Source organism: Camelus ferus, chromosome 2, assembly GCF_009834535.1.
Source record: "Camelus ferus isolate YT-003-E chromosome 2, BCGSAC_Cfer_1.0, whole genome shotgun sequence".
Classification (NCBI taxonomy): Eukaryota; Metazoa; Chordata; class Mammalia; order Artiodactyla; family Camelidae; genus Camelus; species Camelus ferus.
This window is the reverse complement of record NC_045697.1, coordinates 5,905,655-6,154,080: the sequence shown is the minus strand read 5'-3', so window position 1 is coordinate 6,154,080 and position 248,426 is coordinate 5,905,655. Positions and strand designations below refer to the sequence as shown.

Below are 248,426 nucleotides of genomic sequence, written 5' to 3'. Positions count from 1 at the left end.
TCCCAAATTAATTCTAAGAATTTTCATTTCTATTTGCTTAGGTTTTCTAGGTACGCAGTGGCAGCATGTGGACACTGTGGCACTTTTGTTTGTTTGTTTCCTTCTTCCCTGTGGCCGTAACCCTGATTTACACCTCCTGGGGAAAGTTCCTTAAAAGCTTTAACCTGCTGAGTCAGATAAATCTCAGATGGTTTGCTTCTGCCTTGGGAAAGTGGCCTAACCTCTCTGTGCCTCATTTTCCTCATTTGAACCTGGTACTGTTGCCGGTGACTAGGTTCTTGTCCCATCGCAGAAAGAATTCAGAGATGAGACTCTTAGGTTAAGAAAGTGAAGTGGGGATTTATGAAGGGATTTACAGTACACTCTCAAGGGGAGAGCGGGCGGACCCCGGTGAGCAGCTGCCCGGTGTTTCTTTGCAAGTTGGTTACACAGAGTGTCAAAACGATTGGGCAGAATACTCACTGGGGAGGGAAGGGTTTGGGGTTGTATTTCCTGATTTTCATCCCAACTGTTCCTTTCCGAAAGGAGGAGGGATTTTTGTCCTTATTTAGTCTGGATCGGAAGTGTCATGGCATGAGTGCATGATGGGTGCTTCTAATCTGCAAGGCTAATTTTATCAAAATGAGGGCATAATGAGCAAAAGATTACACTCAGACACCGGAGATTCCTGCCTTTTCCAACCTTTCTTTATTGGCCTCAGACTGCTTGTCACCCCCCAGAATGTGTGACCGCTTATCAGCCCAGAGCTTCCTGCTTCTCTTTCTCTGCCCAGCAACCCCTGTTGTTTACATGACGCATGGTTTCCTGCATTCAGCCCGTGCCCCTCCTTTCTGCCCAGTTCCCGCCGTTTGGCCTGAGTCCCCCTTTCTCTGCTCACATAGCTGTCTGCCTGCTCTAACAGAACCACCACCAAATCTTCTTCATACGATTATTGTGAGGGTTGGATAATGCCTACTGGGAGCACAGCATCTGTCTCAAAACTTGGTCCATGTTAGAGAAAGCAGGGTTATTATTATATTTTAACAGGAACTTACCCAAAAGTGACAGAGCGGGGCAGCCAGGTTGTTAAGCTCGAGCTGGGTGGTGGAGCAGACGTGTGCTGACGTATGACACCTGCTATGTCTCCTGGGACTGTGCTGGGTGCTTTCCAAGTATCTCCTAACGTAACCAGCAGCCTCAGGGAGGTAAAGCGGCTGTCCCAGCATCTCCTAATTCCCTCGAAGGGCAAACCCGGCACACCTTGTTGGTCCTGGGGGAAGGGTCAGAGTTTATTCAGCCCAGAGGCGTCCAACCCTGGCTGTGCACTGGGAATATCTGAGGGTCCCTTTATCTTTTCCCTTAACAGAGGCACTGAGGATGGAACCCAGGACCTTGTGCTACCAAGCACACGCCCTACCACTGAGCTACATCCCTACCCGCTCTGACAGCACACTGATGGCTGAGCCCAGCCTCAGACCAACTGGATTGGACTCCCAAAGGTAGATCTGACACCTGCATCTTTTCAAACCTCCCCAGGTAATTGTAATGACCAGGGCTGGGAACCACCGATGGCTCCTATAACACTGACCTTTCAGGCATAACCATGGAAGCCTGGCCCTAAATTCCAGGTGTGCTCAAGGGCATCGTCCCTCTCTTTGCCGTGAGTGAATTCACCCATCACTGCCTGATGTGATTCATTCTCTGTGTCCACTAGGCTGGGCCACAGCGCCCAGATATTCAGTCAAATGTTATTCTGGATGTTTCTTCTAAGGTGTTTGTTGGGTGAGATTAACATTGAAATCCTCAGACTTTGGGCAAAGCCTTACCCTCCATATTGCGGGTGGGCCTTGAGAAACAGAAGACTGACCTCCTTGGAGCAAGAGGGAATTCAGCAGTGGGCTGCCTTGGGACTTGGACTGCAAGTCTGTCTGGGGCTCCAGCCTGCCAGCCTGCCCTGTGGACTGTGGACTTACACCTGCACAAATCACATGAGCTGAGTCCTCCTGTGGTTCTGTTGTACTGGAGAACCTCAATGCACGGCCATTGGGAAAACTGACCTCCTGTTCAATACAGTCATAAATAAAACATCTCACTCCCGTTCTTCTTTGGGAAACTATGACTAGAGAATGAGTGTTACAGAAGCAGGATTTTCAGTCTAAGGGAGGATACGGGTCACCTGGTCCAACAGAGACAGAGGCGCAGAGATGGGCATAGCCCTGGGGTGATTTTGCCCCTCGGGAGACATTGAGCAATGTCTGGAGACATTTTTGGTTATAATGGGGTTGGGGGAGAGGGGCTGGAGTCAGGGATGGGGGTGCAAAGTGGCTACTGGCATCGAGTGAGCAGAGGGGCCAGGGATGCTGTTAACCGTGCCACGATGCACAGAGTTATCCAGCGTAAAAGGCAATTGTGGCGAGGCTGAGAGACCCTGGGTTAGGAGGGGAAACACTTCGTCATAAAGGAATTAACTTCTCACCACTGTGGAGGGAGGAGGATTACACTCAAATCTGGAAGGAGCCCTAACACGGCAACGGGACTCTAGTAGACAGACTGGAAAAACAGGCTGGGGAGAAACATTACTGTAAAGCCTAAAGCACATCGGAACTTCTCAAGAGGCCAGCTCTTCCTGGGAGGTAGGACAGAACGTCCCGCCGTGGGAGCTTCATCGGCTGGTGTGTGGCTTGAATTATGCTCCTAAGTGACCATGAACTGAGAAGGTCTCTTTCTAGGAGTTCTGGCACCACGTCCTAGTGCAAGACAAGAGGTGCTGAGTAGCTGTCTTGTGTTTGGGGGTGCTCAGTGGGGAGGGCTAGGATGCCAGAGTTCCGGTCTTCTCTCCACCAAGGATGAGTTTTTACACTGATGGTAAGAGGTTCATGGTTTCATGTTTTCCCTTCTCAGAACTTGGGATACATCCAGGCAGCAGCAGGAGTGTGCGATGTTCTGAACACAAGGTCAAGTGCAGGCAGTCAGCCCTCAGCAGTGTTTATTAAGGAGTTCATGAGTAAGTGGGGGAAAAAAGGAGCTAATAAACAAGTAAATGACAATTCAGTTCCATCATCTGTTGAGCGAGGATGTCAAAACACTGGAGGTGGTAGCGTGAACCCAGTGGGATGACATAGGGACGTCAGTGAAAAAGATTGCATGTCCTTTAAAAACTCCAGATGTTCTTTGCACGTCTTACAGCCCAGAGTGTGTCCGGGATGATGTTAGAAACAAACAAACAAACAAACAAAAAACAGAAAGGGAGGGCTGAGTTGAGACGAATGTGCCTTAACTTCAGGGAAACAAACACTCCTGTGACGGAAGGCACAGGTTAGACAGCGCGTGGTTGGAGGGCAGGTGTGTCCCGTGAAGCATTTTCATCTCTAGCCAGTTCCACCCGAGCCAAGTGCCACACAGGTGCCTTTCATCAAGCTCGTGAGTCCCCTGGGGATCTGAGAGGTGGACACAGAGCGGGGAGGGGAGTTGCCCACTCCTTCAGACCGCGCTGGTGCAGCCGGGTTCATGCTGGGCACCCAGTCCTAAACCGACCCAGAGGAATTATAGGGACAGGTCAGTAGAGGGACTTCAGATCGTCTTCTCTCATTCGTTTATTCATTAATTCATTCAGCAAATAGTTACAAGGACTATATTTCCTGTGGCTGCTGTCATAAATTACCACAAACTCAGTGGCTTAAATGCCAACTTATTGTCTTATATTTCCAGAGGTCAGAAATCTGACACCGGTGTCTTGGAGCCAAAATCAAAGTGTCAGCAGGGTGCGTGCCTTTCTGGAGGCTCTAGGGGACGGTCCCTTGCTTGCCTGTTACAGCTTCTCAGGACTGCCTGCACTCCTTGGCTCACGGGCCCTTCCTCATCTTCAAAGCTAAAAACCTTGATGACCAAGGAAATGAACACGGGTGGCTCTGTAGACTCACTGCACCCCCTGTGTGACATACCTGAGCCAGAACTACATTGCCTACCTGATTCTCATATGGCTTATGTTAATGGTGGAGGGGGCTTAACAATGCTTTGGGTCCCTGGATGTCAGCGTCAACACAGACGCTGTATGCAACAGCCCTTGAAATGTATAATTGTCATTTTTGCCCAGTATATGGATTCTTGGGTAACGTCTTGGGGCATTAAATGAGGGAATCACTACTGTATATCCACCTGCTCTTCCACCTTCAAGCAAAGGCTGTTTGTACCCGAGTATCAGACAATCATCCGCTGGGTCTGGGGGTTGGTGGTCTGCCAGGCAGGATGCTCCTGTTGGTTGAAGAAAGTTCTTTGGAGAAGGAAGCAGCGGTGAGCTTTTATCGGCCACACTGACAGCAGCTAGGGGACAGGTGCATGGGCTACTGAAGGGGCTACAGGTGGGACATCAATGCATCCACCGCAGGCATCTCCTGAGAGTGATGGGTAGATGGGGAGGTTAGAGGACACTTGAAAAACACTTGGTGGAGAGTGAGATGCCAGCAGCGTGGTGCCCGTGTGAATATGGTACCCTGTGTTTAGTGATGGAAGCCACAGATGCTGCTGGCCCAAAGCTGTGAAGAAGGAATGGGAGGAGAAGAGTTTAGGATATGTTAACATCTGGAATCTGACTGAGATGAGGGGACTGGGAAGAAGAGGAGGGCTGGGGGACTGGGGAGAAGCTGAAGGGACCAGTGAACCGCAATAGTCACAAACAGAGCAAGCTGAAAGGAGACTAGATGGTGTCCCGCGGCTGCCCTAACAAAGACAGCACAACAGAAATTTATTCCCTCCCAGTTCCGGAGGCTAGAGTCTGAGATCAGGGCATCAGCAGAGCCAGGCTCCCTCTGCAGAGACTCTGGGGAGAATCCTTTCCCGCCTCTCCAGCTTCCGGTGGTGCCTGTGATCCTTGGCATCAGTTGCCTTCTCCCTATGTGTGTCTGTCTCTTCTTCTTAAAAGGACCCCCATCATATTGGATTAGGGCCACCTAATGACTGTATCTTAGCCTGACTACATCTGCAAAGACTTTATTTCCAATGAAGGCCACATTCACAGGTACCAAGGCTTAGGAACTCAACATATCTTTCTGGCACAGGGAACACAGTTCAACTCATGAAAGTGTAAATCCTGAACTTTATAGCTCATCATACTGCTCTGAAAATAAAATAATAGGATGCATGAAAAGATATGGCTAAAAGAAAAAAAGCAAGGCAGTTCTTTCTCCCTCCCTGGCTGAGTCACTAGCTGGATGTTGGGATGCCGGGAAGTTCAGAGGGGGTCCATGAGGCAGGTTCAGCTGGAACCACTTGGAACTGGAAGATTCTGAGACAGCAACATTTTCCTATTTGAAATAGTTCTAAAGACAAATGATGATGGAAGTCACAAGCTGAAATCTTCTGAGCCATAAATTAAATACCATTCTGGGAGCCAGCGACACGGGGTGTGTTAATAATGATTGAAATGGGAAAACATGTCACAGTGCTCATGGTGAGCTTTCTTCATTCAGAACTCTTCACCTGAACTTCCTGGAAACTAATGTGAACATCTCCCCAGATTTCTTTCTGACTTTTTAATGGATGGTTTATAAACATTGTTTTATTTACCAAGTGCCTTGGCAGCACCCGCTGAGTAAAATGAATACACTTATTACAACCACAGCATCCATCCATCACAGTCACTCGCATGGGAGTATTTACGAAAGGAGGACCCTACTCTTGGCCTAAAAGAAAATGGCATGTCGCTAACAGTGTTTATTCAAACTGTTCAGATACCTGCAAGTTCCACCGCCCTTTGGGCTACCCTCTTCTCCAGTGGCTCCCGTCACCCAGTTTCACTGCATTTCTTTCTCCCTTTTGGCTTGCTTGGGAGCCAAGAAAAGAGAAGGTCTGAATCTGGAACAATTAGTCTGGTTTTCGGTTCTGATAAAAGCCCTAGCAGGTGTGTCATCAAATACCAGGGATGGAAGGGCTGAGTGTGTTGATCTTTGTCTTGGCATCAGAAAGCCAGCAACCGATAGTCACGGCGAGAAGCAGAGGATCTGAGGGGCTGACACCCCCAAAAGGAGAGATCATGGGTGCTTCGATTCTGCAGCACATGAAAAATCACCCTGGAGGAGACTGCAGAGAATTGGATAGGAGGCTGGATGCTTGTGATGGGGAAGCCAGGCAGCAGGCTGATGTCCAGGTGGGGCAGGATGAGGTTGGGGCTCAGGAGAATGGCAGCAGGGAGGTGAAACCCAGGTAGAGACATCCTCTGAGATGGGGTCACCTGGATGCGCGGAGAAGGAGCCTGACAGGTTGTTCAGCTGGAGCAGCAGGGCGCTTGATGAGGTGGAGGAGGAGGAAGGGTCTTCTTCATGGAAACACCTTTGCATGGCTCCCAGGTCCCCCTGCCCCATGCCCCCTGGCTGCTGGCCACTGATGGACAGTTCGTCCGTTGACTCACCTCCTCATTCGCCCACCTGCCGCCCAGCCTTTCCAGAAGCTCTCACTGCACGTGGCTGAGGGCGCTTGGTAAGTGGCATCCAAGACCCCCTCTGGAGAGAGGAGATGCTCTTCACATCCTTAGCTGAAATATTGATGTGAAACACGGACAGACATCAAGAGCCTTAAAACCACACGCTGCGTTTATTCTGACACGGCACTCCTTTACTGGTATCCAGTCTAGAGGAGGAATGCGCAGCAGAGAGGAAGGATTTGCTCCTGCATGCCCTCATCTGGCCTCATTTTTTGAAATGCATCGCCCCTCACACACACTCCATAAATAAACAAACATGTGAGGGACTGACAGAGGGTAATAAAGGTTTAGGAAGAAGAATGAAAGCAGCCAGAGTGGCCACCAGGTGCCAAAGGCTGCTTTTCAGAGAACGTGGGTGGAAAACCTTGTCTCAGGATCCGACCCCACACCCATAAGACTCACCTCACTCGCCTCCCGCTCACCCCCAACCAGCTCCTGCCTTTCTTGAAAATGCTGATAATTCGTGCATCATGGGCTTTTTGCATTCATTGTGACTTTTTAGAAATATTGCATTAAGTATTATTTATCTTGATGACTGCTGTTTTCAATACCTCCTTCGTCTCGATTTGCTCCCAGGACAGAGGCTCGCTCGCCTCACCCTAGTCCCAGCTCTGGGAGAAGGAACAACCAGGCTGGGCGGAAAACAAACAAGCACAGGCTCTTGGACGTGCCGACCGAAAACACATGACAACGTGACAGCTGTGAGTTCAGGTTTACTGGGGGCAAAATGAGGACGGCAGCCCGGGAGGCAGCCTCTCAGGTCGCCCTGGAGAACTGCTCCGAAGACGTAGCAAGGAGGGTCACTGTTACACGTGGTTTCAGTGACGGGGCACGTGCTGTGAAGCACGTTTACACGGAGGCTTGCTGCTAGTCACGAGCTGCACACAGCAACGGCTTCGGGGCTTTTCTAGACGCAAGAATCTGGGCTCATAAAACCTCCTCCTGAAAATCTCTATCTGAAGGCCTGTTCTGCCAGTTTTCCCAGAACACAGAGCACCTCCCTCCTGACCTCCACCCTGAGATCCCTTCCGTGGCTGCAGCGACTCGTGACGTATCCCTCGCAGAGGCAGATGGCGGTGCCAGCTGTTAGTTGGCAGATGTCTGTGGGTCTCCCTCCCAAATCCTCTACTGGTTCTCCACCCTTAGAGTTGTCACAAAGCCACAGAAGTGGCCGCTCACTGTCTGGACAGAGGGTGAATGAGGGAGTGCCCAAGACCTGATGCTCACAGCTGGGGTCCTTCTCTGTGGGAATGCCACTCAGCGTCCCCTCTCCTCGCTGCAGGGTGGTGGGCCCTGGGGACTTGCCGTGATCCCAGCAAGCATCTTTGCTGCTTCAGGACAGAGGGTCAGCCTCTGCGTGCACAGCCTCAGAGAGTGCAGCAGGGCCGGATAGGTGGGGCTGGCAACTGGGGCTCCAAGGTCAAGGGGATCTCAGACTCCATATGCATCTGTCTGGGAGGAAGGTCCTGTAATCTTAACCTTCAAGGGAAGAGCCAACACAGGAGACAGGCTTGGCACCCTGCTGAGCACCCAATTCAGAGGAACCCATGGATTCTCCTCACTTTATTCCCCCTCCATTTATGTTTCCGTGAAAGTTAACTCATTGGCTTAACTCATTTTTTCTTTAAAGGAAACAAAATGGCTTTAAAGGCAATCTATTTGTTTATAGATTCATTCTGTTAAGTAGCATATTGATTTCCTTCCATTCATTCTTCTGCTAATGAGTTAATTAGCTCATTAATTAATGAGGGATATTGAGTGAGCACCCGTTATGTTCCAGGCGCTATTTCAAGTGCTGGACGCAGTCGCAAACGTGATGGACTGGCTGGGCTAGGGTTTCAGGAGGAAACCGAACGCACCCCAGATGGTGAAGGGAGGACTCACAGAGGCGTGGGCAGAGGGAAAGGAACAAACAAGGATGGCCAAGGTCCCCAGGACAGCAGGAGCCGTTTCCCCAAGAGCCAAGGGCAAGGGGAGGGCCAGTGTCTAGGGGGCTGACTGAGAGCCCTGGAGGGAGGCTGCCTGGGCCGGGGCAGGGGAGGTGCAGTTGGATGCAGCGGTTACCAGAGCTGCTGGACAGAGCAGGGAGGCGGCAGGGAAGAAACGCCCCCGCCTCTGTCTCTTCCTGCCGCTTGTCTGCTGCTGCCTCTCCTGGGCTGGCAGCCAGTTGTAAGAGAAGAGGCTGACACTGTCCTTCAGGGCCAGCCTTCCAGGACTGGAGCAGCACAGGGAAGTTGGGGGACTGGAGCTGGGAGGCAAGGAGAGGGAACAGCACAGAGACCAAACCCCAGCTCTCTGGGCAACGTATTCTAGCTGGAGGACACAGATCAACAAACAGGTAAATGTTCATCAGGTGGTGATTGGTGCCGTTCCAAAGGTAAAAGGATGGAATAGACAGAAATGAGGGGGTTGATTAATTGTGAGGGTTGCATCTAACATTGGGAGGTTAGAGGTCCTTTCCTGTGGGTCTTATTTGAAGTGGAGACCTGAGGGAAGTGAGGAGGGAGCCCTTTGAGTATCTGAGAGAGGGTGTTCTGGTCAGAGAAACAGCAGATAACAAAGGTCCTGAGACAAGCATGTACTAGACTTGCTTAAGAACAACCAGGAGTCCAGCTGGCCAGAGTGGAGGGGAAGAGGGAAGAGAGCGTGTGGACCGGGGTCAGTCAGGTGTGAGACAGTGAGGGTCAGAGCCTGTGGACCTTGCTAAGACATGGCCCTGAGGGGGTGGGGAGCCACTGGGAGGAGGGCGGGTTCTGAACAGACCTGACCCGTTAGAAGGAGCGCTCGGCTGCTCTGGGGGTGGTGCTGGGTGGTGGTGTGGGGAGCAGGTGCTGCAGGTGCAGGGAGAATGGGCAGGAGGCCTCGGCACAACTTATCCGAGAGCCCCGGGACGGGGGCAGCTGGGACTCAGCTTGATGAGAAGTGGTCAGATCCCGGATAGATCTCAGGCTCGAGGTGGGGCGTGGACAGCAGGTAGGGTGGTGGACAGAAAGTGATGCCATTTACCTGGAGGGGAAGACTGAGGGGAACAGGTTTGTATACAGTGGGCTTGAGATGCATGTTACTCATCTACGTGGAGCAGTGGAGTGCAGCCCAGGAGGGCCGCCCTGGCCTCAGACACACGACCATCATCAAGTCTTCGCTCTGCCAGAACCTGGCCCAGCCACTTTGCTGGCTTCATTTGGTTACCTTAAGGCTGAGGTCCCATGTGGTATCTGAGTGACGATGGCGTGTAGTCTGGATGGGAACGTGGGGTGCAGGTCTGGGCTGGTGATGTGAAATGTGGGAATCATTAGTCTAGAGAAGGGATCGGAAACACCTTGGGGTCAAATGCAGAGAGAAGAGGTCGAGGGGAAGGAGGCTCCACAGAAGAACGTGGAGGGCGGCTAGTGAGGCGGGAAGAACCCAACAAGCTCAGGGGAGGGGCTAAGTGAGCCTGGAAAAGGTCTTAGGTCTTAGCAGCATCCGAGCTGACCTCCTCTGGCCCACTGACTTTCCTCCAATGTCTAGACACGTGCTGAGTCTCCCTGACAAACACAAAGTCATCGAGATGTGCTCAGGGCGGCAAAAGTGTTCTACATTCTTGTGAGTCAGCTCTGGTCAAGTGGGAGAAGAAATATTTATCTTGGACCAGCTGAATTTGATGAATGATTGACCTACAGATGTTAAAAATGGGTAGAATTTACCAGTCTCTGCCAGGTGTTGAGTATTATGTCCACTTATGGTTATTGATCCCCACACATGTTATTATGGGGCATGTTGTGATGTTTATGATACAAGTAAAGAAACTGAGCTCAGAGAGGTTAAGCGAGTTGTTGACGGTCACACAGCTGGTTGGCAGCAGAGTCAGGGTTTGAAGCTGGGTCACTGTGGATGCCAGAGCCTCACTCCAAACAGCTTAGACCAAACTGATGAGCAGGGAGGAGGGTCTGAATTTAGAACATTCCACTCCACTTAAAAAAAAATTGAAATTTTGAATTTATTTCAAAATGGTGACTAAACCGAGGCATACCACTGACGCGCTTGTGAAGTTAAAGCGACAGTTCCCTGAGGGCTCCAGTCAGACCTAAAGGGATACCCACTGAGCGTGTGATCCACAGAGACAGGCTCTTTAAACTTGGGGGGTTTTTAGAAGTTCTCCACCCTAATTTCTGAATATCATAAAAAAGCCCTTCTGTCATTTTTCTTTTGAAAACATTTTTAGCGGCAAAGCAGAACTGTTTGTTTTCCTCACTTTATTTTTAAAAATGTAGTAGTTATATGCTGACTTACTTAAAATCAGAGGGAGGCAAACAGAACCCCCTGGTGGGTGACCCTGCCTGTCCCCGAAGGCTCCTGTGGCTGGGAACTAACTCAGCTTTTTCACTTTTTAAGGGGCTGAGATTCTGAGGGTGTCCCCAGGGCTGCGTTTGAGTTCACTGACTTTTCTCATCCAAAAGGGTTTGCTTTGTTCTCGATCATTTTTCCAACTAAGTTGTCAAGGCCTGGTCCTGTGGGCTTCCTGGTCAACCTTCCCGAGAAGGGACCTGGGGGCACAGAGACCTAAACAGAACACCTAGAAGGAGCCAAGTGGACCAGTTGGACTCGAATCCACCCCAATGGACTCAGGTAGAAAAGAGGATTAATGGGCAGACCGTGGACGCTCATGGCTGAATCTGTGGAGAGACTACAGATCCAGGTTCTGGGAAGATGCAGAAAACCCAGGAAGCAGGCAGCAGGAGAGCCTGGTCAGGAGGTCCCTGAGCCCCTGCTGCTGGGCCCTCGGTGTTCTCGCCACCAGACCCTCTCCAGGCAGCCACCTCTGCACGGAGGACACATCCTCAACTCTCCCGCCTCTCTGTGTCGCAATCAGGGTCCAGTGTTGGTGGGCCCACCCAGAGGCGCGTCCAGGCTGGGCAGCCTCGCTGAAGCTTTCTGAGGGCAAGACAGGTCTCAGCGGGTGTTTTGACTTCTCTGCTTAGTTGGTCAGTCGGTCATCAAGTATTCATTAAGTGCCTACTGTGTGCTAGACACTGTTCTGGGCACTGGGGACACAGCAGGGACTAAAAGAGACGAGGTTCCTGCCCCCCGTGGAGTCACGGTCTGTCAGGGAAAATGAGACAGGAGCTCAAAAAACAAAGAGACAAATAAGGTAACTTCAGATATTAAGTATGTTGAAAGACAATAAAAGATAATGAGATGGAGGGGAAGAGGGAGGGAGAGAAAAAGGAGGAGAAGGGGGAGAGGAGGAGGGGGAGGGGAAGGAGGGGAGGAGGGGGGAGGGAAAGGAGGGGGAGGGGAGGAGGGGGAGGAAGGGAAGGAGAAGATGGAGGGAGGGAAGGAGAAGATGGGGGAAGGAAGGGAGGGACAAGGGAGGAAGGAAAGGAGAGAGGAGGACGGAGGGAGAGACAGACAGACAGACAGACAGATGTGGGGTCAGGGTGGGTTTGGTTCAGCCAGGGAGGTGAGGGCAGCACTACTACAGAGGAGACGTTTGAGGTAAGACTTGAAGCACAAGAACGAAGCAGCCATGCAGTGATTTTGGGACAGATTTTCTGGGCAGAGCAAACAGCAAGTGCAAAGGCCCTGAGATGGGGGGAAGCTGGGGGTGTTGGGAGGCAGGGATAGGCCAGGGTCGGGGGGATGGAGGACGCGGGAGAGAGCAAGTGAAGAGGCTGGGGAGCAGACAAGGCCTCTTGGTCACCTGGGACCTCCGTGGCCTGCTCAGTCACACAGCTAGTTGGTAGCAGCGATATTGGCCAAATTCAGTTCAACTGGGGACCTGCTCTGCTTGAGAAGCTTCTGAGCCAAGTGAGGGCACTGACCGGGTGTGTGGACATAGGAGTCTGGATCTCTGGGACACAGTCCAAGCTGGAGAGATGGATTTGGGAGCTGGCAGCATGCTGGTGGTTTTAAGATGACAGATGAGTCTGGGTGAGGACAGCCCCGGAGAGAGTGTGGGCGAAGTGGGGAGCAGGGCCTTGAGCTGAGTCCTGGGGCCCTCCACCCCCGGAGGTTGGTAGGTGACAGGGAGCAGCAGAAGGGACTCAGAACGAGTGGTCAGGGGGGCAGAGGGATAACCAGGCCAGTGTGTGGCCCAGGAGATGGGAAAAGGAAGTTTCCAGAAGGACCCAGAGGAAGTGGAGTGGTCGGCTTCACCAAAGCTGCAGGGAGATTACAGGGACTTGACTGTTGACTTTGGATGATTGATGTTCTCAAAAGAGCAGTTTGAGCGGCCTGGTGGGTCAGCCCCGTGGGCATCAGCTGGGGAGGACCAGACGTGAGACAGTGGGTTCCCGTAGCAAGAGCCAGGAAATGGGCTGACGCCAGGTGGACATCTCCAGGTGGTCACAGGAGGTTGTTTTTTTATTTTTCCCATTGAGGTGAAATGCACTTAACATAAAAATAACCATTTCAAAGTGAACAACTGGACAGCATTTAATACATTCACAATTCTGTACAACCACCACATCTGTCTAGATCCAAAACCATTTTCACCCCCCCAAAGCAACCTTCTCAACCATAAAATAGCCCCCCCCAATCACCTTCTCCCCCAGCCCCTGGCAAACACTGCTCTGCATTCTGCCTCCGCCAAGTTCCTCTTTTGGACATTTTACTAAAATGGAATCACACAATATGTGATCATTCAGATCTAGCCTCTCTTCACTTAGCATAAGGGTTTTAAGATCCTTCCACATTGCATCACGTATCAGAACTTACATTCCATTGTACGGAGAGACCACTTTGTTTACCCATTCATCAGAGGATGGACATTTGGGCCGTTTCCACCTTTCGGCTATTGTGAATAGCAGTGCTGTGAGCATTCGTGTATAAGTTTTTGTTTGAACACCTGTTTTCAATTCTCTTGGTTTTAACCTGGGAGTGGAGTTGCCGTGTCATACATTTATTTTTTGAGAAGCCATCAAATGATTTCCCACAGTGGCCAAACCAGTTTACATCCCCACTAGCAGCATAGGAGAGCTCTAATTTCTCCACATCCTTGCCAACACTTAGTTTTGTTTTTGTTTTCTTAATTGTAATATTAAGACTTTTTTTATGTAGCCAGGGGTGACCTAAGAGAGAAGGAGAAATTGGTGATGCTCCAGAGAAATGGGATCATTGGTGGAAGGGAATCCAGGAGAAGCTGAAAAAGACTTTCCCATGAGACCCACAAATGGGAGCTCCTCCCAAGTGAGAAGTCGTCTGGATGCCAGACTACAAAAAGAACAAAGAGAAATGTGTCTGACATCAAGCCCCAGGCTCACTTGGACTGGGCTGGACAGTGGAAGAGGGTCAGTGCAGACAGAGGGGGTGCTCTTGCTTTAAGCCTCAGTTCTCATCCATCAGCCATGGTGCTTTGGGCAAGTGGGGTGATCTCTGAACGCCCAGCACGCTAGCTGTGGAGTGGAAATAATGAGATCACAGTGGCTGCTCTTGGGGTTTGATGGGGCTGTACAGAACCAGTGCCTGGCACACAGTAGGTGCTTACTTAAAGTAAGTCCCTTCCTGTGGCTCATCCTTCTGATTAGACTGAAATACCCGATAGGAGTACAGGCTTACCCTTCTTTGCCACCTTCTCAGTATCCAGCACTGTGCTGGCCACGCAGTAGGTGCTCTGTCAACATCTATAAAGGAATAAGTCAAGGAACAAGACTAAAACATCATGATCGATAAAGAGATTTCCGAACAAGAACAGCAACAGCGAATGTTTACCAGACTCTTGCTATGCGGGAGGCAATTGCAAACGTATACACCCAGGAGCGGCAGGTGGGAATATAAACTGGTTTGGCCACTGTGGAAGATAGTTTGGTGTTTCTCAAATAAACAGAATTACCACTTGACACAGCAGTTCCCACCCTAGGTATGCACCAGACGTCTCATTCGGTCTGCACGTGACCCTGTGATGAGTTCTCCCTTATCCCCACTTGGCAGGGAGGCAGCTTGTCCCATGAAACGTGCTGGGGCAGCTGGGATTTGAGATCTGACATCAAATCCCGGGCTCTGAGTCACCATCTTACACAGTCTATGTGGAGGCTGCCAAACCAATGGTTGAATAGTCCTGGCACCCAGGAATGATTTATTGCAGCAAAAGAGACATCACGACAGAGGTTGGGTGACTGCTTGGGGAAAGGAGGCGGTGGGCACCAGCTAGATACTTGTGGAAGATTTGAAAAGCCTGGGAAAGCAATCCCATGGCTCAGAGACAGACTTTGTCCTGGTGTGTCTGTGTCCGAAAGCACAGCTGAAGCCACCCCAGGCACAGAAATGTCATCTTTCTAGCAGGTGGGCTGTGCTGACATCGGAGGTCAGTTGATAAAGACACCTGGGGAGATGTCTTCCAGAAATCAAGTGATTTCCTTCTGCCTCTCCAGGCCACCTTTGTCAACATTAGGGCACGGGGAACGGGATCAGCCCTGAGAAGGTGGCCCGGTTACTCTTAATCGACGCCAAGGGAATTGGATGGGCTTTTGCAGGCCCCAGCGCTGTCTCTCAGGGCCCGAGTCGTGCCCGTGCCAGGCACAGCGTCCCTTTCCCAAGGTGGGTGGGACTCCTGGGCACCTATCTCTCTGTCCTTCACCCCAGAACCACGCTTCCCTTCCCACCCCTCACCTCCCTCTGTGAACTGCTCAAAAGGAGGCTCTTGGTGATGCTGACTGAGCTGGGATCTCGCGTCAGCTACCCAGCAATGCTCTCGGCCCCTCCCCTCTTTCCCTCACATTCATCTGCCACTCCAGCCCTCTGTGTATCCCAGAGTCCTGAAAAATAGAAGGATCAGCACATGAGCATCACTTCGGGACTGGAGAGAGCTCAGGAGGACAACATGGCATGCATAAAGTAACAGCAGTGGCTGATACCACATGGGGAGCGCTTCCCAAAGGACAGCTTTCGTGGACTTCCCCACGGCTGATTTCACTCCTGTGTCAACAAAGCAGCAGGAGTTACCCCCGCATGTTGCTCCTCTGGGCTCCGGACTCGATCAGCCTGCATTCATTTGTGTTTTGCTTTACAACGATCGCGTGTCATTTCACCCGACCTCCTCATAGCTGCCAGGGTCAGTTAGTCCTACACAGTTGTCGAGAAGGGAGCCGACACCCGCGGTCAGCAGTGGCCTCGCCAGGGCACTCCTGCCTTCAGCTCACAGTCCAGAACTTGCTGACCTGCCACTGGGCATGTTTTTACTAAGCTGAGCTGGACATCAATAGCTCGATGTTAATCATTTATCACCGGTCAAAACTGGCAGCACGGAATATTTGCAGAAACAGTTGGGTGTCATTTGATCATTAACACGGCTTTCTTTCACAAATTCACAGGCTTCGGTCTGATTGTAAGGGGAGCTGTCCCGTTTGTGAAGCATCTTCTGCTCACTCTTTAGACTGGACCAGGCTGGGGGAGGTCCAGGAAACAGGTAAGTCAGGCTCACAGACTCGGATCAGCTTTGGGGACGATTTCAGGAATTACCGAGCCTCACAGAGCTGCTGGAGCAAGGGATTTAAAAATTGAGCGATGTGAAAATCAACTTGGTGAGGATTAAGTGAGAAAAGGCGCTTGGAGTGCTTAGCGTGGTGTCTGACAAACGTTTATATAAAAACGAAATTGATTATGAGTGATTATGGCTGTGTTATTATTCCAGAGGCCCCTCATTGTCCCTCCCCCTCCCCTCCTCCTTCCCTCCTCCTTTCTCTCTCCCTCCGTCTCCCTCTCTCTCTCTCTGTGTATCTTCCTAGCTGCCCTATTTTCCACATTCTTTTTCAGTATCTTGCTATAGGTTAGCTTTAGCTCCATGCCAAAGTCAACGGAGAGTTAACCCTGAAAATTAAGAATAAAATCACCACCCAGTATTGGTCGGGGAGACCCAGGACCAGAGAGTGTGCAGCGTTTCCTGCTCAGAGCTGTCAGCCAGTGACTTGCTGGACCTCAGGGCTTTGCTCAGCAGGGCCACGTCTTGGGGTGGACAGTACACAAGGCTGCGACTCCAGACAGTTCAGGGAGGTGGCCTCTGCCCACAGGAGCGGATTTGGGAGAAGACCTCCACCTTTGCTCTCTGCGGGCACTTTGCGCCTTCTCTCTGCCTGTGTCCTTCCACCCAGTGCAGGGTCATGAGTGAGGAGCCAGCTTCAAGCAGACCGGGCTCTGATCTGACCTCTGGGACAGGTTGGGTGGGAAAAGATTCTTTTCCGAGCCCCACTTGCTTTACTTCTAGCAGGATCGGTTATAGTGTCCCACGTATGGTGCCCCTGAAGGTTGTATTATAAGGAGCAGCAGCAATAGTACAGCGGAGGTGAATTTCTAAACATGTAACCCCAGGTACAGCCTAGGTTGGGCCAATCAGATTGCCCTGAGCAGAGTCCTACTACCTGTAGCTGCTGGACTGTGGCAGGTGGGCCCCAGGGCCTCAGGGTGTGGCTATTCACCAATGGGAACAGCAGCAACCCGACCTTTCAGGCCACACTGGCAGGCACCAGCAGAGCTAGTTACTCTTGAATAGCAGCAATCTTCGTATTGTTACCGCAGATTGAAAAGGCAGGAGCTAGCATTTTTGGACCCTCATGTGCTGGGTTTATATTTACGTTATGTTATTTACTATTCTATTTAAGACTTAGAGAATTATTCTGAGGCAGTTTAAGGTTCTCTAGTCAAACATCAAATGGATCCCCCTCCTTCTCCCCTTAACCAGCTCTAAGCCACCATCTGTTCCGTGAGACCCTTACAAACGAGAGATGCCTTCCCTGTGCTTCGCCAAGGCCGTTGGCAGACATTTACTATGTGCTTCTCACTCCTTAACTCATTGAATCCTCACAACAGCCCTATTAGGCAGGTCCTATTACTACTCCCTACTTGACACAAAGAAATGGAGGTACAGAGAGGTTAAGTAACTTTCCCCAAGTCACACAGCTAATGAGCTGTAGAGCTGGGATTTGAACCCACAGCTCCACATTGCCTGGAGCGCAAGCTGTCTGCACTTGGCCTTGCACTGCACAGGTGGCAGCTCCCCCCTGTGATGTGACGTCTCAGGGACATGAGGTCATTCTCAGCTCTGCAGTGGTCTCTGCATGTGAGGCACACAGTCTCAGGCCTCTGCTGCAGACGGGTCCCCTGGGCAGTGGGTCCCGATGGACTGAGTGTCCCTCATACAGAAGGTCAGAGCCGGCTGTGACCCTGAAGGAAGCCACCGCCCACACCCCGCTCACTCTCTCCTGGCACCAGCCGTATTCTCCGTTTGAAACAGGTTTTCTGGGAAGATGACAGCAATATCTCCGCATCCTTGGCCTAGGGCTCATCTCACCCCTGTCAACACGGAGGACTTACTCAAGCTCTCGGTTTGGATCTGCTGAGCACAATGCTCCCCTGCCCCCTGCCCACGCCCCCTCGCCTTGGGTGTAGCCCACAGAAGTGTGTAACACACACGGTGACTGGTTATCGTCCACGCACTGCCTTCTCTTCTCCCCCACGTCTGTGCTCACTCCCTCCTCATTCGTGACTGTCCACCTGCTCTAACTGTGAGTTCAAGGAGGTTCCAGCTTTGGGCAGACAACGCACATCCTCCCCAAATCCACCCTCTGACCCCATCTTGAATCAAGCCTTCTCTTGGTTTTTCTGCCATCTAAGTCGCCAGTGGAAGCTGACTTCCTGCCGTCACTGCCTCGTCCCACCTGTCACTCACCCAAACACCCAGAGCTCTGACACGTGAGACCCACATCTCCCTCCCAGCACTGAGAGCGAATGGATGGTCCACACCCTCCCACTGCCCGACCAGCACTGGTTTTTAAAGCTGCTCCCCAGATGTCCTGGATGGCAGTTTCTCAGCTTCACTAACCTCTCTGCCCCTTCAGTTGTTGCTTGGCCTTGCAGGTCACCGAGAATACAGATGCCATTGGACAGGAGGCCCCGTTCCCGCACTACCAAACCTGCAGTCCTGCCCAGTCCTTCACCCACAGTCCGTCCTCTGCCCATGTCTGCCCATGTCTCTGCTCCTCCCCAGAAACCCCCGGATCCCCCCACCCCTCCACCTCCACTTACCAGTAGCTTCCCTGTGGCCATGTGCCCTGGACACGCTAATTCCTGTTGCTTGAGCCCCAAGCCACATTCAGCCCTGCCGACCACGTACATCCTCCTCAAGCTCTGTCTTGTCCCCTCTACCGCCTCCTGCTCCCTGTTGTCTCTGACTACGCCTCCTTTGCCATTTTCCGTCCCCCATCTAGCTGGGGTTCCTTGGGAGTTTCCTTCACCCTCTCTCCCTGGGCGACCTTGCCTAGTCCCCAGGCGTTAATTATTACCCATCTACGTCCACCCAGATCACGTCTTGAGCGCCGCTCTTCTGACTACCCACGTGATGCGTGCACCCAGATGCCACGCAAACACCTCAAGCCACATGCTTCCTGGACAGAGCTCTGTTTCCTCCCAGCCCCACATCTGCTGCTTCCTGAGACTCCTCCAGCTCGATGAATGATAGTCGTCAGCCACTGGACACCAAGGATTTGCCAGGCATCTCCCCGGGCCTGTTAGATACAGTTTCCCTCATCCAAGAATCGGAGAACTGCAGGAAAACGAGTTAGATAAAAATTGGCTGCGAAACCACAGGCAAGTGGTAGTCGCCAGCGTATTGAGCTGCTTCCAGGAAGCCTGCTTTTTAAGCACAGAAATACGTGACTGTCCCCTGCCCATCCCTGCAGCCCACCTCCTGCTGCTCCCCCGTCCTGTTCTGGGCCGGGCCACCCGCCTTCTGTACCCCGTGAGCAGCCCACATGCCAGTCCTAAGCTGCCTCTTCTCCCAGAATGTCAGCTCCCCGAGGGCAGGGCGAGGTCTGTCCTGCTCAAGAGTGCGTCCCCGTAATAATAAGCCCCATAGATAATGGGGGCTTCATAAATAATTACTGAATAAATAATTCAATGTAGGAACATTTTATTTTGCATTTAATTTTTTTATTGAAGTATGTATAGTTGATTTACAATGTTGTGTTAGTTTCCGGTGTACAGCATATTCAGTTATACACATATAAATATTCCTTTTTGTATTCTTTTTCATCAAAGGCCATTACAGGCTATTATAAGGTTATTACAAGGTATTGAATATAGTTTCCTGTGCTAAACAGTAGGACCTTGTGGTTTATCTATTTTACATACAGTGGTGTGTGTCTGCAAATCCCGAACTCCCAATTCATCCCTTCCCACTCCTTCCCCCCTCCCCCAGTAACCATAAGTTCTCTATGTCTGTGAGTCTGTTTCTGTTTTGTAAATAAGTTCATTTGTCTCATTTTTTTTAGATTCTACATGTAAGTGATATCCTATGATATTTTTCTTTCTCTTTCTGGCTAACTTCACTTAGTGTGATGATCTCCAGGTCCATCCCCCAAAATACAGAACACTTCACGAAGCGGCATGTCATCCTTGTGCAGGGGCCGTGATTATCTTCTCTGTGTGGTTCCAGTTTCAGTACACGTGCTGCTGAAGTCAGCACTGTTTAGGGTTTATTTTAAGTTAAAAATCACACAGACGTGGCTTAAGTACACGTATTGTTTAATAGTATCACTCTGTAAGTACACCTTTTTTCTTTTTTTTTTAACATTTTTTATTGAGTTATAGTCATTTTACAATGTTGTGTCAAATTCCAGTGCAGAGCACAATTTTTCAGTTATACATGAACATACATACATTCACTGTCACATTTTTTTCTCTGTGAGCCACCACAAGATCTTGTGTATATTTCCCTGTGCTACACAGTACAATCTTGTTTATCTGTTCTACATTTTGAAATCCCAGTCTGTCCCTTCCCACCCCCTGCCCCCTTGGCAACCACAAGTTTGCATTCTATGTCTATGAGTCTGTTTCTGTTTTGTATTTATGTTTTTTTGTTTTGTTTGTTTGTTTTTGATTTTTTTAGATTCCACATATGAGCGATCTCATATGGTATTTTTCTTTCTCTTTCCGGCTTACTTCACTTAGAATGACATTCTCCTGGAACATCCAGTTGCTGCAAATAGCATTATGTTGTCGGTTTTTATGGCTGAATAGTATTCCATTGTATAAATTTACCACATCTTCTTTATCCAGTCATCTGTTGATGGACATTTAGGCTGTTTCCATGTCTTGGCTATTGTGAACAGTGCTGCTGTGAACATTGGTGTGCAGGTGTCATTTTGAAGTAGGGTTCCTTCTGGATATATGCCCAGGAGCGGGATTCCTGGGTCATATGGTAAGTCTATTCCTAGCCTTTTGAGGAATCTCTATACTGTTTTCCACAGTGGCTGCACCAAACTGCATTCCCACCAGCAGTGTAGGAGGGTTCCCTTTTCTCCGCATCCTCTCCAGCATTTGTCATTTGCATAAGTACACCTATTTTTAATGTTGACTAGTGTGTATTCTTTTATATACCTTCCTCCTCTTCTCAAGTAAGAATTACAAGCATTTTCCAATGACATTAAATATTCTTCTCCAGTGTACATTTTCAAGTACTACATGAGTTTCTGTCATGTGAACGTACCAGGATTTTAAACTTTATTTTGTCCGATTGTGAAGACCATTTTTCTAACAATAAAAATGCTGGCAGTGACAATCAGGCTTAAATCTTTGCACATTTTTATTCCTGCTTTGGATTAACTATTTATAAATGGAATAGTTGAGCCAAAGGAACCTAAGGATTTTATGGCTCGAGAAATGTATTTCGGAATTCCAGAACAGCTGTGTGTTTTTCTCCTTTGTTGTGCCGGAGATCCGGGTCACAATTTTGGTGACTGCTCCCAACTTGACTGGGGACACTGGCAGTTTGTTTTGAATTTGCACTGCTTTTGTTTTCACATCTTGGGGACAGAGAATCTGGTGTTTCCAAAACATGCCCCACCGTAAGAGTGACCTGCTGAGAGAGAATGTTCCAGGGAGCGGCCTGTACTTAATAAGCAATGTGGCAAGTGCGGGAAATGCAGAAGCTGTCCAACACGACCATCTGGCAAATGGAGAAACTGAGGCCAGAGAGGCGCCCAGGTCTCTGGGGGTGGGGGAGCTCCGCATCCTGGTGTCCTCTCAGGGCCACCTCCCCTGAGTTACTCATCTGTGACAGCAATTATCTAATGGCTTCTTCCTTGTTCTTTCTTTTTTTAGGAACAAAAATAGGCCAGTCCAAAATCTGAAAACTGACCATGAAGCTCCAGGAAGAGGACCCAGCAGATAACAAAGAAAGCGATTTGGCAAAAAAGAAATTGGTCAGTCCTGGTTTCCTAATCTCTCTCTTGTGTGAGTGTTCGGGTGGTCCCAGGCCAGCCCCTCTGACCCCCTCCCTCCTGCCAGGGGAAGTGGTGCAGGTGAGCTCAGGCACAGAAGGGTGAACAGAGGCCGGAGGCAAAGCTACATGGGAAGGACCTGTGTGAAAGGCACGGTGTATACGGCGAGGCTCCGGCTGCTGATGGCCTTGCACTTTGGTGGGTGAGGATACTGTCTGCTGTGACCATCTGGACTTGGGGGGTCTCCATTCCAGAGATCGTTTCTCAACAAGGGGGCATTGATGTTGAAGGTGATAATGTCATAGTCCTTAAGGAAACATTGAAACCCATCCCCCATCACACCACAATGCCCAGTCCACCTGCCTCCTCCTCCAGGAAGTCCTCCACACTTAGAAAGTCTCCTTCCTCAGGACTCCTTGGCCTCTCTCTTTAAATCAGGTTCAAAACCAACAGCCAGAGAGCACCTGTTCTGTACCAGACCTTACACAGGTCTCCCCTTCAGTTCTGGCCACACAGTAGTGAGGGCATTGCTATCCCCATTTTGTAGGCAAGGAACTGAGGCTCAGAGAAGGCCAAAGCCATGTGTCCAAGGCTACATAGCTCGTTTGCAGTGCAGGCAGTCTTGAATGTTGGCCCATCTGTGCCTCGCCTCCTGTGATGAGTGGGGAGGCCACCAGGCGAAGAAGAATATATGCCCATGTTTGTAATTAACCTGTATTTAGCAGGTCAAAGGTCAACACGAGTGTATTTACCAGACTCTGGCAAGTGTGAAGTGATACATGGGGCATCACCACCACATCTCCCAGGTGCGACCTGGAGGTCCAGGGAGGCCAAGCCACCTGCCTCAGGTCCTCCGGGACACGGCAGAACCAGGCTAAACAGAGAGCGACCCCCTCCAAGTGGACACAGTACCTTTTCCTGGGCGCCCCATTAGGTTGAGTCAAGGCTCCCGTCTACGCCTTTGGTGTGAAGGAGGAGGTGGTGTGGTCATCACAAACCTTCTGCTCAAATGATATTCAGTGGAAAATTCTTTATTTTCCCCCTACCTCTTCCTGATAGGAAATTTTCACCTTGTCCAAGCCAGCGTTACAGTGTCAGGACATCATCCAAGGGAGAGTCTGAGTTCAGTTCCCGAAGCATCTACCGGGCCCCTTCCCTGACCAGCTGGGAATTCAAAAAGGTTTATAGGACACCGAGATTTTTTAGGGCTTCCATGACAAAGCCCCACAGTCTTGGGGGCTTAAACAACGGAGCTGTATCTCTTCACAGTCTGGAGACTAGAAGTCCAAGATCAAGGTGTCAGCAGAGTTGGCCCCTTCTGAGGCCTCTCTCCTCGGCCTGCAGATGGCTGTCTTCTCCGTGTCCTCACGTGGTCGTCCCTCTGTGTGTGTCTGTGTCCTGATCTCTTCTTCCTATAAGGACATTAGTCAGGTCAGATCAGGGCCCTCTCACACGACCTCATTTTACCTTGGTGACCTCTTTAAAAGCCCTGTCTCAAATACAGTCACCTTCTGTGATACTAAGGTTGGGACTTCAACGTATGAATGTTGGGGGACACAGTTTACCCCCTAACATGCACACGCAAGTCCCTGCCCTCAGTGAGCTCCTGTCCAGAGGGGAAGGCATACATGGGGAAAGACCCCTGGGAGAAAGGGGGTCACAGCCAGCACAGGTCTGAGCAGCACGTGCAACACAGGGGCGGCAGAGAGAGGCCTAGGGAGGCTTCTCGGGGGAGGTGGCGAGGGCACTGAGCACTGAAGGACGAGCGAAGTTACGGGTGGTCAGAGGAAGAGCCCGGGCCGGGCCAGGAGAGCCGGCGAGAGGAGACGCTTACCAAACACTGGCGGACGTGTCTGCGTGGAGGGGTGACTGTCAGAACAGGCCCCAGCACACCCGGGAATGTGTGTTTTATGACCACATCCTTGATAGAACTAACTTTTAGAATCTGCCTGAGAGCCTGGGCCACAACCCGTGCGGGTAGGGAGCTGGCACTGGATTTGGAGGTGAATCCAGGCTCCCCCTGAACTTCTGTTCTTCCCCCCAAACGGCAGCCTAGAGGCTCCTCCTGAGACTGCTGAGAGGGTTGGTGACATCGCGGGTGTGCACACAGCTGGATGAGGGCCTAGCAGTGCAGACATGTGCTGGGAGAGGGCGATTGGGGAACAACGCCGAGTCATGGTCCATCATGGAAGGACGGAACTCGCGTCTGGGAACGGGCCTTAGCGGTTGTCCACTGACACTGAGCTGCCCCAGACCTCTCCTTTTCTGCTGTGGACACCAATCCCCCCGGAGGGAGGAGGCAATTCTTTCTACCCAGAGCACTCACCGTGCCTTTGGTTTAAAAAAAGATGAGGGCGCCTGGGTTAAGAAATAGCTCATTGTCTGGGGACAAGGTGATTTGAAGAGTAATGATGAGTATTCACCGTGCACTTGCTGGATGCCGGGTGCTGGCTTAGGTTCCACAGTTCCCATGTTTTCCGTGTATGAACTCAAGTCTTCCCAAGTCTGTGAGGTGCTGGCACCATCATCACCCCATTCTACAGATAAGGCCGAGTAACTTGCCCCAGAGCTCACAGGCTGTAAAAGTGGCTGGGCCGAGACCCAAACCCAGGCTGTCCAGCACCAGTGTCTGGGTTTTAACCCACTGAGCTGTGGCAAAGTGGTGGGACAGCTCCCATCACCCTCACCAAGGCTTGTCACCCTGGGAAGCCCTGGGGATGCGAGTGGGAACCTGAGATCCCCCATCTCCCTGAAGGAAGAATGCACAGTTAACCCAACGGCCAGGAGCTTCAGTGGGGACACCTGGGCTCTAGTCTCAGGGGTGTGACTTTAGGCCAAGGTGCTGCTCACCTCTGGGCTGGTTGCTGGCAGGCTCTGGGGAGGATCAGCAGGCAGCCAGCTCCACCAGGAGGAGGAGCTCTCCAGGCCAAGCCGCGCCCTCAGGCTGCAGGACAAAAGGGACACCATGCAAGTTTCTCCTGCTCTGCTGGCTTGTGTCCAGTCCCAGGTTCTGGGAGAGCCCCTGGCGCAGGGCAGGGCCAAGGAAGCTGCTGGCAGTTTGTCCCCACCCCCCACCCCTGGCCTCCAGTCCACACACCACTCCCCACAACCACTCCCTGTCCCCGGCCCGGGCTTCTGCCCTCAGGGCTCAAATTCAGCAGGACTTTGGGCAGGAAAGTGGAGACAGGAGGAATGGTCAGGGACAGCTGGGAGAGGGCCTCCAGTCCACACTTTGTGTCCACTGCGCGGCCCATGGACGTGCTGGGCTGGCTGGCAGGACCTTTAGTGCCTTCTGACTTTGGCAACTCCTGCAACACCGGGACACCAGGGACCCTCCCGGCTGTAGCTGCACATTTGTGTGAACTGCCTGGGTCCTGGCATCTTTGAGTTTTCAACCCCAATGGAGAACATGGAACAATTTTAAATGAAACGGATGGGTCACCTGATCCAATGTGAGTTTTAGTAAGATCAGGTAGACACCCTCCCCCCCATTACAGATGAGGAGACCAGGGAGGATACATAAAAGGGCCTGAGTCAGGGAGGGGGTGGAGGAGGAAATAAGATGCTTAGTACGAAGCCCCGGCAGGACGGCACAGGGTGCAGCCATCCTTCCCCTCCATCGCGCCTCCTAAACTAGACCCCAACCCGCTCAGTTATTTTGCTTCCCCACGTGCCCTGGGGCGTCCATGCCTGCAGCCCTGGCTCAGTGCCCTCTCATCCCACGCCCTTCCTTGCCTGCGTGTTCCCATGGCTTACTCATCCCCTAAGAGACGGCTCAGGAATCACCTCTTCCAGAAAGTCTTCTGGGATCCGCTCCCGGCTGGCCCAGTGCCTCCTATGCGTGTCACATTTTAATCGAGAGCTCCCATGTTAGAGCTCCGCTCTGGACCAGGCTCTGTGAGGGGAGCTGGCCAACCGGCTGAAAATTGTTTCCAGGAGCAGCCAATTCTCCAAGCGGCATCCTGACATCCCTGCGTGATGAATACGCAGCGTGAGTGTTGCCCTGAATGGTTCATGTGCTTGGTAAATAACCAGCCTAATTATTCAGGGTTGGCTTTTCCTTTGGGAAGTTTTGGTTCCCCGTGGAGCAGCGGCTTTCCAACATCACGGGGCTGGATGTTTGCAAAGGCATGTGACCATCCATGCTCCCAGAAGTTCTACAGCGATCCACAGTTTTATTTCAACATGCGTTTTCCATTAAACCCAGGTGGCTGACTTCTCATCTCTGTTTTGTGGTCTTGAGGCCACTGTGGCCTTCCAGGGGTTCTGCAATCCCCAAGCACGCCTTTGCTTCCCTGGCCTCTGCATCTGCTCTCTGCCTCCAGGGGCAAGCGGCCAAGGCAACCTGTCCTAGACATGATTCAAGGCACTTCTCTGACATCTGGGCAATCCAGCCATGCAGTGAGTTAATTCTCACGACATCCTGGTGTGCAGGAGGGGGTCTTGGCTCCTTAATGCTTCCCCTGAGCCAGCCTCCAGGGCAGGCACGTCAGAAGTGTTCCCTCAGCCGGCCGAATGAGCAGGGCAGAGTAATGATCAGCGACAGGTGCTTTTTCTTCCAAACCCTGCACCCTCCCACTTGTTCCAGAGCTGCAGGGCAGCCCGTGTCCACCTCCAGCAGGCTGTTTGGGACTGTGTGTTTTCTATCTGAGCCTCAGAATTGCTCTGCTGCACGATCAGAGCAGGATCAATCTTCCATTTTGTGCTTGTAACCATGGTAGCTCAGAGAAGCAAAGCTACTTGCCTAAGGACACACAGTGAGAAAGTGCTGGAGTCTGGGCTGGAACTGCCAGGCTTCTCCTGCAGCCGGTCACTTTTCCATCTGTCCCAGTCCTTAGGGAGACTTGTCCTGGGTTCATGCCAGTGGCTCCCCTCCCAGCACGCTGGCCTTAAGAGGGAAAAGGAAGACTTCATACTCAGGGTGGTGATTCCTGAGAAGACGAGTCTCCCTCTTAGGCTCTCTAGTTGCTGGGATGACTTGGGAACAGGGTAAAAATTCACTGCCCACTTCCCGTTCAGGCAAGATTAAATTGCCACATTTCCTGTTCGGGAGCTCAGACTCTGCCTCCTCATTCAGGGAGATGCTCCGGCGGAGCCCGGCAGAGGTGCCGCGGGCTGAGCCGACTGCAGGGAGGGCCAGCAAGCTGATCGTTGGGAAACAGGACATGGGCTCCTGGGAACTGAGCTTAGCTCCTCTTACGCATGGTCTGAGCCTCCCAGGGCCTCCTGAGTGTGCCCACCCGAGCAGCAGCCGGACACCGGGCAGGAGGAGAAGAAAGGTAAACACAGAAATCGGCCTCTGTACTTGCCACGAGGGCTGTCTCTGCCCCCTCTGAAAGCCCTAGGGCCTGAGTCCTGGCGTCCTGGTCCATTGACCTTGGCTGTAGGGCTCCAACTCTTGAGCTGCAGATTCCTGGGGCCGACAGCATCTTCTGGCAGCGGCTGTGCTCATGTGATGCTGCCACGGCAGAGAGCCGCCCGCTCGTGCTGGGTGCTGTCCTCCCCTCCCTCCTGCCCCCACCAGCGGGCACCCTCTGCCCTTGGGGCGGGTATGAGAGGTGGTGGGCCCAGGTGGGCCATGCAGGGGTGGGGGCTCCAAGGGAGACGGCTTCCACCCACTCTGCTCTCTGATGGGTGCAGACAAGGGAATAATGACCAAGGCTGGGAGTGAGGGAAACCCAGGGGACCAGCACAGCCCAGGGGGTCAGAAGGAGTGAGATCTGAACTAAGGCCCAGAGGATGAGTTTAAATACAAAAGGCGATGGAGAACGGGCATTTTGTCCAAAATGATTCTGTTCTGTCAAGGAATCCCACTCAGTTCAAGCTCCTCTTACTGCAGAAAAGTATCCTGGCCCCACACCTGCCAGTGTCCATCTCCGTGGCCCGTCAACCCTCCCTCTGGCCTATCATCCGATCACCAGCATTTTCCGAGCGCCTCCTCTATGACCGGCACAGCGCCTGGAAGCAAGGCTCCCGCCCTCAAAAAGTAAGACCTGCACCCTCTGCCCCGCCCCTGCTGCTGTCCCTCACCGGCCCCGGCCCCCAGACGGGTGAGGGGCTCCCCTGCTCTAACTCCTTTCTTCTGCAGAATATCCCATGAGGCGGGTCCCTTATCACCCCCATTTCACAGATGAGGACATTGAGTCACAGAGCAACTATGTAACTGGTCTAAGTTTGCACAGACACGAGTGGCCGAGCTGGGAGTCAGACAGTGTTGAATCAAAGAGAGAAACGTGGAAATGAGGAGGTGAAGCTTCCAGGGAGGCTTTCCATCGGTCTGACATATGAAAGTCTCCAGAAGGGAAGAGTTCAGGGGGATGCAGCCACACTGGCCAGGGCAAGAGAGACCTTAGCATGTAACTCAGGTGCTGGCCATTCTGCGTGGCTGGGCCAGAGGGAGTGGAGAGAGAAAACAGAATAAGTAAACACCCTTTCTGAACACTGGCTACATGCATGTGCCCCCCTCCATGGCCTTGGCCAGCAGCACATCCACCACCGCCTATGCAGCTGGTGCTACAGTTTAGGTCCCATTTTATAGCTGGGCAAACTGAGGCCCAGAAAGGTCAAGACCCTGGACAGGCCCCCCAGCCGAGCGGTGGAGCCTTCTGGTGCTGGAGCCTGAGCTAGAGGCAGCGCTGGGGCAGGGAGAGCAGGGACCTGGCTTCCAAACAGTGTTTGATCTATTCAGTTCCCTAAACTGTGGACCTCATCTGTCATGTCTATTGCTGTGTCCCTGGAGCTGTGTCAGGGCCTGGCACTTAGAACACACAAGCACACACACACACACACACACACACAATAAATGATGGCAGAGAAAGTAACTTCCAAGAGCACCTGGGCCCCTCCATCTGGTGAATTTCCTCACTTTCCTGGCCAGCCTGGGGATGGCAGCCCCTCCAGCCTCCAGCTCCTGCCTTCTGACGAGCCTTTGCCAAGGGGCCCAGATGTTTCTGCTCTGGTCCTAGTGCAGCTGCAGCCGTGCGTGGATGGGGCCATAGGGCAGGATCGCATGGAGGCAGATGCCTGGTTCTCCAGGCCAAGCCCTACATCTCTCTGTCTGCAGGTCCTTGTTCCAAGGTGCTCCCACTGGCCAGTAGATGGCCAGCCCAGCCTGCAGCGGGGCCTGCATGAGCTTGTGTGCATCTCTGCAGCTTCAGGCCCCCAGACACTGCTCCCAGGCGAAGAAGCAGTGTGGTGCAGTGATGACTGCACGAGGGCTGGAACCAGGCCATCTGGGCTCCAGTCTCCATCCCAGACAGCACCAGGGACAGCTCCTCACCTCTGTTTCCTCACCTGTAAAAGCAAGCTAAAAAGTACTGATCTGAGGATTCCAGGAGAGAAAATCCAGAAGGCGCTTAGAACAGATGACGAGACCATAGCTCTTAATAAGAAGCAGCTGCGGCTGCTGGCAACTTAGTCTGGCTTTGCTCTTTTGCTCCTCTGTGGGTCAGAGGCAGGCCAGATTCAGCTAAAATAGCAGCGTGTAGCTGCTGTCAGAGCACCTGCAAGGATGGTAGGTCGGCGTTTCCCAGATCTAAATGCAGCAGGGCAAGGAGGGCAGTGGTGTGGCTGCCAACAGAGGCGACCTGAGCTCCGTGGGTTGACCACACCCACCGGGACCAGACCTGGATGGGAAACCCTCCGGCCAGCTGGCTCCAAAAAGACTTGCATCCTTGCCCTGGGAATCCTCTGAGTTGGACTCCCTAGCTAAGGGGACAGCCCAGGTGCCTCCCGCGGGTCCCTGGCTCTGCGCCCAAGTGTCAGGTCTGACTTGCTTTGCTCTCCTTTCCAGGATTGGTCCTGCTCGCTCATCGTGGCCTCTCTCGTGGGCGCCTTCGGCTCCTCCTTCCTCTGTGGGTACAACCTCTCCGTGGTCAACGCCCCAACTCCGGTGAGTGTCCTGCAGTGGCGGGATGCACCCGGCAGAGGGCGCTGCGGCAACGCGGAAAACCAGGTGTTACCACCTAGCCCAGGATGGTACCCCATTCTGCAAACTTCTGCAGGCCAGGTCTATGCCAGACCCCTGATGGACACTTGGGTGAGGGGAGGGACAGAGAGCGTGAGAACAGCCCCGCCTTGGAGGGGTAGGTGAGAGATACAGAAACAGGATAGTGACAACGCTTGGGGTCAGTTTCTTGCTTCTAGAGTGTCCTGGGAGACTGTAGAGAGGGGTCTTCGGAGATTCCCAAGGAGTGGATGCTAAAGGTCTTATTCCAGGGCTAGGAGCATGCAATCTGAGTAACCACGAAGGGATCCAGACACAGAAACATTTTCCTGATCTTTCTTTTGTGTTTATGGCTTTAAATCACAGTTAGAGGCCACATGGATATCTGTTGGTTAAGATCCATCACTAATTTTTGTTTTCATCTGGAATGAGGTCATTAGGAGCAATTTCTCAGGCCCTCCTAACACCATTCTGCTAATTTGCAGATGGAGGTTTGGTTCCCACCCACCTAGGCTATTAGGTTTAGGTGCTGCCCATTCCTGGGTGTGCTGGCTTCTGCTTCAACAGCCTCCACCTTGGGGTAAGGTGGATGGGTCAATGGGGGGTATGAGGGAAGACTTCCTGGAGGAGGTGATGCCTGAGTTGCACCCTGAGTTGCACCTCGAAGGTGGAGCAAAGGCACAGAAGCCTGAGATATGAAACATTTGTGGAAATGCAGGTATGATGTGGTCGGAGTGCAGGATGTGTTTTGCAGAGCACAAGGGCAGACACCAAAGACACAGAAACCTCGCTGTGGACCTTCCTGGATGCTTTTAAGGCTTTTGCTTGTTGGGGGCCCAGCATCCTGTGTACAAAACACAGTGGAAGACTGGACCAGCAGCCCAAGGCTTTGCAGACGTGTCACAGGGATCCAGACTCCTTTTGTGCCAGGACAGATCTGGGTTTTTGTTTTTTGTATTTTTTTTTTTTTTTTTTTTTTTTTTTTACTGTTAACTCTTTTATATTTGGGGGCTCTGTGTAAGTTCGTTTGAAAAATTGATTCTGATGCTAAAAACAGTTTGAAAACCAGGGAGCCGGGATGGTTTCTCTGAATGCTTGCAGCAATCACTGGCTTTGATTTTATCACTGTGGTGTCATCCTGAGATGGGATCGGATTTGTTCAGATTTGTCTTTAAAAGAGGTGTGAATGAAAAATATTGCCGGCCACAGCAGTAAACAAAGGATGCTGGGGCCATCAAGTCATCAGCCACTACCACCAACCCTGACTGTGACTGGAGGGCACTCAGGATAGAGACAGGCAGGCAGCCTAGCCTCTGAGCCACCGCCAGTGGTGCCCCCGAGGGAACTCAGGGTGTGGAAGGACAGGACACTGGCCCTAGACAGCTAGGTGCACATCAGAGGAATGATTTCAATGAGCTCAGACCTTTGCACCTTCCCATATATAGAAAAGCACTAAATCCCCTAACTTAGGGTATCTGTTTTTATTATTATTATTACTATTATTATATTATTATTATTATTTAACAATACTCTTTTTATGTTCTGACTACCTGGTCTTTGCGGCAAAACTCTTCTATGTCCCAGCTTCTCCCCTGCCTCTTTGAAGCAACCTCTTAGAGAGATCTGAGAGGCCTCCCAGGTTCAAGTCCTCAGAAAGTCTGCCAAACAAAACATAACTCTCAACTTTAAGGTTGTGCTTTTTTTCCCCAGCTGAAAGACGACTGAGAATTTGCCCTCCAGCTTCATGTTGAAAGTCATGAGGCTCCAGCAGAGGGTGGAGAACCCTTGCACCCATGGTTTACGTGGCAAAGAGACGTGTACAACTTGAAGCTGGAACAGAATGTGTGGGTGGAAAAGTGATAGTCCAAGCAATGACCATGGGGACACGAGGAAGGAGCAATTCTGTCATTCCCGCATTTATTCATTCAAAAAATGTTTTTAAGTAATAAACTTAATATTTTAGACTAGTTTTAGGCTCAGAGCAAACTTGAGCAGAACGCCCAGAGTTCCCAGTACCCTCTTGTCCCCACACAGGCCCAGCCTCCCCCACTGTCACCATCCTGCACTGGCAGGGGTACCTCTGTTTAATCCATGAGCCGAACTTGACACACACCAGCACCCAAAGCCCACTGCTCATTCCTTCCTCCCCGACCCTGGCAGCCGCCGGTCTCTTTGCTGTCTCTACACAGACACACCTCGTTTGATCGTGCTTGGCTTTATCACAAATATTGCATATTTTGCAGATTGAAGGTTTGTGGCAGCTCCGCCTGGAACAAGTCGATCAGTGTCATTTTTCCAACAGCATTTGCTTACTTCCTGTCTCTGTGTCACATTTGGGTGATTCTCACAGTATTTCCAGCTTTCCCATGATTCCATCTGCATGGTGCTCTGGGATCAGTCATTTCTGATGTTACTGTTGTACTTGTTTGGGGCACCACCAACCGCGCCCAGAGAAGACAGCGAACTTAGCAGGTAAATGCTGTGTGTGTTCTGACTGCTCCACCCACCTGCTGTTCCCCCGTCTCTCCCCTTGTCCTCCGGCTCCCTGCTCCCTGAGACAGCGCAACATTGAAATTAGGCCAGCGAGTAATCCTACGATGGCCTCTAAGTGTGCAAGTGAAAGGAGTCACACGTCTCTCACTTTAAATCAAAAGCTAAAAATGATTAAGCTTAGTGAGGAAGGTGTGTTGAAAGACAAGAGAGGCTAAAAGTGATTTTGCCAAATAGCCAAGTGAATGCAAAGGGAAAGCTCTTGAAGGCAATTAAAAGTGCTACTCCAGGGGGGCGGTATAGCTCAAGTTGTAGAGTGCGTGCCTAGCATGCATGAGGTCCTAGGTTCGATCCCCAGTACCTCCTCCAAATAGAAATAATTAAAGAAACCTAATTACCTCCCCTTCATAAAACAAACAAACAAACAAAAAGTGCTACTCCAGTGAGCACACAAGTGTTAAAGCAAGGGGATAAATTGGGAGCTGGAGGTTTGCAGATAGTAATATATATAAAATAGATGAACACCATGATCGTGCTGTAGAGCACAGGGAACTATATTCAGTGTCCAGTAGTAATTTATGGTGAAAGAGAATATGAAAATGAATGTGTGTATGTTCATGTATGACTGAAGCATTGTGCTGTACCCCAGAAATTCGCACAACACTGTAAACTGACTATACTTCAAAAAATATATTTAAAAAATTTTTAAAAAACAAATGATAAAGCAAAACAGGCTTATTGCTGACATGGAGAAAGTTGGAGTGGTCTGGATAGAAGATCAAATGAGCCACAACCTTTCCTTAATCCAAAGCCTCACCCAGAGCAAGGCTGGATTCTACTGTCTTCAATTTCGTGAAGGCTGAGAGAGGTGAGGAAGCTGCAGAAGAAGCTGGAAGCGACCAGAGGTTGCTTCACGAGGTTTAAGGAAAGATGCCGTCTCCAGGACATCAGCGTGCAAGGTGCAGCAGCCGGTGCTGATGTACGAGCCGCAGCAGGTTCTCCAGAAGCTCCAGCTCGGAGAATTCATGGAAGTGACTTCACTAAATGACAGATTCTCAATGCAGACAGAACAGCACTGTGTCGGAGATGCCATCTAGGACTTTCACAGCTAGAGAGGAGAAGTCAGGGCCTGGCTTCAGGGGACAGGCCGGCTTTCTTGTTAGGGGCTAATGCGGCTGGGCTTTAAGTTGAAGCCAATGCTCATTTACCAGCCTGGAAATCCTAGGGCCCTTAAGAATTACGCCGACTACCCACAGGCAGGCCAAGTTCACAGGTTAAAACATCTGCCCTCACCTCAGACACCAGCTGCAAGCTTGGGGATTTCAGGGCCACCTACGACTCTGACCAACTGTTTACAGATTTGGGGAGGCTCCCATTAGCCCCTCAGTCTTGATAATTTGCTAGAACAACTCCAAGAACTCAGGAAAGCAGCATACTTATGTAATTATAAGTTTTATTATGACAAAAAGGATACCAATCAGAACCAGGCAAAGGAGACCCATACAAGTGAGGTACTGTATGGGGGAGGGGGGCTTCCAAATGTAAAACTTCAGGTGTCCTCTCCCTTGGAATGTCAAGACACATCACCCTCCCAGCACACTGATACACCAAGTAGTGCCCACAGGGAAGCTCACCCGCACCTCCGTGTCCAGAGCTTTTATTTGGGCTTCATTACCTAGGCATGACTGATCAAATCTGTCTCCAGTCCGCCTCCCCTCCTTGGACGTAGGGAGGGCATGACCTGGCCTCTGGCCACATGGTTGGTCCTCCTGGCATGGCCAGCCCCCAACCTGAGATATTCGCACATGCATAAAGCACCAGGTGGGGTCTGAGACCCCCTCCATGAATAACAAAGACACACCTCTCATTCAGAAAATCCAAGGGTTTAGAGGCTACCTTCCAAGAACCAGGAAGAAAAGCCAGCCAAATTCCTAATTATACAACTGCACATACACCATGTGCTTCATACAAAATATGTTCTAAACCTAAAAATACCGAAAAAAGAGTTTGTTAAATGAATTAATGAATAAGGGAAGGAAGGAGTGGGAAGGAAGGAAGGAAGGAAGGAAAGAAAGAGAGAAAGAAAGAAAGAAAGAAAGAAAGAAAGAAAGAAAGAAAGAAAGAAAGAAAGAAAGAAGAAAGAAAGAAGGAAGGAAAGGAAGGAAAGGAAGGAAGGAAGGAAGGAAGAAACTTTGCTTTGCTTTGGGGGTCTAACTTATCACCCCTGCTCCCAAGGCATATAAACTAGGACTAAACTTGAAACAAACCCAGCGTCCACAATAATAACAATGAGTGCTTTGGCTTTTACATATAATGAATGACTCAGTGATTTCTAAGTTGGTGACATTTCTCCTCTTAGAAGGAGAGACAGAATCGCACCCCCCTGGTGTTAGTATCTAAGCCCAGCACTTCAGCAAAACAATTAATTTGACATTCCATAAATCTCCCAGCAGAAAGTTTACTTACTCATTCTCCTCTCCCGGATCCTTCCCTAAGGGCAGGTAAACAGGCGGTGATGAGGAGGAAAACCATCACCTCTCTCTGCAAGAAGAGAGCTGTCCCCATTAGCAGCAGGTGTTCGATGCTGGCCCAAAAGAAAGAGTCCAATGAACCAGCAGACAGAGAACCAACAGCGAGTCCTGGTCCTTTCAGTTAATGCTGCCCTGAGCTGCAACTTTAGTGACTCTTCTGGGAGCCCCTGTGCTCTCAGAGAAGGAGAGCACGTGATGGGGCAGCTCTGTGTGGCCTGAGGCCCACCACAGGACAGCCAGGATGGATGACGGGTGCAGAGAGGGTCACAGGCATCGGCACCCACTGGGTGGATGGAGGGGCACAGTGGGGCGTCTTGGTGGGAGAGGCTGAGATCACAGGAGAAACCAGTGCATCTTGTTGCTACAGAAACGACTGGCCATTATTTTGATGAGACAGGTATCGCAGGACAGTTTAAGCGCGGGACAGGACTCTGATTTTGGAAAGTCAAAGTTGTTCTTTCTCTTTCCTCTGTCTTCCTTCTACCTCACTTTGTCCCAGTAGTTGTAAGAGAAAAGCAGGCTGCTTATCAGCAAAAGCAAACGGCACACAGTTAATAATTTAACAATAAAACTGCTCTGTGAATCCCCGTCTATGAAGCAGGAACTGGAACTCTCACTTGTGTCCCAGCTTACTGTGTATACCAAATTATTGTGACAATAATCCCATTTTACAAAAAAAGGAAACTGGGAGGAGGAAGATTGAGTAACTGGTCCAAAGCCACTCAGCCAATGGATGGTGCCCTTGTGTCTGCAGAGGACGGTCACAACCTTGGCCCCACCCAGAGGCCACTTTTCAAAAACTTTTACTGAAGTCTAGTTGATTTACAGTGTTGAGCAGTTTCTGGTGTACAGCATAGTGATTCAGTTATACATATATATCTATTCTTTCTCATATTCTTTTTCATTATAGGTTATTATGGGCTATTGAATATAGCTCTCTGATGCTGTACAGGAGGACCTTGTTGTTTATCTATTTTATATATAGCAGTTTGCATCTGCGAATCTCAAACTCCTAATTTATCCCTCCCCTACCTTTCTCCTTTGGCAACCATAAATTTGTTTTCTATGTCTGTGAGTCTCTTTCTGTTTTGTAAATAAGTTCACTTGTGTCATTTTTTTTTAGATTCCACATATAAATGATTTCATATGATATTTATCTTTCTCTGTCTGACTTACCTCACTTAGTATGATCATCTCCAGGTCCATCCATGTTGCTGCAAATGGCATTTCATATTTATAGCTGAGTAGTATTCCATTGTATAAATATGCCACATCTTCTTTATCCAGTCATCTTTTGATGGACATTTAGGTTGCTTCCATTTCTTGGCTACTGTAAATGGTGCTGCTATGAACATTGGGGTGCATGCATCTTTTCAAATTAGAGTTTCCCCAAATAAATGCCCAGGAGTGGGACTGCTCTAAGTCTATTTTTAGTTTTTTGAGGGATCTCCATACTATTTTTCATAGTGGCTGTACCAATTTACATTCTCACGAACAGTGTAGCAGGGTTCCCTTTTCTTCACACCCTCTCCAGCATTTATCATTTGTGGATTTTTTTTTTTTTTTTTTTTTTTTTTTTTGCAGTGAGGAGGTAATTAGGTTTATCGATTTATTTACTTTTTCCCTGGAGGTACTGGAGGTTGAACTCAGAACCTTGCACATGGTAAGCATGTGTTCTACCATTTGAGTTACACCCTCCCCCCTGTTTGTGAACTTTTTAATATTGGCCATTCTGACTGGTGTAAGGTGATACCTCATTGTAGTTTTGATTTGCATTTCTCTGATAATTAACAATATTGAGCATCTTTTCATGTTATCTCAGAGCAAAGAGCAGGCCTGCATGAATGCACTGTCCCCCCACAAACACAGCTATGCCATCTCTCAAAAGAACGTTCCAGCAGGAGAGAGGCTCTGGATCCTTTTTTTTTTTTTTTTTTTTTTTTTTTTTTATAAGATGGGTGTCTGTGTGCACACACACACTTCTCTCTGCTTCTGCCTGGGGCCACACAGAAAATGCGTTTCTTTCCTCATGTTCTATCTAATTAAACCCAAGAGTCAAGCTGCCTCATTGCAAAGGTGGTTGAAGGGGGAACCCAGGAAACTCTGAGGGTCTTACTCTCTGACCATGGCTTGCAGTCCCAAGCATCCTCTTTCACTGTGTTCAGTTTTCATTTTAAAAGCCAGCGAAGGGAGCAAACTGTTCTCAGGTGTCTAGAAGGAGAGGCCTCTTTCTCAAACTCCTCCGGGGGAGTCACACAGTAGGAAGGAAATAAACCACCACAAACCCGCAAACTGAACATCAAGTTAAGTCCAAATGGAGCTGGACATTTCGCTAGGGACCTGGGAGGTGCGCCGGACCCCCAGGGCCGCCCCAGTTTTGCGCATTCGCTAGCAGGGTCGGCACGCAGACTTCCTTGGCCTGTGCTTTGTCACCGCGAGAGGATACAAGCAAGATCAGCCAAAAGGCGAGGCGCCTGGGGCGGGGGCGCAGGGGCCCAGGCACACGCGGCCGGCTCCTCCCCGCGCGGAGCCGTGCGGGTGCACCGAGCTTCCCCGGCAGCCGGCTGTGACCGCAGTGTGAGGTGCTGCCCTCCCGGCAAGCTGAGCAGAGGCTCGGAGCTCGGGGCTTGTATTAGGGGCTGGGCACATAGGCGCCTCCTCTGGGCACGTCCACCACACCTGCCTCCCGGAGAGGAGCAGGCGTGCAGCACAAACGAAGCTGTTTGCTCAGTGTAGGCCCTGGGGGCCCCTCTTCTCTGTTCTGGGAAGAGTGGGGCCCCTCCCCCGATCCAGGTTCCCCGACCCCAGCCCAGGGCCGACCTTGCAAGCAGAACTTTTCAGAGGCTAGAAGTCTCAGGCCACTTTCTCTGCACGGGAGGCCTTAGCTGTGCCACTCAAGTGACATTAGGTGGCACTGCTGGGCTTGTGGAATTTTGTCTTGTGTGGTCCTTGCTTCAAAGAGCATGGCTGGGCGGTGGGCACTTTTGTAAGGACTTCTGTACCGTTGTCCTCCCTGTGCGGGTGTGTTCGGTGGTGCGGACTTTCTCTGCAAACCCCTAAGGACCTCCAGGCATGACTTGCTCTGTTATGCAACAGTGTGGGTCCTCCGGGCCATCCATAGAAGGGTTCTATTTATGAGAATTTTTCTAGCCCTCCTGAGAATAATTTGAGATGAATTCATGACAGGCTCGGTGTGAATCAGTAAGGAACATTAATATCGTAACACAGGCTACAAGGTAATTTGCCTCCCATTGTCCTGTCATCATTGGAAGGTGTTCTCTGCCAGCCCTCCCGGCTGGGAATTGCATGGTTCAATTTGTTGCCAGAAGCTTGGCCCCTGGCTTGTTGGCAGGGGAAATAGAGGGAAATTATCCATGGATTCATAGACCTGAGAAATAAACAAGTCTAGGACCCTTTTTTGACGAGACAGAAATAATGACGTCCACACCACCGCTAGCCCTCTCCAGCTTCTGATGATCATCATGTGCCTCTCGTGGGCCCAGCACTGGGCTGGAGGTGCATCCTCACACTACCTCCTTCCAGTAACTCTTTAGGGAGGAAAACCATTGAATGAATGAGGCACTTGAGGCACAGAGAGGTTGAGTGATTTACTCAGGATCACCCAGCAGATACGTGGCAGAGCTGAGAGTTGAATGCAATGAATTCCAGGGCCCTTAACTGCTGAGAACCCTGACCTCAGAGGCATAGCCACTTGCTAGAGGTCACAGAAGGACTCAGTGGTGCAAGCAAGTCTTGAACCCACGACCCTCAGCTCTTTGTGGTGTCTCCTTTCCTTTCACCATATGGCCTCTTACTCATTTCTTTGCTGTTTGGGCTCTAGTAAGTACTAACCATAATATAAATACTCCTCGATGAATTCATAAAACATTTCTGTTAGACTCATCATCTTTTACCAGTGCAGAGCCTCCTCACTGGTCCAGCCACCTCTCAATGAAACTTTCTGAAATAACTCCACACTGCACCTCCTGTGTTCTGAAACCCAAAGTAGAGTCTCGACTGCATGCTCAAATCTCCAGTTGCTCCCCAAGGATTAAAAGCAGACTCCTTAGAGAGAAAGATACAAGAAAGGGTTTCTTGGAAGCAGGCTCCATGGAAAAGCAGTGTGGAATCCACGAATGAGATGGCCCCAAGTGGGCCTAGAGGTTAGCTAGCACAGTGAGCTTAAACTATGTTTTACTGCAGAATACTTTTTTCTAATGGAGTCTTATGAGTTTCCCAAACTGTAAAAGGAAACCTATAGTTGAAGGCCCACCTCTCCCAACCTACCCATTCTTCATGATCTTGCCTTAATCTTCCCTCTTTCTTAAAGTCCCATGTCATAGTAATTGTCATGGCGTGGGCGTGGGGGTCAGGTTGACAGTGTTCAGATAAATTAGCTGTGATGACATGCAAGTCCTAAATCTCGGTGGCTTAACACAGTGAGAGTTCATTCTCACTCCTGTCGCTGTCCAAAGCAGGTGAGCAGGGGTGCTCTGCTCCATGCAGTCATTCAGGAGCCCAGGCTCCTTCTGTTGAGTGGCTCCACCTTTCCTTAGGGCTTCAGAGGGCTCTGCTGGGTCCTCTGTGCATGACCAGCCTACAAGAAAAAGGAGTGAGTAGGGAGAAGGCACATGAACTCTGAATCCTCAATGAAGGAGACATACACCAAATCAGACTCCTTTGGTGAGAACATACAGGCCCTACCCAGATGCAAGGGGCTGAGAAGTGTGACCTGGCAGTGGGGCCAGGAAGGGGAGGCGGGCACAGACGCCGTGAGCATGAGCAGGCTCTGCAGTTCCACTGCAGTCTGTAGCTTTCAGGTACATTTCTAGCTCCAGAGTTTTCGGCTCTCATGAAACCTAATAGGATGGCTGGAAGGGTCAGCTGGGGACAGGTGTACAGATGTCTGATACACACTTAGCAGTCAGCCAAAATTCATTCCATGTCTCCTTTTCTCCCCCACCTCAGTCTTTCCACATGCAGTAGAGTTATGGATGGGACCATCTTTGTGTTTTCTGTACTAAGGATTGGAATAGGGTAGTGGTTCAGAGATAGGCTCTGGAGTCCTGACCCTGCCACTTGCCAAAGGTGTCACCTTAGGAAAGCCCTATGGCTCTGGGCCTCAGATTCCTCATCTGCCCCAGAGAGAAGTCAAAACACAGTACCTGCCTCACAGGGTTTGCAGAGGGGATGAGTTCACATGTGTCCCCATGGCACATTGTAAATTTGACCTATGGGTTACCTATTTTTATTTACATGGTGACCAACCCATGGCAGAGACTCAGTTTAAGACACAGACATTTATTTAAGCACCTGTTCTGTACCATGTGCTACAAGTCAGTGTTGACATATACTAGGTCCACAAATCTCAAACCCAGTGAATGTCTGTGCAATGAATCAGCTGAACAACCCTCATCACCTGGCTTTTACTATCACATAAGCTTTCAGGCTGCCTTTCATGTAAGCCTTTGCTGAATTCACACCTGGAGAAGACAAATATTTAATCATCAAAGGCATCACTCTGAAACTAGCTTTTGGGGACTATTTGAAATGTGTTTCTGCAGGGGGCAACTCTCCCAGGCTTAGCCAGCCCTCTGCAGGGGCTTTCATTCCCCAGTTTCCCAAAACTGAAATAAGTCTCTGCAGAGACTTCCAAAGCAGTGTCTAGCAGTGCGTGACGTGAAAGCCGCCTCTTTTCCCACCAGGCTCCTGAATGATTGGAAGGGAAAAGAGAAAATTTCCTCCCAAACAGCATCTTTTTAGTTTTTGCACATTAACTGGAAACTGATCAATGCTGCAAGTGTGGCAGTAAGAGATTCCTCTACCATGGGTATCAGCTGGACTCCTTGCAACATAGCAGCAGTTCCTCGAATCAGTGCAGGATTGCAGTAGGGACCAAGTCACACCCAAGAATAACCTTCAGTGCTTGGGGGTCTCCTGATTATTGGGTGGCAGGAGGGATGCCTGTGAAGTGCTGGATGCTCACTCATTATGCCAGCTTCTCTGGAGAGTCTGGACCCTGTATGTACTCGTTTTAGACCTCGTGGCATCCTGGACCCCCTGCCTTCCTGTGGCCCTTTGGTCCCTCTGGCTTAGCGATTGTCACACTGTTTCTCCCGCTATACTCTGCTGCTTGAGGGCTGTCCTTATGCTCTCCAGGACCTGATAGGGCGTCTAGCCCATAACAAGGGCCTAACCGATACTGACCTTTAAATCAATAAATGTCCTATTGGACTTAGCTGCTTAACTTTCCACCTTAGTCATGATCGAGGAGTCACTGGGGGTTGTTGTGTTCGGGCTCTGAGGCCAGCAGATCTCACGCAAACCCTCCTGCACCACTTTTTGGGTTCCCTCATTTGTAAATGAGGGTGTCTGCCACTAGGATCATCATGAGGATGAAATGGGATTATTTACGTGTTCTGATAGAGTTCTAGTCGTACGCAACATCAACAATTTTGCCTGATTGAAGCTAAAAAAGAAATCATTGAAAAAATAGGAAGCGGCTCCCAGGATTGGTGGGAGCGCTGGCGAGCCGGGCGGGGAAGCTCCGCTGCCGCTGCCGGGATAACACCCCAGATCTCGCCCGAAGCTGGTCCTGCGGGGTCGGCTGCAGCCCCCCCCCCTGCCGTCTCCCGTCTCCCCCACGGCTGGCAAATGACACCGCAGCTCCCACCGCAGGTGCTGCCGCCGGCGGACCCAGTCCTGCCTGAGCGCCCTCTGCGGCGGGGGAACCCTCAGCCCCGCCTCTTAGCCGCTCCGCGCGCAAAGCCAGGCCTCTGATTGGCTGAGCTGGCTCGGTCACGTGGCCCCTCCCGAACTGCAGGGCATGCTGGGAGGCGCGTCTGCATTTTCAGCCTGGGGTGATGCGGGCACTCTGTTTCCCTCAGGGCTCCTAAAAGGCACGAAGTTCTCCCAAACGAGGAGGGGGCTTCTGACGCTGGGTAGCCTAAAGGATGCCAGATGGTTCCCGGAGAGCTTGAAAACTGCGGGTCAAAGTTCATGTCCAGCCACCGACAGCAAGGTACCCGCTCAGAGAAGCAGCGCCAGGCACCTTGGTGAGGGTCCCAGAGGGTGGGCTTGTTACCCAAACGGGAAAGGGGTTGGGTGGGGCGGGGCGATCCTTGTCTCAACCAAAAGATAAGATTTACAGACAGGAGACAGAAAGCGTTATGTAGCAAAAATATTTTAAAAGATTTAGGAAAAGTGTATGCCACTAAGATTGGAGGCGGGCTGATTCAAGGAGGAGTCCCGGTGTTCTTCGTCCCCCTTTCTCTTATACCCTCGCTTGGAGGTGGTCTTTTGATTGATTGACGGCTCTTGTGCCTGGAGTGCTTAGTCATGTTTAATCCCTTTGCATTGTACTTAACCGTGGTAATGCATAGAAAAGCCCAAAGGGGGAGCCTAAGTCGCAATGTTAATTATAATACAGGGAACACTGGGTCGTGTCTGGTTAAGTCCTTTCTGCTACTGCAGTTGTGGCCGTCGGGTTTTAACCAGGGTGTGCCGGTTTCTTGCTGGCACTCATTTAGAAGAAGTAAAGTCCCTTTGTGCTGGAGGCGGGCATAACACCATCTTCTGGACCCTCCTCCCTCTCCTCCACCTAGCTGCCTGGTGCCCCAGTGAGAGGGACGTGGCTTGGGCTGGCTTCAGTGGTGAAAGAAGTGTGAAGTATTTTGGAGATCAGACAGTGTATTAATTTTCTAGGGATGCCAAAACAAAGTACCACAGACTGTGTGGCTTGAACAACAGGAATTCATTCTCTCACAGTCCTGGAGGCCAGGAGTCCAAGGTCAAGGTGTGGGCAGGGTCAGTTGCTCCCCAGGCCTGTGAGGGCAGGACTGTTCCAGGCCTCTCTCCTTGACTTGTAGATGGCCATCCTCTCTTCCTGTGTCTTCACATCACCTTCCCTCTATGCATGTCTCTGTTTCCAAATGTACCTTTTTAATATGTACATTAGTATTGCGTTACAGCCCACCCTATTACCTCATTTTAACTTGATTACCTCTGTAAGACCCTATCTCCAAATAAAGTAATGTTCTGAGGTGCTGGAGGCTAGGACTTCAGCATATGAATTTCACAGGGACACAGTTCAACCCATAACAAGGTTTGTCTCTGCGTCCAAGTTTTCCCTGTTTTTTTTTTTGTGTGTGTGTGTGCATATATATATATATATATATATTTTTTTTTTATTGAAATATAATCAGTTTGCAGTGTTGTGTCAATTTCTGGTACAGCATCATACTTCGGGCATATATGAACATACATATATTTGTTTTCATATCTTTTTCACCTATAAGTTACTACGAGATATTGAATATAGTCCCCTGTGCTATACAGTATAAATTTATTATTTATCTATTTTGTATATATTAGTTAGTAATCTGCAAATCTTGAACTCCCGATTTATCCCTTTCTACCCCCTTCCCCCTAGTAACGTCAGTTTGTTTTCTATGTCTGTGAGTCTGTTTCTGTTTTGTAAATAATTTCGTTTGTCTTTTTTTTTTTCAAAGATTCCGCAAATAAGTGATATCATATGGTGTTTTTCTTTCTCTTTCTGGCTTACTTTGCTTAAAATGACAAATTTTCCCTTTTAGTAAGAAAACTAGTCATATTAGAGTAGGGTAGACTGGGAGAAGGGGCCAGTAGGGCCCACCCTACTCCAATATTACCTTATCTTAATGACATCTGCAGTGACCCTATTTCTAAATAAGGTCACATTCTGAGGTGCTGAGGTTAGCACTTTAACATCTAAATTGTTGGGGGAGGGGAGGACAAAATTCAACCCATAACAGACAGGGATGAGTCCGAATGGCTTAGTTGAAGGGTGTGGATCAAGGGCAAGAGTTAAGGATAAAGTCAAGACTTTTGGTTGAGCAACTGGTGAACGGTGGTGCTATTTAATAAGGTGGGAAGAAGAAGATAGAGGAATGGATCCAGGTGATGGTTCCCATCCCACTTTCCAACTATCAGCTTAGTAAGGGGCCTGTGCCCCAATCAGGACATAAAGAGAGGTTTGCTAGAGGCTTTTAAGAAAGTTCTTCTTAGTATCAAGAGATCTCTGAGAGACCAGGGTTAGTCTCTCCAGTCAAACATGAATGGGAAAGCATGTAGCCAAAATTGCTACTAGGAGTCATCCTATAATTATGAGTGGGTGCAGCCTTAGGCTAGCTGAATGAAGCAGGAGGAAGCACCTGGATTCCTGACCACATTATGGAACCACAAGATCAATAGTCCTAAGTAAATGTCCCTGTTGCTTAGCTATTTTAAGTTGGAATATCCTGTTTCTTGCAGCCACGAGCATTCTTAAATGATACAGTGCTTTATCAGCTCCCATGGACTAGAAGATCTTTGAGATCCTGGGGCCATGTTTGGTTTATTTCTGTGTCCATATCAGCACGGGTTTGTTGAGTGAATCAGTGGATGATGGCAGATCAGAGCATTTTGTGTATTAACACATGGAAACTTCATCAGTGTTAGAAAAAGCTCTAATTGTTGACAATATAGTCTGGCCTCACTCCATACAATGAGCAAGGTAGTTATGGATCCAGAAGGAGAGAGAAAATGGGAGGAGAAGAGATACCTCACAGGGAGAGGGTACTACCTCTCCCTGCCTTACCTCCTGCCATCAGCCTGTTTGCTTACGCCAGAAACCCGGCAGTCTGCTGTGTTCCTCTTTTGCCATCGCCAACACCATCCCTCCCCAGACTTGGAGCCAATGACCCAGTTAGTCCTGTCCATTCTACATTCAAAACATATCTCAGATTTACCCCCTTCTTTCATCTCTGCCACCTGGTCCAGGCCACCATGACATGCAGAGCCTCCCAACAGGGTGCCACCTTCCTCCCTCGCCTGCCTCTAATCCACTTGCCACTCTGAAGCCAGAGGCTTCTCCTGAAAATGCAAGCCACACCATGTCCTCCCCTTGCTTAGAACCCGCCAACAGTTTCTCACTCTATCCCCCCCAAAAATCCAAGAACAATCAACCTTATTATGACCTTTATGGTCCCACATCGCCTGCCCTTTTCAGCCCTTCCCATTCCATGCAGCCCACTCCTTTCTTTACAGTCCCATTTCATCCCCACAGGCCGCCTTCCGTCACCATGGACATGCCAAGCCATCCTCAGCTGTCTTGGCACATGCTGTTCCCTCTGCCTGGAACACTTTCCCACCATTTTTGAGAAGTTTTTAAATGGTGAAACATAGTATGCTTACAAAAGTATATAAAAAGCATACAAAGATAGTTTAAAGTCTAGCACCCACCTAAGATTAAGAATAAGAATGAAAGAGAATAGAAAATCCTACAAATGCCCCTCTCCAATCATTTCTTCCACCAGCCCCTAGAGGTGACCCCTGACCTGACATTTGAAATAATTGTTTCTTGGCTTCTCTTTGTAGTTTTATAATCTATATATAATTCCCCCAAAGCCTTTTAATTTTGCTTATTTTTGCATTTTATATATGGAATCATACCATATGCATTCTTTTGTTCCTGGCTTATTTCCTTCAATCTTATTTTTGGTAAGATTTTATTTTGTGTGCTTGCATGTAGCTATAGTTCATTCATGTTTGTGGCTGTCACATTTCATTTTATAACTGTTCCAAAGTGTGTTCATCCATTCTGCTGTCAATTGGCATCTGGATTGTTTCCTGTTTGGAACCGTTAAAAGCAATGCTACCATGGATGTTTGGATAGATGTATCCTAGGGCAAATGGGAAAGAGGAGTTTTTAAGAGGAAGTTTCTAGAAATGGATTTGCTGGGTTGTGGGTTAGGCTCATCCTCAACTTTACAAGATAATGCAAACTGTTTTCCAAGATGATTGTACAAATTAAACTCACACCATAAATGTGCAAGAGCACACACTGCTGGTCACTGCGTACTTTTACCAGACTTTTCGGTCCTTAACCCACCTGGGGATTGTGTGAGTTCCCCACAAGTACTGGGAACTGCTCTGAGTTCTCGTACGACCTTCACGACAGGCCGCAGACATCAGTATCATCATTCCCCTTTTGCAGATGAGCAAGTCAAAGTCCAGCTTGTTTAAATAACTAGCAAATCATGGTGCTGGGATTCAAGCCCAGGTCTGTGTGACCTGAACCTGTGCCTCTTCTGTCATGTCATACTCTGGCTGTTGTTGGAGAAGTTTGTGGGCCCTTATTGGGTTGCTGTGGGTAACTGTGAGCATCTTGGGGATGGGACTCTCTTGGGGAATGTAGTGCACCAGGACCTCAGGCTTTGGGGAACATCAGAATCACTGAGTCCCACCCCAAACCCACTGACTCAGAATTGACAGCAGTGGGGGTCTAGTGAGTGTGGAGTAGACATCTCATTGTGGTTTTAACTTGTGTGTCCCTGTTGACTAATGATAGTGAGCATCATGTCATTAGCTTCCTGGTCATTTGAAATTTTTTTGAAGTCTGTTCAAGTCTTTCACTCATTTCTAATTGGGTTGTCTTCTTATTGACTTGTTAGAATTCTTTACACACTGAGGATACAAGTCCTTTGTATTGCAAACATGTTAGCTCAGTCTGTGGCTTGTCTTCATTTTTCTTGATGTCTTCTAAAGATCAGAACACTTTAATTTTGATGAAATCTAAATGAGCATTTTCTTTTCCTTTAGGACTAGTGTTTTTGTGTGTCTTGAACCTTTATTTACCCCAGGGTGGCAAGTATTCTCTCTTATGTTAGGGATGCATATTTTAAACACATTTCCAGTGTGATTCTGCTATGCACCAAAGTTGGACAAGTCCAGGAATAACAATTTCCCCGGGCTCAGAGTCAGATCTGAGTTTGACTGAGGTTTGCCACTTAACTGAGCAAGTCACTGTCTCTCCGAGCCTTGGTTTCCTTTTCTGCAAAGGGATAGGGTCCAGCCACAAAATTTGTTAGAAGGATTCAATGAACTAAAGCTCAAACAGAACTTAGCAGAGTGCCTTGCAGGAAGAAGGCTGTTTTGTTTATATACTGGCTGGCTTCGAGCCACAGGACCAGACAGAAGGCATTCCTAATACTATACCTAACTCCTGGTTAGGTATTCCTAACACCTCATAACACGGTCTGTTGCTTGTTTTCAGTACATCAAGGCCTTTTACAGTGAGTCGTGGGAAAGAAGGCACGGACATCCGATAGACCAGGACAGTCTGACTCTGCTCTGGTCTGTGACTGTGTCCATATTCGCTATCAGTGGACTCATGGGGACGCTAATGGTGAAGTTGATTGGAAGAGTTCTTGGGAGGTCAGTGGGGGCCGTCTGTTTGGCGATCCCCTCTGTCATGTTCATGATATGTCTGTGTAAGAGTCAGGATCCCAGCAGGCAGCAGAGTTCCACCCATACAGTGCAACTGGAGAGATTTTAATGTTGGGAGGGCAAGGAGAGGAAACAGGGTACCAGAAGCCCAGGAGCGGGGAATCGGTGGGCGATGGGCTGACGAGCAGGCGCTGAGGTTGTGGGGGCGCTGAGCTATGTCAGAACCCTAGTGTCCACACAGAGAGGGAGCTGGGAAGAAATATCCTGGCTTCTCTCTCCTCCTGCCCTCCAGTCTGCTGCAGGTCTCTCACAGGTTAAACCCAAGTGGAAGCCAGAAAAGCCAGGAGTCTCACTGGTAGGGAGGACCAGCCCTCAGGGCACAGAGCAGGGCAGGGAGAGAGGAGACGGTCAGGGTGCCACGGCAAATGCAGAGCAGTCAGCACAGGGTCTTAGAGACGGTTCCATGGAAGTACCTTGAGTTCTGCTTTTCCAAAATCAGTTGCTTAGACAATCTTCCATTGTATGACTGGATGAGAACCTATTTAACCAGTTCCCTATTGATAGACATTTAGGTTATTTCAAATCCTCTGCATTACAAATCCGCTGCAGTGAGTATCAAAAGCTTCATATTGAAATTCTCCATCCAGGCCCTCTCCAGTCAGATCCACTTTACCTCTGAGCTTCATTCCTCACTTATTTTTTTACGGGAAGCCTTCTCTTAGATCTGATTGACTTTTCAGAAAATCCCCCCAAATATTTCCCCTGTGTCCTTGCTCACAGCGACGTCCTGGGGGACACTCTAATGGAGACGCGATGACCGGGAGGGACCCAAACCAACTCCACAGACCTGGATGGTCTTGGGCATGGCACGCCTTCTACTTTGTCACCTTCACCAGAAAATTCATATTCCAAGTTGCCTGTGGTATCCAGGGAGTTTCTGTCTGGTGATGTTTCCTGTCTGGGCCTCTGACTCATTCATTCATTTACTCCCCAGGCGTTGACCGAGCGCCCGCTGGGCCTGGCGCTCCTCTCCACGCTGGGGACGCGGTGGCGAGCAGGACTGCCGGTCCCTGTGCCCGGCGCTCACATGCTGAAGGGTGGACGGGTACATCGTGGGACCCACAGGGTAGACAGTGGCAGCCCTGGGAGGAAAATGACGCAGGCGGGCAGACAGCAAGGGCGACTGCAGACGGGGCTCCGGGAGACCGCGCGGGGCGGAGACAGGGGCGGAGACCGGCATGACCCAAGGGTGAGAAACAAGCGCATGTTGGGGGAGTTGTGGGAAGAATCCAATGTCCCTGAGGTGGGAGCGTGCTTGGCAGGTCCAAGGAGGAGTGAGGAGGCCAGTGTGGCTGGAGCTTGGTGAGTCGGGGTGAGTGGGTGCAGACGAGGTGGAGGAGGGGCCGGTCAGCTCACGGAGGACTTGTAGGCCACAGTGAGGACTGAGGATGTGAGCTGAGTGTGACGGAAGCCGGGGAGGGTTGAGAGGGATGCGACATGAGCTGGTTATGTTTCAGTAAGAATCCTTCCTCCTTCCATGTGGAGAGGCGTGGGTGAGGGGAGGGCAGGAGTGGAAAGAGGGAGCCAGCCGTCTGGAGGAGAGGGCTCTGGGTGGGACACGGTAGCGGTGATACGTGGCCTGACTCCGGCTGTAGGGGGGCCACCAAACCAACCCTGCCCTCTTTCTAAACACATGCATCTGTAGAGTATTAGTTTTAGGCGTTTGTGGAAAGATTGCCAGCTTTTGTTAGAAACCCCTGGGTTTGGATCCCAGCCCTGCCATTTGCTAATTACTGACTTTTGATAAGTTACTGAATGGTTCTGAGCCTCAGTTTCCCAAATTGTAAAATGGGAGCAACCAAATCTACTTCGAAGGGCTGTTAAAAGGCTGACATGAAGATATATACACACACATATACAGACGTATGTATATAAACTGCCTAATGCTGCTGGAACCCAGTAAGAGCTTGTTAAGGGCTAGTGCCCTTCCTTGTCCGTCTCTTACAAACGGGGGGCACCAGGCGTCATTATCAGTGCCGTGAACGAGGCAGGGAGGGGAGAGCCGAACAGTGAGGGGCCAGACAGGAGGTCAGGGAGAAAGAGACTTCACTTACCTCCACTGCGCTGCTGGTGGGAGCTAATCAGGATTCTCTAATAACCCAAGCTCTTGCTCCCCAATCTTGGTCTTCAGTAGAAGGGAGATGCCTACAGGAAGAAGGTTAACTGCAGAGAATAATGCCTGATACTCATGTAATGTTTTCTAATTGACCACTCATCTTCATCACCTTTGGTCTCCCACTAATGCTGAAAGGCTGTTATTTTTTTTTTTTCCAACTGTCATGGATTTTTCGCCATGATAGACCAAATGTTGGGCAGAAAACAAGCGTCAATCAGTTTGAACAGACTGAAGTCATATAAGTCTATTCTCTGACCACAACATGATTAAGTTAGAAATTGCAAACAGCGTCTAGGAAGCCCCCCTAAATTTGGAAAATAATAAAAACACACTTCTAAATATTGTATGAGTCAAAGAAGAAGTTACAAGGGACATTTAAAATATTTTTGACTGAATGATAATGAAAATACAACATATCAAAATTTGTTGGATGCAGTTAGAGAAAAAAGTATGGCTTTTAATGCTTATATTAGAAAAGAACAGGATTTGATAAACTCTGTCCCTTGGGACGAATTTGGCCTGTAGTCTGTTTTTTATGGCCTGTGAACCAGAGGGTATTATGTTCAGTGAAATCAGTCAGACAGAGAAAGACAAATACTGTATGTTTTCACTTATACGTGGAATCTAAAAAACAAAACAAATGAACGAACATAACAAAACAGAACAGACTCATAGACTCAGGGAACAAACAGACAGCTGCTAGAGGGAAGGAGGGTGGGGGTTGGGCGAAATAGATGAGGGAGCTTAAGAGGTACAAACTTGTAGTTATAAGATAAGTGAGTCAGGGGATGCAATGTACAGCACAGGAAATACAGCCGGTGCTACTGCAGCAACTTTGCGTGGTGACAGATGGTAAAGAGATTTGGTGGTGATCATTTTGTAATGTATAAACATATCGAGTCACTGTGTTGTGCACCTGAAACGAATATAATATTGTAAGTCAACTGTACTTCAATGAAAGGCTTTGCTGTCGTTTTATGTAAGAGGACACTGAGGCTCAGAGACTTGAGACAATGAAATGGTTAAGGGTGAGGGTCATGAATTAAGATGGCCTGGGTTCTGCCACCTACCTAGGTTAATTTCATCACCTTGTCTGTATCAGGCTTTGCTATATTAAAAAACAAAACAAAACAAAAACATAATGGCTTAAGGCAATAACCATTTTGCTGAGCTTACAGTTCTGAGGGTTGGCAGGGCGGTTCTGACCTGGGCCGGCCCTGCTGGGCTCTGCTGGGCTCTGCTGGGCTCTCTCCCCGTGGCTGAGGCTGGCTGCAGGTCGGTCAGTGGCTGGATAAACTTGGATAGTCTCACTCACATGCGGTTACCTGCAGGTTGGCTGGTCTCAGGGGATCCCGCAGGGCCAGCTCATCTCTGCTGCACGTGGCCTCTCACCCTCGGGTGCCCTTGGAATTGCCGTGGAGTTCTCGTGGTTCCAACAAGCAACAAGAGGGGCGAGTGCCTCAGGGAGCTCGCACACACTGTTCTCCCTGCCCAGATCACTCTTCCCTGCACTATCCCTGTAGCTAGTTCCTCATCCACCCCAGGACACTGCTCAGAAGCCAATACAGTGAGGCTTCGCTGGCCACCCCATGTAAAACTGCAACTTCTCCCACCCAGGCATCCTCTGTCTCCTCCCTCCAACCCCACTTTGTGTTTCTCTGGAGCCCTTGTCACCCCCTACCACACGGCACATTCTTCATGCTTATGCTCAGCCTCCCTCCAATACAATCCCCCCAGCCCTGCCCAGGATACAGACTGCTCAACAGCAAGGCTTTTTATCTGTTTCATTGCCATTGCCTCGGCTTCTAACAGTGACCACAGCGACCACCTCTCAGTATACGCTCAGTAAATGTCTGTTGAATGGTAAATAAGTGAAAAATGAGGCTCCTTTGCCATAAAGAAATGGTTTAATTAATAGATAGATAGATAAATAGAAGGAATTATGTTTTTGAAATATTAGAAAAAGTGTCTGTTTAAAGATACCAGATAGCTACCTAGGTAGGGAGGACTTATAGGACCACAGTCTGGGAAAGGAGTAAAACCCAGAGAGGTAAGCCCACATTGGGGGCAGCTTTTCCTCTTAGAGGTATCTCCTAATTCCACAATGATGGCTGAGAATCTGAGATGCTTATTAGACCTCTCAGCAGATTCATGGAGCTGATGAGGAGGAACTGGGGTCGAACTCCTATCACTAGTCACAGTAAGGCTACACCATAGGAGCAAGGGTCAACTATAAATATATCAGCTCTTCAGACCCTTTCAATCACTGATGGAATCCTGGTGAACTGGGATTGCTCATGCCTCTAGCCTGTCACCCTGCCAGATGCGTTCATCCAGAACCTCAAACTATTTTTACAATTTTCATATATGCTCTGGCATTAAATAAAAAATAACCAGGCATAAAGAAGAAAATCAGGAGATATAACAGAAATAAGAAACAAACTGATAGTGATTCTGGAAATAAAAGTATCTGACACAACCTTTAAAACAATTATGTTTAATATGTTCAGATGATCAAGAGATATGGTCAAGAATTTTGGCAAAGAAATGAAAGTTATATTTTGATTTACCAAATCAAAATTCTGGAACTAAAAAATGCAAAAGCTGAAGTTAAGAATTTAATGGATTGTTTTATCAGTAGGTTGCACTCAACTGAATCAAGAATCAGGGAACTAAAGCATCAAAAATCAGAAGAAAGTATCCGGATTGAAGCATGAAAATACAGAAAAGATGGTAATAAATGTCTGGGAAATTGTAAAAATGCCTAGCATGCATAAATTGGAGAATCAGAAAGAGAGGAGACAGAGCATGGAGAAAAAGCAGTTTTTGTGAACTAATGGCCAACACTTTTTTCAAGACTGATGAACAACATCAAGCAAACCTGAGAAGCAGTATGGATCCCGAGTAGGATAAACACAAGGAAAACCACACCTATGCACAGTTTAGTAAAATTTCTGACTACCAAGGCAAAACAAAAAGTTATTCTAAAACACAGGATAAAAAGATATCCTACCTTCAAATTAGTAAGAATAGAATGGACAGCTGGCTATTCAACAAAAACAAAGGAAGACGAAAAAGCAGCAAAATGTTATTTTCAAAGAGCTGACAGAAAAGAACTGCCAACCTAGAATTCTCCACCCAATGAAAATGTCTTTCAAAATTAAAGGTGAAACAAAGACACCTTTTCAAGTCAAACAAAAGCTAATAAAGTTTGTCACCAGCACACTTGCACAAAAGTACAAGACGCTAAGTAGTGTTCTTTAGCTGGGGAGCACCGAGGCTTCCTGGCAGCACTAGAAGCCAGGCGAGGGCACGGAACAGACTCTCCTTCAGAGCCTCCAGAGGAGACCAACCCTGCTGGTACCTTGATATTATACCTCTGGCCTCCAGAGCTCTGCGAACGCAATTTCTGTTCCCCCCAGTCATAGCACTTCATGACGGCAGCAAAGGAAACCACCACACCTCCTCACTCACGGAGACCTTCATCTATTGAAATCAGCCCCTTCCCATCACAATTCACCCCACCATCTCGTCTTAACATTCCCTGGCTGGTGACAGCATCACTCCCGTCTCTGCCTCCATCTTCACATGCCTCTGTGTCTCCCTGAATCTTCACATGGCCTTATTATAAGGACACTGGCCTTTGGATTGAGGGCCCACCCTAGTCCAATGTGACCTCATCTTAACTTGATTACATCTGCAAAGGACCCGTTAGGTCAAATTGGGTCACGTTCGTGGGAAGGAGTGAAGCTGAGCTGAGACAGGAGGACAGGAGGGAGTCAGCCTGTGGAGCTGTGTGGACGAGGGCTCCAGAGAAACAGAACAGCCAAGGCTGAGGTCCTGTGGTCAGAATAAGCCTGGAGTGTTCAGTAAACCCTACGGCTGGGGCACCTGGGAGAAGGAAAGGCAAGAGATGAGGTCAGAGATCGAGAGAGGCCACTCGGGTGTGTGGGATGCTTGGCGCAGCACTACGGGCCCAGGATGGCCAACTGTCCTGGTTTGCCCAGCACTCAGGGGGTTCCCAGGACAGAGAACGTTCAGTGCGGAAACCAGGATGGTCCACAGCAAACTGGGATGTGTTGGTCATCCTATGACCAGCTTTCAAATAGACCATCTCCTCATTCACCACTGGTTTAGCCATCAGCATTTAATTTTTCCATGTCATTTCACAACAGGCAAGTAAAAAGAGTCTCCATTAATTGACAGCCTACTGTGTGCCAGGCACTCTGCTAAGCGCTTCCATGTATCCAGTCTGTGCAGGCTCCCTGTGAAGGAGGGTTCTTACTGTGTCAGACGGGCTCCGTGTCCTTCACCACGACCCACGCCCCCTCTCTCCTGCCAGCCTTATCATTTCCTTATTAGCTTTTTGTGAGATGATGATAATTATCCCCAGGGGGTAGGAGGCGTGTGAGGGTGAAGACCTAACAGTTTTCTAAGTGTCCATCAAGTGACCATACATGAGGCGGGTGCTTTATTTATAGTAATTTTATTCCCACCGCAACAGGAATAGGCAGCAATGATTACCCTTTCACAGGTGAGTAAGCGGAGCTACAGGAAGCTAATTAACTTGATCAAGGTCACCCCGTGCGGAAGGCAGGGCTCTGGGACTTGAATCCTTGCACATTTCTCTCTATTCCACTGCCCCCTAAGCAGCATTGTGCCAAATTGATCTGTGGCCAGCCCATTTTTACATGAGGCCAGATGCTCTCAATATGTGTGTTTGGGATAAAAATCCAAATATTATCCAGTTTATGCTGCAACTTTGGAGATAATTCCTGTCTTTTTGCTTCTTAAGCATGTTTGCCTTGAGGGGTGAACAACTGTCACTACCACCATCACCACCATCACCACCACCATCACCACCATCACCATCACCTCCTCCCCCATCATCAGCTGTATCCTCTCCTGAAATCCACATCCCAGCCATACTTTACGGATTAAGTGATAAAGCGTGTGTTAAAGTGTTGGCAGTTTGTGCAGAGTGCTGGCAGTGGTACTGTGGCTACAATGCTAGTTTTGTCAATCTCAAAGCAGAGGGAGGTGCCACGACCAGAGTCTTCCCTGGAGGAGCCACCTCTCTCACTGCTGCCACGCTTCCTTCACAGGCATCGCCCTCAGTGCGCTCCCCATGCACCTGAGCGAGATCTCGCCCAGGGAGATCCGTGGCTCTCTGGGGCAGGCGACTGCCATCTTCATCTGCATTGGCGTGTTCCCTGGGCAGCTGCTGGGCCTCCCTGAGCTGCTGGGAAAGGTAAGTGTGGCTCCGCAGCCAACCACGTCCGTTCTCATTCCACATCACCATCTCAGCTCCCCATGTCCCTTGCAGGACGAAGGGTAGTCAGTGAACCCTCCCCCCAAAAGTTCGTTCCTAAGCCTTGGAATTCCCAAGCATTCAAGCCTTTCACGTATCACTGGAGAAAAGTTGTTGTTGAGTTCCTTTGATTGAGTTTGATTTTTTTTTTTTTTTAGAAAATAAAGAATATACAACAAATTCAAAGCTCATAGAGCGTTTGAATCCACCCATTCAATAGCTCTTGCTAACAGCTCAATTAGAATTCATTTAGGCTTTTTCCCTTGCTTATTCAAACTTAAACACAGGTGGGTTTTTTTTTTGTTTTTAATGGAATCATGCCATATGCATTGTTCTGCTACTTGCTGTCTTCATTTAATGTATTTTGGGACTCTTGCCAAGATGTTTTCAGCTCTACTTCACTCTAGAGTCTTTCCTTCCCACATAAATATGCATAGTCTTCTGTTTTTGGCTTTCTGTTTTGGAAGCAGGAAGGTCTGACTTTAAATCCCAGTGCAACAATATACCTGCTGTGTGGCCTTGGCAAGGAGGAGTGCCTCATCCAGATTGGGGTGGGGAGGGATGTGATCAAGGAAGGCTTCCCAGAAGGGGTGGCCTCTAAATTGAACCCTGAAGGGTGAGCAGCAGTTAGGCAGGTAATGATGGAGTTCAGAGAGAAGACACTGCCCGGAAAGGGGACAGCTAAAGAAAAGGCCCTGAGATGGGAAAGGGGCTGTGAAAGACTGGGAGTGGCTTGGGGGCTGAGGGAGGAGCACGTGCAGGGAGGGCGGGAGGGGAGGCACCTGTTCCCTGAGCCGCAGTAGACTTACCCCTGGGGGAGTAGGGAGCCCTAGGCGGCACGAGAGCAGGAGAGTGACAAGGCCACATCTGCGTTAGAAGGTGGCTCTGGGGTCGTGGGGGGCAGGTGTGGACAAGGGTGGGAAGGGTGAGGAGGGAGGAGAGGGACCTGACGGAGACTTGCTGTGGGTGCCCGTGGTGAGGGTAGGCGGAGGCGGGAACTGAGGCAGTGGACCAGAGGAGAGAGAAGGGGTGGACTGAGACCCCGGGCCTTGCTGCCTGAGTATCCGATGAGCACGAGGGAAGGAGAAGCGCGAGGACCCCTCCCAGGGACACGAGGCGTCCCCTCCCCACTGACACAAGAGGGCCGGGAGGGAGGAGATTAAACCGCTAGTGAGGGTCCAGCGCCCAATGCCCGCCACTTCTGGGCGCGTGAGCGGAGCACAGCTGTCACGCCGGCCTTGCGCTGAGTGCCCACGGCCGGGGCCGCGTCACGGGCAGCTGTATCTGCAGGCGTGGGAATGGGAGCTGAGAGCCGGGCGGGGCTCACTACTGGGAAAATGCTGGAGCTGCAGCCGGAACCCGCTCAGTCCGCCCGCCGAGCCACGCGTGCGGCTGTCTTCCTCCGCCCGGAACGGGGCCCTCTGGGCTCTCTGGGAACGTGAGAATGACTGACTACAGTTCCAACGTGTGGGTTCTGCCCCTGCATCGAGCAATGTGTCCTGCGATTCAGCTCAGTTCTGACACCACCCCCTGGACGCAGCGTCAGGGCTCATCCAAGTCCAGGTCGTCACCTGTGCTTCTGACCGACGGGCTGTAAATGAGAGGGTCCCAGGACCCCTCCTAGATTCAGTGCATTTGCTAGAGTACTCACAGAACTCAGAAAACCAGTTTACTCACTAGACTACTGGTTTATTGTGAAAGGGTGTAACTCAAGAGCTGTCCGATGGAACTGCTGTAGAGGCTGAGGGCTGAGAAAGGCGTGGGGCTTCCACACTTCAAACCGTGTTCACCAGCTGGGAGGCACTCCAAGCCCCATCCTTTTGGGTTTTAATGGAGCCTTCATTATATAAGCATGATTTTTTGTTTAGTCTTTTAATTAATTTTATTTTTAATACAATTTTTAAAGGTTACACTCCATTAAAAGCTATTACAAAATACTGGCTATATTCCCCGTGTTGTGTAATACGTCCTTGAGCCCGTCTTGACACGGTAGTTGGTACCTCCCCCGCCCCACTTCTGTATTGCCCCTTACGTCCTGGTAACCACTAGTTTGTTCTCTGTCTGTGAGTCTGTGTCCTTTTTGTTATATTCACTAGTTTGTTGTATTTTTTAGATTCCACATATAAGTGATACCATACAGTATTTGTCTTTGTCTGACTTATTTCACCTAGCATAATGCTCTCCAGGTCCTTCCATATTGCTGCAAATGGCAGAATTTCATTCTTTTTTTATTGCTGAGTAATATTCCACACATACCACACCTTCTTTGTTCATTTATCTGTTGATGAACACTTAGGCTGTTTTCATACCATGACAATTGTAAATAATGCTGCTAGGAACACTGGGGTGCATGTATCTTTTCAAATTATTATTTTTGTTTTTTCTCAGATGCATGCCCAGCAGTGGAATTGCTGGATCATGTGGTAGTTCTATTTTTTGTTTTTTGAGAAACCTCCATACTCTTTTCCCCTGTGGCTGCACCAGTTTACATTCCCTTCAACAGTATCTAGGGTTCCCTTTTCTCCACATCCTTGCTAACATTTGTTATGTGTGTTCTTCTTGACGATAGCCATTCTGAAGGTGTGTGAGGTGATATCTTATGGTTTTGATTTGCATTTCCCTGGGGATAAGCGCTGTTGAGCATCTTTTCATGTGCCTGTTGGCCATCTGCATTTCACATAGGCAGGATGTGAAATGTCACATAGGCAGGATGTCACATAGGCAGGATGAATTAAACATGGGCCATTGGTGGCTGAACTCAATCTCCAGCCCCTCTCCCCTTGCCGGACAGCAGAGGGTGGGATTGAAAGTTCCAGCCCTCTAATCGTGTGATTGATTCACCTGGCCACCTGCTCCCATCCTTAGGTGTGGTCCTAAAGTCACTTCACTAACCTAGACTTAGATGTAGTTGAAAGAGGTTTGTTATGAATATAAAATATCTTGACTGGTCTTAGCACTTAGGAAATTCCAAGGGTTTTAGGAGGAGCTTTGTGCTTCTGGACGAAGACCAAGTATATATTTCTTACTATAAACCCCAACAGCACGGTGAGCGCTGAGGCCGGGAGGACACAGGGTCTTCCTAAGCCTCTTGCCTCCTTCAGCAAAGGTTCCATGAGCAGGAATCAGGCAGGGTGGCTCCAGATGACAGGGTAACGGGGGCTAGTTGGCATTTATCACTTAAAAACCTTTTTTTGGAGGAATGTTTTGCTATTTCTATTGTGGTAAAATATACATAAGGTTTACCATTTTAACCATTTTAAAGTGTGTTATTCTATAGCGTTATGTATGTCTTTGTATATCTCATCTAATCCAGGTCACCTCAGAGGCATCTGCTTCTGATCGTTTATCATCAACCCTTCTGGGTTATTATCGCTACAATTTTGTTTTCTTCATTTGCAAAACTGGAAACAACTCACACATTTGTGGCTGTTGGAGGCATGACAATTTCTCTAATTAATGTTTTTTGAAAACAGTTTCCTTACTGAAGTGAGAGTCCACATTAACGAGACTATTTTGCTTTTTGTTGGTAAAAGTATTTTAAAATTCTGAAAGTAAACATTGCCTGTGTGACAATAAACCAGCATAACAATTACAGCCTCAGCTCTTCAAACATAAGAAATATATTTTAAAATCAATGAATAGAACTGGCCTCCCTGGGTAAAAAGTAAATAAATATCTGCCTCAGGAGAGCCTAAGCTTTTCTCTTTTGAGATACTTTTCAGTTTCTCATCCTTCATCCAAGTTCTCTTTTGTAACTCACTGTCAGTTTCTTTCTGCTCCTTGTGTCCTGTCTCGGTCCTCTGGAGGCTGCTGTAACAGATACCACAGGCCAGCTGGCTTATAAACAACAGAAACTTATTTCTCACAGGTTTGGAGACTGGAGGTCCCAGATCAAGGTGGCAGCGCGGTCAGGTTCTGGTGAGGGTCCCCTTTCCTGCTTGTACACAGCCACCTTCTCGCTGTGTCCTCACCTCGGGGACAGCGAGGTCATCTCTCTTCTGTCTCTTCCTCTAAGGGCACTGATCCCATTCATAAGGGCTCCACCCTCATGACCTAAGCACCTCCCAAAAGCCCCACTTCCTAACACTCTAACCTTGGGAATCAGGATTTCAGCATTTGGATTTGGGGGGGGGACACATTCAGTCTGCAGCAGGTCCCAGGTCTTTCTTGAACCTCTGTCTTCTCTCTCCATTCACTCACTCGGCACATTCTGTGAGTTGGGTGCTGGAGTTGCAGCTTTGATTGTGACCCCGAGCCAGGTACAACCTGCACCTGTATCTTGCTCACGGACTGCATTGACTGTGTGGCCATGGACAGGTCACCTCCCTGAGCCAGTGTCTCCATCGGTGGCAGGCATGCTCACAAGTCCCAAATCCGAAGCTCCACTTCAACATGACTTCCTCCAGGGAACATCTCTGGCAAACAGTGATCCTGTTCAGCATGTCTCCCGAATGGACACCTTGTCCACGCACCTGTCCCATGCTGTTAGTTCTGCTTTCTTCTGTATCTTTTCTCTGCAGTAGGTCACGTTTTACTGATGCATATATACGTTAAATGCAGAAGCTACAAGTTTGTTCACTCATTCAGCAAATATTCAGGAAGCTTCTGCTCTGGGATGGGTGTTGGGCTGGTGACTAGTGATCATGTACTGGGGAGGTCAGACTGCTCCCTGCTCTGGGGAGCTCACAGGAAAGACAATTCACCAATGATCAGCGGGATGGGGGAAAGGTAGGGCACTGTCCTAGAGTGGGGGGTCAGGGATGGTCTTCCTGTAGAAATGACATTTACACTCATGCCTTGAGGATGCATAGGATTTGCCCAGGTCAGGACTGGTGGGGAGAGAGAGAGGCAGGAGCGGGAAGCATGTTCCACACAGAGGGAACAGTAAAAGTGAAGGCCCTGTCATCTGTCATCTGTTCAGAGGCAGAAACCCAAGGGGGCCTGGAGCACCAAGACAGAGAGGGAGGTGCCACTAGAAAGGTAAGGGCTGGGGGGCCACACCTGTGTCACGAGTGAGTTCAGTGAAGGGTGGACAAGATGAGGGGGCTCAGGGGAGGCTGTGGCAGCTGGGGGGCATGCCTTTCCACTGAGGGTGGCTGCTGCTGTGTCCCCGACAGGTACACGACTGGAGGTGGTTGATTTTCTAATTTTTGAGAGAAGAATCCAGATTTTTATGTCCCATTTCTTGACTTTTATATATTGGAAGCCAGTTGGTTTTTAAAGAAACAAACAGCCTCCTATCTGTGGGTTGGGTCCAGCCTGTTCACACACTTCAACAGGGACTGTGTGTGGCTGTGGAGTTTCTCTTTATCCAAGAGCCACGGAAGGTCACTGCCAGGTTGAAGTAAGGCAATGACAGAGAGGATGTGTGCTTTAAAAAAGACTCGTCGGCTGCAGCACAGAGAAAGGACTGGATCCCAGTAAAGCCCTAAGAGATTGCACTGGTCTAGTGGAGAGATGGATTAGAGTCATGGCCATGGGCACAGAGAAATCACTTAGTGAGTGGTGGGATGCGGTGCCTGAGGGAGGAGGAGTCAAGGATAAAGCCGAGCATCTGGCACGTCAGCCAGCTAGAGTGGCAGCGGCAGGTGCTAACACAGGGCGCCCTGGAGGAGAAGCAGCTCTGCGGGCATGGATGCCGAGGTCCCTGAAATGAACTGCCCGAGTCGCAGAGCAACTTCAGGGCAGAGCTGATTCAAGAACCCAGGTACCTGGATTCCCAGGCGAGGGTCCCCTCTCCCTGCACCCACCAGGCTCATAAGCATGACACTGGCCAAGGGGCATGGTGCGAATGCCCACCTCTGACCCCAGCAGCTGAGAGGCAGTACTGTTGGTCCCCATAGACTGTCTTTTCCCATCAGATTGGATTTCTTTCGGATAGTCTTGGATTTGGCTACGAGCGTATGTGAGCAACTCAGTGAATGTCTTTTTTTCAAATTCAAGCTCAGGGAAGATGAATTTGGGGTTTCTGGTCCAGGAAAGAATGTCTAATGGGAAGTTTTCATTCATCTCTTCAGGAATTTGTGATACTCCAGCCAAGTGAGAGCCAGTTATTTCGCTAAGTGTCAGCATTTCATTTTCTCTATTTTAATCGTATTTCATTTACCTTCAAAGACAGAGACAACTGAGCTCCTAAGAAAAAAAAAATTAAAGAGAGAAAAGCTGTGTTCGATGCAGGCAGTTGCTTTGAAATGCAGAGGCTGGAGGAAGCAGCAAGAAGGCTTTAGAACAGCCGCCGGAAGGCAAGAGAGGGAAATAAATGTAGGAATTAACACTGGGGCTGTGAATTTAATCAAAGACACATCATAAAACACTGTGGAGGTGGTGTGACATTTTATTTTTCCAAAGGATATTTCAAAAATGTATTAATTAGCTATTTCTCTGACAATGATAAAGAAGAAAGGAATTGGGATAAAAACTGTAGGCAGAAGTGTGAGAAGACATGGACACAGCTTGAGATCCTAAGTGAATGGTTTCACACCCCTGGGAGGACATCCTTTCTGCACGAGGCGTTGGGCCCAGGAAGAAGTGGGAGCTCAGACTTCATCACTGCTCCAGTGGGGACGCACTTCACGCACGACTCACGTCCAGTTTGTTCCTTTATAAAAATACTTGGAACCGCTGGGAAATATAAAAAAGGAAGTAAAGTCACTTGAAATTCTGCCATGTTAGGAAAGGCAGCGACATTGAGTATTTTGGTCTATGACTTGCTAGGTATCTATACACCTGTTATGCAGTAGAGAGAACGCTGTGCCTTGAGTTCTGCTTTTAAAAAAGCACTAACCATCCCGTCAAAGGCATTTCTCCATATCACTAGATTCTAGGTAGATGCCTATTTTTAAAATAGCGTCAGTAATTTTCAGTGTTACATTATATTCCATCACAAAGGTGCCCTGTAACTATTATTGTCTGTGTTGAATGCCTTTGCTGTCCCTGGATTTTTCACTAACTTGAACAATACTGAAACAAGTATCTTTCATAAATCTCTTACCTCCTGTTTGTTAACTTACTTGTCTGATTTTCATGATCATGGTATACCCATATTCCTTGTAGACAATATGGAAGAAATTGGTAAAGAAAAACATTAAAATGTCTACATCTCACCATTTCTGGACAAACACTTTAACGGTTTTAAAAGCATCTTTCCATTATTTTTTAACACCTTCATTGTGGTATGATTCCTATACAGTAAACTACATGTATTTCAGATGCACAGTGTAATGAATTTTGATAGATGTGTACACCAATGAAACCACCACCACAATCATTATGTTTTAATCATATAAACTTGTACACACACGCACATACTTGGTTCGTTACATTTATAACTTTCTGTATGCTGATCATTTTGCAACACTATGTTGTAAGCAAGTCATGAAAATTATTTGCCATGATAATTTTAAGAACTGTACCTTACTCTCTTTTATGAGTTGCCGTAATTTGTTTCATTGTTCTCTTATTTGCTGGACATCTGGATCGTGTTTATTATTGGAACACTGAATTTGCCAACTTAGAATAAACAGTCTTCTACATAAATCATTATTCAGGTTGCGATTTCTGTGGTTTAGGGTCCTGGAAATGGAAACAATAGGACAAAGAATATAATTTATTTGACACTTTCACACATATGGAATTTTTCTCCAGAGAGGCAGCCTCAATTTCCTTCCCATCACACTGTACAGGAGCATACAGCGTCACTACACCTCTGTCATCCATAAGCGTTTAAATGACTCTTTGGTATTTGATAGGCAAAAATAGTAAGTATTGCCTTAGAATATTATCTTCTGTTTCTTTGCTTATTAGCAAGATTGGATATTTCATAAGTGCTTTATTTTCCTGTTAGTGCTGTAACAAGGTACCACAACAGAGACTGAAATTTATCCTCTCGTATTCCTGGATACCAGAAGTTCAAAAGCAGTTTCACTGGAATGAAATCGAGGTGTAAGAAGGGTGGTGCCCCCTCTGGAGGCTCTGGCCAAGGTTCTGCTCCTTAACTCATCTGGCTGCTGGTGGTGGCCAGTGTTCCTCTGCTTGTGGCCACATTGCTCCAGGCTCTGCCCCCGTGGTCACGCTGGCTCCTCTTTTTCCTTTTCTGGTCAAATGTTCCTTTGCCTCCCTCTTCTAAAAGCACCTGGGCATTTAGGGCCCACCCAGATAATCCAGGATACTCTTCCCATCTGGAGATCTTTAATTGCAAAACAAAATGTTTGCCATATAATTTAATATTCCCAGGTTCCAGGAATTAGCATGTGGATGTCTGAGGAGGCCACCACTGAGCCCACCACACTAAGTTCACTCGTTTCCAGGCATTTCTTCTGTAAATTGTCTATTCGTGTGCTTTGCTTATGCATCTGTTGGGGTGTTAATGACTCTCTTAGTAATTTTTACAACCTCTTTTGCTTTGAAGGATATTAACCCTTCAATATATTGGTGGCAAATATTTTTATGGTTCTTCTTTTTACTTTTAATTTCCTTTTTATTTTCAATGTGAGGATTATAAAAAACCATTTTTATTTAACAAAGTCTTTTCCTTTGAGATTTCTTCCACTGATTTTCAGCTTAGGAACTTCTTCCCATCTCAGGAATCTTCATCTGTATTTATTTGTGGGTGGTCTGTGGTGTCTGGTTTTTACATTTAATTCTTAAAATCTTTTGAGTTATTTTAGAATATGGTTAAAGCATTTAAATGCGTCTCTGCCCTTCCTCACTTACCACTTTTTCTTTAACCCAAACAACCTCTCCCCTATTGATGTTTTTTTGGGGATGAAGCAATTAGGTTTATTTATTTACCTATTCTTGGAGGAGGTACTGGGTATTGAACCCAGGACCTCGGGCCTGCGCAGCATGCACTCTATGACTTGAGCTCCACCTTCCACCCTCCCCTGTTGATTTTTGAGGTTTCCTTACCACACATTAAATTCACAGTATACCTGAGTTTCTGCTTCTGGGCCATCCACTTTGTTCCTTTTACATTTCTATTCCAGTGCCCACACCTTGCTGTTTTTCTCATGGTAACTTTATTTATCATATGTTTAATACTGGCCTCCCTAGTCTTCATTTTCAAAACTGAGCCAGAAACAGTATTCTCCTGTGGGAACTTTAAAGCTATTTTCTCATTATCAAGACAAATAAAAATGTCATTGAAGTTTTAGTTGGAATTGTGTTAAACTGATTCATTAGTTTGAACCCAATTGAGATTGTTCATAATTCATTATTTCCATTGAGAAACATACCGTGCCTCCCTTTTCATTTAGGTTTTCTTTTGTATCACTCAGCTGTTTTTGTATTTCTCACTAAGCAATAAAAGCTAATTTTCTTATTAATTATAGTTATTTTCCATCTTGTTGCTGCTATTGGAGTTTTTTTTTTCATTACATTTTTGGTTGTTAACAAAATATGGGAAAGCTATTGATTATATACGTCAATCTGGAACTCTCTTTTGCTTTCTATTTATTTGTCCGTTTGTTGAGGCAATTCAAATGAGTGATCATTGATCACATCTGCGAAGAGTGATAATTCTGCCCCCTCCTTGCTAATAGCTATGCCTTTTCTTTCTTTTTACTGACAATCATGTCTTATTGCTTTGGCCAGTTATGTTAACAATGTTGACTGTAGTGGGCATCTTTGTTTTTTCATGATTTATTGGGGATACCTATTGTGTTTCAGTATTAAGTTTATTAATTCTTAACTAATTTTAAATGGATATTATTTATCTTGGTAAGGAATTATCCATCTCATCTTAGTTTTTATAGACTATAAGCAATGTGGAAAATATTTTCTGATTTTTATTAAGCTATTGATGCTTTTTTGTTACCTGACAATCAATTATTGGGTATTTTATATCATTAGGATGCCCTTGTATTAAACCATCCTTACATCCTGGGGTATATCTTTATTGGTCACTGTGGAATATTCTTTTTATATGTTGTTAAATTTGATTCATTAATATCTTGTTTAGATTTATATACCTATATCCAGTGATGAGATTAGTCTAGAGTTTTAATTTTTATCTCCTTTCATCTTTTACTCATTCTAAAAGATAGTATATAACATTAGTTGATAAGTAAAGTATCAAACATCCTCACTAGTAAAACCATCTCAACCTGGTCTTTTCAGGAAAGCATTCTTTGAGGAAATTTCATCAGTTTCTTCTTTAATTAATCTAATCTATTTTCTTTTGAGTCAATTTTTTAAATTTCTGCCTTTTCAAAAAAGCACTCATTTCATTGAAACATTCAAATATGGACACAGCTATACATATGACTAAATAAAGTTTAATGTTCTCATGTCTATTCTTTACATCTTCTTTCTTGATTTAATTTTATTTATTTGATTTTGCCTTCTCTCTTTTGAAATAAAATTTCCAGATTGTTGCCTCTAATTTTGTTATTTGAAAGATTAAATTCTGTTATCCATTTTATGGCTTTCCAGTTTTATTAATTTCTGCTTTGTCTTTATTATTCATACATTTTTTCCTTTGAACATAGATTTGCCAACTTTCCCAAAATTTTAGAAAAACATTTTTTCAATGTTAGTGCTTCTAAATAATTTTTCATCTTGATTCCATATTCAGAACAATTATTTAGAACAATGTTTTCAATTCCCAAGTAGATGTGACTCTGTTGTTGTCACTCATCACCAGTTTTATTTTGTTGTGTAAAGAGAACGTAATCCATAAATTACTGCTTTGGGGAACACGTGGAAGTTACTCTGTGACTGGTTTGGGATTAATTTTTGTAAACAGTCTATGTTTGCTGAAGGACAGTATCTCTTTCTTGGCGCATTGTAACACAGAGACCTGACATTACAAAACGATCATGATTTCATTACAATAATTAATGTTAACCTACAAAATACTAAGAATCTCATATCAGAAAAACTCCACACAAGATGAAGAAGGGTTGAGAACGTGTGATTCTGTAGTAGAAGAATGAAGTCCAAAGGGCAGGACGCACAGCTCGTCAGGTAGCGGCCGTGCGGGTTCTGGGTCCAGACTGCCCGGCTCTGCCTCCCAGCCCCACTGCCCACGTGCTGTGGGGCTTTGAGTAAGTTTCTGAACCTCTCTTAGCCTGTTTCCTCACCTATCCGATGGGCTTACAGTGGCCCCTGTTTCATGGGACTATTGTAAGACCTGAAGAAGGAAATATATGTCAAACACTCGAAAGAGTACCTGGAGCTGGTGCTAAATAGATGTCAGCCAATAGCTCATTTAATTCAATACTTGGAAATAAATATTATGACTTTCTATTTTAGAGATTAAAAATTCGGTCCCAGAGAGGTTTAATAATCACCCCTTAAATAATCACCCCAGTGACCACAGCAAGAAGGCGGTGGAGGCTGGCTGGAGCCGGAGCTTCCTGGCTTTGCAGCCATGACCTCTGTGCAGCAGGACCTGCAGAGCTGGCCGTGCTGATAGGGAGCGTGGGGGAACATCCCACAAGTTTAGAGTCCTGGCGTAGAAGGCCGGCAGGCCAGTCCTTTTCAGTGTCATGTTGTCCCAGGCCCTGAGTGGGTAAAAGGGTTAGAGCAGGCAAGTAGCTAGATATGAGCAGAGAAAGGGGCACCCCGGGGCCAAATGACAGAAAACCATTCATCTTGTGAACAACAGGGGTCCTTGAACAGACTAAGAAAAACAGGAACCTCCAGACTGATAAGAACCCATACACTCTGGGTTGACAGGTGTCCTGGAGGCAAAGAAAAGTGGGACAAGACAAGAAGCTCCACCATCGCTTGCTCATTATGACCTCCATCCGACTGTAACCTTCACTTATGACCTCCATCCAAACGTAACCTTTTGTGTATTATGACCTCATCCGACTTCCCGATCAAGACTAAATAAGCATGAAAAACCCTTCCTCCCCCTGGGAAGGTGGAGCTGGGAGGAAGCTCAGGAAAGACGACACCAAGCCCCTCCCCACCGATGAATATTCTGCCCATTCATTTTTACACCCGATAACCAGCCTGCCAAAGAAACTCGGGGCAGCTGCCCACCTGGGTCTGCCTGCTCTTTCCTTGCAAGCATACAGTCTATCCCTTAATAAATCTTTGCTTTGCTTTCTTGCCCCCGGTGTCTCGTTTCTGAATTCTTTCTGAGATGAGACAAGAACCTTCCCCGTCGACAACAAAAGTATCTATTTTCTCTGAGCTTTTGATCTAGAATTCTCTGTCCTTCCTTTAAGCCCGGGAAGAAAAGAGCACTTGATTTTTATAAAAATATAAGACACGTATTCATTCACATTACAGTGATTTTGAGCCCCAAACAGACCCAACAACATTCTAACCCGATGAGAATCTTCTTCATTCTCCAGTGACTTAGAAATCACATCTTTTCTCTTTGAAAAGAAGAATCTCATTTTGGGCACAACTCAGATGTCTTCTGTAGCCAGAGAAAATGCTCTGGTGGGTGGGGAGCAGCCACATGATGAATTTCCTTTGATGGGAAATAGGAAAAAAGAAAATTAGAGACTGTCATCGCTGCATTCTTCCTGCCACTTCAGAGGTCCTCACCGGGTGATGTCCAGACTCCTTCAAATGACATTCTGAGCGCTTGAGTTTTCTCTTTCAGATAATTCAGGCTTTCAAGTGGGGCGTCCTGTCAGCTTCCTGTGTTGGCTATAATTCACCTCTCCAATAATGGGAAGAAGAATTCTGTTCTGTGTGGGAAGGGCTCTGCCTTTTGTCGAGTATTAGAACTCATGTCTGAAAAATTGCTATTAATAAGATTTGTTTAGGGACGACTCACAGCTGGAATCAGAGTGCAGCCTTGCGGGGATCCTTGGAGTGTGACCCCTGCCCCAACCAATTCCTGCTGAATCTGAAATTCTGGGGTATAGCTTAGCAATCTGTGTCTTAACAAGCCCTCCTGGGGAATCTGATGCCTCGTCAACTTTGAGAACTCCCCTCCCAGGAGAGTGGTTCAGAGCTAGGACCTTGGGACCAATGCCTGCATTAGGAACCTGGCTGTTAGGTCTGTGGCTTTGGGCAGGTTACTTAACCTCTTGTGTGTCTTTGTTAGCACAATGGGTATAAATGTGCACAGCTCACTGAGTTGTTGTGCAAATTAGATGCAGCGTTACATGTAGAGTCTTTAGGACTCCGTCCCTAAATATCAGCTCTGTTATCTTCACTCCATGCAAGGCATGTACTGGACACCTCGTGTGCATAACCTCTTTCCTGTGAGCCACTAGAGTTAGCTGTTCCCGCCTAGGTCTTCCCCAAACCACCCTCCTCACTTGGAGACTCGCTTTGCTTTGTTTCCGAGCCAAGTGGCCATCCTCCTGCTGGTCTTTCCCAGGAACTGCAGTCAGAGGCTTCTTTGTATCATCAGAGATTCCACGGTGGGTCTGCAGCACTGAGATGCTCCCTAATTGTGGAAGGAATGCACAAACCTCCCCTGACCTCGGAATGATAACGAATACCCCAGTTCATGAATTGTCTAATGCTTCTTTCTCCTGAGAACCCAAATGGACCCCCCAGCTCATCTGCTGTGATGTGAGCGAGCGGGCAAGAGTCAGGCCACCGAGCCTCGTGCTGTGACTTTGGGCGGTCCCCTCTCCTGACCTCGAGCTCCACGTCACTAAAAGGAGGGGCCTGCACGGAAGTCGCTCCAAGGCTCCTGTCTGCTCGAGCTGCTGCGTGATGGCTCATGTCGTGTGGTGACACATGCCCCTGGGCTGGGGGCACTTCAGCCCCTGGCCCGCTCAGCTGGTATCTCAGCCTGCAAGCAAGGAAGGTTGAAGGGATACGAAGATAAATTTAATAGGTCTTGAAGCCGTGTCATCTGGAATTTTAAAGACAGTCTTTGAAGCTTGCCTGAACTTTGCTGTCCTGTCTTCAAGACAGCTTCAGGCGAAAGCAATTAGCCCAGCTGACCTCTGAGTAGGTGGCCTGGTGTGGGTGTTGGAAAGGAGAGAGAATCTCCTGAGCCCTAAGGAGGGAAGCTGGGCGGCTCTGGAGGTGGCTTGGCCCTGAGGCTCCTGCCCTGTGACTCACGTGGCCCTGGCAGCCAGGCTGGTATGCCCTGGAGGGAAAACTGGTTGGCAGGACAATTCGGCAAAAGTCAGGCAGAGAGCAGGGTCATGCATCATCAGACTCTGGCTCCAAGCTCCAAAAGCTGACATTTGCTGGGGGCTGGTTCCACGTGGTAACTCGGAATCCACACAACCCTCTAGGAATTAGGTACCTTCAATATCATCCCCATCTCACAGATGAGAACGCTGAGGCACAGAGAGACTTACAGATGCGCTCAAGGTCACACACAGGTAGCAAGCCGCAGAGCTGGGGTTGGAATGCACGGTGCTGGAATCCCCACCTTGGCCTTTCTTGGGCAGAACCCAGCTCAACAGAAGTGCTTGTAACAAAGTGCTCCCCGCCCACGGCCAGCTCTTACCACCTGGTTGGTCTGGTTATAACACATTCTCGTCAACAAATGCTTCTGAACAGCAAAGGTGCACCCTCATCACGTCCAGGAGTCTGGCCATTTGTTGTCATCCTCATCTCATGGGGCTGTTGGAGAGACAAGAAGATGCACCTGAGACGCCTTGTGACCTACACACTGCTGTGCAGACGTGCAGAGGGGTTGCGTCCCCTGCGGCCTCCGGGACTCTTTGTGCAATGGCTCTTCCTCCCTGGGGTCAGTGACATCACTAGACCCATTTCTCAGATGAGGAGGAGGGCAAGTCTCAGAGATCTTTGGTGCCTGGCTCTGGGCTGTGCAGCTGCCAAGGAGGACTGAACCCTCAGCCCCCGGCCAGCAGGCCCGGCCCCCTCCACTGCCCCACGTGCGGCCTCTCTCTCAGAAATAGGCCCTGAGCCATCTCATGCAAGCCCCACACCACCCTGGGACAGGGGAGACCTTCAGGCAAGAACTGAGGAGGCTCCAAGATGGCCAGCTCTGTCCCATCCCAATCTTTGATTTGCCTGACTGTCCTGTGCAAGTCACTCAGTGCCTCTGAACTCCAGTTCCCCCATTTGGAGATGGGGGTGGGGATGACCCTTCACCCCACAGCGGAGGAGGAGATGCGAGGCTGGAGTAGGACGACTAGAGTTTGCACAGTGCTGACCTGGTGCCAAGCAGTGGGCTTCAGCCACATCCTCTCACTTAAATCCTGCCTCCACCTGGGAGGTAGGTTCTGTCATCACCCCATTTTACAGGTTAGAAAACAGAGACCCAGAGGGGAAACTTTGCCCATGGCTCTCTGGCCAGTGATCTTGGACATGATCTTGGACCTGGGTAGGCATTACGAATGCATTATTATATGTGAGACTCCTAGCACAGCGCTCGGTCCTTCCTCTCCTCTCCGTGAGGACAGGCGTAGCCAAGTCACCTGTCATCTTTGAGTTTGTGCCCTTCACCCAGGAGACTGGGAGAAGATGCTGTTGAGTAAGTGGGGGAAAGCTCCGCCGCCCTTTCCTGAGGAGTCGTCCTATTTCGGGAACGGTTCTAAGCTCTCCTCTGGCATTGTCAGGGAGCCGCTGCCTAGGACTCAGCGCTCAAATTTTGGGGCACCTGGGTGCTTTGCCAGATCCAGCCTGTGGTCAGGCGCCCTCTAGTGTCTGTAGCCAGCAGGAGCCCAAGCCCCCATTTGGACTTTGTCCGTTAGTGATGCATTCATTCATTCAACAAACATTTATCAAGCACCTACTGTGTGCCTGGCACTCTTCTAGGCTCTATCCAGCAGTGAACAAAACAGACAGATCCCTGCCCTCATGAACCTTGCATTTTAGTGGAGGACACAGATCAGAGACAAATAAATATTTGAAGTCAGGCAGTAATGAATGCTGTGAAGCAGAACAAAGCAGGAAGGATGGGTCAGATGGTGAGGGAGGTTATTTTAGAGAGGTTTTAGGCAGGCTGGGGGAGGCCTCTAGGGCTGAGATGCGAATGAAGCATGAGAGTGGCAGAGGCGGATTGCTGCGGAGAGTCCTAGCCCTACCCCAGAGATGTCTCTGCGGCAGCCCTCACCCAGCCTAGTTTCTTCCCCTTCCCACTGGTCCTGTCCATCTCCCTCCACATCTCCATCTCATGCAGCCCCTCTCTTCCTCCCTGCCAACTGCCCCTGAATTCTCCTCGCCTCTCCTCTGGACCACTGCATATGACCTGCATCTGTTATCTTTACCTCCTATGTCCATATCATTCTGACCAACTCATTTTGCTCAAATCAACCAATATTTATGGAGCAGCCACAACTCACCAGACCTCACAGAGAGGAGCCAGGCCAGGTCCCTGCCTGCAAGGAGCTCTCTGTGTGAGGGGCAGCTGGAAGGGACCACAGGCAGTGGTGGCTCGTGTAGTGTAGAAAGCCCAGGGGTGGAGGGACCCCGTGAGCAGCCCTAAGGCAGCAGGGGACAGCCAGGGAAGCCTTTCTGGAGAGGATGATGTCCACCTTGAGGGCTAGGGGACAATTAGGTAACCAGGTGGGAGGAAAAGGAGACACCATTCCAAGTAGAGCAAACGGCCAGGGCAAAAATAATAATTGAGAGGGAGCTCGGCACAGATGAAGACAGAGCGGCTCAACTAGACGACCAGGGAGGCAACGACGATGAGATGAGGAGAGGACAGGGCAGCCGGGGCCCCACCCCCCCACGCGTCTGTCATTTCAGTCACATCTGCCCAATCCTCTTCCTCGGGCAGTGCCCTCAGAGGGAGTGGGGAAGCAGCGGGGAAGATGCTCCCGCGTGGGAGTCAGAAAGTCATAGCTTTCCTGCCCCTGCTCCTCTCTAGCTGTGTAATGTGGACAAGTTACTGCGATTCTCTGGGTCTCAGTTTCTGTATCTGTAAAATGGACACACTCACACACACTCCATGGGGTTAATGTAATCACTGAATGAGCTACTACATGTAAAAGTGCTTATCACTGAATTTTATCAAGAGTGGCCATCTGGTAAAGCAGTGGATCCTGTGTCCACCAAATGAAGCCCAGGTTCCTCAGTCTGGCATCCAAGCCCCCTGCATTTGTGTCCAGTCTCCCATCCTAATCCATCTAACCTCTAGCCACCACTCCGCTGCCTGTATTTCTGAGTACCCTCCGCTCCCCCACATCCCATAATCCTCCTGCCGTCCCCTCGTCCTCTGTCACTTACTCTGCCTCTACCTCTCTCAAGCCACATCCCTCAGCCTTCAAGAAAGATCCTCAAATAACTCTAAACTCCAGAAAAGGAGCATAAATTTAGCATCCCTCCTGAAAATAGAAAGAAGCTGAACATCACTTGAGCTTGGCCTGATGCTCCCGACAAAGGCTCTCGCTCGCTCTGTTGAGTTCTCATAATAGCCGCTTTCTGGGTCTCCGGTCTGCGAGGGTAACGTTGGGATGTGCCCTTTCTTCCCGCTCCCTCTGACTTCACCCCGCCTGTGTGCCCACTGGGGCTGCACCCCTCTCCTTAGGATTCACCTTTCTCTTTCCTGCGCTGCCTGGAGTGGGTAGATGTTGTTGGCTGGCTGAGGAAGCACTTCGTCGGGAGGCTAAGCACCTCTTTCATTGGCTTAATTGGATGGAAGGCGCTATCTTGGGCAAGTGAAGGCAAAGCTTGTTTTCTTCCAGGCAGAAGAGCCTGTTTTGTGTTTTCAGTGCGGTTGAATGGAGTCTGAGAGAGCTGGGAAGATGCAGGGCCCCGGGGAGATGCAGACTAGAACACTGTGCTTCCATAATTACATGAGGCCGATGTTGCTTCTGGTGGATTTCAAGTCTCAGCGTTTAGAACAATAAGCCTCCTCTCACATGTTAACTTGACCTCTGAGCTTCCCCAACAGTACCCCCTAATAGCAGCTCCTTTCTGTGCTGAAACACTGAAGGGAGACTGTCTCCCAGTGAGCCTGGGTCCTTGCCCAGGAGGGCTTGGTGTTGAGAACGACAATTTGACAAACATCATCTCCTTCATCCCGCACACACAAACCCAGCAGTCAGACCTGGGGTGTGACTCAGCCCCTCCCCGAGAGCCAGAGCCTTCGGGCTTCTCAGGCCCAGACCAGCTCTGTTTGCGTGGCTGAATCACAGCAAATGGTGCTGAGCATACAGACCGGGGATTCGTCACTAGAATCCCCAGGGAGTGCACTTAATTCCAGAAAAGTGCCCCAAACAAAAATTGTTCAAGTCTCAACTGTATATTTGATTTAAAACAAATTTTAAATTATTTTAGTCAAAACAATACATGCAAATAGTCAAAAACATTCAGTCCTACTAAGAGGCTCATAGGGGATATAATGAGGAACAGTGATCCATTCCTCCACCCTCTCCAGCCTCTTGTGACTCTTCTAGTTGTTATTTGATAATTCCCCCATATTTTAAAATAATTTGAGCCTGTTCCTTATAACCAAACTATCTCCATATAGCTACGTATAAAGTATCCGCTGTAACACTACTTGTAGATTCACTCCCTTTGGACATTCTCATTGATGTCCTGTTGTAATAGTTGAGGTCTAAGCACCCTTACACCACTGTCCCTCCCCTCCTCCTTCTCTACCTTACCCATACAGTTACAGCACAATTTCTTATAATTCACTGTCTGGCAGTTGTATTATGATTATGTACCCTGATTACTTTCCTTTCTCGTACAACTGTTTGTTTCTCCTGGAGTTAATAATTCCTTTGTTGTTACTTTTCACTTGCTTAATTTTCTATGTACCTACAGTTGATTTTTTTTCCCAAATACTCCAACATTAAACACTTGGCAACAAATCTGCAAAATACTGAAATAAATCACTGGCCAGGAGTGACCTCCCTCTTCCTGGCCCGGCTGGACCCCAGCATGTGTAGCAGACACAAAGAGAACACGTGCCCAATGCCATGTTAAAGGGCAGTAATAGAGACACGTGCGGTGGAGCATGGACGAGGGGTGTCAGGGCAGGACCCACAGGGAGAGGACATCTGAGCTGGTTTTAAAGGAAGAGCTAATAGTTTTCCAGGCAAGCCACAGGAAGTCAGAGGTCTTCCAGGCAGAGGGAACAACACATGCAAAGGCTCAGAGGTGTCAGAGAGGAGTTCTCCGAGAGCCTGGAACCACTGCAGATGGGAAGGAGCTGAGGCTGCACAGGTGGCCACATGGAGCATCTTGAGCGCCAAGCTGAAGAGTGTGAGATTTATTCTGGTGATTTCTTTCCATGACAAAACGTGGACTCTCCTTCTCAGACTCCTGGACACAGACCATGAGGATGCCACCGGGGGGGTCTTCACCTGCTCAGCCAGAGTTTTCTCTCGGCTCCCCCACCCCACGCTCACTCATGCACCTGCTCACCTAAACCACACACAGCCCGGAAGGAGGGACGCCCACGTGCTGAGGGGCTGGGGACAAGAAGCAGCGCCAGAAAATGGTCTCTGTTTGAAATCTCTGCCCTCTCTTTGGCTTCAGTCGCCTCCTGACATCTGAGGTGTTTCAAAGATAAAGAAAAGGTGAGGTTCTGAAAAAGCCCTTTCTTCATGAAAAACGATGATACTGATGATGACTCTTCCTGTGAGAGCACGGCAGGTGCCTGGTGGCTGGGACGCGCCCCGCCCTCCACAGCTTCTGAAAGGGGGCACGTCAGAGGCGAGAACGCTGAGGATGGAGATTTGTCAGGAAAAGCTAAATGCAGCCCAGAGCTCCATGCCGACGGTCCCTCCTCCAGCACTCACACCCGCTGCTCTGGTCCTGCTGCTGCTGTCCTCACACCTGCCCTGTCCTTGAGGAAATGTCCACGGACTGAATGAATGACAACGTGACTGAAATGAGATGTTAGCATCGCTTTGAAAATCCAGCCCCATAGCCTGCGTGAGCAGGGAATGCAGGGCACTCAGAGGCGGAGGGGATGGGAGCGTGCACCTGGGTGCAGCCTAGCGTCGTATAGACGACCAGGCAGCACCCGAGAGGCACGGGTACCGTGCTCGTTCGTCAGTGGGTCCAGCAAAGATCCACCAGGGGTGTCCATGTGCAGGGGAGGGGCACCGGGTAGCTGACAGAGACCCCAAGGGGGAGAGGGCATCCAAGGAGGAAGGGCAGTGGCTGATGACGTTAGATGGGGGCTCCTGAGAGAGGTTTGCTGGTCTTCAGCTCCTCGACTTCCCACTCGGGTCTTGAGAGGTGAGTTTCATACCCTCAACCCAGACACAAAGTCACAGGTCTGGGGGCACAGACCCACTCACTCTTCAGTGAAGACGGGCCACTCACGTTGGCTCAGCGCCACAGCAAAGGGAAAAAAGAAGCAATGTCTCTTTGCTCCCAGTCGTGTACCAGGCCCATACTAGGATATCACCTCTGTTAACCTCATGGCAGCCCTGCAAAATAAATGTTAATTACTCTTCTCATGTGATTCCAGAGAATAAGCAATTTGCTCAAGGCCCCGAGCTAAGTAAGTCGAAGGATCAGAATTTGAACTTGGGTCCAACTGCAAAGCTGAATGAGGCTGTGAAAGGCCCAAGGTTGTGATCCAGGGTTCAGAACTCCTTGGTAACCAGACCGGTCCCTAGTCTCTGGAAATCAAGACTCCCATATCCCCAAAATTGAGGTCATCAATAGGAAAGTCCAGTTCATATGGGCATCCTTGTGCTTGTGTGAGCCTTAGAACAAACCACATTTCCTTGCCTGCCTGCCTGCCTTCCCTCCTTTCTTTTTTTTTCCTTCCTTTCATGGACTCCATTGGAGGCCACTGGTCTGATCACAGATGACCCACAGTGAGGATTTGCTGAAGGAGGTGGCAGGCGAAGCCATGGTCTGAGCAATGAGCCCTGGGAACCGGCATGGTTCAGCTGGAACACAGAAGGCTGGTAAAGGGATTAAAGATGGGCTTCAAGTCCAGGGAGCATCATTTTTAGGAGAGAATGCTGGTTACCTAACCCCCTCGGGAGAGAGAAGGGCGATCTCTGTAAAGGCCTAGTCAGGGAAGCTGGACCGCACAGCGGCGGAGAGCACAGAGCCGGGTGCCCCGCTGCCGGCTGGCGGTGCTGCTCTTGCCATTCAGCAGATTCATGACTCTGAATGCGTTACTCTGCTTCTTGGTGCCTCAGTTTTCTCAACTGTCAAATGGGAATGAAGACTGGAGTGTTGTGAAGGTGAAATGGAGTTTCTCTGTAAGACAGATTCACACGTGCTCAGCGCCAGCCCATCCCTGTAGGTTGGCCAGAGGAGGGACCCTGCAGGTCAACAACCTTAAAAAACTGCGTGGATTTCTCTCCCTAAAATGAGGGAGGTACAAAGTTGATTTCATAGAAATTATGTTGCGGCAGGACTTTCAACCTGTCTCCCCACCTCGCCAGCCTCGGTTTCCTTGTCTGTGAAACGGGACTAATAGCTTCTGACTCTACTTTCCCACAAGATCGCTTGAGACAGAGGACATCCGAACCCTTTGAAAAGCAGAGACAAGTTGTAAGAAAGGGGGGAGAAGCTGGAGTTTCTTGAAAGGGGACCCTTTGGGCAGGTGACTTCACTTACGTCTAGAACTTGCGACAACTTTCTGAGAGGTTAGTGTTATGCCTTTGAAGGGTAATTTCAGGATTATTCGTAAGACAGGAAAGCGTGAGGGGAATCATACAGCCATGCTCTTGAGGTCTCTGTTGTTAATGAAATAACAACCAGACCATGAGTTTGTACCAGAAGCAGCACTTGTGGAACAACACACGTGGGGCCATGACCTGAGCATCTCAGCATCTGGACTCACCCTGTAGGGTAGGTGATGATGACTCCTGCATGATCTGCGGTGGAGACAGTGACAGGCCAAGCCGGCGTAAGGTGGTGCGGACACACGCTCCCCACCCCGGGGCTCTGTGAGCTGTGGCCTGCCGGGCCCCTCTCCGGAGGTGCTTGTGAGGACGCCGAGGCCAAGAGTTCCATGGACATTCGTTGACCAGCGCTGTTTCCCTTGGGAGACCCAGCTTGTGACAAGGAACCAGCGAGGAGCATTCATCCCTTTCCTTCACAAAGCACCCTGGGGAAGGCGACTGTTTCTCCCTCCCTGAACGGCCGCCGCGCGCGCCTGCATCTCGCCTGGGTGGAGTCCTCACGACGGTTTGGTGCAAAGACGAGCCATTGGAGCTGAGCTCGAGTGATCTCTGGTGAGCTCCGTACAGAACTTTCTATGGAGGAGCAGGACTGGTCCAGCCCAATATAATCTGCATACAAATTCGCTATTCAGCCGCCAGCCGCCAGGGGGCAGGCGGCAGGTGTTGCTTTGCTCTGAGAACCGCACGGTATCGGGAATAATGTCACAAAAAGAGCCCCGTGCTTGCATTGGAAGAGCCAGGCTCCGGGTCAGCTGTGCCCCGCGTCCCACGTGAGCTTGCCTGAGCCACCGGACCTTTCTGGGTCTCAGTTTTCCCTTCTGTAGACTGAAAACTGTAATAACGCCTTATCGGGGAATATGATTTATGCTACTTTAACCCTTTAATGGGGTACCACAGGGAAGTCTCAGCACTAAGCCACACGTAGTCCTTTAAAAGCAGGGCTGTGTGCTATTTCAGGGGTCTCTGTCTCCAGCAGCAGCATCAGTTACCTGTGCCCTTCATCTGACCCAACACAAACTCAGTCAAGAGGCATTTGTGAAACACCTGTCATGCCAGGCAGGGGGCAGAAACATAAAAGAACATGGCCAGGGGTGGCCCCGAGAAACTCAGTCTAGTCGGAGAGACAAACTCATAAAGAATACATGCTACACAGGTTCCAAGTGCTTTAATGGAATTCTGTGCCAGGAAAAGATGCCATGCATGGGGGCAGTGCTAAAACTGGGAGGGTTCATCTATGTGTAGATAAGGGCGGGCACTCCTGGGGGGGAAGCAGCACCTGCTTGAGGTGCTGCAAAGGCACAGCATGATGAAATCAGCTTGCTGGATTCAGAGAGGGACCTCGGGTGGGCAGGACCAGAGCAGAGGAGCAGAGGGCTGGTGTCTAGCCAGCAGCAAGGCTGGAATCCCGGAAGGGTTCTCATAAGACAGGGCTTTGTATCCTGAGGGCAGTGGGGAGCCGCTGACTGGTTTAGGCAGAGAAGTAAGTAACTCAGAACATCAAATTCACTTTCTAGAAGGATCACCCTGAGGCTGTGAGGGGAATACAAAGGAATGCAGGAGCTTCTCGGGACAATTAAGATGCTGTTCTGAGAATCCAGGCAGAACGCTGTGAGAACCTCCCGTAAGGCAAGTGCTAGCAAGGAGGAAGAGAAGGAGACTCACAAGGTGGATTCAGAAACAGAGCCAACAGGACTCCAGCAGGGGAGGCAGCAAATCGGACGGTAGTGGGAAGGCTGTGAGTTAAACAGGGACGTGGAGGTGACATTGAGTTTCTGCATTAGGTATCTGGATAGGTGGTGATGTCCCCAGCTGTGATCAAGGGACAGGCATGGGCGAGCTGGGAGGTGAGGGACACTGTGTGGAGATTGTGGAACCCAAGGGTTATCAGTGGAGCTGCCTACTAGGCAACTGGAAGTGGGAGTTAGGAGCCCCAATGAGAGGTGTGGACTGGACGTGGAGATTTAAAGTCATGGCCCATAAATGTGTCTTAGGTTGGGTTCCCAGGGAAGAGACCCTGAGATGGAGATTTGTGAGCAGGAAGTTGACTGGGGAGTGATCTCAGATCAGCACCTGCCAGGGAGTAAAGAAGTGGGACTCAGCAGGAGAGGGTGGGCAGCCCTCAGTCACAGTGGAGGTCCCAGCCCACAGGGAGCTCTGGACCTGGGAGAGCCTGTCAGAGTCGTACCATTTTCAGGTAGAGGAGGGGAGGGGAGGCCTTTGTGCACACATATCAGCCAGCCATTGGGTGCAGCTTGCTCCAAAGGAGGGGTGAGTAGCCTTGGTGGAGGAAGCATCCTTCAAGGCCATGTCTCGGGGGGAGGACGAGGACCCAGCTGCAGTCCCATAGCCAACAACACTCCCGGCAGTTGGACGATGAGCCCCTCAGTTCCGGGCCGTGCACCACTGTCTGCTGCAGGTGGAGGGGAGGCCCTAGGTGCTCAACTGGTTGCCACCTGGAGCCACCTGCACAGCTTGAACAACCCAGCTCCCACACCTGCAGGCCAATTAACCCCAAATCTGCAAGTGTGGGAGACCATGGGCATCTGTCATTTTCAAAACCCCCCAAGTGATTCCAGTGTGCAGCCAAGTTTAAGAACCACTGCCTTGGGGGAAGAGATGGAGATGAACAGAAAGTAGGGCTCAGATCCCTGGGGAGGTTCTCAAAGAAACTGGAGGAGAACCAGGAGAGATGTGTCCTGAAAGACAAGGGGCAGGTGATTCCAGAAAGAAATTGTCACCTGCAGCAAGAACCTATGTGGCCCCATGCCTGGAGGAGAGGGTGACCCAGCTGCTGTAAAATGCACCTGGGATGTGGCTTTAATCAGGCATGGCAAGGTGACAGGCACAGACACTGCCTTTGAAAGAAGAGTTTATTATTCACGGTTCCCAAGGGGAGGGGGCATGCCACCCCATGCAGGACCACACGAGGAGGCACTAGGGTCCATCAGGAGGTGGGAGGAGAGGGGGCAGAGTATGGTCCAGAGCCTTTATCGTGGCTTCTGTGGGAAGGAATGGGTGAGGCGGGGAGGCAAGCTTCAGCAAGCTCAGAATGGTGTAGTTGGAATAATTTCAGGTGGTCCCAGGGCTACAGGAGCTGTCTCTAGTGGTCCGGTGCCTGGGTGATTTAGGCAGGGGAATATTGGCTTGGTGTGTGAGGTTAGACAGAGGAAGTGGCTGGTGTGGGCTCTGGGTTGGTTGGTTTGTGTGTTAAAGGTATGCTCCCAGGCAAGTTGTTTGCTAGGAATTTGCTGGCCTGGGAGGGACAGTCTCTCCAGGATCAGTAAGTCCTCAAGACAGCAAATCATCATAAGACACAGGAAGCAAAAATCCTAGTTAATACAGTAGCCCCGAGGGAGGTCAGAGTGGGCTGGATTTTGTCCTTGACTCACAATGATACACAGTAGCCTTGACCTTGGATTCCTCGGGGCTGCAGAGGAGATGACTCTTCTGAGGACAGAGAAAAAGAGCTGCAAACTCCCAGGTCAGGGAAGCTTCAGGGGGAGGGGAGGTCACCCCAGGGGTGGACCTGTCCGGAACTCCCTCTAAAGTGCTCACAGGGAAAGAATTCCAGCCAAAGCGTCTGCCGGCCCCAGAGACCTGACCTAGTTCCTCACCACTCTCATCCTGGACGGTCAGACACTGGTTAGAAGCCGGTGGAAGGGAAGGAAGAAAAACAAGAAGCAATCATCTCCCCACAGTTCTTTTCACTGCAGACCCCAGCCTGAAGCAGACTTGGACTGGGGGAGAGAAAGCGGGTCATTCATTCAGGCCAATTTGATTATGATTTTAAAACTGTGAGCCTAGGACTGAGATGGGGCAGGGTGGGGAAAGTCACCCCCACTGATTAAAATTTGAAGGACTGTAGGAGACAAAAGCCAAGGTTGTCTTTTGATGGCATCATGAACTGTCTGTCTTTCAGCCTTGCTACAGTTCCCTTTGTAAAGTATGGGGCAGGGAGCTTGGCCCATGGAGAGCTGGATACATGCTAGCCTTCGTTATAATTAGTTAGATACTCTGTATGAAGACATATAAAGAAAACTGCCCCATCTCCTCCACCTAAGAGCCTTGGGAGAGTGCTCTCCCCGCCCTCCCCGAGTCTCATCTCCAGCAGCATGGGCCTCGGAGGCCTCTGGACCCTGTCCTGCCGGTGGAGGGGTTGGAGGGGCGCCAGTAGCGGGGGCACCTTGTGATGTCCTTAAATTAGAACCTGACTTGGGGTAAGATCAGTGATTCCAGCTCTATTTAACAGTTTTTGCTGTCTCATCGCAGTCCAGGAGGGTTTTATTTATGGAAAGGCCTGAGGTCATCTATAACTTGGGGGAAATAAGGACTGAGAAGTCTATTTTTAAAAAGGAAGTCTTGTGGTTAAAGAGCAAGATAATCGAGTTATTGCAAGACCCACTCACCCTACCTGAGCAGGAGTTGAAAAGCATCTCAGCCGACAAGACTATCCACTTTCCTTTCCTCCAGAGTGAAATAAGCAAACGTGGGGACGCAGACCTCGTGCTCTACCGAACACATCAGACTCCACCCAGCACCACTCATCTAAGACTGACTTTCCGTGGTAGCTTGTGATTCTGTGTGAGGCAGGTCACACGTGTTTTTAAAAGCATGCCTTCTTGTTTGAACAGCTCCTGAGAAGGAAGTGCAAATGGCAGGGGTCTTTGTGACAGTGGTGATGTATAAGAAGCCCCTTCCCACATGCCATCATTTCTCTAGTAGGTGTTTACTGAACTACTACTACGTGCCAGGGTGACCTCTGCCTGCAGGCGGCGAGAAGTCTAGACTGCGCTGTGAAATGCCAAGACCTCGGCTCATGCTGGGACCAGGTACCCAGGAACACTGTTGAGGGCCACTGAGGATTCTCTGGCCTGAGGCTGATGGAAGAGGTCCCCTGGGTCCCCTGGGTCTGGTGGCCTTGTGGCCCCTCCCTGGTCACTGAGACACCACAGTGTCAGGCTTCATGGATCAGAACTCAGGTTCTGGGATCCGAGACATGGCATTCAGTCGGGCCTCTGTGACAGGACTGTGGCCTCAATGAGCTGTTTCTCTGTGCTGCAGTGAATGTTTCTGTAAAACAGCCATGATAATACTGGGCTCTATCTCTGTGGACTGCTGTGAAAATTCAAGGAGATAATCTATGTGGTGAACTTCTCACCGTGCTTGATAGTAAAACCGCTCTTTCCCGTTGAATGTTTAGCGTGTGAGGTCCTATGCCGGGCATTATATACCTCTATTAACTCCTTTAGCCTTCCCGACAACCTATGAGCAGGCATTAACATTATCCCCAGTTTACAGCTGAGAAAAATGAGGCCTGGGCAGTTAGGTCACAAAGAGTGGGAGAGAGGCAGAATTCAAATCCAGACAGCCTGCTCAGGAGCTGCCCAAGCTGCAGGCCACTGCTCTTAAGTGTTTATGACGGTTATTATGTCATCGCCTCTGTCGTTGGCAGAGGGGACCTGTTCATTCATCATCACACTTAGGGAAAGCACTTCATGCAGCCTTCCATATAAGCAGGGCATCGTGGCTATTTTTATTATTTGAATGGGTCACATGGTATCATATAGGCTGAAATATTCTATTTAAAATCACCTACCCACATATCCACTCACACCTTTCTTGGCAGAAGATGGGTAGTAATTACTTCTAAATACAACACTTCTCCCTATAGCTGCTGAACATTTCCAGGAAATCTCTGAACACTCGCTGGAGAAAGCCAAGTTCATGTACTCCACTGTTGGCTAAGCTCAGTCCCCCGGCAGCGAACTGTTGCCCAAGCTCCACTCTCGACATTCCCGCCACCTTTCTTCCCCGGTCCAGGCACCGTCAGCACCCAACTCCAGGGATCAGTAGCATCTGCTTTTATCCGAGATGGAAACCAGACCACGGCCATCGAAGTGGCCGCTCTTAGGGAAGATTCCACATGTCCTTGCATTTAAGACACCGTGTATCACAGTCTGTACCACCGACTAGTCTTCTCCGTAATACCTGGAATCCACTCACTGTACTCACGGACTGCATGGTTCCAGGAATGCTGACTTGAAGATTCAAGGAAATACAGGGTGTCCAACTCAGTTCAAAGGCTCTCGGAGGTCCTCAGAGCCAGGTACAAGTGCCATGGAATAGCAGCAAAGCCACCCATGACCCAGGTTCCACCCCGGATCCCATGTCTCCAGCATCCCCGGCCCTACATTTCCTCTACAGCTGTTGTTCCCAATGAGCCCAGGTGGATCACGTCTCTGCACGTCCGTACACACTGTTCCCATTCCAGAAGTGCCCTTCCAGCTTCCCCCCTCCTCCTACCAATGGTAGCTCCAAGGGAGCCACCCATCGGAGGTACCTCTCTATTTTGATGCTGTGGGAAACGCTGGGGTTTGATTCCCCCTGTGTGGCTACTGGCTGGGAGGCAGTCAGCACAGACATTTCCTTTGTCTCCACATCCCTCACAGCAAACAGCACCAGCTGCCAGGAGGTTAAAAGACAATTATGCAATGAGCTCCCACCAGGCCTGGTACATAGTAGAAGCTTAGTCGGGTTGGTTGCCTTACCTTTTCCCCCAGCTTTCTGTCTTTGCTCTTACTGAGATAGCAGCCAAGCTGTAAGATAAAACAAACAACACACACACACCAAAGAGCTGTAGTGAAAACTCCACTTATGTGTGTGTCATTTTTCAATTCCATGATCTTTTTAAAAAATCTTTTTAATTCACATACCATAAAATTCATCATTTAAAAGTAGTTTTCAGTATAATCACAAAGTTGCATAACCATCACTCCTTTCTAATTCCAGAATATTTTCATCATTCTCATGAATGAAAAATTAATCAGTCAATCTAAGAAAGAAATGGAAATTTTTATTTGAGCCAAATTTGAGGATTATAACTTAGGAAGAGCATCTAAGAAAGCTCTGAGAAGTGTTTCACCCATTAGGAGTCGACGCAGTTATATGAGTTTTTTGAGACAGAAGGCTGTACATTAAATGACCTATTATTGACAGTTTACACAATCAAGATCTAAGCATGTTCATGGTCCCTTACAAGATCAAGAAGGAATGTTATCTTTTAAGAAGTTGTCTTGTTGATGCTAGAAAAATGTCACTCTTTACAGCTGAGCAGACATTTCTGCCCGTGAGGGAGTCTGGTGGATGCGTAATGCAGATATCCAACACACAGAAGAGGGGAGAGTGGAGGCCAAAGGGGCAGAGAAAATTTTTTATGTATAAATTCTTCTTGTCTTGCCATAAAATATGAATTTTATTTCACACCCCAAAAGGTAACCCCACACCCATCAGCAGTCACTCCCCTCTCTGCCCTCTCCAGTCCCTCAGGTTCACTTGCCCAATGCACAGCAAAGCCAATCTATGGATGCTGAATTGTGGTGAAGGAAAGTACAGCATTTATTGCAGGCCACAAGCAAGGAGAAGAGGGCAGCTTATGCTCAAAAGACTTGACTCAAACTCCTCGATGGCTTTTGAAGGGTTTTTAAAGATAGGGTGAGGGAGGGGTTCACAGGGTACCTGATCATCTTGTGCACAATTCTCTGATTGGTGGGTGGTGAGGCAATAGAGTGACATTTTAGGAATCTAAATCATCAGTCTTCTGGCTCCAACCAGCCTGGAAGTCTACATTCATCAGTCGGGGGCTACCTGCTGATGGTCAGCAGTTTCCATCTGGTGGGGTCCTGGTTTCTGTAGAAACAACTCAAGAATGTGCATCAGATTGCTCTCTGTATCCCCCAGGAGGAGCCATGAGTCCTGTGACTCTGTTTTATGATTGGCTTGCTTATTGTTCAAGTTACCATTACTTTTCTTGCATGATTACATTTTATTTCTGCATTCCCCATTTCTTTAATTATCAACTTCTTGAGCTTGATCTTTGAAACTCAGAGAGGCCAACGCTTTTCCTACAAACAAGAAGTGGGGCACATGGAGGGTTCTATTACCAGGAAGGCCCCAGGGTCCTGCTTGGTTTCGCTGGTAGCCACTCATCTGCCTTTGGTCTCCTCTCCTGGCCTCATACAGGGAGCTCCCCACCAAACTGAAAGCTGGCATCCGCCTGACAGGTCCCTCATAGGCCAGGGAGTCGTGCTGGCCGGTGAGATCAGAGGAATTTGCAAATATACATTGTTATTATGTACAGAAAGGGGAGCAGAATGGATGGTACTGACCAAGCACTGGCCATCCGCCCCTTGGCCAGCTCTGCACTTCAGGGGTCCCTGCTGCGCCACCCTCCTGTGATCCCAGCACTGCCCTGGGACCTCTGTCACAGGGAGTCAGTAGGGAGACACCACAGGGAAACCCTGCAGCTGTGAGAGACAAAGGAGGGCTGAGGGCCCTGTGGTCTCCACATCACAAAGGGCGCATGCCCGCAGGCTCCTGTCCTGAGCCCAGCTGAACCTTCGCCCGTGCAAAGCCTTTCCAGGTCTGGATGGGTCTTCTTTTCTCCTTGGCTGTCTCCGTGTAGCTTCTTAGGAAATAAGACATTCAAGAATTGGGCGTTGAGAACTTTGTTTCTCATCTTCCTCCCCATGAGACCTGCCCCCTGTTGCCCTCTCTCCTTTCTGAAGCACAATGAGAGTTTATTTGTAAACCTGGGCTAAAAAAAAAATCGGGACGAATGCTGGCTTAATCAGCATAATAATTCGAGCTCTGTGCATTTAGGCTGCACTATAGGCAAATGGTGCTGCTTGAAGTGGCTCAAAATGCTTCTGGAATGGTGCCTGTGGTAGACCCTCCTTGCATTTCACAGCCACAGCAGGTGGGAAAAGTAAAGGTTCCCCCACCCCCCAGGGTGAGCTGCGTCCCGCCCTTCATCACCCTCACTTCCTCCGGGATGTTCACAGACAGGAGCAAGGTGGGCCGGGTGCTGTGGGCCCCGGAGGCATTTGGGCATTGGCACCAATACAGCAGTAGTTTTATTGCAAGAAAATGGGGTGCATGAGAGGATGGTTGTGTCCTAGGTCTCCAGCAAATCCCTGGGATGCACCCCACCAAGTGAGTGTCCTTGGCTTTGTGCAGAAAGAATTCAAGAGCAAACCACAGTAAAGCGAAAGCAAGTTTTTTTAGAGAGATACACACTCCATAGACAGTGTGGCTCATCTCAAATGTGACAGTGGCCCCAGGGGGTGGGGGTGTTTAGTTTTTATGGGCTGGGTAATTTCATAGGCTAACAAGTGGGAGGATTATTCCAACTAGATTTCCAGAAATTGGGTCACTGCCCACCTTTTTGGCCTTTTATGGTCAGCCTTATGGCTCTCTTGGTGCCAGTAGGCGTGTAATTTAGCAGCTAATACAACACAACCAGTGTATAATGAGGTCAAGGTCCATTGGAAGTCAAATCTTCTGCCATCTTAGGCCTGGTTGGTTCTAACCAGTTTTTGTCACATCCTGTTTCTCTCAATGGCTGTGCCATTCTCTTAATGGTTATGCCCTGCCCCCTTCCTTCCTGTCTCAATTTCCTCTGTGCACCTACTGTGTGCCAGGCCCCACAGTCAAAGCATTATCTGATCCCTCTCTCACAATTGCCTGAGAGGTGTCTGTGGCTGTCCTCGTCCCTCAGGTGAGGACAAAGGGATTCCGAGGGGCCGTGAAAATGGTTTCCAAGACCACACAAAGAGGAAGTAGTAGAGGGGAAATAGCCCAAGGACCTTGGAGTAGGCCAGCCCTTGGCTTCCCTGAACTCCTCCTTCTCAGAGTCACCCCGCAGGTAACCTCCTCACAGGTGGCTCTGAGGGTTCACCAGCCCTGTGCGTGGAAATGCCAAACACGGGGGCCTGGTGCTAAACCAGTGTCCATTCCCTCTTGCAGCTTTGTTCGTGGGACTCGCACTGGGCAGAGGGACCTTGTGCAAAGAGCAGAAGCTGCTTGGCCCAGAGGCCCAGCCCCCAGATAATGACCAAAGGCCTCATAATTCACTAGCCTCCTCTTCTTCCTCAGGAGAGCACCTGGCCATACCTGTTTGGAGTGATTGCCATCCCTGCCTTGGTCCAGCTGGTGAGCCTGCCCTTTCTCCCCAAGAGCCCACACTACCTGCTCTTTGAGAAGCATGACTGGGTGGGAGCTGAGAAAGGTAGGGGGCCCTTAGCCTGGCCCATGCGGCCCCAGCCTCTTCATGGGGGTCAGCACTGCAAGGTGTGCTGGGACCAGGGCCACCCCTCTCTGCAGGTGCTGTGCTGGGTTCCCTAGGACACCCTGATCCATTTCATCTTCCCAGCAGCCTGCTGCGGGTGGCCCTGGGAGGGGACAAAGATCAGCATCAACTGAAAAAAAAAAAAAAAAAAGCACAACGTGAGAGCTGTGAGTTAAGTTTTATTTAGGGCCAAATTAGCACTATCGCCCGGGAGACAACCTCTCAGATAACGCTGAGGAACTGCTCCAAAGAGGAGGGTGAGGTGGTCAATATATATGTGATTTTGGTGAAGGGGGATACGTGCAGTCAAGCACACACTTTGGCAGAAGGTTACTGCTGGTCACAAGAAGGTTGTGTTGCAGAAGTAGGGAGAACTCAGGTGAGTGAGTCCCTGGGACAGGCTGCCAAGTGAGGGTCCTTGGCTTTGTGCAGCAAAGAGTGAGCCAGAGTAGAGTCAAAGGGAGTTTATTTAGAGAGGTACATGTTCCGTGGCAGAATGCAGTCCATCTCAGAAGGGGAGAGTAGCCCCCGGTGTGGCGGTGGTTAGTTTTTATGGGCCAGGTAATTTCATATGCTAATGAGTGGGAGGACTATTCCAACTATTTTGGAGAAGGGGTGGGGATCTCCAGGAACTGGGCCACCTCCTACTTCTTGGCGTTTTATGGTCAGCCTCGGAACTGTGGGAGGGCTACTTAGCAGCTAATGTATTGCAGTGAGTGTATAATAAGGCTCCAGGTCTATGGAAAGTTAAATCTTGGGCCTACCTGGTTCTAACCAGTATTTGTCCCATCCTCAATGGCCATGTCATTCTTTTAACAGTTGTGCCTGCCCCCTTCCCTCCTGTCTCATTTGCTGCTAGTCACAGGGAGCAGATGTCTCCATTAATGCTTCTAGTGCTTTTCTAGATATGATGCAAGACATTGGGCTCATAAAATCTCCTCCTGGAAGTCTCTAGCTACCTGAAGCACTGCTCTGCCAGTTTTCCCGGAGCAGAGGGCCTCATTCCTGACCTCTGCCCTAAGCTCCTCTCAGGGTGTGTTAAAGGTCAGAGGCAACAGTGGCTAGTGACTTCATTCCTGTAGAACCAGATGGCAAGTGACAGTTAGTGACAGGGAGTCTGGAAAAGCTAGGACAGAGCAGGAGAAGATCCAGGTCCACTCACTTCATGTCTGTCCATCGCCCCCTCTCGGGTGGTCCCAACCGCAGAGATGCTGCAAACCCAGACTTCTTAGCGGTTTAGGTCTTTTTGGGCCCTCTTTCCACTCTTGTCTTCCTCACTAACCAGCTCTCCCATCTTAACATTAACAGCAAGGAAAGGGGATACACAGGCACAGAATAAGCACTCACATCACACCAGCACAGGGCCACTGTACCAACACCCACCCGAATGTTCCCATCAGCCCTGCAGGGAAGCAGAAAAGTACCCGTTTTACAGGAGGGGAACAGGAGGCCCACGTGGGGCTTGGCAGTCGCCTTGTGTAGTTTTCCTTAAATTCCCTGAATGGGGAGGTGCTGGGCCAGTTCAAAGCACAGCTCTAAGAATCAGAGGCATTTCTATAGAGCCCAGAAAAGGCAAAGTCATTTTGCCTGGAGATAGAAATGTAGAATGAACAACAGAATTCCCATCCTTTTAGTTTTATAAAACAAGATACGGTCAGCAGCACCGTGGTTAAGCATGAGGACTCAGAATAGTAGTGCTTCCTTCACATCCCTGCTCTGCAGTCTGTCCTTGGCCAATTCTTTTCACCTCTCTGATTCTCAGAACCCTCGTCTATAAAAAGGAAATGATATAAACGTCCCCCATGGGCTTGTTGTAAGGATTAAATTAGATGATTATATATATATGCGGTTCATAGTACTATCTGCTGTCATTATTACTGAAGACTCTGTCCATTTCCCTGTTATCCATATCCTGTCCTCTAATCTAAATTTCACTAATGTCAACATCCAAGAAAAAAACTGAGAATTATATGAAGTCCTTAATATAATTTGTGCAACATCTTTTAAAATCCAAACAACCTCGGTATTTTCTGAATTAACCAAAGTCATGATGAAATGTTAGTAGCCGCCTGTGTTTGTCTGGCAGTTCGTGGTTGGGATCTATTTTCTCGTTTACAGCATGTCTAGAATGTGAAGTCAGAGAACAGTATCGTTGCCTTTATTTTCTGGATGAAGAAACGGAGGCTTAGAGGGGTGAAGTGCCTTCCCCAGGGCTGTGGTTATGTGGTTTTTGGTTTCTACAGGCCTTTACAAATTGATGGAGATGGCAGAGCTTTCTTCAGTAGAGGGCCCACATACACAACACGTGTGGAGCTTGGTGGTGGGGTGGAATGTGAACCTGCTCTCTCAGAAGCCCGCAGGGGACCCTGGTTAATGACCCCTTCCCCATCTCACAGCCACAAGTGACGAAAGAAGGACTGGAACCTGAGGGTGATTTTCCTCCCACCACCCTCACACGTAGAGGGACACCAGTGGGTAATGTTTGAGGGGGGTTTCCCCTGGGGCCCATGGGGAGGCAAACCATCCAAAACTCAGGCTTCAGGTTGATTATCAGAAGGTGGAGGTTCTGGAGTTAAAACAAAGCGGCTGAGAAAGAGCTGAGAGGATCTGATTCCCAAAAGCACCTGGCTTACGGGCTGTTGGAAGACAGCTTTTCCTCCAGCTCCATCTCTCCTGGCGTGCGATGCCCGTCCACCCATCTGGCTCCACTCGGGAGGAACTCTTGGGAAACGTTCCAATTAAGTACAGTTGGAATGGGCAGAGCATGCAAATACCAGACAGCAAAGAAGATTTAAAAGATTTATTTCACAGCACAGCAGTGAGTGAGAGAGAAGGCCAGTTGTGGGAAAAAAATGATAAATATTGCATGTGCACTTTATAAAAAGAACAATGTTGGCCTTAGATTGGAATAGAATATTGGAATCTGCGTCTGTCCTAATGAAAGTGCTCATGTCACTTCAGGCATCCGGCAAACAATGGCTATTTACTGTGCTGGGTGGTCTGCCCAGTGATGGGGAGAGGGGAGCAAACACTGGCCTTCCAGCCCTCCAGGAGCTGAGGGGGGCATCTGGTTAAGGCAGATGGACACACTCCTCATCAATAGCTCATCTGCATTGAGAACTATTTATTTCATCCTAAGAACTTCACGTGTATGAGATTGTTAATCCTTCACAACAACCATGGAAAGTAGATCGCATTATTATTTCCATTTTCAGACCCCAAAAAATGACGATGGGATAATTTGACCAAGGACACAAAGTTAGCAAATGGCAGCACTGGGATTTGAACTCTGACAGTCTCGCTCTGGAACCTTTGAGCATAAATAAAACACTTTATTCTCTAGCACTTGGTTTGGCATGGTGGGAGAAACACCTTGCCTAGTCTGTTGGTAATTTGGTGGACATGCCCTGTAGCAGCTAGCTGTTGCTATAATAATGCTGCATAACAAACTATCTCAGAACTCACTGGCTTAAGACAGGGACATTTATTGTTCCCAAGTCTAGGGGTCAGCTGTAAGTTCTCTTAACCTGGATAGGGCTCGCCCTTGCAGCTCTTCTGGTCTCAGCAGAAGCTCTCTCACATGCCTGGGGGTCAGCCGGCTGATCCAGGGTGGTCAGCTCTGCTCCATGTGCCTCATCCCCCAGCAGGCTAGCTCGGGCATGTTCTCCTGGTGAGCACAGAGGTCCCAGAGAGGGGAACTGAAAAGCAGTTCTTCAAGTTTCAAAACAGCTAAAATACTGCAGGCTAGAGTAAGTCACAGGGTCAAGCCCCAGATCGGAGCGGGAGGGGCTACGCAGTTACAGAGCGAAGGGCAAAGACGCAGGGGAGGCCGCAATGAGGGCCGTCAGCGCAGTCAGTCCACACCACACGCCCCTTCCCGCTCTCCCACCCCTCCCCACCCCCACTTCAGAGTGGCCAGGGATGAAGTCCCAGCCCTGGGTCTGATCTATTTGTGCCCTCCTGCCAGTGGAGAAGCCCCCAGCATCTCTAAAAGGGGAAAGAGCCCAAATCTCCACTGTGAGAAGCGGTGGTTTGTTTAATTGAGTGGAAGTGAAGTATTAGCACAGGGAATGTGATAAGGGAACGCCTCACACATCAGGGGCAGAGAAGCCACATCTGTCAGGGCCCTTTGGGTTGTAAGAGACAGAGACTCAAACAGCATAAGCAAAAGGGAAACTTCTGAAGACGGCGGAAGGGGCCAGGAGCCGAGGAAACGCAGGCAGCGTCTAGAAGCTGGAAAAGGCCAGGGAATGGATGTCCCTTTAGAGCCTCCAGGAGGGGCAGAGCCCTGCCGACATCTGGATGTCAGCCCAGCGAGGCCCACTTTGGACCTCCGACCTCCAGAACTGCCAAGTGAGTCTGCACTGTTTTAGCCCCTCTGGTGATTTGTTCGTGGTGATTTATTAGAGCAGCACAGGAAGCTCATGCCTCATGTCAAGGAAGGAAAATGAGTCATGGTTGAACTCGGACTTCACCTTCATTTGAAATATAGTTTGTTTTATTTACTTGAAGTCTCAAAATTGTTGGACATTCCGATTGCTTCTAATTTTTATTTATAATAAATAATGGAGTGAAATGCCTCTGTGCATGAAAGCCTTCAAAGCTTTCTCTTGCCAATACACCATTTTATTGCTATAACGTGTCAAATGCCTTCTCCACAACAGGTGCTTTGCTTTCATAATCTCCGATATCATAAATCTCCAGAACCTCAGAGCCCTCAGACAGAAAATCAGAGAGGCTAGTGGAGACAGAAATAAGGTTTAAAGTCAGCCAACCACACTCCAGTCCTGAGTTCATTACAGGGCAGGGCGCTGCCTTGAGTGTGTGGTTATAATTATGACACATTACGTACATACAGACAAATATATTAGCAAGAGATCATTGCCCCATTGGTTGCTAGGTTTAAGGCTCAGAAAATGTCCACTGCAATATTGTGATTTTTCTATATTTGAGCCAGGGTTGAACTCCAGATATGCGTCTGTTGCATCAAAGAACAGTTAAGTAATTACTTGCATTTCGGTATTCAAAACCAAAAATTCTACCCCCAAGCCAACTTGCTTCACTTATGTAACAAACAATTAAAAGATGATGGTAGCTTTTTGAAGGCATGCTTAGTAGTAATGCTCAGTGGGGAGAAAATAGAACATTAAATAAATCCATGTGATCACAGAAGTGTGGAAATAATAGAAATAAACAGGGCAGGAGGGGAAGGAGGCAGGCCTGGGTGGAGACTTGTGCGAGAGCTGTGCTTTGTGCTAGTGTGGGCTCTAGATAGGGGAGGATGCCGGAGGTGACTCGGTGCTCCTGAAGCCTCCTCCCTGCTAAATGCATCCACAAAAGCCAAGCCAGGTACCCTGGAAGGAAGCCCTGGGGGCGGTCATCCCCTCTCAGGCCCTGCTCTTGCCTGGAGGCTCCTGGCCAACCGTGTCCACCTGGGGATGGCTGGAGAGAGGAAGGGACAGTTTCGTGCCCTGTGCTCACACTGGTCAACTAGAAAGACCGTACCATCTCCTGAACCTGGCAGAGGGACACGGCACTCTGTCCCTCCTAAGTCTTACCTCTGCCTCCACGGCCACCTGCTCTCGGGAGACCTGGCCCTGCTTTCCCTCTTACGATGTAGCCATGATGAGTGAGCTCTGAGCATCTCCCCACTTTGCCCCCAGGAATAGCTGTCTCCCAGGGCTCCTTGTTCCCTGGCTAGAGAGCCTGCTGGTGGGACAGGCTGCAGAGCCCAGGGAAACAGGTCTCTTCCTGCAGAACATGCAAGAGTCCACAGCGGGCAGGAAAACACAGCTCAGAGCCACCCCTTAAAAGCCCGGCGCTACCCAAGGTGCCCGGCTTCCGGCCTCTCCCCAGCCTCTGCCTTCCCCCCTCATCTCCAGGCCTCCGCTCTGCCTCCTCAGGGCCCCTGAGCTCCACTTTCTTCTCCTTCTCGTATGTGGAGCAGCTTCCCTCCCTCCTGAAGCTGGAACCAGCTGACTGGCAAACCTCTTACTCCAGACACTTATCAAAATATTTTTCTCAGCCAAGACAGTTCTTTCCTTGAGAGACATTCTGGTGTCAGCCGTTAAGTGTACACACTTTCTTTCCTTCTCTATTCTGGGGGCGTCACTGCTACGATGTTGAGGCGCCCGGGCTCTCTGGAAGCCCCCTGCGTGTGGGCTCGGGGTGGGTGGGTTCTAGCCTCCGCTTCCCAACACTGCAGCGCTGGGAGCCCTGGGAGCCCTGGTGAGTTGCTCAGCGTCTCAGATGAGGCTCAGTTTTCTCACCTGTAAAATGGGAGTAACACAGATGCCTAGCTCCAGGGACTGGAAGGATCAGAGAAGATTATGGATGTGAGAAGACTGCAATGTGCAAAAATGCTGTACAAAGTCGGCTGTGGTCATGACAATCATCAGTCAATCCAGACACTCATCGTTCATCAAGCAGGTCATTGCCAAGGAGGGGAAGGAAATAACTGCCCATAGAGGCCCCAAGCACCCCAGGCCCAGCCAAGACCCAGGGTCATGCAGAAAGATCCTGAGCCTTGGGAAGACCTTCCATGTCACCCAGTAATACTGGACCTGTCTCAAAGGGCTGTCGAGGGGCCCAGGAGATGCTGCCTTGTTGGAAATGCGTGTGCTTCCTTCTAGCCCAGCCGACTCCTCCTCAGTGCATCTCTGCTGGGGTTGGACTTCGGTGTCTGGGCCACTGACTGTGCAGTTGGGTCCTCTAAGAAGTGGACACCAGGGGGACTAGTGGGCAGGGATTTATTGGGGTAAGTGAGGGCCTGTGAGTGAATGCAGAGGGACCAGGGGAGATGGAGAGACCACAGGCCGCGGGGCCAGGCCAACCCCCAGTGGAGAAGCGAGGGACGGGAGTTGGGTAGAGGGGCTTTAGGTGCCATGCAGTATGAGGAAGGTTCAGCAAGGCCCTAACGCACCCTCCAGCCAGCGTCAGCCCCAGAGGAGCTGCGCGTCCCGGGAACAAGCCTGCTTCATTTCCTGGCCGTGCTGTCACTTGCTGGGAACAGCCCCCAAAGCCCGGCCTGGACACCCAGGCTGATGGGTGGCAGAGCACAGTGGCTGCGGCCCTTGGTCAGGTCCAGCCCTGTGTGTGGGGGTCTGTGGGCACGTCCCCCTGGCTGCCACACTCAGAGAGGCCATGCGCCTGTAGAACAGGGCACTCGGTGAAGGAGCAAGGAGGACGGATGCCTTCCCTGAGGCCCCGGCTGGGTCACGACGGCCCCTGTATGAGTCAGGGCTCTCCAGAGAAAGAGAATCAATGTGGGGGGGGGGGTGTAGAGGGAGAGAGAGAGATTGAGGGAGAGATGTAGTTTCAGGAATTGGCTCCTGTAACAGTGGGGGCTGGCAAGTCTACAATCTGCAGGGCAGCTGGAGACCCAGGGAAGAGCTGATGCTGCAGCTCGAGTTTGCAGGCCGTCTGCTGGCCGAGCTCCCTCTTCCTGGGGGACCTCAGTCACTTTCTCTTAGGCCCTTCAACTGCTTGGGTGAGGCCCACCCTGGGGCCTTTGCACCTGCTCCTCCACCTGAAAGCCTCCTCCCCCAGACGTTTGCCCAGCCCCCACCTCCCTCACATCACTGAGGTCTCTGCTGCTGTGGTGTCTTCTCAAAAACATCTTCCCAATCACAGTAGTTCAAACAGCACCTCTTCACTGGTGCTCACCAGCTTTCTTCTTAGCACTTTTCAAGCACCAAGACTTACACAGTTCTATGTTAATTTGTTTCATATCTTTCCTCCACTCAAATGGAAGCTCCCTGAGGACAGGGAATTTTCCTGTTTTGTTCGTTGCAGAAACTCCAGCACCCAGAGCAGGACCCGGCATGTAATAGGTGCTCACTAAATAGCTGTTGAAAGAGTGAACAAAACCAGAGTACAGGCATCTTACACCAGAGTTGGTGCTCTGGTCTCTGGAGCACACTGCTTCTCAAAGCTCTGTGCTTCCTGCTTGGGGGTTTTCATGGCAATCAGAGAGAGACTGACTTGCCCTGAGGGCACAAAGAACGCTAGGAGACAGGAGTGAGGGAGCATATAATGCAGATCAGCTGTTTTTCCAGTGAGATGTTTCAGATAATTACTTGGGACCTTCTGATGTCTTTGTTTTGTAAGTTTCTACCTCTGTATCCAAGGGGTCTCCCTCAGGGTAAAGATTTCCCAGGTCAAAGTGGAGTCATCCCATTTCTGGCCTCCTTGCAGTCACTCAGAGTGGAAGGGAAGACCAGGCAGTCAGAGAATTTGATAGAGATTTCATTGAATCTGTAGATCACTTTGGGTTGTATGGACATTTTAACAATATTAACTCTTCTAATCCATGAACATGGGATATCTTTCCATTTATTTGTGTCTTTCATAAATGTTTTTTCAGTGCAAAAGACTTTCACCTTCTTCGTTTATTCCTAAGTATTTTATTCTTTTTGATGTTTGCAAATGGGATTATTTTCCTAATTTCCTTTTTAAATAATTCATTGTTAGCATACTGAAACACAGCTGATATGTGTATGTTGATTTTGTATCCTGCAACTTTACTGAATCCATTTTTTAGTTCTAACAGTTTTTGGTGAAGTCTTTAGGACTTCCTATACACAAGATCATGTTGTCTGTGAAGAAGGACAATTTTGCTACTTCCTTTCTGACTTGGATAATTTTATTTCTTTTTTTCACTTAATTGCTCTGGCTAGGGCTTCTGAATAGAAGTGGCAAGAATAGTATTCTTGCCTTATTTCTAACCTTGGAGGAAAAACTTTGGTTTTTCACCATCGAGTATGAATGTTAGCTGTGGGCTATAGTAGCTTCAACAAGTAGTGTTGGGAAAACTGGGTATCTGTATGCAGAAGAATGAAGTTGGACCCTTAATGTACACCATACACAAAAGTCAGCACAAAACTAATGAAACACTTAAATGTAAGGCCTGCAAATATCAAACTCCCAGAAGAAAACGGGGAGAATCTCATCACATTGGTCTTGGTAATGGCTTTTTTGAATTTGACACCAAAAGCACAGAAAACAAATGCAAAAATAGACAAGTGGAACTATATCAAAGTAAAAAGCTTCTGCACAGCGAAGGAAATTATCAAGAGAGTGCAAAAGCAGCCTAAAGAATGAGAGAAAAGATTAGCAAACCATCTACCTGGTAAGGGGCTAATCTGAAAAATATATAGGAAACTTGTACATCTCCACAGCAAAAAACAAAGGAAATTAATAACCTAATTTTTAAAACAGGCAAAGACATTGAATTCATAGACATTTCTCCAAAGAAGACACACAAATCATCGGGGAAATACAAATCAAAACCACAATGAGATGTCGTCTTATACCTGTCAAATGGCTGTTACCAAAACACAAAAGACAGTGTTGGCAAGGATGTGGAGAAATTGGAAAACTTACACCATGCACACGGTTGGTATGCAAAATGGTATGTTTGCTAGAGAAGACAGTTTGGAGACTCCTCAGAAAATGAAAAATAGAACCACACACAACCCAGCAAGCCCAGTTCTGGGATTTTATCCAAAAATTGAAACCCCGATTTCTAAGCGATATTAGCATTCCTCTTCCTATGAGCATTGCAGCGTTATTTACAACAGCCAAGATGTGGAAACAACCGAAATGTTCATCATTGGATGAATGGATCAAGAAAACATGGTGTATACATACAGTGGAATATTACTCAGCCTGACCAAAAAAAAGGCAAATCTTGCAGCATGAGACAGCATGGATGGACCTGAAGGACATTACACAAAGTGAAATAAACCAGTCACAGAAGGCAAGTACTGCATGAGGTATCTGGAATAGTCAAATTCATAGAATCAAACTGTGGAACAGTGACTGCTAGGGACTGAGGTGGGGGAAGGGGGAAATGGAAAGTTGCCACCAGTGGATATAAAGTTTCAATTATGCAAGATGAACAAGCTTGTACGATACAAGGAGGCCTGCTGTCTGTGACCACCTCCCATCAGCGGCATCCTCTGAGCCCGGCTTGTGTCATACCTGGGGACAGAGGCAGCGCAGGAGTGGAAGTGCCAGCTCTCCTGTGACTTGGGCACACCCCTTCATCCTGCTGAACCTTGGTTTCCGCATCTGTTAAACGGCAGTGAGACCACCGAGCTTGCAGGGGTTTTGTGAGGCTCCTGCAGGTTCCGCATCCATCACCGTCCACCTGGAGTGGCTGTGAGCTGTGTTCTGGCTCCAACCTGAGAGAACTCCTTCAAACAGAATCCATGCCTTATTTTTTCCTTAATGCAGTAGGCCTTCCCAGCTCCTGGCGTATAGCAGGCTCTCAGAAGCTGCAGGTTAATGGAAATGAACTGAATTTGGTTCCGTTAGCTTCTCAGCCCCGCAATTTCTTTTCATCATCCTTTGAGGTGCGTGGAAAGAAAGATCAGATAGAACCAGGTTGGAACATTGACTCCCTCCCTTTCTACCTGGAATCATCCTAATTTCCCTGGGGCTCAGTGGACGAAACAACACTAGGAATCACAGCGAAGTCCGTAAGACGCCCAGCCCGGGGTCTGGCACACACTAGGCACACAATAAATGTTAGCCTCCTCGCCCTTGCTTGCTGGCCTGAGTCCCCTTGAATAAAGGCGAGTCTTAAACTGGAACAAGACCTGGTTACAGAATGACTCCCCTTCCCAGCCCGAGAGTTGAACATGCTGCCCAGAGGGGTTTCTTTCCTGCAAATTCTCACTCCTTTTTCGAGTCCTTTGGAGTTAATGATTAGAACATGGCCAGGAATATGAATGAGGTGTGAGCTGCAGGGCGAGGGTGGGAGTCTGAGCCAGGAGGGGAGGACCCGGGGTAGATCGGATAAACTATTTAAATGGCTTGGAAATTCAAGAGAACGGATTCCTCTGGGAAAGTCATCTTCCACAGCAGGTGTCTTTTTGAAATGGGCTCACAGACTACAAGTTTTTAAAGCCCTTTCCTCTCTCTCCACGGACAGCCAGTTACAGCAGCATGTGCCTGGCCCCTGCTCTCCTCTCCCTGCCCCGTAGGTGCTGTGCCTCCTCTTCTCCCAGTCTCCACAGGACCTGCAACACTCCCAGGGTTCGTCCATCTTCTGTTTAATGCCTGGGTTTGGCCACGCTACCCAAAGCAATCTACAGATTTAATGCGATCCCTATCAAATTACCTAGAACATTTTTCACAGAACTAGAACAAACAGTCCTAAAATTTGTATGGAATCACAAAAGACCCAGAATTGCCAAAGAACGAAGCTGGAGGAATAACCCTCCCAGACTTCAGACAATACTACAGAGCTGCAGTAATCAAAACGGCATGGTAGTGGCATAAAAACAGGCACATAGATCAACAGAACAGAATAGAGAGCCCAGAAACAAACCCACACACTTATGGCCAATTAATATTCAACAAGTTTTAGGAGCCCCTGCTTGGTTCTAATCCCAGCTACTCCAACACCAGCTGGTGACAGTAGTGAGTGGCATCCTTGGGTCACGTCCTCCCAAGGCCCACCCTGGCTTTAGTCCCGTGGGAGTGCAGGTGTAAGGTGACAGTCCCCCACCTCCAGCACACTCAGGCCTCTTCCATGGCTGGAATGCCGCTCAGCCTGTCTGCAGTGCTGTGTGGACCTGAGGGAGTTAATCCCCTGGGCAGCCACCCCTGTGGGACAGTTTTGGGAGATGTTCCCATGGGCTGCTCAGAAGTCCAGTGGAATTGACCCCCTTTGTCCACAGAAGCCTCCCTCCTCAAGATGAGCCTTGAACGGCCTCCTCCTTCCCTGCCCCACGCTCCCCGCCTGCTCCCACCTGCTGTCTGCAGTCATCATTTGTGTCAGCCTCCCGCACCCGATCCTAGTCTCAGGCTCTGCTCTCGGGAACCCCAGGTCTCCTGACTGTGGGCAAGTTTCTTCCTGCTTTTCATCTGCAAGATGGGCACTAACAGTGTCACTTCAGAGGATGGTGACATGAGAGTTAAGTAAGCATAGGCACATGCAGCCTGTAGAATGGTGGCCGGCCGAGAGGAACCCTCAGCAAGTCATTAACAGTATTATTTCAATATTGGCCTCGATGGTGATGACAGCTGAAAGGGAGCCTCACCAAATGATGTGGATCCAAATGGGAGAAGGCGGCAAGGCGGGCTGAACTCATCGTGCAACCCCACCACCAGGGATGAACCACCCAGGGAAGGAGGATGAGCAGCTAGCAAAGTTCCATCTTCCCGTCATCAGTCACTTGTTCTTGCAAACTAATCAGAAGGTGTTGCCTGTTGCCTTTCTTACATTTCAACAAACAAAATTTAGCAAAACCCACTGAAACTCTTCTTTTGGAATATTTTTAAATAGGAATTATTTTAGCACCGTTTGCAATTTTTTTTATGTGCAGACATGAGAGTTTGAATCGGTGACCTGTGTACATTACTTTGGTGTCCAATTCACGTGGTGACAAAAACATTTCCAAACATCTTTTCTTCATGGAACAATTTCTGTCAAAAGCTTGCTACTGTCTCACTCTTGTTAATAGGTCACCTTACCTTGAAGAGATAGATTGCTTATGTCTTAACTTTTAAAACCTCTGCGAGGCCGCCTCCCGTCCCAGCCTGGAGCTGACGACAGGCGTGTTCCTGGCATACAGGCGGCAGTTTGCTGTTCCGTCCTTGTACCGGGGCTTTTCGTTTTGTCTTTAATCTGTGGTATCTTGCCGCATTCTTTATTAGCTGCGTGTACATTTGTTAGAGTTGATTCCATTAAACCCTAGCAGCACCATCCCCAATTCCGCCACCCAGTAAACTGCACAAGGAACGGCACTAGCTCACTCTACGCCAAAAGCAAAGAGAGTTTAAGGGCTCGCTGTCAGCCCCTGTGCACGGTGGAGCCCCACGCCCCTCACACGGGCCAGGTGAAGGCTCTGGGGTTGGCCCATCATGAAATGTCATGAAACCACAAACATGAGTCCCAATATCTTTTGCTGCCCGACTCTCACATATTCTACTGAGGATCGCACTGCTGTCGGTTATACAAAGAAGCCAAACCTAAATTAAAAACCCCGTGACTTCCTCCTCCACTTAAACACCAATAGCAGGTGAAAACAAATGCTTGGATGGAGCCTGTTTTTAGGAGCGCTGAGGCCTGCGCGGTGCTGAGTTCAGGGCTATTTTTGACACGTGACTGCAAAGAGCCGTCGCCCTGTGCTCCCCCTAAAATCCCTTGGCCCGCTGGTACCGGGGCCCCTCCAGGTCACGAGAATAAGTCTCCAGGTGGTTCGGTGCTTTGCTGTAGCGCAAGGTGATAAATGCTAACTGAGGTGATGAAGTGTGGCTTTTGCTGTAACGAAGCACCACAGTCGGATGGCTGTAGGACAGCAGAAATTGTTTCTCTCACAGTTCTGGAGACCAGAGGTCCAAAGTCAGGGTGTCGGCGGGACCTGCCTTCTCTCCCGCCTCTGGTGCTGCCGGCAGTCCTTGGCGGTCCTCTGCCTCCAGCTGCATCCCCCCAATCTCTGCCTCCATCGTCACATGACCATCTTCCCTGTGTGGGTCTGTCTCTGTGTCTCCTCTCCTTATGAGGACAAGAGTCATATTCGACTAAGGGCCTGCCTTCCTCCAGTGTGAACTCCTCTTAACTGACATCATAATTACATCTGCAAAGATCCTATTTCCAAATAAAGTCACGTTCACAGGTAGAGGTTAGGGCTTGAATATATGTTTATGAGGACACAGTTCAACCCACAGCAGGTGAGAGTGTTCTGCACCCATTGTCAGTTTAAGATAAAAGGAAGGTAAAAAAGAAGGAAGGGACAGGAGGATGTAGCGAGTACCTTCTGTAATAGTTGCGGGCTTATGGTGCTCAGGGCTCATGAAGAGCCAGTGCTGTGCTGAGAGCTCGTGAGCTGGCGTTGGATGGTGCCGCACGTCCTGGGAGGAGCCAGGCGCCTACAACAGTTCGAGGCAGTGGTTGGGAACAGGGTCATGACTTTGCCCCAGGAGACAATTGGCAGTGTCTGGAGACATTTTTGAATCTGTTCATTTCTTTATTGAGCCGTCATAGACATACAACACTGCATTAGTTTCAGGCGTACGACATAACAATCTGATAGCTGTACGTACAGGTATTCTCCGCCCTCTGAACGTCGAGTGTTCCTACGAAACCTTTCCTAAGCCGAGTGGTGCAAAGCAAAGAAAAGTTAGCTTAGGACACTTCTTGCTAATGGATGAGATGCAAAAAGTAAATCCAGACAGGGCACAGAAGCTCACAGACACGTTCAGAGCTGTGGAGACTTGATGCCGAAATGCTGAGTGTAGTTCCAGGGGAAGGAGCTTGGCGGCGCTGTTCTCCCCGTGCCGCTTGGGTGCTCAACAGCTCGCTGCAAAACACATGCCGAAGGCTAGTTTTGATTTTTGTCTTTTTTTCGTAAAAGGGAAAATCATCTTCGGATTTCTTTAGGTTGCTGAAAACAAGTATTAATGTAGGCCTTTTGTAAAAGCTGAGTGTCGTAAAGCAAATTTTCAAAAAGCGAGGGATGCCTGTATTGTACAATGATCACTGTGTTGTGAAATGGTCTGGTTAGCGTCTATCACCTCACACATTGCAGGATTTTTTTCTTGTGATAAGAACTTTTAAGAGCCTCTCTCTTAGCAATTTTCAAGTATCCAATACAGTGTTATTAACTATAGGCACTGCGCTGTATATTATGTCCCCAGGACTTACGTCTTTTATAACAAGACGTTTGTACCTTTTAACCACCTCCCCCAACTCCCCCACCCACCACCTCCTTCCTCTGGCAACCACCAGTCTGTGCTCTGTACCTATGAGCTCGGTGTGGGGTGGGGGCAGTCAGAGTCCACATGCAAGGGAGATCATACAGTATTTGTCTTTCTCTGACTTATGTCACTTAACATAATGAACGGACTCCTAAGGTCCATCCATGTTGTTGCAGATGGCAGGATTTCCTCCTTTTTAAAGGCTTAATAATATTCCGTTTTGTGTGTGTGTATATTTTCTGTATCCATTCATTCATCACAACTGAGAGGGTTCTCCTAGTGTCTAGTGGGTAGAGGGCAGGGGTGCTACTAAGCATCTTACAATGCACAGGACGGCTCCAGTGTGAGGAGTTTTCCGGCTCCAGGTGTCCTTGCTGCCAAGGTGGAGACATGCTGCTTTAAAGGAAGGGAGTGGGTTTACCAGCTGGGTTGGTTCAGCACACACGGACTTGGCACCAGTTCATCACCAGGCACCAGGAAGGGAGCCTCAGGTGCTCACAACAAGTGGAAAGGAGGTGCCAGTGATGATATGGGGAGAAAGTGCTGAGATGGGAAAGCACAGGGGACTGTGCGAGCCCTGGGCGGCCAGGGCATCGGGGAGGGAGGAGAAGTTAGCCAGGCGAGGAGAGGCAGAAGAGCATTCCCGGCAGGCGGACGGGCGTGGCTGAGTGCAGAGTGCCAAGAAAGCAGAGCATGTGTGGGAAGGAGGAGCAGGTTGCAAGTCTGAGAGAGATGTGTGCAAAGATGGAGGCAGCGGGAAGGGCCGTGGGCAGGGCCAGGGAGCCTGGACTTCCCTCTGTGCAGAATGTACCGGCCGCGTAGCCTTTTACAAGCAAACACAGTGGTGAGACTGTGCTGATGCAGCAGCGTGGAGATGAGGTTTATGGTAGGAGCTCCACAGGGCGTGAGAAGACTGGACCCGGGAGAGTGGTTAGCAGCTATTGAAATAGTTCAGGAAAAGGTATGAGGATCAGAGCGTCTTGGCACTTCCGAAGTTGGAAATAGAGCGAAACTGATTGATTATTTCTCTCTGTCAAGTAATTAGTTGTTGCAGGCTGGCTTCTCCAGGAAGCAGAGTCTGAGGAGGAGTTCAGAGTGCAGAAGTTTCACTGAGGAGTAACACCTGGGCGAGGAAAGGGCGGAAGCAGATTGAGCAGGGGAAGCATCAGAGCCCAAGTTCTCTGCAAGCCCCACCAGAGCCCTGGAGCAATGCTTGCACATTACAAGGGTCCCCACGGGCAGGAGTGACTGGGTCTCTGTGCCACCGCCCTGCTCAGGCATAGACTGGGGCCACTATGAGAACAGCACCTCCTGGGCTTCAAAGTTGAGGTGGACGCCCACGAAGCTAAGAGCTGGAGGCTGTCAGCTAACCACACTCCTCACAGCCCAGCGGCCAAGTACTTTACTGAAGGGGAGCTGAGTGGTGCCTCTCCATGTCTGCCACACCAGTCACAAAAGACACTCCATCTCATCCAGTCATGGGAACCATAGAAGAAGGGGTATGGGACAAGTGAAAACAAACTATTTTTATGAACACATATACAGCAGGAAAATTAAATAGATGCCTTAAAAGAAGAAGGAGATTAGAACTTTTAAGAGGAAGAAGAGAAATTTTTGTTTCAGGAAACTCTAAGAGCTGACCACTGATTTTAAATGAGAACTTCCTAGCAGCCAGGGTGAAAAGGGAAAAAAAAAAAAGAAGATGCTAAAGTTCTCTTTGTTTTATATGGAAAGCATATATGTCAGGGAGGAGAGAGAAATATTTTCCTGCCCTAAGAATGCGAAGATTACTTTATCACATGAATGTTGCAGTTTGAGAAATGAAATGTTGAGAAAGTCTGAGAATGTTGCATAGTGAGAAATACTATGGTTTAGTGCATGATACAGAAGCATTACTCATTCAGCTGCTTCTTCCACTCATTCTTAATAAGTGCTAGGAAACGTATTAAGTAACAGCTTACAAAAGAGACCTTCCGAAGCAGTTTTTAAGATGCTACCGGAAATAACACCGTAGAACCTTTGTGGGCTTGCTTCTTGGAGAATCTGGAGAAGTTTAACAGCTTTTTTCTTTTCCTCGTGCTACGTAAGAAGAGCACTTTTATGTGGCCTGCAGGTGCAGAGCAGTGTTTTTAGGACGATGCCCACTGTGTCTGGAAAGGACTGTCTGCAGGAGCCATCCCAGAGCCGCCTTGCCTATAGGAAGATGTACGTCGGAGTGCTGAGTATTTAAATCCACGGGCTAGAAGTGTCTGCCATGGTCTGATTGTTGTGATCTCAGGGTCCTAATCAGTCAGCCCACCTTTGCGCATATATCCATGTAGGGTTACACAATTTAAGGCTTGGTTAAAAAAAAAAAAATGACGGGTTTGCTGAGGCTGGAAAATTGCAGTGTTCAGCCTGTAAAAGGCCTGTCACATGGGTAAGCTTGAATCCTAGGAAGATTAGCTCTTTGACACGATTTCCAGCCAAGGTTTCTGTGTTTCAGGGCAGGCATGTGGCTCTGGAGGTCATTTAGTTCAATCCTCCCTCGATGTTAGAATCGGCTCCCAGGCATCCTGGCCAAGTGGTGATCTGACCTTCGTCTGGATGCCTCCAATGAGGATGAAGTATAGGCTGGGTAAACAGGAGGTGCTCAATAAATATTCATCGAGCCAGGGTTTAGTGTGTGTTACAGCAGCCACGTGAGGCACGGGGCACTGTTCATCTACCCAGTGGTGGAGATGGGATTTGAACACTGGGTGTGCTCTGCTTTGGGTTCAGGAGACCCTCGTGCTCGACTGCCTCTTTTCCCAGCCAACTCGGTGACCTTGGGCAAGACATTGCATCTCTCAGGGCCTCTGTTTTCCCACTTTTACACAAAGGCTTGGTACTTTATGGTTCAAAGGTCCCTGCCAGCTCCATCCCTGACGGGGAGTGTGTCTGGGGCCAACCATCCCTGCAGGGCCCGGCATCACACACAGCAGGCAGCCCAATCCCCGCCGATCCATGCCCATCCCTGCTGGCAGCCTTCCAGACGGTCCTGGGCCAAAAGGACACCTCCCGCGGGGCGGAGGAGGTCCTGGCGGAGAGCCACATGCAGAGGAGCATCCGCCTGGTGCCGCGCTGGAGCTGCTCAGGAGTCCCTTCGTCCGCTGGCAGGTCATCACCGTGGTCACCACCATGGCCTGCTACCAGCTCTGCTGCCTCAATGCGGTGAGCATCCCCACACCAACGGAGGAACCGGAGGGAGGGGGCTGATTTGGGGCTTGGGCCCTGGACGCCTGGGCTCCAGTCCCAGCTCTGCCACCTCCAGTGGCTCCGTGACTTTGGGGAAACACAGCCTGATCTTCAGTTTCTGTGCCTGTAAAGTGGGGTAACGTAATATTGAAAGAAATGATCCGTGCAAGGTGTTCCATGAAACAGCCAGCCCAGAACTGCCCCTTAATAAATGCCGCCTTTCATTATAATTACTTATCCCCAGAAATATTTACAAGTCATATTTCTCAATAAAATGGATATTAGGAAGTCATAGTGAGCAACACTGAGATGATCTCAATTAAAGTACTCTTGGCTGGGCTGGCTTCAGCGCACGATCTGGCCTGAGAAAATCTCAAGGCTTTAAAGGAAAAGTTTCCTGGGGCCTGAGTTGATGTGGGCAGGGAAACCAGAAGAGGGGTGTGCAGTGAGGTCCCTAACTCTTTGATGGAAACAGCCGCCCTTCTCTTCCGGGGGCTCCAGAGGGCAGACTCCAGGACTTCAAGGACTGAGGAGGCGGACTCGGATCTCTATTGTTATTGTTGGGTCTGGAAAGCAGTGGATTGCCTCCAGGGGCGGTAGGTTCCCCACTCATGAAAGTGTGCAAGCCAGCTGGCCAGCCACTTAGCAGGGAGGCTGTTGGACTGAAGCATCCACACACACATGCGCGCAAACACTGAGTCACTTATGTAGCCCAGGACACGTGTGCCTGGACCCAGAAGGAGGGAGAAGGGAACTTCTGAAGGGGCCCAGATAAAATAGCTCCTCCACGTTTATGAGCCTGGGGTCCCCCAAAAGTTGACAGGGAGGGTCTGTGGTTGTAGAGGGGTGATGACGTGAAAGGGGAGTAGCTCCTGTCTGGAGCGAGAAAGACAACAGCACAGAAAGTGACAACCACAATGTCTGCCTCGTTTCAACGACTCCTGATTCTCTTTTTGGAAACATTGAGATGAAATGAAATCATCTCGCTACTTATTCGTGTAACCTTTTCCTTGGTCTGGTTAACAGCGTGACCTTGGACTAGTCCTCTCTGTTTCCTCCTCGTTACAAGACCAAGATCGTGCTAGACAATCCACCTTCCCTGTTCTGAGAAAGCAGAGGAAGAATGTATCCGTTTCTTAAAGTTAACACTTGGAATTATAAAACCACATATGGAATCTGTATTTAATGAGACATTTCGATTGAGAACCATGACATTTCTAAACAGAATTCTCTCCTCCGCTGGGACATAATTTTCTGATTTGCACATGCTGTATAACTTTATAAATTCCACTGGGGAATATCTGTAAGCCCCACTGCATAAGCATAGACCGAAAAAAAAAAAACTCCTCCCAGAGCCAGCAGCGCTGACATCTCAGCCCCAGGAGCATTCCCCCCTCCTCACACTGACTGCTTTCCATCCCTTGTCTTACCGTCCTGAGAACATGTCACATGAGATGTACCCTTCTAACAAACGTGTACAGGCACAAGTCAGTATTGTTAACTGTAGGCACCGTACTGTGTGCATCTCTAGAGCTTGTTCATCCTGCTTAACTGAAACTTTACGTCTTGGTTAACAACACCCCTTTTCCCCTCCCCCAGCCCCTGGCAACCACCATCCAGCTCTCTGCTTCTACAAGTTTGACTATTTTAGACACACCATATAATGGGAATTGTGCAGTATTTGTCCCCTGTGACCAGCTTAGTTCATGAGGCATAAGGTCTTCCAGGTTCCGCCATGTTGTCACATGACGCAAGATTTCCTTCTCTTTTTTAAGGCTGAATAATATTCCATGATATGTATATACCACATTTTCTTTATCCATCATCCATCCATCAGTGAACGTTTAGGTTATTTCTACATCTTGGCTGTGAATAGTGCCGCGCTGAACACAGGGGTGCTAATATGTCTTCAAGATCCTGCTTTCAACTCTTTAGAATAAATACCCAGGAGGGGACTTGCTGGCTCATATGGTAGTTCTATTTTTAGCTTTTTGAAGAACCTCCGTACTGTTTTCCACGTGGCTGCGCAAGTTCACGTTCCCACCAGCAGTGCGCTAGGCTGGGCTGCCGGCTCCCCACAGCCTCACCAGCACTTACTGTTAGTAGTAGCGGAAGGCAGCAGCAGTAGCACCAGTAGTCATAGTAATACCATCCCAGCAGGTGGGAGGCCACACCTCGTGCTTGTGACCCGCATTGCTCTGATGACTGATGCTGCGGAGCCTGTTTTCACATGCCTGTTGGAGTTATGTGTGTTTTCTTTAGGGAAATGTCTATTCAAGTCCATTGCCCTTTTGCTAACAGGGCTATTTGGAGGATTTTGGGGAGAGGGAGTGGATTTTGTTGTTGTTTTATTTTTGTTTATTTTATTTGTTTGCTGTTGACATGTAGGATTTCCTTATATATTTTGCGTATTAACCCCTTACTGGATATACATGGTTTACTAATACTTTCTCCCATTCTAGGTTGCATTTGCACTCTGTTGATGATTTCCTTTGCTGTGCAAAAGCTTTCTGTTTGATATAGTCCCACCTGTCTAATTTTGCTTTTGGTGTCATACCCAAAAAATCATTGCCAAGACCAGCGTTATGAAGTTTTCCCCCTGTATTTTCTTCTAGAGGTTTTACTGCTCCAGGTGTTATGTTTAAGTCTTTAATCCATTTTGAAAGAAGACAGGGGTCCAATTTCACTCTGTTGTGTTTGGATGTCCAGTTCTTCCACTGCTGTTTGTCAAAAAGACTATCCTTTCCTTATTGAATATTCTTGGCACCCTTGTCAGTGACCGAGTGACCATATATGCATGGGTTATTTCTGGGCTCTCTCTTCTGTTCCATTGGCCTATCTGTCTGCCTTTATGCCAGCGCCATACTGTTTTAATTACTGTGGCTTTGCAGTATATTTGAAATCAGGAAGTGTGATGCCTCTAGTTTTTCTTTTCTCAAGATTGGTTTGGTCTTCATGGTCTTCTGTGGTTCCATATAAATTGTAGGATTTTTTTTCTATTTGTATAAAGCATGCCATTGGGATTTTTATAGGGATTGCATTGAATGTGTAGATTACTTTGGGTAGTATGGACCTTAAATATATTGTCTTCTAATACATGAACATGGGACATCTTTCCATTTATTTTTGTCTTTAATTTCTTTCATCAGTGTTTTGTAGTTTTGGTGTAAAAGTCTTTCACCTGGATAGTTAACTTTATTCCCAAGTATTTTATTATTTTTGATATTATTGAAAATAAGATTGTTTTCTTAATTTCCTTTTTGGATGATTTATTGTTAGTACATAGAAATGCAACTGATTTTTGTATGTTGATGTTGTATCCTGAAACTTCACTGAATGTCTTTATTAGTTCTTACATTCTGTGTGTGTGTGTGTGTGTGTGTGTGTGTGTGTGTGTATGTGGTGGGGGTGTCTTAAGGTCTTCTACCTATAAGAGCATATTATTTGCAAAGAGTGCTAACTTTACTGTTCCTTTCTGATTTGGATGTCTTTTCTTTCTTTTTCTTGCCTGATCGCTCTGGCTAGGACTTCTAAAAATGGCAAGAGTGGGCATTCTTGCCTTGTTCCTGACCTTAGAGGGAAAGCTTTCAGTTTTTCACTGTTGAGTGTGATGTGAGCTTATCATGTATGCCCTTTATTACACTGAGGCAATTTCCTTCTATCCTTAGTTTGTTGACGATTGTTTTTAATCTTTAAGTCAGGAGTAATACTTTCAGCTCGGCATGGCACTTGACATGGCATAGAGTAAAGCCCTTAGGACCAAGATCTGGAGACCTGGCTTTCTGTCTCACTGCGACCACAAACCTGCACTTGAAAACGGGGTCAGTTACTTTCCCTCACCCAGCCTCTGTCTGTTCAGCTATGATAATAATCAAGTGCACGCTTATTTAGCGCTTCATATGAGCCAAGAGCTGCCTCCACCGTGGCCCTGTGAGCTCGGCACCACTGATAGGCACAGAGACATTGAGAGGCTTTCCCTAGGTCACACAGCTAGGAAAGGTCGAAAGGGGATTCTAGCCCCAGCCATTTGGCCACAAGATCTGGGTGCTTAAGCTCTGAGCAGGGTGGGTCTCCAGGGACCCCCTCAGAGCATCCTCATTTGTGTCACTGGGCTGAGTTCCCCAGGTCACCCTGAGACAGCCAAGGGGACAAATCTTACTTCCATCTTACATACAAAAGGACAAACACTGGTTAGCAGCAAATCCCAGCATCAGAGCCCAGTTGTGCTGTGCTGCAGTCCACGCCCCCTCCCTGCCCCCGCTACCTTTTAATCCAAATGATTCATGAGACCGAAGAAAAGCACTATCTTTCACAGATGAAAAACTTGAAATGCCCTTTAAAACTTGCTTTGTCACCTTAGTTTTAGCAGAAATTATTGTGGGACATAGCCTGGGGTTAAGGCAGTTGTAAATACTGCTCGGCATCTCCATTCATCATCTTATTCTGGCCCCAGGTGTCCTGCAGGGTAGGTGGTATCGTCCGCCTTTTCTAGATAAAGAAACTGGCTTACAGAGGGCCAAGGACTTGCTCAAGGTCACAGTGGGCAGTGCCACTGCTGTCAGACTCACATGTCCTGGCACCAGGTGCCCTGCCAGATTGGCCCATCTCTAAGACCATCTATCTTGTACTGAATCAGCGCTTCTCAGCCTTGGCACTATGAACACTTGGGGCTAGAAAAATATATTGTCGTGGGAGCTGTCCTATGCACTGTAGGATGTTTTGCAGCTTACCTGGCCTCTAGCCACTAGAAGACACTAAATATAACAACCAAAATGTCTCCAGACATTATCAAATGTCAGCTGGGGTCAAAATTGCCCCCAGTTGAGAACTGCTATATTAAACACGCCTTATATCTTGTTCAGAACATTTTTGCCTTAAGAGTCGATGAATGGCTTTCGCACACTTTAGAAAGTTGGATTTAACAACATTGAGTTATTTCTCAATTCCTTTTCAGTGTCGGATTGTTTTTCCCCCTTCTTCTCACAATAGCTTTCAAATTCTCTTCTCTAAAATTAGACCTGTCACTTAAAATTGCTTATTTTATGCAGCTGCCTTCCTCCTGAGCAATTTGTCCTTTGCATAAAAACCAGACTTTGTGCAAATGTTGTCTCTCCTAGGCTGCTTCCTCATCCTAACCATCCTCAAGGATGGAGGCCCCTCTCATGGTCCCTGGGTCTCCAGCAGCTCCTGACACAGGGCAGGCGCCGGAATGTTTGGGGCAGAAAGGAGTAGGAGGTGAGAATAGGGGGCAGGGAGGGCGCTGTTTCTACCAAGTCCCTGGGTTGAAAACTGGACCAACTGCCAAAACTGATGCAAGGAAGCCCTAGTTTCCTTGAACCTTCTTGAATCTTCTGGAATGTCAAGGATGATGGTGGTACTCTCATCTACCACGGGACGCCCTTCCTTCTTCTGCAGTCCTTCCCTCTTGAACAAAGGAGGCCAATCATACCAACTTCTCCGGACCTCAGCTTCCTGTTATGAAAAACAGAGATGTGGGGAAGGCATAGCTCAGTGGTAGAGCACGTGCTTAGCATGCAGATCCTGGGTTCAATCCCCAGTGCCTCCATTTAAATAAAATAAATAAATAAAACCTAATTACTGCCCCGCCAAATTTAAAAAAGAAAGAAAGAAAGAAAGAAAAACAGGGATGATCATACTCCTTTTTCAGTAGAGCTGCCATGAGCTTGTGCCATCTGGGCTTGTGTACGTGGACCATCTCAGATGGTAACTTCTGAGCTTCTGTGAGGTCTCCCTTCCTCCCGGCTGCTCTCAGCAAGCCTGTTCCTAGCATTGTTTTCTTCTCCCTCGATGCCACACGCTTTCAAACTTTACTGCTTCCGATAGGCACCTTGGCTGGGAAAGATGATAGCCAAGCTTGTCAAAGATAGTTGTAAACCAAGAGTGGAGACGCTCAGAGCGCAGGCTGAGCACAAGCCGCAGGGGCCTGGTGACCCCATTCTAGACACTCGGAGGCCTTTTACTGCTGCCATGTTTGTTCACTCAGTGGGGGTCCAAGCATCACGTTCCCACGGAGCTGGTGTGGTCCTCGAACTCTTTACCTCCTCCTGGACTAGATCTGGGAGGGCGAGGATGTGTGTGGTGATCCCTGCTGTAACCCCCGTGCCTAGCAGAGCACCAGACATCCTGCATTTTCTGTAAACAATCAATCAAACGGAAAAGGAACAAGGCTGGCAGAAGGGAGGGAGTGTGGGAGACAGGAAAGCCTCAGGTAGGTTTGTAGTGAAAATATGGCACCTTCCCCCTTGGCCAGCCTGGAACCATATGAGGGTCCATCTCCTTTGTCTAAGGATCACTGGGAATTCTGAAGCCTAAATCATGTTCTGCACAAAACTTCTCATCAGAAGTTCAGAAGCACTATAAATAGCATTCATTTTGAATTTCCTTCCCAAATAGCTTCCTGACCCAAATTAGGAGAATCAAATGTTTTGTTACCCTAATAACTGAGACCATCTCACTGAATGAACTTGCTCTGTCCCCATGAGTGGAGAGAATGCTAAAATGGGGAGCCTCTGTGTGGCCACCGTAGCGTGTGGTTAAAAGCAGAAGTCCTGGAGGCCACTGTCTATGTTCAACTCCCAGCATTGAACTTTCGGTTTAGAGGACAAGTTGCATAACTGCTCCTTGCCTCAGTTTCCCCAGCTGTAAAGGGGAAATGGTTGTGAAGTCAGAGAAAGGATGTGTATAAATCCCTCACCACAGGGCCAGCTGCATAGTTGGTACCAAATAATCCTATTACTAGGCATAAGACAAAGGCAGTATCTTGTTTTAGGAGCCCTGCCCTGAGACCACCGGATGCCTGGTTCCAGCCCACCTCCTACGACCTCCTAGCTGTGTAACCCTGGGGAACATTTAACTATTTGATCTCAATCCCTGACATGAAAAATGGGGACATGACTCAAAGGAGACGAGAAAGGTGGTTCCAGCTGGATAAGGGCTGGCAGGGTGAGGTAATGTCCTTATGTAAGAGGAAGGGCAAGACCAGGTAACTCAACCACTTAGAAAATCTTTTAAAAGCTAGAATTTTCTGGCCAGTATTAACATTTGATTCCTTACTTTGTATCTTTCTATATTTTCATGGAGAAAAAGAGGGGCAGAGAAGGGAGCTACCCTTCACTGAGCACAGAGAGCCGGGCGCTACGGATGCCTCATATGACTTAGTGCTCACAGCACTTGAAGGATGCAAAGCGGGGCCGGGAGGCTGAGGCCCCGCCACATTCACTCCGCTGGTAGCTACTGCTGGGAATCAAGCCAGCGTGTCCACTCACGGCCTCCCCTGTTTCCAAAGTTCATGAGGAAGGGACTTCCAATTTTAAGTTGCCCTGACCCTGGAGTTCAGCCCCTCTGGGGGCTCAGTCACAGGCCCGCTTGCCCTGGAGGAGGCCTGCAATGGTTTGTGGGTCCTGTTTTGCAAACAGGAGGTAGGCTGCCGAGGCCAGGCCTCAGCTGGCCTCACGGAGAGCGGCAGGGACAACCAGCCCAGTCCTCCACCTCCACTGTCAGGCTGAATCAAGGCCTGATGAGAGTGAGGAGTGACTTTGGCGCAGGGCTCTGGATGAAGCAGCTCTGCCAGGGAACAGGGTCCGGGCTTTCAGGGACTGTCAGAAAGTGAAGCCCCTGCCTAGTGGAGGAGGGCTTGCTTTTCTCTGCTGCAGCCCCGTTATCCTTTCCCATGATGCACTCTGTTCCCTCCCGGCCCGTAGTTATCCTTTCCCGTGGTGCAGTCAAGGCCACGGGTATATACAGGAGTCGGGGAGTAACAGTGGCTAGAGGAGAATCTCAAGTCAGTAAGCTGGGCTCAGAGCCCAGCACAGCCCGCGCAGCGGGAAGAACGCGGTGCGGGAAGCAAACAGGCCTGGGTGTCAGCCCTGTTCTTGCATTCTGCGCTGTGTGTAGTCTCTCTGATCCTCAGGCAACATGCTTCCCACGCTGTTGAGAGGTGAAAATGATTATGCGTGCTGCACTTTGTCTCTAGAACACATGTGCTGAGTTAAGAACGAGGGCTTAGGGCATTAGAGGAAAGGAGTCAAGGAGTCAAGGAGCCCAAATCCTTTCCATGTGCCCCCCTCCCACCGGCCCCTGTAAAGTCCCTCGAAGGTCCGTCCCATGGGGAGGAGGCCCGGCTGAGGCAGGTGCGGAGTGCATCCTCCCTCGGTGTGCCCACGACTGTCCCACGTTCTCCTTTGCCAAGGAGCAGTCACATCTCGACAGAGACAGGAATCCTCCGGAACCATACCCACTATTTGTTATGCATCAATTAGAGAAAAGATGCTTCACTTCATCATTTAAAAAACTTTCATAACAACCCTGAAAGACAGAGCATGATTACCTTCTTTCAGAGACAGAGATTCAGAGACATGAAATCACTTGCCTCCAGACCCACAGGTCAAGAGAGGCAGCGCTGGGACTGAAATCCCAGCTTGCGGGCCTCCCAGAATTGCTGCTCCATCCGCTCCAGGGTCTGCCTCAGTAGGCAGAGACTGTCAGGCGGCCAGAAAGAGCACGATCTTGTTGGGATGAGGTCAACACAAATCATAGTCTACAGGAGGGTCCACTTCAAGACACGCTCCCCACTCCTTGGGGACTTGACTCCATGTTGTATGATGCCCTCAAACTGCCCGATCAAATAAGCCTCAGTGGGAGCAGAGGCAGTTACCTTCCTGCTCTGTAAGATGATGCAGGGAGAGAGGGGAGAGGGACTCGTGGGACCAGCAGAATGAGACCGGCAGCTTCTGTGACATGCAGGCCTTCCCCCGGGGACAGGGCCAGTTCACCAGGTCCTCCCTGCAGGCCCCGGATGGGAAAGAGGGTCCAAAGGGCCAGTTTCTGCCTATCGATGCAGAAATGCATTAAGTGCAATATGAGTGGAGATCCACTTATAACTGTCCCTCTGAGCACGTGGTGTTATGCTCAGTGACTCTCCTTGCTAGCATTTAAACCCAGGGAAGCAGGGAAGAAAGGGGCCCGGAGAGGGGATGAGGAGCAGGAAGGAGCACTGCGTGGGAGGACAGCACGTAGCTTGCACAGAGAACCCATATCGCAGGGACCAGAGGCTGAAAGCCCCTAGAAGATGAAAAAGTCAGGGTGTGGGGTTCAGAGCCCAGGCTGAGAATAACACAAATGTCAGGCCCCCTGTGTGTGGGGTGAAAAGGGCCACAGAGACTGTTGGCTGTTGAAAATCAACAAATGTGGGCAAAGATTAAGAAAGGCATTTAAACTCCTCTGATCTGACCCTGAAGATGTGCTGGGGACCACAGCTACCTTCAAAAGTAGAGGAGGTCATCTAAGCAAATTCAGTAGAGATTGAGGCTTTGGGGAATAATTATAGCTTCTGTCACAGCCCTGAGAGCCATAGTAATAAACGGATTTATCAGGAACTACTTCTGCACTCTATGGATGTGACAGCAAAGATAGAGACTAAAATTCTAATTGATCAGCTCACGCAAGTGACAGGCAGACACAAGCAGGAGGGTCTTTATTTACGTGAACATTAAAACCCATTTTTGCCACCAGATGCATCAGTGCCCACAAGCTCAGAGAAATTTGTGCAGTGGTTTTTACTGAAGTCTTCAGGTGTGCCTATAATTTTAGGAAGGATTACTAATTCACTCAAAAACAAACTGGAAAAAAAATGCACAGCACGGGAGCTGTGAGTTCAGTCTGACGGGGACTTACTGAGGACTATAGCCTGGGAGACAGCCTCTCAGATACCTCTGAGGAACTGCTCCAAAGAGGGAGCAGGGGAGGTCAGTATCTATGCGATTTTGGTGAATGAGGCACGTGCAATCAAACACATCTCCATAGGAGGTTGCTGCTAGTCACAAGGACAGATGTATCTGTTAATGGTTTTAGTGCTTTTCTAGATATGAGAAGATGCAAGAAATTGAGTTCATAAAATCTCTTGAAAACATCTTAACTGTCTGAAGGACTGTTCTTCCAGTTTTTCCCAGAGTGCAGAGGGCCTCATTCCTGACCTCCGCCCTGAGCTCCTTTCAGGGTCTGTTAAAGGTCAGTGACTGCAGTGGCTAATGACCTTGTGTGGATGGCGAGTGATCTTAGTTGGCAGAACTGTCTGTAGATATGAGTAGGTCCTAAATTATATCTTCTCCCCTAGTGTGTGAAAAAGTTTTGCCAAACAAAGTCTGGTAAAAAGACAAATCTGTAGAAACATGAGCTTTCTCCAAAAACAAAGAGCCAAATGCAGAGAGCATGCTCAGTAGAGTCGAGCCTGACGAGTCACAAGCAATAAGCTCTGATGTTTCTGCTTAACGATGATCAGTTTACAGGTGTTTCCAAGGCCCTTCGAGGAAGCAGGTGTCCTCATCAGATTTCACGTATCAGGATGGCATGATTTTCTGTCATTCAGCAAACTCTTGCTTTTCAATGAAATGGCTGGGGTTGGGAGAACACAGATGATTTCTGTCTAGCTTTCTGATCCAAAACTTGAAGTAAATAACGAACAGTGACAATCCTTCCCCAATTCCTGACATCTCCCAGGAAGGGTGTGACTATCCTCTTTTGATCTCGGAGGAGAAGGAATCTCAGTGGGGCAGAGAGAATTACCTGAGGTCACACAGGTAATTCAAGATGGAGCCAGGTCTCCAAACTTCAAATCAGTGATTGTCTGATGCCCTGTGAGCATAAACAATATAGGCCTTCTCTCACATGAAGGAAATTGGGAGGGCTGGCACAGCAGCCCTAGGACCACATACTCTGGTTTGCTGAGGGGAGGCCCGATTTATGCCTGCTGTCCTGGAATAATTATTTACACTCTCCAAAGTACCCAGGTTTGGGTAATGAATTATAAAATCACTCTAGTGAATAAGGACAGAGGTTCCTTCTAACTTCCTGCTCCAGCATCTGAACAGGTGGCTTCCATCTCATAAGGGTTCTATATATAGTTATGCAGCTTGTGTGTTGCACAACTCTCAGGAGCTTCATTCACATTGTACCCATTACAGATTTATTATGACAATTTTTCCGATGGATGACAGTAAAGTGTCTTTGGATCAGGGACCATTTCTAATTCTCACAAAGTTACTGTGAAAACTAAAAGCAATGCTGTCCTGAGGTCACCTAGTGTCCCAACAGGGCTGCTGAAGCTCCAGCCATCACATTCACCATCCTGACAGCAGAAAGGCAGAAGAGCAAAAATGGGATCACAACTCCTTGAAGAAAATCTCCTTTTAAGGAGGATTACTAGAAGCCCCACCAACATTTCTGTTCATATCTCATTGCCACACTTAGCTGAGCACATGTTGCTCCTAGTAACATAGGAGTTCGGTTAGTGATGGAGAGGCGGAAATGTGGGAGAAGGCAGAAAATAAGTGATTGGCTACACCGCATACCTCCACCTTGTGACTCTGGATTTAGTAGCAAATCTCAGAGACTACCAAGTACCTGAATTTAATTTGGGAAATACATACCTCTCACTGACTTTCCTGCCTTCTTTTTTCTTTTTTTTTTCCTGCTCTAAAGATTGGTTCTACACCAACAGTATCTTTGGAAATGCTGGAATCCCTCCAGAAAAGATCCCCTACATCACCTTGAGCACAGGTGGCATCGAGATTTTGGCTTCCATCTTCTCTGTAAGTAAATTGAGGGTTATTCTTGAGAACATCATGCGGGGCTGGGGGGATGGTAAACAGCGCTGTGGGGACCCCCTGGTAACAAACTGACATGCCTTTAAGAGAGCATACCCTTTGTCACTCCACAGATGTCTGAATTTGGGGAGTTTATCATGCAGTTTATCACTGACATTTCGCCCATCTAAAGAGTATTCTTGTCTACATTTTGTTTCCCTGTTGTCTCCCTGTTAATAAATAGCTTCTTTCTTTGAATGACACATTATGATGAGCACTGAGTGGAGAGAGCCATGTCTCCCTGGGAGTCCAGATCAGAGTCCAGGGGAGCCTAAGTTTAAAACCATTAGCTGACTTTAAACCATGACTGTCCCAAACATGTGGGAGTTTTCAAGGCAAAGGAAAGGAGAAAGGATACTTTTATAATAAGCAACAGTGTCCAGAAGAAGAGGGGCACAGATCTCATCACTCCTTCTCAACCTCCAATGTATAGAGTAAACATTGGGGGAAAATGAATCTTTAGAGATTTCTGAATCTAGCAGAAATTGCAGAGGTTTTGCAATCAGACCGAATGAAATTTGAGTCCTGGCTCTGAAACTTACTGTCTTTGTGATGTCACAACGCACTCAACCTCTCTGATCTTCAGTTTCCCCCTTTAGGAGCTACTTCTGTCTCTTCAACCTTGACTTTGATGACCTTATTTCTACTCTTGCTTACTGATTTACACTGACAAGATTGATGCCAGTGCAACAGGCAGAGGTTTCCAACTGTATTTCTGGCGCATTTTCAAAAGAACACTTTATTTTGCCCCTTGCTTTTAATGGGGCATTCTAACAAGATGCTTTTAAAAGTGGATGTTATAAAAGTGTTGAGGACTGATGTTCCATCTCCTTCCCCTTCCACTGGCAGTCTTTTTGTTAGAGAGAAAGTATCTTGATATTTCACAATCTGTAAGTTTCCCAGAGTTCTTGTCTCACATTATAGACCCCAACCAATTGTCATTAATTTTCACATCGATCAGCAGGAGAGCACAGTCAGCCTGGAATGAAAGTGATGGGAAAATTACAGGGTTTGTTTTGGGGGTTTTTTTGGTAAAGTATTTTGTTGTTATAAGAAATCAGCATGAGCTCATTAGGATAAATTTGTAAAATACAGAAAATAGAAGCAAAGGATCCATCACCTGTGATCATACCACCCAAGTAAGTTGGGCAAACTCTCCCCTGGTGCTCTCTGTACATAGATGACTGTGCTGACCTTACTCAGTATAATCCTATCTATAGACTAATTTTAATTCTGCTTTTGTCCACATAAACTTATGTCAGAATGACTTTCCATTTTATTATTTATTGTTTGAGTAAATTTTTAATTGAAGTATAACACATGTACAGAAAAGCAGGTAGAGCATCATCCCCTCTGAGTTAACACCAGTTGTGAGAGCGTATCATTCTCCAAAAAGAAGCTATGCAGCAATTTCCGTGACCGTTGTCTGTGGGGCAGGGTTCTTGAGTGTCTCTACTCGGAGCCCAGACGACAGAGCCACACTGCCTGGAATCCCAGATTTATCCCCTTTGAACTGCGTGACCCCAGGAAGTTATTCAACAGCTCTGTGACTCGATTCGCCTTTTCTGTAATGACACCATCCCTGCCTCATAGGGACGGAGTGAGAATTAAACAAGTGGACACATGGCACGTGATGTGACTCAGGGAGGGGTAGCTCTTCTTGTTCTGTTTAGGTAGGGTCCCACTATTTGTCTTTTTTAATAAGGCTATGGTGGATATCCTCCAGGAGAGCAGGACTTTACAGGGACTCTCGCAGTCTTTCTGCAGTTGCGGAAACCAAGACCAGAAGAAACGACTTACCCGGGATCACACAGCCAACAGGTCAGAACCTGAGGGAGTGGGTAGCACTCACATCTAGGACCCTATTGCTCCCCAAGACCCTGAGACTTTATGTGGGATCTCACGAATGTGCACATCATTCCTGAAGGTCTGGTTACTGCCCCCATTTGAAAGGGGACCGAACAGAGGGAGTGGTGATGCTTGCAACCTCAGTCCCTCTAATTCCAGAAGCCCCTCCTTCTGGTCCCCATGCTCTAGCTGGCCGATCACCCTCATTAAAAGCTGACAATGTTTGATGAAGTACCTCTTGCAAGGACTAATCCCAGGAAGGAGGTAAATGACTTCACCCTCCTGGGAGAGAAAGAGGGGACCTTTCTCAAATCAGAACAGGGAGTCACAGCCTCTGGAGAGTCTGCCCGCTGCTCTCCTCAAGTTTGGATCATGACGGGCCATGGTCATTTGGATTATGTGCATTTTAGAGGCATGGGCACCCCCGTGTGGGCCCAGAATGGGAATGACAGCTTCATAGTTCTGGTGGTGGATTCATCCATCCACGCATTCACCCATGCCAGGCAGCTATGGGGCACCCATATCATGTTCCTGCTGGGAGGTCACTAGTGAAGTTATCGTGATCTAAGGAAAAGGACCCAGAAACAGATGTGTGCCGTGTGTGGGATGGGTTCTCCTGTGAGGGGATCCAAGAGGTCTTCCTGGAGGAGGGGCCCAGGAGGCTGAGTGCTGAAGGGCCAGCGGGAGTTAGCCAGGTGGAGGGCAGCCTGCCCGTGGCCCTGTGTGCAGCCCCCAGTGTGTGCTCCCTCCTAGTTTACCTTCTTAAGGAGCTGAAAATGCAGAACTGTCCATTGAAAACAGTTGTAGAAATAGTAGCATTTACTCCAATCCCTGGAAAACCATGAGGTTAAATTCAGCACGAGGCTGGGAGTCTGGGATGGAACAATGTTCTGGCAGAGAGACAGTTCAGGCTTTAGTGCCTGGTGGCTCTGAATTCAAATCCTAATCATCCTTTTACCAACTGTGGTTTTGGGAAAAGTGCCCAACATCTCTGAAATGATTTGTTCATCTTTAAAATGGATACCTAACCACGTCCACCTGTGGGAGGCAGAATACTGCCCAAATGTCCATGTCCTAATTGCTAGGAAAAGAATATGTTACTTGACAGGGCAAAAGAGGCTTTGCGGGCATGATTGAGTTAACGGTTGGGGGATGGGGAGGTCATCCTGGATTGTCTGGGTGGGTTCGATAGAATTGCAAGGGCCCTTACGAGAGAGGCAGGAGGGTCCGTCAGAGAAGGAGATGTGAAGCCCAAAGCAGAGGTGGTGCAGCTGTTGGCTCTGATGATGGAGGGCCAGGCCGCAAGCCAAGGAGTGAGGGCAGCCGTGAGAAGCCGGAAAAGGCGGGGGACAGGTCCTCCCTGAGAGCCTCCCGGAGGGACAGAGCCCTGCCAGCAACCGATCTTTGCTCCACGAGACCTGGTTCAGACTTGTGACCTCGGGAACTGTGAGAGAATAAATGTAGGTTCCAAAAAGCCACAAAGTTGGTGGTAACTTGTTACAGCAGCCACAGGAAACGGATGCACAAGCTTCCAGAACACGTCATGGAAACGAAACTCAGAGCACGTGGAGGCCCGCTGGACGGTCCTGGCGGGGTCGAGATTCAGGGCATCCCTTGACCCTTCCAAAGCCTGTGTGACCTTGTTTCCAAATGTCTGCGTGCTGTTTCATCCAGCCCCAGGGGGAAATGGCCTGCCTGAAAGGACTTTCCAAGTTTTTTTTCTTCTTCTTGAGATTTTGACATTCTCTTCAAATGGCTCCAGGACCTGATAACACAGAGAAAGACATTTTTGTTCTTTTGATCTGCAATTAATTTTGGCTCCTGGCTTCGCTCATCAGCGGGGGCAGCTGTAAATAATTGCCGCCTTGCAGAAACAGCTGGTTTTCCAAATAGCTTCTCAAGGTGCAGCATTGGGTCTCTGATGAGTGAGCATCCGCAGAGTGTCGCTCAGGGCGCAGGACCCAAGGGTCCACTGCCACGTGAGGCGGCAGCTGGTGAGGCACAAGGCTCATTCCATTGAGAAGCAGGGAGGCTGTCCTCTTTTAAATCAGGGGAGACGGAATTCACATGTCACTCTTACTCTTTAGTCATGGCAGGAAATTTCTGCCATCGTCTGAAACAGACTACACCATAGAGACTAAGTAAAACAAACAAATTAACAAACAAACAAAAACTACTGGTTTCCACCAGTCACTCGGCTTCCCAACAAATTCCACGATTTCACCATCAAAACCTCCCGTGTTCCCTGCTGCATCCCTGGCCACTGGATCCAGCGCACGCTGGAGGAGAGAGCAGGTGGAGGGGATGATGCAGAACGGCGAGGTGCCCTTGTTGCCGCAAAACCAGCCTCTGTAACCCCAGAAGACGACTGAGACTCGGGGGCAGAGTTTTGGGAGAATCCAGAAAGAGCAGAACTTTGCTGCTTTGCCAGGGGAAGGGGAGTCATACCAGGCTCATGCCTTAGGGGCTGTGAATCCATCTTGGGGTGGGGTCTTGAGGTATTTACAGAAAAACTGAACGGAACAGAAAAGGTGGTAACAGTCAGGGCGCTTTGCAGGGTGCTGCTGCAATCCTCTCAGCCTCGGTAAATCTTCCTGGCGTCAGGAGGAACTCCAGCGGGTCTGTCTGTCCTTCTGCGATTATAGCCTGTTACCTCCTTCCTGGAGCTTAGCCTCTGCGTTAAAGCTAGTAATGAATCAGCAAGCAGTTTTAGCCTCAGGGAAGCAAGTTTGTCTGTCTCCTGCTCCTTCACCGCGGCGCTGCGCTCACCAGCTGGGTGCCCTTGGGCCAGTTATTCAGCCTCTCTGAGCCCCTGTTTTCTCTTAGGGGACGTGGAGTAAGAGCAAATCTCTCCCTCAGCAGGTACTATCACGAGAATCCTACAGCGATTCGCAGCGCTTGGCACAGGGCAGGCACTTAATAAATGTTAACTGTTGCTGTGGGTTGAATGGTGGCCCCTGAAAATCCGTATGTTGACACTCTAGCCCCTAGTATCTTAGAACATGACCTGACTTGGAAATAGGGTCACCGCAGATGTCATTAGCTAAGATGAGACCCCCCTGGAGCCCTGATCCAACATGACTGGTGTCTTTATAAAAGGGGGAGTTTGGACACAGGCTCACACAGGGAGCACCACGTGAATGCTGACGTTAGGCCGCAAAAGCCAAGGAGCTGCGAGAAGCTGGGAGAGAGGCCTGGGACAGACCCTTCCCCACACCTTCAGAGGGAGTCGGCCCTGCCACTGCCTTGATCTTGGACTTGTAGCCTCCAGGCCTTCTGGAGAAGAAATTTCTGCTGCTTAAGCCACTCAGTTTGCGATTCGTTATGACAGCAACCCCTGGCAAACGAGCCCAGTCATTGTTGGTTATTAGCATTCCTGAAGAGAACCAAACGTATGTTACAGAAAGACGTGAGCATGCCCTGCTGCCTCCTAAAATCCTGGGAGATGAAACGGAGCCAGAGCGTCATTCTTTCAACATTCAGCAGGTGCCAGGTGGGCCCCTGCCCTGTGCCAGGCATGGCCCAGGTTCGCAGGATGCACCAGTGGCTGAAAGAGACACAGGTCCTTGCCCAGGAGGAGGCGAGCTCCCAGCGGGGGGACCAACCAAAACAATGGCACGAGCGAGCGGGCACCTGCAGGGTGGTTAGAAGGTGTGGGAGGCTGTGAGGACAGTAGAGCAGAGCAGCGGGATGGAGAGGTGGGGCGGGTTGCTGTATTAAATACCATGGTCGGGATCCAGGGCTGAGGGAGCTGTCTGTCACCCAGACACCCGGGGAAGAACGTTCCAGGCAGAGGGAGTAGCCAGAAGGAAGGCTTGCATCAGTCAGACCCCAGCAGGAGTCGGCCCAGTGACCGGAGGGGTCAGAGGACAGACGAACTCGGGGTTGGCGGGTCTGTAGGGTGGGTGGGCCACGCATCAGGAGCCGTGACCTTCAGTAGAGGGACACAGCCAACCAAACTTCACCTGTAGGAAGGGGACCGGGGGACCATCCCCAGGTTCCCTTCCCTCCTTCTGATTTCTTACTGCTGCCTTGTTGGCGGACACCCTCTGGAGGCAGCGGGCTAGGGGGCCTGTTGATCTGGTCCTGTGGATCCTTATCCAGGACACAGGGCATCTGGAGAGGCAGACGGTGTCTAGAAGAGGCTTTACATGGGAGTAGGAACACGCCTGCAGGTTTGAAGGATGGCAGGGGGGCTGGGGATCTGGAGGGACTCAACCCAGGGGATCAAAAGCAGAATGCCATGTTGCGTTAGGAAAGGATCCCTCCGGCCACTGTAAAGAAGTAGGTGTAGGGGAGGGGTGTGGGGAGGACGGAAGCGGGGAGACTGTTAGGAGGCTTGAAAAGAGGCTGCTTTGCCCAGTGAATCATCAGACTGAACACGCTCTAAAGCTGGCACCAAAACTGAGTTCAGTTCATCTTCCTCTGCGGAGGAAACCCTTCCACCGCTGAACGACGACTCTGCGGCATTTCTATGGGTCACAACGTGGCAGGAAGAAACTTCCCCCCCACAGCCTCCACTGAGAGATTAAGTCCCCAGTTTATCGAACAAAGGTTACAGGAACTTAGCAGAGGTGGGTGCCACAGCAAACAAAAGCAGAACCAGAGTTCTCCCTTGGCCCCCAAACTCCCTGGAAGGCGTGGTGGCTGTCAGAGGCTCCATCCAACCAGGCAACACCCACCAGAGCTGAGGAACTAAAATTCAGGCTGAGCAGCTTTTTGGATCCTGCGCTCACATCATCATTCAAGAAGCACTCAGGCCATCTGTGGCCTCGGTGGGAAGTCTGCATGTGGGCATGGGGACTCTCCTGGTTCTGAGGGCTCCTCCTCACGGGAGGGGGGTTAGAAGGGGAGTGAGGAAGACGGCGTGCAGAGTCAGGACAGGCAGTTTCTCCCTGGGAGCCATCTCCCCGCCGTCACTGCTCCCACCCACTCCCAACACTGATAATAGCTTCCGTCAGGTGGTTCTGTTTCTGAGTTTGGCCAAGGACATTCCCTGACTCCCAGGATATGTGCCTGATGCTTCATTTTTCCACCAAACATCTTCTGATCTCCTCCCGATCTCTCCGGTAGCCTCCTTCGGCTCCCCTGTGTCTGGGCTGCCCTACAGCTTCCTGCATCAAAGGAAGGTGGAGACATGCCTCGGGGCTCCAGGCTCCTGATGTGAGCACACTGATTCTGAAGCCAGCTGGCCACTCAGTGTCTCTTTCTCAATTCCTATTCATTAAGGACCAATTTTTTTCCATTTGCCCAGAGTTGAGAACAGTTTAAACTATGATCATAAGCCTCTCAAGGTCTACCTTTTCCTTTCTCGAGATGGGCAGGAGGGTGAGATGTGTTCCCCTTAGAAGTTACGGCAGCTCTGGCCTCAAGCCACTTCTCAAGTGACTGGAAAGGAAAAGATTCTCCCAGGACTTGGGAACCTGGAGGGGCCTGGTCTGCGGGCCGCCTCTCCTGCTCTCCCCGTGGGCTTCAATCCATGTCTGACTGTGCCCTTTGGTTGAAATGTCTCAAGACCATTTTAATCTATTATACTTGGGGATCACAGACCACCCTGGAATAACAATCATTTAAACAGTTACTTTTTTCATTCTTCAACCTTTGACCCAAACAGATACACATGTCTCACACACATTCATCTTTTAAACAGAAATTTCCAAACAAAGTTTATGTTTCAGTGAATTATTTTCAGCTTTCACTTTAGAGAGAGCCTGTTCCAAGTCGAAAATGACTTCTGAGACCCCGTCTTCTGAACACAGACTGAAAAACTCCATTAACTGGCAGATAACCACAGCTTTCCATGGCCTCTGCTTCTTTTCAGACCGAGATTTGTGAAAGCAAAGATGAGCGCTGGCATATTTAAAACAGAAGCACTAGGCGTTCAGAGTAACACTGAAGCTTGACGGTTTCCTCAGGCACTCTGCCTTGGTGGCAGAGCTGAGCTGGTGATAATGAAGCCATTCCCTGTTCCTTTCCCCCATCCTTCCATAACTGAAGCTTTAGCAATAATCCAGTTTCTGCCTGGGGCGTCACTCACTGCTGGTGTGGCAAGAGCTCCTCAGGGATCCCGCCAGCCCCAAAGTGTCAGGGTCAAGGGCAACCATTTGGGATACGTGGGGGCTGTCCCCAGTCTGGGAGGCATCTTGCTCCAGTGTTCCGACTGCGTGTGTGTGTGTGTGTGTGTGTGTGTGTGTGTGTGTGAGACACAGTAGGTTTGAAGAAATGGCGATGGTAGTTATCCCACCGTATTTCTGCAAACCTCGTCTGCCCTGCTCTGCACGCGTTCTGCTAGGCGAGGGGCCGGCCCATAATTGCAGAAGCACACAGTGCATAGTTGCTTAACTGAGTGAGACTCGGTTAAAGCCATTGGAGGAAAGAAGCATCCGCTAACTAGACGGAGCGCTCTGCCTCTGGCTGGGGTCCACGCCCTCTGCCCCAAGCAGTCAGCTCGGATGTTCTGAGGGAGGCTGAGCTCCCACCAGCAGAACCTTCTTTTTCTGGAGCCCTGCACACTGTCAGCCCATGTGGCCCGTGTGCTCATGAGCAGCAAATCAAGCCAGGTGAAGGCTGAGTTCAGCGGGAACCAGCAGAATCAGAAAAGGGCCGGCCTGGAATAGGACAGAATGAAAGGGTAACTTCCATGATCTTGTAGAGGAAGGAGCTCTCCCAGGACCCCGCCATCCCTAAGATGTCAGGGATTCTGCCAAGTGCTGAGCAAGTCAGACACTTTATGCTCAGCTGTATACACAGAATGCAACATAGACAGAGATCGACCTATAAAATTCACAAGAAGTGATGTATGTAAAAGACTTTAAAGGCACATTAAGTCAAATTTGGAGGCTTAGATTGAGTCATATTTGAAATACATGAAATACATGTTTTCCTCCCTCCATCCCTTTCTTCTTTCTTCATGTGTTTAATCATTTAACAGACAAGGAGCCAAGCCCTGCTCTCCATCAGACTTGTGCTGCCTGTATTGGTTTGCTAGCGGTGCATAACAAAGTATCACAAACGAGCAGCTTCAACACAGAAATTTATCGTCTTGCATTCTGGAGGTCAGAAGCTGGAAACCAGGTGTTGGAGGGTAGATTCCTTCTGAGGCTGAGGAAGACTCTGTTCTAGGCTTCTGCCCTAGCACCTGGAGATTTGCTGACAATCCTTGGCATTCCTTGTAGAAGCATCACCTGACCTCTGCCTTCATGTTCACATGGTGTTCTCCCTGTGTGCGTGTCTGTGTCCGCATTTCCCCCTCTTTATAAGGATACCAGTCATCCTGGATTAGGGCCTACCCTAGTGACCTCATTTCAACTTGATTACTTCTGTAAAGATCCTATTTCCAAATAAAGTCACATTTTGATGTACCAGGGATTAGGACTTCAACCTGTCTTTTTTGGAGAGGACACATTTCGACTCATAACATTCCCCAAGGGCATAAGAGCCCAAACTGGAAAAAGCCCAAGTCTCCATCAACCGATGAGTGGAGAAATAAATGTGGTATATCCAGTCAATGAAATACTACTGAGCACTAAAAAGGAATCAACTATTGATACATATACAACACGGATGAATCTCAAAAGCATTTCAATAACCAGTGTGGAACTCTCATCTGATCTAGACTAATCTAGACTAATCTAGACTGATGAAAAGCATATTAGTGGTTGCCTGGGGCCAGGGGAGGGCACACAAAGGAACTTTGAAATGACAGAAATGTTCTGTATTTTGATGTGGCCAGGGTTTTATGGGTGTATAAATCTGTCAAAACATACCAAACTGTACGATGATTAAAATGGGTACATTTTTACTGAATCTAACTACATATCCATCAATGAAGTTGATTTTAAAATACCATTATTATTCCACATTTGGTCCTAGCACTGTGGGGTGGGCAGAAGGTGCATGTACATGGCTGCTGAATGACCCTGGCTCAGGAGTCCCCAGAGGGACTTTCTTGGGAGCATCAGGAGACAAACAGGTCATCCCCAGCTAACGCCAGTAACCTTCAGAGGCTGCTGTTGACGTTGAGTTAATGTCTTCTCTAATGATTTCAATGTTGAGTGGAAATACCATGTTTACTGTAATGCCTTTCGATGGACTGCGCTTCAGTGCTATTTAAAGGGGGAAGAAAGGAGCCCTGCAAACTTGACCTTCCATCCACTAGGATGGAGAGGGTTGTTTCCATCTCTTCTTCCTCTTTCACAGCCATTTCCTTGGCGTCTTCCTAGACCACATTTACAGAGTGTTTCCAAATCAAGGACAATATTTCCAGCTTTACTTTGGCTCACATTACTGGTTCACGCAGAGGCTTCAGTGACACGAAACGGCCAAATTCCTGCCCCCAACCAAGTACTCAAATGCTGGCATCATGGTGTGAGACAGTGATTATCAACTGGTTTGTGTTTGGGGTACACTTTCTGACTCTGAAATTGATGGTGGTGCCTTTGAAGAAACTAAAACAAACAAACAAAAAAACCCCGAAACAATGAAAAATACTAAAAACACTGAAGTCAGTAACAAGTTCAATGTGACAGTGCAGCACATGTCAATCTCAGTGTAACAGCCTCGGTGCTCAGTGTCTCCCGATGGCTGGTGCAGTTGTCTTGGTAATTTCTCCAGTCATTTTAGTGCCCTGTCACTGGGGACACTAGCCAAAGCCCCCAAGATGCTTATGAGGTGAAGCCCCCACACGGTCCAGTTATGAGTGGCCATGGCCTCCAGTGCCAGTGTAACTTTAGACTCTTAGACCTTTAACCATAAGAATGGCTCTGACATCCTTAATTGTAGCAAAAACACATTCTATGCAGTGATGAAAATTTGCCAGTGTGAGTATTGAAAATCATTGAAGACCAGGAAAAAGTAAAGATTTGTGACTCAGGAGCTAGGGATTTGCATCTCCAAGTTTTAGCTAGTCTTTTTTTTTTTAAGCAAAAATGTTGTATAAAAGATTTGGAAAAGACTGAAAAATAACAAGTGAACTAAGAAGCCAATGTTATCCCCCAAGCGGAGGTAGCCGTTATAAACTATTTTTGTTTATATTTTTCTAGAGTGTGTTAGTTTCACATAACTGTAATTTATAGAACTGTACATAAGTTGGTATACCTTTATGCCCAGCTCTTTTCACTTAAAATCATATCCTGAGGATTTTTCTATATTATTTTAAGTTCTTTTAAAAATATGAATTCCTACGTAATTATCATCTGGATATTCCAGTGTTTATTTAAGCAATTCACTTATTGATGGACCTCTTGATGGTCGTGTGATGGTCCCTGAGTTACTTCATCCCTCTGATCCTCAGCGTCCTCTTTCTGTGAAATTGCAGCAGGAGGAAAGAGGAGAGGATGGCACTGGACATAATCAGAAGATTTATTTGTGTTTTGAACACAGCCTCTTATTAACCCTCCCCACCCTGCAGACAGCCTTGTTGGAGGGTACTTGGTCCTTCTGTCACAGATAAAGGCCCTGGAGCTCTGGGAGGGGGAGTCGTGCACCGGAGTCCACACAGCTGGAAAGCGGCAGACCCAGGATATGAGCCCCAGGCTGCCTGTCTCTGAAACTTCCATCAGGATGTTTTTGGGCCGTTGGCATTTGAAGGAGCTCAGTGAAGAGTCTGTGCTTACCCGCCTGAGATGGAAACACAGGGACAGCTGGACGGAGGCTGGTGACAGCCCTACAGCTGCGGGAAGCTGGGTTGGGGACATGGTTTCAGGGGCTGCAGTCACCTCGGGTTACGGATCTCACACTCCAGAATGAAGCTGACCTGCCCGGGCACAGGCAGAGTGAAAAACAGCGGAGCCTTCTCTGCCCACTCCCACCCCTGGACCTCTGCCCTGGGAGTTGCCCCTAGAGCACCCACGACACGACATGACACGGAGGGATGGAGAATGCTTGCCTCCCGCCCACTGGAGCCAAAGGTGGGGGAAGGGCTGGGAACCACATACGTTCTGTAGCTTTTCCAGACTCCCAGCAGATAAGCCCACCGTCCCCAATGAGGAAGATTAGGGGAAATGTGAGTGTGTGGACACAGCCAGTGCCCATGATCTGTCACTTTATCCTCCCTGCCTTTCCTCCTTTCTCAAAGAGATGTTTCCTCCTGGTTGTGGCAGCGGAGGAAGTGGCCAAGAGTCTCCAGCTGAGAGCCCTTTAGCCATGACCCCAGTGTGGTTCCCAGCACCATGGTCCCCTTCGCTTGCTGCCAAAAGTGGAGTCATAACTGTCTCTCTCTGACCCTGACCTAGGGCTTGGCCATCGAGCACGTGGGACGGAGACCCCTCCTCATTGGCGGCTTTGGGCTGATGACGCTCTTTGGGATCCTCACCATCACACTGACGCTGCAGGTGAGGACACGTGTCTGTCACTCCCCAAGCGAGGTCTGTGTGGGCCTGGCTTCAGCCCCAGTGCTTTTAGGCCTTTGGCCTGGGGAGTCCCCCAAAGAGCCTGGCCCCTTCCTCCTCCCAGGGCTCCCTCCTCAACTGGCTTCTCTTGCTTTTCTGACTCAGGAAGCCCTTCTGCCTCTTGGATACCTCCTCCTCCAGGAAGGCTTCCCTCACCCCACATCTGAGGGAGACACCCTCCTCTGTGTTCCCAGGGACCCCAGAGGCAATTCTGCAACCTCATCACATAGCAGTGGCTTTCACTGTTGACACATCTCTCTCTCCCGATGGACAGTGAGTTGTGGGGGTGAGGACCACGCCTCTATCATTTCCACATTCCCACCTCCCAGCCCAGTGCATGGTGCCCAGGAGGAACTTGGAACGATCTGCAAATGGATGGCTGGATGGGTGGATGGATGGATGTGTGGGTGGATGGATGGATGGATGGATTGACCAACGGATGGGTGGATGGGTGGATGGATAGGTGGATGAATGACCTAGCAGAGAGCCATACAAGAGCTTGCAAGGCTCCTCCCAACCCTAGACCCCCCTGCAGCAGGAGCTGGAGGACTTGGCACGGAGGGGCCTCCCTCTCCCCCCGCCCTCTGTTCTGGACATTTGCCGCTCACCCCTGCCTGTCTCTCTTGTGCCTCCATGCCCTTGCCCACGCAGAACCCTCTCCGGGAACTCCTTTCCTTTCCTTTTCCCCCGGCTGACTTCAGCTCAGCCTTCGAGGTGAGCACAGACTCCTCCCACCCTGAGTCTCTCCAGACTGGGCTCAGGTGCCCCAGCACCTGTTCCCACACTCATCATGTCCCAGCGCCAGTGACACCATGTTCTCATCAACCATCCGGTCTGCTAGAGCGGCGGCAATTTCCTAAACGTCCTTCCACACCCAGCGTGAAGCCACCCCCACGTGCTAGACAAGTGACAGCCCCTCCAGGCACATTTAATGACAGGAGTTAAGTCATCTTACACCTCGTCAGGACAGCAGGTGTAGAAATACAGTGTTTTACATAATAATAGGGATTGACTAAGAGCATTTTTGAAATGTGATAATGCCTGTAAAAATGTCTCATATTGCCTGCTTCCATCTAAGCCCTCAATACATGTTAGTTATTCATTTATTGACCACCTACTGTGTGCCAGGACTGTGCTAACCTCTTCAAAGGCAACATCCCATTTCACTCCCTCATCTGTAAAATCGGCGATGGGATAGCTTAGGGGTCATCCTTGTCCCAATTTTACAGACGCTGAAACTGGGGCTCAGAGATAGAAAGTGACCTGCCCCAGGTCACACAGCTGGATCGAGGAGGAGCTCCTTCCCTGCCCAACGGCTGCTCTCTCGCAGGACCAAGCTCCCTAGATCCACTACCTGAGTATCATGTGCATTCTGGCCATCATCGCCTCCTTCTGCAGCAGGCCAGGTAAGGCGTCCCTCCTTCCTCACTGGCTGGCCCAGGGACTCACGGCGCCACCAGGGTGGGGTGTCTCAGTACAGATGACTCCTTGGGGTCCAGGGAGGGGCGAGGGCCACTGAGGATGGAGGGGGAAGAGAGTCCACCTGTTTAAATGCAGCGACTGCCTTCATTTCCATCCCACCGATGGATGGGTAACGGGCTCCCCAAAGATGCATAGACAATAGCGTACGACAGCCCAGCAGCTGGGAGCCGCTGCGAGAGCTGTGAGCCGGATACACTGGTTTGGGGTGAATCAAAGCTACTCGGTTACAGTCTGTGCCCACAGAGAAGCTCCAGCTTAGTGTGGAAGATACAGGGATGAGACGATGACGATGTCCGAGACGCAGTGGTCATTGCCTGTGTGCTGTACTTGTGTGTACACGTGTGTACACGCGTCCTGGTGTGTGCCAAGCACTTGATGTGTGCTCACTACTTTAGGGCTCCTGGTAGCTCAGGAAGAGGCAGAGATGGGCACCTCCTTGCACAGAGCAAGGAGTGATGGACTTGTCGACTCCCAGGTCCCTCATCACCCACTTACACCTGTGTAGATGTGAAGTCTTCAGAGCCTCAGTTTACCCAGGGACCCATCTTCAGTCCCAGCTCTGCCGCTTTCCTAGTAGGAACATCCTCTCCTCTCCTGGGGCCTCAGTCTCCTCATCTGTCAAATGGCCAGGGTGGGTGGGACCGAGGGCCCTGCCCTCCCCTGGCTCTGGGTCTGGATCCCACCGGGGCCCATCACAGGCCAGGGTGGGACCAGGAAGGTGGTTCAGGGAGGTCTGTTGTACAGACCTCTCCGGGAGGGGCTGCCGCGCTGCGTCTCTGCCCTGGTTCCTATGTTGATGAAAACAACACTAAGTTTCTATGAGAACAAATGGAGCTGAATTTCTCTCTCTCCTTTTGTGCTGCTGATTTTCAGGGGCCACCGTGTTTCATGTCCCATCCCTACCTGGGACCACAGAATGTTATAATGAGATGGTGGAATGGGCTGTAGAATGACTGGGGGGAGGCACCAGGCACTCACACGTGTGCGCGCATGCACACGCACATACACACACACACACACACACACACACACTGCGCTGCCATGATGAGACGGCTGGAGGAAGGGGAAGGCACCTTCCAGGCGGGGTGGCTAATTAACAGGAGGATGAGTGAGGAGCACACGTTGCAGGTGAAGGAGGTTCAAGGAGGGGAGGTGTTCAGCCCCACGCAGCCTCCACGTGTCCCCCCACCATGGGCAGCATTCACAGCGGTGCCCCTGGAGCTGGGCGGCCAGTGGCTCTGGGCGAGGCCTGGGGACACTGGGGTGCAGACCCAGAGGGGCAGTCTCTGTGCTCACAGGGCTTCTAGGCTGAGATGACACCTGCCCAGTGAGATACACGGGCACACACACACCACTGGACACAAACACTCACAGACACACAGGTATGCACACCACACCCGTGCACCCACATGCCCTACATGCACGCATACTCTCCATCACATCATCCCGGTTCACTTCCTTCCCAGCATCTTTCCTGGCCTCGTCAGCTCACGGTCTGCTCATTTGTTTAACACAGGGATTGACAGACTGTTTTCTGTAAAGGGCACAATAGTAAATATTTTACAGGCCACGCAGCCTCAGTCGCAACGATGCAGCTCTGCAGTGCAAGTGCAGCCCCAGGCAGTGCAGAGGAAGGGTACATGGCTGTGTCCCAATAAAACTTTACCTACATGAGCAGGTGGAGGGCCAGATGTGGCCTGTGGGTGGTGGTCCGCGGAGGCCGGGTTTCATGTGTCTCCCCCTGACTAGAATATAAGCCCCACGAAAGGACCTTGTATGTGGTTCCTTATCTTCCCCTGAGAACCTAGCAAGTATTCCAGACACGTTAAGGGATGGGTGACAGAAGTGAGTAAGGAGCCAGGAAGGAGGGATGCAGGCTTTGGGAGCAGGTGTGACAGTGGCTTTCTAGCTGGTGGAGGCCACAGGCCCCCAGTTCTGCCATATCCCTGAAGTTCCTTAGGAAGAGGCAGCTGGGTTTCATGATGTCAGTGGAAATATGGAGGAGGCATTAGCCAACTGCATGTACTAAAAGGATTAGCTAAGCTGATACCAAAATTCTTTATTAGAGAAAGAACAGACGTAGGTTTAATTCTATTCAAATCAATTACACAAGCATTTATTGAGCACCTGCTCTGTGCTAAACTGGAGGTGGAGGCAAAGATAAAATAGAACTAGATTTTTAAATCTCGAAGTCCGAACTGAAGAGTATGTACTGTTGTTGGAAACGTCCAATCACTTTCTCATCTCTGCAACAAATAGACGGCACACCTGCTATAGGGCCCAACAACACCTTAACCGCAGACAAAAAGAATGGTCTCATTGCTTTTAACCCAGCCTTACTAACTTAAAAAACGGTCCTGAGGTCACTGACTTAGCAAAATGATCCTTAATAATGCATTCTTGAGCAGTGCACTTCAACTGCCTGACGGATCGGGTCGGAATTCTGAGTCATGTTAACATCGGTGTATTGGTCAGCATAATGCTAGCTGCCTAACAAATAGGTCCCCAATGGCCACAGCTCCCACAGTAAAACTCACCTCCTCATCCGTGTAACCATCCACAGCCAGTGTCCCTTTTAGGTGGGTGGCTTGGACCCAGGCTCCGTCGGTGCTGTGGCTCTACCAGTCCTGGGGATGCACTGTCCATTGCATCCAGTAGGCAGGAGAGGGAAATGCACATGGAGGAAGCTTCTTAAGAGCCTTGACCCAGAGTAACCCCATCTCTTCCATTCATATTCCAGTGGTGAGGACAAGTCACAGGGCCAGACTTAGAGGCATAGGGGCTGGGAAATGGAGGCCCTGCTGAGCAGCTGCTCACCAGCAAGAGCTTTGTGCTGTGAAAGGTGCATCACAGATAATTCGGGCAGCCAGGAATCTCTGCTGTGAGCATGGCCTGTACCTGAAACACCAGTTCCCCCAAAGTGCCAGTTCTGGCCTGAGACCTAGAAGGACTTGTGGGTGCTCATAATGACCAGAGAGCTCAGAAGGGCCCAGGACAGGCGCTGTCACTGCTGGGCTGTTCTAAGAGGGAGGCAGGGCAGGTTACCACAAGTGATTTGATTAAACCCAGAGGCAGTGACTAGGGTCCTCTCTGGCCCCATCCTGCCCTTTGCCCTGCCCTTGCCACACCAGTAATGGCGTTCGGGCATTAACCTTTCTTGGTTGTGCCCGTGCTGGGTGCCTTACACATCACCCCTACTCTGCACATTAGTCTTGAAACTAGAATTAACCACCCTCATTGACAAATGAGGAAACTGAAGGCCAGAGAGGTTACAAAGTCCCCAACATAAAACTGCTGGTAAGTGTTGGAGTCAAGATTTGAACCCAGATTCTTTAAAACCCTGTGCTTTTTTACCCATTGCAGAGGATGAGAATTCACATCCATGCACAGCTCTGAATTTTTTCAACACATTCCCCCTGGCCCCTGATCTAGTCTTCACACCAGTTTCTGATAATAACAGTTATTGAGCACTTCCTATGTACCAGGTCGTGTTCCAAGTGCTTTAATTCTTGTAAAAATAACTACATGAACACACCCCAGAGTCCAGTTGTCAAAATAAAATCACAATAAGCAGACACGTTTTCGGAATCAAACTTTACTGATAATTCTCAGGACACCACTCATGATAAAGCACAGGTGAAGTCTAAAACCATCAGTGCAACTCCCCAGATTCTTCCCTGCACGTTAGAGGGCCTTCCGGTCCAGGTTAAACTTATAAGGCCTCTAAATAAAACATGCAGGGAATACACTTATACACAGGAACTATTTTACTCATAAAGCATCTTCATTTCATACTTGGATAATTACACAGCTGACACTGGCATTTTCCAGTGGACTGTCCCCGTAGCTACACATTCCATTCTAAATAGACCAGGGATAGCCTACTAAGAAGCATTTTGCACATAAGGACTCTCTCTTATCTTTCTGCCAGAAAATACCATTACAAGGATGGTTTAGCAAGCTTACGAACAGAATGGACTGGGTTATTTTTTTTTCCTCCCTCCCTATCCCAGGTGATAAAAGATGCATTATAGGTAAGCTGTGATAGCTTTCCTTCCCAAACTAATTTTATTCCCATTTTATAAATGAAAAAACCCAAAGAACACATTAAGTAATTTTCCCCAAATCACTGCAGCTAAGAGGCAAGGGCTGGATTTGAACCTACACCATCTTAGCCTGCCGTCTTCACTCTGATCTGTGCACGTGGTCAAAACTCATCGGCTGTTTGCTAAAAGGTGGTGCAATTAGCCCCTTTTGAATTGACCTGCAGGGCCGACACAGAGAATTGGGGTTAAGAGGGGAAGCTTCTGTCTTTATCTGCTTAGGCTGCGTCTACTCTGGGTCGATGTGAATCAGTCCTGTGTGTGTCTACACAGAAAGGTAGAATTCTGCCATTCGTGTCTAGTTGTCAGATCTCCAGGGCTGAAGGTCAATTTAGAGCAGTTTGATTTTCATGGTTTCCAGCTGTTCCTGCTTCAGATACTATCTGCACACCGAGGTCAGGATGGGTCCTTCTTCGTCTCTTAAACTCAGATACTTTCTAAATCATAGCACTCGGTATTGACGCAAAGGCTGAGCTGACACGCACGGAGCTTCACAATGAACTGGGGCAGAGCAGCACATGGGAACAATTTCAAAGCTGGTGGGGGACATCCGAGACCCTTTGGCAGATGAGGAATTATGCCCGGGAGCTGGGACGAATTAGAACTAAGACATCCCAAGTTCATAAAAGAACAGAAAGGTTTTCAGTCCAGTTATTCATTGGACACTTAAGTCTCATTGAAGATTTCCCTGCCAGGAAGTCCTCCAACCATGACTTGATTGCTTCCATTGATGGGGAACTCACTAGCTGACAAAAAGTTCAACATCAGCAAACTAGGGCCTGTAAGCCAATTCTGGCCCATGGCCTTTCATGTATGACCCACGAGCAACGAATGGCTTTTACAATTTAAAAGGAAAACAGGAAGAATGTGTGACAGAGACCAGACGTGGTGGCCAAAAATAACCCTGATCTATTTCCTTTCTGAGCTTTTTCAGAAAAAGTTCGCCACCCTCTCTAGAGTCCCTCCATTCTGACATTTGGAAGAAGGAGAGTGAGCTAGTTTAAGAGGGAAAGAAAGATGAATTTCCACACAGCAGGACCAGCCAGCAAAAATGCCAGAATGTAAAAGGAAGTTAATGGCAAAGGAAACACCAGTGACCCAGCTGGACCAGAGCAGTGGTCCCCAAACAGTGCTGAATCACCTGGGGAGCTTCTAAAAGTCCGAATGCCCGGGCTGCCTCCACAGCCAACCAAACCCTGGTCTCGGGGTGGGACCTGGTCCCACAGTTTCTAACACTCACGCGTGATTCCAGCCCTGCAGCCAAATTTGGAAATCCCTGGGCTAGAGCCTTGTTTTTCAGCCTTGGCTGAACACTTTACAATCCCCCGGGTGGCTTAGAGACTGACAGTGAACGCTGATTCAGGCCTCAGCAGACGCCAGCTCAATGGCACCTCTGGGGTGGCGCCGGCGAGCTCGGGTGGGACACGGCACAGAGGACGAGTCTGGAGCCAGTCCAGGGAGCCTGGGGCATCACACTAAGATTCGCGATTTTATCCTGAGCTCCAGAGAGGTCTGCTGGGGGAAATCTTAAGCATGAACTTCACGGGGCAGATTTGCAGTGAGAAGAGTGGATCTGGGAAGCGGATGGGAGGGTACAAACCAGTTACACAAAGAATGCAAATTGGGCTCATCCACAAACCCACCAGAAGTGCTTCCCTGACCAAAACCACAAAGCTCTGCCTTCTGTGCTTTTCCTCAAACCCTCACTCTCCTCGTGATGATCTTGTTTCCCTCCCGGTGTTTGCAAGCGCTGCTGTCTCATAACCACGCTGTGTGCTGAGTGCCTGGCACTTCAGACCCAGCTCTCCATCAGTGTCTGAGAGGGTCCCCAAGGGAGGTCCACCTGGCCCCCAGGCTCAGATTATTGCCGTGGACTCGGTTCTTGTCTTGCTGCAGAAAGAATTCAGAGATGAGAAGAGGAGGTTAAAGTAAAGTGAAGATTTATTAAAGGGTAGACAGTACACTCTCAAGGAGAGACCGGGTGGATTCAGGTGAGCATCTGCCCTGAGTTTCTTTGGCAAGTTGGTTACTTAGGGTGTGAAAATGAATGGGTGGGATAGTCATTGGGGAGGAAAGGGTCTGGGGTCATATTCCCTGATTTTCATCCTAACTCCACCTTCCCGAAGGGGTTTGTTATTTAGTCTGGATCTGAAGTGTCTTGGTGTCGGTGCATGATGGGTACTTCCAATCTGCAAGGCTAATTTTATTGAAATGAGGGCATAATGAGCAAAAGGTTACTTCGGACACTGGAGATTCTTGCCCTTTCCACCTTTCTTTGTCGGCCTCCAGGGCACTTGTCACTCCAAAATGTGTGACCACTTATCAGCCCAGAGGTTCCTGCTTTTCTTTCTCTGCCCAGCGACCCCTGTTTTTACATGATAAAGGGTTTCCTGCATTAAGCCCGTGCCCCTCCTTTCTACCCAGTTCCTGCCATTTGGCCTTTGTCCTCCTTTCTTTGCTTATATCTAGCTGTCTGCCTGCTCTAACAAAATCAGCTGTCCGTCCTTACCCTCTGCTCCCCAGACCCCCTGTGTTCACCCCGCAGCTGGGCCCCGCCCCCTCCAGCTACTGTGGCCATGAGATCAACCAGGGCTTAGAAGCTTCGCTTGGACTCACACTGACGGCACACAGCTTAAGCCCCCAGGACAATGACCTGTCCGAGGGGAGCTGCCATTTGGGTTGTGAGAGCACCTTGCATCTTCCTAAGTGGACAGGAAGGAGCAGATCCCAAGAGGAGCCACCCTAGGAGACTGGCTGGGAGACACTAGGAGATAAATGGCCGAGGGTTTCCTGGTGGGGGCCGCCCCTCCAGGATTGAATGAAAAGGCTCAACCTCCCAGGAGAGAAGCTTTAAGTTAGCCTGAGGCAGCTTCTGTGGCGAGCAGATCAACTCAAGGAGACTTGACAGGGAGCTGGAATTAGGTGAAGGCAAAGAAAGAAAACCAGAAAGGCAGTTTCCTGCCACATATTTTATTCGTGGGCATAACCCCCAGGCAGTGGCGGAGAAGCCTAATGAATGAGGCAGATGAAAGAACTTAACTTCAAGGGAAAGGAGATTGTCCCGAAGCCTGTCAGTTACAGTCTGAAAAAGCTTATGACGGCTGACTCTGTGCCCGGCACGAAGTTAAGCCCTGTAAGCGCAGTTTACGAGTGGCTGGGAAGGACGGACGCACCCTGGTCCACGCAACAGGGTGGAGTTTGATCTCAGCTCTTATGAAGGTGCACACTGGGATCTGAACGCTCCAGGGGCTCGCGCAGTACTGAGGGAGGAGATGCCAAGTGCCCAGGGAGCAGAACGGGACACCTCTATCTGTCACATGGACTTATCTGGAAAGACTGCCCACATGTACTGACCTCTGCGGGGACCATCAGGATCTCTGCCCCGCCTGCCCCTCTTGCCCACCCTGACCCTCTCCCCACACCACACATTCTCCCTGCTTCCCGGCCACACGGAGGTGCCTGCAGCTGCCCCACTGGCCACCCATGCTTGCAGAAGTCCAGCCTTTGCACATCTGTTCCCCCACCTTATCCATTTGAGGAATGGCTTCTCAGCTTTAAAAAGTCAGCGCACACTGACCCTTGAACCTTTCTTAGAACCAGACAGCCCCTCCTCCGTGCTCCCTCCGCCCCGAGATTTGCTGCTGGTCTCATTCTCTTCACCCCGTACTGCAGAGGCCGTGGCTGCTCAGTCCCATCTAACATCGGGGGTGTTGCAAAAGCAGGGACCTCGTCTCCATCCCTTCTGTGCTCCAGGCACCAGACACAGAGCCTGGCAACTGGCTAGCACTCAGGAAGTGATTGTATTTCTCACGTATTTATTCGACACTCACTCAGCAAGTCCCTACGGTGTGACGTGTGGTGTTTTCTGTGTCATTTTTCCCCACACCAATTCTCCACGTCTCTCACACCAGCTGGGCGTCCAGCCATTCGATTCAGTCCTCACGCTATCTGCCCAGAGCGAGCACAGACCCTCAAGACCAGGGCTCAGTCCCGCAGGACTCCCCGGCTTCGCACGCCAGCTGCAGCCGGGGTCCCCGGGTGACCGCATCTCCTCCTGACTGACTGCAGCGCAGGGCTTCCCAAGACCCGCCCCCTCGGGTTCAGTGCTTTGCTAGAATGCCTCCCAGAACTCTGGAACATGCTCTACCTACGACTACAGCTTATATAAAGGACACAACTCAGGAAATGGGAGAGACGCCCAGGGCGAGGTACTGGGAGTGAGTGTGGCGCTTCCGGGCCCCGTCCCGGGCCCCCACCTTCCCAGCCCCTAGCAGTGCTCACCAGCCTGCAAGCACCCCGACTCCATGTAGGAACTTCTGCGGAGGTTTCATCACACAGGCATGATCGACTCAGCCGCTGGCCAGAGCGGACTGAACTCTGCCTCTGTGGAGGTAGGAGGGTTGAGCTGAAATCTCCAGCCTTGTCAGCAAGGCCAGCTTCTCCTTGGAAACTGTCTAAGGGCCACGTGAGTCACCTTCTCAGCATAAACTCTGGCGTGGTGTTAGGGGCTCCGTAGGAACAAGGAGACGCTCCTATCACTCAGGAACTTCCAAGGGTTTGAGGTGCTCCATGCCCTCTGCCAGGAACCAGGGAGAGAGACCAAATGTGTATTCTTATTGTAGTTCCCTTGCCAGGCTCTGGGCCAGGATTGGAGATAACAGAGAGCGAGACAGACGGTGTCCCCGCCCCCGCGGACATGCCTGAAGCATAAAAGAGCAGCAGGGGCCACCACCCATGCAAGCCTGAACAGGCACAGGATAGACTAATTTTAACTGCAATTAATTTCTCCCTAATAAGAGAAATTATATACTAAGAAATGATTGGGCCAGGTAAGACTGAGCTTTGAAGCACCACAAACCACTGTCATAGTTAAGATGTTCTGTCACCAGACCCACCCCCAAGGACTAATTTTCATCCCAGTTGAGAATAATGTAGATAAAGACATAAGTTCGTTAAATTAGTACAAGGGGTTCCTTCGTCCCAGGAGGGCAAACAGGAATAAGAAACGTCCCAACTAGGAGCTCAGAGCCCAGGATTAGAGGCAGTTTCTAAGCAAAGAAAAAGAGGACGTAATCTATCATCATCGGGGAAGGAGTCTGGGTGAGAAGTTGAGGCTCAGAGAGGTTAAGTGTTTACCAAGAGTCACACAGCTGATGAGCAGGGGAGCTAAGATTCCAGTTCAGGTTAGTGTGACTCCAAAGCCTGAGTTCTTAAGATCTACAACAGGCTACCAAGATAAGGCAGAGTTAGAATCCAGGCTTCTTTTATACTAAAAGCAGAAGGAGTAAAATCAAACATTTCCTGGTTCCCATCAGCCTCCAGAGGGGATGTTAATTCCTTCCTTCCTGCGGTCAGTCACAGGTGGGCCTGCTCAGGGTGTTTCCTGTGAGCTACACAAAGGTATTTTAGCTTAATGCTCATTACCTGGGAGCCAGGGTTCCCAGAGATGGGCCATTATGTATAAGTTTAGCTCATAGGCAACATCCCTTTAGGGATGAACTTGTAGCAAGAGCAATAGAAGACAAAGGTTAGAGTAAAAGAAACAAATCCAACATGGAGTCAGATTTGTTCTCCCCGATTACAAGGGTCCCTGCTGAGAATGTATGACACACTCCACCGGGGTAATTTGAAGAGAGTTTGATGAGAAGACAAATTGCAATGGTGAAGGCAGACTACTGGGAAATGTCAAAGACCTTAATTAATTTGAAGGTCTCAGCATACGACCCAAACATCCGTCCCTCCGCCAACTGGCCATGTAGGAGGCAAAGCCATTACTGAAAGTTAATTCATCAAAAGTCAACTCCCTGAATGGTCAGATGGCTGAAAGCCAAGTCACAGAGAAAAATAATTTGCTGAATTTATCTTATCTCTTTTAACTCATCTATCAAGAATGTACAGAATTCGGTGTGGAATAGAATGGTTTTAACGCCTTTAATTGATTTCTGTCTTATGCTTCATTTTGCCTGCATAGGTGAATTTTGAACATTTTCCCTCTGTTTTTAAATTTAATTCCCTGTTGTTACAGCTGAAGGCTACTGGGGCAAGAGGAAACACAGCTGAGCAGCATAAAATATATCGGTACCCATGGTAGGAACAGTTGTCTTCCTTCCTCTCGGAATCCGTTTCGTTTCAGAGACTCATACACACAAGCAACAGGGTTTTGGGATAGCAAGAGATGCATCAACACATTTATCTTAATTTATTAGATTCCTGTGTTTGGGAAGCAAGAGTTTGGAGAACAAAGGTGCAGAGAGCAAGGGATCCCCACACAGCCGTAGACGGGGTTTCTCTTTTTACCTTATTCTTACTCTTATTCACAAATGGATTTTACATTGTTGTCTTTTGGTGAAATGACCTTGAGCCGACCATGTACCCTTCATCAGTCACTTTTCCGAGCCCTAATTCTTGGCCAGAACGAGGAGACACCAGACCCGCATGCCCCAGGTGAGCCCCGTGCCCCAGGTGACCCCCAGGGGGGCTGTGAGGCTCAAGAAAGAGGATGCTTAGTGGATGCTCTTGGAATCTCACCAGAACTTTAACAAAATCTGCATCGATCTTGGCAAGTCCTTGTTCCTTTCTGGGTCTTGGGTTCCCCATCAATGAAATGAGGGGCTGAACCAGATTTAGGGGTTCTGCAGCTGCATAGCTGTGCTTCAGAACCTTCTTCTATGGTCAGGTGGCCCACCCTGCCCCCCATCCAGGCCACTGGGTAGGCAACAGGAATGGCATTTTAACATGTTTTCTGGAAGATCCCTGAGCATCCAGTCCAGCCCAAACCACTTTCCTGTTCGTGGAAGTTTCCAGGGTTAAGGACCAACTCTGGCTGCCTGGAGACCCACACCCAGGTGAACTGGCCAAACTGTGCACTGGCCACTCACTTCTCCCATACGGACCCTCAGGGCAATAGTAAAGGTCGTACGACAATGGTGACAGTGTGAACAATCGTGTGTTTAGCCAGCATTCCGGGTTCTGTGCTGAGTATTTCTCCCCAGCAGTCTCACCCAGCCCTCACACCAGCGTGCTGGGCAGAACGTCTTGTTCCTACTTTGACCACGAGGAGGCTGAGACTCCAAGTGGTTATGACTCTTATGGGTCACGTGTGCAGGTGCCCTGGCATCAGAGGGCTGGCAATGTTTGTGCTCTTTACTCCTGTAGTGGGGGGAATATTGACCCCCTAAGACTCACGTCCATTCAGGATCTCAGAATGTGACCTTGTTTAGAAATAAGGTCTTTGCCAATGTCATTGGTTATGGGTCTCAAGAGGAAATCACCCTAGATTCAGGGTGGGCCTCAAATCCAATGACTAGTGTCCTTATAAGACATGGAGAGGACACAGAAAGACACACAGAGGGCAAGGTGAAGATGGCAGAGGTTGGGGTGATGTGGCTACCATCCAAAGAACACCATGGTTGGCCGGCGACACTGCAAGTTAAGAGGCACAGGATGGTTCCTCCCTCACAGAATCCAGAGAAAACCAAGCCTGCCAACACCTCGATTTCAGATGTCTAGACTCCAGACCTGAGAGAGAATAAATATCTACTGTGTTAAGTCACCAGGTTTATGATGATTTGTTAGAGCAGCCACAGGAAACTAATAGAGCCACACAGTTGGCAGGAAGATACTTCCTCGCATCCAGGCAGCTGTCGATGCAGGGCCTGTGGGCTTTGGGAATGACAGCTTTCCATCATCTAACCATCCTCATCCCCATCATCGTTAACCGCACAGATGGGGGCCAGCTGCTCACCAAGTCCACGGTGGGCATTCTGCTTATCCAAGAAGACCAGAGAGAATTTTCTCAATTAATATCATCTTCCTTAAGCAGAGCACCTGTTCAGAGGTAGGTACTCTGCCACATTCACCCTGATCTTCACTGCATCCTGCCAATGAAACACCCTACTCCTGACGAGGACACCTGGGCTCCGGGAGCCTGCTTTACCCGCATCCCAGGGCACGTGGCTGGCCCAGGATTGGCACCCATTTCTTCCTGACTTTGATGTCACCTTTCCTGCCATTCTCTCTCCTGTTTTTCCAAACACCTAGTTTCCCTGCTTATCTCTTTCCCACAGCCTAAGACAGAGTTAATTAGCGAGCTTATCTCCTAAGGCAGTGTGAACTTGGAAATGTGGCTGTGCTCTGATTTCTGGCTAAATTGTCTCCAGATAGGATGGTCCCTCAGATGCAATCCCAAGAAAACATGTCCTGAGAGAGAACTTGAGCCCTCCAAGGGTTCCACGCAGAAGGCTGGATTTGCAACAGAAATGTGGAACGTTTTTTATGAACAACTATATGGAAACAAAATGGATAACCTAGAGGAGATGGACAAGTTTCTGGAAACATATAGTCCACCAAGACTGAATCAAGAAGAAACTGACCACTTGAACAAACCGATCACTAGAAATGAAATCGAATTAGCAATAAAAAACCTCCCTACAAATAAAAGTCCAACCAGACGGCTTCACTGGGGAATTCTACCAAACATACAATGAAGAACTCATACCAGTCCTTCTCAAACTCTTCCAGAAGATTGAAAGGAGGGAATACTCACAAACTCATTCTATGAAGCCACAATCACCCTGATACCAAAACCAGGCAAAGACACTACCAAAAAAGAGAATTACAGACCAATATCACTGATGAACACAGATGCAAAAATCCTTACCAGATTATTAGCAAATAGAATGCAACAGCACATAAACAAGATTATACACCATGATCAAGTGGGGTTCATCCCAGGGACACATGGGTGGTTCAACATACGCAAATCAGTCAATATAATACATCACATCAACAAGAGAAAGGACAGAAACCACATGATCATCTCAATAGATGCAGAAAAAGCACTTGATAAAATTCAACACCCATTTATGATAAAAACTCTCACCAAAGTGGGTATAGAAGGAACATATCTCAACATAATAAAAGCTATATATGACAAACCTACAGCCAGCGTAGTACTCAATGGTGAAAAACTCAAAAGCTTCCTACTAAAATCTGGGACAAGACAAGGCTGTCCACTCTCACCACTCCTATTCAGCATAATCTTAGAAGTGCTAGCCACAGCAATCAGGCAAGAGAGAGAAATAAAAGGGATCCAAATTGGAAAAGAAGAGGTAAAATTGTCACTATATGCAGATGACATGATACTATATATAGAAAACCCTAAAAGGTCCACACAAAAACTACTAGAACTAATTGAAGAATTCAGCAAAGTAGCAGACTACAAGATTAACATTCAAAAATCAGTTGCATTTCTTTACACTAATGATGAATCAACAGGAAAGGAAAGGAAAGAAACAATCCCCTTTAAAATAGCACCCAAAGTAATAAAATACCTAGGAATAAATCTAACCAAGGAGGTGAAAGACTTATACATGGAGAACTATAAACCACTGATGAAGGAAATTAAAGAAGACTTTAAAAATGGAAAGATATCCCATGCTCCTGGATTGGAAGAATCAATATTGTTAAAATGGTCATACTGCCCAAAGCAATCTACAGATTTAATGCAATCCCTATCAGATTACCCAGGACATATTTCACAGACTAAAACAAATCATAATAAAATTTATATGGAACCACAAAAGACCTAAAATTGCCAAAGCATCACTGAAGAAAAAGAAAGAGGCTGGATGAATAACCCTCCCAGACTTCAGACAACACTATAGAGCTACAGTAATCAAAACAGCATGGTATTAGTACAGAAACAGACCAGAAATGAATCTACAAACTTTTGGTCAACTGATCTTCGACAAAGGAGGCAAGAACATACCATGGAATAAAGAGTCTCTTCAGCAAATGGTGTTGGGAAAACTGGACAGCAGCATGTAAATCAATGAAGCTAGAACACTCCCTTACACCATGAACAAAAATAAACTCAAAATGGATCAAAGACTTAAATAGAAGACAAGATACAATAAACCCCCAGAAGAAAACAGGCAAAACATTATCTCACATACATCTCAAAAATATTCTCCTAGGGCAGTCTACCCAAGCAATAGAAATAAAAGCAAGAATAAACAAATGGGACCTAATGAAACTTACAAGCTTTTGCACAGCAAAGGAAACCATAAGCAAAATAAAATGACAACCTACAGAATGGGAGAAAATTTTTGCAAAAGATGAAACTGACAAAGGCTTGATCTCCAGAATATATAAGCAGCTCATATGACTAAATAAGAAAAAAACAAACAACCCAATCCAAAAATCAGCTGAAGACCTAAACAAGCAATTCTCCAAGGAAGATATACAAATGATCAATAGGCACAAGAAAAGATGCTCAGAATCACTAATTATCAGAGAAATGCAAATCAAAACTACAATGAGGTATCACCTCACACCAGCCAGAATGGCCATCATTCAGAAGTCCACAAATGACAAATGCTGGAGAGGCTGTGGAGAAAAGGGAACCCTCCTACACTGCTGGTGGGAATGCAGTTTAGTGCAGCCACTGTGGAAAACAGTATGGAGATTCCTCAAAAACTAGGAATAGACTTACCATATGACCCAGTAATCCCACTCCTGGGCATATATCCAGAAGAAACCCTATTTCAAAAAGACACCTGCACCCCAATGTTCATAGCAGCACTATTTACAATAGCCAAGACGTGGAAACAGCCTAAATGTCCATCAACAGATGACTGGATAAGGAAGAAGTGATATATTTATACAATGGAATACTATACAGCCATAAAAATAACAACATAACGCCATTTGCAGCAACATGGATGTCCCTGGAGAATGTCATTCTAAGTGAAGTAAGCCAGAAAGAGAAAGAAAAATACCATATGAGATTGCTCATATGTGGAATCTTAAAAAAAAAAAGAACACAAATACAAAACAGAAACAGATTCATAGACATAGAAAACAAACTTGTGGTTCCCAGTGGGGAGGGGGTGGGAAGGGATAGACTGGGAGTTTGTAGATACTGACAGGCATATGCAGAATAGATAAACAAGATTATACTGTATAGCACAGGGAAATATGCTCACAATCCTACAAGATCTGGTGGTTGCTCACAGTGAAAAAGAATGTGACAATGAATATATGTATGTTCATGTATAACTGAAAAATTGCTCTCCACAGGAAATTGACACAACATTGTAAAATGACTACAATTCAGTAAAATAAAATTTAAAAAAAAAAGAAATGTGGAACGTTCTGAAAACTGGTTATGCAGCCCCAGAGTCGGTGACATCTGCCTGGCTTCTAGGGCATCCCTGTGGTCCTCATCAGCCGCCATCCTCCTGGCTGGGATGGAGTAATCTCGACCAAGCAGAGGAATGTGCCGCTAGTCGCTCCTTGCAGCCACTGAGATGGTGAAAGCGTGATTCTTTGGGTGATTAGTGTCCTGGGGCTGCGGTGTCAAGTACCCCAAGCTGGTGGCTCTAACACCAGCTAGCTAGTCCCTCACAGTTCTGGAGCCCAGACGTCTGAGATCAGACTGTTGGGAAGGCTGAGCTCCTCCAGAAGCTCGGGGAGAATCTGTTCCCGCCTCTCTGCTGCCTCCTGGTGGCTGCCAGCATTCCTTGACTTGTAGCCACATTCTCCAGTCTCTGCCCCACCTTCCCGTTGCCTCCTCCTCTATGTGTCTGTCCCTCAAATCCCCCCACCTCTCTTGTGAGAATACGTGACTCTGCATTTAGAACCCACCCAAATAATCCAGGATAAGCACCTCCTCTCAAGACCCGTAACGGAACCATCTCCTTTGTCCTATAAGAATATGCACACGCTCCAGGGGTTAGGAGTAAGTGGAGGGTCCCATCCCGCTCCTGTGGTGGGGGAAGGGCTCACAGCTCTGCAGTAGCACCGCCCCCCATCCCCACACAAGTCCTCCTCCTTCTCTCCTGGCTCACCCATTCTGATCGCACAGTGGGTGGGGGGACTCGAGAGCTCTGAACAACCTGTCGGCCCTACTTGTGCACACAGTGACCTGACTCTGCAGTTTCCACCTCCATCATGTCTTGGTTCTATTCTGTCCTCCCATTGCCCATACAATGTAAATATTCCCTAAACACAATGTGAGTCCAAGGCAAGGAACTGTCACCTCCAATAAAGAGGATCGGGGAGGCATAAAAGCGTATTCAGTGTCTATGTCTTGAGGAGTTAATAGGCACTGGTTCTTGGGGGCCAGTCGGGATGAGGCAGGGACTGTGCTGATGTCCTGTGACTGCTGTTACAGATCACCACTAGCCTGGCAGCTTAGAACAACGTACATCTCTTCTTCTATGGTTCTGGAAGCCAGAAGTCTGAAACCAGCCTCCCTGGAGCAGACTCAAGGTGTCTGCAGGGCTGGTTCCTTCTGCTCTGGGGGAATTTGTTCTCCAGCCTTTGCCCACTTAGAGACGGCCCACATTCCTTGGCTGGTGGCCCCTTTATCAGTCTTCAAAGCCAACAGGGGAACAGCTTCTCTATTCCCTGACCTCCTGCCTCCTTTTTACAAGGACCCTGTGATTGGGCCCGTCTGGATTGGATCCAGAATAATCTTTCCATCTCAAGATCCTTAAGCACATCTGCAAGGACTCCTGTCATATAAGGTAACATTCTCAGGTTCTAGGGATTAAGATTTTGACATCTTTGCAAGGAGGTGGTAAGCAACATTCCAGGTGGTAACAGCACTTCCTAAGTTGCTGTTATATGTTGATTTGATGCGATGGGATGCGATGCGATGGGATGGGGTGAGGTGAGGTGAGGTGAGATGAGATGGAATGGGATGGGATGCTCCCTAGTAACACACAAGAGAGCAGGGCATGTTTGGAAAGCAGCAGCTAGTCCAGGTGGCTGGTGGTGTCGGGGCAGCTGTGGTGTTAGCGGCGGGGCTCAGAGGGCAGCAGGACCACATGAGGCGCTGCCTCGCATGCTCAGTTTGCACAGTGAGTGTATTGGTTCTCTGGGGCCTCCATAACCAAGTCCTACAGACCAGGCGGCTTTAACAACAGAAATGTATTGTCTCACAATTCTGGAGGCGGGAAGTCCAAGATCAAGGTGTCAGTAGGGTTAATCTCTGCCGCCTCTCTCCTTGGCGTGTAGACGGCCCCTTCTCACTGTGTCCTCACGTGGTCATCCCTCTGTGCGTGTCTGTGCCTTAATCTCCTTGTCTCATAAGAACACCAGTCAGACTGGTTTAGGACTCACCCGTATAACCTTGTTTAGCCTGAAAGGCCCGATCTCCAAATGCAGTCACATTCAGAGGTGCTGTAGGTTAAAACACATGAATTCATGTGACTTCAACACATGAATTTTAGAGGGACACAATTCAACCTATGACAGGCATTAAAAGTGAAGGTTCTAGAACAAGAAGCCTCCATGGTTCAGGTACTGATTCTTCCTGTTAATAACCATGTGGCTTTGGGCAAGTTGCTTAACCTCTCTGGGCCTCATCTGAAAGCTAAAGATGATAATACCTCACTGGATTAAATCCATCCATTCATTTGGCAGGTAGTTCCTGATGGCAACCAGGTGCTGAGCGCCCCATAAGTGCTGGGGATACAGAAACAAACAAAAGAGACATAACATGAGTCACCATGGAATGTTCATTATAGTGAGACATTATACGTTATACAGGGAAACAATATAGAGCAATATGAAGATTCACTTATAAAGTATGTTGGACTAGAATAAGCACTGTGGAGAAATTTAGAGCAGGGGAGGTGGACAGGAAGCACCTATGGGAAGGTATTGCAACTTGACATAGGGTGGTGGTCAGGGAAGGTTTTGGTGGTAAGTTGATTATAAGGCAAAGATGTGAAAGCTTGAGGGAACAAGACATCCAGAGAGCTGGAGGAAGGGCACACTAAGCAGAGGGAACAGCCAGTGCAAAGGCCCTGGGGCAGGAACATGTCTGATCTGCTTGAGGAGCAGCAAGGTGGCCACTGAGGCCAGGGAGTGCGTGAAGGGAGAGCAGCAGGAGATGAGATGAAGGGCTAAGGACAGAAGACGAGGGAGCAGCAGATCGTGGACTCCACAGGCCATTCTAAGGGCCTCAGGCTTTTTCTTTGGGGTAGATTGCAACACTCTGGGGATTGGGTTGCGGAGTGACGGGGTTTGAGCTCCATTTTTAAAGGATCCTTTGATGATGCTGTGTTTAAGCAGCCTGCAGAAGGCCAAGGGTAGAAGTTGGGAAACCAGTTGGGAGGTTCTTAAAATCACACAGGCAAGAATGGCCCCCAGGACCAGGGTGGGAGCGGAGGAGGTAAGGAGAAATGGTGGATTCTAAATGTGGCAATATTTAAACTTTTTAATGGGCAGAATGCCTCGGCAGGTTGGCTGTGGCTGTGAAGTCAGGATGATTCCAAGCGTGGTGCCGCCGTTAATTGAGAAGGGCAGATCCGGGGTCTGCGTTAGACATGTTAGAGTGGGCGTGGCCGTAAGCTTCCCAGGGCAGGTGAGCTGCGATGTGTAAAGTCACAGAGTGGGCTTCCTGGAGTTCTATGCTAGGATGCAGTTTGGGATGAGAGATGTTTGTCAGGGAATCCCCCCACCCGCCATGGAAGGGAAGAGAGGAAGCAGCGGTGGGCAGAGGGAGATGCTGAGCTCCCACGTGGGCCCCAGGGCAGCTTCAGCCATCCCCACGGGAGCTCTGCCGCTGAGGCCGACCCTGAAGGGGCTGTGGCCAGAGGTGTCTGCTGACAGCACCCCACCACCACCCAGCTGAGCAGAACTCTTTCCCTGAAGGCCAATCTGGATGGGGCAACTCCATGCCCACCACACCCATGCTCCCTTATCCACAATTCCAAAATCCAAAAAGCTTGGGAAAGTCAGTAATGCTGCAGTCCTGTGGCACTAAGACTGACTGGAGCAGCTGGGAGCCTTTTTGTCACCATTTTTTGTCCCACTTACTAAGATCCTTGGTAATTCTCTCCTCCGAGCTCACTTCTTCCTTGCTCCTGCTTTTCCCCCTACCTCCCTGGTTGCCCCGCCTCCGTCCCCTCCCCCTTGGCCCCTGTCTGTCTGGGGTGGATGCTGTTACCCTCCCCAGGCTCTGTCCTCAGTCCACGCATGTCTCACTGCAATGCATCTCCCAGGCTGGCTTTTTTCACAGTAGCATCATGTCCACTCTTCTCTGCTGATCCCCACTCCAGGTCTCCATCTGCACTCCTCCCTAAGTTCCAGACCCAGGTGTCTCCTTCCCTACAGAACAAGGCCACGTGGATTGCTATAGGCTCCTAAAAACTCAACATGCCCAATCAGAAGTCATCATTTTTCTCCCTAAATCTGCTCCTCCTCCTGTATCCCCTTATTTCAATGAGTGGAGCCACCACTGATGACCTTGAGGTTATCCTAGACTCTCCATGCCCCTCATTCTCTACCTTCACACAGGCACTGGTTTTGAGGAAGTCTCAAAACATCATTCTCAGTGCTCAACATAGCTCAGCAGAGGACTGAAGTTTGCCAGTTATCTTCATCACCAACACCAGCATCGTATCAGCATCAGCATCACCATTATCATCACCATAATCAGCATCTGTCCATCAAGTGGCATCTTTGCCCGTTACCAGGAGCAGAAGTCTGAGCACTTCTGACCACTGCCTCACAGTATCAGAGTCACCAAGGAAACACAACGCAGTTAAGCACTGGATGGAACACTCTACTCACGTAGAAAAGAGATAGAGCAATACTAGCTTCCACTGGCCTGCACGCGCCCCTCTGAGCTGCAGCAGGGGAGAAACACAGCAGTGCAGCTGGCCAGGTGCCGTGTGCTGCACATGCGTAAGCAGAACGAAGGAGCACATGCTGAGTCAGAAACAGGAGAAGATGTGCCTCCACAAGGTGACCAGCCCAGCGTGGGCCGTGTGGACTCTGTCTCTTGGTAGGAAGTGTTCCAGGCCCAAGGCCCACTCTTATGCAGCCTAGTAGAGGTTGAAAGACTGCATACAAGAGACCACCTTTCCTAGCATCATCACCACTATTATCACCATGATCAACATGACCACCATTACTACCACCATCATCATCATCATCATCATCAGCCCCCCACCATCACCACCACCACCATCATCATCACCATGATCACCAATGGCCACCACCATTACCCCCACTATCATCATCACCAGCCCACCACCATCACCACCACCACCATCATCATCACCATGATCACCAATGGCCACCACCATTACCCCCACCATCATCATCACCACCACCACCATCACCACCGCCATCATAACCACCACCATCACCACCACCATCATCATCACCATGATCACCATGACCACCATTACTACCACCATCATCATTGTCATCACCAGCCTACCACCATCACCACCATCACCATCATCATCACCATGATCACCAATGGCCACCACCATTACCCCCACCATCATCATCACCAGCCCACCACCATCACCACCACCACCATCTTCACCACCACTATCATCATCATCACCATGATCACCATGACACCACCACTACCACCATTATCATCATCACTGATACCAATTATTGAGCACTTATTATGGGCCAAGCACAGTGCTAAGTACATTATCCATGTTACCTCCTTTAATAAGAAACTCAAGAGTCAGCTGAGAATGAAGGTGAGGCGCTCTGCTTCACTTGCCTCTGCTGACCTCAGAAACGTGTGTGATGCAGGGACTGCAGCTGGGGACGGGTGGCGGAAACGGTCGTGAGGAAATAGCACTTCCACCTTCATTTTTCTTTCACGATTTTAATGACTAAACTCTTGTGAGGGCCCAGGCTATTGGCATTAACCTTGGTTTAATTTGTATTTTTCCAAAGGAGATACAATTATATGATAATGATTCACTTCTCCGAGGTGTCAAAAAGAAACAGCTAAAATGGAAAAGTGGCCCCTCACATCCACACATCGTCCACTGTTTTCTGTTAACTTAAGGAAAGGCGAGATTCACGCTGGTGAAAGTACCTGAAGGATCTCTGTTCAGTTCCCCACCGTAGCAGCAGTATGGCCGGCGTTCAGGGTCAAGAATTGTCTCGTAAGAAGCAAAAGATGATGTTTCCCAGAGAGGCCACATGCAGGGGAGGGGACCCTGGGCTGCCTCCCTCCTTCCTCGGTTTGAATCCCCGTGCAACCGGCAGCGTGGCCTTGGCCTCCCCTCGCCCTCTCTCCATCAGTTTGCCCACACTTAAAGTGGGTCTTGGGTGTTGTGAGGAGTAAATTCAACAACATACATGGAACAAGTGTAGATGGGGCCCGTGAGCCAGCAGGCGGAGCACATCCACTAGGCGTGTACCAGGAGCACGAAGGGTGTCTAGTCCATGCTGGCTGCCACTCCCTTCCAACAGCACCTGCCTTAGGACCATAACGGTGGTCGGCGTCATCACCATGTTCCCAGATGCACCTTGTTGCCTGAACCCGGGTCTCAGCTCTGGCTTCCTTTCCCCGTTCTCTGCCTCTCACTGACCTGAGCCAGGGAGCATGAGGGTCCCTCCACCTCCCTCCACGGCTGAGAACAGGGAAGGGACAAAATAGTTTGGCCCTTTTTTTTTTTAAGACTTTTATCTGTTCTGTTCATTTCTGTATTCGCAGCATCTATAAATGAGGGACTCGGCGGGGGCTGGGGAGGGTACAGCTCAAGTGGTAGAGGGCATCCTTAGCATGCATGAGGTACTGGGTTCAATCCCCAGTACGTCCTCTAAAAATAAATAAAACCTAATTACCTCCCCCCTAAAATAGAATAATTGAATAACACAATAAATAAACGAGGGTTTCCTCTGCACCCAGCTGTGTCCCAGATGCTGGGATAAGCATGCAGAGCAACCCCAGGGAGCGTGCGCTCCTCAGAAGGGAGTTAGGCGCAGCCAAAGGACATGTCAAGTCCTGGGGGGGGGGGGGCGGCAGGATAAGGGAATGAAGGGTGACAGACAATCAGGGGTGCAATTTAACTAAGGTCGTCAGGAAAGACCTCTCTGAACAGGTGAAGTTTGAACAAAGATCTATACAAAGTCAGGAATTGAGCCTTGCAGGCACCTAGAGGGAAACTCTCCCAGGCAGGGGCAGTAACTGAGGCAAGAACCTGCCTTGCTCATTCTAGGACAGTGCTGCCCCCCAAAATACAATTCAAACCACACGTGTAATTTTGAATTTTCTAGTAGCCACATTGAAAAAGTAAAAAGGAAACAGGCAAAATTTCTCTTAATGACGTATTGTATTCCACCCCATATATTCAAAACATCAGTTCAGCATGTAATCATTATAGAAAATGTGTTAATAGGGTATTTTAAATGTCTTTTTTTTCCCACACAGTCTCTGGAATTGTCAGCGTGTGTTTTACACTCACTGCACATCTCAGATCAGACCAGCTGCGTCTCAGGTCCCCAGTAACCACGTGGGGCTGAGGGCCACCATGTCGGACCGTTCTAGAAAGAGCAGGGAGGGGTGTGCGCCTGGCGTGGAATAAACAGGGTCGAGGTGAGGAGACAGGAAGGCGGGGTGGGGGGAGATCCAGCCCCACAGCGGTACTTGGTTTAGCTGCTGGATTCCAAGGGCAGTGGGGTTTTGCTCAGAGGGCTGCCTTAATCTGCCTCCTGTTTCAAATGCTCACTTTGGCTTCTGTGTGGAGCACAGATTGGAGGAGGTGCCCCAGGTATCCTCAGAGAGCCGCTTGAAGAGGGGCTTTCAGTCCTAAGAGTAGCAGCCATGGTAGTCGTTGTGTTGCTGGAGGATGGGTTCTTGTCTCGTGCAGGAAAGAATTCAAGAGCGAGGCACAGAGAAATGAAAGCAAGTTTATTTAGAGAGATACACACTCCAGAGACAGTGGGGTCCGTCTCAGAAGGGACAACAGCTTAGGAGATACACACTCCACAGGCAGAATGCGGGCCGTCTCAAAAGGCGAGAGGGAGAGGCTGAGCGGTGGGGGGGTTAGTTCAAAGCGAAAGTAGAGGCACACTCTACAGAGTGCGGGCCGTCTCAGAAGGCCGGAGAGCGCCACCACGAGGCGCGGGTTGTTAGTTTTTATGCGCTTGGTAATTTCATGTGCTAATGAGTAGGAGGATTATTCCAGCTACTTTGGGAAAGGGGCGGGGATGTCCAGGAGTCGGGCTCCGCCCACTTTTTGACTGTTGTCAGCCTCAGAACTGCCATGGCGCCTGCCGGTGGGTGCACCGTGAGGCTCCAGGTCTACTGGAAGTTGAATCTTCTGCCATCTTGGTTCTAACCAGTGTGTCCTGTCCTCAATTCCTGTGTCAGTCCTTCAGTGGTTGTGCCCCGCCCCCTTCCCTCCTGTCTCAGTTGTGGTCATAGTAACACAGCACTGATAATCACTAGCTGGGGGCAGGGGCAGTGGCCATGCCTCATTTCTCTGCATTACATTCCTTCATCTGGGAGCCATGTGCTTTGAAATGCTCTGTTTGCTAAAGTGGCAAATCATGGGTCCGGGGGCCAGATTCCCGCAAACCAGCGCTACTGCAGGGAGCTTGGGCTGTCTCATCCATCCAGCGGTGGCAGATCTTCAAAGACCTTCAAGCATGGAACCAGCCCCACCTCGTTCCCCTCTATTCTGTCCAGGAAAGTGTAACCAACTAGCCGCTGGCCCATGGCGCCAAGAGAGAGACATGGGCTGGAGGTCAGATCACCCTTCCAACAGCTGTGACATCCTTGGGAAGTCACCTAGCTTCCCTAAGCTGCATTTCCTCGTCTGCAAAATGACACTAGCAGCCTCCCCCTTGCTGTGCGGTAAGGACTGTTTGGGATCCGCATGGGGCCTGGCACACGGAAGGTGCCTAGTGAGCCTTCAATTCCTTCCTCTCCTCCCTCCCTTTGTTAAGGCAGATTTAAATACATTCTGCAGCAACACAAATTATAGATTCAGAGTTCTAGGAAGAAATAAGAAATGGTCTGATGGAAATCTGGTGTGTTCACAGGCACCCGCCTCCCCAAGCTGACAAACACATGCTCATTTAATGATGCCATTACGTAACTTGCTGAAGAAGATTCCAGAACAGGGTTTCTCCACCTCAGCACTACTGACATTTGGAGCCAGGTAACCCTCTGTTGTGGGGCCGTCCTGTGCATTGCACAGTGTTGAGAAGCAGCCCTGGCCTCTCCTTGCCAGCTGCCAGTAGTATCTTGTTTTGGTTGTGATCACCAAAAATGTCTCCAAACATTAAAAAAAAAAAAAAAAAAGTCCCCTGGGCAGAATCGCCCTTGGTTAAGAAGCACTGTCATAACTTGGTGTTTGGAAAAAAGCACCAACTCAAGACAAATCTACTTGTCTCCATCTCTTACTTGCTGTGCGATCTGCGGCAACCCCCCCCCTTCTCTTTCTCTCTCCTCGTTTCCCCACTCTGATTCTCACCTACGTGACTATTTTCCATTTTACAGATGAAGGAACTGAGGTTCAGAGAGACAAGGTGCTCCTCCAGGGCCACACAGCCAGTAACAAGGAAGCCAGGTTTCAAATTGGAGCAGTGCAGCCTCATAGCCCAACGCTCTTCTTAATATGATGCTCCCGCCTCTGAAATGCGCAAGGGACAGTGCAGGGGGGTGGGCGGCAGATGTCAATGGGAGGAACTACCCCATACATCTAGAATCAGGCTTGGCACAGAGTCAATGCTCAATAAATGCTAGTTCCCTCCTCACCAAGCTGATTTCAACCCAGAAGATCCTTTGGGTCCCTCATTCCACGGTTGTATCTCAAAGTGTTTGCATTGGAATAGAAAAGAAGCTAAGAATCTCCGGTGATTGTTTCTTAGGTTTTATTACGCCTGGAGGAGTTTGACTCAGGCAGGAAGGGGAAAGCCACAGGAGACGTCTCAAATGCCTGCATCCTCAGAAGAGGCAGGAGCAGTCAGGCTTCAAACCATCTCCTGGCTTCAAACTGAAATCTTTCTGAGGCTCCCCGGCTGCATGAATGGTGTATCTTTTAGACTCTGCATTAGTTTCCTGTCACTGTTGTAACAAAGTATCACAAACTTAGTGAATGAAAGTAATGCTGATGTATTTATCACCTTACAGAGCTTACAGAGCCCAAAAATCTAAACTGAGTCAGTAGGGCTGCATTCCTTCCAGAAGCTCTAGGAATTTATTTCTTGCCATTTTCAGCCTCTCGAGGCAGCCTGAATCCCTTTCCTCATGGTCTCTTCTTCCATCTTCAACCTTCTGCTTCTGTCATAACACCTCTTTTTCTGACTTTAACCCTCTTGCCTCCCTCTTTTAAGGACCCTTATTTTAAGGACATTGAGCCAACCTGGACAAGGCAAGCTAATTTTCCCATCTCAAGATTCTTACAGTTCCATCTGCAAAGTTCCTTGGCCATGTAAGGTGACATTTTCATAGGTTCCGGTGGTTCGGACATGGACTTTGGGGGAACATTCTGTCTATCCCAGCATACTCTGTGCTCTAAGTTTGCACAAGGGGAGGAAAAAACAGGGAATAAGAAATAGCATTTCCTCTATTTTATGTTTCCAGCAATCAGCTTGATGTAGTCGAGAAACTATGGGCTGGCTTCATAAGCTTCCAGCCTGGGGCTCGAAAGCCAGGACCCCACTTATCAGCTGTGTGACCTTGGGCAGATTAGCTCAGCTCTCTGATCAGGTCCCATCTGTAATATGAGGAGATTGTATCTTAGAAGGCTGTGGTAGGAGATGTAAAAGAAATCCCTGCCAAGTGGCTAATAAAATTCCAACTCACAAAGAGCTTTCAAGAAAGGGGGGCTGTTACACAGGTTTCCGAAGCCATAAATCCAGCTTCCTGCACTTAAGAAAACCACCCCTGGTGGGTTGCATCTTATCAGCAAAAGCCGGGCCACTCCAGCACTCTGCAATTCTGGAGGCTGAACTTTCGAGACCTAAGAGTCTTCACTAAATCAAACAAGCCTCTGGGAAGAGAACTGGCTCTGAGAGGATGTCCAATGCACATTTTCGGGGTTATTTTTCTAAGACAGTAGCATCTCTGGTGGCAAGTCTCACCCACCACGAAGTCTCATTTTTCAGATGCAGTCAGGGGAAGAGCTGGTGCGTGTCAGTGCAACTGCCTCACCCCTGAGCCCTGAGCACATCCAGCTTCTTTATTTAAATAAAATATGAGTAAAAGTAGAAAAGCAAGCAGGGGAGGGTGTAGCTCAGTGGTAGAGCGCATGCTTAGCATGCACGAGGTCCTAGGTTCAATCCCCAGTACCTCCATTAAAAAAAAAAAAAAAAATCAAGCTTGTGAGAATTAGGTCTTCCAAAAACCTATAGGCAGCTTTCTTTATAAGGAAACAAGTGCATGTGCTTTAGTGCACGGATTTTTATGAAACCTATGTTGGCTGTTTATAATACCTTTTGTGCACTTTTAATCTATTCTCGGGTATGTTCCCAATTGATTCATTCAACAAAATATTTTGAACAAAGACTGTGTGCCAGGTGCTGCAATCCATACAGAGGGTGCAGAAACAGAGTCAGAGTGGGGTTCTATTTAATTAAGATAGACGTGCTAATGATAGCCTAAAAGATTGATAAGTAATTATAAATTATAAAATAATTATAAATAAGTGTAAATTAGGTTGTGAATAATTATAACTTGAAAGAACTAAAAAATAAACTGAAAAAATAACCTGGGAAGTGCAAATTCCATGGGCTTGACTGTCAAGTACTACAGGGAGGAGGGATGGGTAAGGCTGAGAGGTAAGTGTGTTCGTTAACTTGAAAGTATTGATCAGGCACTTGCTGCTGTTGACCCGGCACCAGAAACACCCTGGTGAATGACACAGGGACGTGGTCTTTGCTCTTGGACCTTACATCTCGGCAATGAATGCTCAGACCCCAAGCTGTGCATATTTATAGAACCCTGACCTGTAAAACTAATAAATATTTTATGATAGTGACATGAACTAAGAAGGAATAAATAGAGTAAGGGCAAGAGTGGTAAGAGGGTGGACAGGAAGGGCCCCTGTGAGCACTGAGGGCAAGACTTGGATGCTAAGAAGGAAGCAGCCCTGTAAGGATCTAGGGAAAGAACATGCAAAGGTCCTGAGGCAGAAACTTGCTTGAAAGTTCAGGGGAGGCTGCAATGTTGTCAGCAAGGGAAAGAGACGACGTTGGCGATGGAGTCGGAGGGGTAGCAAGGCCTAGTGATGGAGGAGCGCATAACTCCTGGGGGAGGAGTTAGGATTTCCTTCTCACCGCAGTGGGAAGCTGTCAGAAGTTTGAAGCAGAGGAGGAACTTGATCCAGCCTCAAAATGTGAGCAACGTGGCCATATTTTCAATCATTTATTCAGCAAGTAGTCATTAATCACCTGCTATGTGTCTGGCTCCACCCTTGGCCCAGGGGATGCAGTTATGAATGACTCACCTAGTGGAGAAATCACCAGTTTCATTCATTCATTCATTCATTTATTCATCCATTTACCAATATTTACTTTGCTCTTATACTCTGTGCCTGAGACTGTTCTAGAAATTAGGGCACAGCATGGAACAAAACAGACAGCATATCAGCCCTCAAAGAGCTGCCACTCTGTTGGGGGAGGCTTATAGAAAACACATTAAAAATATAACGTAAGGTAGTGATGAGTGCTGTAAAGAAACGTCGTTCAAAATGAGAGGAAGGGGAATGGTGGAGGAGGCACTCTTCGAGATGGGGAAGGGCCAGGAAAGGCCTCTCTGGGGAGGTGATAATGGAGCAGAGATAGGAGGGAAAAGAGGGAGGCAGCCGTGCAGGTATCTGGAGGCGAGCAGTCTGGGCAGAGGGAACAGCCAGTGTGCAGGCCCTGCGTGTAATTCCGTGCTCGAGAGGGAAGTGCCCAAGGTGCTGACCTAGGTACTGAGATGCACCAGTGACACGTCTTCTCGCAAGCCAGCCTCAGGGAGGACGTCCTGGGAAGGAGGAATGCCTAAGGCGGGGCTTGAGAGATGATCAAGACTCAGATTTGGGCTCCACTGAAAAGCTGGACTCTTTCTTTCATAGGGAGTGAGTTCCCCATCACTTGAGGTATACAAGGAACCACATTGATGGGACTCCATGGAAAGGAGCTAGGCTCACCTGGAGTCTGGCCCTGGATGAGAAAGTCACTGATTTACTCATCATCCCCACCTTCGTTCAACACCCCCTCACCAAGCACCCTGTCTAGGTCTGGTTTATCCCTTCATCCCTCACAGGTCCAAGGGGATGGCAGGTGGTGTCCCCACTGTGCAGGAGGCTGTGGGCATACAGAGGAAAGTACCAGTGGTGAATTTTAAAAGGTGAGAAAGAGTTTTCAGGCAGATAGGTGGAAGGAGGAGGAAGGGGAAGGGGATGCCCACGAGGAGACCAGCAGGTGCCAGCTGGGTACCATCTGAAGCCGCAGCCTGTCCTCGCCGGCTGCTGTCCTTTCTGACAAGGCTGCAGCTTCACTGGCAGGGAGAAGCTAGGCTGTGGAAACGGGCCAGCTGAGCATCTGTGGTCCCGCCCAGCAGGAGGGTTTCTGCTCCCCAACCTTCAGGAGCCGGGGCTGAGCAGATCCCCATGGAGAGGTTCAGCCTTTTGATCTAGAAATGGTTCAGCTGTATCGAGGCTGGTGTGTCACAGCCAACCCAGTGAAAGCACAGCTGGGGCGGCTGGTTGTGCAGAGACAGTGCTCCCTGACTTCCAGGGGTGGCTTTACCTCAGCCTTCACATCTGCCGCTGCAGCAGGAGCTGTGGGCCACGTGGATTTTTGGGTGACCCCTGGAAAAGAGTAAGTTCACCTCCCCAGTGAGGGAAACTCCCAAAGAAGGTCAGGAAGAGCCCCAAGGTCTGACGAGGTCACAGCACACGGAGCACTTCAACTTACTGCACGGGCTGTCTCCCGGCATCCCCGGGTCTCCCGTCTTAATCGCCTAAGCGTGGGCTTCTTCCTCTGCGCTCCCGGACTCGGCCTCGTAGCTGGCGTGGCAGGAAGACCACGGGTCCTACCTCTGCCAGGCGGTGAATGACCTCGAGCAAGTCACCTCATGCTTCTGTGGCTCGGTTTCCTCATCTGTAAGTTGGGGATAATACCCTGGCCTAGAGAGACTCGTAGGCAATTAAATTTAATGACTGTAACTGCACAGGAGGCCACCCCGTGGGTGGGGAGCACAAGGAGGGTGTAGTCTTATTTCAGCTGTTTGCCGTGCCTGAGAGGATTCCACGGAAGGCCCGGGAGACCTGGTTCGCATCCCGCCTCTGCCCCTGCCTTACCCGCTGCGGGACCTCAGCTGAGAGCTTTTACCCCGGGCCTGACTCCCCCATCGGTAGTTTGCCTGGGACAGTCTCAGCTTGTAGCGGATATCCTGACGTGATTATCGATATCAGCCCCTGAGTCTCTGAAGACAAATCATATGGTCTCCCCACCCATCGACCTGCCACCCGCAAGGACTCCTGGGAGGATGAACAAAGGAAAACTCCTGATGAAGCTGAAAGTGCCCCCCAGCCACAAGCTGACCTCGGCTGAGTTGCATTTACAGAAACATCAGTCTGATACCCAAAAAGAAGAAGCGATTTAAATTCTACCACGGCCAGTCATGAGAGCACCATCCACAACAGGCGGCAGGATTTGCTGAGAACTTCATTCTCCATCTCTCTCCATCTCAGCCTCGATAGCGGTAGCGTACTGAGCTGCCGTGAAGCCCGGCTTCTGCCGCCGCTGAGCTCACATCTCAAGCCCTGGGCTTTCCACTGTGTCTCTGCTCCTCCTTCTGCTCAGTCCTTCCCTATGTAGGTCAGTTCAGTCTCTCCAGAAATATTTACAACATGGTATTTTCTCTTTCTCCCCATCTCAGAAACCCAATGAACCCTGCTGAGCAATCAGGAGATGAGTTGAGATACCACTGGGGTGACCAGCCATCTCAGGGGTTTCTGAGACACTTGACGTTCGGTTTGTAAAGCCAGGACAAGCTGGTCACCCTAGGTGCCCCAGCCATCTAGGTGATAAATCAGTAGGTGTTCAGAAAAGGGCAGGTGTGTGGGTTTCAGTCCTGGGCAATGCAGAACTTTGAAAAACTAGGATGGCTTTCCCCAGAAAGATACCCAAGACAAGGACTCAAGGAAGGCAGTTTATTTGAGTGATGGTCCCAGTGTGGGGCCAGCTGCTCTGAGAGGGGGAGGAACTGGAATAAGGGTGGGTCACATCTGCTTCAGTATTGCTGAGGTCTCGAGCCAGACAACACCATGAACCCACAGGATCGAAGATGCCATCCAGCCCAGGAACCGTGGCTCCGTCAGAGCTGTATCCCCAGGGCCCAGCATAGCAGCAGCCCACAGCAGGAACTCAGTAACTTGTGTTCACTGAATGAATATACAAATCCGTTCTTCCGAGACCCAGGCTGACGGTGTGATTGCCCAGAGTTGCAGGTCCCAGGCTGTGTCCCCAGATCCTTGACTATATTCCAGGCTGCCTTATACTGCGGCTCGCTGTGCCAAAGACCTTCCTCGTCCAGTCACCCTCGCGTGTCTATTTCAACAGCCCCCCTAGTGCTCATCCAAAAAAGGAAGAATATTAAAGTGTACCCATGGGAACTGACTACTGAGAACTCTGACCTCTGGCTTTATCTAAATGTAGACTCCTGATTAAGCTTAGTAACAGATCATCTGAGGGCCGTGAACCCACCAAACACATCACCGGGGGGTTTGTCCTGACAGATCAGAGCTGTGTTTTCCTACCTGCTAATGAGCCATCTGCACTCATTGAAATGTGGCGGCTCCTCAGTTTTAATTAGAATCAGCAGAGTCAGGTTGGCCTTACGTGGCCCACTTGCTCCAGAGACTCTTCAAAAGCATCCTCTCCCCCCAGAAATTCCAGTATGGAGACCTTCAAACCTAAGAAGAATTTGACTTAAAAGTCCAGATTAAAGAAATTCCACTGGAATAAAGTCTTTGTCGAAACACACTAATTGGCAGACAAGAGGAGGACTCACTTTATGTTCAGTGGAGCACGGTTCAGGAAGGAGTCTAACCGAGTCTCATGGCTGATGCTTCCAGGCACGAAGCGTGGTTGTTAATGATGCTGAGAGGCAGGAGGTGCTGTTACGCAAACATTTTTCCATCTTTCTTCTCAAGTTCTCAATTACTGTGTCCTAACCAGCATCCTTATCTGCCTCCACACTCTCCCTCCACTGAGACACACTCCACTCTGTGTCTAGGACTACTTTCCAAATCACAGATCTGACTGTGGCTCTCTCCTGCTAAAGGAGCCTGCTGCATCTCCTCCCTGCAAACTCCTAGCCCCCTAGCCCAGCAATCTGAACACCAGGGTCCACCACAGACTCTGCAGACAATACCTCTGCCGTCCCACCTCCTCCGTCTCCAGCCTGGTTTCCACCAAACAGCACCCTCTAGACCTGCTCTTGTCTTCTCCCCTAGGCTGGCCCTGGGGTCTGGTTAGCCCACCATCCACTGGCCACGTAGTGAATTTCCACTCACTCTTAAAAGACCTGGGTAACTCTCTGTCATCATTTCCTATTCATTCGTCCATTCAATGGACATCTGTTGAGCCCAAACGTCTATTAAGGGACACAGTTTGCTCCAGGGGAAGGAACAGTGAGCAAAAGAAACCACATACCTTCCCTGAAAGAACACAATAAACAAACAAAGAATAAAGGAATAAAAAGATAATGATACCACCCATGGAAGGAATAGGTGGTGGTGACGGGACCTCCTCCTTCTGTCTAGATAAATTCACTCCCGAACCTCATTTCATTTCCCAAAGAAGCCTCCCTTCCATTTCCTTAGACATGCATCCTGCAGGTGAGACCACAGGCTGGGATCAGGACCTTTCTGGTTCCCAGCTTGGGCTGTGGTTAGACTGGGAGGAAGGGGAGAAAGGTGCCGTCGCTTCTATACCATCACCTGCTGGGAGCCAAGCCCACGCTGAGTAAATCGCCCATGTCCCTTGTGCCCTGCAGCGTGTCCGAAGCCAGGGGGCACTCCCAGCAGTGGGAACAGTCTGAGCTTGGGCAGGAGCTAGGAATTCCCAAAAAAGACACTGCACAGAGCAGACAGGCCAGTTTGGAAACCCTGTAACCTAGGGAATCTCACTTCACCTCTCTGCCCTCAGTCTCCCCACCCAGAAGATGGGGTTGGGGCTGGACAGGTGGCACCCGATCCTGGAGCGTCTCTGGATGCAAAAGGAGACGCACTGCCTTTGCTCTTTAGGCCCAGACAACGCCTCCTGCTGACGTGTGACTCTCCCTTATCCACGATCAACGATGTCTGATGCTGCGTCCCTGTGGTAAAGGGAAGTTTATCGCTCCCTTTTTGAAATAATTTAGAACTCCATAAAGGGAAAGCTTTCCCAGAGCCTGGCACACAGGAAGTACTCAGCGCACTGACTGTTTTTACTGTTACAATTGCCCAGAAGAGATGTGGTCCAGGAAAACATTAATCTTGTGATGGGTTTGGCTTTCTTGCCTCAGTGGCTCCCCAGACGCTGGAGGCTACTTGAAGGCAGAAATTGCGTCTGCTTCTTGCTCGGCATCAACATCCCAGCAGAGGGCCTGGCTCAAAGTCCGTACTCAACGGACATGTATTAAATGAATGAACGATGAGAAGACTTCAGCAGTCGATAGGATTGAGCCTTTGCTGCATGCTGATCACAGTGCTAAGCACTGTTGCATTTAATCCCCAAGCAACTCTAAGAGGTAGGAGCTATGGCTCTATCCTCATTTTATAGATGAGAAAGTTGAGAGCTGTCCACGTGACTTGCCTGTGGTCACACAGCCTGTGGATGGAGAGTTCATCTAACACCAAAGCCAGTGCTCTTGGCCACTAGCCTGGCTGCCCCGGGCATGGTCATAATTTACATGTGCCAAGTAAGCCAGCTGTACTGAGATTTCAAATAGTTCATCAAGTGCCCAGGTTATAGGTGGGAAAACTGAGGCTTGGGGAAGGACCAAAGCCTCCCACCTTGTCTGCGGAGCCAGAGGTGCCCCCTGTCAGAATGGGACAAGCCTCTGCAAGGGCTCCAAGGAGGTGGGCATCTGAGCTGCTCAGAAACAGGAGGACAGACCTGCTTTTCTGCTTGGCTGAGCAGACCTCCTCCAAGGGGCAGGGCTGCCTGAGTGGACAGCTCCCTTGGGCACTATTCCCCTCCCTGCACCAAGTTCCACAGCCAGCTCCCCACCACCATCCCAGGCTGGGAGCCATGCTCTCTGATTGCCGACACACTCCCAGCTACCATCATAAGACAAACCTGTTGGGAAATCTTGCCTTCGCCTTCTTTCTACTGTCTCCCAGGGAAAGGGCAGGGGAGTGAGTCTTTTCCCAGACCAGAAGCTCTCGGTTTCAGGACCAGATCTATCATTTACAGCTCGTGCGGCCTTGAGCAAGTCATTCTGCTCCTCTGTGCCCTGATTTCCTCCCATGTCCAGTGGGGATCAGAATACCTACCTCCTAAGGCAGTTCATCGTGTGGACAAGTAGACTCTAAAATGCCCAGCACAGGACTCAGCACATACATGTTGGATGAAAATGGGTGAATGAATGGACAAATAAGACTAAGTATAGTGAAAGATACACAGCTAACTATCCATGAAGAATCTTCAAAATGGCTATATGTGATTTTTTAAATTTAATAAGCAATTTTTCAAAGCTGGCACCTCAGAGGAAAAATTGTTTAAAGGCTTATGTGGCATATGGACACACTTGTCGAGGTTTTTAAAGGGATTTCCAAGCATTTTAAAGGGCTTTTGAAACTGATGATAGGGGTTCCACTAAAGAATTTTAATAAATATGAATTGTAGAAAAGTTTGGACAGGTGCCCTTCATTTCTCTTATATACAAGTTGATATTGGAGGGAAGAGTCCAGCTCAAGTGCTAGAGCACATGCTTAACATGCGCGAGGTCCTGGGTCCCAGTACCTCCTCTAAAATAAATAAACAAACAAACAAATACACAAATAAACAAACAAATAAACAAATTGCGATTTCTCTCAGGTACCCAAGTGTTAGAAATTACCAGAGGAGGAAGGGAGTTAAATATGCAGAGAAGCTTGCTGGGGGCGGAAATACGAGGGCTGTGTTTGCTAGAATACAGCAGACGCACATTGCTGAGCGTGCTGATCCTCAAAACAACACTACAAGAAAGGAACTCGTGTTATCTTCATTTCATGGGTAAGAAAACTGAGAGCCATAGATGTCCTTAGCTGTGGTCACATAGTCAGTAGTAGATGTGGGAATTTAAATCAGGTATATCTCCTGGAGGAGAAAGAAAGGAGGTTGTGAGAAGGAATGTGGTGTCAGATGGCCCCTCATGGTGGACACCAGGGGTGCTGTTGTCTGATACAGCTTGGTTGTTACAACAGCTGAGCCAGAGACGGAGGAGCTGTGTTGTAACACCCCACCCCATGATCTAACCACAGTGTGAAAGACAGACAACCCAGAAGAAGATAAAAAGTGAAGGTGGGACTGGAAGAAAAAAGAAAGGAAGGGAAGGGAGAAAAGAAAGAAGGGAGAGATCGCCCAGAGCGTGCGGAGTCCAGGCAGGAAATAAGAGAGTGAAGTGACTCGAGAGACCATGGATGCAGAAGAGAGATAAAGCTGATCCAACATAGGGATAATAGTGTCTCCAAAGTAAAGAATCCAACACAGAGAACAGAAGTCTTCAAAAGTACAACATAGAAAGTGAGTAAAGAGTGGATCTGTAGCTCAGAGGGACACACGGTGTTCTAAGAAAGATTGTTGCAGGGAAGTCAACACCAGCCCCATCAAAGTTAAGTTAATGAACTTCACGGATAAAGAAAGATTCCTTTAGGGCTTCAGGTAGAAAAAGCCAATCACTGAAGCAGAAATTCCAGACTAGGTCTAGGCTTCTTTATAGCAACAATCGATTCTCCAAGCACCAAAAGACAAATGGGGATCATCCCCGGGTGGAAGGGTTAAGGGCGACCTTGTTTCCTTTTTAAGCTTTTTTATATTGCATGCTTCCTTTACTTGTTTAAAATGGGCAAATATTACTTATGATAATCTAAAAAAAAAAATATTTTCACTTTGAAAAGCAAAACAAAAATAAAGGACCTAGACAGAAACTCATTCTGTTCCCATATCAAAACTCACTCTTTGTCATTTTACCCTTGATTTAAAGAAACAGACCAGGAGAGACTCTTAGGAAATCAGGCCACCAATGCCCAGAGGCAAAAGAGAAACAAGTGAATTCCAGGACTTGGAAGAACATTCAAATAAAAGCATGAAGACTGTTAAGTTCCTTTTGCATACTTTTAAGACTGTTAGTGTCTTGGACTTGCTTGCGTCACAATGGATAATTAAGACTCATACTCGGGAGTGACCCAGCCTTGAGTTTGGGTCCCACTAGTGATGTGATTTAAGGAAGTTACTTTACTTTCTTAAGTGTAGGTTCCTTTGTATGCTAAGTGGGAAAAATAATAGTAGAAACTATCACATAGTAGTGATAACTGAATGAAATAGTATGTCAAGTGCTTTTCATAACATCTGCCACATGGTTACCACCACCATCATGAAGCAGCACCATCATCTCTATTATCACCATTACTGCCATCATCTTCATTTCTATATCATCATCATTATTATTATCACTGTCCTTGCTAGCTAGCATCATTATCAACCCCACCACCAGCATCACCATCACCATCATCATCACAATCATCACCATTATCATCACCAGCATCATTATCACCACCACCACCACCACCACCACCACCATCATCATCACCATCATCACTCCTTGCTAAGAGACCTTGGGCATGTAACTCCCCTTCTCTGAGCTTCAGCTAACTCATACAATGGGGAAAAATAATGCAGAGGAGTTTTAAATTGTAATTATAGTAGCTAACATTTAATTATTGAGTATCTTTCAGGTGGAAGACTTAGACTAAGTGCTTACACACAGCAGTTCATGTATCCTCGCAAACATCCCCAGTACTAAGTCCCTGCCATCATACTTCACATGTGAGAGACCTGGATTCCAGAGGAATCTGGCGGGGTCCGGACTTCAACTTGTTCTCACCGACACCGGCACCCAAGCCCCAGCCCACTGTGCCTCACCACCTTCTCTGGTTGTGAGGTTCAAACGAAATGACGGAAGTGAAAGCCCATGATTACAGGGGCCATGCAGGATCCTCGTGGTTGCTTGTGTTTGTCCTGCGGGGGTGGCCTGAAGACCTGACGAAGGAAAGAAAGAAGAGGCCTGATGTAGATGTCCTTTGGACTCCAGGGTGTCTTTATCATTCCTTCACTGATCCTAAAAATCTTTACAGAGCGCTTTGCATGTGTATCCTAAGAGGAGGGTCCATAGCCAATAAATAAATCATGGCCCCAGCCCTGAAGCAACAAAGAAAGTGCAGAGAGGTGGGTTTGTCAGTGTTCTGCTCCATCTCAAGCTGATGCACCGTCATCATGAAGTGTTAACTGAGTTACCCGCAGGTGCTCCCAAAACACACCTAGGGAAGTCAGGGAAGGTGAAACACCAGCTCTCAAGCCTGTTCAGGCTTCAGAAGAGCTGTGAACTGCCCCCTGGGGTATGCTGCAAGGCTCACAGCGCGTTCGCTGCAGGACCAGCTGGGTGTGTGATACAAACTCTTTCGGACAATGCAACATCATGTGCCCTACAGACCCAAGGCTGGTTTCAGCACATTAACTTTCAATATGCAACCGTTGATCTTGTACATTTTGATAGATACCTTTAAGGTAAAGAGAGTCCACTTTTTTGTAGTAAACAGCATATCAAATCTTTTCAAAATCAAACTTAGGGCATTTAATTCAAGTAAATAAATATTATTCGCATGTCTACTGTGTCAGAGATGCCAGGCAATTGGAGATGCTGCCTGCCCCGGAGGGCTCACAGTCTAGTAGAGGGGTCAGGGAATGGTGCATGCATTCTGGGTCAGTTTTGAAGTGCGAAGTCCCAGGCTTGGTGGCAGCGTGCTGGAGTGGTAATTGTGAAAGCTCTGGAGAGACACAGGCTTGAGTTGGTCCAGGCTCTGTGACCTTGGGTTGCCTGGTTGAACTTGATGAGTGTTGTGGTTGTGTGCAGTGCTCACACTGAGCTCCATGGGATGGAGAATCCCAGAATTCAGCCCCTCCCTTCCATCCACCCCCACTGCCACCATCCAAACCCCCTAGGCAACATTGCCTCCTTCCTGTGGTACAGGAGAATGAGGTGTGGGAGGATGGTCAGTCGTGTCCCAGGTCTTTGGTGAGTCCCTGGGATGCATCCCACCAAGTGAGGGTCCTTGGCTTCTTGCGGGAAAGAATTCAAGAGTGAGCTGTAGTTGAGTGAAAGTAGATTTATGCAGAGAAATGCACACTCCATAGACTGAGTATAGACCATCACAGAAGGCCAGAGAGGCCACAAGGTATGTGTGGGGGGAGGGTTCAAAGTAAAAGTACTCTCCATACAGAGTGCAGGCCATCTCCAAAGGCAAAAGAGCTACCGCGAGGGGCGGGGTTGCTAGTTTTGATGGGCGGTAACTTCATATGCTAACAAGTGGGAGGATTATTCCACGTACTTTGGAGAAGGAGCTGGGATTCCCAGGAACTGGACCACTTCCCACTTTTTGACCTTTAATGGTCAGCCTTGCAACTGTCATGGCCCCTGTGGGAGTGCCACTTAGTATGCTAATATGTTACAGTGAGCAGATACTGAAGCTCAAGGTCTACTGGGAGTTGAATCTTCTGCCACCTTGGTGCTAATTGCTGTGTCATTCTTTTCATGGCTGTGCCCTGCCCCTTGCCCTCCTGCCTCACCTGCACTGCCCAATAGCCTCCTGTACCCATCTTTTATCCCTCAGTCCTTTCTCCAGACAGCAGTGATCTCCACAAAGTGCAGCTTAATCACATCTACTTAAAGGCCCACGGGAGTTCTCTTCAACGGCAACCCCTCTCCTTCACCTACAGAGGCTGCTTAATCGGCCCTGCTCACCTTTGCCACCTCACCCCATTCCTCCCTACCCTCCCTCAGGTGTCCAGACAGGCTGGCCTGTGTTCTAGACCTTGACCCAACCCTTTTCGCCTCTCTACCCTCCCATCCCTCCCCCGGCAGGTTCTCCCTCAGATCTTCACAAGCTGCAACTCCTCCTTTAAGCCACATCTCCACCATCATCTCCCCCAGTACTACTAAATAGACCCTCTCCCATTGCTCTGAATGTTTCCTCCAGTGCCTATCACACACTGTGATTATTCATTCCTTCACTCTCATCCTTTAAACAAGGACAAATAAACAAGTCATCTTTTCTCCCCAGCCAGATGAGGGAATGTCATGAGAGCAGGGGCATTGCCGCTGTCCTCCAGGAATGAGGGGCCAGCCCAGCACAGCCAGTAATCACTGAATCTTGATGGAATGAGTGACCCCAGACCAGTGGTTTCCAAACTGAGGTCGGCAAAGGTCCCTCAGGGTTTTCCCCTCTACCATCCATCCTGTCTTGTCCGTGGACCTCCAAGGTCTAGGTCTGATGAGAGTGAGGACTTCTGTTGAGGAAGGGAGGCTGCAAACCAGACCTTCATGGTCATACTGAGCCCCAGGTACAGCGCGTGGGCACAGAGCCCAATCCTGTGTCTCACTGAGCAGGACAGTTGGGAAGGGAGGGGTGCAGACCTCAGGGAATCTAGGCCAGGTATGGTGCCCAGAGGGCATTTGGAAATGGGTGGAAGCAGTTTGGGTTGCCATGGCGAAGAGGGGCACTCCTGGCTTCAGGAGGCAAAGGGTGGAAAACATTCTGCAATTGCACAAGTTCAGTCTCTCAAAATAAAGAATTGTTCCGCCCCATGTCGATGATGTTTCTGCTAACACTCTAATGCTTGGGCACCTCAGGAACGGGGGCCCACCACCCATCCAATCAAGGGGAGATCAGGCAGGGACTTCCCTCTTCTTAAGCAAGGATCAGCAGAAAACCCCTGAGATTTGGAGGTCAGAGTCCCAAGCCTGAGCCCTGGCTCTGCTACTCAGGAGCTGGGTTACCTTGGCTAAGTCAAGTAACCTCTCTGAGCTTCAGTTTTCTCATCCAGGGAATATGGCAGCCAATACCTGCCTGACTCAGTTATTCCAAAGATAAATTATAAGCATTCCTAACACAATATATTCAGTAAATGCCAGTTGCCTTTTAAATCAAATTGCCACATATCGTACTCAGTTTATGGTGGAGCACAGCTTGATACAGAGGGCATTTGGAGAGCCAGGAGGCTCATCTCGTTGGGATGGGCAGGTCAGAGGAAAGGTTTAGGTACTGTTAAGGGTCAAAGGCTGTAACTCCAGCACCCCCTTCTGCAGGCTCGGCTCTCCCAGGCAGAGCCAGCTCTTGCCAGGAGGGGCTCCTCCACCACATGGAGATGGGTGCTGGCAGCCTGACCTCTGCAGGGTGACTAGTCCGTGCCCTGGCTGTGGTTGCAGGTGGCATCCCCTTCATCCTGACCAGTGAGCTCTTCCAGCGATCACAGCGGCCGGCTGCCTTCACCGCGGCAGGAACCACCAGCTGGCTCTCCAGCTTCGCTCTGGGGCTCCTCTTCCCGTTCGTTCAGGTATGACCGACAAGGGGTCTTTTGCTCACGAGATTCCCTCAGAGTGATGGATGATTCAGAAAGCAGAGGCTGGTCCCCTCTCTACGGGAGATTCATACTCTTGGTCTGAGGAAAGGGGAGATGTGCTTTGGTCCAAAGCCTTAATCCTCTCCCTCTCTCCCACACCTTCCGGAAGCTGCCCCTAAATGCTCAGGGAGTAGGTCTGCTGAGGGTCTGCAGGGAAACCTCAGTGATCATCTTAAACCAGCATTTTTGCAACGCGCTGGCCCCAGTGTGAGACAAGTCCGTGTCCTTGTTCCCGTGCACACGGCCACCCTGCCCTGCATGTAGCCTCCAGATTGTCATCCACATCCCCACGGCTTCTGTGGTCATTGTCCCAAGAATGATCACAATCGACAGGGAATCGATAACTCAGGGAACAGACACAGGTTCTTTTTGTGTTAGACTCTATTCATTCACTCGCTCGTTCGTTCAACACATATTTATTGAGCCCTTGCCTTGTACCTGGCATGATTTCCTGCAATAGAGATGGAGGAGGGGACAAAAACTTGTGTTCAATGGTCCTGGAGTGAAAAAGGAGGCAGGCAACCAAGGTGGACGTGAGGAGGTCAGAGAAGGCTTCTTGAAGCTGGTGACATCAGAGCGGAGACCTGAGTGAAGGGAGGGAGCAGCCTGGGAATGGAGACATCCAGGCAGAGAAACAGCAAGTGCAAAGGCCCTGAGGCAGGGCCATGCTTGACCTGTGTAAGGAACAGCAAAGAGGCCAGTGTCGCTGGAACAGAAGGAGCAGGGAAGACCAGAGAGGCAGGAAATGAGATCAGAGAGTTCTCCAGGGCCAGGAACACAAAAGATGTTCTGCACAGAGCAAGGGACCCAGCTGCATTCCAGGAGGGAGGGTCAGGCTTCCCTGCTTTAATGCCCACCAGGGCTCCCTGCTGCCCAGAGAGCAGGTGACACCACTGGTGAAGGTGAGAATCTATCAGATGCCTCTGAGAAAGAACCCACCATCCATTCTCGGGGCCTATTTCAACCCTCCCCTGCCTCTCTATTAATAGTCTGTCTGTTAATTAGCTGGCGCTAAGCCCAGCACATTCTGGATTCTCTGCTAGAAGCTGGGCTGAGTCGAGGTCAGCACCCGGCTGCAGACCCACGTGATGGCTACTCCTGCATCCACAGCTAGAAAGCAATTACTCTGCACCAGGCCCCCTGCACGAGGCTTTATGTGTTCATGTCACCCTCATGCAGCCCCCAGCTGGGGTTTCTCAGCCTTTCCATCTTGCAGAGAAGTGAGGCTCAGGGAGCAGACGTGATCAGCCCGAGAGCCTGAGTCACAGTCAAAGCCGGTGGCTCTGCCCCATCACGGCTTCCTCACCAACAGTCTCCATCAGCCTCCCCATCTCCTCAGTCTCAGAGTCAGGGGTTGAGGCACTCTGCAACTTTTAAAACATCCTGACTTAGCTACAGCCATTGCATGTCAGGGGAGGCCAGGAGCCAGGGAGTTAGAGACGCCTCTGCACCCATTTACTCCATCCTCAGGGCCCCTTCGCCTGGCTGCGCTCAGAACATAACAAATTGTCTTTTCAATTGACTTCAAACCTTAAATGGCTTTTTCCAGTTTGGTTCAAAGCCAGCAGAGCCAGGGGTTAGTAAAATATTCATTATTGTGGGGAAAATTCACTTCAAATCGCTTCTCTGTCAACACAGATCTCCCCAACACCCTTACAAATTAAGTGGAGAAATTCTAGAGCCTTCACACAGCCCACAACTAAGTTTTACACATCCTCGACGACGGCCGCTGTCTTCTGAGTGGTTTGGAGGAGGGGGCATGAAAGCTCTCACTGAACTCCCAGACCCAAAGCACCAGCTGGCTTTCCCGCTGCAGCCTGGGAGTTACAGCACTGACATGCCACTAATGCTAGTGTTTACTGAGCGCTTGCCGCGGGCCAGGGAGCGCCTCTTTTTCTGCCTCGACAGATCAGAGACTGGAGCTCAGAAAGATGCTCAGAAAAATGACAGAGTCTGACTTGAACCCTGCTCTCACCCTCACCTGTAAGACAGGGAGATGGACCCCTTGGTTATAAGCAGATGACCCTGTCCTAAAAGTCCATTTGAACTGGGGTTGAGTTGCTAATCATTAAATACATACACATACACACACACACACACACACACACACACCCTCAGAGAGATCTCCAGCTAAAATCGATCCATCTGGCCTGTATTTCACGTTGTTCGTTTGGCAGATCCTAGCCCACCCGCAGCTTCTCCCAAACAGAAATGCAGGACTGCGTTTACCTTGAGACACTTTCTGAGTCGGGTGAGTCTGGGGCCCAGTTTTATGCTCAGTTCCATAAAGTGCACACCAGTTCAGGGTACTGAGCTGGAGTGCAGGTCAGGGAAAGGGTAGGGGAGAAGCCAGCGACACAACGGGGCATTTCCTAGGTGTCAGGTTACACGTGCAGTCACTCCGCTTCATGGAAGGTCTTACTACCCCCACATACCAGTCAGGATGGGCTGCGATTTGCTGCAGGAAGAAACAGCCCCCAAGTCTCAGTGGTGTCCGACCACCTGGGGTTATGTCACTCGTGCTAGATAATCACTGTGGGGCGGCTAGAGATTCTGTCCCAGAGCTTTCTGACTAGGATGCTGGCTGGCAGGACCCCTTCCTTCCGTAACAGCTGCCCCCGGGGCAGGTGGGGAGAATATGGTAGGTTCCACACCTGCTCATTAAGACCCTGATGCACAAATTCCTGTGAGTGAAATTCACATGGCCACATCCTACCTGAGCGGAAAAGCAAGCTGCCTTCCAAGGGGAAGAGGCAGAAAGTTTGTGCCCTCCCCTGATGAGGACCCTAGCCCGCTTTTCGGAAGAAGGTTGGGTTCAGCAGGCCTGGGAGACCTGCCCGAGGCTAGGGAGCGGAAGCGCACAGTCACGGCCGTGGACTGGCGACTTCCTCTACCCACACGGCTTTTATGGGTTTCACTCTCCTTTCAGGATAACCTGCTTTCTGACGGCCTTGGCAACATGCTGGGGGGCTCACCACATTCATCCCAACTGGCTCGCTTCCCGCCAGGCACTCACCTGGCTGGAGGCCCTGGGGAGCCTGAGAGGTTTCTGGGGCCACCGCTCGTGCTGGGTCACCACTCATGCTGAGTCACCCTGCCATAAGGAGCTGGAGTGTCTGAGGACAGAGTGGGACCAGGACTCAGGACTCTGAGGGTTAGTGTCTCTCCTGCAGGAGCCGCATGCTGAGGCTGTCACCACGTGTAAAAACACATCCATTTGCATTGTCAGGGTGATCTCAGAGATACATCAGTCCCAGGGATGCTGAGAGCCTGGCCTGAGCAGGGGACTGTGGCCCGGGAGGGCTCGGCCTGGGCTAGGAGCTCAGGGCCAGGAGGGGTGCCACCCACCCACAGATCTGAGGTCCCACCAGGCGCAAATGACACACATCTGCGTGCCCATCTTAGAACATCCAGAACAGCTGCTTCCTGTCAGACATGTCAGAGCACAGGTGTCACGGGAAGAAGCCACCAAGATGGACAATCAGAGCCGACACTGATTGAGAATTACTGTGCACCTGCTTCTGGTCCAAGCATTGTACATATTTAATTCATTTACAAATGTAATTCATTTACTCCCGCAACAGCCCTGTGAGGTAGATGCCATTATGGCCCCATTTCACACATGGAGAACCTGATGCACAGAAAGGTTAAGTAATTTACCCAGGGTTGCCCAGCTAATGAGGGGTAGAAGTGGGATTGAAACCCATGCAGCTCCAGGCTGTGCCTTCCTGACCACTACACTATACAGTGTCCCCCCAGGAGTCACAAATCTTGACCAGTGTCTCCTACACGGAGGGTGAGAGGTGCTAATCCAGCCTTGCAAATGAGACAGCAAGGTGAACCCCAGAGGCGCGGCCCTGGGAGTGTACGCCCTTCCTGGGGCCGCTCCAACAAATTAGCACAAAATGTGTGGCTTAATAGAAATCTACTATCTTACAGCTCTGGAAGCCCGAAGGTCCAAAATCAGTCTCCCTGAGCTGAAGCCAAGGTGTTGGCAGGGCCGCATCCCCACCACAGGCTCCAGAGCAGAATCCAGTTTCTTGCCTTTCTCACCTTCTAGGCTGCTTTCTGGAGTGCCTCGGCTCCCGGCCCCTCCCCATCTTCAAAGCCAGCAGTGAAGCATTTTGCTTCAACGATCACGTGGTCTCACCTTCCATGTCACAACTCCCTCAGCCTCCCTTTTATAAGGGCAGTTGTGATGGCAGTTAGGGTCGACCCAAATAACACAGGATAGAATTTCCATCTCAAGATCCAAACCTAATCACATGTGCAAAGTCTCTTTTTGCCGTGTAAGGCAGGCAACATTCACAGGATGTCGGGTCCTGGGATTTGGGGCCATTCCACAGCCGACTACAGGAAGTACGGGTGGGTTTTGGAAGCCTGGCCTGGACACCTGGTCGGAGGCCGCCCAGGAGCCGGGCAGATGTGCTGCTGAGTCCCTGACTACTTCCCCTCTGGTTGAGCACAGGGTGGTCCTGAGACCCCCTGGAGGAGTCATCAGGTGCCAGTTCTGGGGTGGGAGGGCTCCTGGTAGATTCCAAAAGGGCCTGGATGTGCCTGGTAGCAGGAGACAGACTGGACGCTCATACACTAACCACAAACAGTAATTGCATGCCTGGCCTTTGCTTCAGGCATTTGCTATTTCATCAGTGATGTGGGGTCGACCCCACTAGACCTTGTATGCTCTGGTAGGGAGCTCACGCTTGATCCTGTGGGCCAGAGGTTCTCAGCCCTGGAAGCACGTGAGATCCAGAAGGGTGAGTGAAAGAAATAATTAATGCTTGGGACCTGCCACCACCATCACCAAGATTCAGAGCTACTTGGAGCAGCGGGGGAGGGGCAGGGTGGCACTGTTTTAAGTGCTCCAGATGGTTCTAATGCATAGCGGTGGTTGAGACCCTCCAGAGCAGACATTTAGGAAACAGTGAGGATACTACACCATGGGACTAGTGATTGCGTTTGTGTTTCGGGAAGACCCTTCCACCGGCTTGATGGAGGGGACAGGCTGTGGGCAGGGGACCTGGTGGCTGGGATTGTCTGTCACCTGGAAGAGGAATGGTGTTGGGTTGGATAGGGTGCCGGCCAAGGGAGGGATCAGTCAGGAGCGGAGTAGATCCGCTCTGCAGAGCCGGGGGTGGGGGGGGTGGGGGGGGGGGCATGCGCGAGGCAGCCCGGGCTGGGCCGACAGCCAAGCTGGTGGCAGTCACCTTGCTGTCAGGGCAGCGCACAACCCCCACCCCTGTCTTCATCACCCGTGTTTACAGTCCAGCGTCAGCCAGTCAGCAGCGCTGCCTTCCCGGTTGAACTCACGGCACAGCTACGTCTGAACTGGTCCACAGGAAGACCCCCACGATCTAAACAAGGCAGTGGGCATCATCAGGAGGGGAAAGGGGGCCTTCTTCCCTCCTTAGCCCTGACCTTTCAGCCTGGCTCGTGCCTCCTCTTTCCCAGGTGCCCAGTTAGTGTTGTGCTAGGTGACTGTCGGTTTGTTCCCAGGAAAGACGTCCATGAATGTGACACTGGCTTCACAGTTCAGAAGTTCGACGGCACAGCGCCTTCAAAAGTAGTCCCGTCTTCCTTCCTGTTTACGGAGAGCACAGTTTATACGTCAGCATCGGTTTAGTAGGTCTGCCCGGTGAACCCTCTGTGGAAGCGAAACCTTTCGAACTTAAAAAGAAGGAACAGGGACTAAACAGATAGAACAGTATAAAATGATTCTAGATGTATTCAGGACCAAAATGTGCACGCAAAACTAAAAACCAAACGGAAGACAAAGTAGGAAGGTATCACCGTGACCCGGGCTGGGGAAGGACAAGACCCCTCAAAGCACAAACAATGGGGAGAGAAAGGGTAGATTCAACTACATCAAAATGGTGGGTTTCTGCCCAACAAGGAACGGCAGGGTCAAGGCTGCGGCAGACGATGGGGCAAGAGAAGCCCTGTGTAGCCTCTAAAACTGATCAGGGAGCAACACCTGCAACAGTGAGGACCTCCTGTGGGTCAACAGTAAAAAGACCTGAGTCCTACAGGGAAGGGGAAGTAGAAAGGGCCGTTCCCAGAACTAGATGCCGAAGTGGTAACATGCGAGGGAAGAGAGGCCTTGAACTTGTTTAAATCAGACAGACAGACTACACCGAGAACATGCCTCTGTGTACTTGCCCAGTTGTCAAATTAGAAATGTGGAGAATACCAGGTGTTGACAAAGACCTAGGGAAATGGGAGCCCTCAAGCACAGATCGAACAATCTGTTACTAGTTATTCAAAATTAAGCATCCGTATTCCCAATGACCCCAGACTCCACCCCTAGTTACATATCCCAGAGATTTTCACGTAGGTCCGTAGGATAGACTGTATAGGAATATTAACTACAGCCTTGTTTGTGGCAATGAGGGGTTAAAGGTAACCTGAGTTGCCATCCCTTGGGGAAAGTATAAATAAAGCATAGGAGAAACACACTACCAAATAGTTACGCTGCCGTGAAAAGCAGTGAACCCGATCTTGACCCGCAAGTGCACAGATCCGACCCCAGTGCTGAGAGCAGAGCAGGGGAGTCTGAAGCCCGATACCATGTGTGTCGTTTATGTAAATTTAAAACACACATATAATGCAGGCGACTTAAAGACGCTGCAAGGGCACACACAGCCGGTGGGAAATGTTTGCCTTTAGAGAAACTGTACAGTGTATTCTGTAAGTGTTTAGATTCCTGTGAACGCTGAGGGTCATGGCGATTTTGATCTCACAACAATAGTTCTTGGCACTTATTTAATAGCCTTTTCATTTCTCTTTAGGCCATGCAACATCTAATTATTAAATAATTGCCACATTGAAGATAGTAGGGAAAGTGAAATAAAGCTAAAATGAAGTAAATACTGTGCTCAGAATAAAGACAGTAAAAGTACTTCACCTGGCATTTGTTTAACCCAAATTAATTATAGTAAAGAAGAGTTATTATTTTTAAAACACACATATATAAAGCAACAATACAGATTTTCAGGAAGAAAATGACAGAAAGTTGACTGGTAAAAAGATAGATGGATGATGATGGTGATGACGGATGGATGGATGGATAGATAGATAATAGATAGACAGACAGATAGAAAGAACTGGTTGATTTCAAGAACATCCATCAAACACTTGCACATGAGTTTGTCTAGGGTTGAGGGAAGCGCATGGAAGGGCAAAAGGAATGAGCACAGAGACTGAGGGGAAAAAGAGGAAAAACAAATCAATATAAATAAGAGAGGAATGGTACCCAGTCCAGTAATGATAGAAAGTCAAGAAACGGGGAGTGTGATTGACTCACCTTGCTGTGTCCTCCTCCTCCTCCTCCTCTTCCTTTTTCCCTGTGAAGTTTCCTGGGAGAATTCCGAGGGAAGTCTAGTTATAAATGGCTCAGGATCTCTTGTAGCAACTAAGAAAATACAAAGAAAAGCAAGTGAAAGCACCTGTGTCACGGGTTACTGATGCTGCTTCCTTCCTTTCTGCCAAATGTATGTAATTTCTTATATTTATAAAAAATTGAAATTGATTTTTGTTTTCTTTTGTTTTTGGCTTTTCTCATCCGGCATGATTTTATGAGCCTTTCCTTATGCCCGTGGGCATTTTTTTATGGCAACTTCCCTCTGGAAGCAGAGTTCCTGGGGCATCTCCTGGGTCTCTGGGTTTTCAGGGATTGTTCAGGACATGCTGGAGGTCTGCTGCTGACTAGAGTTGAATGGCCCTGCTGGACGCGCTGATAGAGACACCGGTCAAGTGGCCACGTTTAGATTTGGGGAAATTTCGGCCTCCTGATCAAGCTGGGGAGGACAATGTTGGTTAAATGTCCTTTCTGGACGGGAACTTGCCAAGGCAGAGGGCCAGGCTCCAGGGGCCACTGCTGGAAATGATGAAGGCATTGGGGACACATAGGACTTACAAGTTCTGAGTCACATCCCTCCCCTTGCCCAGACCCTCCGGTGGGATCAGCTCTGCTTGCTGTAGACTCTGTAAACGAACCATCCCCATTCCACAGCCCTTCTCAAAGCCATCTCAGCCACAAGCGAGAGCCACTGTGTTCCTTTCCCACGGCTACCATAACCAAGTGTCACAGGCTAGGGGGCTTAAACAGCAGAAATCTGCTGCCTCACAATTCTGGAGGCTGAAAGTCCAGGACGGAGGCCTTGGCAATGTTGGTTTCTTCTGAGGCCTCTCTCCTCGGCGTGCAGACGGCCGTCTTCTCCCTGTGTCCTCGCGTGTTCTTCCATCTGTGTGCGTCTGCTCCTAATCTCCTCTTCTTGTGAGAAAACAAGTCACCTGGATTAGGGCCCACCCATATGACCTCGTTTTACCTTATCACCTCTTTAGAGACCCCACCTCCAAATACAGTCCATCTGAGATACTGGGGGTTAGGATTTCAGCATGAAGCTTGAGGGGACACAAGTCCGCCCACAGTAGCCACCAAGCACTGCTGTTCAAGCATTTTGGTCCTTTCACTTATTACAAAATGTGTCAGGGGCAAATGTCTCCCAACCCCCAACAGAGGCCTGCAAGGAGCCTGAACTTCTTCAGAAAGAAGAAATATCTGTGCCAGCATGACTCTGGACAAAGGCATGAATCCAATCTGTATTGTAGCCCGTCCATTAGCAAAGGGGCCCTGGGCTGCCTCTCTAAGCCTCAGTTTTCTCAGTTTTCTCATCTGTTGGAGGATAAATACCCCAGCTCCCTGCTCCTCATATGTATTGAGAAGGCTGTTTCCTGCCATGTGATTTCAGGGTCACCTGGAGAGAGGAGACAGGGCAGAAAGGGCAATCGTGGTGAATGCCAGAAACCTGCCCCACCCATCACTAGCTGAGCCATATGGGACAAACAGCCTCTCAAGGCTTGCCTCTCCCCTCCCTGCTCCTTCTCTTCCACCCACCCTGCCCTCTTCCCGCAAGATGCTCTAGATGGGCTGGGCTGGGCTGGGCTGTCTTGACCCCTGGGAAGATTAATATCACTCTCTGGAGAAACAGCCATAGCCTGTCTTCTCCTCTAGGCCTTCGCTGTGGTCAGCATCATTGGGTCCCTTGGGACACTGGTTATAAAAGCCTACAGATTACTCGGACTTTTCTGTAAACATCAATATTTTCTGGTTTGGAGAAAAGTGCATGCAAATGTGTGCCTGCTTGATTCCACTGGAGTTACAAAATTCCACCTGAGTTCAATAAAATCTGGAAGGGAGAAAATGATGCTCTTCAACTTGAAAAATAGGGTCTTATCCCAAATACCTATGCAAAGTGAGGGGGAAAACTGACACAGATCTGGGAAAATGGGAGCTAAAATCAAGGAAAAGTGCCCCCAGCCTCTCTGGATGGGCCAAGTGGTCCTCCAAGGAAGACAGTCTTCTACCCACTCAGTCCCTGCAGGTACCAGCATTGTGCCAGAGGCAGGGAGGGCAGTGAACAGTGGGGCACAACCTGCCCCAACATTTTATAAAGAACAGATATGACTCTCGTGGGACAAGTGTAGTTTGTGTTTCACGGGAGGAGGTAAAACGGGGTGGGGGGGTCACTTAACTGGACTGATCAGTGCAGGGACCTTTCAAGCTGAGATTGAAGAAGCACCTGCTTGGGGTAGGGGAGGGAGGCGATGCCTGGCAAGGGGATGGAAGATGCTGGCAGAAGCCCTGAGCAGGCATAGAGCAGGCTTCCGAGGGAAGGAGAGGATTTCAGGTCCTTCTGAGGGAGGACAGGAAGCTGGGGCCAAATCCCTCAAGGCATTGAGGCACTTAGGGACTTGGGGCTTATCCGAAGGACGGTGGAAGCCACTGCAAGATTTTAAGACATGATCCGTTTTGTGCTTCTAAGAGACTTTTCTTTATCTGCCTGGTGGGAACTAGATTCAGGGCAGAGGAAGGAAAAATGGAAGCTAAGGTGATAGAAGCCAGCACAGCGGTTAACTCTGTGTGTGCTGGGGGCGGGATGAGGGACATTGACTAGAAAATGGCACAAGGAACTTTCTGGAGTGGTGGAAATGTTCCACATCTTAGTAGAGGTGTTGGTTACGCAGGGGTATACTTTCCTCTGAATGCACTGAACTCTACACTAGAGTTCTTTGCAAGTTATTATATGCATACTATATATTGGTAAAAATTAGTATTTTTTAAAAAAAGATGTTTCAGGGTAAAGTCATCAGGACTTAGCAGCAAAGACAGAGAGGGAAGGAGTCGTCAAAGGTGATATCAGGTGTCGGTCTCGGGCAGGAGGGAGGACGGCAGGGCCATTTCTGCAGGCAGCTGGAGGAAGAGCAGGCTTGCAGGGAGGGAGGGAGGCTGCGAGGGGGAGACGTCGGCAGGGCTGTTAATGTGGCTTCCAGCAGGGCGTGTGGAGCTGAAACGCCATCCATCAGGCAGCCCCAGGGCCGTGCCTACCTCAGAGGTTCCTGGGCAACTCCAACGAGACCTTCAGTGCACATGGGACAGCAACTTGGGAGCCACAACACACACCAGAGATGCACGTCATCACTGAGGTCCCCGCCCCCTTCCAGCATCCCGAGAAGCGTCCTGATGTTTCCGGTCCGCTGTGCTCACAAAGCAGAACAGCCTGGCCTTTTAAAGCTCTTCGCAGAATTGGAGTCACAAGTGTAAGGCACCTGGCTTCCCATCAATTCTTAAATGGCGGTCTGTGCGCTGACGCATCCAGGAGCTCAGTGTGAATCACCAACCGGCCAGCGTTCCAGCTCCGGGAGCGGGAGCAGGGCGGACACTGAGCAGAAGGAATTATATTTTCGTCACATTCATGAAAATCTAACTTGGAAGCTTTTTTGTACTTTCCTGCATCTCCATAAAAGTCCTCTCATTTCGTTAATTTATCAACTCGTTCAACAATACTAAGAAAACGCTTACACTGAGCCAAGCGCTATCTCAGGTTGGGGGTCCTGTGGAGAGCAGGTGACATGGATTCTGCCATCATGGAACTTACAACCCAAGCTTGGACACGAGGTGACAATTCAGGGAGAGAGGGAACAGCAAGCGCAGAGGCTCGGAGCCCGCAGAGGCACGGTGGGAGGCGGGAGCGACCCAGAGCCAACGTGGGGGAAGCATCCGAGAGAGGGAGGCGGAGGGGACACCGCACGCCTCTTCGGGGCAGGCCGAGGAGGCTGGTCTTCATCCCAGAGCAGGGGCACGGAAGTGGTTTCAGTAGGGACTCACGTGACCAAGGTATTTTTCTGAAAGTCTCCTCGGGCTTTGCTGTGCAGAACAGACTGGGGAGGGAACACAGACGGAGGGACACCAGTCAAGAAGGCGAGAAGCTATGGCTCCTTGGGTGAGGCAGGGCTGATAAGCTCCAGCCCACCCCTTTTTTCGGTAAATAAAGTTTTATCGGGATGCAGCCAAGCGCGTCCCTGTGTGTTTCATCGTCTCCCATTGCCTTCCCGCAAAAGCAGAGCTGAGAGGTCCTGACAGAGACCCAATGTCACTTTACAGGCAAATGTTGCCAGTCCCTGGGCTAGACTTCCAGAGTGGAGCTGCCAAGGTGGGGTGGCTAGACTGGGGGGCTATTTAAGGAAGGCAATACAGCATGATTTAGTGGGAGGACCTCACATGGCTGCCGAGGGGACAGGAAGCATCATGAATGACTTTCAGGTCTCCAGCTGGTGTTGTCCAACCTCAGGCACCCTCATCCTCATTGTGCCGGGCCCCACGGGGAGGGAGGAGGGCTGCCATTCACATCACACTAGAGTCCAGGCGCTGTCCTCAACACGCTGTGATTAACTCAATTTGGCAAACAGTCTACACCAGATGCTGTGGTGAGTTCTTGGGACCCAGAGAGGGGTGACTTGTGTCCCGTCCTCAGAGAGATGACAGCAGGGATGCCACCGACTCGCTAACAGCGGGACATGCTCAGTAGAGGTCTGTGCGTGTAAAAGTCTCTCAGAGGAGACACGCTTGGACCTAGTGTGAAAGACGCAGGGACGGCTTCTAAGTAAAGTTTGGAAGAGAATCTCTGGTCTGTTCTGGGGAATGTAGTCACTATTGCAGGAATTATTCATTCTAACTCTTTTTTTTTCCTTTCTAACAGTTGTTGCTTTTGATAAATATAACCCAGAGTTACACGGGGTTCTAACTGTGTTACCTCTAGAGCACGTGGCTTTGTGACCAGATTTCTAGGCAGTGCCCGTGCCCCTCCTCCACCCCGACAAGGCTGATGTGCGAAGGGACCCGGGACTACTCTGTCAGGGCTCGCAGCTCCCTTCCCAGCTCTGTACTTCGCATCTAAAGCTTTCCTTTGTTCAGGGAAGCTGGCAGCTTCAAAGAGCTGCTGTGTTTTCACAAAATTCTGATAAACTGGAGCAGAAGAAAGGTGAGATTTCTCTTTAATATCAGGATCTTTTCCTAAAAGTGGCCCTTTGCCATAATTGCTTTATTTTTTTTAGCATAATTTGGTGGTATAGCATACTCTCAAAAGAAAAATTGTTTCTCCATTTTAAAGACTATGGAACATTTTCATGATCGTTTGTAATAGCACAAAAGATGTGTTAGAGAAAGGATGTAACTGCAGCTCATAGCGTTTATGTGGGTTGGAGAAGGGAGTTTCCCCGGATGACAGGACCAAGCACCTACACAAGGGTCTCCTGTCGCTACTACTTCTGTTCCCTTTGGGGCTTCCAGGAGATCACCAGGACCTCAGGGCCAGCTACCTGTCCCTGCCTCCAGACTGGTCCTCAGCTGAGCCACCTGGCAGGCTGAGTCCCGTGTCCTGGGAGAATTTTTTTTTTTCTTTTTTTTACCAAATTCTTGTATCTAACTCTAGCTATAGAATTTTCTTTTGGTTAAGTTCCTTTTGAAACTTGTTCACCGTGAGTGAATTACCGCTTGGGTTTGGGTTCTTTCACTCATACTATTATATGTATATATATTTCTATAGAAAGTGTACATAATAAATCAATTTCTCTGTAAGTATATAATATACAGAGTATATATTTTTAATTATAATTATGAAACACGTCATACTCAAAGGAGGATGAAATGCATCACCTAGACAAAGAGAGTAATTTGATTACTGTTATTATAGAATTATAATATGGAAAAAGTAGCATTATACGGAAAAGTAGCAGGGAAAAATCAGCGCACTCAGCCAGCGTAAGCCATGTCAATGCCCTGGATGCCTCTCCCTGGTCCCTGGCTGGGATTTTGCACTCATCATGCTTTTGTTTTTTTCTTTTTTTATGGTTTGACCCCCGTATGAAAGGTGTCCCCTAAAAATCTAGTGTTGTGCTTTGCCTGATTTTTGTGTTTATATAAAGAGAACCGCCATCCTGGAGGTGCTTGCTGTGCCTCATTCTTATACGCAGCGTGTCTTCAGGTGCCATCCATGTCACATGCCCTGACCACAGGCCACCGTCTTTTACTGCTCTATAGAATCCTTTGTATGAATGCATCCTAATTATTAGCCCCTTCCCTTTCCCCAGAGCATCAGAGCCGTCTCCCGTTTGCTCGCTCTGTGAGCAGTATTGCTCTGAATTTCCAGGTACGGCGCACCAGTGTTCTGTGCTGATGGGAACGCTGGCTGCCCGCTAACGCAATGCGGGAGCCACCGCCAGCCACGTGACCGCTGAGCACCTGAATGTGGCTGGGGTGGCCGAAAGCGCTGGGCTTTTCGTTCATTTAAATTCAAATAGTAGCCTCTCCAGAACAGACAGCACCCTGCGTGTCACTGCTGGGTCGCAGGACACGCGCAACTCGCCTTGACGCGGTAAAGCCCAGTCGTGCTCCAAGGTCGGCACGGCCGTTTCCAGGATGAAAGTTTCTGTTGCTCCTCAACACTTGGCATTGGCGTTGTCGGACTTTTCCAACTTTTACCGACCTGGTAGTGCGGGATGATATAAAATTATGGTTTTATCTCGTATTATCCTGAATCACTAAGGACAGTGAGCACCTTTTCACAGGCTTAGTTGCCATTTGTATTTCCTCTTCTGTGAAACACCTGTTCACGCATTCTGTCCTTTTCCCTGTTACGTCACCTTTTTCTGATTGACTCATAAGAGTTGGGTTTTTAAAAGCTGGGACACAAATTCTCTGTTCGCTGTGTATGATACCTCCTGCCCGTCTGTGGCTCCTGCACCCTGTGGTGCTTTCAGATGAACAGATGCTCTTAATTTTAAAGTAGCCAGAGGTTGGTTTGTTTGCCTTAATTTATGAACTAAGCCTCATGAATGTGACAGTGTTTTACAGAAAACCTCTGATATGATTGTGTCTATTTTATTCGTGGGGAGAGTGAGGCCCCGACGGGTTGGGCGCACTTGCCAGCGTCACGTAACGAGCTGGGTGTTTGGTGGAGTCAGATCTGGAACCGAGCCCTGTTGCTTCTCGGGCAGGGTCCCTCCTGCTACAGACGCCTGAAATCTCTTTGCTCGGGGGACACTGGACGGACCTTCCCACGCCAACCATACTCGGGAGGGACTGAAAAACTTCTCAGGAGCAGCCAGCTGGGCAGAAAGTCAATTTCTGAGTTGTTTTGAAGTAAAAGAGGAAAGAGGGAAAAAGTGACACATACATCCTCCACGCCAGGTGCTTCACCAGACCAACTGCACTGAATGAATTTGCCCAAAAGGGGCAGGTACAGAAGCGAGACAGTGGCCTCCAGATCAGGCCAGCCGGGATCAGACCCAGATGCAGCCCTTACCAACTGGGTAACTGCAGGCAAGTCACTCGCCCTCTCTTTTTTTTTTTTAAACATTTTTTTTTTTTATTGAGTTATAGTCATTCTACAATGTTGTGTCAAATTCCAGTATAGAGCACAATTTTTCAGTTATACGTGAACATACATACATTCATTGCCACATTCTCTTTTGCTGTGAGCCACCACAAGATCCTGTACATATTTCCCTGTGCTACACAGTACCATCTTGTTTAGTCACTCACCCTCTCTGATCTCCATTTTCTCACCTGTAAGAGAAGGTTAAGAAGATCGACTTCACAAGTGAGTTGGTGAATCACTGTAGGATCCTAGTAGCATTTTATTCCCCCTGCACATACACACACACACACACACACACACACACACACACACACACACACGACAGTGAGAGTCATGATAAATAATGGAGAAGGTGCGAGCTGCTAGTCAGGCCCTACGTGGCCCTGGACGTGTTACAAAACCTCTCGAATCCTCAATTTCATCTTTTGTCAAAGGGAAGGACAAATGGCTGCATCACAGTGTGGGCTGTGGGCATCAGACTAGACAATGTCTGTGATGTTGCTGGCACCCAGGAGGGGCTTAATAAGTGCATTTCTCTGCCCAGATTAAATGCAATCACATACTTGCAGGAGTGACAGGTTGCCACATGATGGCTGGCATGGAATTATTTGGGGCAGATGCCGACGAAGGTCCTTCTGCTGCCAGGACAGGGTGAACTCCAGCTCCCAGGTTTCTGGTCCTTCCATCCATGCAATGCTCTATGCACTGCTCAGGGGGGCGGTGAGGGGGACCCTATTGGTCCCTCCTTACAGTTGAGGAAACCAAAGCACAGGGAGGTCGCACTGCTCATGCAGGCTCCCACGTGGCGGGCGGGACGGGGCGAGCCCAGGCAGCCCTTCTCCAGCGCTGGCCCATACCTTCTGTTGGAACCTCTGGGCTTGGCAGGCCCTGAGGCTTCTTTTTCCTGTTGACCCTTTAGCCAGGTCTCTCCTGTCTTCTCCCCGGTCCTTGCTTTCTAAGCTGTGAGCACAGCTCTCTCTTCTCTGTTCTGCTCGTGGAATCTGCGTGGGCAAGTGGAAGGCACACGCCCTCAGAGACAAGCCTCCCTGGTGTGGAATGTTTGCTACCTCCACAGCCGCCCTCTGACCTTAACAGGAAATAGCTCTTTTAATCCTTACAACAGCCAGTGAGTACCATTATTACCCGCATTTCACAGCTGTGAAAACTGAGGCACGGATAGCCTCAGATTCAGTAAATGGTGGATCTGGGATGTGATCTAGAGATCCAGTTTTTAAGCACTGGCTATGCTTTAAAGATAAATGTTTGTCAAATCAAAGAACAGCCTGCAATTGACTAAAATCAAGATATTGCTTCTTGTGAAGTATCATTCGTAGACAATGTCACCTTATCTGTCAATCTGTAGACATTTGTTGAATGAAAAAGTCATGGCTCTGACAACTGGAACCTATAAAGCCTTTTTTAAATATTTGATTTATTTATTATTGTATTATTTAATTATTGTGTGTGGGGGGAGATAATTAGGTTTATTTATTTTTAGAGGAGGGACTGGGGATTGAACCCAGGACCTCCTGCATGCAAAGCACGTGCTCTACCATTGAGCTGTCCACTCCCCCCTGGAATATATAAAGCCTCTCATCTAACAAATATTTATTAGGAAATTACTGTGAGCCAGGCACTGTGCAGGCACAGGAGCTGCAGAGATGACCGAGTCACTGAGAAGCTCAAGGTCAAGTGCTGTCATCAGGGTCACTCTAGTCCAAGCACTAGGGGTGCTATAATCAAGACACATAAAATAGAGTGATTGCATTCAACTGTTCTCCTTTTTCTAGTCTCTCTTATTTGTAGGAAGCTGTATCAGAGCATCAGTGAGTTACACATTTTGCATATTAGAAAAGATGGTGTTAGCTTGACCTCGTCTCCGTATTTTTCTTACTAACTTGGGAATTACACTTCCCTTTTGACAACACACTTTTCTCATGCATCTCTTGGGGAGTAGGGGAAGGAGAATGTGGCTAATGGTAAATATGAACTTAGACAACATTTAGTAAGTATCACGTTTTGCTTTTGTGACGGTTAATTTCTACATGCCTAGTTTTCAAAATAAATAAAGACTGCCTGCCGTTTCTTCATCTCTACCAGGGTTTGAAGCTGATTTATTCGTGCCTCGTGTGAGAACATCTCCTGTAGACTCTTATAAAACACATTTGCCTGTAGAGCCAGCCTCACTCATGCTGTGTTTTATCCAGGAGTATTGGTATATGAACAGGAAACTATTTTTAAAAATCTGCTCAGAGAGGTACTCACAGCCAGCTTGGCAGCTGTCTTCCTCATGCTTTTTATCCCTGCCTGTCCACAGAAGAGTCTGCACACCTACTGTTTCGTGGTCTTTGCTGCAATCTGCTTCATAGGTGCTGTTTGTTTATATTTTGTCCTGCCTGAGACCAAAAACAGAACCCATGCAGAAATCAGCCAGGCATTTGCCAAAAGGAACAAGACGTGCCAACCAGAGGAGAAAACGGATTCAGCTATAACTGATGATAAAATGAACAGAAAGCCCGAACCAGACTCCTCCTCCACGCTGGAGAATTGTGTCCAAAGCAGGCCTGTCTGAATGGATACTCCCACCATTTTAGGAAGCCAGAGATCCCCCTGCAAGTTCAACATTATCAAATATTTAAAAATAAACCTTTGCTAATCTAACATCACAACCATTGGGGATTTATTCACAGCTAGAAAGAATCACCCTATGTTTCAATGGACCCCTCATTCTTCTTTAGAGATCCATGGCCTGCCTTCTTCATGACTTAGCCCATGGTTTCAAAATGAAATTGGGGGAATAGCATTTGAATGCTTTCTCAAAAGACAGCCGTCTGGTCTGACAGAGGACTCAACGGACTGGGAATCACAGACTGAGGTTCTAGTCCCAGCTCTGGCCTAAGGGACCAGTGGGATGTCTCATGGAAGAGAAAGACACCCACGATCCCTGTGAACTGAATTATGACCCAGGGCTGGAGAAATAATAAACCCCTGAGAAAAGATAATGAAGTTGTATTGATGGCCTTGCCCGCGGAAAGCAAACTGCTTCTGGTGGTCCTTACTAACAGGTATTGATCAACAGCGTTTTCCAGATCAGTAACTGCATACAAGTTACCAGGGGATGTGTTCAATTGCTCAAGCAATGAATCCACATCTGGTACAGCAGCTGCAATTGGAGTCACCCAATAATCCACCGTTATTCTCCAAGATCCATCTGTCTTCTGCACAGACCAGATAAGGAGCTTGAGTGGGAATGTGGTGGGAATCACCACCCCTGCACCTTTCAAGTCCTTCTTGGTGGCATTAATATCTGCAGGAATTTGGTAATCCTCCAGGAATTTGGTATTGCTTTTGGTTTACTGTTTCCCCAGGTAGAGGCAGTTCTAATGGCTTCCTCTTCCCACAACAATCGTCTTCACTTCACAGGTTATGGAATCAATTTGGGGATTCTGTTGGTTTTTAACCCATCCCAATTGTGCACTCAGAGCTTGGAAAATAACCACAGGATGGGTTAGGAGACCCACCAGGCCCATTTGTGAGATGGATCTGAGCTAAAACTCCATTGATCTCCTGAGGTCCGTAAGCTCCCACTCTGACTAGTGGACCACAGTGATGTTTTGGGTCGTCTCAAATTAGCATCAGTTTGGAGCCAGTGTAGTAATTCCCAAACTCTGATTGTTCTCTTTTCCAATGCACAGTCACCTTGGTAAAGGTTGTAGGTCACTTTGGGGAAGGCTAGAAGAAAGATTAACAGGATAAATTTTGATTAGGGTCTCGGGGTTCTTCCTCAAGGGGAACCAGCCTCCCCTTCATTCGAGGAATTCTGGGACTTCAGCAAGGGGCTGTGACTGTTTTTATCATTCAAGTCAGACTTTTGTTCACTTGGCCTAGAACTTTTCTGCTTACACAGATCAAGTAAGAATTTTCCAGGCTTCCTATATATTTCATGTGTATAAACACTGTGATCAGCTAGCCAATGCCCAAATGTCTGTGCTAGTCAGACTATTCTGATTGTTGCTTTGCCTCTGTTGCCCATCATGGTGACCCAGCCCACCTCGACTTTGGCAACTGAGTGCCACCACTTGGCCCCTGACACCCTAGGATCCAATTATTTCCTTTGCATTTAGGTTTCCCAATTCTGTGATTGCAGTTTCCACTGTAGGGTCTTGTCTACAGAGAACAATCATTGAGCTCCTCAAACGCACTAGGCCCCCCTCCCCAAGTTTATTTTTCAAAGTATTGGTCAAGGTCTGTCTTCTAGACCCTCCCAGTGTGGGAGAGCAGGTCTCAAATAGAAAACCCACTCCAACACGCCAGTGTCCCTAAGCTTTGAATCCCTTCATATACATTAAATTAAAGAAAGGCCAGCATTTCTCTTTTTCCCACCATGGGCCACCTTTTTCATGTCCATGTTTTAGCCAACCAACCAGATTAACTGTTCGAGCCCTTTCTAACTACAACATTAAGTGCAGGATCTCTGCTTAGTGAGCCCACATCAGTTAGTTCAGCCTGATCCAACTTTATGGTCCTCCCACATTTATCCCACAGCCTTAATATCCATTCCCACACATGGTCCCCACACTTATGTCTGCATAAATTAGAAAATGCAAGCTGTTCTTTAGAGCATAGCACACCTCCATGAGCCACACTTGTAGCTCTCTTTTAGGGGCCTGCGGGGACTCGAATCTAGAAGAGGAGTGGTAGGGGTGGGTCCTGAGGAGAAGCAGCATTGTCTTGCTCAGGAGAGGCCGTTACAGTTTCTCAGGCAGTGCAGGGTTAATTTCCTCAGACAGAAATGCAAAGGCCAATACCACTGTAGATGGAGAGGCTGTTACCATTAGGGGTGGGGAGGCCACTTCTACTTGAGGTAGGAAGGTCAATTCTGCTGGGGGTAGGGCGACCTCTTCCACAGGCACAGAAGACTCAGAATTTAGGGGCTTGATGGCCCCAGATTTATCAAGGTCTTCCCATGCGTTCCCCATCCCAACTTACAGGATCACAATCATTGCCTTTATTTAACAGTGAGGTTTGGAGTTCAATGTGCGTTATAATCCAGCTGGTCACAGGATGAGATTCTGTGTTTTATTTTCAACAGTCTCAGTCCACCAGCTACAGGAGGTAAAGGTTTCTTTCAAGGCACACATACATTACATCAAAAAAAAAAAAAAACAGAATATACATTCTTTTCAAGGGCACATGGAACATTCTCTAAGATAGACCACATACTTGGACACAAAAGAAGCCTCAACAAATTTAAGAGGATAGAAATTATTTCAGGCATCTTTTTATGACCACAATGACATGAAACTAGAAATCAACCACGTGAAGAGAAATGAGACCAAAAAAAAAAAAAAGATTGCATGGAGACTAAATATGCTACTGAAAAACCAGGGCACACACAGAAGGTTTTAGGTCATTTATGTAGTGCTAGAGCTGGGAATTCAAGTCCCTAAACTCATCCTTTTCTTTCATGCCAGCCAATCTCATCATACTGGTTTTTTAAAAATGTTCAAAGGTATATACACAGTCACCAACTCTTTGCTTCTTATAAGTGGTTGACCAGGAGAATCCAGATCATGCCATGGATGACCAGTGCTCTCTTTACTACTGGAGATAGAGTCTTCAGCATCTTTAAATCTAATCAAATTAGACAGCCAATTCCAGAAACACCAGAACCAATTCAGAAAACTCACCCTTAAAATGCTGTTTCTCTAGAACCACTCAAAATCTATGCTCATCAGGGTTCCCTGGAGGAGCAGAACCAATGGTATAAATATAGAGATTTATATTATGAGGAATTGGCTCACATGCTTATGGAGGCTGAGAAACCCCACAAACTGCTCTCTCAAGATAGAGACCCAAGAAAGCTGGTGTTTTAATTCCAGCCCAAGTCCGAAGAGCTGTGAACCAGGAATAACAATGGTGTAAGTTTCAGTCTGAGGGCAGAAGAAGACCTATGTCTCAACTTAATCAGTCAGGTTGAGTGAATTCTCACCTCTTCTGTCCTTTTGTTCCATTCAGGCCTTCAGCAGGCTGAATGATGCCCATCCACATGAGGAGGGCAATCTGCTTTACAGCCTCCCAGTTCAGATGCTAATCTCATCCAGAAATAACATTTAAGCGAATATCTGGGCACCCATGACCAATAATTCTTAACACATGAAATTAACTATCACAGATAGTGAGTTCTTCACTACTCAAAAGTCACAACCAAAGGTTGGGTGATTACTTGTTTTGACTGTTGTTAAAAAATTTTTAAGTGTCAATTTGGAAAGAAGTTCTTCCAACTCTTATATGCTAGCATTGTTTGGGTGGAAACACTTGCAGCCTGCTGTTATACTGCATGCCTTGTGCTTTGGGTGTTTGCCTGCATTTGCCTCAAGAGTGAAACAAATTCAAAGTGCTCATCAGTAAATGATAGTGCACTTGAATTAGCTTCAGTGTATTTGAAATTTGTATGTCACAGTAGCAGGAGTGGGGCCAGAGAAGAAAGGCTCTGGACCTAGCAACCGCACTGGAACCCCATATCAGCCATAACCCCTTCAGTCTTTCTGATCATGCTTGATAAAGGCTGCCTTAGCCAAAACTGGAGTTCTGATTTTCCTTTTCTACAGAATATTCTTTCATCACTGGGCCTCTCCTTCGGTTGATTGCCAACTCAATGCACCATACCATCCAGCTGTGGTTTGGCTGAAAATTTTGGATCGTGTTGCCATATGGGAAGAAAATGATATGAGGGTACAAAAAGTACCTGAGACCAAAAAAAAAAAAAAAAAGCCCAATAAAGCATAAAAAGAAATATTAGCTTTGGGTGCTTCCTTTTATTTGTAGACTTGAGTATTTAGTTACTACATATTTATTGGGTACCTGTCATGGACCAGGCACCAGCTAGGTGCTGAGGATACATCAGTGAGCAAAGCCTTGCCTGCATTAGCTCATGTCTCCACAGGAGGCTGAAAATGATGGACACATAAACAGTAAAGTGTCATCGGCACTTGGAGAAGGAGCACACAGTGATATAGGAACATGCAAGAGGACCAGCTCATCTGGGGTTGGTCTGAGAGATGGGTATCAGGAAAGCCTTCCCCAAATAATGACAGAGATGGAATGGGAAACAACAAGATCAGCAGGCAACAGGCCAGGAATCATTCTTATATGTTATGATATTTGAAAAATTAGTAGAACAACATTAAGTAAATTTCTGAAATAGAACAATGATGCCCATAATCTCATATGCTTCATTCTCTCCAGCACTGTTGTTTTAATTTTTATACATCTCTGTCCTTCTCTGTTCTATTATTTATCCTGCTGTAATCACAGAATACATAAAACACAATTTATAACTATCTTGTCTCTTCTGTGTTTTCCACTTTATGTTAAATCAAATGCATCACCTCAATTTCAAAGCCTTTTGCTCATAATCTAGTATCCACTGAACGCATGTGCAGAGCTGTTCTGCATTTCAGATACTGGAGGATAATGGGGAGTGGTGAGTCAGAGAGACAGATATTTCCAAGAGCCCAGAGACACAAGCTCTAGCATTTTGCTCCAAGGTGCCAACCGTTTACAGCACCCTGCATCCATCATGGACCCTGAAGAAATCTACTCCAGTTAACAGACCGCCTGCCCTAATTCTTGTTGAGGTCTTAGGGGTGAGGCCCTAGTCTTACTATTTACCTCTTCTTTCATCTCCAAGACGTGGAGACTGACATTTTCTCTTTTCAAGTTCACGGAAAGAAAAGGAACTCATCCAGCTTCTGGTCCTGGTTAAGATGAAATAACCACACTCCTCCCTACTTCTGCCGCTGATTATAACTAACAGCCCTGAACAGGGTGCATAATACAAACATACAAGAGCTCTGAAAATAAACTACAGCAGCAAACTGATGAGAGAAATCAAAACTTGAAGGATAACCAATATGGCAGTGAGATTTTTGCAGTTTCTCCTCTCATATCCCCTGGCATAGACTCCAGGACAGACAATTCCCAGAACTGCCCAATGAGCACCGACAGGAAAAGCTCCATGGGACACCTTCCCAATCTGGCCAGAGGGACAGAAGTGGTGACCATGTGGGGACAAGAATGCAGTGTGAAAGAGTTGCCTTTAAAAGAGTAACACACACACACGCACACACACACACACCCGCCTTGTTTTTGCACTGAGACAAGCCCCAGCCATGAAGCTGAACTCCTAGGAAGGTGGCAGAAAATGGTAGCCACATAGACACCAAAAATCTAAGAAATATTTTTCTCTCTGATAAGAAGAGCTGGTAAAATGGGCCTCTGTGGGCTGAAGATTGTGGGGGATGCCTGTTATGTTTTCTTTCTTTTTTTTTAATCAATGTTTTGCCCCAGATGCAAACCCAGTTGTGAAGATTTAACACAATGAGGAAGCTAAATCATTGCATTTCTAGCCAGAATACCAGAAGTGACAACTGGAAACTGAAGATTGCAGGGGAAATCATAGTGAAGAGCCAGCTGAAGAAAGGGGTGCCCTGAATCTATGTGTGAAGTCCTGGGCTCACCCCTGAACTCCATATCAGGAAACTGACTCCTGATCAGCTCCAAAACAGGAAGCAATATAGAAAAACTTTGAGAATTGAACTCCAAGATGGATCACCACATGGGTTCGGATAGCCCCTGGGTTGTGCACACACAGGGTGGACCCAAACAACACCGCAAAGCCTTTGAAATTAAGCTGAAATTGGAGACTGTCCTCAGAACGTAGATCAGGATTTGCAGGATGCACATAACTAGCTTGATTGCCTGCTTAAAAAAAAAAGTGTCCAGAAAGATTTAATAGGACACACAGCCTCATAGCATATTCAAAATATCCAAGATATAATTCAGAATTACTTGATATATGAAGAACTAGAAAACCTCAACAACTCTCAGGGAAATAAGTCAACAGACGCCAACCTCAAAATGATCTAGAGGTTACAGCTCCTTTAAAGTAACTGTCAGAGTCATGCTCTGTGAGGTAAGGGAAAACACTCTTGAAATGAATGGAAAGATAGTTCTCAGCAGAAAAAATCAAAACGGTATCTAAAATTGAAAATTCAGAACTGAATAATGCAATAACAAATTTAAAATTAACTTTACAGCATGAGCATCAGGGTTGAGATGACAGAGGGAAGGAACAGCGAACTTACAGAAAGATCAATAGAAGTTACTCAATCCAAACAACAGAGGGGAAAGAGTGAAAACATGAACAACATCAAGTATTGGCAAGTCAAAACTCCCACACATCACTAGTGGGAATGAACACACAGGAACAGTCACTCTGGAATGGCCATCAAATTACCATCTCTGTCACTGACCGTGGCTCTACTGGAGAAAACGTCTAAGGCACATTTCCTAATAGTGAGTCCCTGAGTTGTACCTGTGCACCAAGCCCTGCGGGCTTCTCACCACCCTCCACCCCCACACACACTCACACATCCTCTCTCAAGCATACTTACGGGGTCAGGGCATTCACACCTGAGGGACTGAGAGTGTGTAGGGCATGGGGCAGGTCAATTCCCGAGACAGAGAACATAGTGACGCTGATAAGGATTCCTCCTCAGACAAACTTCCTCCTCTGAGCTCTCTTCTGGACTAGACCTTGTCCTTGGCCTGCTGACCCAGCTTTTAGCAACAATCCTGCTAAGCCAGTTTAGTGAGAATACCCCCAAACTGTGACATCTAATCAAGGTCCTCTTCCTCTACCCTTGATATCCAATCAAGCTCCTGTCTCCCCTGCTCTTGGAAATTTCCATCTACTGACTCCCTCACCCTGCCCACTGGCTGTAAATCTCCAGCTGCCCCTATTTTATTCAAGCTGAGCTCAATCTCTCGCCTCTATTCAATAGTCTTAACCGCTACTGCAATAGTCTTAAATAATGTTTTCCTTGTCTGCTAAACTCCATCTGGCGCAATTTTCCTTTAACAAGACTCACAGCTTTAAACCCATATGTTTAATTCAATTAGAAAAGTTGAACCAGTGACTGTCAGATTCCTCATCTCCTCAGTCAAAGAAAACCAGTTCTCCTCCCTTTGGGAAGGAGTGGGTGATAGAAGTTCCTATTTAAGAGACTCAGGAAGAAAAAGATAATGACTGGCCCCACATACAGTGTCAGGTGGAAATGAAAGTCCTGCAAAGGATACCTTCTCAGTACAGCTAGAGCCATTCATAGTCCAGCTTCCTCCTCTGGAGTGCAGACCGGAAGGGGAATGCAAGGTGCTGGGCCTCTGGATTATGAGGTGGCCCTAAAGCTTGGGAAACTTCATAAGTAACACAGCACTGGAAGGCTGCCACCCAAAGAAAGTCTGCAGCCAGGTATTCACTGGTCAGTCCACCTGCCAATCACCAGCAAGCAAGGAAGGCGAGGCAAAGCCAGTGATTGGCCAGGCTTGGTTCTCCGCAGCAGGGACTGACTCTGCTCTTACAGCCTGGCTAGAGTCACCCATGGGCCCTTGAGAGATGAGGGAGCTGAAATTATCAAGAAGCACAGGACTTAGTGGAACAAAAAAATCTCCCTGCTTTTTATTGACTAGTGAGACTGAGGTCAAGATATTTGCACTGAGCATTAGGGGTATTTTCCTTACAGTGAGGGTTCACTCATTCAGAAAGAGGTCACAGGGTGGGCATCCCATCCTAAATGTTCACAGGCACAAGGGTACTTGTACTAAAGTGACTATGTGAGTGAGTATGCTTGTGTCTGTGTTTTAAACATATTCGAACTGCTCCAGGAGAGAAGGGGCCCTGTCTGTTTGACTCTACACTGTTTGCAGCTGACATAGTATCTGACACACAGCAAGGGCACAATAAGTATAGGTTGAATGAATAAATGAATGAATGGGTAGCGTAATAGGCAGAAAAATAACCCCTAAGGACACGCAGGGTCTAATCCCCAGAACCTGTGAATATGTTACCTTGCAGGCAAAAGAGGCTTCACTGGCATATGCTTTCACATTATTGCTTATGGTGTGGTTAAGTCAGGGGGGTTGAGGTGGGGAGATTAGCATAGATTGTACAGGCAGATCCAGTGTGATCACGGTGGTCCTTATAAAAGGGAGGCAGGAGCGTCAGAGTGAGAAAAGAGATGTGATGGTGAAAGCAGAGAGTGGAGAGAGACAGGGAGAAAGAGAGAGAGAGAAAAGAGAGAGAGCAAGAGACTTGAAAATGCTACACTATTGGCTTTGAAGATGGAGGAAGGAGTCCAGGTGCCTCTAGAAGTTAGAAAAGGAAAGGAAACTGATTCTCTCCTACAGACGCAAAGGAATGTGCCCCCGCCAACATAATGATTTTATGATTTCTGACCTCCAGAACAACAAGATAATAAATTCATGTTGTTTTAAGGCACTGATTTTGCAGCAAATTTTTACAGCAGCAATAGGAACCTAATACAGATCACTGAGAGCAGTTGTCTCTACAATGAGATAAGCACAGCACAAGATGATCCTTTGGGATCTGAGAAGAAAACATTAAAAAGCCTTTATATTCACCTTCTATTTTGAAGTAGATGTTACTGGACTTACTTTACATGATTCAAACACCATCCCAGACCCAGACTGGCCATTACTTAGATTGTGCATCTTGACTGCTCTCCTCACAAATGTTTTGAAGAACTTCTCTCTCCCTCTTCTCAAAAATTCGAGATTCCTGACTTTCAAGCTCACATTTATAACACCATTTAGTCTATTTTTGGTACACAGTAGGCACCAGAAAGACTGTCTTTATTAGAAGGAGTAGCAAATAAAAAGTATAGATGCAGCCATAAAGGAGACCTGGCCACCCACCTTAGACCATGATGTTGAAGGTCACACCCTGAGGATACAGGGCAGTGAGCAGTAAGGAGCCCAGGTCTGGACTTCATGAAGCAGAGCTGCTATAACAGCCCTGAGCTGCCTAGCAATATCCTTTTCTTGTGAGAGTCAAAGCTACTCTTATTTTGTTTGGGTTTTCTCTTCCTCATGACTAAACCTAAACTCAATTCATACGGGTCGTGACAGGAAAGAGCCCAAGGCAAATAAGACTATATGAAGCAAAACCAATTATTTAGACACTCAGCAAGTCGCTTCTCTAGGGCACAGGTGCCTCTGGGTTCAGGGAGCTTGGATTCATATTCATGCTATCTAGTTACAGCAGCTTTGCGGTCGTCTTGGAGCTGTCTGTGGTGCTGACCTGGGTTTTCTGCCTACTAATACTAATTTCGCTTCTTTTCAAGTTTGCAAAATACTTTCACATTATTGCTTATGATGCTAGAGATAACTTGTGAGGTAAATATTATTGGACTCACTTCATTTGATCCAAACCCTGTTCTTCCAGCTCCAAATCCAGCCAAATTTAGTGTTCCTATCACAGCACTACAGGCCCTCAGAAATGTGGCCCCAGCTCCTTGTCCTGGGAACGATGACTCTGATATGTGTTCCTACCCTTGTGTACCATACCTATGTGTTGATCCCCCCCACTGTGACAACCTGATGCCTACTGACCTATAGTGGATGTTTCATTAACAGCTCCGATGAATACTTCCTGGTATGCATGCTCTTACATAATCTTCTACTGCATTGAGTCTGAACTTGGCCATGCAATTTTCTTTGGCCACTGAGACATCCAAAAATATGACACAAAACAGAGACTTGATAAGCACTTGTGCTCAAGGGCTTTCCCTCTTAGAGTGCTAATGTCATCATGTGTGGAAGCCCAGTCTAGCCTTCTTGAGGATGAAAGACCATATAAAGAGAGAGGCCCAGCTGTCCCCGCTGTCCCGGCTAAGCCCAGATCCAGTGACCCCCCAGCTGAATGTAGCTGTATGAATGAGTCCAAGAGAAAACAGCAGTAGAAAATCACCAAACCAAGCACAGAATCACAAGAAATAACAAATTACTGTTGCTTTAAGCTGCCAGTTTTGGCATGGTTTGTCAAACAGCAATAGATAGCTGGTACAGATCCATTATTTTTGGTTACATCTTCTTATTATTCACTTAGTTATTTAGTACTGATTAGGTTCCAGACCCCCCCCCCCAAAATACAAGAATTAACATTTTCTGGAGTAATGTCTCATTCATTCTCCCCTGCCCCCCAAAACATTACCTATACATCTGTCCTAGGTAATGGGGATACAAAAATCAATCTCTACCTTCAAAATATTGAGAAAATTTTAGAGAATACCACACCATCCTTCCTCTAGAACTCCATCTATGATTCCCCAGTCTTGGCTGGGTTCTGTCCCTTTGATTCCCACAGAGGCCTGTGTTCATCTTTATTGAGGAATATATCACTCCATGAGAATTGGGGTGATCTTTTACTACTTGAATGTCTCCCCTACTAGACTCTGAGGTCCTACAAGAAAATGACTGATTCACCTCAGGACCCCATATTCTTGGTAAGTGTTCACTACATATTGACTGAACAAATAAATGCCGTGACGTAGATATAAAGAGGATGTGATGGGAGCCCTGAGGACAGAGTGACTGTGGCTCGGGGTGATTAGGACAGACGTTTTAGCATCAAGTGGTTACAAATGAGCTGCATCTCAGATGAGGATTAGGATTCCATCAGATTGAGAAGAGACAGGGGAGGAATATGAGACCAAAAGGCATGGAAATAACAAGTAACAAGTAAATGCCATATTCAAAGAATAGTGAACTACTGGTGTGGCCAAATATGGTTCCTATCAGGGTAAAATTGGGAGATAAAGCTGGTCCGTGGTTTTGGTCTGGATTGAAAAATCATGAGTGTGGAACCAACACCACTTCCTACATATGCCTGGGACCAGCCCTCCCACAGCTTCCACCTCTGGCTGGACCTAGGGCTATGCAGAAAACACCCTATTTTTTTTTTTTTAAGAATACGTTTCTTTCTTTATTTTGGGGGTGTGGGAGGTAATTAAGTTTGTTTGTTTATTTAATGGAGGTAGTAGGGATTGAACCCATGACCTCGAGCATGCTGAGCATGCGCTCTACCACTGAGCTAAACCCTCCTCCGAAAACACCTTATTCTGATACTACTTCTTGCGTGAATAAATGATGGGACTCAGGGATGTCAGATGGTTATAATCAGACTTCTCATTCTGCTTCCACTAAACATTCCTTAGCTGGTTGTGCACCCAAAGGACGGAGGTCGGGTTGCGTGATAGGGACTCAGTGGCTGCTCACAGTTTCAGACATTTGCTGTAATTTACACTAAGATGTGGATGTAATTATCCTTATCAGAATCACTTCCCCTGCCACATTTGTACGTTAAATCAAGTAAATTTCCTCTTATTAAATCACGGCATTTGGGACTGCAGTTTATCTTAGCCAAGAACTAGAGCTTGGAAGTAATAAAGGCAAAGGGAAAAAAAAAAAAAAAAAAAAACCCTGTATTCTCAGCAGGAAGTGCGGGTGCTGAAGACAGAGGCAGTATTTCAGAAGTGTGTTGGAATCCCAAGCCTCCAGCAGTTCCACGACTACATGCCTCTTGAATTTAGAGCAGGCTTGTCTCAGCTACTCACTGCCCCACTATTTGGCAAACTGAGAATGTTGCATTCCGAGGAAGATTTAGAAGTGAAAAAAGAAAGTCTAAGAGGAGGAAATTTCAGTGATGGGCTCAGATACTTCAGAAATGGGCTTGTAATTTCATCCCGTTAAAAAATAAATGTTTTTATGCTGGAACGATGTTAGGTGTTTCCACACACGGCCCCCCGGGTCTCCCCACAAGACTAGGGGGCAGATTGTGTGTGCTCAGAATGGCCATTTCTTTTTCTCCTTGGAATTTAAGGCAATTCTAATTAACTAGCCTGAAGTGGAGATTAGGGCACTAGATACGTCACATTACCTGCTAAATCTCCAGCAGGAATCACAGTCCCTTGAGCATAGTAAACAAAATATAGAGAGCTGGTAAATGAATACACTAATTGTGAACGAGATCATTTTTTAAAATCAGGGAATTTTGACTGACACGGGAACTAACTTTAAGGAACTGGAAGTCATTAAGCCAATAAAATTTGGCTGAAAACTAACTGCATAGATTAACACACCCAGCCAATGACTGCGTATCAGTTAGCACTCGTTAAGATGCAGGTGACAGAATCCTAACTCATACTAACTTACAAATTAAAAGAACTTCTTTATTTGCTTAATTAGGAAGTCTGATAAGGCAGCCAGTTTAAGTTTTGGCTGGATTCAGAAGCTCAAATATTATCATTTACGGTTTCGACTCTGTCTCTGTCATCTCTCAGTTCTGCTCATCTCTACTTGGCTTTCTCTTCTTGAGATTCTCAGTATAGCAGCCTCCTGTAGACCCAGCAGTGCACCTTCTCAGATTGGCCCCCCAGTGGAGAACTTCTCTCTCCCAGTGTATCAGTTATCTATTGCTGTGGAAAAAGATACCCCCAAAACTTTGTGGCTTAAAAGAACAACCATTTTTCTGCTCACAATTCTGTGGGTCAGCAGTTCAGGCAAGGCTCAGCTGGGCAATTCTTTGGCTCCATATGGTATCTTCTGGATCCAATCAGTCATCTGTGGTCAGGCAGTGTCATCAGGAGGCTGGTTGGTCTCAGATGGCCTGATTCACATGTCTGGGAACTCAACTGGGAGGAGCTAGAAAACCTAGGAGGTGTGGGCTTCTCTCTTTCTACATGGAGTGTTTCAATCTCAAAGAAGCTCCAGCCTGGCTTGCTCACAAGGCAGCAGAATTCTCAGAGTGAGAACAGAATCTGCAAAGCCTCTAGAAGCTGAGGCTCAGAGCTCAGGCAACATCTCTTCAACTGATCACACCAAGTCGTGGGACCAGCCCAGATTCAAAGGGAGGGGAAATAGACTCCACCACCCAATGATAGGTACCTAAAGTCACATTGCAAAGGAGCGTGTAGGATGGGAGGGGTTATCGTGGCCAGCTTTTCAGTCTCCCTTCCCCCAATATCCAGGCATCAACCTCATGAAGATTCTGATTCCCCTATTCAGGTCACATATATGTGCCTGAGTCAATCACTGTGGCCAGGGCAGGTTGAGTTGCTCATACACTCAACCCAAAAGTGGTGGGCAGGGCAGAGGGCCAGTCTAATTGACAACTCTCCCAGAACCAGTTAAGATCAAGGAGGGAGAATCAAGAAAACGAGAAGGAGATGGGAAATTGTGTTCAGAAGACAAAACTAAGGCTGGCAGAGTCCAAGGCAGGTTCTGTCCATCACGCGGGGATGATGATCACCTGTGCAAGCCCGAAAACAAAGCTTGCAGTATAACAGGGAGAGGCCACTGGTCTCCTCAAAGACGAGGATGCCCTGACTTATAGATGCAACCTGTCCAATCGCTCCTGATTCTGGCAATGAATGCATAGCTCTCAAAGCCAGATGCCAGAAATGACAAACATTTATATCAATTAACTCATGCCCCTTTTTCTCATTCCACAATGCCCTGGTAGGCTTCTCATTACAATTTGGCTTCCAGCAAACTGGTGAAACCAATTTGAGCTCAGGGTTTTCCAAAAAATCTTCTTTTTCACAGCAAAAATTAGTAAATTATCATGGCTGGTTTATATATTAGTCTCTTGTGAGACTAGTAGGAATGAGTCATCCCCCAGTTCAACTTCTCAGCTACAAGAAGATTTCATCTTTAAGGCTAAAAGCCAGATCATGGTGAGTTTGCAAAAATTTTATCCTTTGATGCATCTCCCTGAAGCCTCCTTGGAAATGCCTGACTTCAGCCTGTATCTCCAGGTATTATTGTCCCCACTTTAGCACAGAAGAAAATTAGGCTTAGAAAAGCAACTTGTCCAAGGTCACAAAGCTTGCCACCATCACCCATAAGATGACTCCTCACCACTCTTACTGTGCCCCCTACTATGTGTCTGGCTGTGTTCCAGATGCTGGGGATATGAGGGTAAAAAAACAATTTCCAGCTATAATGAAGCTGACACTCAAGAAGAGGGAGATGGAAAATAAACACATAGGCCATAAAAACTAATCAAATGTTAATAAATACAGTGCAAATAATTAGAAGATGGTGATGTGCTAGGAGGTGCCTGGGTTATGACTTCAGATTGGATGGCTAGAGAATGAGAACACAAGAACAGCATCGAACTTACTCATGGATCTCTAGTGCCCACCTGTAAAATAGGTTGGCTGACTATAGAAATAGTGGAGATTCCTTAAAAAACTAAAAATAGACTTACCATATGATCCAGCAATCCCACTTATGGGCATATATCTGGAGAAAACTCTAATTCAAAAAGATATATGCATCCCAATGTTCATAGCAATACCATTTACAATAGCCAAGACATGGAAGCCACCTAAATGTCTATCGACAGATAACTGGATAAAGAAGATGTGGTGTATAAATACAGTGGAATACTACTCGGCCATAAAAAAGAATAAAATAATGACATTGTCAGCAACATGGATGGACCTAGAGATTATCACAGTAAGTGAAGTAAATCATTCAGAGAAAGACAAATTTCATATGATATCACTTACATGTGGAATCTTAAAATTGATACAAATGAACTTGTTTACAAAACAGAAAGAGACTCACAGACATAGAAAACAAACTTATAGTTATCAAAGGGTAAGGCAGAGGAGGGCTAAATTAGGAGTTTGGAATTAGCAGATACAAACTACTATATATAAAATACATAAACAACAAGGTTCTATTGCATAATACAAGGAACTACAATCAATATCTTGTAATAACCTATAATGAAAAAGAATATATATATATATATATATATATATATATATATATATATATAACTGAATCACTGTGCTGTACACCAGAAACTAACACAAAATTGTATATCAACTAAACTTCAATAAAAAATTAAAAATTAAAATGGGTAGGCTGGACACAGTTCCCTCTAGAGTGCCACCATGCACAAGTCTAAGATGGGGAGAACTGGTTTAGCAACACATCACGTGGATGAAGGGCATGGTGGGGTGGACATGGTAGTGCTGGGGAGGTCGGGCTCAGGGAAAGTCATCGGCACCAGTAGCAGGATCCATAATGTACTGAGCCGTGCTGGATGCCTGGGATGATTTCTCTCTAATCTTCATGACAGCCCTGCCAGTTCAGATATTTGTCTCAACATTTAACCACCAAGGTTGAAGAATTTATCCCAGCAGAGGTTGGAAGAGGTCAGGTCACGGAGAGCCCTGCAGGCCAGGCTGAAGGGTGGTTTGGAATTTTCTCTGCTGCCTGCTGCCTCTCTGCAGCCCTCCCCCAATTCTTCCTCCTCTGCCATGCCCACTCTGCTCCCTTCTCTCTGTCGCAGTGCGCACAGGAGACCCTCCCTGCTCGGCACCATCTCTTCCCAGTGGTCAGTAGAGTGTTTTCTGTTTGCGTGGGAGAGGCATCTGGCTGCCCACTGCCAACCTTAATCCCTCCAACCCCCAGATGCTCCCCAGCCTCTGAGCCCAGCACCAGTGCTCCCACAAACCTCAGCATCTGAGCCTGGGGAAGGCAGGATGTGATGCCCAGGGACTTCTGACCCACCCACCCTGCCCTCACCACTCTATACTATTTGATAGAAAATTAGTCTGACGTCTGGGACACCTGCCCAAGATTTCCCAGATGATGAGCAAAGAAGTTGTATTTGAGCCTAAATACGCTAAATCCTAGACTAATGTTCATTTTACCATGCCACATCATATCAGAAAAACGAAATGGATTTTCCCAAATAGGGTAAATTAGAATCATCTTCAAAATGACGCACACAGACCCGGCCTCTTTTCTTCTCAGTTACATCACAGGCCTTCCAAGAAAGAACAGTTGGCCCAAACATAAATGCTTCCACCTCCAGGGCTTCAGTGAGAGCCCAGTGTCTAATACAAGAAGGAAGCAGTGCCGGCCAGGGCTCTTCCAAGCCAGGGCCATCCTGTGGCCCCTTCTTTTGTGTGAATGGCACCCCTGGGGCTGTGCAGGGCAGCCTTGACCCCAAGTCCAAATAAGACCGAAGGGAGAGGCTCCCAAGCCAAGAGACAGTGTTTCCTCCAGGGCTCACACTGCTGTTCACCTTATAAATGTGTTTTAAAAGGGCTCCACGCTGGAAATTGACACAACATTGTAAACTCACTATAACTCAATTTAAAAAAAGTGGGGGGAGAGGACAGCTTTTCTGGCTTCATCCCTCATGTGGGCGATCTTTATTTGTGGGTATGAGCCACTGGCAGGAGCATTACAAAATCTCTTCTTAAATGTGAAACCATATTTATGTCAGGAAGTGAGAGAGCATATGAGAAAGTGCCTTGTATACCAGACGGGCTCTGGAACATAAGGAATTGCTGGTAGGTTGGAGACAGCTGGCCAAAGATTGCTCCGGCAGAAATTTTACACCACAAGCTCTGTCTCTGCCTTTCTCCATCTTTCCATTAACTCAAAAACTATGATTAGAAGCACTCAGCATGCGGTCAACCCTGGGAACACAAAGATAAGTCCAATGCAACCCTGTCACTGAAGGGAGCAAAGTCTGACGAGAAAGGCAGCAGGAGCACGATTTCAGCACCACGGGTGAGCACAGGCTTGAAGGGCAAGAGGGGGCATTACGGGAGGGCACCTAACCTGACTTAGAGAACCAGAGAAGACTTCCTGGAGGAGGGGGCCTCTCACTGGAGGGAGCCACAGATAAGAGAATGGACCTTGCCAGCAAAAGGGGAAGGGCCCCAACAACGTGTGACAACACAGCAAGTGGGGAGCGTGCGTGCAGCTGGTGTGGCGAGAGTGCAGCGTGTTCTAGGAGGTTATGAAGGTGCAGTGAGCTTCTAAACTCAAGAAGCAAACATGCCATTTGGAGGAATAAGTACTTTGTGCAGAAGACCAGCATTTCTGAACTGTGTTTCATGAAATCCCAGGCCCTGGGGCCCCCAAGAAAGAGGGGTTCCATAGCCACAGGAGTTTGGGGAGTCCCTTCTGTTATCCCCTGTTTAACCTCGTCTAACCCATCCTTTCCCAACCACATCTAGCCGGGGGAACAGAACGCCTGTAACAGTTCCACGGGACACTAGGGGAATCTGCCGGAGACTCTGGGGGGACTTCGGATGCTCTTTGAAGCCCAAGAATGACCAGGTCAGGCTTGTGTATTAGAAAGATGTCCAGAGCTGAAGGAATTGCCCCTTCACTAGCCTGCTTCCAGATTTTCCCCAGAATGTCAGTTATTGAAACATGTTAGTCCTCAGCGCATCCTCTTTGTCCTCCCCATGTCCCTCCTTCCTCACCAGGTGCAGAGTCACTCTTCAAGGCTCAATTTGGGGGTCTCCCCCTCCAGGTTGCTTCCTCTGACCCACCCGGGGAGGTTTGATGGTCCCCAGTGTGACTCGTAGCCCGGTGAATTGTCCGACAAGGGGTGCCTGGGGCCTCCTTCCTCTCTGAACGTTCCTGCTCAGCTTTCTTTGCTGACTCCTGCTCTTCCTGCCCTTCCTGAGGGCCCACCTTCAGCCTTCATCCCATCTCACATTCAAATGCCATCCCTGGACAGTATCTCTCATGTCCATGGTTTCGACAACCCAACCAATCAAGGACTGACAGATGACTGTCTCCTGCCAGAACCCCTTCCCAGCGGCAGATGTAGTTCAAGTACCTGCCGGACAGCGCCCCCAGACACCCCTCAGGTGCTGCAGATCAGCGTGTCCCTTCCTTCTGTATCCACCTGTTCCTCCTGCAGCCGCCCTGACTCGGAGAACCACGGCATCCGCCCGCCTGCCCAGGCTGCAACCCGAGAGCCACGCGGACTGAGCTCTCTTCCCCCCGCACTCAGCATCCGGGTCCTGAGGACGCTGAAAGTGTGCTTCTCTTTCCTCCCCGCCTTGCACGCTGTCCTGCCACCTGGAGCCTGGTCATCACCCTTCTGCATCATTACAACAGCTCCAGAACTGCTCCCTCTCACACCACTGTCCCCTCTGCAGCAGGACCATTCTAAAGCACAGATGTGTCCTGTAACATCCCTCTCAAAACTTCCGTGAATCCTCATTCCTGCCCCGTTGTGTGACTCACAGGGGCCTCACCCTGTGGCCTGGGCCTGCTTCCCCCACGCTCACCTCCGTGAATGCTCTGTTCTAGTCCCGCTCGCCGTTCCTGCCCCCGCTTCATTCCTTTCCCACTCTCAGATTTTGCAGATGCTGTTCCCTCTGCCTTGGATGCCTGTCCATCTACTTTACCCTGAAAAACTCCTAGCTCTCCTCCAAGTCTCACCTCAAGGGCCACCTGTCCTTGGCAGCCCACCACCCCCGGGGCAGACTGGAGGCTCTTTCTTCCAGACCCCATAGCCCTGCTGAGCCTCAGTCTCCTCACGTGCAAAACCACAATCCCCACAGCAGCCATCAACTCATTAAGTGCCTTAGGTGTCAAAAGAGTTCTGCCCCATGCCCCAGAGTGGCTGCCGTGATCCCCTCTCGAGCTGACCGAGCCCCGTCCCTCAGCAGGGCACCACCCGTCGCCCTGAAGGCTGCACGGCTCCCACTGTGGCTGATACAGGCAAAGCACCACCAAAGGCCCCAAACCTGTGCTGTAAAGTTTGAATGTGATCAAAGGCTCCTGAAAGACAAGCGTGTAATATGCCAACTGCCAAGACACCAGGGTGGACTGGCGCTGGCCCCAGGGTGCCAAAAACCTCATCAAAATGGAAATAGGTTTTCGGAGAAAAATCTGGCCTGCAGTAGAGGGAAGCTGTGCAGAGCTGCCAGAAGAGGAGTGAGCAGAGGCCCAAAAGTCCAGCCCAGACACTGATGGGCAGCTTCCTCCTGGCCGAAGACAGAGCCACGAAGCCAGGGCACATCCCAGAGACATCCACCATGGCTTGGAGCTGACCCGGCTGCCAGAGGGCAGGGTGTAGCGGGATGGGAGAGGAAAGGAGTGAGGCCTGGAGCAGACTAATTGAGGGGCTCACAGAGACCCACAGCATCCAACCTCGCTCACGGGGTAAGGGTGCGCTGTAATGATTTCAGCCCAGAGCCTAGAGAATAACAAGAAACACACACATGACCAGCCTTTCTGCAGATCTCCTTAGAGAAACTGCCCTGGCCGCTGGCAGCTGGCCTTGGATTTGGGTGATTGATGTTGGATTCTGGCCAAATCTTCCATCAAACCTCAGGTTGATTTGGGGCAACCTGGCACCTGCACCCCAGCGATGCCAGCATGATTCCTCCAGGTCAATGCTGGTTATTTGAGCTTGTGGAGTCTTTGGGAGGCAGCCATCACGCACAGACGCTCTGCCCAGATTGCAAGGCAGCAAGGGGCCCTGTGCCTGCTGTTGAAGAGCTAGTCCAGTGGGGGAGAAAGCTGAGTAGACAAGGAGGGCGTGTGACAAATGTCAGGACAGGATGTGGACTGTAATGTGGGGCAGCTGACCCAGTATTAGCAGGGAAGGTGATGGAGTCAGGGATGGCTTCCTGGAGGAGAAGACACCTCAGCTAAACCTTGAAGGAGTACAGGAATCTGTAAGGTGGAGAAAGGAGAACGAGCATTCTGGAAGTAGGATCGGCAGAGGCGTGGGAATGTGAAACAGCATGGTGTGTCCTTCTCGCTTCAATACAGCTGCAGCCCCGAGGAGAGCAGGAGTGGCAGGTGACCAAGGCCAGAGGGCTACAGGGGCCAAAGGCATCGGGGAGAGGACCTCACCTGAACTTGTCCCTTGTGAAGGAGCCGCCTCCTTTTTTCCAGAGTCATGATATTTCTCCGCTCTGTCCACACACCAAAAGGCTGGGTGCCAATTAGAGCTGGGATTATTCTATGAAACAGGGTCACTTTTTTGGAGCCCAGACCCCAGCTCTGAAGCCCAGACTGCACATAAACACCTGCCCAAACTAGGCAGGTGGACGTCATCAGGTAAAGGTGCGTCCTGGGAAGGCGGCTCAGGAAGAAATCAATGAACTTGGTCTCTTCCAGTTTTTAAGAGTCTTAAAAGCCCATCAGATGCTTCTCTGGCCACTACAAGCATCTCCCAAAAGGCTATTTTGAATCAAGTGCATCCTCTTCAGTGGCTCTCACCTGCCCTGGGATCCAGGTGGCAAAGTGCCATTTTTCCATCTTTCAAGAGAAGTATCATGAAGGGACGAGAAAGCCCGTTCTCCCAGGTCACTGTGAGGCTAAGCCCACTACATCGTAACTTCTTCAAAGCTTTGTCCCAACCCAGAAGCATTCTGTGCTGGTGACTATTGTAGCCACAGGATCTAACATTCACCAGCACATAGGAGGTGTCTAATAAGTGTATCATTCATTCATTTATCAAACAAGTATTTATTGGGAGCCTGCCTGCTCCAGCTGTCAGCTGGGTTCTGGGCACTAAGGACACCACAGGTAAAGCAGAGTCAAGAGCGCTGCCCTCCCCGCACTGACGTCCTGTGGGCCAGGCAGACTGCAGATGTGTAATTTAATGTCAAGTAGTAACAAGCGCTACTAAAAGTATCTGATGAGAGTGAGGGTTCCGAGGGCGATGGAGAGCGTCTCTGGCAGGCTGGCAGGCAGGCAGGCAGGCAGGCAGGCAGGCAATGACTTCCCCAGTGTCTCTTGATGGACAGTGAATTGCTCTTTTAGTGATAATGAGATCTCAGGCTGGGACTGGATCCTGACTTTGCTGTTTATTGGCTATGGGGTCGTGGGAAAGGGGCAGAAATTTTTTGAGCCTTAGTTTTCTCATCTGTAAAATGAGGAGAATGTTGCCTATTTTCATGGTTGTTTTGAAGGTTACAGTAGATTCTGTATAGAAAGTGCTTAGCATATTTCTTGGCAGAGCCTCAATCAGTCAACAGCAATATTACTAGACGATGTAGCAAAATCACAAACACAAAGCCCAGGACGCCGTCGTCATCGCCGTGCTGTCATCGCAATCCCAGTAGCTCACAGAGTGTGCCAGCCTACTCTAAGCACTTTCCGTGAACTTGTATTTAATCCTCAAATAACCCAACTACTATTAATCTCACCTTATAAACAGACAGAATTGGAGGGATTGAAACATACAGAGGATCAGTGGTTCTCCAGATCAAACAGCAAGACAGCGCCAAGCCAGGCCCAGGGTCCAGGTCTCCTTCCCTCCTTCCATCATACACTCTAAGCAAGTCTCATCTGCTCTGGCTCCACATACCTGAAATGGCTTTGTGACATGTTCCTGCAGCCTGGTGTCTACAGGGATTCCTGAAGAAGTTGTTTGAGCTCCTCCATAAAAGGTCCTGTGATCGACCTCCTCTGGGAAACCTGAGTGAGGCCAGACCAGGGAGCTCCTCTTACTGCCCACCCACTGGGGGAGACGCATTGCTGCAGAGCATCACAACTGCCCCAAGAGGAGAAAGTCCTCTCCCATCCTCCACGCACGTGCCTCCCTCAGAGCCCTTCTCTCCCAGGTGTGGCGCTGGCTGTCCCCGAACACGCTCAGGAAGGCACACCCCAGTTAGCAAGTGCCTCCCAAGCCTCTGTCTGTGTCACATCTGAGGACGCATTCCCAGTGATCCCTAAGTTGGGCACACAGACTGGTGCTGAATGAGGTCCCACTGCCCCCTAGTTCTGTTGTTGTTTTTCATCAGCTCCTCCTTGGAATGTGTGAGTGTTTGCGTCTGTGACAGGAGGAGGAGCTGTGTTTTTTTATTGTAGCACCATGAGAACGAGGCCCACAGACCTCCAACTACAAAAAGTGCCATGACTGTAGAGTTTTCTAGGTGTGCTGGGCGGCTCCAACAGCAGGAGTTTGTTGTCTGACAGTTCTGGAGGCTGTAAGCCCAACATCAAGGTATCAGCAGGGTTGGTTTCTTCTTGAGGACTCTCTCCTTGGCTTGTGGAGGGCTGCCTTTTGAGAGTTCACCGGAGCCGCCACTCAGGGGAGCTTAGGGGCAGCAGACTTCTGTGGGAAGGAGCGCAGAAAGCATCTCTGCAGAGCAATTCACTGAAGACTGAGAACCCACCAAAGCACGGGTGTCCTGGAGATCATGGGGTGAATCTACCTTTCCCTCAGTCCTTGACCCCTCCCGCCAGCATCTTCTGTCCCTAGAGGAACAGGGGCTCCCATATGATGCTGCCTGTTCTGTGTCCACAAAAAACCAAAATGAGTCACACTGAGAAGCAGGGAACATGGAAGTCTGTTATTCTGCAGCAGCGTGAAGCTAGTTGAAGCAATGTGCCGGTGATGGGAAGAGGACAGTCACTCTGGCACAAACTCTTTTACTCCAGCATCACTGGAGCAACTCCCATAAGCCATCGACTTATACATTCGTCTCTAACCATCACCGAACAGATATTACTCTCCCTTCTTTGCAGAAAAGCAAACTTAAGCCCAGAAACACTGGTAACTAACTCAAAAGCATACCCATTATAAGTGACTAAGCCTGAATTAGGACCGGAGACTCAGATTTCCAAACCCCCCACCTTCTTCCTAACTATCTGACTTGAATAACTTAGTGAAGTTTTTTGATCTTCTAGTTTTTTCCTCTGTAACATGGGGTAGTCCGACTAGAAAACCTCTAAGGGGCCTTTTATCTCTGGGGTTCTTTGTGTCTCAAAGATGAGAGTCATGAAACTCCTTTGCTGTTCGCACTTGCCAATTCACAAGCCTGTTCATTAAGTCTTATCACTGCAGCCAGAAGCCTTACACGAAACGGAGAGATTGACGGCCTTGGGGGAGGGGAGGCAAACAGCTCTCTTTACACAATGATCCCCACTGTGATTTGGTTATAAATAACCCACGAGGAAAATTAGGCTTCTCTGGCAGGCCCTGATTGTAGTGGATGTTGGGATACAGGACCATGACCGTGCAGTTGACCGGGGAGTTACCACTTACGATTTGTCTGGGCTAAGGTGCTCTGCACCAGTGGAGTATTTGGGTTAAGGGCTAAAGTCAGCTGATAGAGCACAATGAACATCGAGGTCACTTCTCAGAAAAGAAAAGACAAGGGCATTCTGTCCCAGTGTTTGCTGAGATGCCCAGGAAAGCTCCCCTCTGTGCCTGTACCCCTGAGAGACTCTGGTGTTTTTTTGCACCAGACCCATTCCAGCTAAAATCCCTCCAAAGGACCAGAGAGCAGATAGGGACAAAAATAAATCTCACCTGCTCTCTTCCCGATGGACTCTGCAGCCTCTCTGGGTATCCAGCCATTCACTCATTCATTCCACACTCTGTTATTCAGCCCCTCCTCCATGCCAGGCACCGGCCGGAGCTCTGGAGACTGTGCAGATGAAAATGGAGAACAGGGGCTTTCTGTGAGCAGCAATCACCTGGGATATATATATTCCCCCAAGGACACCGGGAGGGCGCCTTTGGCTTGAGCAAGGGCTTAGCATCCCAAGGCAAAGCAGAAAGCAGCTTCTGGACAGCTCACTGGATTGGCAGTTGTTAACGAGAGTCTGCTCTTCAAATGGTTGAAGTCACTAGTCCAGCTGGGAAGGGCTGGGCTTAACGGATGTGTCTGCCAGAGCTCGCGTGCATGCGGACCAGGGATCAGACTCCTGCCAGGACTGAGAGTCTCCATAAGACTATCTTACTCCTAATGTCCCTGACTTCACACTTGAGTCTGGAGCTGTCAGGCAAAGATCAGAGCCTTGGGACGGTCACCAGGGTTGGGTTCCAGGCTCAGCCACTTTCTACCTGTGGAAAAAAAGGAACTGACTTAACCTGTCCGAGTCTCAGTTTCCTTATATGTAAAATGAATATAGTGATATCTGGTGTATGGAGCTTATGAGAACTAAAATCATTCTTGCCAGGTAAGTTCTCCTAGGGACTTCCTCGTAGCCTCCTGTCCACTCCTGTCCTTGTAGTTGCCACAGAGAGGGGAGAGTGCCCTGGAGGGCAGTCACTGTCTGATCCACCTCTGAATCCCTGTGTAAGAACATTTCCTGGGAGCTATTAGGCACTCAAGAAATATTTAATAATACTGTAGGAGATCATGTTACTGTATTATTGTTCAGCAGATGTTTGCCCCACCTCCTGTGAGAGTGATGTACTTCACCATCCCACTGCGGGTGAGCCTGGATGTGTGACCTGGCTTTGGCCAGTGGAATGTGAGTCAACTTAGAGAATGCACATCCAGCAGAGACATTAAATGAGACATGCCTCAGATAGCTCAGATGCCTTTCCTGGCTCCTCTGAGAGCCAAATGAAGCTGATGTGAACCCAACTTACAGCCTAGACTTAGACCCATCTGGAATCTAGTCAAACCCATTAGAGTCCCGTAGAGCCATAGCTTACCTCTGAATATAAGAAGTAACTGTTGTTAGCACTGAGATTTTAAGGATTGTTTGTTAAGTGGCATTATGGCAATAGAGCCTGACTAATACATTATATAAAGTTAATTCAGTACTAACAATGTGCCAGGTATTGTTCTAAGTACTTTATATAAAGTATCTCCTCTAATCTTTATAGCATTGCAATGGGATATAATTATCCCCATTCAACAGATTGGGAAACTGAGACACAAGTTATCCCCAAGGTCACATAGCTATTATGTGGGAGAGAAGGGATTCCAAACTAGCAACCTGACTCCAGAGCCTAAGTGGCACAGCTCCTGCTGTACTGCCTCCTGTCATGAGTCAGTCAGTGAACTAATATAATAAATTAATCTATCTGTCCATCAGCCTGGGGCTACGCCCTGTGCAGTTGCAGCTACGCTGCCCTTCCCACACAGAGGCATCAGATGTTCTTGCATGGTATGACATGGTCTCTTGTGATCTTAACCTCCAACATGACATGAGCAATAGGATACATATATCTATATATTTCTTAAAAGTCATTTTTATAAGGAATTGTTTCATGTAATTATGGAGGTTGAAAAGCCCCAAGATCTGCAGGTGACAAGCTAGAGACAGGCATGAGACCAAAGAAGAACCAGTGTTTCATCCCGAGTCTGAAGGCAAAAAAAAAAAAAAAAAAGAAAGAAAGAAAAAGAAAAAAAGAGAACAATGCCTCAGCTCAGCTGTCAGCCAGGAGTCCCTCTTATTGGGACCTTTTGTTGCTCAGGTCTTCAACTGATTGGGCAAGACCCACCCACACTCAGGAGGGCAATCTGTTTTACTTAGTCCACTGTTACTCTCATCCAGAAACACCCCCACAGACACACCCACAATAATGTTTGACCAAATCTCTAGACACCCAAGGCCCAGTCAAGTTGACACATCAAATTAACTACCACAGAGACAAGAGAAAACATCCAAGAATTTTCATAACAGTTTTTTCATAGGAGCCAAAAAGTGAAAATAACTCAACTGTATATAAACATAAAATGGACAAACTGGCTGTTCACATAATTGAATTCTACTCAGCATTAAAAAGGCACAAGCTTCTGACATGTGGATAAATCTCAAAAACATATGTTGACTAAAATCATCTCCTTACTAGATGATTCCAGTGCTATGAAATTCTAGGGGGAAAACGTATCCTAGTGGCAAAAAAAAAGCAGGGGTTGCTTCCCGGGGCGTGGGGTAAGGATTGTCTTAGAAGGCACAGGAGGGAAGTTTCTGGGATGACTATGATGTTCCAGGTATATGTTTTTCAAAACTCAGGAAATACAAACTTTATACATATGTGTGTGTGTGTTTATTTCATTGTATATAAATTTTCTATCAAAGGAAAAATTGTAAACAAATATTAAACTCTAGTTAATAATAAGCATGCTGAAGAATTTAGATAGACCTCTACTTAGTCTGCAATTTACTTTAAAATCCATCAGAATTAGATGGATTAATGGACAGATCGAGGGATAGATAAATGAATAGATACGTTCATACAGGAAGCAAGGATAAGACTATGTTAATGGTAAACTGAGGTTGTGGTTATCAGGTATTCACTGTAATGTTTTTTTCAACTTTGGAAGGGGACAAGCATTAAGCAGAAAATAGACGCCGATTAAATATTTGTTGAATGAATAAATGAGTAAGTCACTTGAAAACAAAACTCATCTAGACAGCAGGAACTGTTCACAATATTTTAAGTAAGAGGGGAAAAAAATTACCAGAATGTGAGAACAATAAGATACTTCTTTACTTGAGAAAAGATTAAAAATGTGTGAAGGTGTGTATATATAAGCAAACATGTGTGGAAATACAATATTGAAATCATACACAGTAAAGTATTAATAGCAGTTAATTTTGCGGGGTGGAAATGTGAAACATTTTGTTTTTGAGGCTTTCTGTATTTTTCAATCGTGTCATTGAACATGTACTCTTTATACAACTTGGAAAAAACAACACATATTATATGAAACCATTATATAAAAGATTATTTAATGGTCTATTTTTTTATTGTGGTCAAATACATGTAAGATAAAATTTGCCATTGTGACCATTTTTAAGTGTACAATGGGTGGCATTAAGTGCACTGACATTGGTGTAGAGCCGTCACCCCATCCATCCCCAGAGCGTCTTCCCAACCTGAAACTCTGTCCCCATGAAACACTCACTTCCCGTATCCCTCTTCCCCCAGCTCATGGTAACCACATTCTGCTTTCTGTAACTATGAATTTGACAGCTCAAGGTACCTCATCTAAGTGGAAGCCTACAATTTTGTCCTTTTATGATTGGCTTATTTACTTTAGCATAATATCCTCAAGTTTCATGCATGCTGTATCATGAGTCAGCATTTCCTTCCCCTACATAAGGCTGAATAATAAATACTTCATTGCATGGATGGACCAACTTTCGTTCATCTACTCATTCACTGATGGACACCAGGTACTGCCACTTTTTGATAGCCTGCCTCTTTAACATAACATTTTGTGAACATTTTCCCATGTTCCATAGGGACTGGTGGGAGATGGGTAAGGGAGCTTCAAGGAGCTAGGCATGCCTGTGGGGTAGCCAATCCACAGTGTCTGCCCCTGCCCACCCGGGGAACTGGAAGAACAAGGCAATGGGGCAGAGAGAGGAGTTCCAGCTGAAGTTCATGTATATATAATTTAGAAGAAAGGTAATTGAAGGGACAGCTGGAATACAGAGACAGATTTTTTAATTGCTGTTTCCTCTAGCTAAAAATACTTTGACATAATAGGGGAAGGCAGCGACCAAGGCACAGGGGAAGAAGTCCGCAGTGCAGATTGGAAGCTGATATGAATTTAGATCCTCCAAGCTGGGTGTCGGGGCACAAATCAGAGTGAAGTAACCAGCAGGGGTGACACCTGTGGTCCCTGCCTGAGCTCTCATATTGACTACTGTTTGGTTTATAACATTAGACTCTAAAATGCTCTGGCGCAGTACGGCCTGGGGTTAGGTCTATGACGATAGAGAGGCAACCCTCCGACCAAAACAGATGTGCCAGGCTGTCCCAGCCACACTAAAGGGACAGCCTGTGCACAGGAACAGGAGGTTCTAGCTCAGCCACTGCCAGTGTGTGACAAGGCTCTCTCTGAGCTTCAAATTACCCATCTGTGAAAGCCTGCTCGTAAGGATAGAGTAAGGATATGTGAGCTCGTGTGTAGAAAGCCCAAAGCACAGTACCTGGGCACCAGTGCTCAGTAATGATCACTGACATCACCATCACCATCACCATCACCATCACCATCACCATCACCACCACCACGATCATCTTTACCACCATCACAGCATCACCGTCATCATTACCATCATCACCACCACCATCAACTTCACTATCACGTGCGGCATCACTCTCATCATGACCGCCGCCATCATCAACATCACTATCACCGTTATTATTAATCCCCATCCTCTGAAAGATGGCAGCTGAGTCTGTAATCAGTCACTGAGCCCCTGCCAGCCCAAGATGTCTGGACTTTGTTCTGTAATCAGCCTAAGGGAGCCACTAAGAGTCATTCAGCAGGAGAGTGTACAGTGATCAGAATTCTACTTTTGGCAGATAGATTGGGCAAGGTGTATGGAAGGTGGGATAAAGGAGTGGGAATTTGGCACTTTTATTGTAATGGGGGCAAAGGGGGGAGGGCCAGGGTGAGCACAGGGCAAATGGAAACCAACATTCCTGTGGCCCTGCCCCCAAAGGAGCCCAGTCCTTGGCATCAGAAGGTGGTGGCAGAACTTGATTTCTGGGAGAGGAGCCCACCTTCTGAAACCCTTTTAAGCAACTACATTAGTTTTCTGTTGCAGCTACAGCAAATTACCACAAACTCAGTGGTTTAAAACAACAGAAATTCATTCTCTCACAGTTCTGGAGGCAAGAAAGCCGAAATCAGTTTCACTGGGCTAAGATCGTGCTGTCAGCAAGAGCAGGGCCCTCTGCAGAGAATCTAGGGGAGAGCTTGTTCCCTGCCCCTCCCAGCTGCTGGTGGCTGCTGGCTTCCCTTGGCTCACGGCCCCTTCCTCCGTCTTCAAAGCTGCAGCCGAGCGTCTCCCGGTCCTTCTCTGCAGATGTTCTCACATTATCTTCTCCTCTGTGTAGCATCTCTCTCTGCCTCTCTCTTATAAAGAGCCTTGTGATTACATTGGGCCCGTTTGGATAATCCAGGACAATCTCCCCTTCTCAAGATCTCAACTTAATTACATATTTCATCCTATAAGGTAATGTTCATCGTTTTGCCATATAAGGTAAACTTCCCAGGTTCTGAGAATTGGGATGTGGACATCTTTGGGACCCACATTTAACCTGTCACAGCAGCCCAAGCTTAGTTTGGTGGCTGTCCCCTCCATACCACCACTGTATCTTTCTGTCTATTCAATCCTACAGCCCAGTAACCACGCCTCATGAGCTCTCCATCACCTCGCCCCATGCCAGTAAAACTGGCAAAGGGGAAAGTCTCCCAGCTCCCCGATTCTTACTTTTCTATTCCATCCTTTACATACCTTCCCCAATTTTTTCTGCTAACGTGGAATTCTGATCACTGTACACCCTCCTGCCAAAGGACTCTCAGGGGCTCCCCACTCCCACTACAGAGCACAGCCCTGACTTCTCAGACTGGCACTCAGAGCCCACCATGATTCAGATCCCTTTGCCTTCCTAGTCTGCCTTCATCCACGTACCTCACAATCCAGGCAGATTGACCTCCTTGATGACTCTGTTGACAACCGAACCCAGAGGCATGTGGGGGTCAGAGTTTCAGAATCAGAGGAAAATCATCTAATTCAGGTGAAGACAAGAAACAGAGCTGCAGGATAAAGCTGGGGTCAGTTACCCAGACTTCCAGTTGGGTACCCTAAGAGACCAAAGATGATGAAAGCGACAAAGAGGAAGAGGGAAGAGGAAGAGAGGAGATAGAACAAGAGAAAGACATCTTTGAGCCTCTATCTAGATCCCATCACTCCTGGCCTTTGCAGTTACAAAAGCCAATAAACTACCCTTCTGCTAACACGTGTCTGAGTTGAGTTTCAGTTGTTACCTGCAACTCTTAAGCTTTGCATAGAGCAGGGAATAAACAAGGCTTAGCGGTGGCATGAGAACAGGAAGGTGGACCGCCCATTTGGGCAGGCAGCACAGAAAAGGGCTGCACAGAAGAGAGGATGCTCCAGCTGGAGGGTGAAACAGAGTCCACCAGCATTCTCTGGTGGAACAGGATTCCTAATAGAGAGAACAGGATGTGCAAAGGCCCAGAGGCTAGAAGCTTTGTGTGTGGAATCGTAGGGAAGGAAAAGTTCTCCTCTACCCTCTTTGGATCTCTGGCTGGACCAAAGAAGTAAACTGACATGAGACAGATCAACAGGAGAAAAGTATACAAATTTTAACAAATTTTTACATGTACATGGGAGCCTTCACAGGCAATTAAAACCTTGAGAAAGTGGCAAGAGTGGGAAGCTTTTATACCTTTTAGACAAAGAAACAATCAACTTGTGAAGAATTCACAAGACAGTAGGGTTTGGGCTCTGGGCAATAAATGATGAAGAAGTAACAAGGTTTGTTATACAATCTTCTCATCCCTAAATTCCCTGTCTCTAGTAATAAGATGCCTCCCTTCCTCCTCCTGGCACAGAGAGGCTGCCTGTCACATGGGAGACTCATCTTCTGCTTTCAGGGATCAGGGCAGGAGGACACAGCGACCTTCCTGTTTCTGCCATTTTCTCAGGGAGCTATATTCAGTATCTTGTAATAGCCTATCATGAAAAAGAATATGTTTTTATTTTATATATATATATATATATATATATATATATATATATATATACACACACACACACATATATATATATATGACTGAATCACTATGCTATTCACCAGAAATTAACACATGACATTGTAAATCAACTGTGCTTCAATTTTAAAAAATCATTAATTCCTGAAAGGAAGACTCAATCTATGATAGATGTACTAAGTGTCAAGAATTGTGCTCAACATCCTGTGAGGTGGGTATTACCACCCTTTTTCAGATATGGAAGCAAGGTTCAGAGAGCAAAGAGATTTGCCCAGGGTAACACAGCTAGGAACACCCAACCTCCTTCTACTTCCAGCTACTATACTACACCATCTGCCTGGATTGTAGGAACTCTTAGCAATGACTTAAACTAGTTCATGAAGCTACAGCAGGGAAACCTGGAAGGCCTGGTTCAGGTCTGCTATTAATACCCAAGCATCCTACTGCTCACTGGGGGTGGATGTCACCAAGGACTGTGCTTTCCTCTCTCCAGACCCCTGAGCTGAAATAGGGAGCCACGTGTTTTTATCCCGCCATCTTGACCCCACTGTTTCTCTTTGCTCCAGCCACACTATAAACAATAAGCCCACAGTATTCAACCTGATGGGCAGTATTTTAAAGAACTGAATTAGCAGTATAATTACCCACTCCAGGACAAAACACCAGTCCTGGAATGTCTGAGGTGATCTGCTCACAAATTTCCCATGGATCAGCTAAATGATAAATCCAAATTATTAGTTTTAAATCTAATTCATAATGAATATTACTGATATAAAGCATCAATAAAAAATAAAACTAAAAAAGTTTATTTTGTATAGCACAGGGAACTATGTTTAATATCTTATAATAACCTTTAATCGAAAAAATATGAAAATGAATATATGTATGCATGACTAGGACATTGTGCCGTACACCAGAAATTGACACATTGTAATTGACTGTACTTCAATTTTAAAAAATAAAAAATAAAAATAATAAAACTGGTGTAATTGCAAAATTACATGGTAATTTGCTAAAAATAACTCCCTTCCCTCCAAAGAGAAAACACAATGGTGGAAGAGATTGATGAAATTTGAAATGGAGAAAAGAAACTGACTAATAAATTCTATCTTCACTGTAAAGTTTTCCAAGAAAATAATTGATTCAATAAAAATAAATTTAGTAAGATAAAAGGAGAAAATGGAAAGTAGTGCTTGTAAATGGCTTAACTGCACCAAAGAGAAAAATGATCAATGCATTTAATTTGCTCAGTGCATTCTACTCTAGAAAATACTTGCTTGGGAAAAATCTGTCAGTGTTGATATACTTACGGTTAAAATGCTTGTTTTCACAGCCAAAACATTTTCAGTTTCAGTTGGGAGGGACGACATATCCTTCCACCTTTGTTTGCTCATGCTGTTCCTTCTTCCTGAATTGCTTTGTCCCCATTCCTTTTCACCTGTTCTCATGCTTATAAACCTTTCAAGGACTAATTTAAATGCTATCTTAGCCACAAAATATTCCCTGATGCTCCCTTTAACTCACCTCTTTGGATTCCCTCTCTACTTTTCCTCACCTCTCTTGAGGCACCAAGGACTTTCAATCGTCTTCAAGTTACTGGAATCAAGCAAACCTCTTCTCCTGGGCTTGACAGTCTGTGTCCTGCTGCTCTGCAGTCCCAGCGCCCGGCTCAGAACCCCAGCACCGGGAGCTGGCCAGAAACTCGCACAAGAGTGAACACCAGGTCAAAGTGCTGGCGTTGACCACTTACTCGCACACCAGCATGTGAATCTGAGTCCATGGGCCACCTTCCCAAGAAAGGTCGGCTTCTTATATGCAGAGCAAAATCATTGACCTCCTGTCAAAATGTTCCTGAGCCAGGAGAACAGGCAAGGCAGATGCTGCCAGGGGCTGAGGATCCATCTCAGGATGAAACTCTCGCCTCCAGCGTGACACACATTCCACTGAGATATCTGCTCAACCTCACTCATGTTATTCCTCGTCGTGTTAGTCACTTCCTGCCTTGAAATGAACCAGGCTCCCTATGTTAGAACCACAGGTCCAAGCTTGCTGGAGAAAGGGTGGCTGTGGGAGATGGGAATGGTCTGGGAACAGCTACAGACGACGATGTTAAGGTCAGAAAAATGCCCTTAATAACCTCACATGATTGCTGATAAAGGCTGCTTGAGAAAAGACAAGGATGGATGCCCTGGATGGGGTATTAGAGGGTCCTCCCTTGGCGACCAGGACTCAGGCCAATGGGAACACAAGCCACGAAGCCATGACAGGCAGGGAGTTTTGTGGGGACCGTGGGCTCTAGACAGTTAATGCATCCGTCTGAATCTCAGATCTGCTACATGCACCGTGTGACCTAGTGCAAGTCACTAAACCTCTCCATTCCTCAGTTTTGTCGTTTGTACAGCGGCAGTATTAATTACACCTACCTCCTGGATCTTTTGTGAACATTAAATGAGTTAATGTTTATAAAATGTTCGGCAAGGAGCCTGTGCATGTAGTGAGCAGCTCACAAATCACTATTCTCATGACCCTCTCTCTCAGGATGCGCTTTGGAGCCCCAAGGTCCTCTGGGGACAGAGTAAACATGCCCTATACTTGTGCAGGGAACAGAACTGGGGCTGAGAGGCCTGTGCTTGGACCAGGTCAGTGCCTCCCTCACCACATTCTTGATAGTGAACCCTTTCCTGTCATCTTTTTGATCAGGAATCTTAATTTTAGTTTCGTGCCTCCTATTGGTGTGCAAAGGCATTCACTTGAGGGTCCTTCAACCCAGTGGTCACAAAACTGCTTTCCAGCTCTCAGGGAGAAAAGTTCTGACACACACTGAGCCCAAAAGAATCAAATGAAGCAGAACAAAGGCACAGGGGAGCTCTCACAAGACAAAAAGTGACTCAAAATAGAGAGGACATTAGAGCCTGAGGAATGAGATTGGTCTGTGAATCACCAAATGGGAAACCCTGGGACTCAGGAGAACTATCCGCGTTAGGTTTTACCTTTCGCCTGCATGTGAGTGAGAAGCAGTCCCCCTCACCACTCGGCGCAGCAGGCGTGATGGTACAGCTACCTCACAGCATCACCATGAGGCCGGAACCGAGTAACACCTGGGAACCCTTTGGCAAAAATTAAGCCGTCAATCAATGTTGGCTATTATCTTTGGTGGTGGTGGTCCCAGACCCAGACCTCTGCCCTGGCCCTCACCCCATTTGCCCACATGGATGGCCCATATGCACCTTAAACATGAGTCCAAAGATACATCCAAAAGCATCAGCCCTCCTCACCACCACCACCAGACTCTCTCTCCTCCCCAGCCTCCGAGGGCTCCCCAGAATAGGCAATCAGGTGCATGGAAGCAGAGGCCATAATGTTAATCCATTTCCATTCTGGGTTCCTAGCACAGGGGCACTGAATAGGCAGCAATGTGTTTTATTTTGCAATTTGTTGTCGTCACATTCTTACCATGTGGGGTAGCGGTAAATCAGACAGGGATGGGCTGGAATCTGCACTTCTTATCTGTGTGACCTGGAGCAAGAAGCATGACCTCTCTGAACCTCAGCATCTTTTTCTGTACAAGAGGAACAGGCAGACCCACTCACAGGGCTGCTGTGAAGGATCAGTGAGACCTCTCTGTACGAGTCCTAACATGGCATCGGGTATGGAGTCAATTCTAGCTCTTGGGCAGTTTTTATATTAATAATGACTCTGTGATGTAAGCGTGATGGTTCTCATTATTAGAGATGAGGGAACCAAACCCAGACGTGGTGAATTATTTACTTAAAATGACACTACTGGGACTCGAACCCAAATCTGTTGCTTCCAGATCTGATGCTCATTCTTTGTTGCCTGAGATGTCCATATCAGTTTACCAAATTGGGGGAGGAGGAGAGGGCGGGGGACAGAAAGTTGCTTAAATTCTTTGCTTTCATTTTAACAGCCTCTGTCCCAGTGGGAGGAACTTGTAATGAAGGCCCAGTGCCTCTGAGTCTGTTTTCGATTCATTTTTAAAGTCCTCTTTTCCCTCTGAGCTCTTCTTTGAAAATGTCTTCCTGCCACTTTGCACAGAAAAGCCTGCTCTCTTTCATGAAATACCAAAAACAAACAAAAAAAATACGGCCTTTGACATGCTGTTTCGTCCCCACTAAGAGCTAACATTCATCTGTTGTGAATTGCTGTTCTCAACACTTCTTTCAATTAGAATTAATCAGGGTCCTAAAAATCCCTGAGCATCTGTATTTGATCCATAAACAACTAAACAATGTTTTTTTAACCGGGATGTTGTGAGAAAAGAATAAATGTCATCAACTTCTCTTACACAGAAAGAACAATTGACTATGAACGTTTTGTACTCATGTTCTCCTTTGAAAATGAATTTCCAAGGTCAAGGAGTGCCACCTAGGCCCCTACCCTCCAACCCCCCGTCTCCCCCATCCCCCATCCTCCCACACCCTGGCCTTCGTGACAAGTGCATATTGCCAGGGAAAGAGCTGTGATCTGAGGTCAGGAGACCTGGATTCTAGTTCTTACAACCTTGCTGGGCTTCTTGGACAAGCCCCTCAACTTCTCTGGGCCTCTGTTTCTGCATGTACACAATGTAGGGAACGGGCAAAATGCTTTCCAAAGTCTCCAGCCAGATTTCTAATTTGCTTAAAGTACATGGGAAATTGCTAAAGAAAAAAATGATAGTGGCCATTTCTGTTCAGGCTCAAAAGCCTTGTGGAATGTTTCTTATTTAGGTACGGACTGTTACAAAGGACCTCCTCTTAGAAGACGAAGGTGGAGATAAGTGTATGTGAGGATGCGTGTGCGTGCCGGTGCGTGCGTATGTGAGCATAGGTGCGCCACCATGCTAATAAATGTAGTTTGGGCACATGTGTATTGTGGGGGCACCTGTGTACATGTGAGATGTGTGTGCACACGTATCCTGGTGTGTATTTAACTGGGGAGGCACAGGGGGTCAGCTACAGTGGTTGTTGATTCTTTTTTGTGGCAGAATATACGAGAATAATACAAGATAACAAGAGAGCCAGAGTATTGTCAGATGTCACTGCTGATGAGAACCAACTGCATATTGTAGCGAAAGTCAGCCGGAGGTATCAAGGCACATAGATTTGAAACCTGCCTAATGACAGAGCAGACTAGTTGTTTCCCTCAGGTGTGGTTAAACATTCGAACAAATTAAATTTTTAAAAATACCAAATCTTAGGCCTCAAAAATCCTGATTCAACTGTTTGGAATGGCAGACACCAATACTTTAAGTGGTTCTGTGGGGCAGGCAGGATTGAGGACTACTGGTAGACCCAGAATGCCAAGTGGTTCACACTTATCACATGTCCCCTACCCTTTCCCAAGCCCAAAATAGACATCGCCAGTCAATCAGCCACCTCTTTTCCATTGATTGAAATGCAGCCGTGAAATCTTTCTCATCACAGGACTTTGAGCAGCTACCACCAATGAATCCAAATTGACTTTTGAACTGGGATGTGTTGGCTGTTCCTGACAAGCCATGCTGGACCTGCTTTCCCAATTGTTGAAATTACAGGAGTGAGGAAAGACAGGACCCCCCAGGCATGCTGAGCAGACACGATCTGATATAACTGAGATCTCGTTTCTCATTGTTCGAGGGCCACTGGAAGAGGGGCCAAGATGGGGAGAGAATTTACAGCCAGGTCTGATGAGAGCTGGTTTTCGAATCCAAGATGTTTAGCTTAGAGAAGACCCGTGGGGCAACATGTATGAAGGAGGGACCCTCCGTCTGTGTCCCTCCAAGGACTGTGTAAGGCCCCAAAGGGGGCCTCTCCGGGAGGGAGACTATGGCTCAGTCTGTGGAGCCTCTTCACGAACAATCCTCTCTTCCAGCCCCACTTACTAGAAGTGTGAATGTACACAGATCACTGAACCTCTCTGAACTTCCTTTTCCTCATCTTTCAAATGAAGACGGGGCACCTCCTTCACCAGAACATTGCAACGGATGGTGTGAAAAGATGGGCGTGGGGCATCTGGCACAGAGTGTGGTCAGCAAATGCTAGTCATCGCCATCCCGTCACTGCTGGTGGAGTGCCAGTCCCCAGAGATGATCGCGGAAGAGAATGGAAAAGAACGTCCTAAGTGTTTCCCCGGGTCCAGCACTGTGTCAGCATCCTACAAATGTGACATGTGCGTCTCCAGGCCCCTAACTGGGAATGTCACAATGGCATCTCTTTGACAGTGGCAGAGCAAAAGTCTGATGGTTCTGCCCCACTTGTGAAAGGGGGTACTCATGTACCTTCTACGTTCTTCCCCAAATTGGCTTTGAGATCCAGGGGTTCTGTGTGAGCTCAAGAATATTCTCCTCTTAGAGGCCCCTGGTCTCACCATTTCTCTCCTCATCGAGCTTGACATCTTGCCCTGTTTCTACTGTTCCAGGTGCGGCCAAGTCTTCTTTGCTTTTCCATTCTACCCCTCTCCAGGACCTTGGCCCCTGAGCCCTTGGTCCCTGCACTCCTCCTGAGATGGAGCACGGAACCACCGCATGGACACAGAGAGGTCCCAGCCTGTGCTCTCGGGTCTTATGGGCACAACTGCAGAGCAGACAGCTTTCTAATTCTCCCTGTGTGTCTGGCCTCACACCTGCCACCTGCCTCCTGCCTCCCACCACACAACCCTGCTAGCAAACTACAAGATAAGTCCAGCTATTATCCCCATTTTAATAAGAAAAGAAAAAAGCCTTGGCAGGTCACTTAATCTCTTTGACTTCCAGTTCTCATGAACTAAGTAAGACATCAGAGATTCAGGATTTGAACAGAGGGGATGATTTTTTTTTTATTGAAGTATATAGTCAGTTACAATGTGTCACTTTTTGGTGTACAGCACAGTGTCCCAGTCATGCAGGTATATACGTATATTCATTTTCGTATTCTTTTTCATTAAAGGTTATTACAAGATATTGAATATAGTTCCCTGTTCTATATAGAAAAAATATGTGGGGTTTTTTTGTACATATTTTTTTTTATTGAAGTATATTCAGTTTACAATGTTGTGTCAATTTCTGGTGTACAGCACAATGCTTCAGTCATACATGAGTATGCATATATTCATTTTCATATTCTTTTTCACCATAAGTTACTAAAAGATATTGAATATAGTTCCTGTGCTATACAGTATGAACTTGTTGTTTACCAGATTTTGTGAGAATCCTCCTGTATTTCGAAGCCAGAGACACTGCCGGAGTTCAGCAGGTGTTCTGTGCAGTTCAGTGGGTCTGCAGATGCAATTCTTGGTGTATTTGTGGGAGAGGGCAAGATGTGAGTCTCTATTCAGCTATCTTGGCATCTCCCCAGAAATTTTTTAAATCTATTTTTATATATGGTCGCTAACATTTAGGGGTGATGATTTTAAAATACATCCAGAAGTATCAGAAGGAATCCATGGGACTTAATATACACACATAGCTAGATACAGAAATATATACAGATGCTTATGAATGTATGTGTGTGTGTGTATACATGTGTCTATTCCCCACCTCTGTCCCGTGAGAGGACCTAGAAGCAATGTCACCTCAGTAGCAATAACACCCCACCCCTTGGATCTTGATTTCTAAATACCATTTTCTGATAAAAAGGAACCAAAGCCCCCTGGAGAAATGGCTGCTTCCAGGGCTCAGGCAGGGAATATATAAGATGAGTCTGGAATATCTTGTGCCAAAAACAGCAAACTGCTCAAAGAATAATATAGCGAATCCAAAGGACACTGGAGCCAACCTGACAAGGCTCCCAGCAGCCAGATCTGGGACAATTTAAACATCACAATAAATGTGGAGAATAAAGGATTATAACCTACTGAAAAAAAAAACTAGGAATCCTAGAGTCTACATCAGTATAAATAAATACATAAATTCCCTGACTTACAATAAAAAGATGATGGAATTTTTAAAAACCCACTATTTGGCAATCACCATAATAACTGACTTGGGGAAGGACCATTATTAATAGATGCTAAAACCAACGGGTGAGAAGTTGAGGAACGATAGGATAGTTTTAGAGTCTCACAGTCTTTCTCCCAAGGATACTTATGAGTTACACAGGGTGACATAGTAACTCCGTAGTGGACACTGCCATCACCCTATCATGGAAGCTCCCGTTGCTAGTGACAGGATGGATTGACAGCACGTGCCCCCGGACACGGTGCTCTGAGAGGAGCTCCGCGCCGATCGCTTCTGTGCCGTTTCTGCCCAAAGTGCATGTCAGAAGCTATTCGGGAGGAACCACCAGACAAACCCAGATTTAGGGACATTCTACCAAGTGACTGGCTGGGGGTTTTTCACAAATGTCAGTATCATGAAGGACAAAAAGGCAGGAAATGTTTCGGAGTAAAGAAAGGCAAAGAGAGATGCAGTGAACGGAACCCACGGTCTTGGCTGATTTTCTTGTTAAAAGCATGATCATGAAATCTGAATGAGGTCTGTAGGTTAGATAAGAAAATTCCTTGTTTTTAGGAAATATGTACTGAAGTATTCAGGGGTAAATGGGCATCATGTCTTAAATGGTTCAGAAAAGAAAAAGAGAGAAGAGAGAGGAACACAGCAAGTAACATGGTGAACAGTTAATGTTAGGGGACCTGGATGGACAAAGAGTATTTAGCATTCTCTTGTAATAGTTTGCACCTTTTCTGTAAATCTGAAATTATGTTAGAATAATTTTTTTTAATAAAATGTAACATGTAAAACATCTCTTCTGCAAAACTGCTTGACATGTCCCATCAAGAGGTGAAGCCTAATTCCTGCCCCTTGAATAAGGTCTGATGTTGGGGACTCACTTCTAATGAACAGAGTATGGTTCATGGAGGCCAAGTTACAAAAGGAAACTCAGTGTCCACCTGGCTCTCCCCTGCTTGGGGCACAGCTGTGAGCTCTGAGCCACCGGGTACGAATCCACCCCCCTCTGAAGCCACCAGGCTGGAGAGAGCACGTGGGAGACCCCCTAGAGGTGGCAATGCTGGAGGCGCCCCTGGGTGGCCCCTGGGTGGCCATGTCCTGTCTCACCAAACAGGCCATGGAACTCCCCCAAAGCGGGGGCAGGCGGTTCCTGTCATCACACAGAGACAGGAATAGGATGAGGAGAGTGAGATGCAGAGCTCAAGGAAGTGCTCACCGCTCACCTGGGATCACCTGTTCTTTCTGCAAAGAGTAATGGAGAAGGTGCAAGAATTAAGGCCACCTTCAAATTCAGCCTGGGTCGCTCTGGGTGGGTGACTGTGGATGAGTCTCTGGACCCCTCCCTGGGTCAATTGCCTCCTCTCTTTAAAGGGCAGGCTGGAGGGACCTCACCAGGTGACTGTGGCGCTCTGGGTAGCACTGTGGAGACACTTTGCTAGTTATAAAGAACATTCAGCTCTTGTTGTATGATAACACTTCTCATGGCACTTTCAGGCCTGCAGGGCTTTGCTCAGCCCAAAATGTGAGGACCACCGCACTGACCGGCAATGCCGCCCTGGGACTTGCTGTATAAACACCTAGTTAATCACAGCACCTAAGCCTGGGGTGTGTGTGTGTGTGTGTGTGTGTGTGTGTGTGTAAAAAGAACGACACGGAGACAACCTCCATGTTACACATACTCTTAATCCTCACCCAGACCTGTTGAGGTTAATGTACCTATTTCTCAGATAAACAAACTGAAGCCAGGAGAGGTGCCTAAATTCAGACAATTAATAAATGAAGGAGGTAAAATTTGAACTCGGGGCTTTGGCACTTCAAAGCCTGCGTGGTGTGGCTTTGAGACAATCAGCTGGGACCCGGCTCAGGGCCTCTCAGGCCGGATAATTCTCTGTTGTTGGGGGGTGGGGTGGGGCATCCTGTGCACTGTAGGAGGTGTAGCAGCATCCCTGGCCTCTACCCTCTAGATGGTAGGGGTACCTCAACTCGGTTGTGACAACCCAAAAATGTCCCAAGACATGGCCAAATGTCCTTTGGGGTATAAAATTACCCCAGTTGAGAACCACAGGCCTATGTAAAAACCCTGGTTTCAAAACTTACTAGTCATATGACCTTGGACAAGCATCTTGACCTTTCTGTGTCTCAGTGTTCTCATCTGTAAAATGGAAATTAATAGTACGTGAGGTTAATGTGAAGAACACAACGGAATGAGGAAGGGGCATCTGGCCAAAATATGTGCTCCTTTTCCCACTGCTGCCTCCCCTCCAAACACAAAGGAACGCCCAGGGCAGGTGACAATGAAAGTCAGCTTACACGTGGATACAGGAATGCATCAGTTAACCCAGTAATTACCAAATGAGCGAGGACTGTTCTGAGCCAGGCACCAGTGCATTTGCTGATGGGGGGGCCTCGGCAGCCCCTTTCACCCCTGCAGGGGGTCAAGGAAGACTGTGCGGCCAGGCTCTCCAGTTCAAGTCCATGTTGGCCACTTACCAGCCATGTGACCCAGGGCTAGTTATTTAGCTTTCTGATGCCTTCATTTCCCCTTCAGTAAAATGTTGGTAACAATGGTGACTGCCTCGCAGGGTTGCGAGCATCGGAGGAATCCACGCACCTGCAGCCCGGGCACAGGATGAGTCTCTAGAATGCCTGCCGTTGCTGCTGGCATTAACCCTCCACAGTTCTGCAGCCACACTGGCCACCCCCTTTTACCCAGCGTGCCCCGCGCAGTCCCCGTTCAGGTCTTCCCCTGGACGTGGGTGTCACCCCTTTTCCATCTGCATCTCTCTTCGTGCCTCTCGCTTGAACACCCTAAATCAAACAGCAGCCTCATCACTCCACCCTGGTTTACTTGGCACCCCACCAGTTACCGCTGCCTGACGTGACATCTCACAGTCTGGGGAGCATGGACACTCCCGTGCAGCACAGTATCGTGTGCTCGTCTGCTGTCTCTCTCCTACTGAAATACAAGTTCCCAGACATCAGCGTATTTAATTGGTGACAATATTCCCAGAAGAGTGCCTAGCATACAGTAGGTATAAATAATTATATTGAATGATGAATGATAGTTTGCAGAAGGGATTCCCAACGTTCTCACATAAGCCTTTTCCCTAACACAAATTATTTGAACTAGAGTCTAGAGCAATGTTTGCCACCAAAAAAATTTGGCTTATTATAACAACCTGTCCTTTAGAATAGAAGAGCTACATTTTAGACATTTTTGGATCAGAGTTTCTCCGACTGTGATCCCTGCAAACTGTGATCTCCAGAGAAATAAAGCAATAAGGAATTGCACCAAACAAGGATTCACAAGGTCAAAGGCATTGGAAAACAAGGCAGAATTCTCTCCTGCTTGGGGAGTCACAGTACACAGGAAAAGCTGTAAGAAACTCTGTAGAAGACAGATACTGTACCTGGTCTGCAGAACTTCTTTCATGCTAGACCTTATCCATTAACATCTGCATCATCTAATACAATTTGGAAAACAGTGCTCGGGGTAAGTCCTTCAATTTACAGATGCAGAGAGAAAGTGAAGCCCAGAGAGGTTTATTGACCCATTCGAGGTCACACAGCCATCTCCTGACTCCTAGAACAGGGTACTTTTCACTGCCCCTGATGTCTCCCTAATTGTCCACTGAGCAATCAGCTCACAAGAGGTCAAAAACTGAACACTAGACCTCAGATTCCAATATCGATTTGACTAAATCATAGATGAAAACTAATGCACCAAGTAGGATTTGCTTTCAATCTCACTGCTTCAGAAATAGTCAGTTATTCATTCAACAACTATTGATGACGCATGACATGCCAGGCACTGCACATTTTGCAGCGAGCAAGACCTGCCAGTTCAGTAGACTGACAATAAAATTATCCCTAAAGAGACCAAAATTGATTGAACTGTCCTTGATAAGCCTGCTTCAAAGGAGAGACTCGCAAGAAATTACACATTTACATTTCATTTGCTTCCATTAACAATGCTTGCGTTTGGATCTAATGGCAATAATATGCTCTCGACTGGAATGGCTGTGGAACTAAGCACTCCCTTTCCCTGTGCAGACTACAGAGCAGAAAAACAAAAAGATTGGAATTCATTGGGCTTTTTCATTGGGCCCCTCAACCAACAGATTTTCCAATTTCAAGTCCATTCAGAGATCACCTCTGGCTCCTACGTTTTAGTTTAAATGTATTTCTCACTTCCTATTGTCTACAAATGCCTATTTTAAAAAACGAAATTTGTTTTTTAAAGCACATCAACTCACACAATTCAAAGCCCTTCAGAAAACACGGTAGATCAAAAGCCACATAACTCTAAAAACACCATAGATTTGAGGTTGAGAAAGATCGAGCCATTATTCTTTACGATCTTTTCAATGAATTGATAGCATCTGTCTAGAAATCAGGAGAATTGTTTTATGTCATGTAATTTTAAAAAGAAGATTCTCAATGAGAAAATAAATATTGGAATTCCTGGCTTAAGAAGACCATATTTGATGATGCAGCATTGAAGCCAGATTTCTGCACAGACTTGAGATGTGTGCACCTGATTTAAAAAAAAAAAAAAACTGAGTTATTGGAAGCCCTTCAAGTTCTCTTGCCCCTGTGTGTACCTTTAAGGCCAAACTGTCTGTAAAGAAAATAAGCGTGTGCGTCCAGACCCAGCCAAGATCTTCCCTGCTTTTAAAGATGCTCTCATGGCTTCTCCAGGAGCTGTCCTGAGAACCAATCTGGCAAAGCAAAGATAATCACCCTGTAATACACATAACTCGTGTTTATTAGACACCAGAACAAATCAGGAAGAATTCCTCAGCTGTAGTAAAGACATACAGAGAGCAGAAACTGCATAAACACAGGCCACAGGAAGCAAGATTCCGGAAAGCCACATACACTCCCATCAGCACTACACACATACTAAGCCTACTGTTTAAAAATCAGCCCAAACACAAATAAGTCACTGAATGATCCTTTTGTTTAAAAAGGAAGGGGAGAGTATATTTTTTAAAGACTAAGTACCACTTTTTCTTCCCCCCCCTTATCTTCTCTAACAGAACAACTGGTCCATCTCTGCTAGGCTAAGGTATATTTGACTGAGTTTACTCCAACTGCTTCTGCCAGGTCTTTCAACAACAAATCGGTCTGGTGAGGTTTCTAAGCACGTGGACGACCACACCAACACAGAAAACGTGAGAGACTGAGCAGCACTCGAAACGTGTCAGTGTGTGCCCGTGTGTGGGTTCCGCATGCTTGCTAGTGTCTGCGCGGTTATATAGATCCACGAGGCGTGTTTCTTATGCAGGTTAATGGAATCCATTTGGGGGGAAAGGCGTTATCTTGCCTAGTGAAGTCTCCCCCTCGCAGTCCAGCTCCCAGACAGACTGGGCAGCAGGGTCGCCACCTGGGGACCTCGGAGAGATATGGGATATACGATCGAAAGGGCTCTCCTCCTCTGCCTGCTTGTCCACATCCGCGTCATCCGGTGTCACGACGTTGGGGATCATATGGATGTAGGCGGCTGCGATCTCCTTGTGGAACACGGTGTCCTGGTTGTAAGAGATGAGCTCATTGCTGATGATCACAGTCTCCACCTGGGTGCGAGAGCAGAGGTGGCTGCACCCCAGCAGCTGGGCAAACACCTGCCGGAAGTCAGCGTTGAAGGCATAGATGATGGGGTTGAGCGAGGAGTTGGCCCAGCCGAACCAGACGAAGACGTCGAAGGTGGTCTCGCTGACACAGGGGAAGCCCGCCCCGGGGCCCTCGGGGTGTCCGCTGCAGAAGGGGACCATGCAGTTAAGGATGAAGAAGGGTAGCCAGCAGCATACGAAGACCCCCATGATCACCGACAGGGTCTTGAGGACCTTGGTCTCCTTCTTGATGGACGCCCGCAGGCCGGCGTCGGGCGCACAGGCCTCACGGCTCCGGCAGCTCTGCGCGTGCTCCGCGGCCCTCTCCAGGGAGGAAATCCTGCGAATTTGTACCTGGGCGATGCGGTAGATGCGCGTATAGGTCACAATCATAATAGCCACCGGGATGTAGAAGCTGATGAGCGAGGAGGAGATCGCGTAGGTTCGGTTCAGGCTGGAGTCACAGTTTTCCGCGCTCACTTCTGGCTCCCCGGCTTCCTCCCAGGGCGTCCCGTTGGCGGAGTTAGATGGCGGGTCCACCCCACCCCAGGAGCCCATCTTGTCCCTGTGCCACTGGAGCTGGACTGGGATGAAGGAGATGAGGATGGACAAGGTCCACACCAGGCCGACCATGACCAAGGCCACAAGCTGGGTCATCTTGCGCTCGTAGCAGAAGGGCCTGGAGATGGCCCAGTAGCGGTCCACGCTGATGATGCACAGGTTCAGGATGGAGGCAGTGGAGCACATGATGTCGAAGGCCACCCAGACGTCGCAGAAGGCCCCAAAGGGCCAGTAACCGGCCACCTCGGCGACCGCCTTCCAGGGCATGACCAGCAGCGCCACGAAGAGGTCGGACACAGCCAGAGACACGATGAAGACGTTGGTCATCTTGGCGCGCAGGTGGCGGCTGCGCACGATGGCCGCGCACACCAGCACATTGCCCAGCAGAGTCCAGACGATGAGCAGGGTCAGGAGGCCGGCGGTGACCACCTGCGCCGGCCCCAGCGGCGCCGCCCCCTCCGAGCCCCCCACGGCGCCCCCCTGCGCCAGCTGCTGCTGCCCAGACCGCGCCCGGTACGTGGAGGCGTTGCGCCCTGGCGGCAGTATGTCGGGCTCGGCGGCAGAGGCAGGCTGCGTTCGGTCCCAACTTCTGCCCTGCGCCCCCAGGGCGGCCCCATCCGGCACCCGGGAGGTGGCACCCCGGGACCCGCGGCTAAGGGATCCCCGAGCCCCGGGGGCGCTCACCGTGCGCTGCGCCGGGGCCCCGGAGCGCGCCGGGACCCCTCTCGCCTCCTGGAGCACCACCGGGTCGGTGGCCGCGTTGTGCCCCTCCAGTGCCGGGAAGTGGCCGGTGTCCGAGGGGCTGTTCCAGGGAGCCGGCAGCGCGCCAGGCAGCGGCGGCGGCGGCGGCGGCGGCGGCGGCGGAGGCTGTGTCTGTTTCGGAGCCGGAGAAGCGAAGAGCGAGCCACCACCGAGGGGGCGGGGGCCCGGAACAGCCGGCCCCCAAGCGCTGCTGCGCGGCCGCCGTCCCTCGCTGCTCCCGGGGCCCGCGCTCCCGCCCCCAGCGCCTCCGCGCTCCCCAGTCTCCTGCGCACCCGCCCCACCTGTGCACTGGCGCCCGAGCTCCGAGCTCCGGAGTCTGGGGGCAAATCCACAGGTCCGAGAGGCGCTCTAGTGCCAGACCCTGGTCCTGTGAAGACCCAGACCCTCGCCCCAGGAAGTCTTAAAACGTGCCTGGCCCAGCCCTGGTGCTCTGGCCCTGGCCACGTTTGGGGAACAGGGAGGTGAGGTAGGGATGGGGGAAATCACTGGCTTCTAGACTGGGAAAGAGCCTTTGTAGGGTAAAGAGTGTGGCCTTGGATTTCTCATAGACCTAAATCCCACTCGGGACATGATTCCTGGCTCTGTGACCTTGAGTGTCCTCCTTAACTTCGCTGGGCCTTGATTTCCTCATCCACAAAATGGGGTAAGGATTCCTGTCCTTCCTGATGGTGTAAGGGTTCAGCGGAGCCAGGAGGAGGTGTCTCCTGGGAACATCTTCTTCCAGACTTCCTTGAACATCTATCCTAAGATTCAGACTTAACCTGACCTCTGAAAGAGCCCTTTCCCCGCCACCACCTGCCAATTCTTGTGTGATTTTCCCTTTGGGAAATAATTCGGGGTGAAGCCAGCAGGCAAAGGGGAGGAAGGGAGCCTCCAGCCAGTGAGAACCTCCTCCCTGCAGGGCACTTTCAGCCCTTCTCTTTTTTAACCTTGAGAGGGATGGATTAATAACTCATGCTGAACAGAAAAGGAACCTGAGGCTTGAATAAGTGGCCCAGAGCCCAGATTTTTTTTTTAAAAGGATGCTGGGGAAACACTGGAGAGAGCGAGCAGTGTTCCTGGATCTTACCTCCCTCCCAGCTGACAAGCTCCATTTGTGAGCCGCCAAGTCCCTCTGCTAGTGTCCAGCTCAGCTGAAGGCAGCTGGGGAGAGAAACGGATGAGGCAGCAGCGAGCTGCCCAGTCTCACCTAAGACCCGCCGACCCACATACTCTCCTTCATTGAGGTCTAGAAACAAGGATTGGACTCTCTCATCCCCTCCCTAGTAGCCTCTCCACTCAGACCCACCTGCCCCATTCTCCCTGGGCCCCACCTGCATCTTGGTCCAACAACGACAAGTGTCCCAGCTTCTCAGATCCAGCCCGCTTAGCCTTATACAGCCTCTTCCCCCTCAAAGCTCCTCGCCATTCAGTGCCTATGAAATCCAGAGACAGCAAAACCATCTGTCCAGGTGTCTATGCCTAAAACTGGAGAGCCACACTTAATGCCTGTCTCCCCTGTCTCCTGGGAGCTGGACCGCTCCTCTCCCCACTGAAGACCCTGTCCAGGACTGTTTCTTCTCCAGCTGGCTTTATAGTGACACTATCCTAGAGTCCAGTTTTTGTCCACCCGACACTCAGTGGCAGGCAGAGTGAGCTTTCTCGAATATAACTATGATCATGCCGCTCCCCAGATGAAAACCCCCCAGTGGCTCCCTGTGATCCTTGCTCCTTAGGCAAGTGAGGTCCTTTTCTAATCATCTTGCCCCCCTCCACATGCAGCCTGTATTCAAACCACTACCAACACACACCCCCCCACAAATTTTCACTTCCCTAATGAGTCATATAGTAATTCCTCACACTGAAATGACCTCCACCCCATCTTGTTCTCCTGGAGAACACAAACACTGATTTTAGAAAAGAACTTGGGTTTTAGAGACAAGGGTTTGAATTCCAGTTCCTTATTCATTTCTTTGACAAATATTTATTGAGCATCTATTATGTCCCAGATTCTGTTTTATTCACTGGGAATACAGGGTATAATATATATATATATTGCCCTTTCCCTCTGTAAGGTTATAGTCTAGCATTGGAGATGGGCTTTAACCCAAGAATCATCCACAGAAATGGACAATTACAACTGTGACAAGTACTATGAAGGAAAAGCACTGCAGCCTTATGAAGGTGTACAATAGGTTGGTTTGACCAAAACAAAATGTCAAGAGAAGGCTTCCCTGGGGAAGTCTCTCTCTGAGTTGAAGTCACGGTCAAGTAGGCAAAGGGGACAATAAGAGAAGGAAAGGCATGGCAGGCAGAAGTAGGCATTTACTAGCTGTGAGATCTTGGGCAAGTTATTTGATCTCTCTGAGCCTCAGTTTCCTCATCTTCAAAATGGGTTAATAATAGTAGTTTGAAAGATAAATGTGATGATACCAAAATAATTCCTGTAGAAGAGGTTCTGAACCTCCCTCTTCCTCCAGCTGTACCAGTGCAGTTCCTTGCCCCGGGCTGCTCTCCACAGAGGCTTCTGCCCTGACTTTTTTGAAGAAGAGTCAGAAAGTGGGTGCGTTATTGCACCTGAGAGGCTAGAGGAGAAAGAAAAGGTCCCCAAAGGAAGAGACTTTATTTGTCATCATAATAAAGAGCAGAAGGAGAAAGATGGGGAGAGGGACTAAAAAAGTTCAGTGTGGGATTTCCCAGGAAAGTTTGATGTAAGAGAGGTGAGTGAATTGGGAAGCCTGCAGGAAAGTGAATAAGGAAGAGAAAAGGGAATTTTAGAGAAGGGTTAACTGTTGCGTTCGCAGAACTTTAAAAATGCAAGAAAGCAATTTGCATTTGGAAATTATCTTTTTGAATACGACACTGCTTGGAGACTGGACCACACTGAACACGGCTTTATGCGTTGCGTGGGGCACTCAACGATGTCAGTGCCTTTCCCTCCTTTTAGGTCTGACTTAAACTGCGCCTCTCCAGGAAGCCTTCCTGGCTCTTCTGGACTGAGTGGATGTCCTGAGTTCTCGTAGAGCCCTGGGTTGGCTCATATCCCATAACGTTCAGCAATTGTGACACAGCGTTGTCACCATTCATTTACATGGCTTCTGGCTCTCTAGCCTTCGAACTTCTTAAATCAAGGAATTGTATCTTGTTCATGTCTGAATTCCCCAACCAACACAATGAGTGGGTGCTTGACAAACTTTTGTTGGTGGAGGAATAATAAAAGGGGGGCTCTGTGCCCAACTCTGTGACACCAATGGACAGACAATTCAACCAACAAAGGTACACACAGGTTCACCTCACAATTTTGCATTCGTTTTCAGTTAGTTCCAACTCCCTGAATCCCATCTATTCACTCATCCAGCAAGCATTTATTAAGGACCTACTATGTGGGAGATGGAGAGGAGATGGTACAGGGTATACAAGTCAGAGCCAGTGTAGGTTTGTATCATGATTATTAAAAACTTCCACAAAAGGCAGTAAATCATAGTGAGAAAAGGGAATCTTTTTCTTCTTAGCACAAAATTGATGTCTGAGCTGGGGGCTGAGCTGCAGCTAGATCCCAGGCTCTGTCCTAAGCTGGGGATTACAAGGAGAATCAAACATACACTCCTGTCCTCCTGGGACTCATGTTCCCAAAGAGGGAGGAGGAGGAGGAAGAGAGGGTGAAGAAGAAAAGGAAGAGGAGAGAGAGAGTGTGAGAAAGAATGACATCTATGAGCCTCTAGATTCAGTCATACCCTGGTCTTTGCAGTTACAAGCTTTTTGCTAACACATGACTGAGCTGAGTTTCCATTGTCACCTGCAACTGAAAAAGCCTTGCTTAGAGCAAATAATGAACCAGACTCAGAGGGGGCCTGATGGACAAGGGGATGCCCGTTTGGGTGGGCAGCACTGGGACAGGCTGCACAGAAGAGAGGCGGCTCCAGCTGGAGGGTGAGATGGAATCCGCCAGCACTCTGGGCTGGGAGGGGCATTCCTAGCAGAGGGAATAGCACATGCAAAGGCTCAGAGGCATGAAGCCTTGTGCATGAAAGGATCGATTTTGGAACTCGAGGACTTTTCCCTCTGTAATCCAGAAGACCAGGTTTCTTATCACTTCTGGAAACTGAGAGTTTCCTCTCTATCAGTAAGACCGTATGCAAGCAAAGGAAATGAATGTGCTGCAAGGTTACGGTGTCACGTGTCCCGCCCGTCTTCGCAGGGAGTAGCTTGGTGGGGATGATGGTTTTGCATAAGTGATGGCTGCCCTCTCTCACCCAAGCTCTTTCCCACATTTTCAAAGGAGCTGGGCAGAGTTAACAACTGAAAATGGTGGAGTCTCTGGGGTTAGCCTCAGAACCCAACCTGGTCAGCACACACTCTAACCAACCAGGCAGCTGATAAATCCTCCTCTCTTTTTTTAACCCAGCCAGAACCCCGCCCTCAGAGGATGTCTGAGAGGAAGAGATCCTCTCACACATTTGGCTCCTGCAAAATTGTACCTAGAGGTTTTCTTAGACCATTTTAACACAAAGGGGATTTTCCTAATCTGGTCAGCAAATAGGCTTCTATTTAAACTCATTTGATCCTTCTTTTTTCTGAAGATATGTTTAAATTGGATTTGCTTTACTGAGACAAATGGCTAAATCAATGGGAAAACAGGTAGGATTTTTGCTGCTGCAGTCAGTGCTGGTATCAAGAGAGTCAACTCTTTTTACACCAAGACAGGCATAGTCCCTGGCTACAGAATACACCCAGGCACCAGCCCTGCCAACATACTTGGCTTGGCTCAGTGGAGCCCAGGCAGAAAGTTGGAGATGACCTGTCAGTATCCACCCCTGTGGCTGGAGAAGCCAGTTCAAGCACACATCCATGGATCGTGGCCTTGAGGCTTCTTCAAACCTAAAGGCTGGTTCCCGGACCCCCATCCCCTCCCCCACTCAGAAACACAGGAAGCTGAAAACAGGCATTCCTGGCAGGTAAAAATACAGCTATCGCAAAAATTAGCACAATAGTGTAGGTAGAGGAAGGAGGATGGGCTAGCAAGTCACACAGTCCTGTGTTCAAATCCCTCTTCTCTGGCTTGCTAGCTCTGGAACCTTGAGCAAGTTACTTAACCTCTCTAAGCCTCAATTTCCTCATCTTTAAAATGGTAACAGTAATACTTACTATGCAGAGATATTATGAATAAATGACATGCCATAGTTGGGACATGGTAAGTCTCTATTAGTCAGGTTTTGTTACCATAATGCTGTGTAACAAACAGCCCCAGGAGCTCTTGAAACAATAAACATTTGTTTCTTACTAATGGTCTGTGATCAAGCTGGGGAAGCTTGGCCCCACACTGTGGGTCAAGTTCAGTTTGCTCCTCCAAGTCTCTCATTCCCAGTCTTGCTCTCCTAGGGATGCAGGGTGGGAGCCAATGAGGCTGCCCCAACCATGCACATACTTGGAGCCTCTTGTTGGATGGAGCACGTGGTAACTCAGTTCACACACTCGTCACCAAAGCAGGTCTTGTGTGTAAGCAAGAATTATGCCCTGTCCACAAGGAAGCCACTGCAAGGGGGGGAAGCCAGGAAAATTTGTGAGCAAATAGTATCATCCTCACAACCTACAATAAGTGGAAGCCATTATGTTGCATTGTTCCAGAATAGCTCTAAGAGCCAACCCCTTCTGTCCATCCCTTCTGCCTCCCCCAACTCAGGTCCTCAGCGCTTTGTGCCTCCATAATTGCCAGAGCCTCCCAACAGGTCCCTGCATCTTGGTGTCTTCTCTCCCCTCCACCCAATGTGCTACCACCAAGATGGTTCTCCTAAAGCACAGACGCGATGCCTTTCATCAGCTTGAACACATCCCATGATTCCTCAAGACCCACATTATTAAGTATTAACCCAACTAATGAAAATTAATCTGTTCATTCCAAACTTCTTAGCACGGCCCTTCACAATCTGGTCGCCACTCATGAACGTGTTTATGCACCTGGTTACCAGCCTCGTCTCTTGTCTCCCAAGACCTTCCCCAGCAGACCCTACCTTCGACCCTCCCCAAGCGGGTCCCTCTTCTCACAGCATGCCTCGTGCTTTCGGGTCTTCTGGCCTTGACCTCGCTCTCCCTCTGCCTGAGATGTTCTTCCCACTCTTTTCTGGGTGGAGGCAAAGCCCGTTCGCCTTTCTAACCCAGCACCCATGGATGGCCTCGGTGGGTCTTCCTCAGGACTCAGGGCAGTAATCACTCAGTGTCTGGGCTTGTGCAGGCCCAGCACCTCCCCTGTTACAGCTCACAGTCCACCGTCACATGGACTTACTGTTTCCTTGCCTTTCTCCTCCTGCTATAGACCACTCGCAGGGAGGGCAGCTCACCCTCGGGGTAGCCTGGCCGCCAGGAACCGAGCTGCTATTCATTGCATGAAGGAACGTGCAGCGGTGGAGGGATGAGGGCACACGGACTATCCCTGTGTTCCGAGGCTGCCCAGGCTCCCCTGCGCTCCTGGCAAATGGAAATTCGAGCAGAAGTTATGCAGATTTCCTTGTCGGAAGCACCTTAGTCAGTGGTATGAGTCACTGGCCCTCTCATCTCTTCAGCGATGACCTACTACACAGACGGCAGGGCTGCAAAGATGGAATCTGCCTGGATTCATGGCCCTGCATCAGGGTATCTGTGAGTGAGACGTGTGTCTCTTTCTCTGGGTCACGGAGACGTGGGGATGTTTCTCTCAGCAGCCTAGCCTAACATTTGTTAGCATGACTAATACACAGATGAGTAAATGTTGCTCTGTTGCTCATGGCTTCTAACTGAATCCACAGGGAAAGGAGAGAGGGAGGAAGGGAGGAAGGCAGCAGGGATGGATGGAGGGAGGGAGAATTCCTGACAGAAGAATGCCAATTAATAAACATCAAAGGAACAAAAGAATGAGAAAATCACATCTTGCAGCCATACTAGTAATAATTGATTTAGACAAGAATCATCACTAAGTAAAAGTTTGGAGAGGACCAGGATATCTGCACAGTCTCAAAGCTCCATTCATATTATTTGTTCATTACAGAGAGAAAAATGGTAACTTTACAGCTGAGAAAACTTAACAAAGTGAACAGAGTGGCACCCCCAGGAGTAGGGCAAACAGACGCTGAGTGGCTCTCCACGTGATGCCCCAAGGACGTGGCATCCTCATGTGGTGTCCCTGCTCCCTGAGGAAACATCAGACAAATCCAGATGGAACAGCTGGCCTGAACTCTCCTGAAGTATCAATGTCACACAGGCAAAGGAGGGCCAAGGGACCGTTCCGGACTGAAGGGGCCTGCGGAGGCAGACCAGGGATCAGGGCAAGACCTGATAACGTCCTAACAAAGCATGTTACTGTGGCAATTGGCAACATGTTCAGTGTGGGCTGTACGTTAGACAATTACTGACAATTAGACTGTTGACCAGTGACAGTTATTGACAACTGGGCAGTGGCATGGCAGCAACCTAACCTTAAATGTCCTGAATTTGATCACTGGACCCCCCTTCTTCTTAGAGAACATTCGCTAGAAAGTTTAAGGGAAAAGGAGCCAGATGTCTAACCTAAGCTTCACATGCTTCAGGAGAAGACCCAGGTCAGATCAGATCAGATACGGAGTAAAGAGAGAAAGCAAATGGCATTAAGAACAATTGGTGAATCTGGGTGAAGGGTATCTGAACATTTTTCATCTTACAACTCTTCTGTAAGCTGGAAATTATTTCAAAGTAAAAGAAATTTTAAATAAATACATTGATTAAGAGTGCTTTCAGCTGTGCGTAACAGAAAGCCTGACTATTCACGGCTTATGCAATAGAGACGTATATAACAGGAAGTTCAGAGGGAGCAGACCAGGGCTGGTGCAGAAGCTCCATGATACAACTGAAGACCCAGAGTCTTTTCATCTTTTCATCCAAATGCTCCACCTTTGTGTCCTTGGAGCCTCGTGGTCACAGGATGCTACAGCTGCAGGCATCACGATCAAGTTCAAACTCCGGGAGCAAATCGGGGGGAAACTATCTCAGGGGGACTTTTCTTTATGCGTCTGTAACTTGTCACCAGTGAAGAAAAGCTTCTTAGAAGGACCTTATGTCTTATTAGCCAAAAGTGAACCACTTGGCCACCCCTAGTTACAAGGCAGACCACAAACTGTTTCAAGGGAACAAAGTGCCTGTGCTTGACTTGAATAAACCATGATCCAGCACCTGAGACTGGGCACTTTGCATCCCCAACCAAAATTAGGACTTTCTTAGCAAGCGAAGAAGTCGCTTCTGGGAAGGCATTGTCCAGTGTGTGCGTCATTAGTCTCTGCTGAGTCTTGCTCAGTTGACCCGGTGCTGAACGTCGGAATTAAAAAGGAAGACCCAGTCCCCAGCCCTGGGGGTTCACAGTCTGTAACTCCCCCGTCACAGCTCTCCACCTGAAGCACAGAAGCCCCTTCACAGCTCACTTAGGAAGTGGTGCCAGGAAAAGGTGACCTCGTCAAGTTTATCTGAGGTTTTCCAATGGCAAATAAATAAATAACTTCTTAACCTTCATAGCCAAATATCAAATAAATACATGCTTTCTTACTGAGATTTCTGTAGTATTGACAGTATCTCCCAGCTCCTTGGTTTTGCCTCAAAAGATCTTTAAGCATTCATTCACTGATTTGCTCATTTGACAACGATTACGGAGTTCCTCCTCTCCTGCCACTGGGGACACACTTGGGGGGTGGGACAGACACTCTTTCTCCCTCTTGAGGCTTATAGTTAAGTGATTTTTCTTAAAAAGGGACCACTATTCAAACAATCCAACACATAATTCTATGATTAAAAGTTACAAGAGACAAAATGAAGGAAAGCTAGATGGCGTTGCAAGAGTTCATAATAGGGACACCAGACTTGGTCAAGAGGTATGTGAAGACTTCCTTGAGAAACCATTGTTTGGATGGAGATCTGAAAGATGAGTGGGAATTAACTGACTGAAAGGAAGAGGAAGCAGCAGGTGCAAAGGTCCTGGGGCAGGAGGGACCATAACACATTCAAAAAACTAAAGAGGCTGCTCAGTGTGATGGAGCACAGAGGAAAAGTGAAGCACAAGGAAAGTGGATATGAGATCAGGTTGAGAGGTGGGCAAGAGAGACCACACAGGACCCAGGGCCAAGGTGAGTTTCTCTGTCTCAACAGCAAGGAGAAGCTACTGGAAGATGTTGGGCAGGGGAGGGACAGGAGCTTCTATCCTTTCTCAAACACCACTCCAGCTACAGTTCAGACGACAAACTGGTAGAGGCAAGGGATGAATTGGAGAAATGGGTAAGGAAGCTACTTCAGAAGACCCAGGTGGAGACGACTGTGACTTGGAGTAGGTGGTGGCATTGGAAGTAGGGGGGAGTGGATGGAACCAAGGTGTTTGGGGCTAGAGGTGACAGGTGTGGCTAAAGGCAGTGTAAAGACAGCCTTTGTATGCCTGGCTTGAATAACAGACAAAGGCTGGTACAAAATCCATTGGGACGGAAGATATGGGAGGAGGGAACTGGCCAGAGGAGCGGGAAGTCTTGACTTTGGTGCTGGACACATGCAGTATAAAGCGCCTTTGTGACATCTAAGCAGGGTGCTGGGAACAGCCAGCCTGCAGCTGAGAAGTCAGGCTGAAAATGCAAATTTCTGAGTCAACGGTATCTGCACGGTAAGCGAGCCCTTGGCAAAGAACTAGACCATTGAGGAGAGCAGTGAGAAGCCAAGAGGACCCAGAACAGCCCTCCTAGGAATGCCAGCACCAAATGGCCAAGAGGAGGGTAATGAGTCTGCGAACAGCTCCGAGAAGGGAGGCCAGAGACACTGAACCGGAGGGAGTGTGGCACTGAAGCCAAGACCCTATTTGTGCTGCTTACCCCTCCGTCTGCAGATGGGGAAGCCGAGACTCGGAGGGCTTGGTAGTACCCCAGACCACCCAGCCCTTTCCTGGGTAAAAGACTCTGCATCTTCTGTGTTGCTATAACAAACCACTGCAAATTTAGTGGCTTAAAACAAATTTATTATCACTCTTCTGGACCTCAGAAGTCCCAACTGAGTCTTATTGGACTGAAATTAAGGTGTTGGCAGAGCCATGGGCAGAGGCCTTAGAGAATTCCATCCCTGCCTCTTCCAGATTCTGGCGGCTGCCGGCATTCCTTGGCTTGTGGCCACATCACCTGAATCTCTCCCTCTGTGATCACGCTGCCTCCTCCTCTTCTGTAGTTAAAACTTCCTTTCATGAGGACACTTGTGACTACCTCCAGGCTAGTCCAGATATTCCAGGAGAATCTCCCACCTTGAGATCCTCGACTTAATCACATCTGCAAAGTCTCTTTTTTCTTCTAAGGTGACCTATTCACAGGCTCCAGGGATTAGGATGTGAACAGCTTTGGGGGTATTGTCTGCCCTCCTATAGGCTCTCTGAGTCACACAGAGGACCAGCGATCTGAGAATTTCTTGGAGCACAAGAAATTCTTTGCACGTCTGTGCAAAGAGCAACAGCCAGCCCACACTCAGCAGCGGTCCCTGGAGGCAGAGACCTGAAACTGTCCATGTGGCCGTAATAAGAGCTTGCTGCCTGCCAGACTCTTTGGTTCCAGCTTTATGTGCATCATTTCAGTTTATTCTTTCAATGACTCTTTAAGGTGTGTCATTCTATTCCCACTGTCTTACAGAGGAGGAGACCAAGGTGCAAGGAGGGCAAGGTAACTTGCAGCGGAGACCTGAACCTACACCCAAATCCTTGTCCCTCTCCCGAGCCACACTTCTGCCAGGGAAGCACCATTCATCAGGGACCTGTTAGCTGGCAGCCCCAGCTGAGTGTGCATGGGGGACGACAGAATCAGGGCCCTTTTGCAGAAGTCTCACCTCTCACTCTTGCTGAAACGGTCTTTTTTCAGGGTCCAGCATAGCACCCTAGGAACGCCTGGATGCTAACACCAAGGACAGAGTCCACCTGCCTCTGCAGTGCATCAGTGGTTCTGGTGATGGCCATGGTCTTAATCATCATTGTGTCATCACATCACCTTCGAATTGTTGGAGAAATTGTACTTCTGGGGACTGTGCTCAGTCAGGGAAGGTAAACTCCCCTACTCCTCCTCCAACCACTCTCTGGCTCTGTGACTCGGTGGGCACAGCTGCCACCACGCTGTTGCTCTATGGGACTCAGTCCTGCCCAGTGAATGGGCCACACCATCCCCTGCCAGATGGGGTGGGTGAAGGGCTGACTGCAGCCAGAGCAGAACATCCAGGGACACCAGTCATTCCCTAGATCACATTCCCGGAAAAGGTAAGAGCATTTTTGTCAAAGTCGTGTGCTCACACGGCAATCGTTAGGACTATGGAAAGATACTGGAGGAAGCACTAGGACGGCAGGATGCCCACACATAGAAAAGGATGTACCAGCGGGTGCACTTTGTGTTAATCCTCCATCAGCCAGGGCTGCAGGCCCCACCCACTCCCAGGCTTATCCCTCCCCAAGAGAACGCAGGGCTTCTGAGCTGAGGCCAACTTTAGGGAGTGCCAGTGAGGATAGGTGCAAGTAACAAAAAACCCGACAGACAGCAGGGGTCTGTCAGCAAACTCCAGCTCCAGGGCCAGATCCCACCCGCTGCCTTTTTGGGTAAATGAAGTTTTATTGGCACAGCCATGCCCACTCCTTTATATAGCACTTGTGTCTGCTTTCATGCTCCAGTGGCAGAGTTGAGTGGTTGCAAAAGAGAACTTATGGTCCACAAAACCTAAAATGTTTTCTACCTTGCCCTCTACAGAAACTGTTTGCCCACCCTTTGCTTAAAGAACAATCACGATTATCTCCCATAACAAGGAGTCCAGAGAAGAAAGCTCAGGATCAGACAGCAGCTCAGCAGTGTATCTGAAGACCCAGCCTCCCTCTGTCTCTTTCCTTGGCACACAGGTCTCTCATTCTTGGGCTGCTTGCTTCATGGTCACAAACTGGCTGCCGCAGCTCCAAGCTTGACTTTCTCCCACAACCACATCTAGGCAAGAAGAAAGGCAGACCTCCTCCTCATCTCATAAGGGATGAGAATCCTGCCAGGGCTATCAGGCAGCGGACCCTACCTCTCATTGTGAGGACCAGGGGTCAGCAAATGTTTTCTGTAAAGGGCCAGATAGTCAATATGGCCATCTATGGTCTCTGCAGTATATTCTTTTTGAGTATGTTTTTTTTTTTTAACAACTTTTCAAAAATGTAAAAACCACTCTTAACTCATGGACGTAGTTTGCCCACACCTGATCTAGAGCTGTTCACACGCCCACCTCCACACCATTGCCCCGCGAAGGTGGGGGCGTTCGCCACGCTTGGCTTAGACCAAATCACCCAAGACGGAGGTTCCAGAAGCACCTGCCCAGACACGTAGGCGGCCCTGAGGCTGTCAGGGAGACAGTTCAATCACTTCCTGCCCCAGCGGGAAGAACTGGCTGCTGGTTCTTCCCTACCGAGAGGAGAGCGGGCCACAGCTGCACCCTCCGTAGAACGGGGTCCCCTGCTCCCCGCCTGGTGGAGCGCCAGGCGGAGAGGAGGACGTCCTGATACTGCGGTCTTCTGGACTCGTTATCAACAACCAGGCTTAAAGCGCCCTCTTGTGCCTTAAAGGCGGACGAGGAACTAAAAGCGGGGTAGAAGCCGGCGGATTCTCTCCCAAGATCCGAAAAGCTGTTCGAGGAAACATGTCAGACATGAGCTCCCGCCGCGTTCCCGGCGCCTCCCCAGGCCCTGCAATGGTCGGGGGTCGTGGGGGCAGCACACGTGGTCATGCAGCCCACGTGGTGAGGCCCGGGGTGGGGGGAGAGAGAGGCAAAGCCCGGCCCTCCCAAGGCTGACAGTGGGATCAGGGAGAGACAAGCACAAAAGATAAAAAAAGAAAAAAAGAAGAAAAAAGCCAACAACTAAGCTAACAACTACGCAAGTAGTGGCAAAGGGGCCAAGGTGAAGCACAATATGGGTCTGTTCAGACGGAGGACCCGAGCGCGAGCAAGAGACTGATCCTCCCCACGGAACGGGGCGGGGGGCGGGGACCACTGCAAAGATCCTGGGGAGCAGGAGAGTTTGGAGTCTCCAAGGATGGGGGGATGTGTGTGGAGACGCACGTGGCTGCAGCCGGGCAGCTGGGCATGCCTGCGGGGGTGGCAGAGGGGGAGCGGGGGCCGAGGAAGGGACTGGCATGAGAAGGTGAAGCCGAAGATCCCCATCCAGCACGGTTAGGAGTTTGTACCTCCTTCTAAAAGCAACGGGAAACCATTGAAGGGCTTTTAGCAGGTGACTTGATTTAAGTGTTTCAGACGATTAGCATACCGTCATCACTGTGACGTTTCATGTGTTATTGATGTGGCTGAAACATCACACCAGAATCACCCTCGCTTTTGGGCATTGAAACATTGCACTCATCCCCCTGTCCCCTCCCCATGCTCCCCTGGGGTCTGCTCTGAGGACTAGCTAATGTCATTCCCCACCAGACCTCACGGAGCGCCCTCCCCGCCAGCTGCCCTGACCAGGTTCCGCCCCAGCCTGATGCCCTCCTCTCAGAGAGCACCCTACAAACACCATTTCCCTCCAAACCTCTTGATAGACAAGGATCGCCAGCCTCCCGACCCCCGGGGAATGGGAGGTGGTGACGGCAGGTGGAGGCAAAGTCTTTGTTGAAACCGTACCTAGTTCTCAGCTTCCCTGTGAGAACTCAGAATCTTCCCCGCCCTCCCCTGGGAGAGGGGACAGCCATCTCTGACACATCGAGGGGACCCAAAGCTGTGGAGAGACTAAAATGGAGGCCTCTGCGGACCCACCGCATCTCCCCTGTTTGAACTGCAAGCGCAGGTGAGGACTCAGACGGAAAGGCACCAGCGCCCCCTGCTGTTCGTGCTCTTTCACTGCAAGGCTCGCAATCACAGTCCCGCCCAAGAACCAGTTTCCAACGGTTTCCGCTCTTCACAATTGGAGACCAAGTGTAGCAATTTATAACCGAGCCAAAAGGGAAACATTATGTCAGTTGATGGATTTTTCTGCACACACATCCTCAAGCAATTTTTTGACAGATATTTTTACTGAATTGACTTTCTTTTTAAGATGACATGTCTAATAGGAAAGGCAATGAGTTTTTAAAAGGCATAATTCAAATGCTACAACTTCCTCGGAATGCGGGCATGATCAAAGTTCCTTTCCCTCTGTTAGGGTAGTGATGCTTATCTAATGAGGTCAGCGCGGAGCTGAGACTTCACAGGCAGACAGACACTGCAGGTTCTTGGTTACCTGGAAGTCACAGGCAGGCAGGAGTAGTAATTACTCCAACGGGACTTCATCACTGATGTTGGCGCGGGGAGACAAAGGAATCTAATCTGACATTTAGTCACGGAGGACTAGGCAGATGCTGGTGGGGTTTGGCACAGGAGGTCATAAAAGGGCTTGTGGAAGGGACATCTTTTCTAATGCACACTCAGACGCCGTGGGGCTGGTTGTGACCCTGCGTGTCAACTCCAAAGTTCTCGTCCCCTCCATTCAGCCTCACCAAGAGCCCATGGTAATGGAGCAAAACTCTAATTCAAAAAGATACATGCACCGCAGTGCTCACAGCAGCACTATTTACAACAGCCAAGACAAGGAAGCAACCTAAATGTCCATTGACAGATGACTGGATACAGAAGTTGTGGTATATTTATACAATGGAATATTGCTCAATGATAAAAAGAAAGAAAGAAAAGAATAAAATAATGCCATTTACAGAAACATGAATGGACCTAGAGATTATCATACTAAGTGAAGTAAGTCAGAGAAAGACAAATAGCATGTGATACCACTTACATGCAGAATCTTAAAAAATTACACAAATGAACTTATTTACAAAAGAGAAATGGACTCACAGACATAGAAAACAAATTTTTGGTTACCAAAGGGGAAAGTTGGGGGGAGGGGATAAGTCAGGAGTTTGGGATTAACATATACACACTACTATACCTAAAATAGATTTAAAAAAAACAATGTCCTACTGTATAGCACAGGGAACTATGTTCAACTTCTTGTAATAACCTGTAATGGAAAAGAATCTGAAAAAAATTATATATACATATATATATATATATATCACTTTGTTGTACACCTGAAACTAACACATTGTGAATTAGCTATACTTCAATTTTTTAAAAGTATTTGAAATTGTTGAATAGATTTTGGAGTGTTAGAACTAGAAGGTATATAAAATATATCATATAATCTAGCTGGATCATTGATTATGATATATTTTACCTAGAAAACATATAAATCACAATGCAGATTTTAATAATTAACTATCTGTGCTAGAAAGAAATGGCCAGTATATCACCAAACCTAATATTCCATCATGCATCTGTATAAATTACTGAGTATCTCCAGGAATGGAAGTTTTAATAAATTATGTTCAAGGACACCATGCAGGTATTCTTACAGGAAATGAAAGCATTTAAGATAAATGAAAAAAACAGTCACAGTACCCAAAAATCACGAGTTCAAATCCTGCCTTGATGGGGGTCAGGGATAAATGACCTCAAGCTGCCAAATGCGCAGGCTCCTCCCAGGTCAAGTTGTAACACATAGGAACAAGGTAGGATTTTGCTGTCAACTGGAATGCCCAGAGCATCAGTCTCCACAGTGAGGACCCACATCAGAAGGCAAATCCAGGTCGGGTTTCCCGCTGAACATGGAATCATCCCTGGGGAGTCAGTTGGAGGTGACGTTTACAGCTAACGACATTGAGCTGCCCCACCTCAGGGATCCACCTTCCTGGAAGACCGCAGGGCAGTGGCCTTAACACCCTCCTCCCAGCAGTGGTGCGTGAATATTGCAAATTTACCTTCCGTGACGACTCTGAGTTTGTCTTCCTTACACTGACGTTCTTTTCTCTTTCTTTCAAATGTTTTTATTATGAAATAGCTCATGCATATAAAAAAGCACAGAAGGAAACATAATGACTACTTTTATACCCGTCACTTTGTCAAAGGCATAAACATGTCAGACACAGAACGCATTCAGCTTAGTCTCCACTCTGGTCCTGCCCCTCCCTCCCAGCCCGCAGGTCACCCCTGTGCTGAACTTGGGGTGCACCCTTTCCTCATATATTTTGATCATTTTACTGCATGTATATGTATCCTCTAAGTATCAAGAATTGTTTTGCCTGTTTTTAAACATTATATTAATAGTATCATACCAATCATACCTTTATGCTACTGAATTTTTTTATTGACATATAGTTGATTTACAATATTGTGTTAGTTTCAGGTGTACAGCAAAGTGATTCAGTTATACACATATATACTTTTATATTGTTTTTCATCATAGGTTATTACAAGATATTGAATATGGTTCGCTCTGCTATACAGTAGGTCCTTGTTGTTTATCTTATATATAGTAGTGTGTATATGTTAATCCCAAACTCCTAATTAATCCGTGCCCCTCCCTTTCCCCTTTGGTAGCCATAACTTAGTTTTCTATGTCTGTGAGTCTCTTTTTTGTTTTGTAACTAAATTTCTGTCATTTTTTTTAGATTCCACATATAAGTGATATCATATATTTATCTTTCACTTAGTATGATAATCTGTAGGTCCATCCATGTTGCTCCAAATGGCATTATTTCATTCTTCTTTATGGCTAATGATCCATTGTGTATACATATACACCACGTCTTCTTTATCCAGTTATCTGCCAATGGACATTTAGGTCACTTCCATGTCTTGGCTACTGTAAATAGTGCTGCTATGAACATCAGGGCGCATGTATCTTTTGGAATTAGAGTTTTCTCTCAATATATGCCCAGGAGTGGGATTGCTGGATAATAGGGTAACTCTATTTTTAGTTTTTTAAGGAATCTCCATACTGTTTTCCATAGTATCTGCATCAAATTATCTTCCCACCAACAGTGTAGGAGGGTTCCCTTTTCTCCACACCCTCTCCAAGCATTTATTGTTTGTGGACTTTTTAACGATGGTCTTTCTGACAGGTGTGAGGTGATACTTCATTGTGGTTTCAACTTGTGTTTCTCTAATAATTATATGCTACTTACTTCTTAATTAGACATTATCTTGGGGACTTACACATGCTGACACATGTTGTTCTGGCCCATCCATTCTTCACTCCTGTGTGGTCTTCCATGTAAGGATAGTCCATAATTTATCTATTCCTACTCCTAACTGATGTTTTCCCAATTACAAGCCCT

General features: G+C 48.5%; 2 protein-coding genes and 1 non-coding gene across 3 annotated transcripts; 1 reads left to right on the top strand and 2 right to left on the bottom strand.

The window, feature by feature from the left end:
• Nucleotides 1-12,536: 12,536 nt before the first annotated feature.
• On the top strand, nt 12,537-214,097 carry SLC2A9 (solute carrier family 2 member 9). The gene is given in 16 exon segments (XM_032496859.1): nt 12,537-15,839; nt 21,527-21,627; nt 27,485-27,631; nt 29,438-29,536; nt 46,685-46,849; nt 47,852-48,106; nt 54,048-54,284; nt 85,745-85,877; nt 103,655-103,744; nt 103,747-103,845; nt 115,362-115,471; nt 127,606-127,704; nt 129,092-129,167; nt 168,583-168,710; nt 185,811-186,055; nt 213,956-214,097. Coding segments are annotated over 15 exon segments (2,088 nt in total). The 5' UTR covers nt 12,537-15,839; nt 21,527-21,564.
• On the bottom strand, nt 19,783-19,889 carry LOC116659495. Its single transcript, XR_004314861.1, has one exon. It is a non-coding gene; the product is annotated as a U6 spliceosomal RNA (small nuclear RNA).
• Nucleotides 214,098-228,773: 14,676 nt separating the features above from the next.
• DRD5 (dopamine receptor D5) lies at nt 228,774-232,604 on the bottom strand. Its single transcript, XM_032496848.1, has 3 exons — nt 232,599-232,604; nt 232,355-232,428; nt 228,774-231,601 (listed from the first exon to the last, which is right to left on the bottom strand). Exons 1-3 carry the CDS (start codon nt 232,602-232,604, stop codon nt 229,639-229,641), a joined length of 2,043 nt encoding a protein of 680 aa, XP_032352739.1. The 3' UTR covers nt 228,774-229,638.
• Between the last annotated feature and the right edge of the window lie 15,822 nt (nt 232,605-248,426).

Excerpts from the sequence above, each read along its gene's own strand:
- DRD5 (XM_032496848.1), bottom strand. Across the intron at positions 231,602-232,354 it reads GCTTGTCAGCTGGGAGGGAG|ACTCCGGAGCTCGGAGCTCG; the intron begins GTAAGATCCAGG and ends ATTTGCCCCCAG.